The 288358-nt window shown below is 39.1% G+C and overlaps 1 protein-coding gene across 2 annotated transcripts; it reads left to right on the forward strand.

Annotated features, from left to right (window-relative positions):
- Window positions 1-53860: 53860 nt before the first annotated feature.
- Window positions 53861-218184, forward strand: nectin1b (nectin cell adhesion molecule 1b; the record flags this gene model as incomplete). 2 transcript variants are annotated; one of them, XM_083913856.1, is made up of 10 exons in its annotated part: window positions 53861-54939; window positions 107830-108201; window positions 110200-110499; window positions 111549-111666; window positions 118349-118500; window positions 178132-178279; window positions 180562-180628; window positions 192826-192921; window positions 199887-199988; window positions 217945-218184. In XM_083913856.1, exons 1-10 carry the CDS (start codon window positions 54888-54890, stop codon window positions 218182-218184), a joined length of 1647 nt encoding a protein of 548 aa, XP_083769982.1. In that variant the 5' UTR covers window positions 53861-54887. The 2 variants fall into 2 exon arrangements, with proteins under 2 accessions (XP_083769982.1, XP_083769983.1); XM_083913857.1 differs by lacking the exons at window positions 178132-178279; window positions 180562-180628; window positions 192826-192921; window positions 199887-199988; window positions 217945-218184 and adding an exon at window positions 134845-141130 and having other exon boundaries at window positions 53867-54939.
- Window positions 218185-288358: the final 70174 nt, after the last annotated feature.

Below are 288358 nucleotides of genomic sequence, written 5' to 3' on the forward strand. Positions count from 1 at the left end.
TAGCACGGAGTGACCATGAGAAGACACTAACAGCAGCCTTGAGTGTTTTGTTGACAAGTAAAAGTCTGGCAAGAGAGGAAAACTGGAAACCACTCAGAGAGGTCATAGTTCTGCTGAGGCTACACAAACTCTTGATTGGTTATAAGTATATCCCCCAGGAGTGAGCCTAACTCCACCCACTGCATCATTTTGAAAACTGCAACAAAGTGTGAAAAGGACTCCGAGGGGGGCTGCTCACCTCAGATTAGAGGGCGTTAACATTTTTTAATTTGATGGCATAGAGACATCCAATCTGGCCTACTCTATATCAGCATTGGATTTGCAAGGTAAGGGCTGATTTAAAACAGTAGGGGGTGAGTTGAGCCATTTTCTTGTGGACTGTTAGAAGTGTGTAAATGAATTCTAAAAGCACCAAGAAAAAACGGAAACTGCACCAGACGGGATGTGTCGGAATAGGGACCATACCAGTGAACGGTGATACAGAGACGTACTGTAGATTAGTGGAAATCCAACCGTCCAACTTTGACAAAATAACTTATCACAACACATCGGTTACAATTCTTCTGTGTGACTATTCCTATTAGTAATAGGTTTTGTTCAGAAATGCCGGATTTCAAGGCTTAATGTTGTTTGGAATATTATAGCTAACCTAATATACTGTAAGCTAAGGCAATGATACGGCTTCTGTGGCCTTAAATCTAACGTTAATTATAGCTCTAAGTATATCAATAAAGTATTATGAGTTGTCGTTAACGAGGACACTCTGTCATTAACCCTCCTGTGAACCTTGGGGTCAGTTTGACCCCATTCAATGTTTCACATCTCTAAACACGGTTGACACTTTTTTTGCTTCATCTTAATAACTTCTCATAATTTTATGGGGACAATTGTGAAAACCTAAAATTGACATGCCTATATTTTTCAATTTTCCTGTAAACTTACTTGTTGAAACAGAGTTCCTTTCTGTCAATTTGATCATTTTAAATCATTAATAATTATTATTATCTACTGTATTTTACAATTCAAATATTTAGAAATGTTTGAAATTGTTTGTTTTTCCTGAGATCAAATTGACCCTGTACTTAACTTATATTATAAATAACAGAAAATAGTGCTTACAAATAATATACTTGCTTTAAAACACGCAAAAAAAACAAATACCCCCGATGAAATTTTAGGTCAATTTTTAAAATATTGTTTTTTCTGTGTATTTCCGAAGTCACGTGATAAGTATTCTGGATGTATGAGAAGGTGCTGTGTTTAATTTAAAATGCTATTTAGGTTGTCAACAAATACACATGGAGTCCCTGACATTAAAACTTGAGTGACAGCTGTGATTATGATCATTTTCTGGATCTTTAAATTGTTGTGGTCAAATTGACAGTAATGATAAATGATGTTGTTAAAATTTGAGGGTAGCAGGAGGGTTAATGTTACCTGAATGTTTACCTTAGCTATGCCAACAACAACAAGCTAGAATTTCAACTACAGTAAGCCATAAAGATAGAATTCTGCACTTTTGAACAAAACCATTTACAACTACCAACAGTCAAACCCCTTAGGACCTTACCGATGTGTTGTCACAAGTTAAAATATCAAATAAGAAGCATAAAACCCTCTTTGACACAGCAACGTCCTCATAGGTGCTCTTGCTGTGAAAATTGCAACTCCCGGTTGGAGAATATGAAAAAAAAAAACAGTTCTTTTTTTAATATACTATAATAATACATAGACCCAAAAGACAGGCGGATTGCCAATGTGAATGTTACCAGCATTGATCTGTTGCATCACAGTACAGTCATATCATTTAGTTTACAGCCCCAAAACATCTTTAATAGTGCACTTCCTCTTTAATATTAGAAAATGATTTGTAAATCTGCACCTTGCTCTGCATCAAATATACCCAGTGATGCAGATTGATTGCCGCCATGATTTTTCTCAGAGTATTCAATTCTGTCCGAAAATATACGGTGAGGGGTTTGTATATGATAAATTGTGTGACATTTCAACTCAGTGAAGGTCAGTTTAAACTTATATGTTATATAATACAGCACATTGCTTTAGGAACATTTTTAGATGAAATTATATTATATTTTGTAGAATCGCTCACGTATTTGGTCTTAAGTACACAATGTGTTAATAGACACTTTTACACTTGAGGTAGTTTGTGTGAATTTGTATTTACTATCATACAAATTGGCTGTAATTTGTAGGAGTGAGGGAAACATGTAAATGCAGAGAATCTGTTAAAGCAGAATGGATTTTCAAGGTTTGATAAACATATGATAAAATGCATTATGTCCATGCACCCCTTGATATAAAGTGAAGAAAGAGTCTATATTTAATTCTGCATTATTTGTGACCCACGTGGAGGAAGAAATATCAGCTGTAGTTTTATTAGGGTAGCCCCTGAAGGTTGCTGAGTCAAATTACCAATGGGGACCCCTCAGTTGTCTTCAGGTCTTTCAAGATTGTTTTTTTTGTCATTGTGCATTACATTATATTTTTATCTTCTGTGATAACACCGGAAAAAAAACACGCCCACAATGCAGGGGCCATAAGACGTGGTCCAAGATAGGTAAGGTGTGATGCCAACATCGCTGCAGACCCCTCACCAACTGAGTAACTGAAGCACCGTACCTACCTCTGAGGTGTTAATAAAAACAATCTCATCTCGTTGGTCAAAGCTGCTATGATTATAACTGAAGGGCCAAACAAAGGGCCAGATGCTTTCTTCATTATTTCACTTTACTGTTATTAAGCGAGAGATGGGGAATGCATTTATTTCACTTTTGAGATTCTTTCTCTTCAGCATACAGTAAATAGATTTTCAGGACAGAGGTGTTCATTTTAACATTCAGGTTATTTGTAACCATGAAAGCAACAACTGCTTATCAGCATTTTGAAAATATTCAGGATAATATGAAGAGGAGCTGCTTACATTACATAACACAAGCTTGAAACATGATTGTTGACGCATTGATTCCTTGATAATTTTCAGTGTTTTTTTACTTAGCAGCAGTTAACCCAGGAGCTTTCGAAAGGTAACAACAGGGAAAACAAATTATCTGTGTGCCTTCTCCATTCAGTATTCAATGGAGACGAAGCTTTTTCAAAAAATTTTAATAGGTCTGCTCTGCATCCGATTATGACTTTTATTTAGAAAACAATATTTCAATCACAATCATGTGTAATGTGTAAAATTAACAAATCTGTGTTTCTATGGTGAAGAAGGAACACTGTGGAATAATGAAATCCTGTTGTTAACACATCTGTATTTTATGGCTGATGCTTTCCACCCTGTGAGACAATAAAGGTAATTTTGAATCTTGTAAATAGTATTTAAGTGTGATAAGCACATCCTGTGTGTGATAGACAGTTATAACAAGCTACAATTACATAAAGACACTTCTTGCCCATTTGCAGCACCTGTCAGCTCCCACGGTGGGGCTGTCATAGGATTATATAGAGGCAGAAGCTGATTTGACAATTTAAACCAATGAAGTTGCTCATGTAATCAGGAAATTTAATATAAAGTTTTGCTCAGATGTTAGCATTTAGCTGAGTTTACTGAAATTAATCCATATGCATTATGTGGTTATTAAGTGGAGGGATTTGTGTCTGCCTTCTCATTCTGTTGCCTTTGTTTTGCACTTCAGCAAAAATGATTGAAATTAGCTATGCAGAGCTTTGAAACTGTATGTATTTGATGCACATTTCAGGTAGATTTAATTATTAGAATATAATGGTGAAGAGCATTGTTAACAAGAAAAGAAATGCTGGCTATAGGACATTCAGATTTGTTTTCTGACTTTTGTCTGATGTGCAGCACAGCAGGCCTCATACAGTTTTTCAAGGATGATGTTTGTTTCCATTGCGCATTGCATATCCACAGGAAGCCACTTGTGGTCGGAATAGCATTGACCCTTGATACCAGAGACTGTCATCATGAAATTTCTATCTAAATCTTTCACTGGAGTGAAATGATATTTCAATGTCACAGCATACAGTAGCAAGCGTGGATACTGTCTTAAAGAATAGTTATTATTAAATTTTAAAAATGATATGGATAGGAAGGTTTACTCACCACAGGGTTTCCCATTGATACGTTCTCCATACACTATAACATATCTATTTTCACCACATAAAGACTACTATTATTAGAGTTCTTACCACTATTATTGTTATTACTCAGGCAGTCTAATAGGCAGGCTCCAAGAGTACTTTACTCCTCATGGGCATTGGTTTTGTCATAGTTTGTACCTTTTTCAGTCTTACAGTATATCTCTACAAGATGCACATTCTATTAAGATACACAGAACATTTACAGATGTCAACCAGGTGTTATAAAATAAAAAGAAAGTGCATGCCAGTAAGACAATAATTAGGTTTTCTGATGGAGACATGATGCAAATAATCAATTAGGGTTTATCAAACATCTTTACTTCAAGGAACCCAGCTGAATATGAGTTGTTTTATGTATACTGTATATCTTGTGTTTTAACTTATAGTGACATTTTTATTTTATTTTTTTTTATTTTTAGAAATCTCTTTTAGACATAGGTTTAGACAGGCAGTTGGAGGCAGGAACAGCACTGAGATCACACTTTGGGGGCGGTGGCTTGACTCATTAGCTCTCCTCACTGGCACCTATGGAAATGGAAAGTCAAATATAAATAATCCTATAAAAATCCTGTAGTCATTGTCATGTTTTCATTTAATGTAATGGTGTAAAATGAAAGCAAAACCTATTACTTTTCTAACTGAATATCATTTTTACCAATTTCTTTAGATTTGTCTTGACAAGAGTTGACAACAGGGTGCCAATATTGGTGATAAACCCATACTATACCTATGGCCCTAGTAGGACACCCTTATTTCCTTTCTGTAATCACTGGGAACTAGTTTTTCAGGGTTATTAAGTTGCCCAAATTAACATCAGTTTTGTCCACACATCGAAATTGCGAGTGGTGACACAGACCCATTACACATTACACATTTTAAACTGAACACCAAACGGAAGATTGAAGACGACAGAAGCTGCACATGAGTAGTGTCCAAAGATGAGTCACCCCGGTCCGACTGAGCTGGTTGAGGAAAGCTACAGCTTGATTACAGCTTTTTTTGCTGTTGAGTCAAACACACACCAGTTAGGAAAGTTTGCATTCATCAAGGGAAGTCCAAGTCACATCTTTCCATGTACTGTATAATGCAACACGTAGGGAGAGGCACTAGGTTTCAGGTTTGCTAACTATTTCCAACTAAACACGGGACGTCGGCTAGACGTGCAGATCATGTCTATATTGGGTCCATTGGTCCATGACCAATTCTGGACATCTATTTGATTCCAAACAAGGTCCGTTATTTGGACATCCAACCATGACCCAACTTGGAGGTCATATTGACGTTTATCATTTGACATTTGAACTGGGTACATTTTTTGGACGTCTATGAGAGGTGCAGAAGAAAGGTACATGTGTTTTTTTTGTTATTTTCCATTTTGCTTTTTTCTTTAACTGGTTTATTTTGAATAATCAAGCCATTTATTTATTCATAAATGTATTTTTGCATATATCTGTTTTTTTGTTTTTAAATGCAATTTGTCAAAAATAATTTTATGGTACCCTATTTACCTTATTATGACAGAACTCTCCGACAGTCAACTACTACTGAGCCAGAAAATGCAGGTCAGGAGCAACAAGCTGATGTTAGCGCCTCTGCTAGGAGCTAAAAAACTTTTGCTTTAGCTGCTGTTGCTAAGCTCTGGCCCAGGTGGTAGAGCGAGTTGGCCGGAGAGTAGGCGGTTCAATCCCTGCCTTACCTTGTGTCATGATCCTTGTGTCCTTACAAGATCCTTCACCCATTTTGCCTCGTTTGAAGGCTGTATGTCTGAGGTGGTGGTCGGAAAATTGTTGGCAAATTTGATGTTGAAAAGACGTCCACAAATGACCGCATTTGGACTATAAATTGCCCCTACACGAACGCCCGATCGATGTCAACATTGGACATTTGGTAAATGTCAAAGATAAAAAGATAAGATATCATCTGGCATTACAAAACGACCCCTTCAGTGGACTGAAATTAGAGGTCCAAAAATGTCATAGAAATATGTCACTCCAGAGTCACATTTCGGAGTGGGTTAGCAGTTGAAAGAACACTGGTTAGCATAGCAACATAACAGAAATCATTAAAGTCTATTTTATTTTTGACCGGAGTTAAATGTAGAACAGTTTGACTATGTCCTCAGTATGTAAATAATCTTAGCTATTTGCAAAGGCAGGAACGTGTGCCTACAGTGCCACAGTGAATGTCATTGAGAAAACATACTTCAGAAAGCCTGATTAACCCCCCCAGCTCAAATTTATGGAAACACGATTAATCCAATACTTTCAGTACAAATCTATTGAAACCAGTAAGAGTTCAGTTAAGTCTGTTTTCTGCTGATGTGAGTTAGACTTACATGTGAATTTGTAGTCCCTCCAACTTGTAAAAAAAAGAAAAATACACAGAAACACAGATGTTTCTCTTTTCAGGTGTTTCTGTTGACATACTATTTTACCTCTGAACAGTGCACCTTCATTTCTGTTTTGGTTAAGACAACAGCACACAAGGAATAATTTACAGTGTGAATACATCTAGCACGTTAATTGGAAAACAGCATAATCAAATCTACAGTACATTAATGTGACATGATTTATACTATTCTGCATGTTGGACCGCAAGAAATCATGGAAATAATGTTTTTACATCAAATCTAAAAATCTTCTTATTCAAGCTGGGAGTGCCAAATGCAAAGCTGCTGTTGAATGAGAAATTGTACTCGGGGATACAAATCTATCCTTTTATAGCTGAAAAACTTTCAGTCTTGTAACTTATTGTAGTTTATTTTGTTCTTGAGAAGCACCAGAGGTTGTATTATTATATTATTATTTATATTGTGTCTGGCACTATCGCTCTTTTTTAATGATAAAAACACAGGCGCATAAATCGTGTTTGCCTAGTTGTGCAGGGATTGGAAATTGAATATCCATTTAAATTATTCAGAAACCAATTACACAATTGAATTGATGACCTTGTTGTCGTTTTTTTTGACTCAACAGTTCATAACATAATGTGATATCTTAGACGTTGCAGAGAAACCATAGGGAGTTATGTCAAGGTCACACTTGGAGTAAAGGAATTGATTTACATACAGTATGTACAAATACACCTTGTGTGTATCTTTAATGGAACTTCAGCTGTAAACATCGAGGGTTAAGTTAGAACATGGTAACACATAAAGCTGCACTCTACAGTAGATATACTTTGGATTCATGCCTCCTGTAGGAACAGTTGTTATAGTCACCTCTCTTAAGTCAGACCCTTCAGATTTCCCAAAGTGAAGTTTTGGAGTGTGATATGAACTCCTCTCCACACACAGGAAAACAACTAAACTAAACTTAAAAGTCAAATCCAAAACTTTTGCCTGGAGTGATTACTCTAGACTCTGTAATGTCATCTCTTCTGCCTCTCGCATCCATTTGGTTTCTTTTGGTATAAAATGATCACAGACCAATGAGGTTGGTAAACATGATCATGCTGTGTTCAGTTTACTGACAGGATTTTTGGATAGTCCAGTTAAAGTCACTCAAAAAATGTATTTCCTGTTGCCATTCGGAGCCTGAAAATGTCCCTATTGCAGCTTTATGTCGAAGACTAAATTGTCCCCTCAAGAAAAGAATGAAAGGGACTGTACTTTGAATGAGCTATTAAACAAATGCGCACATGTGAAAATATGAAATGACATTTTCAATTCTGTTTGGCTCATTTTGAGTGGAGAACGTACTCTGCAGAGACCATTTGGCCTGCAGGCACAGGTGGCAGAACCTCCATTACTCATTAATTTGTGTTTTTACTCAGGTTTCCAGGTTGCATAAAAAGCAGACACACATTATGACAGAAAGCAAAACAAAAAGGGAGAGAAAAAGCTTCTGCCACTGAATGATCGCATGTTATACAAATATAAGAAGCCCATCACATGAACACCTTTATGTAATTACTTATAACCATTAGATATTCAGACAAGTTAAAATGGATCATTTTAGTTATCATGTCAACAGCACATTTAATGCAGTTCTGGCTAATCTGTGCTGAGATTCTAAGTAAAGTAAAAGTAAATGTCACATTTTCACCCACGACTGACTCTCCTGAGGCCCAACAATAGCTTAAATCATAGAGCAAACTTCCCTGGCGAGTAATTGCCACACGTTATCTGATCAGCAAAATGCAGAATATATTTTCAGTTGGTTCTGCCTCATCACACTCATCTTTCTCACTGTTGTGGAGGCAGAGTTGAGACAGAACCAGATTAGAGTATCCTTTGATGAATGCTTAGGAGATACCACCTCACAGGTACAGCTTTACACAGAATTACAAATATGGCAAGGCAGCTTGTGACAGGGCAACAGGGTGGCTAGCGGTGTGCACCCAAGTGATACAAAATACAGCTAGATAGTAAATCACTGGCTATGGCTCCTGGGCTTAGAGCACCGGTGGCAGTCACACAGCTGAGCCGCATCAGGGATGAGGCACTATATTGGCAGTGAGCTGAGGATGTGTTTGAAGTGATGAATAGTGGAAGCCTAACACACAACATATCTGGGCACATCCTGCCTCGCTTAGTATACAGCCAGGGTTTGCTTTGCTGGATAAAACAGATTCATCTTCTCAGCCGAGAAGCAAAGCCCTTCTATTTTCTTTACGTCCCGTATTTCTGTTCAAAGCAATCACTGTCTGCACCTATTCAGATTTGAAAATCTTGTGTGCTGTAAATTCCATATAGAAATGCAGTCCTTTAGATGTGACACTTGGAATGGTTCTTGATGCTTTGTACCCATTTTGCAGTTATACCAACTCATTCTTGGCCCAATCCATGTTTGTAATCTACCATTTACTAAACCACAAAACAATCAGGAGGGAAAAACAGGAATGTGCCTAGTTCTACTCTGGCAAATCATGTTTCACTGTACCGGTGCAGAAGAATCATCTGCACTTTTGTGATTGGATAAATGCCAAAATACTGATTATGTTATTGTAATGTGATCATGACAATGAAGAATTAATACATAAATGGAAATGTAACTGTTGAGGTGAGATGCCACACATGACACCTGGGTCAGCTAATGGAACTGAGGGACATAATCCTCAATTTACGACAGGCTTGGGTAGGTTCGCAGATATTAGAATCAGAATCAACTTCAGAGTGAGACATCAACAAGGGAGTCCCTGACCGCCCAAAAACTAATTTATGAAAAATGAAACATTTCATGGAATGACCCCCTGACAGCCCAAAAACTAGTTTATAAAACATAAAATATTTTCAGAAACACATTTTAGCTTATTGTTTAGCTGCAGTTTGTAAAGGTTTGTGACCCAGCCGCCATTTCTTCTTTCCTGCCTCAAAATGGACCAAGCATTGCCCCAACTTGCAACATGTGTCACTCGATGCTACATTGCTTCATTGCTATGACTGGTTGTAGGTCACATTTTGTTCCTCTGATTGCTTGTAGAACTATCTTTTTACATCCAGAGGCATTGTGCTCTGCACCGTTGATAGTGCCTCTTGGGAATTGAAAATTAACTGAGTTCCAGATTAATATGCATTTGCAAATTAGTCTGGGGATGCCAGCCCATAATTACCTACTAAATAAGAGGATTTTTTTAGTACTTACATACCCCAACAAAAACTTTTTTTTTTCTGCCAAACATGCATTTAATGTAGTTAAATGTAATGGAAACATCAATAGGGCTATCTTGCACCTTATGTATTTTTCAAGCAGAATACAGCGACTGATCGTTCTCCAAGGCAGTATAATACTCCCACGCAACTGACATTTTCTTAGACTTTTATTTGTAAATAAACCACATGTGAGCATGGCACTCATTCCCCTTTTATGTCATGCCAGACTCGTGTCTAGTCAATGACTTATTCTCTGAATCCGCAGCCGCAGTAGCAGCATGTGTTTGCTATTGTTGTTCGACTACGACTGCAAATAACATTTAGCCAGCACAAAATTGATGTGACACAATAGATAAACATCAGCCATTGCCATCTGAAAAGTCATCTTATTTGCTGATGGACAGATGCAGGGCTGTAAAACAAGTCATACACTTGTCTTGGTCTTGTGCCTTGTTGGACTCTGGAATTGTCTCTGACTTGGCTATTGAAGACTCGTCATGTTGTTTCGGGCTGCTGATTTGGGATCAGTTGCACATAACACTTCCTAAACTCTTGCATTGATTAGTTTGATTTTACAAGATAGATGAATATTGTTTATAGATCCTACTACGTAATCAGTAAATTAACATTCAGAAAGCATGTTATGTTGGACTGGACTCAATTTGCTCTGGATTTGATCTTTACATGGTCTCAACTGCCTTTGGACTTGATCTTGACTGGACCTGGTCTTGGACTTAACTTGGACCTGGTTAAACTGGTCTTGACTACAGCTCTGGGCTGATGGCAGTCAGCAAGGCAAACATCGGCTGATCATCATGAGTGCTTAACCAAACCACAGCGAGACATTGAAAAAGGTATTACAACCAAAGGAGAAGCAGGCCTTGACAACAATTGTGACTGCCCAACACAGTCGATGACTAAAGACTAAAAAATGTGCATTTCTTTTTTATTCCTGACACCAAACCTAAAAAGAAAAACAATCCTTCAAATTAGTTTTGATATTTTTAGCCTCTTGGCTGCACTACAGTGAGGGAATATTATAGCTATAAATGAAAAAAGCCCACATTAAATGTCAATACATGAGTCAGAGTTTGTGCTCCTTGCTCTCACTGTGTGCCTCTTCGAAGAAATAAGCAGGAATGTAAAAAAGTACATTTTGCAGACCTTGTCACAAGGGATTTAAGAGTATTGGAACATGTTACACAAATATGACAAACTTGTGATAACAGTGACAGAATGGAAATGGAAAAGTTGTACCCAGTTTCGAAAATTCCTTTTATATCACACCAATACCCACCTTGCTGTCAATGTGATGTTTTCAGTTCTGGGCTCTGCTCGGTAATATTAGAAAAGAGCTCTAATTCATTTTTAGAAAGTGAAGTATTGGTGTAATTTCTGTATCCTAGTATTCAAGTGGTACATGTCTGTATCCACCTTGTCACCATACCATACAATGATATACAATTAGTATCAGTTTAGTTAATTATCACACAGTTACCCAAAACAATATGTGTTTTCTGAGGTGTTTATGTCATGTTAATATACAGTTTGAATTAACGCCTACAAAATTTTTATTTCCCCACATTTCTAATTTATTTGGTTTAGTGATTTCTTAGCCATACTGGTATTGTTAATGGTTGTTAAAGTTTCACATCAATGTAAGGGAAGAAGAAACAAAGCTGTTGAGCCAGTTATGTGCCAGATATGGTTTAATTATTATTATTATTATTTATTTATTTATTTTTTTGGGGGGGGCTATGTTGGTTCGGTCTGTGTAACTACATTTACATTTTATAAGGCTACACACACATACAATCACTTATCCAGACTTGCTTATGGATTGATACACAAATTATTCTTCTGCATAATATCCTAGGAGTGAAGAAGAGAACATGTGTTACACATATTTGTCCTTTTCATTCACATATGTGCTTAATGAATGGTACAAGTTTAGTAATCAATTATCTGAAATACAGTGCTGGATTGCCATCCACCTTGTTAGCAAAATTACCAAAATGTATGCCCCTTATAGTTGGGTCATCTACAGAAGGTTTCCTTTGTCACTGGATTTGTCATCTATATAGGTTAAAGAAATGGATGGATGCCCCTTGTAATTTTACTGTCCATAATTGAACTCCGTATGAGCAGAGCTCTCATTTGAGCCTAATATTTAGGCTCTATGACAATTTTGAAAAAATATGTCACTTAAAGAGTCAAAATTTGGTGGCCATCTTGAATTTGAAGGTTGAAACTAGGTCAAATCAATAAATCTACATCATTCATGCATTTCTTGACCCAGATAGTCTAGGAAACCATGTATTGTGCAGCACTATGGGCAAAACCATTAAAAAGTTCATTTCCAGCTAGGCTGACAGTAGCTATTTTGGATATGGGGCTCTCACAAAACATTTTTGTGAGGAGCACCCCGGCTCATTTCTTTTTTTCTTTCTAACCTCTATATATGACACATCCAGTAAGAAATTAACCTTCGTTCTCCACGGTCACGGAACGTTTATAGATGACCGAACTATTATTGACCTGTCATTCCTCCCCCATACTAGCAGAGAGTACAGGGGCAGTGGGGTTGTTTATTTGAATATGTTCTCAGACTAGTCTGCCTGACAAATTAATTCTTTACTGACTGAGGTTTGTGCAAGTTAGAAACCACGGCCCTGACCATGGCTCTGAAATATTAGTTGCTTTACTGTGCTATGTATTGATAAATTCATGGTGCTGGAGTAGCGAAGTGATCTGATATTTGAGTTGGTTTGAATTTCAATTTGAAAATATTTCCAGCCGTGTGTGTGTGTGTGTGTGTGTGTGTGTGTGTGGGGGGGGGGGGTCGTCCATGTTTGTTAATAGCAAGTGAACAAGGTTAACTAGGTCTGCCTTCCCTGTTAAATGTTGGCTACTGAAAATAACTGTCAGCAATCAGTGAATACAAATAATGAATGCTCTTTCCTTCTTTATTGTTCCCTGATTAAAAAAAAAGTTAGACACTGCTCACACGGGGCATGTGTGAAGGATGCACATTATCTTATAACTCTGCAGTCTGCTCTCTTGGCTGCCTAATCAAACAATGCCATTATCCGAGATCAGCAAGTGGTACATGGGTAGATAAGAACTTGTAAATTATACAGCAGTTATATACTGAAAGAGGCAGGCAGTAAATTCCCCCAAGCAGCTACATTAAATCAGCTCCCCACAACAGAAAGGTGTCTCTTTTGGTTTGAACTCTTGTATAAGTCTTTGCAGCATGGTGCCTCATCTCCCTTTTAAAATACTTCTCACTTGTCCTCTGTAGAGGTTTGGGATGTCCTGCAGCACATATTACTAAACACTAGATTGCATGGATGGACTCCTTTGGAGATCCAAATTCTAATTATGTAAATGAACAAGAGACTTTATTTTAAGATTGAATGCTGATAGTGAAGTTTGGATTTTTTTTGTAAAACTTGATTCTGCTCACCTGGAAGGTCAGCCTCTTTTTTCATTAAATGTCCGGCCTTGAGATATTGCCGACAAAGTATAATCGCTATTCGGCATTAATATGCTGATCAAATCCTGGTTTCTAGGCATAGACGTGGCTTTTCATCCTTGCCATCCTGCCCCCACATTCCCCATCAAATATTCAACATAAAATATGCACGAGCATCATCAATGCAGTTTTGGGCACACTGTACCTGCTACAGGGTAACTTCCCAACATCACACAGAGAATCGTGCATCCTGACTGCCCATTTAAGCATGAAAGGTTGGCTCTCGTGGCTACGCCTGGCTGCAGACATCATCTACAATCTATTTGAATCAGGGTTGTTATGCATTCTAAGTGCATTTAGCAGAGGGAAATCACCTCCTTCTGAAGAATGCTTCATGCACAGTCCCTCATTCGTTTTTCCCTGCAAAACATGAACATTCCATAAAATGTACTTCTATCAGGCAATGAGTAGAAAGGAAGGTAATAGCTCTCTGCAACAGGGCTTATGAGATAATTTCCAGGTTTTCTGTTGTCTCACTTCATTTTTCTGAAGGAGCATTGAAAAAACCTTTCAACATGTATGAAAAATGATATCTTTGTGGATGTCCTGTTGTGATGCTGATGCAGTCAAAACAAGTGCATCATACCTCGCAGCCTCACTGTCATACCCATAATCACTGTAAATAATGTCTTCTCTGCTATCATTCTCCATAAGAATGGGTGAGGACTAGCCTTAACAGTTTTACAAATGAACTCCGATCCAACACAAAGACCTCCTGCTATTCATATGCTTGTGTATTTGAAAACCATATTTTAATAGCATTATACAAATTATTCATTATTAGTAGACAACAATTTGGATAGCAAAATTATGTAAGAGATTTGGGGCCAAGCACACAGGGGAAAAATAAAAGGAGGTACAGCCAAAATACATGGGGCATGGACGCGCTGCATCACGTAGGCGGGGCTCAGAGGGGTGCTTTACCTACTACTTAGACTCCATCTTTGTAGCGTGTGGCTGCGGCCAGCTTCACTGTGTGCATATTCAGTTTTGCCCAGTGATAATGCAGTTGGTTATAAAGGGTTTGGAAGTGTAGACTATATTAACTGGTAATAAATTAAAACTCTGGATTGTTTCAACTACAGGATCATGTTTATGCATTAATGTGATACATTAATTTTAATGAGGAATGTAAACCCCCACAAGTTTGCTCCTCTGCATCACACTGACTCTAGTTCAATGAGGTGTTTATCATTTTTTGCACGTTTTTTAAACAGTTCTTTATAGTTTTAAGCATTTAGGTTCACATAGCTGTGTGTATAGAGAAAAATACACAAGCCATGTAAAAGTTGAGATGCTTATGTGGCCTGTGTAGCAACTTCAATTGGATATAATGGACGTGCTCTGCTTGCTGAAGCCATGTGCGTCCACGCCTGTGGCCCGCCCCATGTATTTCGGCAATAAGATTTTTTTTTTTATATATTTTGCATTTCAAAAATAAAGTTCCTCTACCTAATCAGGATTTCAACTTAATTCTCAACATTTCAACTTCATTCTCAAAGTAGCAATTCAACTTTATTTTCAATATTTCTACCTTATTCTTGAAACACATACACACAAAATTAAAATATACATCTTTTTTTCCCCACTTATGCCTGGGACTAATTCTGAAAGTTTTTCTAGAAATTACAACTTTATTCCCAGCATTGTACTCTACTTCCGAAGTACAAAAAAATAAAAACACTTACAAGCTTCAGTAAACCCTGCTGTGTTCCAAGATTTGTACTTCACAATCTCACAGTATAAACAAATCTCTGAGCAGTGATAACTGTTATCGTGAAGGTCAAGATTTTCAATAGTCTGTCTTCAGAATTTGAGATAGCCGAGGTATAAAGAAATGGAGATAGAATAAGAAAAATGATTATAGCAAAATCTGGCATTTTCTGGATGAATGCACGATGGCACTCAGAGACTGATTGTGAGTGACACTCTATGACCAGTCCAAGTCTTTCTGAGCATCTGTGCTGTCAGAGACAGAGAGGGGAGGCAGGGGATCTGGTTGTGTTATCATGTGGCTGTTATTCTCTTGCTGAATAACTTACAGCTAGAAGATTATATTCGACAACAGTATACAGAGAGAATAAATAATGTTGGCATTTCTAACTTTTGCTGCAGAGGTGTTTTAACTCACTCCTGGCAGCCATATTGGAGATCCTTAATTCTCAGCTTAAATAGCAGCTATTTGCTAATTGTGTTCCTAAACATAGCAACTCTGTTGTCTCAACTGAATTGATTAAACATTGGTAATTGATTGGCCCATAACAAATTGATTTTGTGTCATGATGATGTCAGCTTATTTGCTTGACATCACAGTCACATTATTCAGTGTATTTCCCCTTTGAAAAGGAGAGAAAGAGAATCACCAAGGCTTCAGTGGATAAAAATGAAATAATGGGGATTCATTTTCCCTCATTTGGTGTCACATAGAAATATCAACCCTACAGTACTGTAGCTAATACAGCAAGCATTTTAATATTAATATTAGCATACAGGTAAGCATGAATTGCTAGCTGCATGCCAACATTAACATTTAAATCGAAAAGCTCGTCAGCCAGCTTTCAAAAAAAAACATTTAATTTTATTTCTTCAATTTAGCACTTTCCTAAATTTGAACAATCCTCTTGTTTTTGCACATAGAGCTGGGAGCTGGCTGGTTGCAACTTACTTCACAACCTGTGTTATTCGCGTGTCAAAAAATTAGTGGCGTTAAGATTTAATTTCATCCATAAGGTAGTATAAAGCTACCTGTCACGTTCACTTCACCAGAGTGTGTGTGTGTTTGTGTGTGTGTGTGTGTGTGTGTGTGTGTGTGTGTGTGTGTGTATGTGTGGCGCGGACATCACCTTTCCTGATGTGTGATTTGTGAACTGTATGCTTATTTTGTCTCCACAGACAACAACATCAGCTCCTCCTACAAATCAAAGACATTTTGACAGTCCAGGTGCAACATATACACATTGGATCATTTTACCACCTTTAGTTGACGCTGCCTGCAGACACCATGATCACAGTCACCCGAACGTGATTATGAATATTAGGTAGCCATGTGCACTGCTAGAAAGAGCAGTCCATCAGTCTCCTCACAATATGACTTACTGTATATCTACATACCTACACTGTTTAACCCACGTGGGAACCTATGCACAGTAACTTTCTATTGCCTTTGTATCATGCACCAAGCGCTTCATTCAGCACGGCAATTTGTAGCCCTCAAAACAGTCTAATTAAGCCTTAAATATTATCTTATACGTACAACATATTAACGTTTTGGCCAATAATGCCTGAAAAAAACCTTACCTGTCAGCTAATGAATCCTCAGTATTAGCTAAATGCCAGTGGAACCAAGAGGTAGCAATATTAGCGTTAGCTTTTGGTACATTTTTTATTTTATTTTTTAACCATGAATGGTGTATGTTTGTGGAAAATAATAACACAAATACATGCCATAAAAGTAAATTTTAACTTTTTAAACACCAGAAAAAAATAACTAAAGTGTCTTTCTGAAAATGTAAAAAAAAAAAAAATGATACTATACTGCACATGCTGATTGAATTTGAACACCATGGCCCTCATTTATCAATCTTGCGTGAAAACGAGCGCAGATCTGAGCGCAGAATTGGTCGCACTACAGGACCCACGTGTGATTTATGAAACATTTGTATCTGACCAATCTCAGCGTACGAATGAGCGGGCCTTGATAAATGCAGCGGCTGAATTCGATCGTCATTAACGATTACGCCCTTAAATATTCCTAGTTCGGAGGCCTCGTCCACTGAGGTCAAACATGGAGAGGAAGAACGCTGGTACAAAAAAAAAAAATTCCGACACAGAGATCGCCATCCTGACATCCGACATGGAGCAAAATAAAGATGTGCTTTTTGGCAGTCTCAAGAGTGGAATAAAAGGGGCCCATAAAAACGCTGTATGGAAAAGAATAACGGAGGCAGTCAACCCGAAGCAGCGCTCCACTGTGACCCGTGTTTATGTGTGTGCAGTGCTGAGCCTGCGCTCCTGCTCTGTAGCGGGGTTTGCCAGCGGGGTTATTAGGTATACCGTTAGGGGATAACCTTTGTCACCTAGAAGAACCATACCAAAATGTTAATCATCTGATACGCCAACACATTAATTCATTCATCTTCAACCGCTTGTCCCTGTCGGGGTCGCGGGGGGCTGGAGCCGAGCTGTTTTGAAATATAAAATAATCTTGTGTCCCCCCTGGCCACCTGACCACCACGTTAAAAAGCGATAGCTTAGGATCACAAATCACCTGTACATTTATCGAGTGGTAGTTTTTGCGATTGATGAATGCGTAATCATTCATGGATGGTGCCTTCAGACGCACATGAGTACAATCAATTGCTCCAACGCCAATTTTTATTTTTTTTATTCGGTTTAAGAATCCGTTTTGATCTGTTCTTATTATGTGACTGCTTATGCTTAATGACAGCTGAGGTTTGTTAATTATTTTCAGCCAGATTTTGCTGTGCTGCACCGCAAATCCACATGCTCAAATTTGCGTACACAATCTCAGACCTGACGTGAGATTTGATCGTAGCTCCCGCTCATGTCCAAATTGATAAATGCCGAAGTTTGCTTGGAAATGGTCGTACGCACGTTTTTCTGCCGTACGTTCATTTGATAAATGAGGGCCCATGTCTTTTGGCCAACTCATAGCACTGGCTGACTTTCATCTTTCAGCAGTTGATAGAAATAAATTCTACATGACAGCACTCTTATCTAGCTGTTTGGACAGTTTTCCAGTGGACCTCCATAATGTTGTCAGTAGCGGGTGCCCGGCGATTTATGATGCAATTGCACAGGCATTAAAAAAATACTTGGCAAACACTGTGGACATTATTTAGCCTAAATTTCTGAAACCTTTTGTTCCAATAATAAAAAAGTACTTCTGAAATGTCTGAATAGTTCAACTATTTTGCTCATTGAAGAAATATCGATGTACTCTGCCGGCTCGATTGTGGTCTGGGGAGATAACATATTTGAAACCATGATCTAATTGGAGTACACATGAACTGCAATTGTAGCCTGCTGCAAGAAACAAAGGTTTTCTGTGGCTGAGGGAAGCAGTAAGGGTGCTTTTGTTCTCACTGCAAAGCTCCTGTTGGCTTGACCTAAGTCAGGATGACATGTTCACCTCCTATCCTCAGTACCTATTTCTGGATGACTGTAACTTACTCTGACATTGCTGGGGGCAGCACTTCGTTCGTATTACTCACAATATAAAATCTCACTAATATATTTTGGCTGTTATTTATCTTAGGCAAAAAAAAAAAACATTTCTGAGGAGTAAGAAGGGGTAAAATACATTCTGGACCAACATAGTTGGTACTGCAATTTGCAATACATTATTTATCTGTATTTTTGAAAGCTTTAAAAAGGAAACAACTCAGATTATTATAATATATGTAACAAATCAGTTTTGTATTTCAGATTATTCATTGAGCTCTGATTTAATATCTGAGGAAAAAACATCCATCACAGAAGAGTAAATTTTGTCTCATAAGCACAAGCGTACAATATAACTAGATGATATTCAGTCTCTAACCAACCACCAGGAATACAGCTCATGTCAAAGTATGAAATGCACCGAAGGATGAATCAGGATTTGCTTGTTTACAATATATATATATGCAGTGTGTTTGCACACACACAGGGGCATTTGTGCTTTTTGAAGCAAGGCTTTAAATGTTCAAGGATCTCTATCAAACATGTGGAAGTGCTCTTAAACAACAGGCAGGCATTGTATTCATAGGATTACAAGCATTTCCTTCTCAGCCTACTGAAGCATTTCATTTTTGTATGCCATTCAGCCCCAGAGAGAGCACTACTTCTGCATTTTTAGCAGGAATAAATTGCCAAAAATGATTAGCAATTTATTTCTGACATTTCACAAAGTAGTGTCATTCACAGTTGAATCGAATCAGAAAAATCAGTAACATTATTTACAAGAACGTCCCGAAAAGGCACAATGAAGTGTTTATATGATTGATCAAATTGTACCTACTTTAATCATTGTGCTGTTTGGGGAATAATCTGGAAATATAAAGTATGTCTTTGCTGCTAACAGGTCTAAGAAGGCCTCAGGGGCTACGTGGTCAGGCTAAGAGAGGTTCAAAAGAAGGAAAAGGAGTCAACTGGAAACTCATTTTAATCAACCTTTTCTCATCAAACATAATAGGCTACATTTTGCTATCTAGTCCATCAGGATAATTACCTTTGGTTTCTCATAGTGCAATTAGTTTGACTCTGTATCAAAATTTAAATCGTAGAACACAGCACAAAGATGTCTTTCAGAGGCCTGATAGAGAAGGAGGGTTCTGGCGACACGACCATTTCGAATAAAATAAAAAAAATATGCCTGAAGATTAAAAACCAGCTTTTTCCATTTAAAGAGAAACAAGATGGGATTTCAGCAATCAAAGCTGATCTTATTAATAGCAGTGCACTTTGCTTCAGATTGGTGTTGAATCTTCTCTTTATTTCAGGAGCAGAGGAAAATTAGACAGATGCAGATAACATGCATCAAAGGCAGTCACTTATACTCAAGGCTGTGATGTTGCAGTGTTGCCTGCTACACTGCCAACAGCACTCAGGGTGATTTCATTTTTTAACTCATTTTTGTGTGTTAAACTTGAAAATATTACCAATCAGGGTAGTTCAAACCTAAACCCTTAGTCAATAAATCTGCCTTTATCCGATAGCAGAGCAAACACAATTTCAGCGTTGTGAATTTCACAGCTTGCTGTCTATATTGATTAAACTGTGGGGATGTGGAGATAACAAGCAAATTGTCAAATCAAGTGTCAAACCTTTGTGATTGAGACTAAAAGTAATCAGAACTTATTTTTATAAGCTTATGTGTTCAGAGTATTGCTGCGTTTCAGAGCTCAAACCTGTATCAACTGGAGAGATGCAGTCAGATCCTGAGCATGGCTGAGAGCTCCGTTCTATTTATAATGCACAGGGCACTCGCCTGTCCTCATGAATAAACCTTACTGGGATGAATGCATCCCACTGGGACAACAAATGGGAGCGAATGAGAGGTTAATGTCCGTACTTCCGTCACACCGAGACAGAATACATCAACAACTATAACCAATAGGAAATTAATAGATTAAATCACAAGTGGTGGATATTGTAAGGTTTTTATGCTATATACTATTGAGAAATTGTCTCTAAATGTTATGACTGTTTTTTTTCTAAATTATTTAGTGAGTTATGAAAAAGCCCCCAAAAACCTGTAGGCCTATACAAATCCCAGTACATCACTTTATTTTGCTACAAACAAAAGCAAAAGGAACCAAATGCAAAAAAGTAATCCTAAGGAAAAAAACAAAAATGCTGTTAAACACATCTATCTCGCAATGTTTCTAAACTGAACAATGTTGTTTGCCATTCAATTCAGTTTATTTCGTTTTTTTTTTACTGTGTCAAATCATAACATTATCTTATTTATTTATCATGAAAATCATCTCAAGGCACTTTACATAAAGACCCCACTCTATGACTTATTAATGATTTACACAGACCTAACAATTCCCCCATGGGTATGTAACGCCCTTTAGTTACACACAGTGTAATCCTCAATAGTTCTAGTTTAACCATGTTGAGCTATACTGTCTGAATGAGTTTGTAGTTGTAGTTAATAATAGTTAGTTAATTTCAACAGCAGGGTGCGCCACTCACGCTTCCTTCCTTCACTGACGCCGATGAAGGTAGACAGACACACTACAGCTGAGTATTATTTAAAAAATGTTCTAATTACTAACTAATGTTAATAATTAGGAAAAAAAAGTCATCAAAACTTTATTTCTTCTTAAGTTATTGATCCCAAGAGGTAACCGCAACCGTGAAGAAGTTTTTTTCGGTGCAGGACATTACTGTGTTTTTGTCGAGAAAAAACTCCAGAGTAATTGCCAGTAGCGCTTAGCATAGCATGCTAGCAGCTGCCGGCCACGGCTAATTACTCACTCATTTCATGAATAAATCATAAGAATGTAATATTATGTGTCTGAGAAAATATTTAAAACCAACCGGAGATATATATGAGCGTGTACTTGGTTGAGAATGTGGTTGATTTTGTATTTCCGTGTGGAAATTATCTGTGCTACTTGTGCTATTGCTAAAGGCTAGCTAATGCTAAACAAGCTGGTTTTGCAAGCTAAAACACATGCTGTTATGTGCATTTGAGTTATTGAAGGACAGCATTCAATTGCTTCTTCTCAAACATGATTGATATGTGATTTTATCCATATTTTGCGTGCACTATGTGGTGGTAAAAGCTAAAAACATTTCATAATTCACACTTGTGTGTGTTTGGCTGTTAAAAATTCATTTTATAGCAGTATATGATACATTGTCAACATGAATGGTCAAGTCCATTGATTTAAGATTAAAAAAGAGAATACATACTGTACAGTGGATTTAGATAAATGTATAAAAAGAGAGATGAGAGATGAAACAATTCTGATGGCGAGCCAGAGCCCGAACCCGCGGAATGTGGAGTAGGACACCAGTTTACATTCGGGAGGGTGTGACGTCGGAAACAGCTTCATTGTGCATCTGGGTAGATGAACAATTTAAGGATAACCGTGCACACTGACTAAATTTGACATTTGACTATATTTATGGACTTATTTATTATCTTGGGCCCGCTTTTTTTCTATTTAATTCACACTTTGAACAGTATTTTTCCATGTTGTAAATTTGTTCATGTTGTTGTTTACAACTGAGGTAAATTGTCAATTCAAGGTTGCTTTAACTGGGGCTTTTTCTGCGAATAAAGAATAGTTTTTGTTACACTTTTTCAAAATGTTGTCCATGTCATATCAATCCTCCCTGAGCGAAACTATATCTTCTGATTCGTCCTAAGTTTGAAGTACATGATGGTGACCTTAGCTCATGTACTAGACATCTGTTACAAGTACAATCTTGTGCACACAGAGGCAACAAAAACCTTCCCTTTATAGTAGTATAAGACTAATAGTAATAGTACACTGTAAGAAAAAAACCGTTGTTTTTACGGAAAAAAACTGGCAGCTGTGGTTGCCAGAATAATATTGTAAAAAATACAGCAGAGTGTAAAACATATTACAGAACAACCTGTACAGTTACAATTTAAAACTGTAATCCTTTACAAAATAACTTTATAAAAATCACATGCTAAAATGGTAAATTCAACATCCCTCTTCAGCCAAATTAGCATGACTATGCCTTTATTAAAGCCATTTTTCCCTGTACAATTTACATGTGGTGGTAGCTTATTTTACATCTAATCCCATTAAATTTCACTGAAAAACATCAGACAGAAGGCATTATTAAATTGTAAAAGCCTCATTATAAGACAGTAATTTTACTGAATATTTCTGCTTCTTTTAGTAAAGGGTTGTTTCATGTAATATGTTCTGTAGTATTAATAGCAATGTTTTATAGTGAAATAAACATATACATGACTGACCGCTTCTATATTTGATGGTTACAATTAAACTGCACTTTCTTTTTATGTTTGACTTTTACCATAAATGTGAAGAGAACTGTAACCTGTGGTATGCAGCAACTTTTAGAAAAACAAATACAATACCAACTTGTCATTTCAAAGCCCCATTTTATTATTTCAAAAAGGTATAGAGTACAACCAGACTGTCACAACTTTTTTTAAACTACTATTTTCATCTGTAACATATTTAAACAAGCTTAAGTAACTAAGCAACCGTAAACCACCTTGGATCAAGGTGAGGACTCTGCCGTAAGTGTAGACGGGAACTGCTGCTCTTCTCCACAACACCCCTCTGTGTTGATGGAGGAGAAGAATCTTGGGAAACAGAAGAAAAACAAACAGACAAATATATTAATGATAAAATAGACACACTAACAGACGCACACATAGATACCGACAGACTGACTCACAGATGCACTAAGACTCACAGGCACACAGACTCACATGGACACTCACAAACACAATCAAACTCACATCTTCAAACAAAGATTTTCATCTGTAATATTTACTGTTAATGTTTAAAGAACTAACCCACTCAAAGAAAAGTTTTATCTGTAACTGGAACATAACCACAAACCATGGCTTACTTGAGTCCATATTCAGATGTCCCGCCACTCATGATCCGAAAGGTCTTGGATCAACGTGAGGACTCTGGGGTTCAAATGAAGACGGGAGGTGCTGCTCTTCACTACCTTGGTGCCCTTCTCCGGATTTATGGAGAAAAAGCACCTTGGGGAAACAGAAGAAAAACAGACAAAATGTAATAATGATAAAGTAACTTTAACCAAAACGACAACAACAAAATATCACATCAAGCAACTTTTTTTTTTACTTTGTTGTTGTTGTTACAATTCAATACAGAGAAAATGTTTAACAATCCAAAATGACACACCTCTGCAGGAACTCTAGTGTGGATGCCAGCTCGGATGGATAATGAATGTTGAAGCTGTAGTAGCTTCCAAACATTATACACAGGGACGACACAAAAGAGGGGATGTTCTCTTGAACAATGGTTCTGTCAACACTGACCATAAACCGTGTGGAAGTAAAGCAGGATCGCCCTAATAAAGAAGGAATCACACACAAATGTAAGTGGAACAAATGGTTGTGCCCCTGACAAAACACACACACACACGCACTATGACTCAGACACATAGACAAACACAGGATTTATACAGTTCACAATAACAAAAACAAGCACCATGAACTCATCCAGATATAAAAAGAAACACAAACAACAAAGACAAACAAAAAGTTAACTTACCACACACAATAATGGTAGGAGTTATGGGGAGCTTGTCCATCTGGACTTCCCCTGCCAGACAGGTGTCCTCCACAGTATAAAGCATCATCTCATCTCTCTCGTTGAAATAGGCCAGCAGCAGCAGCAGCATTTCTTTAACATCTTCGGAGCAGCCGCTCAGCTCAGCACCTCTCAACATTTTCACCCTCGTTGCAGCCTGCAGGAACTTCTTGTTTTTGCTCATGCAAACTGTACTCATGAAGTTCAGGAGCCGTTTCCCCTTCAGATCGACATTCTGTATGAAAGTTTCTTTAAGCGCTATTCCTGTGAGCTCCTTGAAATGCACACCCATGCCAAGTTCACTGAACCAAGAGGGCCAGTCTTCCAGGAGGTCTTTTATATTTTTCCCCTGGTTTACTTCTTTGCGCTGTGTGTAGAATGACGACTTCATTAATTGTTTGATCTCCTCCGGATTTGCATTAGTTTGCTTGGACCTCCGCCTCAGTTTTCCTTTCTTCTCTTGCTGGCTCTCTGGGGTCTCCCCAAGGGGCAGGAATTTTACATCCCACTTGATACACCCATAGGTGTCCTGGATTGCTGCTCTTTGCTCCAAAGGGACTTCATCTGTGTCAGAATCCTCTGTGCGACTCTTTCTTTTTCTTATTTTTGGTGTTGTAGATCTCTTAACATTTTCTATTCTATTTTGCAGTTGTTTCACAAGTGAGTGGTATCCAGAGCCTATAACATCTCCCTCTATAATGTCTTGCAAAGACTTTGGATACTTGGCCACCATTTTTTTGGCAACATCAGTTGAGGTCCGCTTACTCACTGAATAACTTCTTCGCATCATATCACTTACAACAATGCGGACCATCTCACGTCTTAGACGAGGGCTCGGCCGTTTTCCCCTCTCTAGTGTCTGAATTAGTTCTTCTGGGAACTTGCCCCATGGAACCTGGTACGTATACACCCAGTCAGCACCAGGGCTTCGACAGCTGCTGGCAGATGCTGAAGAACTTCCCGGTGACATGGACTCCAGGGATGGTGGAGTTGCTGGTGATGGACAACTAGATGCGCTGCTACTTTCAGGAGTTTGGCCTGGAGAAAAAGAAACACAGACAGACAGACATATTATGAGAATGTTTTTGTCTTTCTATGGGCATCAACTGCATCCTTATATGCTGGAATACATACATCTCAACTTCCACGCAGCAAGCACTTTTCTGGCCTGAATAGGCCTCAAAGCCGTTGTCAAATCACTTTCCTCTAGAAACTGAAAGTCATCACTCGTTTCGATGCCAAGGGACTGCAAGGTCTCCTCCAAAAGATCTTTTGATACTTCAGCAAGGTCAGGCAAGACCTCGTTGATGGCACTGCGCAAAAATGTTGGCTCCAAGTCTGTCATTTCTGATGAGAAAAGAGAGAAATGAGAAAAATAGCATGCAATATCTAATGTTTTTAGCCATTCATGTGTTTTTTTTCCCCCACCAGTGCCCAAGATCATGTTTATCTTGAGAAGATGCTGTGCTTCAGTGGAATCATTTGGTGGCCATTAACAATGTAGGATGTTAAAGGATAGAAATCCACCAACTCACTAATTTCAAGACACTGCAACATGGCACCGTCTTTTTTTGCAGAGTACAGATGATACTCAGAATGATAGTCAGCTTTATGTATATCCATCACGAAATAGACCTCTGCATCATTTTTAATTAAAATAATGAGAAGCTGTCCAAACTCCACAGTCTCGTCATTTTTTGACACAAGGAAATGCCCTTTTTTATATGCTGTTCCTTTGTACTGTATGTCTGTGGAAACACTAGTGTTGTTTTCTGAGAAGCCAAACTCACACACTGCTTGTTTAATTGTCTCGCTATAAAGGCTGGGGTAAAATGTACAGCTGTCTTTGACATGTAGAGGCTGACTGCTTCCAGACCCCACTGAAACATAAGCCTGAAACATCTGATGTCTCTCAGACAAAGTAAGGCAGATATTTTTAAAGTTTTTCAGATGCCTGGCACATCTCTTAAAGTAGCTATGCTTACTTTCGAATCGCATTGTCCACAGTCGTATCAGGGGGCCAAACTTCAAAATGAGTGCCGGATAGTGTCGCAAATAATGATGCTTTGGTTTTAATTTACACTCTGGGAACAAACACTTCCTTGATTCCAAATATTCTTGGATTATAATGTCAAGATAGGCTACCTGTGACAGAGAAATCCTTTGTGCACAAACCAGATCAACAATATCTTTAAGTTGGAGAGTTAACTGCCACACCTCATCGTCAGGACTTTGTACTTTGTCGCCAATTAAAACTGGCAGCAACCTCAAAAAGTTCCAGTTCTGGATGGCTTGGCCAGAAAGCTTGGGCCCCTCTTTGACAGTACATGGCTTTGTCAGCGTATCAGACCCTTTGTACTTGAACTGAGTGATTCGCCGATTCAGAAGTGAAGATGTAAACCACTTCTTTTTTTGGATAAAATATTTCAAGTACAGTGCTACATCATAGGATAACACTCCCTCAAATATGTCGTGACCCAAACAAGGTGGGAGACCAGGCTGGCAAACATGAAACGATTTCAAAGCATTGAACACAGAGTTTACCTTAATGCCTTTGAAGTCCTCCCCGTCTCCAGATGCAATATCATTGACAGCCGAGTTGTAAGTTTCAGGGGTGCGCTGTGGACCACAGACATTTGGATCATCATTTTCAAACTCACTTCGTGTAATTTCACAGTATCTACAAAAATACTTTGAGCGACTAAAGTTCTCTGAAAACCCCCCAATGCCATGTGACCCGAGGTTGTCACCTGCAATGCAATACAGTGCTCCTTTAATGGTTTTATTGCCCACAGAGATTCCATTCTCCTCCAAATCTTTTAAATCCTCTAACATCTCAGAGAAAACCTTAGCACATCCAAACTGTTTTAGGTCCTTCTCTCCACACAACAACACAAGGGACATGTGATCAGTATTTGACCGCACATGAGCTGGCAAATTTGCCAAAGAAAGATAGACAGCTAGGACTTTATGTTTTTTTTTAGCAGAGCCAAGGGGATTGGCGATTTCAAATGCATCCTGATACAAAATTAGCTTCAGGCAACCTGGATTTTCAATGAAGAACTTGTTTGACTTAAAGGTTTGCCCGTCGTTTATGTCAGCAAACTCCTGTGAGTCTGTTTCTTTACTCTGTTGTGATACTGAATTAATCCACAACTCAGATTCTAATAAGGTGTTCAATGTTTGCTTAACTGGAATGTAGTACGCATATCTTTGTGACATGTTCTCATCAATCCCCAATGTTAGTTTTTTGGGCTCAATGTACTTAAACATATTTTTGAATGTCTGAGCTCTTGAATATGTTGTTCTGAGTGGCCCCTGATGGCAGGCAGAGAATAGATCTGAATCTCTAACACAATCACAGATTTTAGTGATGTCATCATCTGTTAGACGCATGTCATCTTTTAAAAGTGAACGAAGTTTACTTGAAGTGTAATCCTGTCCTAATTCGTGCAGATTTTGCATCTCTTCAACAATAGTCTGTATCGTTGAAGCTGGGAGAAGGAGCTGCCCTTGCAGTCTTAGATAGAATAAACAAATATTCCTGAGGAAGGTCTCACTAAAATTCTGTGGGAGTTCACTGTTTTCACTAGTTGATGGATCTGGTGAGATTTGGGGAGCATCCTCACATACAGCGCCATGAGACTGAGACACTGTTTCCCTATACATATCATTTATGTTTTCCACAGAACATGCTCTGTGTTTGCGTGACATATGAGCAGTGAAGGATGATTTCTTAGTGAACAAGTTTTTACAACCAGTTATAGGACATGATACAGCTCGCCCTTCAACTACATGCTCTTTCAAATGGTGTAGGAGCTCTTTTACAGTATGAAACTGGCGCGCGCACAGCGAAAGGGCACATTTCAAATCTGTGACAACTGCTCTATTGTGAGGCGGTTCGGGAACATTGTGTATGCGGTAGAAATGAGCTTTGAAAGCGGCATAGGTGCAAAATGTTCGTTTGCAGTCAACGCCAACACACTGTAAAACACAGCGTGGTTCATTTCTATGAACGCGGCAATGCAGAACATAGCCTCTCAATGTTAGCAGTGTTTTGCTACAAAAACGGCATGTAATCATGTTAACTTAAAGCTTTAAAGCACGTGTAAGCTAGCTACTCACGAGCTGTAAAAGTCCAGACTAGTGGCTAAAGTCCGTTAGCTTACCGCTCTCTGTTTCTGCTCGACCTCTTTCACCCTGCTGTCCTGGTGTCCCCGCTCCTCGTCGTCCCAGCTCCTACTCGTTGTTGTCCTCTGCTTCTTGCTGCTAATTGCTTCTGCTGTTTTCTGTTTCCTAACTGCTCCTCACCAACGTGCTCCTCACCAACGTGCTCCTCACCAACATGCTCCTCCTGACCTCTGCTCCCACAATTCCAAGTGCGCTCCGCGCCAAGTGACCCGCAAAAACGTAGCGTCCAATGACAGAAGAGTTCACAAACGGTGCTGCTCTGTGATTGGCACCCGCAGTTTGAAATTCTAACAAGCCGTTTATGTCCCCAAATATGCGTCAGGCAAAACTGTCTGCTGAAAACATAATAAAGACAGTGCCAGGGCCCACTAGGATGACTTTTGTTAGAATAGATAGTAATGGAGTTATTAATGAAATATTAACAATGCTTATTAGGATTGTTTTGGTTTTGGACATCTTTTGGATAATTAAACATGCACCGGGTCAAACTGACCTGGGAACATCATTGCTGTTTCTGACAAGTGAATGTTACAGGAGGGTTAATACAATTATAATATGATACAAAAAATAGGGAACTCCTAACAGCTGTTAAGCTAGTGTCAAAATATATTTTTGACCATAACTACAGTTCTACTAGCCTATAAGTCTCAGTTCTAAACATGTTTATATTGATTCTCAACTTCTTCATGTTGTCATATAGCATTTAACTGGAAATCACAACATATGAATTTGTAAAATGGTATACAGTTTATTTCAGTTATTTAAAACAAGCCATATTGTAATTTTAACTGTATTGCGTTGGTTCAAGTATTACAATTTTTATATGTTTAAATTACAGTAACATGTCAATTCTACAAGTAAATATGATCCTTTTCACATATACTAACTGTAAAGTTAACAATTATTCATTGTTCTGTTTTTTACAAAATATTGCTTTAAAATATACACAGATTCATTGTTTTTCTTGTTACAGATTTTTGATGTCATGATTTTACAGTATATTAATGTTAATTTCACTGACATTTCTTACAGTGTAATAATGGCTTATTATTCAAATTTCATGTTGCATGTTGTTATCTGTTATTTTAATTATTAAATTAATGTTTCCCTACCAGCTCTATGTTACTTGTAGTACCTACTTCTTCAGTTGGCAGGGGTTACATTCAGAGCTCAGCTAATTAAGTCAGCACAATTCAACTTTCTCAAATAAAGCGAGTTATGTATAAAAGAAAATTTTAAATTTGAATGTTGGTAGCTAAATGCAGTGGATTGAAATTAATAACATTGAAAATAGTTAGCTTAGCTGCAGCCGTTTAAAAATAACTACCCGAAAAGCCAATAGATAAATGGTTTGAAATGGCTAAAGCAGTGGATGAATAACTTGAAATAGTTGGCTTAAACAATTGATAAACAGTTTAAAATGGCTAATAGTTTGAAATAGTCAAAAATAATGGATCAGTGTCTGAGTGGTTAGAGCAGTCGCCCTCCAGGCAGCATCCACGGGTTCGACTCTGACCTGTGCCCCCCCCCCCCCTTTCTCATCCTATTTCCTGTCTGTCCTATATAATAAAGGCTTGAAAAACTGCCCAAAATATAAATCAATAAAAAACAATGGATCAACACTTTGAAATAGGCAAATAAAACAAATAAAAACAATGCATAAACTGCAGTTTGAAATACTTCAGTTAGAAGCAATTAGAAATGAAATGCCCAGCTTCAGTATAAAGTTGCAAACTTGACCAGAGTGACCTAAACATGGACGGTTCAATTTTATTTTAAAATTATTTTATGTAGCTAAATAATAGTTAAATGGCATCCAGTCTAATCCCTTCATAAGAACATAGTTGGTGCTGATGAAGGGGATTTGAGCTCATCTGACAGGCTGTGAAGTTACTTCAGACAAAAGAGGTTTGGAACCACAGATTTAAATGATTAATGATTTAAAGTTGTGCACTGTGTTGAAGTATTTTGTGGGTTTGAGATGGGCTTTTTGTGTCTTTGTGGAGAGAGTTCTATACTGAGGGGAAGCAACTACAAGACTGTATTGTTTGTTAGGATAAATACGCTTAGTGACCTCTGCATAGCACCGTAGCAAAAAAGTGATGACTCAAGCGTGCAAGCAGCATGATTTAGGAGGACACTGTGACTCTTGCAGTGAACTGAATATTCTATTTTTGCATTGTTAGTTTATGATATGTGTGCTTCTTGGCGACATCCTGTAAATTGCTCACCCACAGACTACAACCAGTACCCTTCCTAAATTGGCCCAAATGCTTTACATGTGTGAAAATACTTTTCAATAAATCCCCATGAAGCCTGTTTGAGAAAGCCTCCAGATGTCTTTAAACAACAGCAAAGTCCAACGCAATACTGCTTGTTGTTCTGGCCAAAAAAATGCCAGTAAGATTTCACAGACACGTCACCTCCTCGTCATATTTTTTTCCATATTTAATACCACAACAGCAACCCCAATTTACTTTTTAATTCCTATCTCCAACAAAGAACAAAGGCAGCTGAATTTGTAAACAACTGTCTCTGTTTTTTCCAACTCAGTGCTTTGATGTGACCCTAAGGTGATGCCAGTGGGATTGACAACACGCTCCTGCAGGGCTTTTGGATTTGGAATAAATCACAGAGACAGGCCCTACCCTCTCGGTGCTGTGCTCCTGGACACTAATATATCTCCCATATAGCTCACTGCCCCAGTCACTCCTTTCAGATGAGAAAAACGACAAGGTGCCTTGGTGGAAATGAATTGCATGCATGCAATTTACTAATACATGGGAGAAATCACACCTCATAAATGTTGGTAAGAGGGAGACGGTGTATATTTGACAGTGATTAATTTATTCCCAACAACTCACTGCTTAAATACAGAGACATCACAAACCTACATCATGTCACAACAGTAACAGACAAGAGACAAGGAGAGAAGATGTCTGATCATACTTTCAGATCAAAAGATTGTAAATATAGACAATACGGTGAATGATGGGTGAAACTTGGCAGTGGCGTCTTCATATAGACTGAAAGAAAGATAACAAGTTATAATTTTAGACAATTCTAAATGTGGTTTTGGTGTAATTTAACAGTGTCAAACTCACAACAGCAACACTTCAAACTCATATTTAGAACTGCAAAGGTGTCTCCGAAATTCACTGTCACCTTAGTTGTCATGCATAAGAAAATAAAACCGTATATCATTTATTTTTTATTTTGTTATGTTTGATTAGGTTTTGCCAAAAACAGTCACAGCAGGGGATTGCATATTGCATTACACTCATCTAATTGCCAAGCCGGTTGGCAGATTATCCTATGGCTGCATCACATCTTATTTCATGGGTAAATAAAGGATCAAGAACACATTAGAGACTACTTTCGTATTTAATCAAGTTACAGCTGAACATTATTTGCAGACATGACATAATAAAATGTTTCATTTCAAGTGGTTGTTAAGCATTTATGCCATAAATCACATGACCTCTCAAAATATCTCTGCCTTTTTCATATTTTATGCCTCCTGCCTAATTTAAAGGAAGGAATTAGAGCATAAAATTACTTAGCTCTCTATATGGGGGGGAGGAGCAGTGGACACACACATGACATTAAGCGCAATCCTTTTCCTCACTCCAAGCTGAAGCCAACAAAAGGGTTATTTATTTTATCTCAGGATGTAAAAACGTTGCAGTTCACTTTCATGTATTAAGCTTTCCAGCCGCAACAGATGCAGATACACACTGGGATTGAAACCCAAGCATGCAGAGATGGGGGGGGGGTAGGGGGGGATTACATGTTGCGGAACAACAATAACCTCATTAATTCAGATGTAATCTGTTGCCAAAAATGGAATAGATCACAGTCACTGTAAAACATCAAATGCGTCATTCGGGCCATTTTAAATTTAGAAATTGATTTTTTTTTTTTTATTATACAACTTTGAACACAAACAACACTGTTCACTCTATACTTTAAATTGTCCATCATATCTCAAATGAACAAGTGGTTGACCCAGAAGTGACAGAAATCAAATGATATGCCCACTTTGAGTTGTCCAGTGAATTATGTATATCAATTTAAAGAAGCTACACAGCCTAAAACTAGATTAACTGCATCTGTGAGTGATTGTTAATTTGGATTAATTACATTCTTGAGCACACAAATGCCCAAAAAAACTGAAACCACCACCAAAAACCCTGCTGCCTTTAATAACTAACAGCAATAAAACAGCTGTAGCATTTTTTTTAGCACAGAAATACTGTGTACATTCTACACTGAACCAAAATAGCATGTTCTTGTTGATCAGAAAGTAGCTCAAAGTTGAAAAGAGAGCAAAGAGCTCTAGTGACCACTTTGGCTGGAGATAATACAATATCTAACAACAGTGAATGTACACCAAGGATGCGCTTGGATGATCCTGAGAAGCATTAGTTTAGGCCGTCCTGACATTGCTTGTATGACACAGCCTAGAATTAGTTCAGAACTGCTCCTGAAGACATTTTATTGTGTCTGCATCATTTCATTCACAACAAATATAAAAAGCGATCATAACTGGTATAAAAGACTTGCAGGTCCCCCCTTTGATTACATTGTAGCCCGGTTCATAAAGGCCGGGCTGCAGCACAAAAAAAAAAAAAAAAGTTGTTGCCATCACTCAGTTTCCAGGTTAAAAATATACCTAAATTCCCCTTAAATGTGTACCCTCTGCTGTGCCAGTGACGAAACCTAAAGAATTTTCTAAATGAAGGATTAGACTTTGCAGATTGTCAGTTCATTGCGCATTTAATGGTGTTGTGTTTTGTAACCCTCCTTTAACCAGACAAGTTAAATGAGGATACTTCCCTCTTCTGTACAAAGGTCTGCTGGGGGAATAGTTGATGGGAGATGCATTTGCACAGACATTCCCAGCGAGCCGCACATGCATTTACAACCACACACAGACACACACACACACAAACACACACACACACAAACAGACACAGTGTACAATGACAGCCTTATATTCCCAGTGACAAATGATACATTTGCTGCCTGATATGCTGTAGCTCTGTAATCTTAATCTCGATCTTTCAGACTTCTTTAATGTCAGGACACGAGACACGACTGCAGCTAGCACACTGTGCACAGTGTACACTTGGAAAGGAGACCTTTATTCTAAAGAAAGAAAAGAAAAATACCTCATCCCTTCCTACTTTACTTAAAAAAGGTTCAGTATTTTGAGAGTGACAATTGAGCTCGATTATACAGTGACTGATACAGTCTACTGAGTAGTGTAATCTTATCTACGTTTACATCCACCAACACACATGCTCACAAGCAAGTTGTTGTATACATTTTAAATGTTAAAAAGTAGAGCAAAGGCATTGACCTCTACAAGAGGAGTCACTTCTCAGCCTCCAGAGACTCTATAGTCCAATCTCACAGCAACATAACAGGATGTAAAACATGCATGAGTTGCTTGTAGCATCATGCGGAGTGTTAGCTAAGCCAGCCTTGACATCTCTTATATCATGCTTATAGGGAATGCAACGTTGGGATGCATGCACAATTATCTTGTGGCGATTCCACTGCAGCTTTTTTTAACAAAATAATATTCCATTTCGACTCCCTCTGTAATTCTACCTCGTCTGTAATTCTTTTATTATTCTGCTTTTTTCTTAAACAAAATGAACAATGTGTGTGCCACAAATGGACTTAAATGATGCACATAGTGATCATTGTTCAGTCAGTCATTTCAAATGTAGAAAAGTCATTACACATGCATCATTGATTTTAAGCTGCATTTGCCTTGTGTGGAGCCTAAGGTGTTGACTAGATTGGAGGGAGAACATTTTTTTTTTTACCAGCAAACAAAACTCCAGCTAAAGCAGGCAGCGCTTTGTTTTCCAGCTTTCTTGGAGGGTTCATTATAATATCTACATAAGTTCAACTTATGAAGATATTATAATGAACCCTCCAAGAGAGAGGAGCAGGAGCAGATGAAAAATGACATTTCACATTTAGTTTTTTTCAGACCAGAATATTGAAGATTATTTGATTTAGTTCCAGAGCAGAACATTACTGGCACAGTAATATCATTTCTAAAACTTTTAAGAAAGCAAATTTTCACAGTTTCACAAATTAGGTCTTGTACGGGGTCTTTCTTTAAAACCCTGCAATGTCTGTCTGTGTGCATGCACTGCTGGATCAACACTGATCACAGTATCAGGTTTTGGGATGCGATGCATTTATTTAAAAGTCAAATGTGGTACAGCCTACAGCTACAACCTGTCTGGGTTGAATCGTCCAAAATCAAAGCGACAGCCAGCACTTTAGTGCTCTGGAATGAATTTCATTTGAAGAAATACTAAAAGAAAATCCAAGGATTTAGTTTAACAGAAAATGACTTTTGTCACAAAGCAGTGAGACAGGCAATTAAAAATGTGTATTTTCAATTTGGAAACTTGCTGTCTGGTTTATTGGTTTATTCACAGCTGTTGAGTGAATAATGAAGGAAGTTATTGGGATTATTGGTCCAGACTTTATGACTGTGCCTGTTTCTAACATTACATGATCCACACCTGGAAATCAGTTTAAAAATCAATGACTTAAAACTTATAATGCCAAATTTGCAGAAAAATCTGCACTCTGACAAAATGCTGAAATCTATACAAAACCAGAAGGAGGCTTAAATCACGGTTGTTGAAGTGTTGTTATATTGCTGATTGACCCTCTGTTATCAGTAATTTCCTGATTGCATACACATAAGATTTATTTGTGTTTTGTTTACAGCAGGCATTGACAATGTGACTCCAGTATCCATGACTTTGCTTCTCTGCATATGTAAGTTTGGGAGACTATCCCAAAAATAGGCTCAATGAAACAAGCATGGGAGCTCCTGAAGTTCCCTTGAGCAACACACTGCGACAGCTACAGGCATGTTATTCTGCTCTGCAAAAACACTGTGACCTCTGTGGAAAAACAATTCCTCATTCAGGAATGTGCAGCCTCTCACACTGAAAGAGAATTCAGACTGTGACAGCTCTCCTCTTTGATTACATGAATAAAATACAAAATCTACAGAAATGTTTGCGACTGAGCTCACATTTCCATTTAAGAAACGAACCGTTAGAAAAGAGAAGGTTTCAGTAAAAATGAGGACTGTGGTAATGATTAGTCTAAGTGCTAATCAATGTCAGCCATAATTACTGAATGCTGCAATGTCTGACGCTTGATAAACTGCCCCCCAACCCCCACACACCCATCACATTTTATTTTCTCTATTGCTTTGGAGGACATAAAAAAAAACTGGGCTGTTCCCTACTGGAGGGAGAGGCCGGTCTCCATGGAGAGTTTGCAACAGACCTGATTATCATCCATCTGTTCAATTAACCGTCTGCTTTCTCCAAAATGAATGAAAACGGTGCAAAAATAAAGAACATTGATAAAGTCAGAAGACAAATTGAAACAGTGGTCTCATGCATTTGAAAGGGTGAATTATGAAAATGGACACATAAAATGCAAATTGGGGGAAAAAAGCAGGATTTAGCTAATTTCTGAGAAGAGCCTGACAAAATATGCATAATATCAATATCTTGCCTCTCTGACAAGTGATATGGATAATGAGCTTTTCTTCTTCCTCTGCTGAGTTCAAGGAATTCACATTCTCTATGTTACAGATGTAAGTCTCATTATCTGACCTGAGTCTCTTCACTTCAATTCCCACAGTCTTTGCTCACTAAGCGCATCAGGCTGATTAAAGAACTTTTCTAGGAGACTAAGCCAGTTTTATGCTTGGGTCCTGTGTTATCACTGCACAAGCACAGCCCTGTGCTCTGGCGGCCAAACAGATAGTGTAGCCTACGCATCCCAAAGCTGGCTTTAACTCAGACAGCAGCTCATCACCTTCCTCCGTTCCTCAGGTTCCTTCTCCTACAGCATCACACACTCACACAAACATACAAACAGTGTGTACCCATCAGAGCATCCATGCCGTATACTGTACAGCACTTTTGCAAATATATTGCTAACAGAATGTTTGGTTTGCTTATATTTCCATTTAGATATGTTCTCATGAGGAGCAAAGAATGACTTTTGTGCTGAAACCATAATTGACTTATTTTTAGTTGATTGTGTTGAATAGGTATTTTCATAATTTACGTTATTCATCAAATAAAATTGCAAAACATTCACTAGTTCAAACTTCTGCATTCACTAGTTCAAACTTCTGAAATATGATGATTTGCTGCTTTTATAACTTAAATATCATCATATATGTATTATTTGAGGATGGTTGGTCAAAAAAAGCATGCACATTTAATCTCTACCTGGGGAACTGGATACATTTAGAGGGACTCAAAAAACTACAAAAGTTTCCATTTGACTGTATACTGGTATACATGGTTGTTCTGTAAAGTGAGTCCATTTATTACCTCAGAAACGTTTCGCCTCAGAAATCAATTTTGAGGGCGTCAATACTGATGCATTTTAAGAGACATTCATGAAATGAAACTACTGACAAGATTCATATACTCCCAACACATCTCTTGTACAAGTTTTCTTGTCTGTGATGTATTCATTCGCTATTCTTTATGTATGCACAAACAAAATCCAATGAGAATCAATCTCTTGCTTCAAATGTTATCTTTGTATTCATGTTTGGTACACTCTGCTTGAAACACATGAGAGACGGTGAAAGACGGTGCAACTCTTACATTAGATAAGTAAAACAATTCATTTTCATAGGATTTTGTATTATAACAAACAGTGTGATTAACATTGTTACAATTCACTGTAGTTATCCAAAAAGTCACAGGATATCATAAATGTGTAACATCACATGTCCTTTGACAGTGCTCTCTGTGGTTGGTAAGGTCATTATGCAAATGTTAGTCTGACTTCCAAATAGGACACTGTTCCAGGGTCAAATGATGTTTGAGATTGGTGCTTTATCGAGCCAGTGTAATGGCCTCTTCAGTGAAAATATTGTCAGGTCAGCTTATCATCAAAAACAGCCTCGGACCATCAGTGTCTGGCTGCTTTGTTGGACTGGCTATTTGGCTATGTTTCCATGACAACACAAATAATATGAGTCGTTAAGTTAAAGGGGCTTGGTTTGTCGTCATTTTCTTGCTGCACTTTTCAGTTACATAACTACTTTCACTTGGTATATTTCAAGACCATTAGTTCAGCCTGTTTCAAAGGCTGAGAGTTGTCTAAATTGAAATGGCAACAAAAGAGAAATTGACTTTTTGGAAATCTATTCCAATACATATAATCCTATTTTCAAAATAATATATAAAAATGCTGTTATTTTTCTAATTTAACTTGAGGATAATACATTACGACCATCAAGAGACATCATTGTGTGTTCACAGGAAAAGGACCCAGTTTCCTTTTTATTATTCCAGCTCCAGCTATTCAATGCACATTTCTATTTAATGAGCTGGAAACACAGCATGATGCTTCGCAAATGATTAAATCAATGAATGCTGCAGATGTGGCAAGATTCCTGTATTGACCATATAGGCACTACTACAGTGTCAGCACAGGATGCTGTCTCATTTATTTCGCCCCCTCTAAGGGCTTTATAGGTTTGAGTCATCCATCTCTGCATCTGTGTGCATTGAAATCTGCAAATACATCCTCAGTATGTCAAATGAACAATACTAATCTTTTTTATTGGCTGCTTGCGAGGAGTCCTAGTGGCCATCCACCAGTCCTGAGTGAATTTAGTGAGTGGACTTAAGCTGGAACTGTCTAGCCTACGGAGGAGAAGTAGTAGGCTGACGTAACTATGCTGCCACTTTTTAAAGAACTAATCTCAAAGGAAGTTATAGAAGCTGTACTTAAAACACTGTAAAAAAGTTGGCTGAGATTGCCTCCACACAGCTCTCACCCCAGTACACGAAATACTGGTGTTTTTTCACAGCCACTTGCACTAAGATGCACATCAAAACAGATAAACTCTAATTACACAAACACATATGGAGAGTGACTTCATTCTCTGCTCAGGAAATTGTTAGTCCACTATACCTTAACATAGCAAATATTTGTTTGCTGTATTAATGCTCTAAATGATGAGTTCAGCTCATTTAAAGGAAAAAGTCTGGTTTATTTCCAACTGGCGTGATTCCCATGAATGTGGCTATAGTAGAGATTCGGAGAAAAGAGGATTTGCGCAAAATAACGTATATCTGGGCAAGCTGCACAATCCTACAGCTTTCCAAATAAACCCAATTGTAACATTGCAAATGACTGTCTCATAGTTTGACCAAAAGTAAATGTGGAAAAATCTGATCACAATTTTTCTGTGCTTTCATCAAAAAACACAAGACTATATGCAAATGTTCAATTGCTTGTTAGGATGTGAGAATAGATAGATAACAATGGAGCACCAGGAAGGCAGGAGGTGGGTCAAGGTTATTGCACAGATAACCGTAGAGGGAGTGTGGTGAGAAAACAGAATGGAATGCAGAGTCACTACAGTAACAGTAAAATCAAGATTAGCCACCTGAAATAGTTATTGCAGCAACTGCATAGGGATCTACAACATGTCTTCATACTTAAACAACAGACTAGGTCGATTGGCAATGAAAATCAACATGTTCTGTTAAACGTTGTGTAATGGCAGCAAAGTGGCAGTTTTAATCACGACCGCTTTATTTAACATAAAACATATAGTTTAAACATGTAGTTATTGTTGTGAAAAAGAACTCGGTTGGCTAGAAAATATCATGGATTGGCTCAATATGAGGAACAAAAAGAGTCATCACTGACTTCTGGTTTCAAACGGGACAGGAACACCATTCTCCTGGGCAAGTCCTGTGTTTGTGATCCATCCATCACAGAGATCTGCCTCCCTACGCAGACTTTGTACGGTATAAACGGTATAAACGGTATAAACGGTATAGACGGTAGAAATTTGGCTACGGTATGAATTATTCTCTACTGTGTAACTGACAGAGCAGCGCTGGCTGATGTAACCACACAATGCGTGCGGATCTGGCTCCTCTCCGTGCCTGTTGTTCTTACAATCAGTCTGGTTAAATCCATGGTTAAATCACCACCACAATGTTTCTTTCAAAAAACAAAAGGTTGACACAGAAAACTGGCAATTCAACAGTGAATGGACAGAAAGTGTTTGTTTTTTTATCATTTCCACTGTGAAGCCTAAGAGTTAACTCTGCAAAGAGTGTATATCCGTGTGAAGCAAAAATCTAAATTGGTAAAGTAACCAGTATCAAAAACAATGTAGTGGAGTAAAAAGCAGAATATTTCCCACTAGACTGAAGTGGAGCAGAAGTATAAAGTAGCATGAAAAGAAATAATCAAGCAAAAAACAAGACCCTCACACTTTAAGATAAATATACTGTCATATAATACCGTTACCGTGCTTCAAATTATACCATGATAGAATAGCTAGACCTACCGTACAGCCCTACTACCTCACCAGAGGGTCACTGCCTAACAACAAACATAAATATGGGCAGTTATGTGCTGCTTACATAATCGACCCTATACTAGGTTTGTCAAAATAAAACATTTTGCTGGGTGATTAATTATTGCGTTAAGCGATAATATTGCCGTTTTGAGACCATTTTCAACTGATATAATGATAAATCCCAGCTGCACCCTGCCTACGTACACTGCACATGTTTTCCTGTTTAACTGAGAAGAAGTCATGCAAACAGCAGGGTCAAAGTCAATAAAACAATCAATAAAATGGATGTAAACAAAATGCATCGGATGGTTACAGTATGCTTCAGGTGGAGATGCAGGTTGGTTGTATTGGCACGTTTAGTTGCTATTTCTTGTTTTCCAAGAAATGCGACATACTGGCGCATTCAGGCTAAGTGGTCCTTAAACTCCAAATCTCAACTCGCGTGTTTGTTACTCACAGGGCTCTCATGCTGCACTCTGATTGTAACGCCAGGGGTCCGTCCCCCACACAGAGGCCGTGCAAATTATTGTGGCTGGCAAAAGTTACCCAGCTCATTAAAAGTCATCATGCGGTTAATCGATATATTGCGACACACCTACCCTATACCGCTGTTTATCAGACGATGGTCTGGATATACATACTAACCACCCTGCATATTAATCTGTGCACGCTGGTCTGTTTATATGTGTGAGGCTGGCTTCACTGCAGCTATTCTGTCTTCTAAGGAACTAATCTAATTGAAAGAATAATGGAAAGGTAGATAAGGGCCGATCAATACGAGTCATACGTTGAAGACCTTGTATTTCAAGGGTGGGAGGCTGTGAAGTAGTTATTAGGTAATTCTGTCCAGAGAGGCCTTTACCTACAGAAGCTGCGAGCAGTGTTTGGATCGGCTGCTAGATCTTGTCAGCCTTGGAACTGAAGAGCGTCCCGATCATCACCAGCTTCCATGTTCTTCCTAGGTGGTTAGAAGCCTGGGGGCTGTGCAGGAAGCAGCAAGGGAGCATGCCTGACTTCTTTCCATACATGTCAGACACATGCGATGAGAAAATACAGTGTTGGATCAGTCAGAGAAAGCAACATCACTCTCCTGGCCCTGCTCCAAACCTGCAGAGCACTGTAGTGGCTCTTCCTGAGATCATAGAACTTTATTTACAGTGCAGCATGTAACTATGATTTTGCAGAAAAGAATTTAGAATTTTAAAAGGCTTGCAGTGATAACTGCAGTGTGTTTTTGTCAACTGGCCCTCGGCTCCCATCCCGTCCCAGAAGTGGCCCTTGAACTAAGCCTTTTTATTATCAGATACAGGATGTTTTATCTCGAAATCCATTCCTTTTCTACTGTATTGTTTGAAAGATTTTGGTTACATCAGCAACATTCACATGCTGCGGAAAATGTGCTGTAATCAATTTCACCATCCTGAAGTCTTATCAGCTCTGGCAGATCCTCTGTTTTTTATTTATTTATTTTAGCTATCTTCGTATTTTCAAATGTTGCTTCCGCGGCTTAAAAAAAAAACACTTTTTCACAACAACTTTATAAGACAGGTTGTTACCAGGAGGCGAATGCTGATAACCCCCTGGCATGCTCAGAGGGTATTATTCAAACTCATGCAGGCAAAAAGCCATCTGAGACAGGCTGGTGGACTGTTGGGATTTCAAACAGGAACATGAGACCAACATGGCAGGATCACGTTTTTCTGATTGAGGGTGTGGATTTATTAATCTTTGGCTGTTGACTGGGTTTTATTTTCTGTTAGATGACTTATATTCCTGTAGCATGCTTGCTCTCTTTCAATGAGATTGCACCTTATCAGAAGAAACAGACTGCACAGAGCTATGTTAAGATACTGCGGCAGGCTGAGCTCTCGACCCACGTCGTTCGATAGGCACATTAGCCACATCATTATTGCAGGCCCAGTGACACTACTGCTACTTTGAGGTAACCCCCTGTTGTCGGGCTTGCTAAATATCTAATTGAAAAGCAGATGTTTCTCTCACATAAGCATTAAAGAGGATTGATCTGGAGCTGATTCCATGCCCCCACTGCGATAATACGAAAATAAACAAGATGCACTGGAGTAATCCAGTATTTTTTCTTTTACAAAACATATTACACCTAACTGTGTTACATCTATGATGTTTTACCACAGAAGAGAAATATTAATCCTTTAAATTCCATGACTTCTTTTTCTAATGCTTCAGCAGTAGTCAAATCTATGGTGGAACTGGCTGTTGCCCACAGCTAGAATTTATTCAGACAGACAGAGTAATTTTGTCTTGTGTGCACCTCCAGAATGGTCCCTGTGATGAGCCCTGTGTCACTGCCCACCCATTTACTGATAGCCCACTGGTCACTCACCAACTCTCTCATTTTCGCTCTGCAGGCCTTTGAAGCCCAAGACTCAAATTAAAGATCTCCTGATATAATCCCTTCCTTGCAGCTCTTGGGTCTTCTTTCTCCATATTGCTCAATGGTTTAACTCAGACTTTGCTACGCACACAGTGTCACATGCAACTTGAATTTTATTGTATGTTAAACATTAATATGTACAATCTATGAATCTACCACACCAGATGAAAATCTTTGTTATATTTTCACGTGAATTTCGTAGTTACCCATATGGTTTTTACCTTTTCTCAAAAAGTTAAATAGCCTAACAAAAAAAACATTTCAAACTAGAGGGGCACTTAGAAAGCACAAACCTCGACCAAGGTATGCCGTATATATCCAACACGTACATCAGACCTAAAGGACAGAATAGGGCTATTGCATTCTCGGTACGCATTGACTCTGTCTGACAACAACCTCTAGGGGCAGGAGCCAGTATTTTATATCCAGGCCAAGACTTCCTCTTCCGGTAGGAGAGCAGGTGCTGTCTTGTAAACAGATATCTGCATATGGATGCAGATAAATAATAACAAAAAGCTAATGAAAAACTTTATTGTCATCAGATGATAGTTTATGGGTTCTGAGATTGCATATTGGCCGATGCGCTCTTATAACTACATGACCTTGCTTCCTCGTAACTTGCTCCTGCGATAACAACTATTGCCACCGGAGGTTGCCGCCTAATAACAAATGTAAATGTGGCTTGTTGTGTCTTGGGTGAGAATGTTCTGCTCACAATGTTAATGCGAGAGAGTTTCTCAGTCGGGAACTAATTTTTCTGATCAACCCGTCACCACATGATTGCAACACAAATGCCCTTGCAATGTTAAGGCAAGTGATTGGTAATTAGTGAATCTGCCCCATAACTGTAATACTGTTAAATGAATGGGGTCTTCTTTGGCCCAGGCTACATCTTTCCACCCAGTTTCATAAAAATCATCATACAAATAGGGTTACACCCCCCCTTCCTTATTTATTTTTTCTTATTTTGTTCTGTCTTTTTTAGTTATCTGTTCAAAGCATTAAACAAGTACAGCATAACTGTCTTTACAAACACCATGAAATGGAAAATAAATGAATAGGTAAGTAAAATAAGAAAAAAGTTACAGTTTTTCATTATTCTGTCATTATTCTTTCCATGATCCTGCTGACAGACTGCTTAACAAAAAAACTGAGCTGAAAATATAGCCTCCCTGGCATAGGTAATAATGTAACTCCAATCATTACCTTGCAATTTGAATTGTTCTGTGATGATGGATTATATACATTCAAAGTGATGGGCTTTGTTTTAAATTATTTCTGGGTAAACTGGCATAATGTATTGTTATGAAAAATAAATGTTTAAAGTCATAATCCATAAGAATTAAGAAACGTTGTTTCCAGCAGCCTCTTTGGTGGTAAGATGTAACTGCAGGTGAGTCTGTTCTTTCAGAGTCCTCCACCTTTTCACGTCCATGGTCACTGTGTTTACAGTATGTGTGGTTTTATTTTTGTTTTTTTTGCTCTTTGTAAACATTAGTGACACACATTCACCTCTCTACTTCCGGTGCGTCCCCTATATGTTACACTCTTAAATCCATACACACACTTGTTCCTATAACACGTCTGCCCTTACTACAAGCCTGACTCAGACGTTGGAAGTTCTGGATTTCCGATTACAAGTGAATGCAGCATAACGGCAGTGACGAGCTTCACCTGGCAGACCAACGTCAGCAACGTCACTAACATTCCGCCGTATTTACATTTAGAGAGGCAATGTCGCCACAGACACACAGATTGGAATACGCGGCAAAGAGGCAACAAGTTCTTTCATTAGTAGGTCATATGATCAATCTTACAGATTAACTTTTAAATATTGTATCTAGCATTTAGATTCATTTTTACAGGTATATTTATTCAGCTTAAAAGTTCCGACCAACTTTTTTTGTTGTTGCTAAAACATTTTCATATGCTGAGTTTGTGATCTCCAATGACAGATCCCAGAATAAAATATATGTCCTGCCTGTAGTGAATTTCCTGAGAGCTTAACATAAGAGCTATTGATTGAATCTGGATCTGATGGCTTCTATAATTGTTAATATTGATGGCAGCGCAGAAAATTACAATGAAATTTGCAAGAACACAACCAGTGAAATTACTTTCTGTCTGCTGCCATGCTGTTAAAAGCATTAAAGTGTATTTATGGAGTGCAGACATTGTCTGTCTTCCTTATTATGTGTATGAATTTGCAGACAGTCTCATCTAAAAAGTGAAACCATGTGTTTCTCTTCTATTCTATAATGATTGATTATCCATTTCCTGCTTTATCTGGTTGTCTTATTGTTGTAAAATAAGACAATTTGAAGAAGAATTTACTTGTTTTGATGAGCAGCTTGCATATCATCGAACACTTTGCACACAGAATAAATAAAGGTATACAGTGAGTCAGCAATGAAAGCGCCTACATGATCCCAACTACATTTTGACGCATGATGGTGGCCATCTTAAAGGTTTATTTTCTTGATCTGCTTCTAGTTCAACTCACCAGATAATTTAACTGCTTTTTGCATCAGTGCAAAACCAAGGGTGGCCTTTTGTCACTCCTTCTTGATACATTTATGCTAATAACTTGCTGGTAAATAAATCATGAAATATAAATAGAAGTTAATAGGCACCAACAGAAATCATGTCTCTCTGCAAACACTTTTAATGATGTATTCCTTTGAAATAAAGAAATGAAATCATCCGCCTGAGGCAATAGTCTGGAAAAGCCAGAGCATGATGCAGTCAGAATTTCAAAATGTCCAATCTGGCTTTTTGTACATGTACTTTGCATTCATTTACATAGTCCACGAAGAACAACATCCCATATAAATCCATTTCTTTTTCTGTCATCACCCAATTTTTGTTTGTTTCTTGGTTTGGATTACTTGCAGTCAAAAGCACAGAAATTGCAATCTGTAACAAACATATCAGTAAACAAACCCTATTATTGCAATACCTGACATTTTTTGTTTACAAACAGCACATTGGGGGTGCAGTGTTGTGGAAACATTCACTCAACAAGGGGCTGGGTTTAATGATCATGTCATAGGTAACACAGCAGATGATAGACAATATAATTATAAACAAACTTACCTTAGTGCTGAATCATCAAGCATCCCAACTGGAGGATTGAGACTCTGATAGTAACATAGAGGCAGTGCAGCTTTCACCTTCAGCTGTCCTCCTCAGAGTCTGACCTCTTATTACTTTGTAAAATAGCTGATGTGTATATGTTGACAACATATACAAGTTTTGTCCACATTACTTGTCGACCTTGTTCATATCATCATCGACTCTTTTCTCTCCTAGAGGTCTAGAGGTGCGGTTTGTGGGCGTAACTGATTTTAAATTGTCCTTAAATATTCCTGCGGTGTCCTGAAGCCAAGGTAACGTAGAGTTATTTTTCCAATCTTGCAGCACCACTGGGGTTGTTTTCCAGCATGCTAAATTCTTGTTGTATAGGATCAGGAAGGATGTCAATTATATTACGCATTTTATCAGACAGGACAGACCTGGAACATTTTCTGCAAATTTGTGAAGCACATGTGCTAAATCACAGCTTTGAATGCTGGCACAAAAGCTGGATTCAATTCGTCTTCCATTCAGCAATCAATTCAGCAGAGTGGATATTCTTCAAAATTCAAAACAGTGAAAAGCTTTTGGCATGAAAAGGTTGTCATACCAAACCGGCAGATATCAGAATGAATACTCGGCCATTAGCAAATGAGGCAGTTTCTGTTTACAGAATCCACACTGGTTGGCACACATGGCCATCATTGACAGTAACCTGCCTTCCATAGCTCGAAAAGAACAGTTATGCTAAACCTGGTCTATTTTTAGTACTGATGAGTGAAATAAATATGGCTTATTGCCATCAGGAAGGTACTGTGATTATGAAACTGTGAGTGATTTAGGGAAGGATGATAGCACCTACAGAATATTCATATACAGAATATATATATATATATATATATAAAAATATGAATTATTTGTGTAAGTGTGTATGGTTGTGCAGATCAGAGACATCCACATTTAACCGAGGCAGCCAGTCAAAGAGGAGACAGCCTAGCTTGGCTATGGAGGTTGAAGAAGTGGCTCGTAAATGAGCCAGTTGATAAATAGTTAAAACCATGTAACATTGCAAGTGCTGCCATGCATGTGATCCATCTCATTATCCTCAGAGCAGAGATTTTATCCTGCTGCCATTGCAAAAGCGCCTCCGTTCTGAGATGTAGCTGTTGGGATCCACAGTTTGCAAAGATTGCAATCACAACACTTCTGCACAGTGTCAACCAGGGCTGAGAGATACAAAAAACAAGGGTGAATGGTTGATCATAGTTTTGAATATGCGAGAATATGAACATTTGAAAAAGTTAAGAGAAATGTTACATTTGTACTAAAGAAAGGGGGCAGGGTAGATTCTCAATTTGAAGAACATCAGTTGCATTCACTTTTTTAAGTAGTAATTAGTTTTTACATACTTGAGATGCAATTCTGAATTCCGTTACTCAATTGTAAAAACAGCCATTTTAATTGCCACTTTATTCACGTGATAGGTTGTATGCTAAGATATATTGTTGTCGAGCATCTTTTCTGTCAACTCAGCTTTCTGCCACAACAGCTCTCTCTTTGTTTACTTGCACATAAGGCTAATGCACACTCATTAGTGGAAGCTAGCTAGAAGGCAGAGGTCAATTGTATCCCTGCATATATAACTGTCAGTTGTTATGCACTCATTCGCCAGCTTCCTAGTTAACTTGTCCACAGTAGTAGCCTACAGGTGAGTAACTGGATGTGACTAGCTACTTTATTAAAGATTGATTTCCTCTTTAAGTTGAGAACTGATATTTTCCTAAATGTCCCCTGAAGGAGAGAATTATCCAAAGTCTTTCTCTCACATTCACATTACATAGCCTGCACACATAACATTACATCCACATGCACATCAAGTACATCATCATTCCTTATCTTGTAACTGAAACACAGGTTTCATAAATAAAAGACTGAACACCTGCTCAGTACACACAATTTGAAATGCTGCAGGCTAACAGTACATCATCTCTATTTATTTGGTTAGCCATCATGCTTGCGTTTTAAAACACAACAGCACTGAGCTATGGAAGCATATTGCATTGGGCCTGACAAGGAAAAATCACTGGGCTTTCTTGCAGTAATAAGGTCTTTTGTTATGATTAGGAGATATATTCTTTATATTACAGCATCTGTTTGCATTCTTTTGAGAAGGGTTCTGGAATTATCAATGTTGTTGCTTATTATTAAGCATGTATTTGGATCCTTCTCTTATCCTGTAAAACATCAGAGCATATTTCAGATTTAACCACCTTATTCAGTTAAATCTGCGGATTATCAATAATGCTACAAGTAATTTTTTTGTTTTGCTTGTGTTAAGTTGTACGTTAAAGTTTGCATTGGTTATCTCATATTAGATCTTTGATTTGTTTTAAATCTGCAGGCTAATGCAGTAAGTAGATTTTTCCTTCCTTAAAGGTATTATAAACAGAAACAGTCGTCCTGTATCTGTGTATTTAAACCATGTTAAATGCAGTATATAGCTTGAATTATACTAAAATATCAAGCATTATGGGCATACACAGATGCCTTATAAATATATATTTATATATACTATATACTGCAAGATAGAATGTATGACGTTGTTTCTGTTGTACTGCTGCCACTTCTAAATCAGGATAAGAAAACATATATCTTATTTTAAAAGTGAGTCTCTTGTTAGCTGTAAGTCAGGACAAAGTACAACTTTACCATTCTTCCTAGTAGATGGACATTTATGAGAATTCCCATCAAAGCTCCGCCCACCTTCAACCCAAGCAGAGGTCTAATCATCCAGAATAACTGAAAACACCTGTATGGGTGTTAAGAGGCTTTAAATGCTAACACACACATAGAGACCTATTATGACTGAAATTTACGTTCAGTACAATTTTATTTTGTATTTTTTCTGGGCATTTCCTGCCTGAGATTGGCACTGTCCTCAGAGTGGCGGCTGCAACTGGAACTGCCTGAGATTGGCACCAGCAGCCAGACCCCTCTCTTAATTTATCTCACTTCATGAGCAACAATGCGCATCCTGTATAGGGGAGTTCAAATTATTACATTAAATATGCTACACATAGATTATATAGTACACATGACAGATAGCTGAGTCCAAATGTTTCCATTTGCATTTGTCCTATTGGAGTGCGGAACATCGGCAGAGTTCAGGTTTGAAATGCATAGCCTAGTATGTATATTTAAAATACCATATCACTGCCCACTGTTGGAGACTTCATAAACCATTTATCTTTGGCCGCAAAGGTATTTTACCCCCAATTTGTCCAACACTGAGGCACCAGAGGTGAGAGGAGTACTACACGAATGACTTGTCGTCTAATGCTTGGACCCATGAGAATAAAACTCCCTGAGAGATCCTCCTTTTTTCTTTCAGTGATTTTGGAGCACATGCTGCTAATGCTAGAGAACCAATTTGTGCCCCTGTGAATGACATTTGGAGAAAAAGATAATACTCTGTTGATAAAAACACTGTTAAAGGATGATAAGACCTTTCCGTTTGCCCTGAAGGAGATTAGCTGCCTCATACAGTGCAGTGTTGGTTTTTCTCTTCCATGCTGTGTTTGTGTGTTTTGGGAACATGTTTCCAAAGATCTTTATGGTGTGTCCAGTATAAATTAAGTCACCTACAGTAAGTAGATTGTTCAACATGTCTTTTATATTTTAGCTCCGGCTTAAGGATGGTAATATTAGGCTCCTCAAGTTTTTAACACTGTGGTCCAGTTTGGGGGACTAATGTCTATGGATGATCAATAATCATCCGTGTCCCTGTTTATCAACTGCTGGGAGACTGAACTACACTTAGGGTCGCACTAGTGTTGGATAAAGCCTGACATTCGGCCCCTTCCGCTTTCTCTGCTATCTGTATTTTAAAGAGATACTTTATCCATTTGAAACCAGGTCTTTGGCATGGCAATGTGGGCATTGTGTACAGATGGACAGTGTTTGGCCTGTCTCTGTGGCGGAAGTCCCCGTGAAACAGAGCATCGGAGATCTGCCAAGCGTGATGACTGATAAGCGGTGTAGCCAAACCATCCTCCAGTGCTGACAGAGCACTGTGAAGATAAGTCTGGCTATGTGAAACTAGGGGTGTTCCAATCAATACCAATACCTGCGCTTTGGATATTGGCTGATACCGAGTACCAATCTGGTACCTATGTTTAATGAATAAGCTGTATGCCTCACTGTGTGTAAGTGACTGAGATCATTCCTTCATGTGTGAGGCCACATCAGGCTTGAATTACACATTGCTTTCCTAACTTTGTTAAACAAAATGCAACAAACAAGAACATATACGGTATATATTGTATTGCATTGTTATTTAATATCAATAAATAAGAAATTGTGCACCAACAACTTGGTAAACAATCTTAACATTAACAGGAATTACAGTTTAAGTGTAAGCCTTTTAAATGCAGCAGCAAATTGTTGAAACTTAAAGTTCCCATATTGTAAAAAAGTAGGATTCCCATGTCTTATTTTGATTATAAAGCAGGCTGAGGTGTAAATATACTATGAAATTATCAAAATGATCAATCCACAGAGAAATGCACACAGGCCATATTACAAAACGGAGCCTTTTAAACGAGCCGTCAGAACTTGTGTACAGTTGTGATGTCACTAGGGGTGTTATTTTCAGATATTAATGAGGATCATGTTTTGGTAACATACAGTATTATATAAGATGTAATGTAAGAATGTAAGAGATCCTCTTTAGATAGAATTTATCTTTGTAGATCTGTCTTTGTCAAATACAATTTCTGTAAGACATAGATTTCTTCATCACATGTTTTTCAGTCCAGTGGAACTAACGGCTTTGGATCAAAAGAGTTGTCTGCTCTCCAGGGAGGCAGCCTTGGGTCAGGCCCAATGCAAATTTCATGCTACTCTGGACTGCTAAAAACCTGGACTGTGTTTCGCTCATCAGCACTCTGCCAAACTTCTGCCATCATTTTTGTGCTCACAATTATGACTTTGTGACAGCTTACATTAGGTCACCAATATGACAGATGCCGTGTTTTATAAATCAGAGTTTATATCACTGACAGAGGTGATGACAGAATGTGGGACTGAAGCAGATTAGACTCACACCCTATGTCATAGTTATTGATATATGACATAATTTAGTTGAATTAGGTTGTTATTTTATATGTTTTTTGTTTACAAAATGTGCCTAGTGCATTTTATGGGGTTGCATGAATTAGATTTTTGTTCATTCTTCCTCTGAATGGTGAACAAGAAGCCATAAATCAGCTTTGAGATCATTTTTGACAGAAGATCACAAGGTCACAAAATCAGATCTTATATCTAATATAAGAAAAGTAGACATGATAAATGTGCTACATTTTTACAGGTAATACAATGTTTGAAGAACATAGTCTAAAACTAAAATTCAAGCAGGCAGTTTATTGTGCCTCTCTTTCTTAAATAAATGTCAGTAATAGTCTCATCAGCAAAATATCAATTACTTTCTCCCATCGGTAAAATGCATCATCACCGTTTATTTGACATTGATGTACTAAATGCCTTCATCTGTAACCTACCCTATAATTTAGCCATTGTTACTTTTTGTTTATTCATCTCTAAATATTCATTATGCGGAACACTTTCCTAAATCTCCACAGTGGCTCATGCCCAGCCCTGAGCTCTGGCACAAGCTAAGACCCAGTGTATCAGATTTCATCAGCTCGCCTGTAAATCAATCATAACCTCAGCCGCTCAATGAAGGGGGCATCGGAGTTAATGCACCAAAGGCAAGGTGCAAACCCTGAGTTTTTTTTTACCCATTATGTGTCACAGGAAGTTTGCTTGAGCATGGGACCTTTTTGTCATGAGATTTCAACTCAAACGGCTTCACACACTTGACCAATAAGCTCCAGCCAGGAGTTTTTAGAAGGCCTAGGCGCAAATGACATCATATGCTAATTTGCGTATTTGTGATGTCATTATTATCATAAAGCTTAGTAGTTGTCAGTTGGAGCGAGGGAGATATCCCCTATACTAAAGAAAAACTTGGTAAAGCAGCTGGTCACTAAAATGATTTGTATTTGTATTTATATTCATTTGTACATTTAAAAAATGGGATATAACATATGAATAAACATTTACATGTAAATATGTGTGGGATTGTAGCCAGGCGGCTAATTTGCATCCCTTGTCCTATTGGCAGGTGGAAAATGAAAGACTTCAAAACAAGTAAAGATATAACAGAAGAAAATAAGGCATAGCATAACAACACAACTTGACAATGACAGCGCTGACAGTAACAACATATAATATAATATGCAATTGCATGATAACAGTTGGCCCACCTTAGTTGTTCTAGCGGAAGTTGTCTCTAGATTCAGCAGGTAACCTTAGCAAGCTTGGCACGGTAACTTGTGGCTTGGGGTTCCAGCATTTATTTACGACAAATAAACTTAAAAAACACTGCATTGCTACTTTCACAGCTATAGTGTTATGCTGAAAACACACAAAGCAGTGTCAAAATGCTGCTGGCAGCGAGCTGCAATGCGTATGAAAACCTGCAGTCAAAATAAACCTGGGGATAGTTTAACTTTGGCAAAGTGCGGCCAGATAATACCCACAGTCAATCAGTGACAGTCCTGTGACACCTGGGACATGTTGACCTATGTTTACAAAGAATTTCTTCACACTTGAAACACATACACACACGCCTCTCGGCCGTAGAAAAATGTAATTATTACGGTGAGCGTCTCTTTGCCGGCGCTTGATGGGTTTTCGGTGTTACTGTTGATTCACTGCATACACACCTTTCTCTCTCTGCACCTTGCTATCGCCGCTGTCAGTGGACACTCATACCGCTGTTCTCATAGGGAATTAAATGAACCACTCTGCTCTGGGGTTCGAAGATCGAAGATGCATGTATGGGCTGCAGCTGCTCATTATTTTTACGTTCATGTGCTCAGGCGGCGGGCAAAAACTCTTGGGCGTAGAGCCGAAGCCATACAATGGCAGAGAAAAACCCTGGCAGCTCTGTGTTAAGTGCCTTGCTTAAAGGCACATTTAAGATAGTTGTCCTTGAATGAGAGAATTTTATGTTCCCCTCCTCCTGTCCAAATTTTCAGTCTATACGATTTAGACTACTACCCATCTCTTATTACCATCCGGGCTGTTGCTGCATTGACCATTCAAGGTTAACGGAGTGAAGTGATAATCTTTTGAATGGTAAAACATAGTGTAAAACTGACATGGTTAATTTACACTGTATACTTTCTTCTTAACCCTGGAAATACCCATGAATTGCTTCTTTTCATGTGTACCTTGTCAATAGACAGAAATAGATGCTGCAAACTACATTCAGTTGGCATGATTCCATTAAGCTGAAACCACTACTTTGGGGGAAACATGCAGAATTTCAAGCAGAAGCCATTTAAGTTTTTTTTGCAGCTTTGTATTTGACCGAACAAAATGTCAAGTCCCACAGAGCTCATCAGTATGCTTCCAGTACAGAGGCAATAGCCTGGTTTTATTGTGTTTAACAAGATTGTAGGCATGTTTAACTGCACATCCTTCACTTAGCGTGATTTATGTTGCCGTGCCACAAACACTACACTGACCCTAATAACAAATTGGACCAGTGCTGTTTTGTCATGCCAGGTAATTTCTCTGGCTGTTCAGCAGATAACTCTTTGGTGCTGATCGTGAAACTCCAAACACAGTCGACTATGCGATATTAAGCATGATGGGCTTGATCTGTATTAATTATCTGAAGAACCAGTGTCCACAAGAGGGAAGTGTTATCACATTCATCCTGAACCCATTCATTCACAGGCAGCATACCTCCACAGGCCTGATCTTGTTTGGTTGCTCCTGGAGAAAATGATGAACTGGCTCAGGAAGGAAGAAGAAGGAAGGAAAAGGAGGGACGGTTACCATTTGTCAGCTCCACATCCCATGCACATGCATACACACTAATATACTGTATAATTGAAGAAGTACAGAAAATGTATCAGTCGTTTATTTTCCACTCAATAAACGTCCAGTGTCGCTTCCCTCATTTTTATTTAACTAACATTACCTCACTATGGGAATATGTAAGGATGACTGTTTGTGGATCACCTAAGGTCTGTGGTGCATCAGGTATCATATAGGGGACCCCTGCATATGAAAAAATAACACACTTTCTCTCTTTTTTCCCAATTTGAAGGTGTGCTGTAATAATAAATGTATTGTTTTGGGGTATTGCTGCCTCTAAGGTGGGTCCCAAAAGTGATATATGCTCCTATTTTGCCCGTTGGAGATCAATGAAAAAAAAAGAATATATATATAAATATCATATATCAATATGGAATATTTGAGCATTGGGGAGAAAATTGTCAAAATAAAATGAAGATGTGTCTTTTATTATGCCGACTGCTTCTCACCTGTATACCAGTGTCTATCAGGCATCTTCCTCAACATAGAGGGACGCTTTGTTTTTTAATGTAAATCAGTTTGTTTCAGTAATCACCGTGCTAGTTTTGGTTTTGATTCTCATTTCCCTTTAGTCTCAAAGGTTTCAGTGGCTCTGTGGACGCTGCGGGGTTTCAACACGAGTGCTATTTTACAATTTCATTATTTCACTTCAGCACGACTGTACACGCTGTGTTCCTGTCCTCTTCCCACATCCCCACCCTGTCTCTTCGGCTGCTCTTGTCTCAACCCTGCTCGAATAGTTTTTCCAATGCGCACAGCGTTATCACCCTCTGATCCAATCGAGTCATTTTGAGGACGCTTGACGTGCAAGAAAAGTTTGAAAAAGAGAGTCGCTGCTTCCTCGGGGGGCTACCGGGCTGCTGTAGTTTCTCGATGCTTTTGCATTTTGCAGGACAATCCAGGCTCCTCCCTCGCACAACGTCACTCGATCCCGATCTCTCCCAAAGCGTCAGCGATAGTCAGAACACACTGTGGTGGCAGATCAGCGGGGCGGTACGCATAGCGGGATAAAGCTACACCGTATTTCATCCAAAAAACAACAGCGAGGAAAAGGAGGGTGGAGGGCGCATCCCACCATTTCCAGAGTTACCACAACTTCACCGGCCTAGTGTGCTGATCTCTCCGGCTGGCCCTGCAGACAGGGAGAACCTGGAACTTAAGGAACGGTGCCAGCAGATTATCTGTTAGGTGCTGTGTCAAATCCCCAGACGGTAAAGAAAGGCGACATTTCCCGGAGGAACTCTCCAAGTGTTGGAAACTTCCCAGCGCAGCATCGATCGAGGACCTCCCGCCCACTTTACCTCTGATCCACAATCCTGGAAGGAGGGAGAGAGTCCTGCAGCCGCAGCGGTGGATGGATCAACAAAGGCTACATGGTTAAACTAGAAGAGCTGCTTTGATAAGAACCCAACTCCCCTTCTCTCCTTGCCTGCTGCTTCCAAAAAGACTCCCATCACCTAACAGTCGAATCTGCAGCCGCTTGGATCTCCTTTTTTGGGGGGGATCCTGCCAGGGTCTACTTAGTGCAAACTCTCCGCCAGCCAAGGAATCGCCGCAGACGTGAAATTGATGCTTTGGTACGGAAAAGCGCAAAACGCTCCTCTAGTTTTGCGAAAGTCTCCTACGGCTCAGTGTGGGAGGTAGACTAGTTCGGGCCGAAGTGGGATTTGCAGAAGTTGCATGCTTGGTCTTTGTCGTCGCGAGTGAGCCCCACGTTCATCCACTCTTAGGTTATCAGACGAGATCCGGATAGTTGAGGTGCCATGGCGATGTGTTTGGGGATGTGGATACTCCTGCTAGCGCTGCACGTCCAAGGTAAGCCGCAGACTTCAGCAGTGGAGACATCTGTGCCTTATTCTATCATCACCTCCTTGCTCCACAGTGTGTGTGTGTGTGTGTGTGTGTGTGTGTGCGCGCGTGTGCGTGCGCGTGTTCGTGCATGTGTCGCATGGTGTTTAGCAAGACTTGATTAATGCATGACTGGGTGGATGGATTTGATGGCGTGGTTTGTGTTTTGCAACAATATGTGTAAATGAGTGGGAGACAGTTCGTTAAGTGTTTTCAGTCTTGAAATGAAACGGCTGCAGAATACACATTTGTCTGCAAAATGTTGACGTTACCCGGGCAGCAGGCAGATGGCGATATGTGCGAAGTGTGTAGGCCAGCAGACCCCAAGTTTTCCAATATCTCATTGTAATAGCAAACCATAGCCACAGAGTGCTCCTGAATGATAATTGAAATGTGTGACCTGTTATCTGCAGCTCCTGCCTGTCAGTTGGATATTGTAAATTGTTTTAAAAATAACTCATGATATCTAAATCCTTCATTTTAAACTGATAATTAAATCCACAGGCCTTTGCTGTTTTCATATTCAATCATGATATTTTCTGAGGAGTGAGTCAGGATGTGGTGACATTTGTCTTCGGCTCCAGTCATACTTTTGAGAAACTGCCCTGAATGCATCATAGATCTTAGAAGATGGAGTGTGTGTTTTGGGCGGAGGATGGGGTGTCGAGGGAAGCACTGGTGGCTGATAAATGGAGTGATAATTTGACATTGATCATTCTGAAATTAAATTTTCCTCAGTTGGGCCTAATTATTTAAACACATGTATTTGACTTCTATTTTAAGGAGCGGCGTTATTCTGTTATATTGACGACCTTCTAATTGGAAAACAATAAAACACTATGTACATACGCCTGTGTTTGTGTGTGTGAGCCATTATCCAGAGGGGTTTTAAGGCTTAACTGAAAGTTAACTGGTTTGTTTACATCTTGGACGAGTAAATTCTCTCTGGCGCCCCTATTTTAAGAAAGGAATGGAAGAGGGTCAAGTGTGGTCAAGAAATGTCCGATCATGTTTTGAATGGCACTGATATCCTCATTTTCCTTGACGAACTGCAGCTTGTAGGCCACATGTTTACCTAATCCTGTGTTGGAGATCGTTTTCTAGTCTAATAAGTCTTATAAAAGTACTTTCAAGGCGCATATTTTTGTCACATCTGGGTTGTTTTTTCACGTCCTTCGTGGCGTCATGTGTTTAAGAACGATTGAAATCTTTTGATCAAAAGCCCTGTCTGATTTACATTGAGATGATCCCTTTGCTTGTGGAGAAGATCAGGATTAACTGGTTCCCTTGGGATTCAGGGTGGAAATCTTTTGAAGCTGTTCGATCAAGGGAGTGGAAAATGTCTCAAAAATTTGACTTAAAGTGTCCTTGAAACGTCTTATTTCAGTAGGCAGGAGGTGTTTTCTAAGCCTAATTAGACATCGTCCATATATCTTTGCTTTTGTTTTCTTCTTTTGAATAGCTGTTTTATTTCAAACCAAAGTGAATGAACAATTCATACTTTCAGACATCTTATGAAAGCAAAGGCTTGGAAAATGTTTTATTGCAGCAGTTGTTTGGACCCATTTCTTTTGACATGCAAAAACAAGAATCTGGTGTTTCCCCCAGAGGTTAAAGGGCATCGCCATAAATGCCCACTGTCTTTGATGGCTTAATTGATATACAACATGTTCCAGATCCTTCCCTCATTACAGAAGCACAAACAAGTGGGAGAATGGCCCTAACACATGCACATAGCAGTAAAACCCTGTTGTAGTTATCCATCAGGGAAAGCCGTTTGTGCTTGTCATGGTAATAACTGTTTGTACATGTATAAAGTGCCAAATTCGTACACAGAAAATATTCCGACCTGCTCGCCAAACAGATTATCAAATAAAAGAGCATTCAGAATAATGGATCTGTGAATAGTTACAGCAGATCTGCTCTTGCTTTCTTATATTAGCACTCAGTCTCTTCAGTATTACAGTCTGATATTTAATTGAGTGTGAATTGAGTTAGCAACCAGGTGGTTGTTTATGGCTTGGCTCCATCCTCGGCTCCTGGTGCTGTATGAGCCCATATAGCTATCACTCTCAGTGGTGGGACAAAGAGATTTTCCAGCTTATTCCTCATCTTAGTTGGATTAAATATTTGGGAAATGAATGCTCAATGGTGGACTAGCATCAACTTTGAATGCACTATTCTTCAGGGAGGGAAATTGTGTAGTTGTGAATTATAATCTATGTAATGACTTGGCAGCATGCAGGGTAAAATCATTTTGCTGGGGACCACTGTTGTTCAGTTCTGTCAGTCATAATGCAGTCCCTTAAAGTGCTGGGCGGTATACCGGATAGTCTCACATTGCCAGACCATACTCCAGTGCTGCAGTAGGTCTGGCTGCACGAGTTCTGGTAGGGGGGAGACAACGCTTGGGGCTGTTTGTATTTCTTTGCCACTAAGCCCCGGATGTAGCCACAGTGTCTTTGTGAAACAGATAATCGAGATAGCGGAAGGGACCTGACATCAAGCTGGTTGTCGAGCTTTTTACCGGCTGTGTACATCCGGTAAGCCATTTCATTTCCTGTATATATATATATGGATTTTTTACATATTGCCACACCATTTTAAGCAAAATGATATAATTTATTCACCTTGAAGAGTGCCAATCTGGAGAGGGGACCCCTATCTGAATATCCTTCTTACTAACAGTTCTAACTTTAACACAACAAATAATTACCAACACTCTAACTCTCTGGAAAAACACAATGGCACACGACAATCTGTTACACAAAAACTGAATTATTTACAAGATTACACTGGCGAAAGGCATGTTTTTATGTTTTAACTACTCTGTAGACCCATAATAAGGCCCAGTCGTGCAAACAAAAAAAACAAACAAACACTCATTATCCTGTGAAATAAGGCCGGGAAATATGGAGATATTTTTTTACGAGATACCTCATATTGTGACAATATTCTTGGGTTGACTATTGGTGCTTTCAAAGAATATTTACACAGTAAGAATATTGATAAATAATCATCAGCAATCATCATAATATGACAAAGTGGGTAAAGGCAAATAATATAAAAGCTAGAGCCGTCAGGTAAGTTCAGAAAATGACCTCACTTTACTGTATTGTAGCCTTTAAAACCAGGGAAAGACAACACTCATGTCATATTACAATATCCAAAATCTAGCACGATATTCTAGTCATGGATATTTAAAAACAATACTGTGATACAAATTTTTTTCTTACCCGCACTAGTCTCCCATATGAGTTTCTCTTGAATGTTTGGTCGCAAGTTTCTCTGTTAACACCACGACACAGCTGCATTCATTTGTGCTACTGCCCTTTCAACTGTTTGCAGCCTGATTTTCACATGAAGTCTCACTGACATGTGAACAACGGGTGAGGTCTCCTTTTGATGGACAGCTTTATTGTTGACTCTTAAGGGTTAATAGTGCAGCTAACTGACCGATTTCTATGCACAAGCTTGCCACGGCAGCCCTGTGCACGGCAGTCCATTATGACGCACAACAACAGGTCACATGCTGTGCGGCCGCAGCGTGTACCTGTTTTCAGAATAATTTGAAGCACGTTTGTGCACACAATGTCACATATTTCAGTTGGATTGATTGTTTGAACAGTCAGGGGGAGGCATATTCATTAATACTGTTGAAATAGTTTGATGTTGAGCACTGAAACAAGCATGGAAATGTTTCCTCAGATGGCTCATGGAATGAATACTTCTGGGACATTGTAATTAGCATTTTGACTTTCTCTCGTTTGAAGAAAAACTATAATTGCTGGTCTGTGGCAATTTATATTTCATTTGGATGACAGTTGTGATACAGTCAAATGGTGAGAGTCACTATGGGATTGTTGGGCATTGATGGTTTGAGTATGAATGCAAATGACTCTGATCTTCGTTCCTTTGGGGAGTCTCCCTTTGGTCCCTGCTGAGGTGATGGATTGGAGAGAGAGAGCTCCGAGTCCTAGGAGACTAGCTTGAGGCAAGCTGACAGGAGATTAAGCTTTGCTTTTGCTATAGAAACTAATGGAGGTACTTGGCCACTCAAACTTCATCACTTTGAGCATTTAGCTCATTGTGGTTCTGCTGTCAGCTCTTTAACAAATCCTTCTCCAAACACTGGTTGAAATGTCTCTCTAAAGCATAGTTTTCTTTTTTCTTAAATCTGCTATAATTCTGGAAATAGAGTTGCCTTTCATTAATTTCAGTGATTTTTCTTTTCTTTGGCAACATATTTGAATAAGCAAAGTTTTTTTCCATACACTGCAGCAGTTGATCCAAGTGGCACAGTTTTCTTTGCAGGTTCATGATGCACATTTCATGCCCTCGTGGTCTCTGCATAGAGCCTGCGTATCACAAAAAGGATAAATAAAAGATGACGATAAGCACTGAACCTAAATAATGGAAAGGTCATGACAAAATGGAGTGTTCTCTGCATGCAGAAGGCTGCATAAATAGTATTAAAGCCTGAATGAATGATAAATTAAGTTAAACTCTCCGATTGTTTGGAGTCTGTAGTTTATATGCAGGATTTTAGTCATGATAAGAAATAAATGAATGTTTCAAGGCCCCGACCTTACAGCTCGTCTGCATTTCTCTGTGAAAATGTAATAGTTTGGATCACGGAATGAAGCTATTTTAGTGCCTATGGAAGGATAGTCAAATATCACATCACGTAATGTTTGTCCCAGACAGCAGCTGTCTAAGGTTACTAGATAGCTTGTTTTGTCAGAACATGCAGCTCAGTATCATATGCAGTGTTTTCATTTGGTTGGTATTTTTGTGTGTGGTATCTCTTAGGTGTCCTCTACTGCTCCTCTGATTTTCTTCACACCAGACGGTCACCAGGATCAGGATGGAAAACACGTTTATAAGGGAGCTGTGCTGCAATTTTCTGCTTTTAAATCCTCGAAATTCGTCTCCGTTTCAACTCAAATTGCAGAATCAGCAAAGTGAGGAAAAAGGAAATCAATAAAGGGGATCAAATCTCGCCCAGAGCTGTTCTGATTTGGCATTAATCTGTCGAGTCGTTTTCTTTCTGTTTAGCCGATCCTTGTCGAGGGATTAAATGGTTAAATTCCTTTTCTGCTTCTGAGAATAGGAATTGACTGACTTCACTTGTTCTATGTTTCCTGTGCAGTTTGTCAGATAGCTCTTCCAGCATCTAAGGGTAGGCTTATTATGGTTCCTGAGTCAATGTAAATCTTCTCCAAAGACAAAGTAAATAAGCTCACATGTTGGAGGCATTGTGGCAGTTTTTATGTGACTTAGCTTGCCAATAGCTTGTGGAGTTTCTCCCTTGGAGCTCAGTTACTATAGTTACTACCTGTAATCAGTCATTTCAGTTAAAGGGAATTCATATTTATTTCTTTACAGCAACTGCATCCAGTTCTGAGGGCTTTTTGTGCGAAGGGAACGGTGCCTTTTTAATGCATCATTTTAATGTTTTTATGCAGTCGTCTTGTATTTTCTGCTTCGCAAGTTTAAAAAAAAAATTAAAATATAATATAATATTATAAGAGAATACCATTTTTTGTTCATTATGTCTGGGTTTACAACTAGGACATTAAGTCACAGACTGATCTGGGATTGAGAGAGTGGATAATTCCTGGTCTTCCCACTAAGGCTAAAATAAAGCAGATCTTATCAGTGCAGCTTCCACCCCCACTATGTGACTGCCTGAACAAGTCAATTTACAACAGGCGGCTGGGCTGATGTGCCTCCATTACGGTGCAAAGGAGTCCTGATAACTCATCAGTGAACAACCTGCTCAGCCTTAGGATGAAGGACAAATAGATTCAGAATGTAGAAATACTACAGTATGTTAGCAGACTGCCCCCTGACAGCCGATGAGTTGAATCATCCATCGGTGACCCCTGATTGTTTTTTAGTTTTGTTAGTCTATCAGTGTGCTTTACATTATATTTTTATATTCCTGCAGGACAAGCGAGGTGGTTCCCGGTGGTGACGATGACAAAAAAGTCACACCTACATAGCATGATAAACAAAACAGGTCAGGGGCGGGTTGTTGATATCGTGGCAGACCCCTGATTTACTTAGAACTGTCCGTCCCGGTTGGCAATCGTCCCTACCAACAGAGAGAGACGGCACAGTGAAAATGAAGTCCACAGAAAAAAAAGTGTATTTTTTTTCACCTTACTGGCTTGATTAACTTTGAGGCTCTTCTTCTCCATGTATTTCACTCGCAACGCTACTTAATGAACTATTGAGGTGGGCTGGGATTCATTTAAAAAACTTGATGGATCAGTTGATGCTGTTGCCATGTTTTCTGCTGTTTGACTCAGTTGATTTTTGTGCTGACTTGTGCAGTCTTTTGACAGGAGCTGGCCTTCAGCTCTGCCTCTTACTGTTCTGGATCAGACCGGTGTATCAGCCAGCTGATATATTGGGGAGATAAAAAGCCTTAAATTAAATATATAATCAAAGTTTCTCCCTGACAACAATTTCAATGTGGTTCTGTTCTCATTGTTTTTGTAATTCTATGTAATTGTTCAGTAATGTTAAGTGTAATACATTTTCCAAAGTCGGTAATGTATTCCAGACTTTCTTTCTTCCTGCTCTCCCCATTTGGTAGAACTGTTTATTCACAGTTTCACTGGCGATTTCTTGTGCTTTTGACACTCAACTGCTGAATAGGTGGCATTTCCATCTTGTAAAAACAAATACTGCTGAAAATTCTGACATTTTTCTAAATTTGTGACCTGAAATAACTTATAAGACATTGAATATTTATATAAACCGTCTCCAACTTCTGACTGGAAACGTCTGTACCGCGCTCAAAAACCATATCTGTCATTCCCATTACAAGCCTTGCAGCTCACCCACTGCACAGTGCCATCCACTGATAAATGCCCTCCAGTGGTGAAGCTGAAATGGAATATTAGCTTGCAGAACAACACAATTTAGCAGAGGTTTCAATCTTTCGTGACAGAAATGTTCAGAAACAAAGTAGTATCAAAATTTCCCTCACTGTAACACAAAACCCGGGGTTGGAGCTGATCTCCTGCCAGGACTTTACATTTTTCTCTTTTCTGTTCTACAAACTTGTGTGTACCTCCCTCTCCCTATATGTCTCTTCTCCTCTTCCATCTCTTTGCTCTGCCTTTGAGGACGCTGCACTTGATACAAAAGGGGGTTTGTTTCATGGAATGTTTCCCTTTTTAATGAGTGATGGTGTTCACTCATTTAATATTCCACACTGATATCTCTTTGAGAGCTGTCTGTGCTTCAAAGCATCAGAGTGGTTGTAAATGGGAGGGGGGGGGGGGGGGGGGCTTCAGCAGTTTTGGTGATGTTATAAGGGAGGGGGCTGCTTAGAAAACACAAACACAGGTTTATTTATTCTCCCTGACATATAGCTAAGCTTCCCGTGTGCGGCAGCTTGGTGCAAAGCTCCTTAGTGCCCTCGTCCTGTGCAGACAGACTAGCAAAATATGATTGATAACAGGTCGGCTCTGTGTCTGTCATATTCCTCTCAGTGTGTGTCTTTCATTCATGTTTGCACCTTTCCCTGCTGTGATCGACTTAAAAGATAATTGCTCTCGTCAGAAGGATTTCAGTTGCCTATATGTGAACATTTCTGAGAACATTTCAGCTATTATTCTTCACTCCACCTGCACAACAGCTGACACCATAACCTCCCAGTGCTTGTCATTATACTGAGATTGAGGTCAACCTTACATGAGTGGTGGAAATTCTTCATTTTGTGTGTGTGTGTGTGTGTGAGAGGGGGCACATGATTCAACTTTGCAGTGTAAGAGATGAAGATAAACAGAGAGATGGCCTGCAGTTTGGCATTGATCCTTCTGTTCTGTTAGTAGAATCTATTCTGTTCTATTCAAAAGCAACTAATGTAGTCTGCTATTGATTCCCCGGTTTCGAGTCCAATGTTGCATTTTTTCTAGAAAATCAGGTGTGCCAAATGGCTTCCGCCTCCTTCTTGTATGACTCACCTTTTTGTTTTTTAGGTGGCAATGCAATGAATGTGGCTGTCTATGTGGATTTTCTATTTTAATATGTGTGGAAAAGGAGTCGAGCGAGTGAATTATCTAACCACTAGTCCCACCTCCGAGCCGGAAAGTGGTTGTGTTTATCCCTTTATCTCGGGCTGTGACAGACAGAGTCTGCGTCTACACTGCACCTATTTAAACTATTGACTTGTATGCATGCATGAGGCAAAGCTGTTGAAGCTATATTTACAAGTCTAAATGCTGTACACTGTATCACAAGTACAGTACATAATATGCCAGTAAAGAAAAACAAGGAGAACATGCAACAATCTGGTCTTTTCATTTATTAGGAGGCCCTTATTTTAACATGGACTAAAGGGACTCATATCATTAATGCGAGATGTACGCATACCCACCACACTTGAGGTCTCCATCACAGAGAGTGCTCACAGGGCTTCTACCGTATCAATAATGCATTATTTTAGGGACTGACAGGTTGGGAAGCAGGTCTCCCTCACAAGGACCTACTGCTGTACCTGTCTGTGCTCTTCCAACCTTGTATCTTAGAGAGCATGTCCAAGGAATGGTTATACATATTTATATTTGAAAATAAACAATATGTTTTTAACCATGCATCAGCTTATACAGTATGTGTTGCTTTTTTACATGAACAAATGACATAAGCAAGCATTTTGGCAAGGTTAGGTCAAATTATTCCCAAGTTACATTACAGATACATCTAAGCCAGGCTATTATACAGAAGAATGAATATAATATGAAAGATGACAGTAAATGAAAGATAAAAACAGATTTTGAACATTTAACAATCTGATGCTAAATAAACTTGTGAAAAGAATAGGCATCACATCAAACACTTATTGCAGTAACGTAATGTTTCTTTCATTGACACCATATTGACATCATATTGTCTGTGATATAAAGCATTAGTTATATCAGTCCATAGCAACTCAAATACAGGTTTTAGGTCCGGTTGTCATTGACCTGGATCAAACTACTAGTCGCCATTGGCTTTTTGTCTGGGTTACTTTTTACTGTTTCCCTAAAGGTAATTCTCTCTAATGTAGAAAAGTTGCTTATAAAATGCCTGCTGTAACCCCCACCCCGTCTCTCCTCCTCCTCCTCCTCCTCCTCCTCTTCACTTCTTTTTGCTTCTTCTAGCTGAATAACTTTGCCAGGGGTTTCCTCATGGGAGCTTCCATTCTGGCAGCACACGTCTTGCTTGGCTGCGGGTTTGCAAGTAGAATTAACCAGTCAGGAATCTGAGAGGGCTTTGATACCAGTAAAGGAATCATGCAGGGCCATTTTGTAGTTCACAGCAATTGTCAATTGAGCCATGAGGATGCCAAATGTCATGTCGGGCCAAAGAAACAGAAGGTTGGGGGGGTCAAGGGTCCCCCCCACTCCGCCCCCCACGTGTTAAACATATGAGTTGCAACATTTAAATGTTATGCAGATATAAGTGGCCACAAGAACACCTACTCACTGACCCTGCACCCACGTAGATCATACTCTCACAGAGGTAGAGTGAACAGTGCAGTTCCCTGCCTTTATTGATGTATCCGAGTTTAATTTTTTCCCCACATTTTAACCATATGTTCCGTTCACATAGTGCACAAGAATATTTATCTGGATACAAGAGCTTGCAATTGTTCCCGGCAGTGTGTACCTACTTTGTCAGCATTATGAAACTGAAAATAGAAGCTGAAGAGGAACACATTTTGAAAAGAGAAACTTGATATAGAGGCTGTTTAATTCAACAGCAAAATCCTTAAAATACCTCCTGTCTTCTGGCCTGCAGACTCATACCTCAGGACGCCAAGTTTACAATTGTTTTGCAGAGGGTTTAAGGTTCCTGCCTTTCTTTTCAAAGTCGTGGAATGAAATTTGCAAGGGAAAATACCAGCGTAAGTGTAAAGAGGAAAAAGGGAAATGGAGATTTACATGTAGACCCTGCGGGGATGGGAGTTTGCAGTGGGTCATGCTTTTCTCGAATGAGGGTGATTCTAGTTTGCCTTGAAACAGTCTTCTTGTCTGAAGTTCTATTTAGGCACATTGGGGCTGCTCACTGAAAGAAAAGACGTGCAAATAAAAGTTAATTTAATTTTTTACAGCTCATTAGCCGTTTTCTTTTTTTCTAAGTGGACCCCTCTACACCAACTGATATTCTACATTAAAGCTATCTTCAAACAGACTCGTTGCCTGTTGCATAATTTTTAGAATATTATGACACATAAAATAGTAAATTAAATTTAAGCTCCATAATGTGCTAAAGATCATATTGTCCGCTGAATTAGTTTAATTAAAGCCTCTCTTAATGAGCAATTCAGAAGCTCAATTAGATCTTTTTGAACAAATGGGTTCAAGTCGAGATTAAACTGAAGTCCCTTGTTTCAATAGACTGCTCAATATGTGATGAAAGTAGTCAGGGAATGATACTGATGTGAATGAGTCCCACATCGTCAAGGGTTTGTTTCACCCCTGCTCTTTGTAAAATATTGGTGGAGCAATAAAAGAAGAAATCATTTCTACGTCATGGTCCTCCAGTGGATGTAATCCAAATAACAGGAGGCTGAATCTATATTTGGTTGTATGGGATTTAAAGGGTTAATCCTATTGATTGGGTTGTGGAATCTGCCCATGTAATTCTGGGGGAAGTTTTTCTGACTTCTCACTGTTGGAGAGATTTGATGTGTGGGATCCAGGGGCAATCCCATCGGCTCCCTAACCCCTCTTTTCATTCTCACACCGCTGCTGCTTCTTGACTAGCTTGGGGTGGGTGTTTGTTTTTGCTGGGAAGACCCGGGAAGGAGTTCACTGAGGCATGAACACACACATACACACACACACGTATGTGCGTGTGCGTCGCAGAGTGCACAAATGCATATGTCCGTACGCAGGCCTGAGGGAGAAGCAGTTTCACGTTGCCGGCCCTGCTCCCCCCTGATCCTGACCCACTTTCTTTTTCCCCGCACGGCGTTCCCTCTTTAATTGCCGCGCGGCACTCTGAGGCCATCTGCTCGACTGAGGCCCGTCGCCATGGCGATGCTGGGAGGCTTTTCGGATTTGCTGTGGACTGACCAACAGGGAAATAGAGGTCAGGGAATGGGGGTAGGGTGTTGGACAGTCATAGGGGCACCAGAACTGTATGATACATCTGTGGGGAAAAAAATAATAATAACAAATATATTTTTTTAGGATGTATCATCCAATTAATTCAATGAAGTCTGAGAGGTTCTCCTTAACCTGAGGGGCATAGAACATGTTAATCCCTCTATTTACGCTAAAACATAAAAATAATGACATTTTTATTTGTATGGATTTCATCTGGCACCAATAGTAAGCTAGAATGTCCCAAACAGGAAAATAAAAAGTTTATATGGTACTTTACACATATACAGGGCTATTTTTCTGTGTTACGATTACTGTGGTGCTTCAGTCACATGTGTATTTAGCATCGTCTCATCTGCCTGCTCCGATCATATTGAGCTGTGTTCTTTCATCCTCAAGAGTGTCTTTGTATATTTTGCTGCTCCTGCTTATTTCCTTCCCAATGACACGCCTCAGTGAGGAAGCAGTTGCTGTGTTTCCAATTAACACTCAGGCGTATTTCAGAGCTGCGGTCTGCACGGCTAGGATGCCTCATGCTTCTCAGTCCATCATTTGCACTTGCATCAAGCCTGCCCTGTGTGTTGTTTAAACAGTCAGATATTCCATGCCAGTTGCACAGGATCATTTTGCCAGTAAATGGGGCATTTTATTCCAGCAGAATGTTTTACTTTCTAATGGAGTCTTGGTATTGACCTCTGACACATGCACTGTCCTCAGCTTTGGGACACACTTTTTATATTTACTCCTCTTTTAAAGGTCAATATTAGTAGCTGTCATTTCTGAAGTGCCATTTATAGGTCAATACCTCATTAGTAATCTGGTGGAGTTTGGATCAAATGTGGCTGCTGTCTTGTCTGCAACCATAGCCACTTTCAAGTTCAGAGAAAAGCCACATGATTCTTTAACACTGATGCGTAACATTGCATGTTTATAATACTATTTAGTTAAGCAGTCTGGGCTTATTTTTACTCTAGAGCTGTAACTAATGATTATTCCCTATATTTCTTGATTATGTTTCCGATAGTTTGAGCTATAAAATGGGAGAACATAATGAGAAACGGAATTGTATTGGTGATTTCTAAATTATCCAAATTGTTGTACATTCATTTTCAATCATCAACTTGTAATAATTGACACACTGTTTCAACATGGTTACAACCAATTGGTCTACAGGAATGCTGTTGCGGCAGAATACTACAGCTAATAATACTAATACTACAGTGACCAATAATGTGGGTTTGCCTGTAGTCAACATGTCATGGAAGACAGACTTAACAATGGTAGCATGTCTCTTCCATTGAATTCTACTACAGTGTGGTGTCTGAGTTACAATGTGTTTATACCAGATTTCTCAACAAGAGTCCGACCTCCGACGAAGGCTGTCAGAATCTGCAGACTTTGATATCGTCGCTATCTGCATAGATGCCTCAGACAGCTTATTTTGCTTCTCCATCACCTGCCAGTGACAGAGTAACACAGGAGGCTGTGACAGCAGAGGAGGTAGCTCTGTCAATTTAGACTCGGTGAGCACTTGATCTCTTCACTGCCCTAATGTACAGTCTGAGCTGAAGTTAACGCAACAATGTACCCAGTTCCTGTAATTTGACCAGGCCCTTTTCAGCATTGTGAAAAGATAGGGAGAACATCAGTCAGGCTGCTCTCCAGTCAAGGTCATGATGTTGAGTGCTGGATGTGTTGTATTCGCTACCATGCCCTTCGTTCTGACACAGCTTATCCAGCTGCTGCTGTGCAGAGGTGGGGCGGGAACTGCTGCTCTGTAGGCAACACCCTAGATTATGTGCTCGGAGAGATTAACCAAATCGCACGATGTTGTGCTGTAAAAGTGACAAAGTAAAATTTCATCTAGCCAGTCCTGCCCACATTTGCCCCTTAAGCTGTGTTGAATGTTTTTTCTGTGCATCTTATCATTGCCTAAATGAGCAATACATTTATAGCTTGACATGAACTTGTGCATTGATAAAAAATAAACAATCTTTCCAAAGCATTATGTCAAGGCAGAGCACTGTGGATGGAGTGATTTTCATGGTCCTTGTTGTGCCAAACTCCTGATTGCAGTTTGAAAGGAGGCCACGCTAAATGAGGACTCTAATTACCCCTCCTCAAGTGCTCATGCTGACTACGCAGTGGTGCCTTTTTGATATGTTTAGCAATGGCCGTCTGCCTCCTCTTTCCTTGCTTGAACTGAGCTTTATTGCTACTTTTAGTATCATCCAACTCCGGGCTCTCCTTTGCGACCCTATCCATGGCTGTTTATGCTCAGAAGCCTATACAAAAAGTAATCTTACTCCCTTTTTATAGACAGCAGGGGGAAGAAAGGTTGTTCACTATTCAACTGAATGCAATCCACTCTACCACTCAACAACATATTTATTTATTTACCATCTCGATGCCATTTTGGTCTGCAGAATCCCTGGAGAGGAAAATGCATTAAGCCACTCACTGTATTTACTTGTGCTGGATTGATGCTGATGTGTGAGGGCAGACCAGAGGATGGAGGATGGGAAATTGATCATTGGTGGATGAGTGTCAAGGGAATCCTGACATTCACAACTGCTTTTCACGCTTTGAGCTTGGAGAATTCATCGAGCAGAAACTCAGTGTCATCTGAGAATACATCTACTTACCACATAGATTAAGACATTGCTCTTTGTTCGAGCATACACACTAAAGTGGTGATTGCATGAGATAATTGACTCACCTTGCTTGTCTGTACACTCCATGTTATTATAGTGATTAAAAAAAAAAAACACATTTCATGGTATTAAGCCCTGGTACTCGCAGTATGCAGTGTGATCAGGTCATTCTCCAAGTTACACTTTGTCTAAAAGTTTGCAAAATAATTGGATGGGGCCACGAACATACAAGTCCCTGTAGAAGTCTATGGCTTTGATTTAGGAGCACAAACAAAATTCCACCGTGTGAAATCAGCAATATTTGCACCAGTGCTATAAACATCTCATGGTTTGCGACTGTAAAATTTGCCTTCATAGAAGCTGTCATTTTAATAATTTCTCTGCAGCAACTTCAAATCAGCAGGGCATTGGCCTTTGACTTGCAATCGCTGTGGGTTGCTGTACTCTTGCCAAGGATAAACAGAGTAAATGTCTTGATATATTTCAGAGAAACCTGCAGCACAATTACCCATCTTCATAAGATCAAAAATAATCATAACAATCACAGCAGGTGCAACTGGTTAGCTGCAGCTGGCTGTGAATATGGCCACATTGGTATTATGTGTGAAGGAAAGTGGGCTGTAGGATAACTGATAAAAAAACAGAGAAGTTATGAGTAGGTTGGGCTAGTTTTTGCGCTCTACTGACGAGTGCTATACCAAATACTGTGTAATTATATAGGCCTACTGTGGATGATCTCTACTGAGTATGGGAATGATAGTCATGCATTTAGGTGAGGTAATCCCCGGAGCAAAGGTCTGGTTTATTTAACATTTACACAAAGAGTGTCTCCAAAACTAAGCACAGCTAAGATTATGTGTTCTGCAAATACAGTTTGAATAATAAATGATATCCTTTCAAAATTCCATGGGAGATAAACAAAAGCAAGGAATGAAAGGCTTATCTCTGTGCCTTTGAGGTTTGCTCTCCCACACACCTTGAACAGTGTTCTCATCTGACAATTTATTTTGATTCGTTTTTTTACGTTTTGAAAGGCCTGCAGAAATGTACAGTAAGAAGGGAACCAATGAAAACTACCATTAAATACTGTCTATTATATTTTGAATTAAAGGCATTTTAAGGATGGGTAGGAGGATCTCCAGGCATGAATAAGCCCTTTGTGCTGCATGTGTAGACTCATTTGTTTAGCTCGTCTGATTTTCATGCGGTGGATGACAAATTAGACTTAACGAATAACGAGAGGATTACAGGCCTCACTTTTTCATGATGGTGCAAGTTTGTGTGAATCCACATAATTGTTGATTATTTCTCAGTCTTTGTGGGGAGTCTAAAACTTGCTCCCACAGGTTTGATGCCTTGATATTCAGGCTGAATTTGCCCAAATCCGCATCATTATTGTAAATTAAATTTTATCCTCAACTGATTTCCCCAGTTAAAAAAGGGTTTAATTAAAAATCAAACGATGCGTGCTGGATGAATGTACATATTGTGATGCTGTCACACAACTTTAAAATGTCGTTATTCCTAGCCATAGGAGGCTGAGGCGACTTCCTTTACTAGTTTATTCAGAGGATTAATTAAATGTAGTTAATTAATATTCTCAACTTGTTATGTCTTTCAGATTATTCACCACCGTTGCTTGAACCTAAGATTTAGGATCAGTATTTATAGGAGACTGTCAGGAGCTGTCAGCCTCCTATGAATCAACAAGGCTTCACAACTCAAAAGCCAGTTGATTTGTTATAAATCAAAGGTTGAGCAGACGAAAATCCGACCAAGATGAATAAAAAAGATCCATTGAGAAATGTGTAACCTTTCTGCAGACAGACATACTCTGTGATTTATCGGCACAAAGCTGTTTGCTCCTCCTCCTTCTATTATGTATTTTAAGTATCGAAGGAAATGAATATGTCCAAGAGAGTGAATGAGCTCAGGCAGCATGACCGCAACTCATGCATTACAATAGAGTGTGCGCAGCCTTTTCCTTCATGCAAACTCGCCTCAGTGAGGTCCTACTATACTATCCAATCCCCCGGAGCTGGCTTGCATGTGTGGAAGTATTTTTAGTAACACACATGCATACACAGCGGTCTGTGTTTCCAGCGCGATGTGTCAGGGCAGCATCATGTTAAGGATTCAGTCAGATGGTCCTTAACGTTTTGCCCAGAGCTCAGCAGAAGGGACGTGTTTGTACCCAGCACTGGAGGGAGGTCACGTGCTGACCTCATTGTGTGCACGAGTAAGTGCACTCTGCAGCATCAGTGAGCGGCTCTCCTCCACATAATGAGAAAGCGACTTATTTCAGTGCTTATAGCTAATAGATTGATTTCCCTGGCACAAATTTCCTAGACAGAATCATTTTTTTACCCTCTCAAGGCGGTGAGAGAGGCCAAGGCAGCAGTGAAAAATGAAAATGGACCCCTTCTCTGAAAACGGAAAGATTTAATATTTTTATCCCTAGAAAGGAACTGACACGCTTTATCACTCTTTGCCTCACCCACCCCCGCTCATCCCTCAATAGGGAGCTGTGTGCTGCACTGCCATGGAAAAGCACTTTGCAATGGAAAAACCACATTGCTCCTTCGTAAACACCGAGGTTAATGTCTTATTTACAAGCTGCAGCCCCCCCACGGTTGACATGTTGGCACAAATGTCTCGCTGTCTGTTTGAAACAGCGCAGGCATAGGTGATCCAAAGATGGACAAATCTATCTTACGCTTTCTTCCTCTCAGTGTTTTGGCCTTAAGAAAGTTCCATATCCCCGTTCCCGGACCTTCAAAGATTGCAGCTGGCCTGCTTTCCTCACCAGTACATTAACTCCTGCAGCCTGCGTTGCTTCACTGGAGCAGATGCAGCCAGAAGAAAACAAAGCTTACAGGCCAGGGGGTTAATCACACTCACCTAGAGGTCTGTCAAACTCTTGCCAGGTGTGTCACACTCAAAGTACACTTGACTTCCTTTATTTGCTCTTTGACCCCCCCCCCCCCCCCCCCCGAAAACAGGACATATTGAAGATTCTGAACTTGATAGATTTTTGTTACAGCCTATATCTCAAGTTTACATGCATCACTGACAATAAAAAAATTTTTATTTGACATTTGAACTTTACTTTTTTTCAACAAAAGCATGGCTTTATTTTGTCATTAAATGTTAACTCATATCCCCCAGTGATTCTATATATATATATATATATATATATATATATATATATATATATATATATATATATATATATTATTATCATTATTATTATTATTATTATTATAATAACAAGATTGTTGATAAAAAAACAATGATTCAGTTAAATATTCTGTCTTTAATCAATAGGAGGCATAATACGATGATTGTATCAATCAAACCAGAACAGTCAGAATAAATGAAAATGAAAACTATTTCCCTTTTAATTTCCCTATTTCCCCACCCATGACATTAAGATCCCCTTTCAGTTCCAATGCACGGATGTATTTGAAAAAATCATAAGTAAAAGCCACACCTCTTTCATATATTTTATTTTGACATACAATTGGCCATGTTTGTTAGAAAAGGGGATGGGGCTCAACTGCAGTCCACTTAAGTTGATATGAATCACTATGATTGGCTTATAGCAGGGGTGGGCAATTCCGGTCCTGGAGGGCCACTGTCCTGAATGTTTTAGATTCCCCTAACCCTAATACATTCCAGGACCGGAATAGCCCACCCCTGGCTTATAGACATCAAATCAAATCAAAGATGCTGAAAGTTCTCAGTGATGTTGTGTTTTTTTAAAGAAGTGAAGTAGATAGTACAGCGGTTGTCAAACACTTTAAATATTTTTTCTCTGGTTTTGACTGAATATCATCAAACATACCCTGCACAATGAAGGCGGAGTTGTGTAAGTTGATAACAAGAAAATACTACATAAAACAAGCAACAAAAAAAAAAGATGTACACCTTGTAGTTGTTTCAGATTACTTTGTGGCAAAAGTTGAGGTTAGTTTTTGGAATTCTGTTTTCTTTTAAAACTTTTTGACATTTGATTTCACATTGTGTACCACCATGTATTCATTCTATCTTTGTGAGATTGTTGCACAATACACCAGGGCTGCCTACATAAAGATAGTTATTCCTTCTCCTCCACTGATTTGTGACATTCACATTGTAACTCTGATGGTTTTGCATGTGACAGACAGTATTTGAGTAAAGCCAGAGTTGTATATCAATATGCCAGTGATACTTTCTATTGTGTTGGCTCTTGGCAGCATATTGACTTTATTTGCATTTGTAACCAGCGGGGAAAAGAGTTATTTCTTTAAAAAAAGAATTGTAAACAACTAGTTCTGGCATAAACTCATTTGAGAGCGAGTTTGATACCTAGTAAAGAACATCAAGGATGTCTCTTGGCCTTGTATTGTCACAAAACATAATGTTGAATTTTCCAAGCTGGTGCTGGCACAGTTGAATTCTTGTTAAGTCTGTTACATGCTTATCGTTTCTCTCAGTTCCCAGTGATGCATTTGTGTGGTAAAATGCCAATTCCCGCTTTTGAATGCCTCTCCTAAGACACAGCTGCCTACTTAGATAGCTAATGGCTGTGTTTTGTGCTGCAGCGCTGTGAGCTGAGTGTGGCATGATGGCATTTGTTCTGTCTGCCCAAGGCCTGGTCTGTCATGGTGTATCAGGCAAGCCAGTGGCCATGACTCACACATGAACCCTCTGGGTGCTGAAGCACACAGAGAAGACACAGGAGTTTAATGTTCAGCACCCGGAAATACATTTGTCGGTGTTTGGGGAATGGAGGTGCAGTGCTGATGAGGAGGTGTTCTCATAACAGCTGAGCTTGCGCAGGCATTTTTACAGTGCTAAAGGTGCACTTTTTTCTCTGCATCTTGATCTCAGTAAAACTATCATAATTTAATACTGCATTTGCCAGAGTTCTCTTTGCAAGCAAACAGCGTGTCCATCTCTGTGGCATCTGCTTCCTTGGATTTTCTCTTGATTTAGTTGATCTGTTTAGGCATTAGCCTTTTATTTGTCTGCTCAGTCACAGTGCTGCCCATTCTACTCCCTAGCTCTTCTGTTTATTTTCAACAAACTATTGTTTTCTGCTTTTGCAAACTTGCAAACTCACTTTGTGCCTGCTTCCCAGGAGTGGCGTGGCATTTAGCACAGCCAATTTAAAAACTTTCACTACTTGTGATGGATTGCGTTTATATCTTATGAACTCATGATAGGGAACAGCAAAACAAACAAACATTTAAATAAATGAAAATGTCACAGATAATTTGGCCTACTTTAACCTGGGTCCCCGAGATGTTTGCTGATATCGTCAGGTTCCTGTTTTCATTCCCTTTCCCTGCCTTTCTGCCTCCTCTGATGGCTTCATCTCACACACTGACGTATTTTCAGAATCATATCCATCAATAGATGTCAGGGAGCGGCCCCCTCTCATCACTGACAAAAACAGTGGCTGTTGTATAACATCATCTATCATCCTGGGGCCTTTGTTCAGCATCCTGTCTCATACGAGGGGCTAGCAGCCAGTGCGAGGGTGGCATTCTATTTGACAGGCCAGTGCAGATGCTAAATGACAGTGACACAAAGAGGGGGCCAACCACGCAGGTCCTGACAGGGCTTTTTTCCATAGAGAAGAGGCTTGACTTGACTTAAAGGCCCAACCCAAAATCAGATTACAGCGCCGCTCCTGACACCTCTTTGGCCTGGTTTTGATGTTTGTAATTTCCCTCGATAGGAAACACTTTTGATGTGACTGCTGAACGTCAAATGGAAATGTACTTTGAAGCCTTCAGTGGTTTCTTTGCCATTGTGTTGCTTGGAAATTATATTCATCCAGGGCCTTGGTGATTGAAATGATAATAGATGTAATTTCAGCTTTAAAGGATTTAACTTGTGCTTCAATGTTTGGAGTTGAACCATTAACTTGGCACAGTTATACTACAACTTATCTAACTTGTAATATCAACTGTGTGTGTCCTGTTGAAGTGTCCTAGAGCTAGAAACTGAATCATTGTCTGTTCTCTTATTGTAGTCACCCTGGATGAGAGTGTTTGCCAAATGCCTCAAGAGTAAATGTAATGATGATAATATTCATGGTGTTTCAGATTACCTTGTGTCTATTTTATCTGATGCCCTGCAGTAGAACTGCTGCTCTGAAACCTTTTGTTAAAATGCAGAATATAAAGTAAATCTAGATCTGCAGTCACATCTGTTATTGGGATCTGGATATATTGACTTGACTCCCCACTGTAGTCAAATTACAGTCTTGCCATTTGCAAACTTGTCTTTCTTGCTTAGGTGAGTTGAGGCAGGGTTTGGGTTCACATTGGTTTTGTTTGAGTGTATGCAGTTACTGTATCAGCTGCAGGCTGTAATCTTACAGGATTTGTGTCTTGTTAAAGTTTTGTTGTTCCCTGCTATTCCATTTTCACTGTAGTTGACATGTGACACTGGCTCCCATAGTGGCTCCCATGTCTACAAAATGTATTGCAAAATACCCCAAATATTTGGATAAATTAACTTTTTGGATATGAAAGGTATCTGTAGAAAGTTATTTTGGATGATCAAAAATGTACAAATTTACCATTACAATGTATTGCAAATGTATCCATCATTAGAAAGAGAATGATTATACTAATGGCCTAATTTCAAAGCTCTTCGTATGCAACTTTGATGTCCAGTCAGTCTCATTGTGTGGGATCCATTAGAGAGAAGGAAAGCTCGCCTTGATTCGCCTCTAGTGAAATAAATTAAATATAAATGCAGGGTATTTATAGATCTGAGGTGGCTATGCGAGGATGTGCCTCTTTAAACCCAACAGTGGTGAGAATACAAATAAAAGCAAAGCACATGCTGTGTTATACGCACACACAGGTGACATATTGTCCACCTGGAACGAACGCACTGATACATGCGTAAGACTAGTTGTTACTCATGTTTGTGCTCCGGTTATTCTAGGAAATCTGCAGAGCTGAAGTCATATTGTTTGTCAGAAGTATATAAGTTTAAAATGTAAGATTAGATCATGAGATAAGAAATAGTTATCCATTTTTGGTACTGTTCTGATTAAAACACTAATAGATGGTATATTTTTAACTTCTGTGCTATTTTTTCAAGTACGTCAGCCCTTGTTTGAATGAAAATGTCGGTGAAGTATTGTGCAGCCTTGGTGGAGGTATGCACTCTCTGAGTACTCTCTAGTTTAATGGAGTATTAGGTTATCTGTGTCTGTCTTTAAAGGCTGTCTGTGTAACTTTCAGAAAACCGTATTGTTAGTGACACCGGTGGTCATTAGTAAACTGTGGTTAGTATCCAGTTGCTCGCACCAGTATTCTTTCACACTCAATAGCGAGTGAGTACCGGCAAAAACAGCAAGATTGAACATAATGAAATACAATTTACAATTTATGATAACGCTAGCTTGCTGTTTGCAAATTACTCCATCCAGCCAATGTCACAAACCTCTGTTAAGTAACTGACAGCAGATCCATGTTGCACAGCCGAGCCACAGCCATCTTAAGTTTCGATGAGCTACATTTGTAGGCAAGCTAATGGGTCCGCCACTGGTTTGCTTTGTAACATTAGCTGATAAGGTAATTTTCAAGTGCCAAACCAGCCAGATCAGCCCTGGGAGTCTGGATGAATTTGCTGGCATTGTCCACTCAAGGCAGTGTTTTGCTATGTCAGCTAGCTAGCAATGTGGCCGCATTTGAAAGCAAACTAACATTAGCCAATATTAGCAGCTAAAACCAAAAACATATTTCACATATCAGTGTTTCCACTAGGATTTTAATCACCACCGGGAGAAAAGTGTTATGTTGTAGGCCTACCAGCTTGTTTTTTCTCTGGAACTTCCCTTCTTCTCTCTCACATCTTCTTGTCAGTAGCCTGGAAGTAATACCAACAAGTCACATTCACACAAATTGAGGAACCGTAATAGAAACATTCTGTAAAGAACCGCTATTAAATTACTTTAGGGAAATACTGAACTGGAACTACTATGCCCTTTATTTTGTGACCTTGTTCGCAAGGAATAAAGTTGTTGTTCTGTTTAGCTGGTTAAAACTATTCAAATTATTTATCTGCCTTTTTGAGTGACCACTTTTATGATGCACAGTGCCAAAACATTTGTAAAGGAGTGGCACTGAGCTTTAATATAGACAACACAGCAACACATTGTCTAAAGGGTTAAAGGGACACCACCAAGAGGGGAGGGGTCTGCATTCACAAAACATGTTGGTTTAGCTCCACGCAGATAGAAGGATGCCTTTTATTTAGTATTGAATGGGTTTACGGATGTCTTGACATGTAGAATCAGCCTAGGGTTGGTGGGAAATCAGACTATGTCTGTCTTCCGTCTGTTTTCTGCCCCATTGAAAGAATAGATTAGAATTGAAAAGATGTAAAACATTTCAAACACCATCTTTGGGTATGTCACAGCCACATTTCTTTTCAAAAGGGTACTTCACACTTGCCATCAGGAAGATATGGATTTAGTGTGCAATTTACTATCTGGGAAAAAGCCTCATTTTCTTTAGAGACGTACAGGAAGTGCAGGTGTCAGCCTTAGCTTTGATTTGCATCAGCATTAGCCAGGAAATGCACCAGAGAGTTGGATGCTACAGGTCTTGCCATGATGTGAACTTGCTCTAGAAATTCTGAGAGCCCATGCTCACTAGGGAAGGCTGACTCATTTTTCCCCTTGGAGTAGTAGCTAACAATTTTGTTCGACCGGCCTTCTGTCGTAAGTTATAACCCGCAGAGACTTTGTACTCCACCTTTGTCTGAGTCTGTATCACCTGATCCTTGAACTGTAACAGCAATCCACCCTTACACCTCGCCATTCTTTGCTGCAGAGCTGAAATTCAACCCTGCTTTCTCTCTGAGAGCTCACTGCTGCGATCATTTTTTAATACTTCACACTTTTTCATTTACATAAACAAGACACTGAGCAAGCAGTAAATTGACTTTAAAGAGCAAATTTGATGATTACACAGGCATTTTGTATAAAATGCTAACAAGATTGTTTTTTTTTTTATTTCAGGAAATGAGAATTTTGTACATTCCTGTCACAACGCTCTAATAGGCGACAGGTGAGAAGTGCCTGAAAGCCCGCTGCCGAATGCAAGCTGTTTCCTGTGACAGCTTCATCTGTGAAACCATATTCTCCAAGGGCTCAAAGCCTGCCCAGGGATCACTAAGACCGTTTAAGATTACATGTTTGCTGGCAGGGAGCAGCAGATAGGTGAAAATAATTGGCTTTGTCACCATCCACCTATCCACGTCCCCTCCCCTTTTTACTCCGTGCTGTGACAACAAACGGAGTGACACGGCGAGGTAAGAGGAGGCCAACCCCCCAACACCTACCTAAGCTACACATCTACCCTCAACTGATGCTGTTTCCCGGCTTCTGTGGCATATAATCAAGAGAGGGGACCCTTCTGCCCCCCGCTGATTGGGTGTAAAAGAGGTTGCAGACCTAGTTTCATGCAATTAGTGGAAGAATGCCAGACGCTAATGGAACACAGAAGTGTTGGCAAAGCATTATGATAGGATTGTTGGGGCCACGGGATGTAAAAAAAGAGGACATTTGCCCAGAGGAAGAGTAGCACAGTACAGGTTATGAAACAATAAACTGGAATGGACGTGGGGGAAATTATGCACAAACAGCATGCTTTTGGGTCTGGGGCTTATTAAGGAGAGGCATTGTGGGAAAGTGAGGCGGCTCAGTATAACATGAAAATATTATTGAAGTAATGCATATGGTTTGGCACTGAGGAGCACTCTTGAGGGAAACAATAGTGAATGGGTATTTCTGTAGTAATTAAGCTCTAATTTGTGTTGACGGTGGATGCGGTGTTGATGCTTTTGCAAGACTCTCTGCAAAATGTGATTGGTGACAGCAGAGAGGAGGAGACCTTTTGTGTTGACACAAAGCTCTGAGGGGAAAAAAATCCGAACATCAGAACTTTAGGATTTATTATGGATGCTTTAAATGTCACATTTTGAATTTGACTCACTAAAATAGTGATGCTTAAGATAGACTGTATGCTAACGCTGTGCTTCAGACGGAGGAGTCCTAACGAGTCCTAGCAGGTATCCAGATTGTGTAAAATTAGTGTCGAAACACTCATGTGTAAGTAATTTGGCTTGTTTATGCACTTTAGCATTAACAAGGCACCCTCTTGAGTCTGTTGGCCGATTATTTTGTTTTATATGTTAGAGTTTACTTTTGAATTGAATTTGAAAGGATCACAACAAAGGTTGCAACAAAGAGTTGTTTTCATTATTGATTCATCTGTCAACATTACGATAAGTGGATTAATCATTTAGGTATAAAATATAAGGGAAAAAAGTGAAAATACACATTACAAAGTCTCAGAGCCTTTTAAAGTGCTTGTTTTATCCAACCGACAGTGCAAAACTCAAATATATAAAATGTATTGTGATATTAAACATAAAAAGAAGCCAATCTACCACCTGTTTCCAATTTTGTCACTCTATTAAATGGCCGTTATCATCTATTCACACGGTACCAGTCGTCAGTAGCTTGGCCAGGACCCTTTCAGGTCACTTTTTAAAGCTCTGGGAATCCTGAAAATGTTACTTGGTATAGTTTAGGGTCGTCAGAAAAATTGATACAAAAAATTAGTATTGATACTTTTGCCATCAACAGTGCCATCTCCACCACATCCAGTTGACACGTAACGTCACCCTCCGGCGCTGCAGACAAAACAAGATAGAAGCTACAGCTCTTCTCTGAGCACATGAACGCTTGTTCATCACGTTAACAACTCTAAGCTGACTGAACAAAGCTAGCTCTGCTGCTGGAGGACACAGAAAATAACAGAAGATAAACAGGACTGTAGCTGAATACATTAGCATGGACCAGATCCCTGTTTACACTTTGGAGAAACCTGACCAACAACAACTTTCACCACCTAAATCCACGGTTAAACCTCCTTCATGGAATCATTTAAGAATATTTTTCTGGGTATCGGTGTCGTCTTTTAAATTCTAGTATCATGACAACCCTAGTAAGGTTTAGGCAACAAACTACTTTTTTTAGATTTCAGAAAATATTGTGGTTTGGGTTAAAATCTAAGAAATGTTACATTAGAAAGTTAACTCGCATAGCTAAAAAAGTCAATGCTCACTTTAGGTTTCATGCAGGACTTGAATATCAGTCGCTTAAGCAGATTTTTCTGTCTTTTAATACTACTCCCTACCACTGTCGCTTCATGCTTCCTCATTGTATAGCGCTGTGGTCCAGCAGTTGTTTTGAGTGTGGAGTAGGGCCATACTGCCGCATATCTTTGTTAGTGATAACTGATAACAGCCATTAAATCAGCTGATAACATTTAAAACTGGTGAATTTATCACATTTGAGAAGCTAGAACAAGGAAATGTTGATGTGTTGATGTATTCTTATATCTCCAATGTTTTATTCATGTTATGTCTATCAACAAGGAGTCATGCAATGAGCAGGCGTTGTAGAAATAAGGATGCACCATGGGACAGAAGTGGAGCAGTGCTAGTTCAGCAGTCGTTGGGTAGAGGATTGCATCTGGGTTGGCTCGGTGGCATCCCTGTATGCGAACCAATTAGTAGACACAAACCATCATGGATCACAGAAAAGCAGCACACATAAATTGGGAGATTTCTGTAAGTGTAGCAGACGCTCTAAGTTAGAAAGGATTGTAATGTCACCACCTCTGAGTCAGTTTGCAACTATAGAGAGATCTGAGCAATTTCTCTGGCAGTCTCTCGGGTGTTCTTCCACTTTTTTTCCCTTTGTTTGCCCTTCCCCCTTAAGAATGCTGCGCTGCCAAAGTGTCACTGGGGGTTTTAAATAAATAATCACAATATGCACTTATCAGATGACAGCTCTACATTCTCTGCACCAGCCACACTCATCTCCTGGAAGTTCAGGTTTGAGCTGTGACAGGAAGGACAAGTTCCTGCCTGCACCAACAACGCCAAACCAACTGTCTCTTTTGAAACAATTACTCATAATAGCAGGGGCTCAGCCCACTGAATAGGGCTGTTGTTTAGCTGTTGCCATGCGGATATTCCTCACATTAATCATTCTTGATATTCCTGAACCTGCACAGTTTACACAGACCTTCACATCGGTTCACTGTCAGCTCATAGATATTGAATGTGTTATTCAACAAAACTGTCACCTTGTGGAGGCCCTAAGAAAATCTTAAAATGAAGCCAGCTTGGAAGAAAATGTCCAAACAGAATGGGAGAGTGAGGGAAGAGGAAGGTGCTTCCCCTACAGCAAGGCAATATTATTGCCTGCTTGTTTCCCTCCAGAGGCACAGTGTCCTTGGTATAGATGTTGGGATTTCATCTGTGGTTAGAGCTTTTTCATATTCTTTCAGGCACACTGCTCCTTATGGACAGTGGCAGGGGATGGGCACTGAGTGGCTGTCAAACCTTGAAGCCTGTTTGCACAAACCAGTGACTGAGGCGTGTTTGACTGGCAGCAGCACTTGCTGGGGTTTCAAGCGTCTCATATTGGCCATGTCGTGGTTAGTGAAATGTGTAGAAATTATACGTGACTTTGGCCAGAGAGTAAGCTGCGGCAGAGGTGGCCACACCCGGCTCGCCCACACGTCTGCACCAAACCAAGGGGGGAAAAACAGCATGGATGACATCAGCTGTGGACTGAGCTGTTTAACCGGTCTGTGGATGTGAGTTGTAATCTAGAAAAGCCGTTAAACTCACCCTCAGGTGGTTTGGACTGGTGTGTGTATGTGTACATTTGTTAAAGAGGGAGTGTTTGTATAGTGTGTATTTCCATTAGGCATTTGTTTGAGTTTGGGAAGAGTGTATTGAGTGTGTCATTTAGACACTGCGAAAGCTGGGGATTAGGTTGGTCCAGTTTGCACAAGTGGACCCTGCCATTGCTAAATAGGGTCACGCACAGGTAGTGATCTATGTGTTTCTCTGTGTCTCTGATTCACTGTCATGAACTGCATGCATGAACTGCTCTGAATAGTGTGCTTATTGTATCATCCCAGGTTGATAATGTTGAAGAAAAGAGCAAATGAACAAGGCAGGCCTTTCTCAATTATTCGTAATAAATTGATTGACAAGTCCTTGTCATAAGCGTTACTCAGTGGGTAATAAGTGCCTTTAAGTCCTTATAATATTCTAATCAAATTACTAAATGTTAATAAGACATCTAAATAATATCATGATAAACATATGTAGTGTTAGATTCTAAGACTCACACTGCCTGGGCCTCGGCCAATGCTTCTTGCTGTCCATACAACATGACGCCGTAACACGTCACAAGCATCGCGCGTGTGTGGCTTTGTTTACAAATCTTTCCACAGACCTCTGAGTTTTTGTGCGTCTTGTCGACTGTTTTTGAATATTTTCATCCGACCAAATCTGCAGTGAACACTCCACCTCCGCATCACACCAATGTGAACCTTTCACCGCCATTGTTGTTGTTGTTAAATGTCCGCGCATGGTCCGTCCTTCTATTTTCTATGTCCGAACAGGCGCACATACCGCTACCGCCATAGGGCTTGTGCTCGTGCTCGTACACGTGCGCACGCTTGTGCTCGTACATGTGCAAACGGCTCTGCTAAAGCCCGCCTCTTTCAAGCGGGCCGCCCACTGTTATGCGCGGAACGGGTGCACTCACACTGCTTAAACGTACTAGGCTTTAGCTGAAAAAACGGTTTTGACCCGGTACAGAACGACATCGTGAGTGCGCCCTTAGACATCTTTAGACCTGCCAATCATTGTGAATTTCTGGGTTACCCCTCACTCTTATTTTAATCCGCCAATTTTCAAAGTCGTGTTGTGCAGATTTGATTAAACAAGAAACATTACGCATTTACCCTATTTAAGATAAATTCTAATTATTATTATATGTGTCTTACATGCTGTGTGACACCAATAACAATGAATTGATTTTTTTCTCTCAAGCCCACAGCGTTGTGACAATGCCAGACTGACTGCTGTGAACAAACATGACTTAATGCGGGAGCAAGAGGATCAGGGACCAAGGAGTGCATTTTAATAGAACCGTTGAAGTAGAGCCAAAGGCAACATGGACACATTGTTCACTTCATTATACCCAGTCATACTGCTGATACCTGAGACACTCATTTGGGAAAAGGGGCAAGAAAGCACAATTAATTTCCGTCAGCTTTGAAGGGTATCCATGTCAGGATTGAAAACATATTTTTATCAAGCTTTCACAGAACTCAAATGCTTAATGGCAGTTTAACTACAAAGACCGTTTGGCTTTTGAAAGTAGGATCTGTTTTGACACAAATAGCTTACCACTCTATGTATCACAATTTCACACTACGGACCATGAAACAGCCTTACCAAACCAAACAACCCTCGTGTTTCCTGCTGTAAGGTGTGCTCTGTTCTCTCATTCATAATCCAAGTATTATTTTTTTTAAGTTTACTACAGATGTATTGATCATAATAGAGACTATTTACATTTGAGGTATCATGTTTTCCTAAGTTCGTGCTGTCTGGCCTCTTCCTCTCTCAAGAAGCCCTCAGTGTATTGCTTTATTGACCTACACTGAACCAAAGGCTGCCTCCTCTCTCAGTTATTGAACAAGGAAAGAAAAAGGAGTGGACCTTCTTCCTTGTTGTTTTTGTTCTGACACCGGCTGTTCACACATTTTATTGGACAGAAGTATTAAGCAGTGTGCCTACAATTTATTATTATTTTTAAACAAATATTGTAATCCTGTGGGCAGTTTACTCCTTCTTTTAACACCCACGTTACAGAGCGCTAGGCCATTTCTTCTCAGTGGCACATCTGCTAACTGCATCTGTGAAGTGGGCGCCAAGGCTGGAAACCAGGTGTGCTGCTGAACAAGACTTAAGTATTACACAGAGTCTCCTCATTTATCAGGAACAACGTCCATCCATCCCTCACCGGTGACTGCAGACTCTTTCAGATGTGCACTGCAATCTGGAAATGCTCAGCCAGGTAAACATGTTTGCCTTGGACTGTGATGCATTTGTGTAATGATGTTTCTAAGTTCTCTTGACAAGGCTTTCTTTATCAAACTACAGCCAAGACAGCCTTTAAAAAAGTCTGACAAAAGCTTGCATATGTTAGTTTAACCTTTGACCTATTTGTTGATTTTATAGTTGTTGTGTCCTCTATTCACTGTGTGCATTTTGCATCGTTTTTTTTTTTTTTTTACATGAATTAAGTGTATATAAATGCTGTCACAATGCCAGGGAAAGCATTATAACAATGGTCTTGGTAGGTTTGATTCCACGGAGAGACTTTTGTGAACTATGAGCCACAGTACATTTCATGAAAAAAAAACACCTTCCAGATTTCTTAATTCCATAGCTCTATCTGTAGCAGTGACTCCCATGTGTGGAAAGCAAAAGCTGTTACTTTTACAGATAGTAATAGCTATATGTGTATCTGTCTAAGGATGACTACAAAAAGAAAGGAGTAAATAATAAATAAATATAAACTACTATCTATCTATCCATCTATCTATCTATCCATCTATCCATCCGTCTATCTATCTATCTATCTATCTATCTATCTATCTATCTATCTATCTATCTATCTATCTATCTATCTATCTATCTATCTATCTATCTATCTATCTATCTATCTATCTATCTATCTATCTATCTATCTATCTATCTATCTATCTATCTATCTATTATTAAAATTGTATTTTTTTGCAGTCATCCTCAAATACTTTTTGTTTCCTAAACCTACCCAGGACCAGGCATACACAGCTGTAAATACAGGCCTTGTTTACAATCAACAACATTTCCAGTCCAGACTTGTTGGTTTGTGTGAGAATTTTGGCAATGATCTGCGTGGACAGATTCCAGCATGTTTATTCAACACAGAGGTATAAACATCATATGATGTTGGAAAAAGACTCTCACTGAAAACTGTGCTTTTACGTATTGATTTGTCCTTCTCTCAGTTATGATTAACAATTGCATATTAAAGAATGAAAATGTAGGTATATATTGGAATATAATGTTGGCACATACCAGAATCATTGCATGCACATTACAATATAAATACATATTTTGCTTGATGGGCCTTTACTATCCTGTAATTAGCTTAATGAAATCATTCAAATGTGTTCTCATCATGGTCTATAAATAAGCCACATTTTAATTCAGCTGTTCCTCAAGGATATTTTCTGCTGCTTTGGTTCCATAATGCAGTTCTAAGCTGTGCACTGATGCTCATATGAAAATTTGATGCACTACACGCTTGGTTCTCCCTCATCGCTGCGCAGGGGCAAAACAAGCGTCTCCCTCTCACTTCCCTATTTGATCTGGCACCCCAGCTGTTTCCCTGCTCTCTGTCCTCTCCATCTACCTCCAGCTTCATCTTCCTTTTTCATTCTTCTTGTCGCTTCAGATATGCAAAAATCCCAAATTTCTCATGTGTGCTTCTGTACAAACAGCGAGGCACTTCAAGGGAGGGAGGTTTCAAAAAGGACCCATTGAGAGGCTTGTGTATCCTCTTCATAAAAAAAAATCACTGATCTTTTATGTGTCAGGAATTGTAGAAGCAGAAAACATGTTTATCTGTGTGCTTTTAATAAACGTCCCTGAAGCATTGTCCTGCTGTTTAATGCATTGACTTTGGTCACTTTTTGTGACTATTGTTCACATTGAGTATTGATTTCAAAAAGCAAAATTGAAATCCAAATTGAGTTAAATTAATAAATTGCCTTCTTAATGATGTAAAACACACTCCATTTGTCCTCTAATTTCCCTGTTAAACTGTCGGGGAAGTCTCATTGAACGACTCTGTAGTCATTCCTATAATAATCCCTCAAGCTTCCACGCTGCCAAACACGATTCCGTCATCAGGAACTTCATTGTTTACAGTGTGGGCGTTGCATTTTCAAAAGGTAGTGTTTAGTATCTTAAACACATAAATGGAGATACAGCAAACAGGAGTGCTGCCTGAAAAATTGAATCTCCGAGGAATGAAAGTGCTCATCTCCGTCTTTCCCTTTCTTATCCCACTGTTTTGCTATTTCTGTGTCTCCCCTTCCATTGTGAAAGCACTGTATAATAGTAGGTTACTCTTACCCTTGGATGTGACAGTGTTTTGGACGTGTGAATGAAAATTAAAACAAAGATCTTCTTCTTTGACAGTTTTTTGGAAAGAAAACAGGACTGGTTTCACTACTGGAGAGGCCTTTTTGTTGGTCTGTACTTGTTTTGTGTCTGTGTTCACTGGTTCTCCTGACAGCCGCCCCTCACAGGATCTGCTACATGACTGTGTGAGCTATACGGAGCCGAGCAGGCCATATAGTCAGTGTAAACATGTCAGAGCCAAATCTCAGGGTGATAGCCCCAGCAAGGTTAGCCAAGGACAGTGCTGTTTCAAGGAGAGGACACACACCGCAATAATGCTGAACTGCTGTTTTATTCATGCTCTCACCGTGTTGAACATATTGAATAGTTAGACGTGATGGATTTTAAATGTATCCCCTACCGTTGTTTTTATTCATTAGGGGCTCGAGCTTTCGAAGCAGGCCATTGCAGGTCAATTCATTCTAAATAGAGTAGAACCATATTTTTTTTTCCAACTTTAATCCGGTCTGTAGGCGTTTGAGTCTAAATGACTCTTTGACTGAATCATGAACTGCATTCTAAATATTCAACTAATTTAAGTGCAGTTAATCTGCAACAGCACTGAGAGTATTTCCTGCAATCTGAATACTCTGATCTTGAAAAGATTAATGCGGTGTTATTTTAGATAGGGGCTGGTTCAAGGGCATCTCTGCTAGATCTTCAAAGACGAATTGCAAACATTTTCCAGGAAAGAATAGAAATAATAATCGGTTCTTGGCATACTATGATAAGGAATAAATATGGGGAAGTGTCAAGCAAATGATGGCGACGTGTCTGATTACTTAAACGTCAGCACGGCTAAAATAGAAGTGTCAACCCAGTCTGTGTCGAATAGTTGTCTCAGATGCAGTGTGAACGCCAAACACTGCAGCTTTATGTAATTCATGGCACATTTTCAGAATTGTTATTACTTATCGTGACATGTCGTGAGCTAAATAGAGCTTGCTGCAACGGCATGTCCCACACTTCACTTGTTAAACTGCTCAGTCTGACGAGTTTTCAAGTGCGAGAACCTAACTCCGGATTCCTTGCACTTCGGTTCAAAGCAAGGCTCAGTTGATTAAAATGCCATTATTATTTTTGGAATTGTAATCAGTCAGTGTAACATTTAATACAGAAAGCTTATACTTACTACTTTGTATAAGCAACTCAAATACTTTAAGTTATAAATTGTATTCTTGTAAATTAATTTGTCTCTCTGGCATTTGGAGTCTGTAGAACATTTAGATTCCCTAGATAGCAGTTGCAGGTGGACTTTCAAAATAAATTATTGTTACACTCTTTTTATGTGCCTGTATCATTAAATAGCATAACATGTATGTGTATTTTAATTTCTCTTGGATTTTGTATTGATGCAGTAGAACTTTTAGTAGGTGGTGCAGTTACATATTTCTTCTATTTATCCCACTCATTTGCAGCTACAACACATTGCAATCTGCAAGCCAAAGCTTTCAAAAGTCACTGACTTTCACCTGATATTCTTAAAAAACATGCGGTTACAGTCAAAGCTGTGATTGGCTAGTCACATCAACGCAATGCAACACTAGAGAAAAAGAGACACAAGCAGAACACAACTCACAGCAGCTGAGGATTACAATGCTCCATGGAAAGTGGAAACTTTATTTCCAATGAGAGTTAATACTGTATCTTACACATTTAAATTAATTCCCGCCACAGATGTGTGCACATACATTTATTACAAATTGCCAGTCCTGGCCTTGTAAAATACATAGACTTTACTGTACTTCGGGATTTTTGTACATGAGGATGCTATTCAACTCCCAGTGTTAAAGTGATACTATATAATTTTTGCTGAATGATGGCCACTACAGCTACAAGTGACAATGACAGGTAAAATGTAGTGTAACAGTAGCTCAAGAGAAGAGTCATAAAGCCAGCGAACTGACTTTCACAGCAATATCTGTCTAAAGATTGCTAGGTTAGCTACCATAAAGCACCTTTCTGAAGTTACATAGCCCCACTTTAAAAAGCTCAAGAGCTTATTGAATTTTGCATCTTACCAGTCAGTCCAAAAGATTGAAATGTATTTATTTCAACATTTCACAGCTTCTCACTTGAATTTAAAACCTCTTTAGCATCATCAGACTCTTGTATTATCACACAAATGAATGAGGCTACTTTTTGTACACAGATAGCAGCTGTCTAACTGTTAGCCAATCCAATTATACTGCCATCCACCCTACAGCTAATCAAACTTTTAATTCTCTCATGGTGCCTCATTCTGTAATTGGTTTATGCAGTGAAACCAACAAACATCTAGACTAGTAATCCCCTGACAGCCACACATGCTGAGTCTGCTAAATTAGCTCTTAACAAACAAACAAAACACACTTCAGAAAAGTTTAAGGGAATCCTGCCCTTGTTCGTTGGATGTAGAAGACCCGCAGAGACCTGTCATGGAGTATTTGTAGAGGGGATAACGGCAACTCTGAGGGATGAAGTACTAAGCTGGAAGAACGATTATACAGTAAAATGGCTGATTGTAACATAATTACTTTATCTGGTGCTTTTCTTACTGTCTGTCTAGATTGATTTTAACCACCTGCCATCACAGATGAATGAGTGGCAAAGCGATAATGTTAGTTATTTGCCTTTCTTTCATTCTTCAGCATGAATGCATGTCTCTTGTAATCGCTTAGATTAACTTCGTCTGTATGCTGAACCTGAATGTGTAAATGTAAACAGCTTTCTTCCAGCGAAGTCTCCATGGACATCTGCTACAGTGGTTAGCTTTGTACAGTTTACCTGTTGTGTGAGATTGCAGTAATAACACAGTGGGTGTGAACAAGGTCTTAGAAGTAACTACTAGGTGTGTAATCCCTATAACAAGTTAAAAGCTCAAACAACAAAGGGAGTGGTTTGCTTGAATTTTAGTTTTCAAGAGGCAGCTCCTAAAAAAATGTTTGACATAGACAGAAATATGTTCTCCGTGCCGTAACATGAACAAGAATTCATCTTGTGGGAATTCATCACACCATTTTAAGAGGGTTTTTTTGTGTAATAAGCATGCAGAGATTTTGGCTGCCACTCCCACTATGGGATTTTGTCAAGCTCCATACAAAAATGTGAAGTGGTCTCACCGATTGGTATAGTAGCAGATCCTTCATGACCCACGACATGGTGTGCATTGGATTCTATTTCAGAAAACGTGAATGAGATCTTGAAGTGCAGTGGCATTATAGGTTTTTTTTCCATATGAACTCTAGACAATGTCGATATACCGAATACAACAGGAGGAATAGCCTGTGCCTATTATATATCTTATACTAGAAATACTCTGATTAGCCTACTGGGGGGGTATTACTACATGGAGAAGTTACTGAATCTCGTTGTCTCTCCAGTTAGATGTTTTTATGGCTCTTTTTGTGTAAACCCCCCTTCTTCTTCACCCTTGGAGGTTTGTTTCCTCTGGTTTTGCTGATAAACATCATTAACACGCCCTCGCCATAAATTCTCCCTACAATGACCTGCTCTATTCACACATGGGCTCACTTGGAAATTACACAGACTTTGTACTATGTTTCTGGCAGGGTAAATACTTTTTCAATGTCCTACTCAAATGATTTGGACGTTTGTGTTCTCACATACAGCTCTGCTGGTTAATGTCGAGATAAGTTCAGGTTTGCATTGCATGTGTGAAAGGGGCTTATGTTTGTCACTTGCAGAGAGTTGAAATTACCTCACACAATAACAACCTCCTCCAGCACACAGGGCCCTTTGTAACATCATCTCTTTTGTGATGGTAGAATTATCACAAAACTACCAGTGGAAAGTTCTACAGTGTGCTTTGAGACCCATAAATGATGGTGATAGGCACTCTAGCTGAGGTAGAATGGGCCAATAGAAGTGATCTGAATAAAAAATGTAAAAGAATAGCAATCTTTTCAGACACAATCTGAAACCTTTGTTTATTGACTTGTGAAGCAAGTTCCCTGGAGTTCACAGGATCACAGGACTGACTCATTTTAAGTTGTGCAAGGTAAATCATGTCTCGGCAGGTTTTTGCCGTTGTTTATGCTCTTCTTCTCGTATTGAAACATAAGCATCTGGCTGTACGGCTTGCAACTCTTGCATCCTGACAGTGGGGATCCTTCAGGTGTTCACTGGAGTGTGTTATGGGTGCAGTCGAGCCAGCTGATACGAAGGTTGAGAGCCATCAGCAGAGTTCCACAATGTTTCACACTCCTGCTCTTACTGGCTTGCCTAGTGGAAAAAAAGAAAGAAAAAGAAAGCACGAACAACCTTGGAGTTGTGTCTCGTCACAGTTCATCAGCCAAGCAAAGTCAAGCTGGCTGAGCTGTGGCAAAGAGGAGAGCGTCACCTCAGCCTGTCCAGGCCTGCTCACCCTGCATGGGAGTGGCAGCACACTAACAAAGCGCTTCTGCCTCCTGCAACGAAGAGCAAGAGCAGCCAGGACCTGTCCTTCACCCACCTAATCAGCTAAGGAGTAGGACACAGACCTGGCTGCCCTGCGCCCTGCTAACAAACTGTCGATAAGGATCCGCCTGCAAAATATCATGCTCAATATGGCTGTTTCTGCTTGGCTAGTCTCGCGGATAGAGGGCGAGCACGGCTTTGTGATAGGGCATTCTTCTAACTAGGTCACACCAAGTTTCATTTTAGTGCAGCCGAGCGAGATCTGCTCGTAGCTCCAAAATGGATACATAAATATTAAACTTTTTTTTATTCATGTTTTTTTTTCTCACCACAGTAACATGATTAATAAATGGGACGAGACATTTGTATTCATAAAGTAAATTGCATTTCAAAACTATAGCAAAATTATGGTGTGCATGATAATTGCTAAGTAACCAACTGTTTGGGGAATAGGAATGCAACACACTGATAATTGTTGTGCAGCATCGATGTCCCAACCTCCCAGGCAAGGAATCATCTTTTGATCACTGCTGGAATAAAAAAGATGTGCAGTTAAATTTAAGTGCAGTTTGTTTCAGTAGGAGCAATAAGTTGGTATATTAATAAGCTGCTATTGTTCTAAAGACTCACCATGGCTTTAGTGTTAACTCATGGTATCTGTATTTTTGGCATCAAGTTTTTACTGTCCTTATTCAGAAATTAAGCTTTACATGAGTTACAATGTTCGGATTTAACAGCTGCTTTACACTTTAACTAAATTGACATAAATAAGTGAGAGGCATTTTAAACCAATCATATTCAACATCAGCAATCATTTTGTTTCACATGTCAAATGGATTGTCAGCCACCGCATTAGCAAGATGAATGTAAACGGTGTTCCTGGAGAGGCTGCCCTTTAGTCTAATGCATTATATCTAGGGATAGGCACGAGTAGTTCATTCCAAGATCGAGGGATCGCATCAATTCCTTGAGGGTCAATCGAGTACTTGTTTTTCCAAATCCATTTTTAGAACGCAACGCATCTTCACACAGGAATAATGATGCACAGCAATACAACCTACCCAACACCTAATGCTTATTCTCAATCAAAATACTCACAGGTACTCGTTTAGTATTTAGTTTTTCACAACCACAACTTCAAAACATTGTTTCCTTAAAATATTTTTATTTAATTTGCGTTCGCATTCTGTTAATGATCAGTCCTGCTGTAGAGAATATGCACTTTGCTGGCAGAGAGGTGGTAGGTCCCAGTGCCTGTTGGACTTCCATCAATCCAGTGGGTTTTTCTGAGGAAGAATGCATGACTCACTGAAACAAGCTTCTAGCTCATTGACATCCATATTTTCAAACTAGTCCTCCCTGAAGAGGGTGTGTAGTGCCTCAACATTGTGGACCCAATCGTCAGGGCTTTGCACAGTAACCCTGTCATGTAGGTCACACAACTTCTCTCGAATGGTGAGGCGAGGAGCCAGTTCCAAAGTGTGTGTCTCGGGTCAAGAACAGAAGCAAGAGGTGCTCGAGGACAACTCGAGGAATTGATCACTCACGCCCATTCTTAATTCTAGCTTGATAAAACACTGTAAAAATGTATCTTATTGTCTCTGCCCAGCACCATCCCTTAGCCTCTAGCTTCTGCAGCTCAATGGACACCAACACATCTATTATGTATGAAGGGTCGGATGTGTCACTGTACTCACATGTGAGCGTACACTGCAGCCAGGCTGGAACAGATTTAACAGCCCAACCTCTGTTGAAATCCTTCAGCCCACCACTAGCCTTCATCAGTCAACGATTTATTGGATTTTATTCCAAGACAGCAACAGTGTGTGACGGGTTAGCATATATTTTGGGGCTATAAAAGTTTTTTTGTTTTTTTTCATTACAGTCCCTTTTGAAAATCTAGCTGTATTTGTATTAACAGTGTTCCTCGCTATCATAGATTGGAAAAGCGAATCTACACCTTTTTTATTGTATCTTAGTAGACTCTATATCTGTTGTATGTATGTGCATAGCTGCCATAATTTGACCCAAAGATAAAATGATTAGTATGATATATTTGTCCTATTTTCTTTTCTTATCCTTAACTTATCCATCATTCTGTAATGAATACTAGCTGTAATTACCACCCTGGTATGCATGACAGATTCATGATTCACAACAAGTCTAAAATTATAAATAACTTTAATCAAGATTAAACACAAGATTCTGCCCACAAGGAATACCCCTGTCACAGCTCACTGCCCTTTATTTTACTCTGGCCTGCATTAGCCCATATGTCGAGCCTGTTCCAGCATCCTTTAACAACACTCATGTATGTATTGCAGTATGAGCATCTGCAAATTTGAATGCACAAATGTGGTTCTGTCAGTTGTCAAGACACTCGGCTCATTTCTGCTCAAACATTTTCTACCAGCTGTTTAAGGCTGGGATTGCAGGTGAGTGAGTGTGGGCGCACATGCTATACTTCAATCTGTGAAGGGCACAGAGAAGATGAGAAATTCTCACCTAAGCTACTGTCATTTGTAGGCAACAGATAGATGCACTACCTATATCTAAGAACACTGGCATATATATATAGTAAATGTTCCTTTGGTGTCTATAAAAACACAGAGGCGTGATGAAAAAGAAGACTAATAAGAAACTATTTAAATCTTCTTCTTCTAATTGTTACAGGTAGTCAATAACTACACTGGATAACTCAAGTAATGTTACAGATGTAAAACTACATGGTTTCATTAGTCAAAAAACACAGTTAATCAGTACACACATGCTTTTCCAACTGCAGTGTTATATTTGTAAACTAACTCTAACTCTAACTCTTAAAATAATAAAATCTTTTTTTTTCTTCACAGATTATATAAAATGTCAAAATTACAGAACAGGAAGTCACTATCTTTTGACAACAGAATGACTGCAATTCTATATCTGTGTTTTATTACCAATATACTGTAAATCTGGTTTTGTGGAGTATAACAGGTTTAGCTTCAAAAGTTTTTAATTTGGCACGAAAGAAGTAATCTAAATTGTGGTTATATATGTTTTACCCATTATTGCTTCAGGACATTGTACCACATCTACCCTCCTGACCTTCTGACCTTGTCTCAGACCGACGACTAAAAATAAAAGGAAAAGATGTGTACACCAGAAAGGGCCAAAGAGCAGCTGGAGCAAATGGTGATGGGACCTAGCACCTCACCAGCCCTTTCACCCTGTCCTCCTACAAACCCGGTTTCACACCTACTTGAAGACACTACTGGAGAAGTGTGAACTTGCTTATTTTGACTGTGCTACATCTTCAGCAAATATCTAAATGTGGAAACGTGTGATGAAGCACTTCAGCGGTTCTCCTGATTAGTAGTATGTTGTGAACAGCTTGATCAGTGGAAAAAGTCATTAACCAGTTCATAAATTACTCCCAAACAGCAAGCTGTCCTTATAGTTGACCTTTGTAGGCAAACACTGAAGCGTTTAAGTTGCATCTGTTTTAATTGAACAGCTTCTTGTCAATCTTTTGCAGTCAGTGATACGATAACTATGAAATCATGACATGAAAAGTGTGAAAATGAGCAGCTCTGATGCTTTGATAAATTAATTAAGCTTCTTTGGCAGTGTCTTAAAAATATCTTTGTTATGCATGTCAGTTATGTATGCTACTTTATTTTCTCACAGCAAACAGAAACAAGATTACAAACCATATTAATGTGATAAAAACTGCAGCACAATGTTTCTTTGTGCTCAGCCAGTGAGTCATATCAAGGAGGACCAGCTAGGTGACTGTGGGGTGTGTGTGTGTGTGTGTGTGTGTGTGTGTGGGGGGGGGGTGTACTCTGCAGATGAAAGTAGTGATGAGTGCTGTTTGGGAAACACTTCAAGATACCTTTACGTAAAGTCACCAATCCCTTTAAGTATCATCTCATGGCTAAAGCTTTGGTATTAGGTTTCATTTTATAGATAATAGTGAGATGCAATGTAGAAAATAGAACACTTTCTCTACTGTGAAACTCTGAGTAGAATGCCTACCAGAGGGGATGAAATCAGTAAGGTATCCACAGGAGCAGGTATCTTAATTCACTATCATCCAAACTCAAGCTGGAGTAAATTGAAATGCCCATTTCTGTATTACGACTCCAGAGAGCATGACCAGCTGTTGCAGTTTGTGAGACCCTTTTTGAAAAGAAAATCGGTTACAGTGAGAGAGAGAAATCGTGTGCTCAAGACACAATAAACTCTGTGATTCGAGTAACTTATTTGGAGACTTCAACTGAACTTCAAACATCTCTTTAATGATCTATAATCCTTTGGCAAATCTTCAGTGGGCAGCCAGGCTCTCAAAGTTATTTTTACCAGGATGTGGAAATCCATGATGAAATTAAGTCTGAAGCAGGGAAAAAAAGACATTGCTGTGTGTGCTTATCGCTCTACATTTTATTCTGGAGGGTTCTTTTAGCGAAAGCAAAGTCTAGCTCATGCCCTTGGTTTTACAAAAATATGATCACCCCCTTCACTTTGCCTTTTTGATATAACGAGAAGCAGGGGGAAGTAAAAAGCGGAAGAGCCAGGTGAAAGGTTCTTTGCAAGCCAAAGCAGCACTGGCAGTAAAAAAAAACATTGAGTCTTAATGGAGCCATTGATCCTGCGCCAATGGAGGACACACCCAGTAGGGGACTGGCTCACAGTGAGGAGACAGGTGTTCGCTCGATATCTGTCCCACTTCTCTGACCTTAAAGCTTTTAATCAGCTCTGCCAGGGAGCTTGTCAATCCTGTCAAACAATGAGCAGCCCACAGTATAGACACAGTAAGGGAGGGCAACGCAAGGGTAAGAGCTCCGAATAATACTCCTGCAGCCCTAAAGGAAAAGGCCTGTACATGCAGTGTACAGCTATTTTGTCTGGGCTCCCACTGGACAGGCCCCGGTGTCTTTGAGCCAGCTACAGTGGTAGTGTTAACCATGGCACCAGATTTCAAAGGCTATTAATGTCAAAGTGTAGGCGTTCACTGGAGTGATTTCATTAGAGATGAATTTTGTGGCTATGATGTCGGTCTGCTTACTATGTATACTTACAGTGTGATGGGTCAAGCTTACCAAGAGATGATAATGGCCTACTGAGACAACTAGAGTAGGGCCATACTGCCTCATATCTATGGTAGATATAAGCAACTGAAATCGCCCATTCAACTGGACGATAAAGGCAGAATCAGCTGTCTTCCCTCTCCTGCTCACAATAATATATTGCTCCATTGGTTGAGTGAGTGACAGGGATTTCAATAGGGCCTAATTGAGTGGTTGAATCGTTCTATGATTGCCTGCTTCACTTTCCCTGCTTCTGATCAATAGTACTACACTATCAGGATGTGTCAGCTATGTGTTTTTTCTTTGTTTCATCACAGCCCTACGAGCCAAAAGGCGTTCCATTCTCACAGGCTCATTTCATTGCAGACTTCTGTATTTAGAGTCCGAATTGGCATGCTGTGAGGTTTAGCTACAGAATATCTTTTAACATGGAGGGTTATTACAGTGCTGGTTTGATTGCAGTTAATAGCACAAGCTGTCAGCAGAGCAGTCACACAGCAGTCAAACAGTTACAATTTGGCCACACTAAAATTGCATTGAACCGCACCATTATCTCCAGTCAATGGCAGCTCTCTTCACCATTGTTAATTTTATCCGGATGCTTCTTAGTATCCGGTTTTAAACTTAAATGTTGAGATTAGTTGCAAGTGATTGTTTATTCCAATGCTTGTATGGGTTCAGTTTTATTCAACACTCTGGAGCTAAATTGAGCCCGACAGGGCTCCACTTGCAAAAAAAGCTGAGTTCATTTCCTGAATTTTTTTTAATGCCCAAGCCCACAGCCCACCCAATGCAATGTTTTCCAATGAAACTGAGAGAAACCAAGAGGTGTTTTGTGATTATTTTGTTTTGTTATTGCTATGACTGTTTACTGCTCCCATTCTTTCTCCTTTCAGTCACATTAGAAGTGCCTGTCCTCTGTTTCTAGCCTTCTACATCTTTTAGAACACATCAAATGTTTTTTTTTGTATCCTGGCTCTCTATGTCAATACACATTGTTCAACATCCAACAACCAGTGGCGACTGGAGTAACTCATACCACCCGACTCAGCTTTGAGACTGTTCCTTTCCCCTTGCTGTGGCTTTGTGGTTCTCTACTCATGTCTCCATGCAAGTTGCTTTTCTCTTGAGAGGCCAGTTGCAAAATGTGCAGACGTTTAAGTGCTGTTATTTCATATGTTCTTTAAAGCTCTCCATCAAAAATAATGTCATAATATGAAGAATAAAAAGGCACAGATGCCTGTAAAATAAACATGCACAAAATCGCTTTGCCTGGCATTATTGTTAAGGTGTCTAAGTTTACCAATATTGTTTATTCTTTCCATGCTGAGCAGTAGGCAAGATAAATGGGTGTTGTTACAGAATGGCGTACAAGCAAAGATCCGGGGTATTTTTTATAATATCCCACATAGTGTCTAGAGCCTGATGTGCTTAAAGATGCCGTTATGGAAACATACTGAGCTGTGAGAAAGTGCTGTATATGGTGAGGCTCGGAGACGGGTGGGAAAGACAATACTTGATCACAGCTGGAAAGCACATGCAGCAGAATATGAACATGGTCCTGAGATGTGGTGAGCATTCCAACGGTTATATGTATGTGGAACATGGAGCCTTACTCGCCTTGGAAAGATAGGCTGTGGTCGTGGTTTAGGAAATGGTTCAGTCCCGGTCTCGGAGTTCTGCCGAGAACCGCTGAATTTCATTGAGGTTTATGATCAAAACACACATGAAAACTGGGAATTTGGCAAAGGCCAGAAGCCAACATTACGCTGAAACATTGCGTGTTCCCATGTAGCCATCTCAGCCACATGTAAGCATCAATCTTGACACTTTGTTTTGCTGTTGATGCTTCTACTGTAACAAATTTCGGTGTCAGTCTCTACAAGAAGCAAGTTCAGAGTCAAGGTTATGGACATTACAGGGCAAAGTAAAATCCTGATCAAAAGGCCTGGTGACCGTGCAACAAATGTGTCCTTAAACCGCAGCAAGGAATGCCTAATCAAAATGAACATGCATTACCAATGTGAAAATGATTTAAATCACAAGATAAGATAACATGTTACTGGATAGAATAAGTGTAGCATATCTAACTTTATCAGCCTAAGTAACTGTGCACATTCATTCCTCCATTGCTGAAAACAGAATACTAATCCATGCCTAAATGATGTGACTCCGGGGCAAAGTTAATAATTGTGTTTATATGTACTTAATTCCTTTTACACGTGTACAGAGATGACTTGTTGTTTACAGTATTAGGTTGATGCTACTGGTGAGTTGATTTTATTGCTTTCAGTTTGCATGAGATGGATGTTGCATATGATATGCAGGCTTGTAATCAGCTAAAGATCTGCTATTGTGACAACACTTGTTTTGTTCCATGGTGATCATAACTCAGACACATACTAAGTGTGCTTGTTTATTGATAGCAGACTGGGTCTTCAGCCCACTGCCCACTCCAGCTGGAGTGTGAATTCCCTCACCTATATGTTAATGGATCTGCTGTATAAATGGCCTGCGCCTTCAATGCTGGAGAAAAATAGCTCGGTGCAGCACACCAACAAGCAGAGCTGTGTGCACATTGCCCCTGCTGTCCTGTTTATGTCCCAACTACAATTAGAAATGCACTTTGATTGTGAAAGCCAGTTCCTCTATTTTCTTCTACACGTTTAAAAATGTATGATATTTTTCAAAAATCTTTGGACACCGCTCCAACATAACGCAGTGGAAATCTCTGAAAAAAACGATATTTTTAGATGGTGGCTCTAATCAAATATTGATTGTATTTTCTCTTTTCTTGGTTTAATAAGCCAATGGTCATGCGCCAGTGCCTGCTACCATACTTATACTGGACCTATTTACTCCCAAGACTTCCTCCCTCCTGCATGCCTGTAAGATATCAGGCAAGGCAGAAAACTCCACCAGTAAACGTCAACACAGGTCAGTTGCCAAAAACGATATTTTAGCTCTCACTGACTTTTTCTAAAGGTCACCACGTACATGAGGTGTATGGATTTACACCCATCTGGTGTGTTTTCACTGAGCAGCTCTCCACATCTCATCAATTTCCTTCCATATGTACAGTCAATAATTGATCATCCAGTTTCAGATAAATAGTTTTTTGATTTTTTAAAGTCTTAATGTTCTATGTATCCACAACTCTGTGCTTGGCATTATCACATGGAAGTATTCAGTGTTGTACTCTATGCAAGACTTATCTTTACTTGTGGACAATGGAACAGATGGTGTGAGAGAAGGATTTGTCATGCATGGTTGTCCAGGGCCAGACTCTTCCTCAGCACATTTTGGCAGGACTTTACATGCATTTCATGGCGTATTTGCTGAGTGCTTACCAGAGGTGTAGGGTAGTGCTGTGGTGCTGGCTCAGATTGAGCCACCCTCGTTCTATACGTCCCACTCCAGAGCTATTCTCATAGGTAATCCTGTGTCGTTCATTGTCCATTGCATGTTGAGTGGAATTGTTTGTGGTTCATAGTTTGATAAACAGCATTAATAGACTCATGCAAGCCAAGTGAGGAACTGCAGGGATTAGGGCTGCAACAAATCATTCTTTTTATTACATTAAATGTCAGAAAACAAGTAAAGTTGTCCATTCCCAGGCCCACACTGCTTTTCTTTTAGAGATGCACAGATCTGATACCCAGATCGGATACCGGCTCTGCTATTGACTAATTAGCTGGATCGGAAATAGGATGAATGAGGCCAATCCAGCATTCCAATCCAGTCATTTCTTTTTTATCATACACAGCAAGTTAATTGAGCCATTTTCTATTTGTTGGGTTTCAGGCAGCTGCTATATTTTATATTACATTTTAAAATATCTTTTTGCAGTGCACTTTACATGGAAGTGTTATTCATTTATTTTTGCTGCTAATCTACACTTTGTTATTTGTTAATAAATATTATTAAATACATTTATATCTGTGTTATTTTGTAACCTTTTCAAGCCTGATGCCTTCACTCACATGGCAAGCTATACGTTTCATTCATTCAACAGAAGTATCAGATCGGTACCGGGTACCGGCCGATATGCTCAGCCCAGGTATCGGTATCGGATTGGATTGAAAAAAACTGGATCAGTGCATCTCTACTTGTTTTATCCAACCAACTTTCCAAATCTCCAAATATATCAAATGGTGAAAACCATATAAAAGCAACAATCATCACGTGCCTTAAATGATTTATAATCAAAATGGTTTTTGATTTTTTTTTTTTCCATTGATTGGCTGTTTTAGCAGATTCATACAAGTGAAGTACGGTAGATCAAGGCTTACCTATGTATCTATACACACTATACATATACTGTGTTCCTTTTAGGTGACATGTCAGGTGAGCTTACAGGGTCTTTAGTCCAATTTAAATGTCAAATGAATATACATCTGAATACATTTTCCTTGCACTATATCATTTAAAAGCATTTCAATCTGATCCTCTCTGACCTTTCCCACGCGAGTTGCATCCTAACCTGAGGGCATGAGGAAAAGCATGCTTCTGCAGAAGTCGTGTTATCATAGCGTTATGTTGACTGTGTCAAGAGAAATGTTCACATAGCGTTTGTGTCATCCAGTGCTACTACGGAGATTTCCATGGGAGGTGTGTTGCCTGCAGCATCGTCTCTCCTCTGCTTTAATATCCTGAGTGCTATAATCTGCTCACCACGTCTGACCCACTGCATGTCACTCTCACTGCTTACCCTCCCCCGTAACTCCCCAAAATCCTCTACATCACATTTATGTAACCCAACCCTAAGCAACCCCTTAAAGGGCAATTTGAGTATTTTTCAACCTGGACCTAAGTTTCCCATGTATTTGTGTCTAAGTGACTAATGAGAACAACATTTTTTTTTAATTGGTCCAGTATTGAGTGAGAGTCCGGCGGCCTTGAAACTGGCTCCAATGGAATGATACGGACAATTGCGCACCATTAATGTACATCCACAGAAATCTAACAAGGTAACTTTCTGCCAGAAGACAGCAGTGTGGAACGTGAGTTGAAGGGTTCGAGCAAGAAGAGGTTTTTGTTTGTGCATTTCCAAATTATGGCAACAAAATATTCAGCTACACTTCACAAATTGTGCCACAAACAGATCCAATAGTCCTGATTCACTCCTGACTCCTGGTCCATACACTGCACCTTGCAGACCATGAAGTCTGCAGAGGCAATGTTGTTCCAAAAGTGAAGAGCTGCAGACAGAGCAGACTTAGGCTAATTTTAGCTAAAGTTTATAAGTTGTGAGTAAGTAATAAACACATTTACAGTGGCCTTAAACGGTTAACGATTACAAAGTACAATGTAGCATATTCAATTTCAACTTCAATTTTCAACTTTTTATGAACAAACAGAACATGTTGACATGGCTACTCCATTACCTGCTATTTATATGTTGATTGTATTGTCTGCACTTGTTGATGTGTTGTTTTATCTTGTGATATGTTTAATTTTGAGAATCACAATGGAATTACGCCTTTAGGCTTTCTTGTGTTTTTATCCTCTGATTTTTAATGTACAGTATCATGATGTATTATTATTAAATAAATTAAACCAATCAATCAATCAAAGTACTGTGTTGACTTAGCAGCAGTACACACAAAAGCGTAGCAGGATAATGGCGACTTCCCCATCTTTCTATCATGTTGTTCAACATTTATAATAACAATCTGAGCCCGTCAGTGGCTACTGTAAGTGGACTTACATTGAAGGTTGCTATTGCCCTGTGCAATTACATTGCAGAAACAAATACATAGGAAAATACGGTTTAAAAAGGGTTGAAAAATACAAAAAAATACCCTTTAACATTTCCGTGCTTTGAGCATATACCTGCAGCTGCTAGGACTCGGCCTGTCTGAGACCATAATGCATCGCTTTGCAGCGTGCCTGTGGCCCCCTTTTTATTTATTGATCAGTACTTTCCTATTAAAACATCCAACAGCTGCACTCGTTTGAAAGCCCAGCAAAACCTTTGCATTATTAAAAAATAACCAGTGCACATCACCGAGCCCATTCTGTGGATGAGATGCTTTGTTGACTAATTGTCTGGTCTGCGTAAGTGCTCCCCAGTTTCTTTGCTTGAGATCTGTCTCATAAAGCACATTATTAGCTAGCTGTTATTGCTCTTTCACCAGAACATTTCATTTCTGATCCCACACTTAGATGCTTGCAGCACCTGGATCTGTGCCCTGTTTACCCCCTTAGTTTCAGGCGAACAAGCACAACTATAACGCTCACAGTCATTCATTTACCAGGTGGACTCCCCCTCCTGTTCACTTGTACCCGGCCTTTTGTTTACTGACAGTTGCTTGCTATCTGGTATCAGTGGGTGATGTCATCATGCCATTTGGTCAGGTAACGTCAGTACTGTTTATTTTGTGTCGTAGAACCGAAACCGTGGTGGCCTTGTTTAGTTAAGCTGCAGGGGGGAGGAGGGTCAGAGCTCTCAGATACTGTTTACACTCTCTCTCTCTCTCTCTCTCTCTCTCTCTCTCTCTCTCTCTCTCTCTCTCTCTCTCTCTCTCTCTCTCTCTCTCTCTCTGTGTCTCTCTCTCTCTCTCTCTCTCTCTCTCTCTCTGTCTGTGGCTCTCTCTATCTCTGTCTGTCTCTCTCTCTCTATCTACCTCTCTCTATCTACCTCTCTCTCTCTCTCTCTATCTGACCCCCCGATTCAGGTAAAAACCACATTGCTGTTTTTGACCCAGCTTTATCTGTCATCGCCATGGTCAAAGACAACTAGATTCCTAGATTAATTCTAGCATAAATATTGAATTTAAAGATGTTAGTAAGAGGCTCCCAAAAAGGTGCATAATATACTGCACTGTCTCATCTATGTTTGGGCCTTTGAAATAGTCTGATAACAAAATGGAGTAGCTGTGTTTCCAGTGTTTCATTCATTGATGAATCATTATCACGCTAAAATAAGATGAGAGGCTCCGTTGCAGGCAAACTGATGCATCCCCTTGACATTTGGAACGCCTTAAAACTGCTAGAGGGCGGTTGTGTGGGCTTGTGCTCTGAACCTTGTGTTGCCTCAGAAACGATGGCTGCAGCTACATTATGTGAGAATTAATGTGGTTGACTGGCAGATGCTATGCACTGTCAACCTGAAAGTTGTAATTTTATAACCCGTTTGGAAAACACACGACTACTTTACTGTGACGCTCGGCCGTCACGCTTCTCTCTCCCCCAAACAAACGCCTGTTGGGAATAGTTAAAATGAAATGCACAGCGTCTTTCATGGAGCAATCCCAGATTGGGAAGTTGCCTAACATAATAAATATACTCGATAATCATTAACATTTACTGCTTAGCAGATGTTACATTGTCATCAATGAACGACTGTGTTGTACAAAAGACTATTTTAAATTTGAACCAGATAGTGGAAAATTGGGAACAGGTCTACTAACCATCTGTTCCAGTGAGGTTTTGCTTGCCTTTGCAGTTGAATATTTGCTCGGGGAGACAGAGGGTAAAGAGAGCTGGTTTGGCAGGTATACTGTTGTTTACCCAAGAGACCCAGCTGAGGCACCATCAAACAGTGTCTGAGTGTAGATTAAAACAAATTGTCTGACACATTCTGCTCCATCTGAAAAAGCTGAATGGCCACGCTCAACAAAAAGCAACATTAAACATATAATATGTCTGCTCCTGCTAAATGAAGTGCCCTGCCTCCATCAGAGTGAAATAACCAGATATCCATAAGAGTCACACCATCATTTTGAAAAGCTCTTGTATCTGTTGATAACATCAACAAAATGCCACTTGTTGAGCTTCAAAATATTGACTGAGTAAAAATAAGGGGAAGGGGAATAAGCAAGCAACTAATGGGTGTTGTGTGTGTGTGTATGAAACAGAAGATTTGGACGCCCCCTTTGAACAGCCCATGTGTGGTCATGAATAGGGGAGCACAGAGGCCTGTGCCATTGCCGTGGGAACTGGGACTACATTAAACAGTCATTATCCTGGCTCATCCTCTGCCCTGTGTTATCTACCAAAATCCCACTTAAGTAACAATAGAGTAACCAAAGCATATCAAGCATAATCACAGGGTGGAGCTTCAGTTGAGGAGACCATTGCATCTCTACAAATTGAAATGTCATAGATTTTACCTATTCGCCTAAATGTAATTTTAGTGTCAGGGTTGGACAGAAGCAGGGCATCTTCCATGTCTACTGGAAGACACAAAAGAGCGCTCAGCCTAGTGAAAGTGGAAACTCTTCACTCTCTCCTCCCCTAAAAGCCACTGAGAAGACGACATTTAGAGTCCAACAGGGGTTCAGTTTAATGACATCACATTACACATTTCCTTGGTTTTGAAGTATTCAAACTTCAAAAGGTGACATCTCACTGCCGTTTGGGACCGACAGTGTGCCTGGCGCAGCTTTAAATAGAAGACATTAATGAGTGCCTCTTCTAAAATATGCATTGAGTCCTATTTAATCTTTGCCTTCCTCCCATTGTAACGGATAGAGGTGAATTATTCTGAACTTTATTTGACTCAGGCACAATTGGATTTCTCTTGGATGAGTTTGGCCAAAGTGATGCTTATTGAGCCCACAATTGTCTTTAGAAATATTGTAATAAGCATAAAAAGTGTAACATATTCATTGCGAGATGAGCTGCCAAGTTGTTGTATGGGGGAAAAAAAGCTTTCTAGGGTTTAGGGGAGTCACCCTGTTTTTCAATTTAGGGCTTTATTGTGTTGCCTTTGTTTAACAAAGAGCAAGGTCTGCTTTTACATTGTAATTTAAAAAAAGGATGAATGTAGCATATTTGGCATTGAAACTTTAATTTGCTATTTTTTTTTCTCTGCACCAGAAAAAATGTTTTTCATACTCTCTTTTGTTTCCCCCGTGTGGAGAAAAAAATGTTGGATTGATTTGAACACATTCACCCCTCAGCCTTTATGATCAGACCTCTTTGCAGTGATGATTGTCCTGCAGGTCTGTATTGTCCACACAGAAACCCATTTGACTGAAGGCTGTTATTTGGTGCAGGACATTGTCCAATGTGCCATATGCAAACTAGACAAAGCATATGCTTTTCCCTTGCTGCCTGACAGGCCAGATCTTATTGCAGTTGAATGTTCTCTGCACAGCTCTGAGCCACGGCCTTGAGAGTCTCTTGTTATCAGTGCAGAGCCAGACGGTATAGCAGCAGCTTTAATAGTGCCCCTTATGTCCCCCTTGATCCAAGTCAGCTCACCTGGTGTGAATCAAACCACTTTTTTATATTCTGCCAGCTTGGGCATACTTTGTTTGTCTTATTGCTCTTCCTTCCAGAAAGAGGGACCGTCTCTCCACTGGCAACTCTCAAGGTAGAGTTGAGCCTCAGGTGTATTGTAGCATGTCCCCCCAGTCACCCTCTTGTCAGTGGGAGAACAAAGCAGCAGCAGCAGCACAAGTGACAATGCCAGCCAGCCTCAAACCTGCACTACATCTTCAAATCTCCCCAAAGCTCCGCCTTCCTCTTTGTCTCCCTTACACCAGTTGTGAATCTTCACTATTTTTTTAGTCCTCATTTGTTTCTGCACCACTGGCTCTGGTACCCCTCACAAAATCTACCTTCTTAATGCCTCTCACATGTCTGTGGCTATGCTCTTGTATTGCTTTGCTCTGTGGTGTAGTCTATAATTACAGCTCTACTGTGAGCTCAGCCAAGGACTCCTCCAGTACTTGAGTGAAAGGGGTCCCTGTGGGCGCTTCCCCCATGCTTCACGTAGGGGATTTGGGCTCTGTTGCTGTGTAATTATGCCTATTCCTCTGGTTTCCATTTGCTTGAGCTGCTGTTTATTTGGGGGAGCATACGTATCAAAGGAGGAAGGGCAGAGTGAGGGAGGGAGGAGCTGCAGCTTATCACACAGCCAGCCCCTGCCAGTATTGTTTCAGCATTCAAGTGGGCGCCGTCTGACCAGGTACATATTTATGAGTTTTTACAGCCCTCCTGCACACATCCCCCACACTTCGCTCCAACTTAAGATTAAACTTTAACTGGTGTTGTCACACAGTAAATTGTGTTTGCTATTTGAAAAAATATCATACTATAGCTGCCACAACTGGTAATCTAAGCTGTGATAAAAATGGAGTAAAGCACTGCCCCAGGGTGCACAAGGACACAGGTGTTTCTCAAGGTACAGATGACAAGGTTGCCAGTCCTCCCTGTCAAACTGTATTAGTAAATCAATCTGTCATCGTCGAATCCCTCAAGTTTAAATCTCTATCGAGAGGGTCTTGCTGATGTGGTCAGAAGGAAATGAAAGATGATGTGCACTCAGTAACTCCAAAAGGTTGCCACTTTGTTTTTTTATATCATTTGATGTAGGCAGCAGAGGCTGTACTTGAGTGAAAGTATATAACAATGGATAGAAATTGCCTCTCTCTCTCACAATGTGCTGCATAAGCCACTCAACCTGAGAGTTGTGTGTCCGCTGTGAAAGATGGAAAGAAACACATTGTTCAACTTAATGGTCTTCCTCTCTCTTTGCATGTTTTGTGCTCTGGTATCCTTCAGCTGACTACCTTCAGTTTTCATAAGAAAAATCTTCATAACAGTCGCTGCCGCTGCTTAGACAGTTTGACAGACTGCACGCACAACTCCCCCTCCTCTCTGCTTCAAATTCATGTACAGTTGAAGATAGATTACATCAGATATTGTATTCAGTGGGTGTTCACATAAATGGATATCTCTCATGTATTCTTACACATTTTAAAGCCCCCTGTGGAAACTTTATCTCTGAACACAGCGATTATCCATCATTGTGATGCATTTACTCAGCGTTAAAGAGCTGATCCGTTCGTGAGGCATGTGTGTAGGCCCCAACCCTCCACTTGAGGACAAACATATTTTCTCTCTGTCTATGACTTTATTCACTGGTGGCTTTATGCGTCCAGTGTGATTAACGGAAGAATTCCAGTCTTTCTTCCTGTGGGTTCTTGTCTATCCACGGGAGATAATTATAGCTGTGGCTGGTTGTAAATACAAGCCCAGCCAGGGGTTGTCGGACCAGGAAAAAAGGAAATCATCAGACTTCACCTGGAAAGGAACGTACATCTAAAGCCTGAAATAACAAAGATGTGTCAAAGACAACAGGATGTTTAGTGATACATCTGTTCAAACTGCAGAGTCATTTCAGACCCCAGATCAAGTGTATATGACAGTTGTTATTTTCTGCACTTTCTGTAAGACTCACACTGAAGGAACAAAGAAGGACGAGAGCAGCAAGAAAAGCTGCAACAGTTATTTCCAATAATGATCATCAATTGATCGTTATTTCCAATAATGATCATCAATTGATCTATTTTTTATCATCAAACCTAAAGATAGTCAATTTGCAGTGCTACAAAACAGAGAAAAGCGGCATAAAAGTACAGAATTATTGTCTTGTGTACTTAATAGATTTACAATATTTGCTTTCTGAAAGTACAAATACTGTATATGGTAGCATAAAATGTAAAGTAGAATTGTGTCAAAATTATACTTAAGTACAGCACTTGTAAATGTACTTAGTTATATTCCACCACTGCTTTTGAGAAGTTGGAAGAAGCAAATGTGTGGCTGGTTTTCTTACCAAAGGACTTAAGTCATCCATTGATCATCAAAATTTAAATCCCTTAATTATCTGTCAATATGTTCATCATTTGTGTACATGATAGAAGCAGGCAGCCTGAAAGGGTCAGCTAATGCCAGGCCATATGCTGCATCAAAAGCAGAGCGGCATGAGAAAGAAGGGGGCGTTCACTTGAATTTATTAAGAGGTCAGCATATGCATGAAAGACGAAACCACAGGTGAGATTACAGAAGGTTTGTCCTTATTAATTGACCTTTTTTGCTACCAAACTCCACACAGGCTTAGATAGTGAGGAAGAGGGGCGTAATTGCTTTGTTTTTTATATATCTAATGTGTGTGTTCTCATTGTTTTGAGTGCTTACACATGTCTCCACATTGTTTCTTTTAATAGGAGCTCCAGGCAGTCATTGAAGTATTTGTGAGTAAAAAGTAATTAAAATTACAATGGGCTAGCCAGTGTGCTCAGTAGGTGGGGGGGGGCTGGGGGCAGACGATGACTTGGCTCCAACTCACTGCCCTTGTACTCATTCATTAGTGATGCATTGGTTCTTGCTCGGCCCCTCCATCTCATCAAAAACCGTACCCTCGTGGACAAAGACAGGGTTGTATATGTGCCCATTATGTTAATAACTCCAGCTTTTACACACAACCAACACCATGTACCAAGTCTTTACACTGATGCATAGGGAGCAGACGTTGCTCCTGCGGCATATGGCGAGTGTGTGGCTGAATCCATGAGTTTGACTGAGTGTGCGTGCATGTACTACCTAGGAGGATGGATTGACTCCTTGACTTTCAGCACATGTACTTGCTATTGACTAGAGTGCTTTGCTTGGCCTTGGACACTTGTTAATCGTAATTAAATGTTTTTTTTTCTTGTATTTTTTTTCTCTGTCTGTTACTTCTAGCTGGCAACGGGCAGATGGTACAGATGGACTCCAGTAAGTCTGGCTTTGTGGGTTCACAAGTGGAACTGCGCTGCATTTTTATCAACAGCAACCCCCCAGTCAAGATCTCTCAAGTCACCTGGCAGAAGCTCCTCAACGGCACCAAACAGAACGTTGCCATAGCCAACCCGGCCCTCGGTGTGTCCGTTCTGCCGCCCTTTAAGGAGCGGGTCAGCTTCAAGCAGGCAGCTGTTCGTCATCGCACCCCCTCGCTGGAGGACACCACCATCATGTTCTCCAACCTGCAGCTGTCGGATGAAGCTGCCTACATCTGCGAGTATACCACATTTCCTGCGGGAAATCGGGAGAACATGGTCAACCTCACTGTATTCGGTAAGAACTTGTACAAAAAAAACCTTGTACAACAACAATGTTGCAATTTTGGAGATTATCAGTAATTTTTATTATGTTTAAATCTAAATCTAAATCTTGAATTGATACAAGATATAACCTCGTATAAAACGAACCCCAAAACAAGGGCCACCTGTACAGATAAGGAATCTAATGTTATTTTTAGTAGTAATGCAGTTTAATTATTTTTTTTATCTAAGGCGGATCTGTCTCTGTTGGACACAATAGCAGCACATAAAGCATAGGTTTTGCAATGTAATGTAAACATGTCGGCCTTGTCAAGTCATGAAGTTGCAAACATTGAAGGCTTGACCCCAAACAAGTTACATCAAAGCAGGTATCTCTGAAACATCAGCTACTGATGAGCTAAGAAAACTGTTGTGTCTGTTTTCAGCTTTGTGATGAAGATTATTTTATTCTAACATCAAATGGAGATCTAAATTGTTTAATATTTATCTTCAGAAGCAGGAGAAATTCCTCAATCTATTTTGAATAATGAATCTTTTCCTGGTTTGAAAAGTCCTACATCACTAGAATTGGAGATGCATGGTTTTCACTGGACAGTGACAGGGAAATCAGAACCAACCAGATGACTCTGGTACTCAGGTTTGCATGTGCCTTTGTGAGTAATTGGCCATTCTGAAGCTTCCACATGCTCTAGAACAAATGTGTCATTATTGCACTCAATCAATATTAATGTTTCAAGAAAAAAAATGTATATTATAGCATCATTAAAAGGTTCTTTCCTTGAACATATTATTGCCTTCTGTCATCTAAATTTAGTTTCTCTATGACTTCAGGCAGAAAAAGAGATTTTGTTCTGAATCCTATAGCACAGGGTCAACCTGACATCTTCCTTTTTAGTTAAAGGCAAAAGAAAAGCACTTTTACAGCTCTGCTCTTCAGTGTTACATTGCCCCAGGCTTTGTTGTAAAGTAGGTTGAGTACCTTTGGAACACCTGAAAACCAGATGCTATTTCTCCGTTCGTTAAAAGCTGCTGCTTTAATTATATTGTTTACTGTTAAAACTCCCAGTCTGTGATTGTTAAACAGCACATTCAAACATCCCGTCCTGGTTGTGTCCTCATTCCGTTGAGGACTTTGTTGTGTATACATGTTTTAATGTTGAAGTAAATTCATGATGCGATGATTGGGGTGACGCGTCATTTAACACCAGTCCCATGTGGCTTTTATGAAATAGGAAACCATTGCAGAGAGCAGTCGATAAAAATGGCAGGTGAGACAGAAATCAATAAGGCCACTTCAGAGTGTGTAATTTGGCTTAAATAATCAAATTTTATGGGGGGCAAAAAGGAGTGCCTGAGACATAGTTTATTTTGGCAAGAGACAGCTTTGAAAAGGTTGACTCTGGCTGACTCTGATCAGGGATCTAATTAGAAATTAAGTGTTGGTGTGTTTTCCATTAAGTCCCAGTAAAAGAGAAAGCACTTGGCTTAAGGAGTCCCTTTTGCCGAAGCTTCTTGTCAGCTCTGAGTCCCCATTTTGTGTCACTGAGCCTCTGAGGTCTTTTTAGGCTTCTGCGGCTCAGTGAACGTCAGGAACCTGTGTGCAGATAATCAACCGGAGGCGTTCAAAGAGGCCTCTTCATGGCCTATCTCTTTCAGTTGTGCATTCGCTCAAGCCTGCCTTTTGATGTACTAAGAGTAGATTTCTAATTGGCAACTCACAAAGGATTCAAATTGGATGACTGTGCATTTGGGTAAGAAAGTGGGTTATACTTCTGCGAGAGCTTTGACGGCTGCTTTAGCTTTGAGGAACGAAAGCAGCAAAATTTTGCCTGATTTCAGTTGTAATGCAGTTTTCATCTATCATCCCTTTAGTTTAAATTCTTTGAATAGCCGATATTATAAATAAGGCATTATAATGAGATGGAAACTAAAAGAAAAAATACAAGATTTCTGTTCAATGAGCTTTAATTACATTATATCATTTAATTGCTTCTTCTTCTCTTCTCCATAGCTCGGCCTATGACACGTATGACCTTGACAACACCCACCATTGTGGCCAGAGCCTCAAAACGCAAGATGACCGTTGCCACTTGTGTATCAGCCAATGGGAAGCCCCCAAGTGTGATCAAATGGGACACCAGGTTGAAGGGAGAAGCCACTTTCCAGGAGATTCGCAACCAAAACGGGACGGTGACAGTAAGGAGCAACTACGTGGTGGCGCCAAGCCGCGAAACCCACAAGCAGAAGCTTACATGTATTGTGACATACCGGACTGAAAGGATCACAGACAGCGTGGTGCTCAACGTGCAGTGTAAGAATCTGCTCTCTTAATTCCCATAATGCATTTTTATTTTTTTTATTTTAATGATTTTAATGAGAAATAATTGTTTCTTCAGGTTGGTCTGAACTTTATTTCATGTTCTCATTCTCATCATGTTTTTGTTTCCTGCTGCATAAGAGTAAACCGATCTCCATTGTTTACAGTAAACAATGTCTTCTTGCAAATGGCTCAGAAACTTTTCCAGTTGTGCAAAGTCAAGAGAAAAACAAGGCAAATGAGCTGCTGAGTGTGCACCAGACTCCCACTAAGAAAGATTTGTTTTCTTTATGTTCACGATATATTCTCTAAATTTACATTTCCACGAGATAATGAAAATGATTTCAGGAACACTTTCTATAAACCACATCAATGAGGGCATTCATAGAGAATAAGCATGCACCTAAAATGCTTCATGACTGCTTCTGATGCGCTATGTTATCAGTCATAAAACTGTAGCGATGTTATTTATAAAAATGTATATAATACATCATGACAGCAGTGTTATGATGCAGCATAGATTCCTTTAAATACTTCCCACCAGTGCACTGATGGTGGCGAATAGAGAATATGTGATGCATCATAAGTGATTATTATGCAATTTTTGACTGTTAGTCAAAATGCATTGTTAACCACATCAGTCATATATAATGCACATCTATAAGGTTTTATGACTGTGAGATAGTGCATCAGAAAGTAGTATAAGTAGTATGTGTTATCATGAATTGAAGTCATAATATACTACAGCTCACTATGGATGCCGCATAATGCACTAGTGTTTCCATGTTTTATTTAGTAATTTTGTGCTGAAAGTATGAAAATTGATTGTTTTCCTAAGCACATGTCTTAGAGATGTGTGTTAGGTTACACTGTTATACTTATTAAAAGTATTTATGCCTAAAAAAAATAGTAAAGCTTAAGAGTGGGGAGAAATTGTTCTCAGCAATACTTAAGTTACCTCAACGCTGGTACAATGATACAACCATATTTTTGGATTAGGCTGTTTTGTGAAGGGATGAACTGACAGTGTGCCTCTTTTGCAGACGAACCCGAGGTGAAGATCGAGGGCTTTGATGGAAACTGGTACCTGAACCGTCAGAATGTTCAGCTGACCTGCAGGGCCGATGCTAACCCCCCTGTCACGATCTACCAGTGGAAACTGTGAGTTTGACTAAACCCTAAAAAAAAACCCTTAAGGCTCAGAAGACCAGACAGCACTGCTACTTGTTGTTTCTCTACCGTTTCTGAGTGAAAAAGCAGGTTATTAAACCACTGGAAGGTCATTTTATAGAATGGCCCAGCTAAATGGCATCTGCTCTTGTCCAACATTTGTTTCAAGGCATGTATACATATATATATATATATATATATATATATATATATATATATATATATATATATATATATATATATATTTATATATAACAAGAAAGTAATCTTTAAAGATAAAAACACACCAACTCCCTTCATCCTCTACAGAAATGTGTCTCCGTTTATTTGTTTGTTTATAAAAACGTATAATGAAGATAAGACCCGAGGCAGAGCACAATGCTCCTATTACAGCTGCAACACACACTACTATCAGCCTGATGGTCACAGATACTGGGAGATAAATGCAAGCAGAAAATACTTTGCTTTACTTTTGGGGTTTTGCTTTAAAGTCTAAGGACCAGCATGCAGGTAGAGGGGTAAGAAAGAGTCATTGTTAGTGCTGTTGTGTTCTCTGGAGGGCACAGAAAGCAGCGGTTTGTCCGTGAAACACAGAGGAGGGGGCTGGAACTGTAAGCTGATGTAGGAGCCGTGGATTAGGCCGATATACTGCAGGGCTGACATCAGTGTTTTTGCCTCAGAGACTATCACTGCAAATACATGAGCAAGAAGAGATACAAACATGTTTCCAAGGCCTTGGGGAATTGCCAAATAACCCCGGGTTTGATCTGCTTTGAGTAATTGCATGAAAGTTGGTCATGCAGAAATGATGTAGTTAAAATGGAAGCACTGAGGAATACAACTAGAATGCATAGTTGTTTGCTGGAATTTGCACTTATCGAACTCTTTACGTTTTCATGACAGATGCAAAACGAAATCGAAAAGTTGGTGCAGCTCATTGAATACAAAGCAACTTCTGTGAGCATATCATGGTTTTAAATGAAAGTATTAAATGGTAAAATTGAGAGATAAATGTAGCAATTTGTCGTGTAATTGCTCTGTGAAGTATGTCACTGGACTTGAGTGGATGTGGATTAATAGACCATTGTACCCTCAAATTGTGTCTACTCTACGGGCCACTGTTAGATTTTAATGAGGCATGGGCAGTTTTCCCCCTTTTTTTTCTTATGCATTGATTTAGCTCTCAGGGTAGAAACACTAATGTACACACAGCAGCAAAAGAAGACTAAAAGATAGAAAAGATTTGACCAGCTTGGGTTTTTTTTTAAATGTATTTTATTATCAGAGGCAAAGGGAGATTTAGGGAGATAGGGGATGATAGGGACAGGAGAGGAGGAGGGTGAAGAGATGTGATCTAGAAAGACGAGGGCACTGTGCTGACAGATAGGAGGGGACGGCCATTGCTGCTCTGAAAATGAGATGCCAAATCTGTTGTGAAGGTTCCCCTGGGCTCCACTGTGGAGGTCAGCACAAGGCTGTGACGGAAGGATCCGGAACAAGCTGGCAGAATTGCGTCACACTTAACCACAAACACACACACAATTACGCACATGAGGGGTGTAGACACACCCAGTAAATATTTAGGTGTCTAATGCAGATCCACATTATTTTCAAAAGCAATAGTATGCAGTATTTATCTTATTCAATGGGGACACGCATTTGTATTGTTTGCTATTTTTTCTATTTCAGTTGGTTTATTGCAGCAGTTTTAAAGTTATATCGTGCTCATTTTCAGTTACATACTTGTATTTTGGGGTCTACTAGAATGTGTTTACATGCTTTAATGTTAAAAAATCACATTACTTTTCTCATACTGTCCGTCTGAATATACTTGTTTTCAAACTCTGTCTGAAACAGAGCGCCTCTCTTTAAGACCCCCTCCGAAAAAAAGTCCAGTCTGCTCTGATTTCAGGAACACTTTCTATGAACCACATCAATGAGGGCATTCATAGAGGAGCAACATGCACCTAAAATGCTCCATGACTTCTTCTGATGCACCATACTGGCAGTCATAAAACTGTAGCGATGTAACTTATAAGATTTATAGGTTCAAAGGATCTTATGGATGCCCTTTACTGGTTACAAACAAGTGGTCAACATTACCAGGTATTCTAATCTGAGCTCTCAGTGTCTCTGCACCATCATTGCAGCCTGGAATATGGGCTGTGTGCAACTGTGGAGTGTTTTCATAATTTGACACTATCTATAGAGCACCATGACCTGCTTTTTAATCAAATGGACATCTAACGTTTTAAAATCAAAAACCTTTTAAAATAAAAAATATTTTTATCTTTTCAAATCTTTTACACCATCTGTATTCAGTTTTCACATTTTTGTGAGAACGCCTTGGCATAAACACAATCCTTGAAGAAAGAGAGCACAATGCCAAAGCTATTTCTCAAAATGGGTTAATGGGGAGCTGCACTGAAATAACAAAGACTCGACTAAAAAGAGGAGGCAGTCTATTTGAACTTCATTGTTTGTTTTTGAAATGTTTGTTTGTAGGGCATTCTTTACTCGCCATGCTCATTTGTTAAGTTCGTAATGTAGTTTTCAGTGGGCACAAGAATACTAAGTGTGGAAAGGGAGGGCTGACGAGTTGTTTATGAACACAAATACACTACTTGTGTGCTAACATTTCAGACTTCTTGTTTTATTTTTTCTCTTTCCCTAAAAAAGCAATATTTCAGCATACACATCATCTCCCTCTACTATGCGTTGCCAGTTACTCAAAGATATGGGATTAAGAAAGCAGTTTTATTATCACTGCATTTGCAGTGTGATTACCTCAAACTCCACTCTAATTAGCTAGCTTGCTTATCTCTATTCGGAAATGTGATTCTATTATTCATGTCAGTTAAAGGCCACTGTAAGGGAGCTGTTGGTTCAGTTCACCAATATCTGTGGAAAAAACTTCCAGAATACTTAATGCCCCTTTAAATTATATTGAAGTCAGGTTCATTGCCTCTTTTATTTAACAAACGGATATTGCTAATTGTGTCTGCAGCTCCTCAAAGTCAATGAATCCTCCCATTAAACATAATGGTAAATCATTTTCAGACCAACTAAACATAAGGATGTTTGATTAAAGACATCGTCCATTATAATTTGTTAGTTTAAAGTACAGAAAGCACTCTCAAGTTCTTCTTTTAATGAATAATGCTATATCTATTCAGTTGCCCGTTGCCAGTCTGAATAATCTTATTCTTAGACACGATTATGAATTACAATAATATTTTACATTTAGGCCTTCAACTACAGTCTGGTTTTTTTCATTCAAATTTAAAGCCACCTACACAGTTATGCAGTAAGTAATGGGATTGTGGGTTGAGGTAGTTTTACATGTAGTGTCCTTGAGTCCCCTCAACCAACTCTCTGCGCACCCTCATCTGCACAGACACAAACATCACACACATACATGCATGCACACGAGCAGGCCGGCCAGTCATGAAAGAATCTGCATCACTCTCAAGCTGTTTGTTAGCCTTTCATTCCGATGCCCCTCAGGCTACGCACACATGCACACACACACTCACACCCACACACACACACACACACACACACACACACAAACACACATATAGATGACTCATAAAAATGATCTGGTCGCCACAGAATCTGTAGTGAATGTGGTTTACCCGCCTTTCATTTTTTGCAGCAAATCAATTGGGCTTTGCAGAACTCAGCATTTGATAGGGGCTCACAAGGTAACTGATTACTGACTCATGACATACTGTATTGAGGGTTGTTTGCAGCTCCATTGCAAACACGTCGGCATGGTGGCCGATGAAAAAAAACTTGACCGCAGCTCTCTCTGTATCACTTTCTATGAAGACCACATTGATTGTGCATTATGAGGGAATATGTAAGAAATTATAATACATGTATAATGCTTTATGACTGCACATATACACACACACAATGCTTTCTGAGGCAACAGTTATAAAATATTATAAATGTGACTTGTAATGATTTATAAGTTCAAGTGTCTCATGTATGCTCTTAACTAGTTATAAACTAGAGTTGAGTGATGGGGCTTATAATAAATTATGATGACCTTCATTCACCTATATGTATACATTTAATGTGATAAGTAGAGTGAAGTACATATTGATGCATCTTTAATAATGCATGCTTCATAATTTTTTCGTTGGTGGTTAGTAAAGTGTAATGCATTTTCATGCATTTAAAAGAATCTTACAGCAGCTGCATACAGTTGTTTCATCCAATAGTGGAAATAAAGCTTTTTTTAAAAGCTTTTCTCTCAGTTTTACTTTGAATGTATCACATATGTTTTATAATGTAAGATTCCATTCCTAAAGCAGGCAAATTTGACTTTAAAGTCTCTACATGGTTGTTTAACATGTTGGTGTCTTGCATAATAACCACTTATGATGCAGCATAGATTTTGAATGCGGGCAAATGTGTTACACTGTACTTAAAATACTACTTGTTGTCTGTAAGATTTCCATCTAGTTAATTGTCTGTTAAGTTACTATCTATCAAAGAATGTGTTCAAACAATGGGGATTGAGCGTACGACACACTAATGACAGCACTTGTATTTGCTGCTTTTGCAAATACTGTCTGTGGCAACATTCCCTCGCTAAAATTAAATGTTAGTTACGCTTTTTATGTCAATTAGCGAAGGTTGGTCCAGCCAGGTGGAGTTTTTGTCACTGCCGCCCATGCTGTGCTGCATTGTACTCGAAAATTGGGAGCTTCCAGCTTCTGACAAGTAAAAGTGCAATGAAACGGAACGTTTATTTCAAGTCTGAATTCTTAGTCAGGCTCGCTCTTATGTATCTGACCGGTGCAGTTACATTTCATTACTGCTTAAATCATTCCCCTTCTCTCTCCGGAGCTCCTATCATTGTGGAGCATATGGTGGCATCACGCTGCATCACTCAGGTGAGAGCTGTCAATCTACAGCCGTCATACAGTCGACACTGTTCCGTTTCCAAAGGAACTCTGGGAGATCAGGTCACACCTCCAGTTACAACTTAATGCCAAAGCGGACGCTAGAAACAACGCATCTCATTCTTATGGATTACAACTTTAACACCAATAATTAAAATGCTATGATGAGGCATACATTAGTATAGATGCACCAATATGTACTTCACTTTACATAACAGGTAGAGTGATACTGCATGGACTATTACAGCACACTATTAGTCCTTACTACAGCTGATTGTTGAGGTGTGTATAGGGGAATAGAGGTAGTCATATTGTATTATAAGCCCCATCAGTCGACCTCTAGGTTTTTTTCTAGTCAAGAGCATCCATAAGACACTTATAAAGTAACTTATAAAGCATTGTAAGGCACATCTATAAAGTTTTATGACTGCATCTGAAAGCATTCTGTGTGTTTATGAGTCATGAAGTGTAATGAAGTATCATAAATGCATTATAATTCACTATGATTGCCCCCAAAATGCACATAGATTGGGTCTCAATAAGGTATTACCGCTCCTTCTATTACTTTTGTTCTGAAATATGGGCACTTTATTGCTTCTCTGCCTATTATACTGGCTTCATGAAAATCCGTTCCATAACATGCATTTAACCACATATGGATCAGTTGTTCGTAATTTAAATTTTATGATAGATTAACAAATAGCTCATCACTGCATGTTTCCCCCTGTCACTGAAGAGCCTTGTTGAAAGGCTCAAGTGCTTGATGTTAGCGTGAAGCCTAATTTTGTTGTCTCTCTGTCATTTTGTTTTTCTCTGGCTACAATACATGAAGCATTACATCATTTTTAATATTTTTGCATGGCTGCAGATCTCAAAGTGTCTCAGCCCAGGAGTAAAGGAGGGAAATGTTTGTAGTATCTTTATTGTTTAAAGAAACCAATATTGCCCACACCCAGCAGCTCACCACAGTCAGACTGGAGACTTACTTATTTAATATTATCACAGTCATGTTTGTAGCTCTATTCAAGCTAGATCCATTCAGAGCAGCTGAAGCTGATCGAGGGGAGGGCAGCAGGAAAGGGATAATTGTCACGAAATGTGATACCTTTTTGCAGCCTCCGGGCTCCATAAAAGGGGTCCAGATAATAGAATGGAGGGTTGATGTGCTCATGATCCGTGACCTCAAAGTGTGCTGACCTGATCAAAGGACACGAGCAAGTCTGAACGCGGTAGAGATACTGAACCATGAAGACAAACACCTCAGGCAGGAGAAGCAGGCTACAGTTCTCATTGACAGCCCAGCATTTGGTAGATTTTGCATCTATCGCTTGATCAGCTGCCTCTCTTGACAGCTCCCCTGAGTTTTGAAATCCAGCCATCTGAGCTGTGCTGTGTTTGAGGAAACAAGCCCCCTCCCTCTACAGTCTGTTTTGTATTGCACATGCCAAAAAAAGGCTGTGTCCTCAGGCATCAACTATGTCTTACCTGTTTGGACCTGCTGGGATTCCCTGTCCTCATAATTTTGTTTGGACTTGATGGATGATGGTTGAAATATAGTGCTGTCAAATATTTCTAGTATTTATCTCACCCTCATACACACACACCCAGGTTTGTTTGGCACTAGAGACTGTATTTTTCATGTGCCTTGAATTGCTTTGCTGCTCTTGGGAGAAGAATTTTTTTTTCCGACTGTAGTTTGGTGTAATTGTGCCTTTTTACAGTGTCTGTATTATTGCCTCTCTTTCTCACCACAGCTTGAACGGCTCCCTTCCCAGTAACGTGGAGATCAAGAACAACACTGTGTTCTTCAAGGGACCGGTGACCTACGATCTGGCGGGGACGTACGTCTGTGACGCGACCAACGGCATCGGGACTCGCACTGGCATCGTCGACGTCAACATTACAGGTAGGTCGATAAAGGCGGTCGATTCCTTTCTCCGTCCCTTCAGTAACTCTGGCATGGCTTGTATTAATACAGTACCCCACTAAAACTTTAACCAGGGAACCATCAGACCCTTATCCACACAAATGAACACAAATATCCATGCACACACACACACCAGCTGATTTTAGCAGATTGCCTGTGTTTCTCAATGCTATTCCCACCTGCCCTGACTTTGCGGCTCCCTGCTGCACCGTGTGGCAGGTTAAATGAGAATAAAAAAGCCTCTGTGTATCAGAGCTCCACACAATGTGAGAACACAACAGCCTCCCCCTTCCAACCTGCCCTGTTACGCACCCAGGCGCATGTGTGGGAGCGATATAAAGCAGGTCTATTATCCGCGCCTAAAATAACATCAAGGAAAATACGGGTTTGAGTTGAGGGTACTGTATTGATCATAGTTTGCTCGCATCACGCTCACATTTCTCTGCCTCTTTTTTAGTTGAGCTCTGCGTTCGTTCTTTTGTCTTTTCTGTCTTCTGGGGAAAACAAAATGCTGAACAAAACTGATTCAGTTCCCTTGCCTTCCACATAATCGTTGGCACACACGCACTGTGGTTCCTCTGGGTTCTTATCCATAGGAGACGATATTTTGCACTCAAAGCCTTCTCTACAATATACACTAGATCTTACTTTTGCTATATGTATTACTAATGTGGGAATACTCTTCTATTGGTACCAGCTGTGTGTGGTATTGGGAGACTGTCACAGTTTTGCTCTGGTCGGAATGGAAAGACTTTTTTCCCCTTTACTCTTTGGGCTGCTTGGTTTCTGGGAAGCGGGGGTTGTTCTAACTTGCATTGCTTTGCATGTTGACTCATGTTGTGTCTCTGGGAACGCTGTGCTTGGTGTGAAGTGAACAGCTGTGCCTTACAGTATCATTGCATACTTTTTTTCTGTTTCCTCTCTTTCAATGTGTTATTCTCTGCTGGTTAAGGCTAGGACAAAGCAGCTTTGTAGGATATGATGTCATTACCTGCATTGTGCATCCAAAGTAGGTGGGTTAGTAGTGCTGATAGTAGTGATAATAGAAATCTCAAAGGGGAGTGAACAGTCCTTACTTATCAAGCAGTAAAGTGTGTAAATAATCTACTGTCAGGAAGTCACCCTGTACCAGCTTCTATTGAGTAATTATGTTCCAAGGAGATTGCACTGTTTGGCATAACGTCCTGTATCCCTTTGGAAAGGCAAAACAAAGGCACCAAAGTCATTTTCTATTTCTGCTTTTTCATTGATTGCTTAAATTAACAAACCACATTGCTATTGTCCCTGTAGCCTTTCTGTTTATTCTCATAATTTGTTCGTTTAATTTTATTGAGTGAGGTGAACAATGTGTGGGTGTATAACAAGCCTGAATTAATTTTGGTTTCATAAATATATAGTATATATATGTATGGATATATATTTATTTAAAGCCATGTAAAACAGCAGATACAAAGAACTGCAATGACTTAATTTGAAGCTGAAGCAGGGGGTGATATATTACCTCCTATCCCTCTGCATATTTGCAGTAATATATAGTAGTAATTTAAAACTTAGTTATTGCATGCAATTCATAGACCTAGAATTCTGTGTTAAAGAAAATAGTAAAATGTTCTTCTTCACTTCTTGATTGTTACTGTAAAGGACTATGTCCTTGATGTCTGGAATTATACTGAGTACCATCATGCTGACACATAACCTGAATATTAAATGTCATGAAGCACTTGGTGGTGTGTCTGTATCCTCTGCAGGAATACACTAGCTGCAAGTGGTGTTCTGTATTGTTTGTGTAATGGCAAAGGTCCTGGATTTCTGTTTAGGATACGTTCCCAAAGGGTCCAATACAAGCCTGAAAAGCATGTTGCCAGTTCCCATAGTAACAGTTAAAGGGAGAAGAGCCTGCCTCTCCTCCTAAAGCACAGTTCAGGGGTCTCCTTTACAGAAACTTTTGTCTGAAATCGTATCACTGTTTAGGATGACATTTAAGATTTGTTTGTATTACAGAAACATGTTTCCTAAATGCACTTAGGGAATTCTAAATATCTTATCTGATAGAAATTTAGCAATTACAGAGATTTCCCAAGTTAGGAATCTAAAGTAAGGATGGCCCTGTCCTAAATTCAAAAATGACAGCAGCACTGTTGTCATGTCTGTATGACAAGGACAATGAAGATGGGGATGAATATGGGGAATAACATGATTGAACAGCTACTACTACTACTACCACTACTACTACTACTACTACTACTACTACTTCTACTACTAGTATGATGATGCTTTAAATTTGAACACGTATATGTGATATCGACTGCCAAGACGTTTATTCTTGGGCCGATAATTGAGAAGAAAAAATGGGCTTTCCTCTCCTCCAATGATACATTTAGTTTTTTTGTCCATTACAGCAAGCTAGCTAGCCAGTGACAAGTGACAGCCATTGATATTATGACATGTCCATACCATCTAAAATATACCTACCAGTACATTTTAATTGAAGATATAGTCGCAAATACATTGTGAACATAGATACATGCATGAAAGGACAAGTGCAGATTCTATTCAATTCAATTTTATTTATAGTGCCAAATCATAACAAAAATTATCCTAAGACACTTTTCCATACAGGTCGATTGAAGAATCAAATTTGCAGTGATAGTTAGGATGTCTTAAGTAAAGATAAGATACTGTAGGATAGGACACATCCATGAGTTTAGGAATTTGTTTGTTATAGGAAGACAGGATTTGTCCCATCCTAAACTTTGGTTAAGATAGTAACAAATAGTTATACATTTAACAGTTATTTTTTTGTAATGAGGCTCCAGAGCCTCAGCTCCAACATGGAGCCCAGTCAAATTGTAGCTCACAAACAGCTATAGTAGACTGTCGAACATGGTTTTGTGCTTAAGGTTGTAGAGAGGAGTGCAGCAGCAGCAGCAGCAGCAGCATGTACAAACAGGGGCAGAGTTGTCCTGCCCTTGTGTCTCATGCAGGTCCAACATGGATACATTACAGTGGAATCGTCATGCAATGCTTGTGCTCGTTGCTGATGTAGTGAAATTCTAGCCTGTTCCTGTCTCAAGCAGGCCTGTCAGCATAATCTCCTGCACTACCAGGGAACTTCATTAAGCTTCAAGGATATGTGCAAGGAAATGTTTTTGTTTAAAAGACATTGCTGTGAGCGCAGATAAGCATGTGGTAGACTTTGTGTCAGTTATGAAGACATGAATAAAACACTGTTAAGAGGTGAACTTGAGGGTGGGAATGGCGTTTCCTTCTTATTCTTTGAAGTGCTCTGTGCGGCCTTGACATTGGCTGGACATAATGACCCAGTAGTGGAGGTAAAGATGTATGCTGATGCTTCATTAACTTCAAAGAGCATCTTTGTGCCTCCCAACAGCTTCAGACAGTCCTTGCTGAGAAATAGCAGGTGAGAGAGCCCACTCCTGGCTGCTGTTCAAGGCTGCAGTATTGGGCCTCGGTAATGCTAGCTAAGTGTTCTCTGCAGTAAAGGAAGGTGACCAAGCCGATAGCTGCAGTACATTTGTTTAGCAGTTTACAGAGCGACCAGAGCTGACAATGTGTACATGAAATCGTTATTTATTTCCCTTCTTAAAGGGCACATTTTAACGGTTTGGATTCAGAGGCACTCAGAGTTCTACATGTATGTTTCTAGAGTCAATAACTCTGGCCTTTTTAGCCTGCAGTAAACTGTACCCGAGCAATGAAAAATATGACACAATCTATCAAGCACTTCATACCACCATTGTTCGTAGTTCTGTCACTATCAAGACCTAGATTTATCCAAATGCACTACTACTAGCTGCATTATGCATGGGTTTGGCAGTGGTGCTTTTTATTTTCATTTTGAAGTTGAATTTTAGATTGACACAGCAATATACACCTGCCAGGGAAACAACCCTGCTTCCAGTGTCAGTAAGATAAAATATCCGTGACAACTTGTTTGTATCACAGAAAAGCTATTTTCTCACACTGGGAGACAACACTGATGGAGCACTTAAGGATGGCGCATTTTAATCAAGCTCTTCAGTTTTCATGGATAGATTTGCGGAAGCTGCATAACTGTCACCTCAGCGGATGGCGGGGCCACAGAGCACCTTGTTTCAATTAGTTTGGGGATAGTGTTTGCTGTGGAGATGGCATCGACTATGGTAAGTCACATGGGCTAAGACAGCTTTCTCCAAGGACATGTGTTCTGCAGATATGGTGTCGCTTGTCAGAATCTAATGAACCACTCTCCTGTTTTAATCAATCCTCGCTTTCAGAAATAGGAGGTGAAAGAGGAAGTGTGAGGGAAAAATAAGACAGGGACGGGAGGGATGGGGGGAGGGGATCCATGGCGAAAGAGATGAGCTTCATGTAATGGGCCTCTTCTTAGCAAACACCTCTCTCATTCACATTCAGTTCAGAAATCTCCTGAGGGAAGGTTGACAAGTTGTCAGACCAGATTAATAAGCAAATTACTAACGGGCATTTGAGACTATGTTAAAAAATAGAGACAATTAAACAGCATCACAATGAAAGTTATTTTTCACAAATCATTCTCAGCAGCTTTAAACCATCTAATAAGAATGCCAGTCAAACAGTGACTCCTGTGAAATATTGCAGCAGAGGAAGCCGCAGGAAGAGGGCTGAATAAGGGTGGTTAAACCTCAAAGATCTTCCCCAACTTAAGAGAGCAAAATCAGTCTTTCATTAAGATAATCAGCTTTCCCACCACCATCACACTCGAAACAAATCGATGCTGCCATCTTAAATTTCCTTCCAGCGCATAAGAAGATGTGATGAATGGCCGTTTTGTCAGGATGGCCTTTCAATTATGTCATTATCACCCCTGAGAAAGGCGATGTGTGTTTTTTTGGCAGTACAATGCACAGTGAGGCAGCACATTCACTGCAGATTTAATTTGTTTACTCACTTCAATAATCTTTTAAACTTAATTCGATATTTTTTAACCTTGACACTCCTACACAACAGCGCTAATCTCTGTGAGATGAGGGCCGAATTATAGACAATGCATAATTCCTTCCACATTAGCAGGATCAGCTGTGAAGGATAATATCACATCAGCTCGGGGTCAGCCAGTATGTGAACCTTCCGGTGATTCCACTTAAGGCCCAGCAGCGCTAACTTTAACCCCTCTTTGTTGAAGCTGTGGCACCGAGTTGCTTTAGAGAGCAGAGGTGCAGTCAGCTTTGCTACAGGGCTACACCACTCAGGTTAAACTGTATGAAGTGAGAGCGTTCTCATCAATTTAGCAAGAAAGTGTGAGGATGTATCCTTCTGTAAGCACAGGCAACCAGCTCCGACGTCTGTTCACGCTCGCCTGAACAAGCAATAGTTGGCTCCCGTGTGAGAAAATGAAGTTGAGAGAGATGAGGTGGGGGGAAAATATCTTACCCACATGGAGAAAATGAGATGAATAAAACATACACAGTCCAATGGAAATATAAATAAATAAAGGTATGTATGGGACTGAAGGAGATGCTTCAGTGGGTCTGATTTTTGGGGGAATTTAGTTGAAGTAAAGTGGATTCTAGAAATGGGCTACCAGGAAAACAGAAAGTGTGAGTGGTATAGAGGCAGAGGTGGGAGAGAGGGCAGGATGCGGTTTACACGACACTAGGTAACATCATGTGTCAACTCCCGTTGTTCACTGCTCGTCACTTTCTCTATCCTCCAATTCCTATGTTATGATAAAGAGTGAAGACACAGCGGTAGACACGGTGGTAGTGAAAGGGGCTGAATTATTTTTTAAAACCTACCTATGTGGACCTTTTTACTGTTAATTTACCAATCTCACTTTTTTTTGGCTCCACATATATCAACGTAAGCTAACGAAGCCATTGGCGAGAACATTAGCTGTGTCTATATAATGATTTCAAATGCCTGCCACCAGGTTGGCAGGAAAGCAGCAGCCAGTTGTTGGCAGTGGCAAAGGGAGCTTCGTCAGAATAAATTTAAATTATTGAGCAGGTGATGTTACTCTGAGATGACATTAGCTGTCAAATAAACTCATTGCAACTTGAACTGGATTATAATTTATTTATTTGTAGCCACAATTAGTCATTACTTAAACATGTATCATTTATTAGATAGGTATGAGCCTCATGGGTCTATGTTTTACAAGATATTTTTCTAAGAAAGAATTCTCTGGGCTCCCAAAGAAAAGAACTGTTGTGACATGGTGGTTTGAAGATCCCATGATCTGGTAAACATCAAAACTATCAAATATTTTTGTTCCATATCTGATACTTATGATTGATTCCTGACTGTCATGTTGCAATGAGAAATGCATCACATTAAAGGAAACGTTGTATAAGGAGCTTATCCATGGTCATTGTATTACCTACATGCAATTTGCCACGCCCCGAGTATGGAGAAGCAGTCAGGAGGTTGTGCATGGAAGCTAAGAAATATACTCCTGTGGACGGGGATGGCAACTTAACTGAATCTAGCCCCCCCCAAAAAAATATATTTATATATATATATGTGTGTGTGTGTGTGTGTGTGTGTGTGTGTGTGTGTGTGTGTGTGTGTGTGTGTGTGTGTGTGTGTGTGTGTGTGTGTGTGTGTGTGTGTGTGTGTGTGTGTGTGTGTGTGTGTGTGTGTGTGTGTGTGTGTGTGTGTGTGTGTGTGTGTGTGTGTGTGTGTGTGTGTGTGTGTCATTTTAAGTGCACACTATACAAGTATTTCGAATACTTTCAAAGCGTAACCTTGCTTTCAAACAACCCCGTCAGCCCTGCCGTTCTATGCTCTCGTCAAAGCCACCAGTAACTTCACTCCTCGAACACGTTTGCTGGTCTGCCACGATTGTTTAGTTTGTTTTATTTTATGACATTGGGGTTTTAAAGGATTAGGAGCTAAAATTTATAAAACAAAAACAAACCGATCGAGGCGAGTGGTAGAACTTCTGTTTTCTGTGAGGTAAAATTAGTGTTTTTGGCTTTGATAAGAGCATAGATAACAGCTTCAGTTCCTTCTGTGTAACCAGGGCTGTCTGACGGCAGGGTGAAGTGGTGAAAATATTCTAAATAAAGCGTGTACTCAAACCGATTTGAGGATTTTTAGGTGGACCTTTTTAGGTGGCTAAAATACATTTAGCTGCTGCCCTCGTCCTCAGCAGTATATTTCTTAGCTCCCATGCCTGTCCTTCTCCCTGCTTCTCCAAACTGAGGCTTGCTGTCCACCATATACTGTAGGCAATACACTGACTATGGCATTTCATGGGACTTGAAGGGAGACTCTGACAAGTAGTTCATGGTGGTTCTCATGGCAAATTCCTTAACTATCATCCACAGGGCCTGCCAACACCCGAGACAATCCTAAACGATTTGCAATGGCTTTAAAAAGAAACCAACAAACTGTACATAATATTAGGTGTTGATGGCGAGGTTCATTTTTATCAGCTGAGAAACAGACATGTTGCTCTCTCCATCACTGTGAAATCTGTTGGTTTTTTCAACAGGATCGCTCCGTGTGATAAAACTTACAAGAACGCAGAGAGAACATCCTTGAATAAAACAAGTATCGCACCATATATTACTGACATCTAACAGCAGAGCCACTCCACGCAGCCATTTGTCTCTTTTCTTTTCTCTGACAGAGACAAGAGACATTATGATGTCAGCGTTGCAGAGGCTCCCCCAGCAATGTGAAATTTGTTTGTCTTCGCCTGTCATGGTGGAGTCCGTCTCAGTCTGTGCGCTATAGCACATTGCAGTGTCGCCTTCTCACATTGCTGCCTGCATTATTCATTGATTCAAAGGCCACATGCGTATATCTTGTATATCATTGCACCCTCACTTAAAGTAGACACATGCTGTCAGGCTGGTTGCGTATTCAGTGTCTTCTCATCACCCTAGAACTTCACGATCAGGCGTCCACAAACCTAGAAAGGATTTGGATTTGCAAGCTGATAGAGCGACTGCCTAGCCCCCACATCCTCACTACAGGAGGGGCTGCTTGCTGCTCAGATCCTGCCAAGAATACACCTCATTATCCAAATGAGACATTAGCATGAGCCGCTCCCTTGCTTGCACACCATAGGCCGCCCCATAAAGCCTCTGCTGTGCTGAGCTGTGCCAGGGAGAGCACCGAGGGGGAAGACATTGTGGCTGCAGATCATTTTGCATAAAATGGAGGAAGGGGATGCTCAGTGTGCTGAGGGGTCGTTTTTATTTGGAGAAGAAGAGATAGCTCGACCATGGGAGTGAAATGGAAATGTCACCAGGGGAGAGTGTGTGAGAGCCGAGCAGCTGAGATCCTAGTGATTTATCTTAACATTTGTTTCTGCATGGCTTGCTGTTTCTGCTCTCTGGAGGATATGCAGAGGAGAGAGATGTGGCAGACAGATGGAGCAGGGGGATTGGATGAGCCCCTTCGGCCCAACTTGGCTCCTCCATCCTCCTCCTTTTCCTCCTCACTGTCCATCCATGTGGTGTTGGATCTGTCACGCCTCCCTGAGAGCCTGATGAAGTAGGTCAGACGCTGTCCCAGGGTCTGACCACTGGCTCCAGAGCTGCTGTGCGGTGATTCACTCATTACACACACAGCTCCAAAATAACAACAAGGAGACAGGAAAACAACAAGAAAAAAACACAACAGAGAAGCTGAGGGTAGGATGGTGCGGTGAACAAACATTGGCCCGACCTTTCCTGGCCTAATGCCAGCTAACATGCAGATTTGTTTGCTGCATGTCTGCTGACCTAATAACTCATCCTTACAGCACATCCTCTTAGCACTGTAGCCACATGCAGGCTAGGGTGCAATAATAATGGTCCCATATGAGCACACATGACTCTTAAAAGAGCATTGGTGTTTAGATGCTGGTGTTAATATTCATTGCTCATTAAATGCATGTTAACAATGGGTTTTATAACCCTTGAAGCACAAAATGACCATCTTATATCAACATGGATATTTTTTTGGAGAGAAGGATTTTCCTGTACTTTCCATAACAACTTTGATGTGGGATCCGATTGTTCTATGATCTAACGTAATTCACAGAATGTAAATGTTCTGAATCCTTGGTCACCAATAAAGCCTAGGGCTGGCTAATATATATGTATATATATATATATATATATATATATATATATATATATATATATATATAATTGATAAAATTATAAAACTCTGTAATTTTCATTTTCAAAGCATACAAAAATAGGCTAGATAGTATATTTATCCATTACCTATATCAGGATAAAAGATGTTGGCCATATCGCCTCGGCAAAAAAAAAAAAAAAAGAGAGTCAGAGATGACGTGCTGCTTTTGCTCTAAAGAGAGGACCGTCCTGCGTGTCGTTGCATGTTCACAGCAGATGATGTCATATTTTGATGCCAGTTATTCACAGCATTATCTTCTCCAGCACATCCCGTGCCTCATATCTTCTTCTTTTTATTTATTTATTTTTTTTACTGGGGATTTAAATTTGAATTACTAGTCAGAAGGTTTTAATGGCATCTGTGACATTTACCTACATATGAGGAGAGCTTATGCCTCTGTAAAGTTAGTGATAGCAGAAGAAATGTGTTGACAAAGAGAGAGAAAATGATAGATATTGGAAGGCGAGCGTGAGATAGGGTGAAAAAGATGCTAGACTTCCCTTGCAGCATGTTAAATTCCTGTCAGCGATGAGCTTTTATTCGTTGTGGCAGCATTACATTTCCATGACTTCACGACCACTGGCAAATTCAGACAGGGGAGTAATGAGGATCGTTGGAATCACTGAATTAATGCGTCTTCCCCGATTGTCCCCGTCCTCATTCACTCATTATGCCATTCTTTATTTGCCATTGTCATTCCCCAGCCTCTCAAAGGCACCCCTTCTATCTTCTTTTTTTCCCTCCTCGTTGCCACTCCTCAGACTCTGAGTAGCCCTCTATTTTCTTTTCATCTTCTGTTGTCTGCAGCTTGTTCCTCATTTAGTCATATTAAAACGCCACTCCCTTTACCGTTCTCTGAAATCCTCTCTCATTTTCCCAGCCTCTGTCATAACACCTTGTCCAAGTGATTGCGCTAAGACTCTGGAATGTTTGTATCTGTCTCTCTTCTTTTTTTCATGTGCAGACACGACTGGAGCACACCCAGAAACAGTACCTGCAGGACAGAGTTGCGATACAGTTTCTCCCCCTTTAAAGCCCCTTCTACTTCAGACAGTCCTCTCCTTCAATGTCTTTGAACATTTGCTGCTGCTAGTTGCTCTGTGCTGTAGTTTACACTGAAATACAAATCCCTGCTCCAAATGTACATTGTTTTCTAAAGCCACAAAATCTGGAACAGACGAACAAAGAATTTTATTTTCTTAATGCTACATTTGATTACCATTTGTTTCTCTTAAGGGGAAACATCACAGGCACTGGTCATAGTTGAGATTTTGGGCTATTTTGCTTCTTCATTCAGACTAGTGAAAGAAAACATCCAAAAGACACTTTTCAGTGTTAGGGTTATTTAAGTGCAATTTCTCCTAAATTGACTAGCATTATATAATGCCTCATTTCAATATTAAAACATGACATTCCAGAAACCTGTCATACAAGAAATAATTATCTTAATGTATGTATGGTGATATCTATTGTTTGTTTGTTTTACCCTTTTCAACTGAAGTGTCTTCCAAAATGTATGGACATATACAAATATATATTTAAAGAGGCAGTTCTCAACATTCAGAACATTAATATGACAAAAAACAACTTATTTTTATATAAAGATATACTGGAATATATATGTATACACATAGTATATATATATATATATAATATATAAGAATAAGAGTAGTGGATATGGCCAGTCCGGTAAGTGCTTTTGGTCGTCAGTATCACCAAGCATCTGTATTTGATGAGTTGTGGAAAGGTCCGTGAGAGCCATGTGTGCCTCTTCAAAATGTTTTTTTCTCATATTCTGAGCCAGAAATCTCCACTTCAGTAGCACATCAAGTGTTCCATATCCATGCCTATCTATATTCTGAAGTTTTCTACAGAATAGTTTGTTCAAATATCATTCATAGCCTGAACAGTTAAGTTTTCTAATCTATGGAATGATGAAAAAGAAATCCTTACCTTTAAAAACCTTTGACTCTAATATTTAAACAAAATAAAACAGGATTCTTGAACCTGGCTTCATCCAGTGATCACATTTCTGTTCTGAAAGCATATGCAAAGTAGCACATATTTCATGAGGCAATGCCTCATTTGCATATCTCAACATAACATTTCAGGAAACTGTTTACCATCTGTTTCTCTTGCTACAGGCAAAAAAGTTTTTATGCACTGGTCAGTTTTCTGAGTTTGGGCTCTCTCAGACTAGACTAAATTTAACATTAGCTAATGCATCATTTGCATATTAAAACATAAAAATTTCTGAAAATTTTAAGTTAACAAAATCATTTTCTTAATGTAAGTAATTTACTGGGTAAGCCTCATGCTACATGGACACGTGTCGTGTTTTTTTAGTCTTCCAACCATTTAAGGCACTTCTGTACTGCTTGCCATATTGTTCCAGTCACACACATTCTTACACAGAGGCTGCCAAGTGTCTGCTCAGGAGAAATTTGGGGTTCAATGTCTTGATGAACATGAGTACTGGAATAGCCAGGGATCGAACGCCCATTTTCCGATTAGTGGACAACCTGCTCTAGTTTATTTTTATTTTTAATCCTATTCACCTGTAGTGTGTACCCTTGAACAATTGCTGCTGCTGGTCGTCTTCTACTGTAGCTTACACCAAAATACAAAACTCTGCTCTGAATGCAAGTTATTTTCTGAAGACACAAATCTGGCATAGACCTGATGTATCATTCCCACAACAAGATCTTTGTTTGCCATTTGTTTCTCATAAAGACTCACTTCTTTTTTACACAAATGACTCAAATGGAGAACATTTAGAGTTTTGAAGGAAACTGAGATTTTGTCAGTAAATCATTTGGAGGTAGTAATTAATTCACTTGATCAAGTCAGATGTGAGTGTTGAAAATAGTATGATTAATGCAATACGAAGCAGCATGGTTGCAGTGTTTAAATAGCTGCAGCGTTTCATGTTATTTGTTACCTGTATAAATCTATTATGCCTTTGGACTGAATTATAGCCTTTCATAGCACATCTTGACACCTATTAATCTCAATAGTACATTTAAGTCGACTCAAGGTTAGCCCACTATCTGCATGTTTCCAGCGTGGCGTAAATGCACACTGCTGTTTGTTGCCTGGAACAGTATCAGGGCTGTTGTGCTGCTTTGAAGTCTTTTTTATCTATCTGCTGGCAGGTGTTGCCTGTAGCTACGGCGTGCTAGTGGAAAGCTTCCTCCCTCCTCCGTGCTGTCAAATACTCCTACGTACTCTGACCATTTCAAATGTGTTTTATTATTAGTGTTTCTGTAATGTGATTAGTTTGCACCATAGCCCGTCTAATTTCACATACTCACATTCACAAGCATTAGACTAAGCTTCTGCGCTGGAGAAATTTGTTGTTATCTCCATGTATGCATGAGGCCAGTGGGTTGATTAGGGAGGTGATGGTGTGATGTGACCTTTCATAGTAAGCTAACGAGCACAGGTGTGCTCAACATTTGTGAGAACAGGCACTCATCTTTGCCAAAATACCTCTTTGTAGTGTGTTTGAAGTGAATGAGCATTTTCAGCTTCTTTTTTCTGCTTTATTACAGAGGTAAAGCCAATAGGGATGGGCAATATAGAAATTCTCCTTTAAGAAAAACAACTATAAACGAGATTATCATCCAATAAAAAGAGCTGAAACTGCTGTAATATTATTTGGTCTAACTCACCCAAAAACACAATAATAAGGAATCTGTCAGCTTGTTAGCGTATCTTTCACAACCTGTTCAGAACCAATCTAGTTTATAGCCGGTAAGCTACCGACAACATTATCTTCTCTTCACCTGTTTTACTGACTTTAGGTTTAGGTTACACATAACATGACAGTATTTGCACTTAGCTATTGCTTTTACCCAAAGCAATTTACAATGAGTATAATCAACAATGAAGATACTATCAAAAAAGTGTAAGAATTATGCTAGTCCTCCGTTTTAGAAAGCTTTTTTACATTTTTTTCATATGTATGTATTTTATTAATTCATGGGGTGCGGTCTGAACATATGAGTTTTCACTCTTGTGACAGAAGGTGTATAGGGTTTCTACTGTCCTGTTGTAAATGCTCATTCCACCATTGTGGAGCCAGGACAGAAAACAGACGGGATTTTGTCGAGCGGCAGCAACAATAATCTTGTCGTATTGCCCAAGCCTAACAGCCATCTGAACACTTTAGTACTCCTCCCTTCCATCCCTGTAGAAAAACATTTAGATATTTCATCAGGGGTGGATGCACTGGTCAAAGAGCCACAAAAAATACCAGAATATTTACAACTGCTTTCATGTCTAAAGTTTGTATAGGCTATAACACATTCTTCAATCATTAGTGGTGACATTCACATTCTTTGGGTGTCAAGAGGTGGTGTCACTTGATCCTTTACAGAAACAGAGGTGATGGAGAGCACCTTTGAAGGCTAGCTGCATCTTCTTTTACTGCCGCTATTCTGTAGGTTTAATGGTCTTGCCTTGTGTTTCTCACCTCTAAAAGTGGTAAATATTGAGTCGACCTTAGAAATGCAAAGTAAAAGGGCTGCCCAATTAAGATTAAATAAGGGGGCTGATGAGAGGGAAGAAATATCCTAGCAGGGGAAGGCAGTTAATGGTAAGGAGAGGATTACAGGAGAATGTTTTCCCTTTTCTCTCTACTCCTTCAATCCTCTGGATTTTCAACCCTCTTTGGACTTGGTGGGAGGATGTGTTCTCTAACAGGGTGACCTGGCTCTGCTCTCTCATTCATGTGTGTAATGAAGGCCTGTGTCTGAATAATCCCATTAGGTGGTCAGATTAAAACCTGAGCTGATATTTGAGACTGTGCCCGGCACTGCTTTAGAAATTGGAGAGCTTTGCTGACGGCCCTGGGAGAGAGGGTGCAGAGGAAGAATGGCTGAGGAGAGTGACTGTGTTTGGGAGGTGGCTCCTTTGGACCGATAGAGTGCCATTGTAATTAAAGGAGAGGAAGGCTTCAGCGGCTTCTATACTTCACCCAATTCCATCTCTGCCAGTTATGCAGAGATTTATCTTTTCCACTAAAAAGCAGTTCTAATCTAGTGTGATGGATTTGATTCAACCGTTTAGGGCAATGATTTAAAAATCATTTTCTGCTTATGTGGGAAATGTGTCTTTTTTGTTTTGCCTGATGAGGATGGCAGGGGTTGTCAGATTGCCTGGTTTTTGCAGGGATGTTCTGATTTGACTCGATTTAACTTCTTGCAAGGCAGCACAGATAATTTAATATCTCTGAGGAACTTTTAGGATTGCTTAACATAAACCTTCGTTTTGGCTCAATTATGATTAGTTTCTAATTTCAGAAAAACAATTACCCCATCAATATTAAATGTAATTGTCTATATTGAATACTGGGTTCCTGTTTAGAGCAATACTGATGAAGCCACGTTATCTGCCAGTTGCTGCATTTTAATTGTAACAGCTGCCACATCTCAGTAGATAATTTGTGCATATTAACTGCTACAGGTGTGACATGAGGATAGGGCTGTCTGATAATTCTTGAAAACTATATGTTTTTTTATTACGGTTTTGGCTTACATTAATTATAAAAACAAGATAATCAAGATAAAATAATTATTTTGCCACATTCTGTTCCACAATGATTCTCTCGGTGTGCTTTTGCTCATTTGCGCTGATTATCTGGCTGTAATATGTTGAATATAGTTTACCAAAATGTTGAATATGTGTTTTGCAGTTTTCAGTAGGTTGTGGCAATGCAATACAAGGTCTTTTATGTGTTATTTTTTAATAAAAGAATGTATTTTAAGCAGTTTTCAGTAAGTTGTGGAAGTTTTATTTCTTTTGATCTAATTTATTTTGATTTATAATTTTTTATCTTTTTATATATATATATATATATAACTAAATATTGACCAAAATAATCAGGATTATGATTCATGCCATAATCGAGCAGCCCTACATAATGAACTTTGTTAATGTAAATGTATGTGAAAGTCCATCAAAAAGAGCAGAGTTTCAAATGTGAGTATATTTGTTGTTATAAGATCCAGATGTTTTCTCTAAGAAAAAAAATGATGTGTCATAAGCTCTTTGCTGAGAATTTGAAGATAAAATTGCCTCCGCTCTACAGGTTTAAACAAGCACTACCTGTACGCCTTGAGGCTTTGATCACGTTTCATATAGACCTCCTTCCTGTCTTCTGCGCTTTAAGGTGCCTTGCACATTGTTGTGGTTTGAAGTGAAGAGGTGTATGTAAGGGACACAGCTTTCAGTGCTGAGATTTACTCTAAGCACAACTGGGAGTGTTGTTATCTTGTGAGGAGGCTACTTGGTGGAATTAATCTGATGTCTCAGTTTAGCTCCAGATATGGTATATGACCATGGCAGTCTTGAATTTTAAACAATGTACCTTTTTTAGTATTTGCGAGGCACAATCACCCCTTTGTATCTTAGTTATTGTTTGTCTCAAGTAAGCCATTAGTCATTGTCACTTTGTTCTCGAGATTAGAGCACATCTTTGACTCATTGGCTACCTTTCCGTTTACTGAGCAAAATGTATTTTTCTCTGAAAGCGTATTGAGTTTTTTTGCTGAATAGAGGGGCTTCATGTCTATCAGCTCTATTGATGCATCATGGCTGTGTATGCTTGGCTGCTGATAATAATCTCTTGCAGTGCTCTTTCATCTCATTACTGCTACATTGATGATGAAGATGGTTATATGTCATAATGTACTAGTTTATGCTGGACTACAGAAAATCATTCAATATGCTTACTTAGACTTGTGTGAAACCTACAGTTTTGAATGCATTAACTGAAAGGCCACATTAATCAATTCTTCCACAGCTTGTTAAATCTTGAATTGATTCATTTTCTTCCACCTTCCAATCAGAGAAAAATGATGGTTAATGCATGCTGACAAACTTCATTCCCTTTAATCTCTTCAATCATTTGACTGTTTGATGATGCTGTGTGGTGGACTAGCTGTTTATTTCTTTCTGTGACTGAAACTGCATGTGAGTGTTAATGTAGGAGCCTTGCTACACTTGGTAAGGGCTCCTCAGGGGCTGGGGGGGGGGGGTTGTCGTGGGGTCGGGGGTCCTTCCTTTTCCCTTTGCTTTTCCGTCCTTGTCTCCCTTACTTCATTTCCTAAAAAAAAAAAATCTGCACCTGCACAAATGCACCTCCTCCCACCAGAGCACTGACACACTCCCTTCCATCTGTCTTTTCCTACCCAGAATTCCCTAACAACCCAACACCAGGGGGCAGGGAGATCCCGCAGGAGCAGCACAATGCAGGTGCCGCCATTGGTGGTGCTGTGGGGGGAGTCGCCCTGTTGGGCTTGGCAGCCATACTGCTCTTCGTATTCCTGCGCCGCCGCCAACGCACCTTCAAAGGAGACTACAGCACAAAGAAACACGTGTTTGGTAACGGGTATAGTAAGGCTGGTGGCTTACCCGCTCACCCTCCCATCCCCAAGAACCTTCAGTACCCGGATGACTCGGACGACGAGAAGAAACCCGCCCAGATTGGTGGCCCTGGAGGGTTTGAGGCGAGCGAGCGTGATTTTGACGGAGAGCAAGAGGACCTGAAGAGGCCCTATTTCACTGTGGATGAGGGAGAGAGCCGAGATTATGACGAGCGGACTCTGGCTTTCCAGTATGACCCTGAACCTGAGATAGCCGATGATATGATCTCTCAAACCGACGGCTCTGTCATTTCTAAGAAAGAGTGGTATGTGTAGTGGCATGCAACAACCAAACCAAACCCTTTGTCCCCCACCTGCATTCCACTGCACCCATCACCTCCATCACGACCCCGCCCTCCCATTCATCAAACTACTACAACCTTCATTATCCCATTCCTCTTTTGGTCAACCTAGTAACCCCTTCCCCCTGACTCCCCCCACATCAGACCCCATCCAACTAATCTCAATTAGAAAATCAAGTGTCTATTTAAAGTGCTAGCAAAATCGACTTCTCAACATGACAGCATTGGTATCTGTTCAGGTGAATGGGCAAAGAATACAAACTAAGGTATGTAAATGGACTGGTTGTCACTGACATACAAGCCAGGGAGGTGATTGGTTGATCAATACTGTTTCAATATTCTTTTTGTGTATTTTTTCATGTTATAAATGTATTAAATGTATAAAAAGAGACTGCAGGTTGAGGTTTTGCTGAGCACATTTGTGAAAGTCCTACACTGGATGTGCGATTTGTTTTTGTTTTTTATTACCATTGCCGTTTTGTTGTTTTTATAATGTCTTTTTGTATGATTTTTAAGTGACCAGAGAATTGAGAGTTAAATGTTTGACATAAAAGGTGGAGTTGTAAGTGTTTGTAATTTTGTGGTCAAATGTTTCAGAGAAAGAAAAAAAAAAAAAAAAACGCCATACAGCACGTGTATCATTTCTCCTGTTCCTCACTGGGGTTAGCGTCCATGAAACTACTCATTTTTGTATATTACAGGATTAAAAGCAGATGTATTATTGCTGTTTTTCCAAAGACATGCTTAGTATTGCTTGACCCCTCTGTGTTTATTGGCTTGGTTTGTTTCTTTATTGAGAGGGAGTCAGTCTACTGAGCCATGTGGCAGGTAATTATTGAGTGTTTTAGACTTTTTTTTTCTAAATTTCAATCATGTTAAATTAGTTTCCACATCAGAATAACAGGGGAGAGAAGGGCTGCAACAATTTCTACATTTCAGTGGTGCATCACAATCACGTCCAAATAAGGTTTGGTGAGTCTCGGCGTCCACAGAAACCTCCATTAATGCTCTGAAATGTTATGATTGTCACTTGACTTGAACAGGCTAACCTGTGTACACGAGCTCTCAATCTTACCACAATAATGAAATGTCTATAATGAGTTGTCATATTCGTGTTTTGTTCTAACCCTTCTTTTGTCAAATGGATGTGACAGAAAAGTGTCAGGGGAGTTTCCCAATAATGACTATGTCTCTCCTTATAACTGTGTGACTGTACTGAAGAATTGGCTTAAGCCTTCCCCGCTTATACAACAGGATTTTCTATGAGGAGTCGTCCATGGACACGAAGGACACATTAGGAGGAAAATGTCTACAGAGAAAACATTAGAACATGTAAAGGGAATTGAAAATTTGATGGTGGCCATGCTGGAGTATAATAAGTCACCTGCTGCTTTCATGATGTTTTTTTCCCCATCTTTTTCCTTTCTTTAATGAATTTATGTAGTTGTTTGGGGGATTTTAAAGGAATGAATGATTGTCCTTCTCTTAATGTTGGCATCTGAATCTGCCAATAGGGCTTTCAGAAGGCATTATATATATATGGCTTTTAAATCACTGTTAATAAGTGCCAGTGGATGCTAGCATAGCAAATGACTTTCTCTCCTCATCATTGAGGTCCATTACACAATCAGCAAAATGTATTTGCTTCAGACTAAAAACGTTCAATGTGAAATATCAGATAAAACACAAAGAAGTAAATATGTGGATATAAACAACACATCTGACTGGCTCTGAACAATATAAATACTATATTACGCCTTATTTTATGCATGTTTTTTGTGTTGGAGTGGATGTGCGTAAGTGGCTATTTTTTCTGTATTAATTCCAGTGTGTTTGTCCTCATTTGCAGCTCAAAAGATGACACTTCATCAGTGTTGTCAGTATTGACAGAGGTATGAGTTTATGGGCACACAGTACCCAGGAACAATATTGCAGTTAACACACAAAAAAAGTATATAAATATATATATAAATAAAGATGAAAAAATAACATCTCTCTCAGAGCTGATCTCGCTGTCAGCTGGAGATGTGAATGTTTTACAGTCCATGCTTGTCTACTGTATGTTTTTAGATGAGCATGTTAATCATGAGCCTCAATTTATATTGTATTTTCAACACAAATCTAACATAACAAATGGGGAAATATCACATTCTTATTCTTATTAAAACTTTCGATTTCATTTACGTTTTATTTTCTGTTGATATCAGTTTTTTCTGTATCCACTACAATTCTACAACAGAAAGTTCCACAAACAGGAAAGCTGCTTTGCTGTAACTTTTTTTTAGTTCAAAATAGTTTTCATATCACACCATTATAGAGATAAACGTTCGCTTTTCTCTTTTTGCATTGAGTGCCTATGAACGTAAGGAGACATGAGGTAGTCTGAACAGTTGCTGCTCTATCGTTTAGGTTATTCATGACATAGAATAACATAATGAGTAATATTGAAATATGACAAGGACTGCAAACATCTTCAAATCACACATAAGATGGTACCATTTAAAAGTTGAATGATGGTGACACAGCACTTTTTCCCCAGTCAATACTGGATAGTCCTTAAGAGATCCAACTTTTGCAACATAGTCACACATTGCTGACTTTTTAAGCACAACAATTGAAACACTAATCAAGTGAAAAGAGATTTGAATTTTGGCCTAAAGCAAAGATCAACTCTACCCCCTTTTTAAAGCACAAGATAAAAGTTTCATTTCACTTATTTTCTGCATCCATAATGAAACCACTGCCACACTTGCTTTTCAGACATGTTGGAGAAAGAAACCCTTTCAGATTGGAGTCAACATTCTATATACTGGTAGACGTGAACATTGTCTTCATGTTGTGGGGTGTTATGAGTTCCTATTTTGTAATACTGACTGTAACTTCATTCCATCCTAATCTACTTTTTGTATTCAGTATGTTTAACATTCCACTGTAAATACTGTACATACGGTTGAGATTATAGTTGGGATTTATTTAGGGACATCTGCGTAGGGACCCTGTTCGTGTAAAATATACCTATTTTGACTGCAAACATAGAGGCTCAATGATGGATAGATGAAGTTGATGCATAGCTTATTTCCAAAGTCCCACCTAGAAATGCTCCTCCGGTACGTTTCTGATATGCCACTAGCGGCTTCACTGTCATACAAAGGGGTGATGCATACAGTTTGTCGATTTAATGTTATTGAAAGAAAATCAAAAGAGAGAAACTGCCTGTATGCAGCCATGTGAATGTATATTTCTGAGGGTGTTACAAATATGAAAAAAATATCTTGTTCAATTGTGATGACCCAGTGAAGTAACTTGTATTTGTTTTAAGCATTAAATGAGTTCAATAGTCAAAAATGTTCTGTCCCAGTTCAGTGATTGGATAGGTGGGTGTCATCTGATTAAATATGGTTCACATCTGCAACACATTTGTTACTGCATTTGTTAGTAGCCTAATGTATCCCTGTCACCTCGTGCAGGTTCTTTTTAGATTTGTTTTTTTTTTACTTCCTGTGAGCCTTAAGTGTAACACATAATTGTTATACATATACACATAATTTGTCCTGCAAATACACTTTCCTTCCATTTTAACAATTATAAACCTTGTTAGGACAATATTTCAATCAGGATGCTGCTTGCTCCCATCCAGCCATTAGACAAAGCCAAATTGAAACATCCAGCATTCAGCTCTTCATTGCTGTTCAAGTTAAAGCTATAGGTAGCCATTGTTCGCTCTAAGTTGTCATGCTTTAGGCGATCTGATGATAAATTCAATGCAATGCAATTACACATGGTTAAGAAATGTGTTGTGATTCAGACATAGTAAACCTTACAGATGCATAAGGTATTTTGCCACCTTAAGAACACTTTTGTTGCTTAAAAAACTTCAGGCATTGAGAAAAGGTAAAGGTCCCATATTTTAAAAAGTGAGCTCTCCATGACTTTTTGATTATAAAGCAGGTCTAGGTGCTGTATAAATTCTGTGAAAGTATCAAAACGCTCAATCCACAGAGAAATGCACACAGCCTGTATTCAAAACTGTGCCTTTAAAAAAGGCTTCAGGACTTCTGTGCGGTTGTGATGTCACAACTTCACTATATACAGGTAGAAAGTGCAGCTACAGTCATTCCCGCCTGTAATACGATGCAGAGATGCCAAGAGTGCAGATGTGGAAGACCCAGAGACACTGACCAATCAGAGCAGACAGGGCTTTTCCAGTAGTGGGTCTTAATGAGACATGTGCTAAAAGAGTGTTTGGGGCAGAGGGTGAATACAGGTATATTCAGACAGACAGCGTGAGAAATAAAAACTTTTTTTTACACTAAACCTTGTAAACATGTTCTAGTAGAAACCCAAAAAACAAGTATGAACCTGAAAATGAGCATGATATGGGACCTTTAATAAAACTCACAGTGGAAAGGATCACAGTGTTGTACACTGATAATCATATTTTTTTTAGGAAAACACAAGATAGATAAAAGAATGCATAAGGTATATAGCAAGGGTTTATAATGGCTAATACTGTACCCTTTAGTGTTTTTTGTCCTTTAATTGAAGAGCAAAAACTGATGGCAGATTTTGGTATTGAGGTCCATGCTTAATGAAGCTGCAGTGATATGATAAGAGAGGCCCAGTGTAGAGCCAGACAGATCTGTCTCAGACTGTGGGACTCAAGTGCAGGCATCTGCACCGTGCACATTAAGAACAGCCCAGAGTTTGCAGCTGTTGCCATCAATTTGCTAAAAGAGCCCTTTGTAGCCCAAGGGGCTTTGATGGCACATAGGCTTTTAACATGCACGGCCATCAGTTTTCCCCCTCCTAACAGAGCTGCGAGTGGAATTTTACAACATTTCCTCTATCAAAGTACTCTTAGGATGAAATATGGATGGAATTTTGTTTTAAAATATGTTCCTCGTGGGCCATAAATTCAAAAGGCGAGTTTGTTAAAGCGCCTTGTATGCAATGCCACTCTATTCAACATGGCATAAGAGCAGAGAACACAAATGAAAATGGATCTGAGTATGCCAGCTGTAAGGGTTTTTTTTCAAATGTTTTTTTGGATTAAAATTGTCATATTGTATGGTGCTAATAGGTTCACATGAGCATTGTATTTGAATTTGAATTAATCTCCCATAATCACAATGCAGCCCCATGAGTTGATGAGTTTCTTAACACTTTGATTGTTTATCACATCGCTATTCAAATACTATTTCTTTTAGCAGTCAGTTTGATTTTTTAGACCACACTAGCTCACTAAACTCTGGATTGGTAGCTTGCACTGGAAGAAACTCTTTGCTGCTGTGAATTGTTGTGCTGTCGATAAGCTAAGAATTGGAATAATATATCAATCCTAATGGCTTCAGGAAAGCACACAGACAGCCAATACCACGAGTCGTGAAACTATAGTGATTACTTAACGGTTAACGAACATACTGTATATGCATGAGTAATTCAATGGGCTGACTACAGGGGGAGAGTTTTACTCATTGATCAGTGAGGTTGACTGTAGCTGTGCTAGTTTGTAGCTTGGAGGCCAGTATGTACACAGATCCACATACTGATCTAAAAGAGGGGAAACATCTGATTCCTTCAAATGACTGGTGTTTCAATTTATGATATATATTCTGTGGCCTCTCCTGTATGAGTTTCATTATGAAATGTTCTCAGTAAGTATTGCTGTTGTGAAAGGAGACCTAGCAATCTAACCTGTGTCTGCAGAAAAAAAAAACGTTTTATGTGTATGCAGTTCTTTCTTTTTAACATTGTTTGGATGAACACATTTTTCATGGCTTCTAGAAATATGTGTTTTTGGTCTTGTTTTTTTTCTGTTTTCAATGTGTACAGTTTGAGGTCACATGAGGTTGTCTATAATAAAAAAAAACTTGTGTTAATGTAAATGGCGCTCTTACTCTTATATTAAAGATTCTTAAAGCTTTAATGGCAAGGATTTAAATGGTCCTCTCCAACAAGGTGACGATAGAATAAAACACTTACACAGCTTTCAGTCTCGCAAAGTATATATGACATATCAAATTAATCAACCACACCATCAGGAACATGTTTATAAGGTTTCTAATTGCATTTTTTACAAGTGGTCTCAAAAGTTAATGTACTGTAGATTTGTTAAAAGATAAAACATGTTTTTGTAGGAATAAGGTAAAAGATACTGTGCCCCAAGGTGTTTTGTTATATAACAGGATTAAGAGTCTACAGTCACGTCAGTGGCTCTGTGAGGCTAAGACTAATGTAAATTCATTTTGGAAGTCTTGCTGGAGTTATAAGACATCGTTTTTAAAGGTTCCATATTGTAAACGTAAGATTTCCATGTATTTTTATATAAAGCAGTTTGAGGTGCGATGTTAATGCTGTAAATATCAAAATGCTCAATCCACACAGAAATGCACACAGCCCATAGTCATAAACCATAAAATTAAACAAGATGTCAGTATAGGTATATAGGTGTAGTGAGAGAGACAGTTTGAGAAAAATCAAGTGTTTTTATGAACATTAAAGTATGTAAACATGATCTAGTAGAAACATAAAATAGAAGTATGACCCTGAAATAAGCACAATATGTCCCTCAAAGTATTTTTTATTGTCAGGTGTGCGCACTCTGCAATACTAAACTGGGTTATTCATAGAGTTTTAATTATTTTAGAGGCCTCTGTCAGCACTTAAATGTGACACAATCATGCAGAGAAGTAGTTACATGTTTTCCAATTTGTTTTCCATTGTGCAGAATCATTGTTTGCTCAGTTCTGCCTTTGTTTGAGAAAACATGTTTCGCATATAACCTGATCGATTGGGCATGCAGTTTACTGATCGACAGAACGAGTCAATGCTATTTCCAGAAAATGGGAAATTATAATGAATTGGCAATTATTTGGATTAACCCAGGATCAATCTGCTGAAATTATTATTGCCTATTATTTTGTAAATGAGACAGCTCATAAACAAACTGCTCGGATCCCATGAATAAATTTGTTGGCATCTTGAGGGATGCCTGCAGTAGCTGACACACACACACATACACACACACCAGCCCTACTTTCACGCCCTCCCATTTTCAGAGCCAGCCATGGCATGAGCAGCCCTGCTATCCAGTTGCGCATTAGCGTACTCCAATTAAACTCAGCCATCCCAGAGCAGAACGAAAGGCCTAAACCCTCTGGTGAGAAAAGTGCTGACAACCCTCATCTACAAAGTCCTGCTGGGAATACTCTGTCCCTGTGACCATTTAACCAGCGTCAAAGAAGTTTGTGTCTGTTAAGAAGAGCAGAGAGAGAGAGTGTGCATACCCTTCAATCCCTTTGTTGACCGATGCTTTTTCTGCTTTTTTTCTGAGCCTCAGTGACCTCAGACACACAGTAACACTGGAATTACAGTATGACCACACAGTTTTGATTTCAAGGAATTGGTGATATTTGCCATGCATATTGTCGGCAAAATGCAGCTGAAAAGTGTTAGTTAAAGGCAGAGTCCTGTCTTGTCACAAGCTAAAATTAAAATCTCTTTGAATATTAATTCCTGGAGGAGCAGGATGATAAAATATATTGTGACTGACATTTTTCCCGAGATCCTCAATTACACAGAGAGTGGGCGTGGCCACAGGAGAAGAGAGATATATTTCAAGGACAGGATTTAACCTTCTAAATTTACTGTCTCTGATACTATAGGCACAATATATGTCCTTTGCCCAGTTATAATATAATGAAGTACAGGTTCAGATTGTTCTTTTTTTTTTCAACAAGCTATGAATATTTTAAATTGAGGGTCCCTAATTCCCCGTACTGATTAATTTGATAATCCTTATCCTTTGTTTTACAATGTTTATAATGTATTTATTTATTTAATCTTACTTCAGTTAAAAAAAGGGTAATATATGAGGTTAAACCTGATGCCTACTGACTTCATTATTAGTCTAAAATGGACATATGTGATGCAGATCGGAAAGAGGATGTTGAGGAATAGCATCAACATGCTCTACATCACCAGAACACTGATTACACTGTTTTGTTTCAAATAAATTTATAAATTCACATTTTTTTCTTCAACAGAGGAATAAATTAGGTCTCTTCGTAATCAGTATTGATATGCTTCTATGAAGAAACACTGCCCTCAGGCTATACCCATATCTTAGCCAGTGTCATCATGATGCATGAATCCGCTGCTCTCACAGGAAGAGAGAATGCATCCGATACGTCAAATCTCACTCAGCATCATTATGTCAGTCTAAATTTAAAATTTCCTTGGCTCCAAGACATAAAGCTTGCCATGAAATATGAACCTTCACCTGTTAAGAATAACTGAACCTGGCTGCTGGCTGTAAGAGTTCTCCCGTTCACATTCACAATGTGAGCTCCACCGCCTGACAAATGGGACAAATGGGGTAAATTAAGAATCCACTGTCTCCCACCCCCACACTCTTTTCCCTGACTATTGACTCTTACAGCTTTATCAGTGTACATTAGTGTCAGTGCCAGCCTACATTTAGACTAACAGCGCCAGAGGAGGCAGCCCATCAGCACATACAGGCATGTCTGTCGTCATGCTGAGCCAGTGACCCTTTGTCAGAGACAATCCTCATCAGCATAGCCGCCAGACCGAGGCTATACTGGCCAGTCGTTACAGCAGTGACTGTCCTCAACACAAAAAAATATATTACTAGAGGTTAGTATATACACTCAAACTGTAAAACTGCACAAGGCAGGATTTCCTTGTCCAAACACACGTGTGTTTTTGGTTCAATTTTAGAGGAGGTGTCTCCAAAATTGAGATGGCAAAGAATTGACAAGATGTGCAGATTAAATGGTGTTAGGAAGAAATATTCAACGCCAGGATGATATTAATTCAAAGTTAAGATTCAAAACTAAAGACTGTAAGTGTACCTACTGCAGGGATAGAAAATAAACTGTCATCATCAGTGTTAGATATATTGCCTCACTTGTGTTTTTGGCATTCTTTGTGAAATTGCACTATAGAATGTTACATGCACTTCACAAGATTTCTCATTTTTGATGTTTGCAAATTTCACATCTAGCTGTCAATGTTTCACACTGCAGGCTACACCCCTTTAAAATGTGAACTGTGCCAATTAAAATTTAAATGTGATTAGTTGTTAAAAGAGAAGCCAATTCTAGAGTGAATCTTTTTTCCCCCTCAGTTGGAAATGAGACAGGCAGAAAGAGATGTGGAGGCAGTGGAGAAGCAGTGGGATCTGATTAGATGCCAGCAGGGACACACAGGTAGCTGCAGTGGCGGCTGACTTAACCACTCAATTATCTTTGGGCACCAGAGGTCATCAGAGAATATTTAATTGAGTCCAAAGTTCTACATCTTACACTGCTTCATGTCGCAGGGAATCTGTAGCTGTGGACTGCTGGGTTCTGACCCCCAAACGCTGGTCTTTGAAGGTTCAGCATTACTGCTAACAAAAATAAATATCCTAATCTGCTACAAATACATTTGTAGAGCCAGCCATTGATTAGGTTACATTACTATTTGCAACTCCATCATTAAAAAGCTGATCAATGCAAAAATGCAAACTATCTGATCCTCACAACACACCCATTCAGGACTAATTCCTCTGAAGTCTCATGGTCGGTTGCTATGACAAGATGCAACCAATTAGTTGCCTTGAGAGAATTGGCTTTCTTCAGCAGCAGGTTTCACTACCCAAATCTAAGGATAGATGAGCCCACATCAGAGGAGCTGACATTGCTTTGTTTTGTGAATGTGTCAGGGGTGTTTAATGCTCCATTTGAGAGTAAGTAGACCTCAAGACTGGATCTATTTTAGCTGTTGGAAATGGTGAAAAGCTGTGTTTCTACATAAAACATCTTGATAATAAACCAAGTGACCACCGTATATATATAAATTTATAGGCCAACTGGCCAACTGAAAAAACAGCACAGTCTGTGGGAATATTTAATTTAATTGCTGTTTTAGCCATGGTCAACATTTTCTGATTTTAAGCTGACTGTAGAATATTTGAAAGAAACAAATGCATCTCTGCAGGAGGTACAGGTAAAAAATAATAAGATATTATAGTTATGTTGAAGTTTGGAATGTGACCAAATCATAGATTAACAGTGCTATCACCAAAAGAGCTAACTTTTGAATTTCAGCCATTGCTTTGAGAAAATGTATGATTTTTTTAACCTCGCCAGCAGCTTCTGCTTAATATCATCCAGGTTGTAACAGCTGTGCTACCAGTAACCAGTTTAGCTTAAGTAGGAAGTCATTTTTTTAGAAAACATGAAAAATAACCATGCACATACTGTACAAGTAATTTTGTGTTTTCTGGCTGATTCGATTTTGAACATATTTTTGAGCTTTAATTTGCTAATCAAAGTTGGAAATGATTTAGCATAATTTAATGCTCACTATGACTGATGACATGTTTATTTATGTGTGTCTCTCCATGAAGATGATGAAGGCGCACAAACTGATAATAACTTTGGCCTTTTTTATGAAGTGGTTTGTCATCTTGTTTTGCTGAGAAGCTGGCAAAAGCCTTGGCCTTCGAAGGCATTTCTGATTACTTTTACTACTTGTTGATTACTTGAAATGCGTTTACTTTGCATTTGCCACACTCTGTGTACTCAATCATTAAATACCTTTTACTGCTGAGTTTTTGCAATTACATGAACATTTTCAGACAATCAGGGTGCTTTGAATTTGTTTCCATAAAGTCGACTCATTTAAATGTGAGTAGTTTATCCAGCACTTCATCTGCAACACTTGATTTCCACCATTGTGATTGTTTCCATCTGTGACATGACATAGATAATACTCAGCAGCTTGTATGATTGATGAAGTACATACAGTCATTTTTCTCAGCAGAATAATGAATCATTTATGTGCATTTACACATCCGTCTTGGGGCCCTGACGGTCACCTCTATTAGCAGGACAAAAAGCAAGGAATGAATGACTCTAGCAAGACACTACATGTGCAGGTATCAGCAGAGGGACTTCCTGCATGAAGTATCTTGTCAAAAGGAAATGTGATACACTAGTGTTGATTTAACAGGTTTCTTTTCTTCTAACGAATAGCCTTGTGGGGTAAAAGCTTCCTGTTTGAAGAGAAGGTATTCAGCAACGGCAAGTAGATGCTTGGCTGATTGTTTCGCGAGTTACTTGGCATAACGTGACTCTTGACAAGAAAATACATGAGAACACAAAGCTCCACTTTAAACCTCAAATTAAACAGCACCACCACAAAGCTTAACACACATACAGGGGATCTGGTTGCTTCACACCACTGCCAACTGTGTCAGACGTAAGTTATTTGTTCTGTGTCTTTTTCTGGTTCTTATAAAGAATATGATATTTTCAGAAGAAAAGAATGTAGTCAGCTCATACCCTGTCTGTAATATTTGTATATCTATTTGTGGCTTTCAGTTATTCACAAAAAAGGTTTTGGTGTGCACAGTGCATAGCTGTGTGCTGTTTCTACTATTTCAATGACAGAACTGAGGGATGTTTTCTTGTGAGTGACCCTGGGGCCTCAAACTGCAGCACTACATGTGCTTATACCACTGAAAAAAATCTAAAGTATAGCCCTAACAAAATCCATCTATCAGCAGGCTGCAGTGCATCAGAAGTATGTTGAAACACAATTCACGTGGCCTTGATTTTTTTTATGTCAGAATCACAGTTGAATGATGACCAGGGAGGCCGCACACAGAGTGCTGTACTCAGAGAACGTCTCTCTGTTTTCTCAGGAGGTCTGAGTGCCATTGCACATTGTGGCTGGTGGGCTATTACAGAATATCACAGTGTTTGGATACAACATAAGCAAAGAAGATGGAAGTAAAACCGCAGTTTAGTTAACATAATGGCATCCATCTATAAAGCTTGCTAGTAATTTATTAAATCTTCAAATATAAGGATGATAATTTTTGATTCTCATTATTACAGAAACATTTTAAAATAAAAATTAAAAGGAAATGGTAATAAAAGGACATCCTGTATAATACAATTACTGTACCACAAACATCTCCTTGATAAATAATTTAAAGAGCTAGGTTTTGCTTTTTTGCAAGTTAGATGAGAAGATTGATACCACTCTCATGTTTGTGTGGTAAATATGGCTGGGCGAGATGACCAAAATCTCATATAACGATATAGGTCATTTCATATCTCGATAATGATATATATCACGAGATAGCACATTTTCTATTAAAATAATATATATATCTATATATATATATAGATATATATATAGGCTATATATTTGCTTAATGTAAGCTATAAATAAAGGCCAACTGCAAACATCTTCTTCCCAGTACATTCTTGGACTATTTACTTTTAATTGCACTGTGAACGTTATAAACCCTTTCATTCTGGGCGGGGAGTGCCTGACACAGACAGCATCGGGTGTATATGAGTCCAGTGCTGCCCGCGGTAATGCCAGCGGGGTACTGAGTGATTTCTGTTTCTGTTACGGGAATATTATTAAAAGTATTACAAACATAAATGTGTTTGTATCTTTCTTTGACAATAGCTGATGGTATATTTAGAACTGTAGTGTCACTTTCACGGCACTGTGTCCGACTGTCTGACTGACGGCACAGCTGTAATTAGCCAATCATTTCTAAATTCCACTGAAAAACTGCAGCCTGTGTTGACGTCACCCACGGTGTGTGTAGATTGGTCTGCGTGTGTGTTACAGTTGTTTTCTGACGATTTAATGAAGAGAGAAACCTGTAATAACCTGTAAAAACGCACAGAGTGACTCTTTTCAGATTCAGGCTTCGGCTCACTTCATCGTCACGCACCCCTTAAGCCTGTAAATTGCCTGTTTTATGACGCCGCAAGATAAACAATAGAGCAAAGTATGAAACAATAGACGTTTTTCTATCTCCATGACATACATATCATCATATCGCAAAGCCCTGGTGGTACAAATGAAAATATAGCCAGCAACCAGTTATCTTAGCTTAGCATAAATACTGGAAATGGTGGGAACTGGCTCTTCTGTAAGTGTAAAAGTATTTTATTCAGGGTTGTGTGCCTAATTTCTTTGCTGGGAACAGTGACTTCCAGGCTAGTTGTATCCCTCTTTACGGTTTATGTTTAGCTAAGCTAAGCTAACTGGCTGCAGTAGCTCTACATTTTTTACCACACAGGCATGAGAGTGGTGTCCTTATGAATAAAATGAATAAAGGACATGTCCTTCAACATATCAGAGAAGTTAGAGTGTTGGCAAGCAATGGGCTAACTTCTGTATAACCTAAAACTGTGTGAGTGGCATAAGTGAGGTTTTGCAGTAACTGCCAAATGAGCAGCGGAGAAGGACTAAGAAAACAACAACACTGCCATTTTCTTTCATACCTTTTGTGTCAAATAACGGTTAGATTTCCTTTCTATCCATTCTATATATATTGTGTTGTCAATCTTCTCATTTGACTATCAGCAAAAAGCAAATAAGTTCATTTTTCAAAATGTCAAACTATTCATTTAAATCTATTTTTTTATTCCATCGCTGAGACAGCCAGTTATATTCAAGGAATAAGATCACAATGACTTAGTAGTAAGATGAACAGGGGAAACAGAGTGAAGTGGTCTTGATGCAACTCCCAGCAGCTGGAGAAAAACAGATGAGTTCAGGAAACTTGATTCATCCCTACAGTAATAAACACAGCAAATGTGCTACAGTATACAACACTGCATCAGCTGTACACACCATTCATCTGATACTGATACACAAAAACTATACCCTCCAGCCCAGCAATAAACATAGTGTTGGGAGATGTTAGGAGATAGAGTTCAGTTACATTTATTGTTGTTAAATGGAGTTTCAGCACTTGGGAGTGATGTTATATTACAAAACATGAGGCAAAGGTTTGGTTTTGATTTTTTTTTTACTGCTTGTTAAATTGCTCAACCTGATTAAATTCTGCTTTGTTATATATTGTAGTGCAGAAAAACAGGGGAAGTGGTATTGGTTTTCTAGCTTTACTCTAAACACATTTTGTGTGTGTGTGTGTGTGTGTGTGTGTGTGTGTGTGTGTGTGTGTGTGTGTGTGTGTGTGTGTGTGTGTGTGTGTGTGTGTGTGTATGTGTATGTGTATGTGTGTGTGTGTGTGTGTGTGTGTGTGTGTCTGTGTGTGTGTGTGTGTGTGTGTGTGTGTGTGTTTGTGCTTTGAAGAATGTGAAGTGCTAATAATAAGTTTTCAAATTAAAAAAAATTGTTTTCAAATGGATTGGTGTTGGCATTATTGAGACAGCAAATCACACTTATAAGACTGTCCAGTTCACCACAGACAGGCTTGTTACTGTTTGACTCATCCTGAAATTTTGACACATCATCACCATCCCTCACCCATCATGATTGACAGAAGTCAAACCCATCCTTAGACCTACATACTTAACCTTGTTTTTCCAAAGATTTCACAAGCTTCTATATGACTCAAAGGTCAAACAGTTCAACTAAGTCCTTCCACTGTAGAGTGTCTTGCCCTCGAGCCACCAGAAGGTAAATTGACACAAGTTAACAGCTGTCAATCCTGAATCAGCATTACCAGGATGAGTAACTGACAACAACTCTGTAGTGGCTGCAGAATAGGTTTGGTAACATTCTGGTCAAATGTAATCAAATCTAAGACCAGGGAAAACCCACCGTTTGTGCCAGCTGTAATATTAAGCCCATTGCCCGACTCTTACAAAATTTGTTTTTGGCTACCTGAATGCAGAGCATCAAATTTAGTCCTCAACATTTTTTTTAACAGGAGCTTATGAAATACTAAAGCCTGGGTGACACGCTTTAATTAAAATTAAAAGCATGCTCCTTTATTCTGCTTATAAAATAATGAAAACACTACAGTGACAGCACATGAAAAGAGCTGTAGGGCAGGCTGCAAATACCTGCAGGGCTCACAAAGAAAAGCTCCACAAGAGAGATGAACAAACAACAACTGGATAAAATGAAATGAAATATGTGAAGAAAGAGAGAGCACTCGCAAACACACACTTCTAATTTTTTCAATAGACTGTGCCAGTTTTTGGTTGTGAAATGAATTCTGGTATTTGGCATCTTTGACATCAGCCTCAGAAGCAGCAAGTGGCTTTTGTTTCAATGCGATCATTGGGAGTTAACAGATCGTTAGAGAATTAAGATTTTCAGAGAAGGGATCTTTGACAGCATTCAACAAAACTTGGGACCCACTGCTGGCTTTTAATAGTAATAGTTGTACTGTTATTCCTGATGAGGATATATTACTATTATTAACAGTTTTTTACTATTATTTACAGTTTTTACTAGATTGTTATATCTTATTGAATTACCTAGGACACTGGGATTCATGTTGGGTTTTCTTGTTCTTGTTTTTCACTTTAAAGCAGACACTGACACAATGTGCAACTGCTATATATATATATATATATATTTAAAGTACAGGACATTTTGTTGAAAATGAATTCACAGTATATACTATGTACAAAGCCTAACAAAAAAAGTCAAGAGAACAAGAACTCAATGCAACTGAATGAACAGCCCTCTGACACTGTCTCAACAAAACTAAATAGTATTTGGCCTTAGTGCTATTTGCTTTCACTCTGTGGACCCCGGCCCTAGGGTGTGTCCGAGCTTTGGTGGTAAAATGTAATTCCCCATCTCCCAGAGTTACTTTTGAAAAGAACTAGATGAAAATCTTACAGATTACAACTCTAATACGATATAGGCTAATCAATTAATCACTGTTATTGGTCACATGAAATCGTACAGTTCTAGTGAAATCCCATCACCTCCTCAATTTGTGTATGAGTCATCATAAAGTTGACCGCGGAAAAGATCAGAACACAGAAAAAGAGCCATTTAAATGGCGCCAGGTCGTAAGGACACCACTGCTCCTAACATCCAGCTGGAAACCGACACTGGCACAGAGGCTGCCCAGCTCAATGTCCAACGCCTGCACACTGGCCAGCAGGATACCCGGCAGAGAAGATCCATGAATCAAAGCCGGTGTTTAATTCCTTCACGCTTGTGCTTATATTACATGAGTTTCTCCGTCACCATGAACCAGATTAAAATATGTGACAGTTTGAGGAGGCTCACCAGGTAGAGCGGTTCGGGCCCGGCCGAGAGCCTTTTTCTACAGGTCTTCACTTTCTCTCCTTTCCTCTCTGTCTCTATCACTACCTAAATTAAGCATAACATGCCTTAAATCTGCCAGTTCAATAAAGCATTTCATAGCTTGACAGTCTATATGAAATTATGAAAAATAATTAGTTGAGTTGTAATAGTCTTACTGTATTGGGTTGCATAATTTTGCACAATTGCTCACGTTTGTGTCCACCCTCTGCTATTAATCTAAGTGACATAGTTTCATGCCGGAGCAGATGTGCCTATTTAAATGACAACAGCTCTCTGAATATTTTTGAGCAACTTCATTGTAGAGGAGCTTGATGCGATTTTGCGTACCTCATAATTAAGTGCTTGTTCATCCATCAGGTAATGTCTTTTATATTTGTGGGGCTGAGCTGCAGTTTGTGTTTTTGCGGCCCTCTCCTGTCATCTATTTTCAGGCCAGAATGAATCAGCTTCTCCTCTTCTTTTTGTTCATTTTGACACCCGACAAAACTCATCGCCTCTAAGGGAATTGGAGTAGAGGGTCTTGTTTTGTTCTGGCAGTTCTTTCAGGAATGGCCATCAATCAGGTGATCTATTGTGTTAGCGAGGGACCTTTCGCTATTGAATTCATCACTTGCTGCAAAAAGCAGATGCTACAAAGGTATTGAAAGTTTGCAGGGTACATTATAATCTGACGTGGGAGAGCCACGGTGAAAGACGGGGGGCAGTGCTTCATAATGATTTCATTCCCAGTTTATACGTCAGGAAGAGGTGACCCCATTGGACGGTGCCTCGGCTTTGACAGAATCTGTATTACATTGATATTCTCTCATGATTATTCTCCACAGAACATGTTCTGGTACAGTGATTCCCACAAAACAAAAGGAGCAGCTCCGATTCTTTGGCATTTTCCAGTAATTGAAAATGAAGCCAAGATTGGGATGAAGCTCCGTAAAAACATTAGGACTTTAACTGCTTTTATAATTGTCTTTTTTGATTACAAAAACTGCACAGCAATCTTTTTGATTGCAGCTGTTTATTGAGTTTTTTAAATATGTTTTTATCATGACAGATTGTTTAAAAATGAGCAATCTTTTTCTATGAAACAACCAGATGTTGATAGATTTGGTAGAATGTCAGCATGCTGTAACAAAGAGAGAAAACGAAAGAAATGGAGTTTGTTTGGATTCGTCCATTTCTCTCCAGTTGATCGATGAGAGGGTCTGTGGTGAGCGATCGTGGACACATTATTTACTTCTTGTCTCAAAGAGTGCAGAGTAACTGGGGAAGGAGTACTTTGTAAGTCTTAATTTTCAGGCATTGTCAGTCAATGCCTGTGTACATGCTGGAATTACCCGGACGAAAAAATAAACAAAGTACAGACTCTGTTTAGAGAGCAATGGATGGAGGGAAACCAGAAAGAAAACTAGAATCCTGATGAAATTCTGACTGTGGGCAGCATTCATGCCGATGAGGACTTGGGAACAATGCATGTTTGTTTTGGGTAAAGAAAGAAATGTGAGATTATTCTGACAGGCCTTAGTGATTCCCTAAACCATTTCTCTGAGTACCACATTGATGTCAGAGCTTTCTCCACAGCTTTTCTCAGAATTTGCAAGACTGTTTTAGGACCCAACAGAGTTAATGCTGCCTTTTCAGACATTCATACGCCTTCCCAATTGTTTGTCTCTAAAATTTTAAAATGGCCACAGCAATAACAATTACCCTTTTCTTTATTATGGATCAAAACACAGATTTGAAATTTGAAAGCTTTTTGAATTACTTTCCCCCTTTATCAACAATTTTACCTTTTCACTTGTCTTTGAACAGCTGTTTTTGTTGCAACTCTATGCACATCTTGTCTTGACATTTTTGCAGATTTATACACAATGTCTTTTTTTGCAAGTGTGATTTTTAAAGTTATGTATCAGTAACAGTGACACTGAGTAGCACTTAACAGTATATATTGTAAACAGCTTTCATGATCTGTGAATTAATCATCTCACATAAATGTATTGATTCTTCTCTCAAACTGCTGTATCACTTTCTCAGGTTTTCTTTTAATATAAATTCTATCTGAGTTCTCTGCCTCATGGCTTTTACACTGCACCGTAATTATCCACAGCCATCATAACGATCGGCCTGGGTCTCTGGTGCCACACTGCTCATTAAGGCTGACATTCAAAAGATGGTTCAGGCTCCGTGCTTCTCAGATACTTCAGTTCAGCTTTCAATTGTCGCTGTGTAAAAGTAAAAAAAAAATAATGTGGTGTCCCCGTCCTGTGCCAACCTGAACCAACATTGCTCCCACACAGTGTCTGCTCTCAGGTCTGCTGTGGAACAGTTTTGTCAGCTGTGTGGTGTAGGAGTGGGTAATGAAATGCCTACTACAGATGTCTCTACTGATTCATGTCAGGAAAACATTGGAACTCAGTTGTGATTATTCATTTTACTGGACAAGACTTAGTTGAACCCTGGATCAGATGGTGAACTGCATTTAGATAATACCAATGGAAGAAAATGGTGCCTGTCACTGAAGAGTGATAGGCACCACACCATATCACATCATTAATTTGACCTAACAATCAGACAACATTTAAAAAATTAGCAAGTCTTTGCAAATATTTGTAATTTGTGCCGTATCTACAGGAGCCCTCTCACTGTGTTTCCATTTGGAAGCTATCAACGTATAGAATGGGAAGTAAAGCGTATTATTGAAAAAAAGTCTAATCAGAAAATATTGAAGATTGACTCTTGTTTTTGCCCATCTCCGGTCACCCAGCTGCTAGGACAAATAATGCCCCTTCGCTTCACTCAGTGACAGCCTACAGTAGCTGCGCTGAACAACAGACAACCCTGGCAACCCGCAATGCCCAACGCTATTGGCTGGTACAATGAAAACAGAACGTGACAGAAAGTAATTATCAAACCCATCAAAACATTTTAAAATATTAATTCATACTAAATATATTTTTTATGGAGAAGCAAAATCTTCATCTGAACACCTTTATTATTTACAAAAAAAAAAAGATATAGCTTTTAATAAATATTCTACATATTCAAACTTTAAAGTGAAATTCCGGTGTAAAATCATCCCAGGCAAATACACTAATCAAATAAGTCTTTGAGACAATTTTTTTCGTGTACAAACCACTAACAGTCGCTAACAGCCAAATGCGTCTAACATGGACTGCTCTCGGCGGGAAGTTGAGTCAAGGCTTATTTGATGAGTGTATTTGCCTAAAAAGAGCCTGGGATGATTTTACACTGGAATTTCACTCTAAGTGTAAATTATATTTTGAAAGATCTTTCACAGTTAAAAGTTCTGTGAATATTAATATTATATATTATTAATCCTATTTCCATATTTATTTGGTATTTGGGCCTGGTTGTGTAACACTTTATTCCGAAAACTGAAAACTGGACGTGGACACAACAAAAATATTTGTTAATACTTCATCTCCTCTCTGCAGGAAAGAGTTTTATACTGTAGAGTGAGACAGAAAAGAGAGTTAAGTGTTTATCCTTCACGTCAGCTCCTGTGTGCATTTTACCATAAATGTCAGAATATGGTGTATTACCAATATAGGGCCGGTAGGTTTGACTACGGAGAAGCAAATGACGGCTCACTTGAGCGCAGTGGGCATTCATAGTGTTGCCGAAGTAAATGACTTTCATTTTGCAAACCTTGCAAATGTCCAGCTTCTTCTTCACTGGAGGTTGTCAAATCCAAAGTGCGCCCAAACACTTGCCTTCAATGACGGGCGGCCTGGCAGTGACTGACTAGCCAGTAGCTTCCTGAAATAGTGTGCTTTGTGTTTTTAAAAAACGATTTTTGGAAGTTCTGAATCGATTATGAATCTTAGAAGATAGGAATCATGATTTTTACATGAATCGATCAGTCACAACCTTGCATCCTAATTGTTGAATGTAGATATGATTATTGGTATTAGGATAGAATGACTCTGCAAACAGTCAATGGAGATGTTTTGCAATGTTTAAAGGAATAGTTATGCTTATTTGCTTCCTGCAGGAGAATTAGATGGGGAAATGGATACTTCTCTCTAGCTCACTAATTAACAATAATATCTTGTTCATTTAATCCGTAGGAAATGATTGCGTAAAAACCCTTCTCAAAAGCCATTTTTGCCAGAAGATGTTAGGATATCAGTTACTTCCCCGTAATGAATTATGTCTTGGTTGTGAATTAAGGCTATATTGTGGCTTGTAGAGAAATATCATTGTGGGTGTGACTGACAGGTGTCTCAGTCAATCACAATCTTGCTTCTTGTTTGTCTCAGCCTCAATCCAATTTACATTTCCCTTTCTATTGACTAAATTTAGATTGTTCAGTTGTTCCAGTGACAGCCAAAATTCCTTCATCAATCTCTGGTTGACCTTAGAGACACTACTTCCATGCTTTTCTATAGTCAGGGAGAAATACTTGATAGACTAAAAAGAAGACGATTGGTGACCACCATTGTAATGCCCTTCTTTTTGTACCAAGAGTGAGATTAAGGGAAAGGTTCTCCTTTGAGACTTGTGAGATAGAGAGTTCGTCACTCCAAATGGCCTCGAGAGACTCTGCAGAAATGATTAGGTTCATGTGCCACTCAATTATCTGTTCCCTTAAAGCATTCTCTTTGAGGATGCAATTATACAGGATGGATGTGAATGAGAATATCGGACACTGTGATGTGGGGCTGGCCACTGGTGGAGCTTTAAATTTGGTCAGCTTAATAGATCACACATGTGTTGGCAATGTTTGTATTTTCATTCGCTAGAAAAGAGTCATATTCTTTACGGGAAAAATGTGTGTATGTGTTTGTGTGTGTGTGTGTGTGTGTGTGTGTGTGTGTGTGTGTGTGTGTGTGTGTGTGTGTGTGTGTGTGTGTGTGTGTGTGTGTGTGTGTGTGAGAGAGAGAGTTGGGCTGGGGGGTGGGGACAAAATGAAGAGAGAATGACGTGTCCCTTTTCCATCTGTTCAATTTGCCATGAAGTGCTCCTGATGCTTCTTAACTTTCAGTGTTTTTCTGACACTTTCTTACGAATCGATTCTACCGACCAAGAACAAGACGGACACTGTTGTTTTTCTGTTAAAACTATCACGATTGTGTTGTTAAGGCCTTGCTCCTGGGTCTTCATGGAGAGGTTTAACTGTACGCCGCCTGCCCCTCCAGATCAGGTTTCTACTGTTCCCCCACTGAATCTCCCTCAGGCCCAGCTGCCTGGCAAAGTATTCATGATTAAATGTGAGACACGAGCCATCCTGCCAAGAGAAAGCTGGAGGAGGGGCTGCTGGCTTAGGACGACCACAGTTTGGAATTTCTTCGTTGTTTGTCATACACACAGAGAAAAATGAAAGCAGATGTAGAAGTGGAGGGAGAGGGGAGAGGAAGGGAGAGAGGCAATCATCAAAGACAAGAGGTCTCTCAGGCAATAGATACTGTAGGAATAAATCTAAAGCAATATTTGCAAAGCAATGTGCTGTACAGAGGACAACCAGCCAAGTGGGGTTTTAATTATTCAAACATTTCTCACCAGGCGCAAAAAGTCTCATTGGCTAGGCTTAACCACAGTAGGTGGAGCCAACCACAGCTTTTTCTGGCTAAAATGCTGAGATACATTAAAGCTCCATTAATATTATAATTATATGGGAAGAAAAGGGAATAAATCTATGTTATATTAGCAATGAATGAAATGATTGTCGGTTTTAGAAGGACTGCTTGCATAACGATTCCACAGAGAATTATCTCTCAATGTGGCAGATCTATCGAACTATTTAGCCTCTTTCAGCGTATTGCTTTTGTTCCACAGCTCTCATAATATATATATATATATATATATATATACTCCAAGCAAGCTTGTGAAGAAAATCAAACATGTGGCAGCAAAAGATGCAGATGTTTATTTAAGCAGACTTATTTATTCTTTTCCGCTGCCCCCTAACAGTCAAAAATGAAATAAGGACCATTAAACTGTACCACAGTAGAAGAAAATGTGTGGAGCTAATAAAATATGATATTATCCTCTTTCTAGTTGTTACTTACTGAAAAAAATAAATTCAGCTGCTTCTTCGAACTGTGCATACAGTTAGTCACTTTCCAGTCACTTTCAAAGTATGCAGATGTTTTACAATACAATAAAGGTAGCTAGGTCCTTCTCTTGAGTTCCTATCATTCGCTGAATTCTCACTCATACTTAGCTCTCCTCACACCATTTACTTTACTTTTTAGGCAACTATCACATAAAAGTATGGTTGGAAAAGTTCACTCGAGCTACATTCTAATTAGCATAATCAACTGCAGCTGTTTGGCATGTAGAGATAGAAAACAGTTGATTCAATGAACTGAATGAAGTCAAATGTAAAGGGACACGGCAAGTTGATTATATATATAAAAAAAATCTAAAATAAAATATAATAAATGGGAGCAGGGGAGTGTGAATACTTCGGTGGGAGAGTTTATTGAGTGGCAATACTGTTACTGTGAAGGTGATACTCCATCATGCTGTAGAGGATTTATAGGGATATCATCAAATCTCATATCACAGCTTGGATTGGCATGTTTTGTTTTGGGGTTTTATGCCAAGATGTTGAGTCAGGAAGAACAAGAGGTGCATATGTATGAACATCTATAGGCTGTGTAAAACTGAAGATCTGCTGGAATATTTTAGGTTTTGTTTAATTTTTTCCCGATTTTTGTGTCCCTAAAAAAATGATTGCAGTGAACTTAAAAAGGTATTTTCAGTATTTTTCAATCTATTTCTCCAAGTATGTCTGTGCAAGTGACTCATGGCAACAACTTTAAAAAAAATTGGTCCAGTATTGAGTGTGAGCGCTGCAGCCTGGCCACTGTGGACCGGGCTGCAGTGTAATCGAACGGGGCAACAAGGACTTTACTGTGTGTCCACTGAAAATGCTTGCCATTATCCTGCCATGCTTTGGTGTGTAGCTACTGATGCAGGTCAACACATTTACTTCAGCTAATAGCATTACTCTACCTCTGCTCTGTCTGCAGCTCTCCACCTTTGGAACAGCATTTTTCTTCAGGAAAATGTGCTTTGCTAAGATTTCTTCTGCTGATTTCTTCATCCTAGTTGATCTGACTCCTGCAAAGTGCTGTGTATCTGGAGTGTTATTATTCATTTGTAGCACAGGTAGCCACAGCTTTAGTGTGTCCTATCCAAATAAATCGTTAGTCTATGAAAGCTGCACAAAGCGTAACACCACATTCTGTTGGCATAATTCAGAAATATTCCAATACAAACAATTGTTTTTATTAAAAATATTAAAAATAAAATCTTATAATCAGTGTTAAAACATTCCTGCCTTTAATGTGTCTCTTTAAACTCTTTAAATGTAACTTTAATTTTGATAATGGTTTTATATTTTGAGCGTCATTCATGCCATTTTGCAGTCCTGTATCTTATGACACCTATTCTAAAAGCATGCATTGTTTCTATAAAAGGTATGAGAAAAGGTACATTTGACATGGTATCTAGTCCAAGTTTTTACAATGAACATTTTTGTTATTCTATTATTGTGTGACCTGGAATATGGTCAAAAATCTGATGTGGCTGTTGTGAGTCAGTGGAGGAGAAAGACTGAAAGGATTGTGAGAGAGACAAAGAGAGAGAAAGGAGAGAACAAGCCGTGGTGTCTGATTGAGGTGTTTGATCCGGGTCATGCTTCGGTCTAATCATTGGAGCTGTGGATAGCTACCATCGCTGGGTTGTTTTATAAAGGAGAAATGGTTGCGCAGGCCTTCTTTCTAGGACCTAATTCAATTGAAGAATAAATGAGTTCTGTTGGTAATTTGGAGATAACCTGTGCAGTGGCCAAGCTTAAAGGAAGATAAGAAACGACATAGAAATGAAGACAAGAAAACGAGACAATTTTTCACCCTGCTGTTGCTAAATTAAACTTTTCCCAGTCCTCCTGAAACTTTAATTAAAACACACACTTGCATGCACATTGTGCACACAGGTTCACACAGCCGGGCTCATGCGGTCGCACATCCACCAGATAATCCAATAGGAGCAATCAAGTAGTTTGAAAGAGATCAGTAGACAGTGAGCGGTGGGCTTAACTGGAACACACTGAAGCTTCTCTATCTGCCCCTCTGTTGTTAAGATTAATCAGCGAGGTACACTCGGGAAGTCAATGGTCCTTTGAGTCATAAAACACAGAGGTGTACTGGAGGTTTTTTTTTTTTACACACAAAAAAACATCTAACTTACTTTTTCTTGCATTTTTACAAGAAGATTGGTTTTATTTGTGGTATCTTTTTGTGATGGCCCTTTTTCCCAAAACATGGCATTCTATATCCTAAAGAATACATATATTCAATGTGTCATTTTAGCTGCAGTGACACAGCCTGTGCAATCTGTAATAGCAGGTTGACCATAACCACTTAAGGTTGGAGGTCAATAACCTCAACTCAACGGACTGCTACAAAGGATGGGTCTTGGAAAGCAAGAAAGCAAATACAAAGGTTGATAACGCAGCAGCACAAAGCAGCACTCGTTTCCGAAACGAGTCATAGAAGCTGCGCCTAAAAATTAAGAATGGGGCTCTATTGGCTGACACTGAAAAGTGTGTGGATATTACAGATTTATTCAAGCAGCAGTCTGCAGCAGTTGATGAAGAGATCGCCTTAAATACGAGCTATGTAAAATGTTGAAAAAAGTACTTTAATGTTTAAGAAAAGTCAGAAAAGTGAAGACACATTGATACATTCTATACTTTATGATCTGATGCTTACACAAAAATGCATTGGTAAGGTGTATGGAATATGCAAGTCTTGCATAAATGGTCATAGAAAACAAATGAAGAGTCCCACACATTAAATTCAGCTCAGCAATGTCTTCTTATTTTTTTATCAAGACATTTCTCATGGTACACATAAAGTCATACATAGGCCAATGGCAATAAAAGGTGAAGAAGGTAGGGAAGGGGCTCCCCACATTATGCCCCTGGCATGATAACCATGCAATACTTAACAGATGTGTATATAAAATAGAATTAACCATGCATTCTACAACACCTATTCCATTCTTAAATTTAACACTTTCAATTTTTTGGAAATATTAATCTGAAAGAAGAGAACAATGCGGGCGATACATCATCACTCGTGTTTTTTAAAACAAAAATATATTATTAATCATTTTCAAACAATGTTATTTCCAACAACAAAGATAAAACAATAAGTTGTAAATCAATGGGGACAAAAGATAATGTCTCTGTTTAAAAAAAAAAAGATTCCCTTGTTGTGTCATGTTTTCATTATTTGTACAGAGTTCAAACAGGCAGCTGCAGAGGACCACATTTACACCTCACCCTCAACTTTCAATGCATTACTTAGATCACCACTTAGATCACTTAATTCCTTAGGTTATGAGAGGCATGGACAGTTATTTGATCCAATAAATTAATTTTGCCTTACAGGTCTTCTTCCAAGAGAATAACATAACTCTTTTTGCAAGCAATAAACAAAGATAAGAAATAATATCTTTCTTAGGTGTATGATGTTTATCAAGGCAAGCCAAGTTTATTTGTATAGCACAATTCAACAACAAGGCAATTCAAAGTGATTCACATAAAAAAATAAAAGCACTGGGAGAAATAACACATAAAACATATACATTTAAAACATATAAAAGGTAATTTAAAACATATAAAACCTTTAAAACTCATAAAAAGTAATTTTTATAACATAAAAGATGGTTACAGTTACATAAGTTACAGTGCAGTTTACTAAAAGCAGCAGCAAATAAAAAAAGTCTTCAGTCTTGATTTAAAAGAACTGAGAGTTGCAGCAGACCTGCAGTTTTCTGGAAGTTTGTTCCAGATTTGTGGAGCATAAAAACTGAACGCTGCCTCTCCTGTTTAGTTATGACTCTGGGGACACAGAGCAGACCTGTCCCAGAGGATCTGAGAGGTATGGATGGTTCCTAGCTGAGCACGGCCCCTGGTGTATCAGGGTGTACACCTTGAATAAAAAGCTTAAAGTTAAATGTAAGCCTGGTATATTCTCCAGAGCTTGTTTAATTTCCCCCGCACTCTTTCACTTTATCACATTCCCAAACACAATGAAAAAAGGTCCCTTCGTTACGGCCCACTTTAACCCCTGTGTCCAATATTTCCTTTGGTGACTATGGGGCGAAAGAATCTTTCATAATCTGTGCTCACATTTAGTCCACCCACTGGAATCAATACACTCATGACCTACCACTAGTCTCCTAAGGAGGTGGGGCAGTTGCAACACAAACAAGTGACACATATACAGGAAATGACTCTGAGTTGCCGTCTAGCTTTTCAACTGTCTCCAACCTGTACTGTTTGGCTGATTTGGACACTACTAGTGGTCAAATTGGCAGAAATGATTCACAATCATGCCTTACCTTGAGAAATTATGTGTTTGTGATTTGGTTGAGCTTTAAAGAGAAGGAAGTCATTTCAGCTGTCTAACATGGACTTATTTAGAGAATAACAAAAAGAAGCTCAGCTTTGGCGCAAAAGATCAACTAACCATAACACAAGATCAATAATCTCACTATTGCCAATACAACACACTCACACATAGTAGAAGATAGATTGATTTTTAATTTGTATTTGATTAGTGCAATATTTGGAGAAGCATTGTTGCCTTTCACTATTTATTTAGGTGGATATGATCTTTATCTCCGCCTGTTAAATCTGCTCAAAGGCGATGAAGGCAAAGATGCTAAAATTAAGAACTTCACCGAAGCAAATATTCATCTAGGCTGAATGGATCATATGTGCATCTGGTGTTTGAAACTAGTTGCCCACCAGGATCCTCGCTTCCAGTCCTCCTTGAAATTAGTCTGTTGCAGCTCCACTGAAACCGAACAAAGAAACATGCGGTTGTAAATGGTGCTGTGAACCTCCACATGGTAGCACTTTGTGGATGGGACCATTTAGCGACTTGTCTCCAGAGCAGTCCCCCTGATCCCCACATACGATTTCCATTCAAACGCTCTCTTTGCACTTGTGTTATGTGATAGTTGCTGGCAATCAGTGCAGTGTCGAGGCATAACAAGTAATGAGACATGAACAAGCCCAGACAAACCAGCACACAAAGTTGGGCTCTTCACCCTGACAATTTTGAGTTCAGCCTTTGTCTTTAGTCTCTGAGGTGTTTCACTGCATAATTCAATAATGTATGCTGTTTTCAAATAACACTTACCATTATTTTCAGCCGCCACACACTCTGACAATGTCATGATTTGAAACACTGCATGAATTTTAAATCCAGACAATCACAATACATACAGCTTAATCAAAACTTGCTTCTTCAAGTGGCATTTTTCAATCTGCGCAAACAGTATATTTTTTTTATTTAAAAATACTATGTAGCATGATGGACTTAACTGTACTGAGTTGATGCTGTCAAGGTAGGGTTAAGGTTAGAGTTTTTTTGCAAAGGATTCTGGGAGGAACTGTGTGTGTTTCTCTTGGAGAATAATAAAGTATGTTTTTACTGCATTGTATTGACATTTTTTTTATTTTTTTATTCCCTTTGTTTTACCACAAGTGAGCGGTTTCCAAAAGTAACAAACTGAGTTAGAAGAAGTCAAGTGGAAATGTTTAAACCTGGAAGCTTTTCAGTCTTCTGTACAATGGAAAAGATTTTTTTTACGCTGTGTGTGCTTGGGCACATTTTTGTAAGTGTATGTCCATCATCATGTAAAAATTCATCAACTGTAATCGCTTAAATGTCTCTTCAGATAGATGTAACAATAATGCACAAAAAGAAAAAGTATAAAAAACACTTTTCTTAAACTGCACTTTTTTTGTTTCCAAGGACATGCAGAACTTTAATTTCTTTGGAGGTTCTTTTTTTCATCCTCCTTCTCCCCTCGCTTTTTCCCCTCACAGATTTCCCACCACAGATAATTTTCAGTGACCGCAGCAGAGTCTTGACATTCCCCAGCAGTATTTAGCGGTGGAAGTAAGTAGCTTCAGCAGCTCGATGAAATGCCTTTGAAACTCTGGTGTCTGTCTAAGCGATGTGTGCTCTGAGTGGAGCTGCACTTGGCTGGGGTGAGGGGATGAGGGGTTGATGGTATGCGTGCAGAATCACAATAGTCACCCCTGTTACGTGGTCTGAAGCAGATCTGAGTTCAGGCAGCTTCTGTGAGTGAGAAGAAATAGTCTTCTCTTATTTGTAACGATGGGGACATACCTCCTTCTTTCAACTTGAGCTAGACTTCAGAGGACAGGTCAGGTTTATATTAGCTCAGTCGAAAAATATGCATTGTGCATATGGTACATCAGGGTGAAGTAAAAAATATATATATTCTAACGCATTCAACTTTATGGACTCATCTTTCTTTTAAATACCATCTCAATCCTAATATGATAACATAGAGACTTGAAACCTCTGTTAAGATTTCGCAAACATTTCTTTGGCTGACCTTCACGGCAGAAGTCTCAAATAGCTCTCATCCTCATTGACTGTAATAACCTTTAAAATTGCAGTTTGAGGTGATGGGTCATATTTGTCCCAGTTGTAATTCTTTGCGGCGTCAGCATAGTTTTAAAAGACTGTAATCGACTCTGCTCGAGTTTTATAACCTGTCCGATACAGTTGTGGTCCTTCTCTGAAATCAGAGATTTCAGCTTTGCGACACAAAATATATATTTTCTTAGCAGTGGATGTGAGGATTGTTGAGATCCAGATAATCCCCTGTGTGAATTTTAAGGGGTTTATTTCCACCTGGAAAATTCAGTATGCACCCATACTGTGTTATTCTCTTTACCATCCTCCGTTGTGGCAGCAAGGAATCCAGGATGAAAGCATTTCATCCATCAATCGATTGCTCCATCCACCATGAGTGCCACATCATGTTTTCACTGAAGTGTTTGCCTGAAATCTCAAGCACTGTGGAAACAGTCAATTGTGGAGTTCTTATAGAAACTTGGCTTTCCATAAACCACAATGAACTGCACATTAGTGCCAGTCTGTGGAATCTGCATTCTAGTCAAACAGCAGAGGCTCAGCCTGCCAGTGTGATTGTTCTGGCTTGCGTACAGTCAATATAGTTACTGTATAGCAATGTTTTTTTCATGTACAGGTCTATATGAATATGGATAGGAGGTTCAAAGACTCTTCACCAGGTGATAAGTCATGTTTTCCCTACATTTATTATGATCAATGCACAGTATGTGCGCAAGAACACATTCATGCACGTTATTGTAAGCAAGCATACTATTTTTAAATAAGTTTCAACAAATAGAGGCTTTTGGGTGTTTTCGCACCGATCAAGTAACTGAAACTGACTCACAGCTGTGGTTTACACTCCAACATAGTAGGTGTAAAATTGAAAGAAGCTAGTGGAATGCGTCATGGTTTTACTTGAAGCAACGCAAAAAGATGGGGAAATTCAGTTTGTTCGCATTTTTCAACTTGAGACTGTTTTGGAACGCTGTTGAAGGTGGCCGTGTGAACACAAACAAGCCAAGGGACAAATGCAAAAATTTTAGCATTTTAGACGACTGCTTTATGTTACTAGGCCACTCCCTAGCCTTCATCACATTATAGATTTAATAATTTACTAAGCCACTCACTGGCCTTCCTCATATTTTAGCTATAATAAATGAATTTGGCACATTCTTAGGATATCATATAAACTGGAACAAGAGTGAGTTAATGCCTTTTAGATTTAACGACTCCACAGGGCTCAAACTGTTTTTCTTTAAGAATAAGTTGGAGAGGTTTACATACTTGGGTATTGAGGTGACCAAGAAATATTCTTCATTACACTTTTCTAATTTACTCCACAAAGTAAAAGAGAGTAAAAAAGACAAATTACACTCACATTTTCAGCTTTGGAAATCTCTGCCCATTTCTCTACAATGTAGAATCAATAGCATAAATCTTTTCCGAAGTATTCCTTTATTTCTCCCTAAAGACATTTTCAAAAAATTGGATGCTATTAGCAACCCTTTATCTGGGACTACAAAAGTCAAAGAATAAGCAAACCACATCCAAATGTTCTACTATATGTCTGGGCAACCGACCTAAGAACCTTTAGGTTTTGGCTAGATGAAGCTCGAGATGTTTATTGGCTAAGGTTAGAGAGAGAGAGAGGACTATTAGCCAATAGATTTTATTGCCATCACATTGTCATCAGTGCCAATGAGTAAATCCACATACAAGAATAACCCCATTATTCCCAGCATTATCAGTATATGGAAACAGGTTAAAGGATCCCTTTACTTGAGGGCACTCTTTTTTGTGGCCTTTATCAAACAATGCCTCTTTCCCCCATCTATGATGAGAACTATCTTTTTGCAATGGAAAATCAATTTTATTCATTCACGAGGGTTCTGTACGAAAACAAAACTTTTGTCACTTTCCATCAGCTTAAGAAAAAGTATGACTTGCCTTCATCCAACTATTTAAGTATCTACAAGTAAGAACACTTATCCGATTTCACCACCTCAGAACTGGATTTACAGTTACATTATGTACGCACATGTTTTGTAAATGCCAATGCTTATTTCAGTTTTGCATTGACAGTTCTGCTCCCAAAGCAAAGTCCACAGGAATCTCCCTTAGGTATCTTCACAGTGTGATAAGTGTAATTCTGTGGAAGGCACATTTTTGCATATTTGGCTTGCTGTCTGAGGCTCACAAAATACTCGGAGGACATTTTCTCCATCTTTTCCAAAGTGAAATTATAGTCAGACCCCAAACTGATTATCCTTGGTATAACAAAGGATCTGAACACATTCAGGAAGCCTCAAATACTATTTACTGCCTATGGCCTCATAATGGCCATGACGGTCCGTCTCCAGCATTGGAAACCATCAGAGACCCCCTCAGTCCATTTATTTTATTTTTTATTTTTTATTATTTATTTTATTTTATCTATTATTTATTTTATTAATTATAGATAAATAATAATTATTTCACTTTTGTAACTTAATGGTTTTATATTGTTCCTTAGTTATTCATTCTAAATTATTATTATTGTCAAGTTGCTGTGTTTGGGTATTTGGTGCCCAAGTGTTCAGCGTTCTGTGTTCGTTCTTCAGGTTTCCGTTTTGGAAACCGAAATTACTGCACTGTATCATGTCCGAATTTTGAAATGTAAAAAAAAAAAAAATGCAGAAAGAAATTATATAATTTTAGCCCCTGAATCTCAATAAAGCAAATAATCTATAGGTGTGACAATTAAAAGCTTTTTTGTTTGGTACAACAGCTAACTAACCAGCAGTAAAACTACCCACATGTTAATACTTGAGCCACTACTTAGTACCTACTAGATAACTGTGCAAAGGAAATCGATTAATGGTTACTTTACATGTAGTTAGCAGGTAATAATACATACCTGAACACCACTTATTTTCCTGTTTGTCAGAGTGCAGCTGTTTTCTGAAAGATTATTATTAAGACTATTTTAAATCTGAACAAAACTTCCAAACAGTTAACGTAAAATGATAATATAATAATATATAATATAATATATATATATATTTATATAAATGGAGTAAAGTAAGGGTTCTTTTTTAGTACATAATTAATATGTTTACAGTTGGCCTATGAATTATTTTAAAATTATATGATTTATGTATTTTTTATTGTATTTATTTATTTATTTATTTGTGTGCTGATTCCAGAGCCTTTATGAGCTTTTGTGAAGATGCTATTTTTGAGTCTTTTTCTTAGCATCTTTGTCTGTTTTGTCTTATTTTCCAGAAAAATAGGAAGGTAAGGGCCTTAGGACATTTTTTGTTGAAAGGTTGCATGTTGCTTTCGTTAATCAATCCAATTAGTTACGGATGTCCTTTAGTGACTGGACGATATTTCTATATGATCGTCTTTCAATGGAGTCTTATCGCAATGAAGTCATATACTTAGAGATTTTGATAAACAATTACATCCTCTAAACTTATAATAATAAGCAATATACGCAAACATTTTTGAGTTTATTATTCTTCATATTCATATGCTCTTTATTCATTTAATTACTAGAAAACATGCTACATTTTTATATATATATCGTCATCGAGATATTAATGTACCTATGATGGGATACAAGATTTTGGCATAATCTTCTTGCCCTATTTGGAGCACATATCGACTGCTGGATCATCCCTTCACCAACCCTAACTTAGGTTGCTTTGTCTTGAAGCATTCAATAGTACAGAAAATATCAACAGTAATTAAATGCTGAAAGGTGAGAAAAATTCTCAGTTTTGCTGACAGACTAATCATATCTTTAACTGAATATAGCATACTGTAATGAGACTTGAGTTCCACTTTAGCACCATTATCTGCTCTTAGTATAAAGTATGAAAAAACTAAAAAATACCAAACGCAAGAGACGGATTCACATGAATAACTTATGTTATGAAATATAATATAATAACTTTTAGCATCAGAGTGACAGAGTACCTAGAAACCGGTTTAATTCATTGAGATGACAGTTTGTCATCAACTTCTGATGTGGTATACACTGGTGTGTAATAATCCTCAAGATTTATGGGATTTTTAATTAAGACTTGGGTAATTATTTTGATCAATGAACTTAATGTGGCTGTGTAGATGAAATACAAGTGTTATAAAGAGTTTCAGATTAATGTCAGCTGTATGACAAAGTATTCTTAATCACCAGATGTTATCAGACTATCTTCATCAAGAGATTCTGATTCATTATTTGACATCTGGATGGCACATACCTCAGATTTGCACATTGTAGCAATCTCTTTCAGCTTATTTTTTAGCAATTTCTAGTTTTCAGTACTTATTTTATCATCTCAGGTGACAACCACATGACAGTGAGGAATTAATGGAGAACACAAACAGTCCAGTCCAGGAATATAAATAAATTGTATTTTAGATCTAATACTCCAAACCCACAGAAGTTATTTGCATAGCTTACATTTGAGTTTGTATGGTGCTTGAGCTGACATACATGCTTAGCGGTGGGAGCAGTAAAAGAGGACAGCCTTTGGGATAGAATCTGCAGACTCACCAGCCCAAGTGTTGCTAAATTGAAAACCTGCTCTCGAACATATCCAGACTGACTGGGTCGGTTACTCTGTCAGCTTTTAACCAGGCAAAGGAAATTACAGCCGTGACCTTGTGGCGCTTGCCAGGGAGAGACACTGAGAAGTAATTTTGCTTACACGGAGAAGAAGGTAGTAGAGAGGAGGATGAGGTGGAGACGAAGGTACAGATCTGTATAAGCACTGCGGTTCCTCCAGTTTAGAGCTGGGTGCACCCATTAAATTAACATTCAACACATAGAGGAGTTCAGCTGGGGCATGAAAGGGCTCGAGAGCAAGACAGTGCCTGCTAAAACAGACTGGGAGCCTATCACCAAGCAGCACGGCCAGCTCTTTTTATGGGGCCAAAACTAATTTTCTGATTAGTGGAGATGCGCGGCAGCGGCAACACTTCGAATCTCCTTCATAAAACGTAAAAACAGCCACCTATTGGAGAATCTACTCTATATGACACTGGTATATGTTTATATTTTTTCTAATGAAAGTGCTAGAGTGAATGCGCCATTGGGCAGAATGGATGGAAAGTTATGTAGCTTTTAAAGTAAGCTATTACATCTTGACAGCAGCTACCGGCTTCCTGAAGTTAATAAATGAGTGCAATTCACTTCCTGGAGCGATGTTGCAGTTTATTCCCCCATTAGGAGGCAGTGGTCCACCCATTCCAATCATTCTTTAATTAGAACTGTTGTTATTTAGGCTGTCACAGGAGGTAATATCTCATGACAGCATCAGCTTGGCAACCTGCATTCTCATATTCATTGACAGGGGCTTTGGTGCTGCTTGTCATTGCTTCATCTACCTCGCCAGACCCAGCGGTGCACCAAACATTTCCATCTGATGTCTGTTTGGTTACATGGTATAGGGAGATCTCCAGTTTGCCTTGCTGACATTGAGTGTCGTCTGTTTAAGTGTGGAAACGTGCTAAGTGGGGTTCTTTTTATTATTGAAGCTGCGTGATTACTTCCCCAGATTGCCTTAACATACCATTAAGTCACAAAATGTTTACACAGAAACAGGAGAGGCTTTAAAGTGAAAACAGAATGGCTCAGCAGGCATTTATTCAGCCATGCAGTGACAGCCATCTATTAGTCTAGATTTGGTCTTTAACGAACAGTGGCTGTCTGAATATATTTTTTAATTGAATAAAAAATACTAGTACATATGACATTATGCTATACTCATATGTTAGGCCTCAGATGTTTCTCATGGTGGCCCAGCAGGTCCAAGACAATTAAGTTCCTAATGGGCTTGGTTTCATGTTAATAAACACATCCCATGTGTTAACAATTTGTGTTTAATGAAGTGCTGCCCTCTGTGGAGTGATATAGAACAACAATCACAGACCATCACAATCTGCCTGCCCCAGTTGCCTCCGGCCCCTATCTCCATTTTGACACATCTGGTCTGAGGGGTGCTGCAGAGACAGACCATCAGTGTGAATAGGTGGAATAGGATGCAGCCCTCTCCAGAGGGTAAACTACTGTGGAAAAGAGGATGACATCAGGAACCCCAGCTCCCAGAGGAGACAGCTCTGGAAACATTGAACTTTAACAAGATTACCAACTCAGGGAGGGGTGGAAGAAGGAGACAAAACAGCATGTGCCGCTTGGAGTTGGCAGCATGAAATACAGATTTATGAACTCCATTAAACCACATTTATTTCTCTTTATTGGGGCCTGCAGCATTTACCCAATGTGGAAAAAGTTTAGAAAAAAATCTCCTTCAGATAAATTACTAACAGCCTGGGCATTTACTTCTACATAAGGCAGCTGTACAACTCATGAATAGAGAGATAAAAGCAACTAGACACCTTGAATGTTTCACTCTGCTAGTCGACTGGCTACTTGTGCAAGCTGAGCTAGAAAACAAGTCATTGTGGTCTTTGGAACAGGTGGCCATCTCAGACCGGCATTGGTGGTGTGGAGCTGGCGTGGGTTAGTAGCCAGACTCTCAATCTGTCCACTTGAAAACTCTCCACTATTGCTGGAATGTATTACTGCCCCTGTGGAGGAGATAGCAATTACAATTTCTGATGGGAGAGAGGGAGAGCGCCAGGAGCCACATCCATTCTTGGAATATGATCAGACTTATGACTGGAACATTTTTACAAAGCGCCAATACACAATGTCCTCTTAATACCATCAGTGTGATGCCTTATAGGCTTTCTATACACTCCCTTTTTACTGTCTACTGTCAGATTACCAGGGGGAACTGCATTTAAAGACATCATTAAGCTGTGAATTGTCTTCCCGATGCCAGTGTTTGATGAACCACACCAGGCCTCAGCAGGTACATGGCAGCGATCTGCTGAATAAAACCTGCTTCCATTTAAATCCTGCATTGCTGCATTCTGTGACAGATTGGATTTGGTGTGGGCTAAGCCCGCTCCAGCTGGAGACTGCTCACCCTTTGGCCTCTCACCTGAACTCTTTCTGTTCTGGTATGTGTGACTAACATGTTCTTTGGGAGACTGGTAACACTAGAGCCCACATGTTTTGGCTATTGAGTACAGCTGGCACTTGAGATTACAGTGTTTTCTCACATTTGGATGGCCCAGACACTGATTTGCTGTGTGACTCTGCATGTGGGTCACATTTACTCAGAAAGGGCCACAAGCAGCAGTGAGGAAGTAATCAATTTTCAGGCCACAGCTTCAGCTGATCAGTTGCTTTTGCTCCATAAAAATCTTGCAGGATATTCCCTAAGTAGTAACCACCCACTGTTTGCAAGCATTCATATTAATCTGTAGGCTTCGCCTGAGGAATGAATAAGTAATAATCACACGCAAAGCACTTATTCACCGTGTCCCCTGAATCCCAGGAGATCTCTGCTCTGGCTGCACGTCTGAACTCTGCAGCACACAGAAGAACCTGCTGGGTAGAAGTTACACTCAGCCAATGATGCCTTCTTGATGGATTGTCAGGGAAATTTGATTCTCTGTGGACTACCAGCTGACATAAATGTAATGCCACAAAGTCTATTGAAGCCGACAGGACTGCATGCAGGCCTTTAACTATACTCTATGTTGGATGTACTGTGAAGCAGAGAAAAACAACAATAGCTCATACATCTGGTGCAGTTCAATGAACTCTGGGGAGTAGATGTGACAAGACTGAAGAGTGCCGCCACCTCAGAGGGAGCTGCAGCCACAAAAAGCCAAGGTCAAGTCTGTCAGCTCAGATGTGCCCCAGTGGTGGACTGACAGCACAGAGAGAGCTGCTGCATGGATGGGTGCATTACACTTATTGAAAATCAATAGCAATCTTTCAGCGGCAGCTACAAGACATATTTGAACCATAACCTTTATTCAATAGAGTTTGGTCAGATTGTATGCAGGTTTGGTGAAAAACCAAAGGTCAAAGGTTACGTACTTTACAGTTTCTGGTAATTTAATGAATAAATAGTCTATATGAAAAAGCCACATTGTACAGCCTATTTATCTATATTCCCTTTAATTAATCTAATATGTAACAAATGAAAAATATATGTATTTTGTAAAATGTATTTTCTAATTGTATGTAAAATATAAACTCAAAATATTTCACATCAGATTTGAAAAATGTGAGTTGGTATGTGCTTATTATCAATTAAGATGACATAATTGTCAATATATGATTTAATCACAATACTATTTCAGTGAAAGATGACAGATGGTCATATTAAATTATCGCCAAGCCCTGCGTAGTTAATTTTACATTTAAAGCACATCGATGATTTTTCCTTACCCTTACCTTTGGTTGCCTAAACTTAAAGGGAACAAAGCATCGGAGATCTGCTGAAATGCGACAGGCCAAACACCATTCATCTGAACAGAAATGCAAACATTGCCATGACACAGACTCGGATTGTAATTAGTAAAATATCTCTGTAAGTAGTTCTTTTTCACAATGTTAACCAAGTGTTTAAAACTGTGACTGGTTCACAAAGTCAGGTGCTATGGTGGCATGGTTAATGACTGGTTCACAATGTCAGGTGCTATGGTGACATGGTTAAAACTGCCAGCACATTTCACACAATTGAATTTGTGAACGGTCACATTTGATGTTTTGGGAGTCATTGGCAAATTGTGACATATTGGTATGAGGAGGTTTTGCAGTGGTGGTGGGACTTAATTTCAGGGTTGTTTGTCTTTAGGTAGTTTATGAAGCTTTCACAAGCAATGCCACAATGTATGAATAATATATTACAGGTGAGTGCTGCATTTAAATATTTACCTAAAACAAAGGTAGGCTTTTATCAGCAAAATGTAGGCCGCGAAAAGCACAGCCAAGTTCACCACACAACCTCTTACTGTACATTTACAATGCAGTGCATATTCAAAATAAGCTGCAGTTGTTGCTTTCGTGAACCGAAAAGGCATAATTTTCTACAGAACAGGAGCTTTTTCCTGCAAAAGAGCATACTATTACCACCAATTTAAATATACTATATGTAAAATTATTACATAGGCTACAGTTTAGATCTGGTAATTCATTATAAGTTGTGGTTTATTGTTTTTAGAGGCAACAGTAAAGCTCCACCTGCTGGTAACATGGAAAAGTGTGGTTTTAATGGTAACTTTTTTATAAATTAATATAATACTGGATGAATGCATTGCATCAAAATCCTTACAACATTTTTCAACAATTTAAAGCCAATGGCTTATTGACTGTTTTAAAATGGTGTGTTGAATGTGTTTGGCATGAGAGGCCCATGTTCGCAGTGGCAAGTGCCTGGATTGTGGGAAAACAACAATAGGCAAGTAAGCCTTTGAAAATGTTGCACAAATCCGACGCCATGTCTATTGCCTCACTGCAGCCTGATTAGCTTTTTGCATAGTATTGTTGTTGTCACTGATAGTTGGCTGAATAAATTTATATAAAAGAAAAATGGTCGACATGAATGATGTGGATCATTTAATACAGCACACATTTGAAAGTCTGCCTTTGGTAGAAAACCTTAGATTAACAACCTCACCAGCCGTGGGTTCTTGTTATACACCAAACTGCTGGTAAAAATAATCAGACATAACATGGAGTGGTTCTCCAGGACAGAATGGCTAACTGCTAGCTTGTCAGAGAAAACACTTATTTTTGCTCGCAGTGTACATGGGTTATTCAGATTCAAGATGGTACCTTGTTAAGAACAGGCTTTCAGGATCTCAAATATCTTTCTGAGAGAATTTCCAAATATGAAAGCAGCAAGACAACACAGTAAAATTGGGTACACACAACCACCCAAACTGACAGTGCATACAAATTGGAGCTCAGAAAATCTCCGATGTTAAATTGTGGGAAATGTAACATAGTGCAAAGGTCATATTGTATAATTTTCTGGTTTTGCTATTGTGCAAAGACTTTGTTGCCCCCCCCCCCCAAAAAAAAAAAAAAACACAGATGGAAAGAGCCTATTCTGACCATTTAGCTATAACAATAAGCCAGTCATGGTTTTAAAATTTAACAATTTGCAGTGAGTTCAGAGACAGAGAAACTGAATTATGTTATCTTCTGTTTTAATGTGAATAATGTTGGTGCTGTTGGTGGTTGTGAAAGAAGAAAGCCGAGACATGCTGCGTACAGTAACTCCCCAACAGTCCACATGCTTATTAATGTTGGCAATCTACTGTTTATTCTACAACAAGGACAAAGCCCTCTTCATGTAATACTGCCTGTTGTTTGCAGCGTGGGGGAATTTCCAAACGATTACTTTCACAGGAGTAAGTCACAGGCATCAGAGAATACTAACACAACAGAAATTTTAGTCTCTACTAAAGATTAGAGCCACAATACAGAGGCTGAACACAACCCAAGGTTAGGCATAAATATTTGTCAGTGACTCATTTGACTGTCATGGCTGCAAGATCACATAATTTTTCCTCAATTTATGTGACATCTGAATAGCTGAACTCCAAAGTCTACACTTCTTCAATAGCTCCTGTCCTTGAGCTGTTTCAGCGGGAACTCAGGTTCACTCCATCAACGAACTGTTTTTTTTTTTTAAAGCTCTGGGTTTATTTATTCCATCAACAGTCCATGTGTTGTGGGTTGAGATGTGTTGTGAGGGAGTGGATCTTTAATTTAAAAGAGTTGACCTTTGTAGTCTAACCACCATGTTTCCAAATTCTCAGCAATTCAGGTACTAGAAGATACATTCCCTGCAGTAATTGAATCATGCACCGGATATCTGGTACAGTTGTACTTTCTTACTTGCACTAATTAAATTCAAAGATATGTTGTTGCTACACTTTCTGTAGAAGGGCTTGGCTTCTGTAGAGGGTAGCTCCTACTTTAGTGGGGAAATGATCCCAGCTCACCATCATCATACACAGTGTTGGAGTAACAGTGCATTTTGCTACGCCACCCACACTAGCGACAGTAACATTTTGCTAAATCATCTGCCAAAACATTGCATACATGTGAAGATTGGTGGTGATTAGGATGCCTTAATGTTAAACTTGTGTACTGAAAGTGAAAGCTTTAATTTTTGATGATTCTCCAGCTATATCAGAAGCAGACAAAGCACTCTGCACACCAGATGGCTCACCCTACCTTTATGCAGGAGGTGACAGTCTAAATCCTGTGTGCAGAGTGCCTAAGGCTCCACAACTGGGAAATTGCATTCTGATCCAGTCCACTCCTCTGTGTGTTAGTGTTATACAACAGGCTATTGTGTCTGGCATTTGCATTAGGGCCATGAAATTCAGCCCACTGGCTTTCAATATGTAGTGCGATGAGACAACATGGGAGTTTGAGCTTATCTGTTGCCATGCTACAGCAGGATCACATTTACATCAGCTCTTCAAAGCTACTCCACAGCCTTTTTTATTGAAATGTATTATAAGAAAGAAGTGCATGTGGTTACAAGAAAACCTTTTTACTTTATTTTTGTGTGTAGATTTGACATGATGTGATATATAACTAAAGCAGCAGCAACAAGTCGCAAGTCGCCAGGATAAAATATTGGCATTGTATGTTTCTGCAGGCAGTAGATTTGTCGAATATCAATGTTTTGAACTGCTGCAACCTGTTCTCTTTCTCTTCTCATCCCATACCAACACTTTTTGATGCACCATGGTCACAGTTTAAACACAAGACTGATGTTGTGAACATTGTTAACAAAAACTATTAACATTACTAAGGTTTAGGCAAAAACTACATGGTTTAGTTTAGGCAACAAAACTACATGGTTGGGGTTAGGCAACAAAACTCTCAACATATTCTCATCAATAGGTTCATATGATATTCAATGCCATGAAACAGCGATCAGAAGAGGGCCGCGATGGTTACGTTGTGGTTTTGGTTTGGCTTAGTACTTTCGGGACACAAGCTCTGGTCACCCGTGTCTTGTGTTTTGGAACATAATCACTACCCCAACCTTCCTCCCTAATGCAGAAACTAGCAGTCTTATACTACTCTGCCTGATTGTAATACATTGAATACACATGAAATAAAGACTTCTACAGTAATAAATGTGTGAAATACACACAAAATAAATATGTGGACAACACACAATAATGGACATTACACACATACACACACATAATGGACTACACACAAAATAAATATTAGGACTACACACAAATTACTGTGCATTACTTCCCATATTATGTTATATGTACAAACAGTGAAGGACAGCCTGCAAAACTACATGGTTAGGTTTAGGTAAAGATCATGGTTTGGGTTAAAAACAAGTACGTCTGTTATGTAATTTAGGTTTCCGTTTGACATTGGATGATACACAAACAGGACATGAACCTGTCTGAGTAAATGTCCACTCTGTATATGACCCATCCATCCACCCCAACCTTCCCTGAGCACTTGTGCTGAACCTGTAATATTAACATCTATACTTTTACATTAGTCGCTTGGCAGTTAGTTGTAAGCGCGCTATGACGCATACAGACATAAAGGGTGCCAAAAACATTTAATATCAACGTTTCTGTGGTTTGCAGAAACGGACAATGCCAACATTTTTTCTGGCAACCAGGCTTTGACACGACAACCTGATGGACACGATATGTGAATACCGACTTTGAGGCAGCAGGTGCTGGGTACAGGGTAACGTGCCTGCTATTGTGTGAAGTAGTCCTCTGTGTATCCATCATCATGGGCAGTGAATCAAGTAAGTAGGCAGGGGTTGTTGAGAAGAGCTCCCACGGGAGTGAGGCCTTGTCCTGTCACTACCAGGAGGGACGGCCAGATAATAATGGAGACATCATGAGGGCAGGAGATAGGCTTTCCTTTTCAAAGTGGAAGGGGAGAATTTGCAGTGTCCCATCACGATGGGCTCACAGCCATTGATTGGTCCCTAGCCTGTCTTCAAAAAGGACAGCTTTAACGGCTCATGTCAAAGAAAACAGATGCCAGGGCTGTTTGCCTTCGGAAAAAACTCCATTTTGTCTCTGAAAAGAGATGATTGTCCTATTTTAGTAATACCCGACATCAGTTGGGAGATATGAGAAGAGGTTCACATGGGACCTGCAGTAATCTACCCTTTAATCTAAATGACAACAGATGAATTAAATTTTGATGTATTCTGATCGCATACAGGAGGATTTTTCAATGATATAAAAATGTAAAAGTGTAAAATCAGCAGGGCCTTAAGCAGAGAAGTTGAAATTATTTAAAGCACCTCCCGTTTCTGGCAATCTATCAGGCTAAAAAAAAGTATATGCTGACATCAGGGAGTATTTATTTCCCAATATTTCATCTAGCTTCAGATGTTTTCTCTGGCACTGGTCACAGATTGCTTCTGACAGTGACTTCAAAATCTCTCAACGTCATTTCCAGAGATTGTCTCTCAAAGACATTTCCAAAAATTAGTTTGAGGAAATGATCATAGCCCAGTGCAGCTCTTAAAAAGTACACCAATGTCTCAAATTTGATCTTCCCACTGAAGTTAATAGCCTTGGCTTTATCAAGAGAGTGGTGACTGTAGTATTGAACACAGAGCAGAGAGGTTAACATTAACAATATTAAATGTTTCAGGGTCGTCGTGTCATTTGAGCTTTCAGTTGTCTGTCGACTAACTGTTCCAGGTTTTGCTCTCAGGAAATCAAGGTATACTTCTTTACTTTGGAAACCACACAATTTCTTTCTCTGCAATGCTCGAAATACTTTTTGCATTCATTACCCCCTGCTGGCAAGGACTTTCAAATATAATAGCTCTGTCGTGCTTAAGAGTGCATCCAACTTCACTCTCAAATCCAAACTAATTTATTCTGAGCAGTTGATGGAGTACACATTAGAAATGCAGCGGAAGCTGCTGACTGACCACAACTGTGTGGTATTCATGCAGTGCCAGGGTGAGGAGGACAATGGTCTACTCCTGAAATATGTCTCTGAAAATAGTGTTTGCTTATGGTTTATGGCAGAAAGCCTCAACCCTGACAAATGCTGTGTCAAATGGCTTGTAAAGATTTTTCTTTTACAGGTCTATTTTTGGTTTTCCTTTTTCTTCTTGAATGCATTCATTTTGAATTTGTTTTCTTCTGAAGTATGTCCAGATTTTTTGTGATTTATTGCAAACATTTTCCTGCCATAGACGTGGAAAATGTGTCATTGAAATGTAACATTACAGTTTCTTTGTCCTCATCCAGTTTAAGTCAGCAGCATCAAATACTCAAAGAGCACCTATCCTGACAATGTTATTCTCTTCTTTTCTACAGAGAAGCCACTGCCACAGGGTCCTCCAGGTGGAGTTATCGGGATCCTTGGAGGTGTCGTTGCCATTGGACTCATCATTGGTGTGGCTGTTACTGTTTTCATGGTCCATCGGCGGCAACAGAAGACCCGCACTGAGACAGATAATGACCTGTGAGTACTGAGCCTCTGCCAGAGAATATTGCAGGGGGCTGGACAGGTGGTAAGATTAGGTGTGCACTCTTGTCAGCCCACGAGAGAGAAACACTTTGAAAAGGATAAAGCCCTTTGTTGGAAGAGTTAATGTGTTGAGAGACAGAAGAACACACTTTGAAACATGTCAGTGCCTACTTGTCATTCATTCTGAGAGCAGACAATCTCCTTTCCTATAGACCACTTTATGAAAAAGAATCTAATAGCACTCTGGCTTACTCTCGTCTTGTTTACTATTGCAGATGCAATCGATGATTATCATTGAAGCAGCAATTATTTGAGCAGATGCTTGATTGTAACGTGGGCCCATTTCCCATTAAAACACTATTGTTAATCAGGACTGATTGCAGGAGCATGTGTTGCACCCTCTTTTTGGGAAAGCTTCACCTCTGTTGAGTTGTCAGGATATCATCAGGAAATGTAGAAGATTTCCCAGCAGATTTTTGAGTATGCAGCAGGTCCAGAAGTAGGGGTGTTGCGAAATGTGGTAACACTTTATAATAATAGTACAAATCTTATACTTTAATAATGTTCAACTAATGCATGACTCATGATGATGTATGGATTAATAGATCAGTTGATAGATCATTATTTCAGGAATGTTAATTCAAAGTTACTTCATACATTAATTGATATGTGACCAAATGAGCTGGATTTCTGTTACATTGAGGTTTATTTCAGGAACATTGGAGACAAAACCAAAATCATCTAGAAAGTATTACTGGTAAATTAAATAATAATTACAAGACATGTTTAAGATCTCACTGCTTTCATCAACATAAACCTAATTTTTTTAACTAACTTCATCCCACCCACTGTGTTGTAAATGGGTCTATTGTTGTAGAAAATAAAAATGCATGGTCCTGAAATAAATATACTTTAATGAAGAGGAATCCAGCTAATTTGGTCACATATCAACTAATGGATGAAGTCGCAATAAATTAACTGATGATCTATTAAGTGAACTAATCACATAAAGTCATAGTGACTTGATCATTTGTTAATTGTGAGACACAGAATTCATGATACATATTGCAATAATTAATCCAAGCATTGAATCATCATGAGTCATGCACTAGTTAAACAATATTTAAGTATATGATTATAATCTTGTAATAAAGAGTTACCATTAATGTTTTAATGTTTTTAACGCAAACCTTAAGTTCCATACAAACAATGATGCAAATATTATTCAAATATTGATCTACTTCTATTAAATCTGACTGTGAATTGGTAGTTAAAGTCTGAACACTGCAAAAGCAAAGTTTGTAGGTCTTTTAAATTGAATTCAGAATGTGTTTTAGAATAAATAGGACTCATTTCGTTGCATCGATTAGACAGGTCAGAATGCCATTAAAGATAGATTTAAGGACCCTTTATCTCTTCGACTCTATTTACTTCTGCCTCCCCTCCTTCAGCCGACCAGGTAATTTTGTTCTGCCTGCGAACCAGGGGCCATGACAATTTTGAACATTGCCAGCTGCTGCCCGTTCACACAGGGGAAAACAGAAGTTGCAGAGGATGCAGCTGAGAGAACAACAAGCAACCAAGCTTTTTGAATCTAAAATATGTGTTATTCCAAAGGTGATAAAAGTTTCCGCCATCTGCCCAAGACGAATTGTGTGAAATGTGTTTTCAACAAAGAAGGAAACAAGCATTTGAGTTAAATATTGGTAATTGCCTTTGTCTAAAATACCAGGTTGCCAGGGTTTCCAAGAAGCTCTTGGCTTTACTGGATATACAAGATGCAAAGCACATCCTAATAGGAATGATGCTGCTGTGTGCTGGGGTTGGCTATCTTCCTCCCTGGGAATATTACCAAAACAAGAGAGGTTGGGGGTGTACAGAATCTGGCTGAGGGTGCACATGAGCCTTTAATCAACTTGCATGATGAGATTACAGTGCTTATTTTAGAGGTCCCCCTCCAGAATCGTGTAATTGATTTCATATTCAAAGCAGTGATGCTAACATCAAGCTTCGGCGAGACGCTCTGCCAGGTTTTGGCCTCCGCGACAACTCCTGCTGCTCGTCTCGGCGCTCTGCGGCTGCTGCAGTCCACCGCTGAGCCTGCCCAGATAGCCAGTGCTTCTACCTCTCAGGAATGCTTTTTAAGACAAATGAAGCACACAGACTCTTACTCCTCCCATTGCTTTCTGTCTCTTTCCCCCTCCCTGCTAATTTATCTTTTTTTCTCACTCTGATGCCAAAGTAACTGCTCTCTGTTTCCCACTCCCCTCCCTCAGCATTGCTGTTGCTGCTGTTGCTGATAGTTGTGTGACACAGGCTCCAGAGAAGCCAGAGTCCCCCACAAGGAAAGTAGAGGCACCTGACCCCAGTCTATCCCCCGCTGATCCCTGTCCTCCTGGATCCTCAATTCTGTTGCCTGCATGTAATGGTGGCCTGCAAGTGACATACTTGAGCACACCATTGTGAGCGCTGAAAGCAGCACACGTTCATCGACATGGTCATTTTACGAGAAATTCACCCCGGACTTGACATCTGAAAAACTTTGAGTTTAAAGGATTTTTGTTTGATAACACTCAACAAATTGAGACTTTTGAAGTGATCAGTAACAGTCACATCTTGATTTGGTGTGAACATCATGCTCGATAAACAACTATGAATGAAATTAAATTTGCTGAAAACAGTGCCAAGATAAATCAAAGTTAATTAAAAGTCTTAAGATAAAACATCAAGCTCCACTTAGAGTTTATCAGATCGGGGGAGCTTGGACAGAACAGAACACTTTTTTGTCGAGATTGAACATATCACATTGTCAATCAGAGGGAAATCAGTAAGCTTATGGAGGCTTTGTTTTACATAAGCTAAAACTCACTGATAATGGTACCACTTTGTGCAACCTCCCTCCTTCGCCTCTTGCTCTTTCCCCTTCTTTTGTGTGCATGATTGTCAAATATGCATGACAAGAGTCGTGTCAGTGCTGTGTTACTGTTGTTAGTGTTTCCTACTTGTAGCTCGGCATGTTATGCTTAGTGTAGTGAGATGTGATTTGAAGCTTTAATTGTCCAGATTAATATTTGTGTCTATTTTCCTTTGGCATGCCCTCAAACATGTTCAGTGTCTTATGGAGAAACAAATATTTTGAAATGTCTAATTATTTGAATGCAGATTTGCAAGTGAATGTGTTGGGTTTATTTTAATGTAGAGAACTACTGCGAAAGATTCATATTTTTTATATGAGTGTCTGATGTCAGGGTAAAGGGGAAGTATTTTGCCAGACTGTTTAATTCTGCATGTTGATGAGCCGTTAATCAAGCTTGGACATTTGATAACATGCCTGACTGCACCACCAGTCACGCCTCTGTTTGCCCTCACAAAGCAGCACATGATGTGACTCAAAATTGGTCAATCCTAATAAATCACTGGTCCTTCAGAGGCTACACTGGCAAAATAGTCAACTGATTATCAAAATAGATGGGCATTGTCAAAAGCGATGTTCTCAGAATAATGTGTTCATCGCTCTGTCTTTTGCCCGAGCGCGATGTATGACCTCAAAAATGCCAAAAAGAGCTGCCACTCATGGCGCCGTTATCCTGCAAAATGAACGCTTGTGTTCCTGATGTGCAGCTGGTGTTGACACAGTTACAAGTCCTCGCTGGTATAAATCACTTTAATGCCAACTTCATGGCCATATTTACTGTAATATCTACAAAAAAATCACATGCAGAATGTTAAAAGGATGATAAATTATTGGCTGGATGTCATCGCCACTAAACAACATCAACTGTTTTCTCAATGTAGGCAATAATTCTTTCACTTAATGGTGTCCCAGGACTGAAATGTAGCAACAAGTGGTTTTGGAGGACACTTAGAATTACTGATAGCCTACACTGAAGTGAAGAAATGGGATGCTGAATTTCTAAAAAATAGAAGAACTATTTGAAGGTTGACACTGGGAGCATTGATTCGTAAAGACATTATTTGTACTTTTGTACCCTTTGATTTATAAACAGGTCACCACTGCTTTTCATCATTGGTTAGTGGAGACCTTTTAAAATGTGATAAATGGTAACTCATTGTTGGTCACTTTCTAGCGTTAAGCTGTAACCAAAGTATTGTCTTTCTTGTCTTTCTGAGTCTTTAATTTTGGACTTATTGTACTGGATGTGAATTCGAATCATTCACTGTTGTTGTTGAGTAAAAATGGTGCTTGGATTCTCTGTACATAATGTTATACATGCAGTGCAACTGTCTATAACAATCACTTTTATTTTCATGTTTTGTATAGCGGTGTATGTAATCTACTATCAAAGCCTGAGGTGTTGGAAAAGGTTTGGAAACCAGCCGTGTGTGTAAAATTGTAAAGTTAAATGTTCTAAAAAGCAAAACGTTCCTCCACCAACCGAAATCATTTTTGATAAACTTGTCAAAGAACAAAAACAGACGTGATCTTGTTTTATTCTTGTTTTTTTCTTTCTTCTCTTGTGAGAAAAGTAAAAAAAAAAAAAACTGAGCTCTGCAGGGTAATTGTTGTCCGCCTTTAGAAAAGATCGGAACGACACAAAGCATGAAAGTAATTGCCTCCTAAAGATCAAATCACATTTATCCCGTCTCGCAATTAAAAGTATCATTAGCATTTAAATTGCCAAATAAGATTGTGATCAACAGAAATCAATGAGAGCACCGAGGATCAGCTCAAACGCTTCACAATGTTTTCCACGAGTGAGGCTGTGGTCATACGGCGGCTCTTTAATCCAAACGCTTCTGGGGATGCGACACTTCAGTTTCTCTCACATGCAGCGAACAGCACGAGTGTTTCCTAGCTGTCACACTGAGGGACGTCTTCACTCAGATTAACAGCAGCTCAAAAACTGACTCATTGCTGCAAAAAGTTCCTAATAGAAAGGTCGCTTTTTTTGTGAATGCACTGTTAAAGTCATTTCCTTTGCTGTAAATCTTCTCTCACAGATTACTCTTCTCAGTTTAAGGATTAGTTATGTTTTCTCCTCGCTATCCCCCTTAAATCTCCCCTTAAGCTGCCCTGAGCCTTTTGTAGCCAACAGAGCGAGGAGGAGCGAGGTCTTCAAGGTGGATGTCTGAGTAGGAAACAGTGCAAACTTGAATGTAGCTTATGGTTCTCTGCCCAGTGCTTTCTGCTCCCCACAGGCTTGTGGTGCTTGTCAGCTTTCATTAGTGTCTGTGTCTCACAAAGCCAACGCCCACATGCTGCCTGCATCAGATTCAGCTCTGAGGAGGTCTGAGTGATAATCACACAGCTGAGGTGCACATGAAATGGTCAAGCTGAGATGAGCATCACCATGCTGCATGTAACTGACAGATCGAAGAACCATTAAGTTCAAAACACTGAATTAAGGCATCGGGGGGTGGAAATGCAGAAGATTACACAAACATTTGAAGGGCTGAATATGTACTATATAGCCTATGGTACCAGTGTACATCATAGAAGAACATTTTTTAAGTCTTACTCTTTATTTACAGTATGTTGACACCATCTTGTACTTAACATCTTTTTATTCTTAATTGCTATTTTGAACAGTCACAAGGTTACAGCTCCACAGTTACTTGCTCAGAAAGGCTAAATTAATCAAAACGTTCACAAGAAGTAAGGAAAAAGGAAAAGAAAAAATTTATATTTAAGATCAAAGGCTAATCTTATTTAGCTTGAAAGGCAAAGAAGTCATTTAATTTTTCATCTGGAGGTCATCGTTGTACAGTATTATTATAAAATGCATTCACCAGTGATGCAAATATTCCCTGAGTGACTCCACAGCTGACATTGTGGAGCTTTTTTAAATGAATATTTCAAACTGTGAAAACCGCATTTCAACTCAGTTTCAATTAGTTTGTCATATGCATTTGAGTTTATTCTGTGCAACTACGTTTTTTCTTTGCACATGTAGCTTATTCTGTGTCGAGGCTGGTTCACTGATTGCACAGTGCTGTGAGAAAGCCTGACATCAGACCCCTTCCACTATATCCACTATCTGTTTTGCAAAGGACACCGTATGGTTTAGCTCTGCCCAAGACAATTGGGATTGTTTCAAAGAAATACCAATACCGAGTGTTTTTCCCCTATTGCAGAATGATTAGCCGGTGAAGCCAGACCATACTCCAGTGATGACGAAGTGCTGTGGAGATATGGCTATGTGAGACTATTCTGTGTCCAAATGTTGCAGATTCTATGATAGGTCTGAGCATGTAGTGTTCTCTTGCTGAAGCAAATTCAAATATGTCCACATGCATGCTTTTTTTTTGAGTGCTCTGTCAATGGATACTTTTTAGAGAGGAGCCAGATACTCGGCTGAAACAAATATCCGGTACGGATAACGCACTTTTGCAGAGTACAAGTAATATGCATCGATACCCGTGCTCGGATTGAATGAAAATCCTCATTTGCGGACTCTGTCTGCATCTGTGATAGGCTTGTCACAGTGTCGCTCTGCTGCTGTGTCCCCCACCACACACACACACACACACACACACACACACACACACACACACACACACACACACACACACACACACACACACACACACACACACACACACACACACACACACACACACACACACACACACACACACACACACACACACTCCCTCACTCAGACTCATGGGTCATTTACTTTTAAGTTTCTTCAGGTTTGTTTTCAGTTCGGTTTGTACTCACTTATTAACAGCAGAGTTCATGGGTTCATTCAGATGTGCTGCTTGGTAGAATGGGACTCGCGTTGCGTCCTCGCCTGTCTGAGATTTGTTCCTTTTTCTTTTTTCTAACTGAGTGTCTGACACTTTCTTGCTGTATTTTCCATAAATAAAATAATAAAACTAGTGGTGGTATAAATATTACACATTAATTAAGCCAATAGTATCCAGCTGCAGACCTGGAGCACAAGCCCCTCACTTGACACAAGTCCCTCACTTGACAAAGCCCCCTTACTTGACGGAAGTGATGCAAATGTAGTTTTTTTTTAACTTTATTGAAAGTCAGGCAATAGTTTTTTTAATAGGTTATTTAAACTTTTTTTGAAAAAGCACAAAACATAGCAAATTAAAGGAAATCGGTTTTTTTTACTTTATTGAAAAAAATAAGTTTTCGTTTTTTTTGAAAAAGAACATACAATTCCCCTCAGTCAGGTCTCAGTCCTTCATACACAGTTAGTGTATCTCACACTTAATTTAGTCCTGAATATTGTGACATTACAAAGATAAAATTTAAAATCAAATATTACAATGTGGATGTTTTGGTGAAGATAAACGCAAAGTTTTAATGGAAACAAAAATTAAATGCAACTTTAAAAAACAAAAATTTAAAAGCCCTTTATAACAGGGTGACGTGAAATTTCAAAATAAAAGTAGTGGGCTGTAGGAAAGGACGATACTTAGTCAGTCCACGAGCACAACAGTCCTGTGACTGCCAATAAATATTAATAAAATTGAAAAATATATACATTTATATTAATAAATGACTATATGTAATGTGAAAAGTCAGTTAATTTTAAAGAAATCACAAAATGGAAACTGTAAATGTTAAATCAGACAAATTGTGAGATGGTGCAGAGTTTGACCAGCAGACACACGAGTATGGATTAACAAAGTTTAGTTTAATAGCCGTTTATATTGATTTCATGATCCAATTTTAGAATTCACTAATCATCTCGGCAACAATACATAAAAGTTATTTTGTCACTTTTAACTTCAATCTTAATGAGGCAATATTAACCAGTTTGTATTCATTCATTCATTCATCTTTAACCGCTTGTCCCTGTCGGGGTGCGGGGGGGCTGGAGCCGATCTAGCTTTTTTATTATTTAATCTATTTAAATGGTAATAATTAAACATCAAAAAAGTCTTTATGGCACACTGAAACCATTCTGGACAGAATTCTTGGACATGATGCGGTTTGCATGTTATTTATCAAGGCAGTGGCTGTGAAGATGGAGATAGAGGCGTTTTTGTTAGAAGCTTCAGTTTCTTCCTCTTGAAGTCTGTGGGCTTCTTGTACAGTTCCATGACAATGGGGCCAAAGGCAAAACATTTAGTGCCGGTGAACCTCTTTTTAGGTTTGTAGTGCTTGAATTCAAAGAAGATAGCTGCTCCTTCTGGTAACTTCTCCACATGTCTCTGGATCTCCATCCTCACACTGGAGTGAATCTAGGTGTCTTCCTTCCTGGAGGCCACAGGGGTGTCCTGCCCTGGGTTCACATCTACACCGTTCAAATCTTTAACACCAATAGTCATGTATGGTAAGGCAATATACCAGTTTCTACCAATCTGGATCTGAATGATGAACACTGACATTTTACCTCAAGCAAAAGCACGTTAAAGACAAAGGCAACAGAATCTATAGGTTGTCTCGCTCCTGGTGTGTCTTTAAGGATTCCAAAAAGAAAAGAGACCACTTCATCAAGCTGCGTGTCATCAAAGCAGATGGTGGCCACAGCGAATGCAGATAGCCGGTGGTGATGGCCTGCAAATAAACATCACTTTAAAATGACATGGCATTGCCCATCTTCTGATAAATGCTTTAAGATGGACATCCAGTGAATGCCATAACTGCTAATGAATTTAGTGCCATATAGATACCTCAAGGTGTTGTCTTAGTTTAGTCTTCCCTGTTATGAAGTCAATCAGTACTCAACACTGCTGTTTCCGCTTCTCCTGCTCCTCTTCTACCATTTCCTGTAATTTCATAAAGCAAATATTAAAATTATACCAAGCGCAGTTAATTCCACATACTTAGATGGATTTTTACTGACCTCTAGTTTTTTCATCCTCCCTTAGATCCATTGTCCTAAAAGTAAACATTTTATAATGTAGTTATGTTTAGTAAATGCTTGATATAAATTAGGGAGACTAGATAGCATGCTTGATACTATTAACTAAATCACATACTAACCAACTCAGCCAGGTTGATTGTGCATGGCCTCTTTAAGTCACTGTGCTCCCTGATGACGTGATCATCCTGTGTTAGCTCCTGTTGGCCACATTTATAATATAATGAACTTTTAGCAATGTCAAGAAAATTTACATTACTACCACTATTTAAAATTGTAAAAAACACATTAGTTTCTTAAACAAATAATGTCTCAAACCTTTCCATTTTTGTCCTCCCCTTGGCTTGTTACCTCCTCCTGGACATTAAAAACAACTGTGTCCTTTTGAGGAAAGTATTTATTTTTTTACCATGTCATAATGTTAGAAATCAATCAGTTATGGTGATTAACATACATAGCCTTTTATAATATTGGACACTTAATTCACCTGTCTTTCGTTTTAGTCTAAAGACTGGTGGAAGAAGACCATTCAGCATGCTTTCTGCCTCCTTGGAAAAATGGGCAAACCTTCTGCCATGTCTGTAGAACAAACACATATGATACAGACAAAAACAGACACAGACCCCTCCATGTGCAGGTTTTCCACTAGCACTGCACACCACCATCTCCACAGAGCTGCCATGTCATCCTAAAGGAAGAACATTGCCACAAATACAAAGTGCATGTTTGTATTTTTCTATGTTGTAAGGTAACCTCATGATTCCAAAGAGATATTTTTTCTGTTTGATAATGTCTCCTTATAACAGTGAAGTCAAATGGTGCATCCATATACGGGTTAAAGAGAAATATGCCGAGGCTGGCTTGTCTTTTCATCATTGTGGTGCTCATGGTTTTCATTAGCACTGGCAATTTAATAAGCCTTTAGCGGCCGACACAACAATCTCAGCGCAGGAAAATCCCTTACACATCTCACAGGTTGCAAAAAAACTATCAGAAATGTATTTGCCACGGAGTGACAGCAGTATCCTCAAATTCCCGCGCATCAAAGATTGCTAGTTAGCTCGTAATTAGCAACATTATCAACATAGCAAAGCTTACGTTGTTTTTAAACGTCTCCATTATCTTCATCATGTTCAGCCGTGACAGCGAGTTCGCTAAAATTCCCGCCTACTTACTGATCTCATACGTCACTTCCGTCAAGCAAGGGGCTTTGTCAAGTGAGGGACTTGTGTCAAGTGAGGGGCTTGTGCTCCGGGTCTGCATCTGGATGCTACTCAATTAAGCTGCATGCACACACACACACACACTCCCTCTCCCTGCCGGTCGTCAGAGTTTTTTTGTTTCATTTTAAACGTCAGATGTCTCTCTCTCTCTGTGTGTCTCTCTCTCTATCTCTCTCTCTCTCTGTTTCTCTCTCTGTCTCTCTCTCTCTGTCTCTTTCGCTCTCTCTCTCGCTCTCTCTCACACACACACACACACACACACACACACACATACACATACACAAACATTAAAAATAGCATTGATCATAAAAAATTTTTTAAAAAGAGAGTTATGTTGAGTATGTAAACTGCTGTCGTGATCAAAACCATTGATCTGAAGCTCAATGCTAATGCTGTCCTATAAATAGTTTTCTAATTAGCAATAAATATAACAATTTCTAATCAATCATATCAATTGCATGCTTAAATAACATACTGGTTAAAGCCCTGGCCAACTCGACCCACTTCCGGGTTGAATTATGCCCACTTCGGGACTAGGCCCCGCCCACTCCGAGTACGACTACAGATAATTCATACGGTAAACGGATACAGATACAGATAATGCTGTACTCGCTCATCCCTAATACTTTTTCTTACAATGCACTGTAAAGGAAATGGAGCTGCTCACAGCTGGAATGAAATGAAAACACATTAAGGCAATGTTCAGAAAGTTTCGTAACATCATAACAAACAAAAACATGTATCATTTAATATTTGTTTTCTCTTGGGTCTGTTTTTCATGGTTTTGTCTGTCCTTACCAATAATAATTCTCACCTAGTTTTCTTCAGAGTTCTGATAGTGTTACAACATAACTGAGAAAATATCAGACAGGGCAGGAATTAAAGCACACAGACAAATACAGGTTGTTGTTTTTTTAAACTGCCAGGTTAGCCAAACTTATTGGGAAGAGGGAGAATTTTCCATTGTAAACATTTAAAACGTGTTGCGGATTGACTCCCTGGTTCTGTTTTGACCAAACTGCAACCTCTGAGGCTGAAAAATGAAGCCAGAGTGAAAGTGCCAAAAACTGCATTTCATTGAACAGTCATTCCCATAGAGCCCCATGTTGAACTGTCCAAATTTGCAGCATGATACAAAAAAGGTTTTAGTCTCCATAGCTAATCCCCCCATCCATGACAACTGCCCGGGGTTATATAAATGATATCAAGGCTTAAAGTTATGCACAATTCACTGCATGGCTGCTGTGAGTGCCTTGTTTAAAATAAAGTCTCATAATATGACCAGTTGTTTCTTGGCACATTGTAGTTGCAGCAATGGTACTGTGTTAGTCACAATCAATTATGTGAGATCATAATCATCATAACTGATAGAAATGATGTCCAAAGTTAAGAAAATGAGAACCACGTTGGAAAAAATTGAATAATCCTTTAGATGCAGTCAAAGCATGCAATACTCACCAGAAACAAAGCTGGAGAAATTTAGACAAATTGTGGATAGACATGAGACAGCTAGCTGCTAAACTTTAGGACAAAATTGAGCTTTCCCTTTTTTTAAGATTCAATTTTTTTTAATTTTATTTATTACTTCCTGCCAGTGTAAGACAGAAAAGTGTATCAATGTCCTGCACACTAACAGAAACCATATATTTTAAAGATTTATAATATAGTTTTAGTCTCTCCTATAGAACTGGGACACAACTTGAGTAACTGAGCACACACGCATACTGTTTGTTTGCCTTGGCACATGCGTGCCTGAGCACACAGCCATACTGTATGTTTGTGCACACACTCCACTTCATTTAAACACGGATGGTACTTTTTGCTCTGTTTTCCTGCCAGTTAGTCAACCAGTAGTGACAGTGTATACACTGACAGTCTCCAGAGGCTGCTGTTTCTGAGTAACATGATTACAATGTAGCTGAATTCAATCAAGAAAGGAAGGTATGACAGAGAGAAAGTAGTTGCTGCTGGGTGGTAGTCACGATGAGTCGAGGGGGTTTCTTCATGTTTGGTCAGATTTAATAAACCCACTCTGCATATGGGGCCCCAACTGGTATCTATTTGAACAGGCTCCTTCACCTAATGTGCAATGAAATTCAATCATCAGGGGTCCTATGAGATCAAATGTAAGTTGACAAAAGCAGCAGGATCTGAATGCAAATGCTGTATCATACATAAACATGGTATGATTTCATCTTGCTTGAATAATCCAGATGCAAGATGCAACTGATGTCCTAAAACAGAAAATATTTGTGGTTTCACAATTTCGATTCTAAATCGAAGAACGATCAACATGATTAAGTTTGGACATTCTCCCAGTAGGACTATTTATTTTTTTCTCCACCCCCCCTATTTTGGTATGTTCCGAAGAAAAAAACAAAAATGCCTAGACAATGTTGCTTACCTGCCAGTAGCCTGCAGCTAAAGACAATGTGTAACGTTAGCTTACCAGTAACCTGCAGTTGCAGTTTTCAAGACACCATGGCCACTGCTGGTGTCGGAGGTGACGTAGAAGCTACTGAACTGGAACATCCTCCTGCGCCTCTGGTAAACAATTTTGTCTGTTATGTAAACAATGAACAGGCAACTTCGTGGTGCATTCGGGTGCGACTAGTAAACTCTCAGAGAATCAAACTGTTGTTGTAAAGTACTCTTCTGTCATCTAGTGGTTTCTTCTTTTTCTAGTTTAACAGTTTGTTCCCATTTGACTGGTTAAATCAGTCATTGTTATTACATTTTAAATCAACTATTTACATTTGACCTTATGGCCATAGTGTGGTCGTGTGGTCGAGATTCCCTGGTCTAACAACAGCATAGTCGTCAGTGCTGGAGTAAATATTGTGACCTTAAAAATCGTGACCTTAAAAAAGTGAAATTGAATCATAGATATGGAGAATCAAATAGTGACACCCCTTTTAAATATTGTATAAAATGTTTGATGATGCTGCATTTCCTTTTAATGAAATGACAATCAGGCCAGCACATGTGGTATTCATCAGCTTTTTGTTTCAGCTAATTGAATAAATGTCCTGATTTTGTGTCTCAGTGTAGGCACAGGGCAGGCAGAGGCATACAATTACATTTTGTCTTGTACATTTCTTGAAAGAAAATTATCTTGTCAGCTGTCACAGCTTGTTTTATTTTTTTTAAATTTCACTTGTATCAGAATTCAGTCAATCATAAGCAGTGGATTACAATGCTTCATATTGTGCACGCTGCTGTACCGGTGGAAACTGCATTTCTACACGACTCGTAATTATCTGTCTCAGAGAAAATGGATGCTTCTACTCTGAAGGCTCTGCGATGGAAGAGGTTATTGTAGATGAGGGAGTGTGCTGCGTGCTGCCTTTCTGTGTTTGCTGTGCCTCTGTGCTGCAGGCTGGCTGAAGAGGGTGCCACATGAATCTGGCAGTGGCACGGCAGCCCTGTCTGGAGACAAGGTGATACGGACTGGAAATAATGAGCGTGAAAGAAAGAGTTAAGAGGTTCACTCATGCACAAATTTTCTGCACATTAAAACGCTGCCTTGGCCTTGCAGAAAGGTCATGTTATTCAATAAGGACGTGAACCAGTGCGAATGGGAGGCGGGAGGAGCTGGAGATAATGCATGTAGGTACACAGCTCACTGTCTGTGCTCCACTTCATTATCTTTGATCACTCCTGATATCATGTCAGAATACAGCAGATGACATCTGACTGCCAGCATGTTTGAGGGAAGGGGTTTTCTTTGTAACAATTTCATAACAACATCCCCTCTGCTTCCTTGTCTGATATAATTATCCGGATGTACTTCAAACAATTTCAACATCAAGCTTTCAATTACTGCTGTCTTTCCTGTTCACAATTTAATTTTCCTTTTTATTATCATATCCACAACTCTGTGCTGGGCGGTCTTTATCTCCAGTGAAAGCTTCATTGTTGATTTGGCGAAAATAGTTGTTAGCTGTTCCGTTCTTGGTGGCATGTAAATGGGTGCAGGTGTTCAGGTGATGAGGCTTTGCTCTTTCACAGGTGTGGCAACAGAGGGGTTGGGTGAGCGCCTTTGGATTAGGGGATGTTAGTACCAGGGATCCAGGGAAATGTGGAGAACAGAAGCTACCTGCTGAGCTCTTTGAGTCACAGCTCAGGATGACATGTCAAACAAACAGTCACGGAAAAGTAGGCAGGGTGTTTGTCCGTGTGGCACTCTGGATGAGACTCAATCCACCCTGAGGACTTGACTCACACATGCCCTTCTCCCTGCCCCCTATACTCCCTCCATCCCTATCTCCTCACCTCAGTGTCCAATTACAGCCTACTCTCATTAGCACAGTGTCTCTCCAGCGAGAGCCTTTGAAAGGGCAGGGGGAATGGCTGCCGCCTCAACAAAGCCACCAACACGAGATCTATCAAAATCCAAGGAAAGAGTGAAAAAGGCAAGTGCAGGCAGGACTTCTCATTATAGAGTGCTGTAGAAGGTGAGGGACGTAAAAGGTGGCGATCCCTTACTGTGCTGAGTGTCATGTTATCTTTTCACTCTCTTAACAGGACCGACCTCCCACCCGCCCACAAACCAGCCCCTCCTCCACCCAAAAAGAAGAACAGTGACATGAAGGGGCACTTGACATCTGATGACATCCAGGTAAGATCCTCCTGCTCCTCCCTTCTCATTCTTGTGGGTGATCCAACTTAATGTTTGAGAACTTTCCAGATTCCTTTCTCAAATATGTGCCAAACTCTTTCAAATCTCTTTTAGTGACAGGAGGCTATTTTTGTGTATGGGATTTGTCATCTCATGAAGCCGTCTGGATGTTTTTTATCCTCTTTTCTGGACTGGTGCTTGTCACAGAGGTCCTTCAACAATCCAGTTATAGTACAATTGTTAGATTGTTTCAATATCTAAACAGAAATGTCTTCTTCTCAAATTGCAGCCAGTAACATTTAACGTAATTACCAATTTAATCCTAATTAATTTCCCTCATAATAAATAAAATTGTAAGTGGGTCATATTTGACACATGCATACTGTTCTCACTCTGCAGCCTAAATATTTGAAAGTACCTTTTTTAGTTCTGGATTGAGGAGGATATAGGGAAGTTATAATTAGCCCCTGTGGGTATATGCAGCTAAGTCTGATTTGAGACATGATCACTATGCGTTGTATGGTGTTATTTCATTCTATTGTGTTTGTAGTTGAATGGCATAGATTATTAAGTACCACTTAAGTCTGATAAAACAGCTTCATTTCACAATAGTGTTTATTTTTTTAGAGCAGATGAGCAGTTCTATTAGTCAGAGACAAACTGAAATGTCAACATCGAGTGGATTAATGAGGAGCATCTACTGATATAACAATTTTCTCAAATCTCTGATCCGGGGCGAAGAGGCAAAACACTCGCCACCACTCCAAATACCCGTGTTCAATCCTCCGCAGTATACCGCTTTGATGTACAGACATGCAGAGGCTGGGGCGGCTGCATGAGAAACAAGCATGTTTTGCTTTCTCGGTTCCTTCCTGGCAGATTAAAATAAGCAAACAACACTATCAGCATGTCCCAAAGTCCATACATTTTAAGATTATAAGGTTTGTAGTGTGTTCACAGTGTTATCTAAGCTCAAAACAGACAGCATAAATTTAATAAATATATACAAGTTCCATGTGTGGTCACAATTGGGAAAAATTCAAACTGACTGTGGACGGTTGTAAAACAACTCTAGTAACAATAGAATGAGGATATAAAAAAGCTCTAAAAATAGAAATCTGGACTTTTAGAACAGACAGATTTGTTACATTTAATTGGAATTGTCATTGTGAAGTTGCAGTTTGATTCCTGTTAGTATAAAACAGTTGGTCTTCAGGGCTCTATGCCAGAAATTTCTTAGGTTTAAGCAACAAAACTACTTGGTTTAGTTCAGGAAAAGAAATGTGGCTTGGGTTAAAATAAAGCCTTTCAGACAGAAACCCCTTGTACCATTTGTAAAACAGTCAGGTTTGTTGATTTCTTGTTTACTGCAAAAAAGTATACTGTTAAGATTAGTACTAAATAATGTGCACAATTAATCTATAGGATGGAATTGGGACAGTAGTGTTAATGCTTTTGTCAACTTGACAACTTGTCAACTTGTGCACCACCACATATACAAAACTGCAGCTCAACCTGACATATGCATCTTGAATAGGGTCAAAACATGTTTTCCAAGCCCCTCACTCAAAATTCTCAACATCACTCACACCATCCCTGTACAGCTCTTTGATAACTGGCTCCTAGTGCCAGTATAAATCAGCTGGTGGTTGCATTGAACAATATTGTATTGTCCGGCTTGCACACAACACAACAGTTATACTTACATTAACATACATTTTGCTTTTTAAGTAGCACATACTCAGGACCGTATGAATGAATTCCAAGATGTCTTTTGCATCAACTTTCCCTGTGGCTTCCCAGTGTGTCTGCTGGGATTTTGTCCGTATAGCATAAACAAGTGCAACAGTATGTACACATCCGTGGTTGGGCGCAGTGTTCATGAGTCCAGAGAGGCCGCAGTGAGCTTTCTCAGGTTGTTAGTGTTGTCAAAGACTGTGATACAAAATAATTGCCAATTCCAAATTGGGAAAATAAAGTGGAAAAAAGAATGTGTTACAGTTCGAATAATTGGAGATTCACCTAACTGCTGAGTTTGCCACTGCATATCAACACTGCTGAGATTTTAAATCCAGCCCTATGATAATCTTTATAGCTCCAAGGTCAAACTCTTGGACATCTGGGCAGAGATGGTGATGAAGAGAAGGGGAAGTGCTCTCCTCCCTACACAACTACTGCAGAGGAGTACTTGAGCAAGGCACCTAATGCCACATGCACTGGTGATTAGTCGACAGATGAGGCTTTAATAGACACTTTACAGGATTTAATGTGTTCAGTTTTATGGCTGTAGTTGCTGAAGCTGCATGCTCAGCAAGCTTGCATCTGGAAAAACTAAAGTAAGCAAAAGAAATAAGTATAACAGCAGGTTCATGACATGGTGGGTAAAGGGTGCATGAATGAACAATAATCATTGATGCATAAACAATAAGCATCATTGTTATACAAGTAGGCATTTGCAGAACAAAATATATTTAACTGAACAAAACATTTTTAAGGTTCAAGCTTTCAGGTTTATTTTTATCTGTGGCTGGAATTAATTCTGCACAGCAGATCATGACATACCAATGGGTGCACCTTTGACATTCATTCACCATCTGATGATCTAAAATAAAAATAACTTAGTGGAAGGATTATCTGAGCTACAACTTTGTATCATAAACCAGAAAATAAGGCATTCTGTCTTGCCTTTCTCCCTTCAGCTGGACAGGGTCCTTCTCCAAAACATGTCAATCATCCTTATGAGCTGCGTCTTTAAATGACACTGAGATAATCAGCATCTGGAGAGCTGCCAGGCAATTTGTAACACAGTTCTATTTATTGTTCATGATGTTTTTGAACTGCCTCGCTAGACTTTATTTTCTCACTCTTTTTAATGACCCAGAAGCCATAGTTACCATACCAGGCTTGTTCAATCACTCAAGAGAGTAACCATTGTATTTGATGATAAATCTTTATCATTATGTATATGAAACAATGAAAAATAAAGTTGTAGTTACAAGGATGATTAAATAACTTTAAATCAATTTATTTGTTTTCTTGCTGTTTTATGATAAATGTGTTGTTGCTCAGCCCATTCTCATTCCTAGGCCATCAAAAACCACACTTCTACTGTCTCTTTCGCAATAGAGCAAATGGTTAAGGGCTGCCCACGACCATTATGAGTGGTTGAAAGAAATAAAAACAAGCCATAGCGGGGGAATTCTTTCATATCCCAGGATGTAGAACAGGTCTGGCAATGCAAGACTAGGGGCTCTTATACTATGCCACCTTACTACCTTTATTACTTCCGCAATAATTACTCTGGCCACTAGAGGCAGCCACCTAACAACAAACGTGAATATGGGTTTTCATAAGCAACTTGCACAATCAGCTGGCTTACACTGGCACATTTACACACACTGGCACATGTAATGCTAATAAATGTGCATTGTCCTCATGAAAAAAAGAAATTAAATGAAACCCTATATGGACATTTGTTTGGTAAGGACGGTCCATCCCAACCACACTGAACATCGATGAAAAACGAAAACACCTAAAGAAGATTTCGGAAAAAGGTTTTGATTACAAACGCCACACAGACAGGTAAAGGGAAATTAAGTTTTATCACAGCTTTATTTCAGGATATGTTGCTAGGTGACTTGGCTGACCTGAAGAAATTGGCAGAATGATTTTATCATTGCCCAATGCACAGAGCAAAACTGGCAACGCAGGCAAGTATCAACGTCTGCTCTCATTACATCACAACTGACTCTGTTGCTGTGAGGTGTACCCTAAGAGCCAAACAGAGGACAAGCATCCAGAAGGCCGATGTCTTTATGCTCTAAACAAACATTTCCTCCACTTAATTGGATATAAAGTCTGTTGCTCGGCTTACAGTCCAACCATTTAGCTATTAAATTCTTCACCTTTTAATGAATGGAAAAGCCCACTCCAACTAAATGCATATTGACTGAAATATAACAGCTATTTTTGAGCATGAGAAAATTGGGATCTAACAGCATTTGTCAGCCTTTTGATCCCTCAAATTTAACAGCACAGAAGTATGGAAAGAAAATGTGTTGTTCAACATCTATTATATGAATCTTACATTTATTAGGTTGATAGCTTCATTGTTCTGATTTTTTTTGTTCACCTTACTTCTTTTCATTGAGCAATGAGCAGGTCTGACAAACGTTGAATGAAAGTGTTCATTTGCCATTACAAACTCAATTATTCCCTATATGTAGTGAAAGGAGGCTGTTGTGAACATCTCACCTTAAAAATGGTACTTCGGTGCATTGTGATTATGTCAGAGTTTGACGGATCAATTAGGAGCATACTGCACAGGAAGTTTAAAACGTTGACCTGTTGAAGGGAAACTATTCCCACCCTCACCCACCCAAAATTAATTTCCAGCTGAAAATATCCTTTCATCATCACTCACCCATTGCCAATGTTATCACTTCATTGAATGGGCACTATAAGCGGTCATCAGTGTCAAAGATATGGGTTACAAGGAGCCTGCTACACCTACCAGTAGGTTCAGAAGACCATTATCATCTACTGACAAAGTTGCTGTGAGCTCGGTTAGGCGTCTCTTTTTAATGCTCTTGTGAATTCAAACAAAACAAATATTACTTGGTTGGGTTTAGACAACAAAACTATGGTTAAGTTTAGGAAAAGATTGTAACTTGGGTTCAAATACTAACGTTCGTTGGGTTTGTTAAGAATTACAGTTAGCAATATAGTAATTACAGCAGGTACATAAGGACCGTTAACTTACGTAGTCTATGCAATTTTGAAAATGGCCTAAAAATATATATATGTATGCCCACTGGGCATTTTGAGGGGGTACATAATGAAAGTATTTATTTTCCATAAAAAAAACATATTTAGTCTGAATTCATATTTTGAAAAGTTTTTTTTTACAAGTTTGACAATGACTTTTTGTCACGTTCTGACAGTTACATTGTAGGGTTGGGAATTGCAGGTTGCCAGAGTTGTCTGTTGTTTGGAGCAGCTACTGTAGGCTGGCACTGGGTGAAGTGGAGTTTGTCAATCCTGCAGCTGCTTATTTGTCCCAGCAGCTGAGTGACGGGAGACGGGCAAAAACCGCAGTCAATACAGGCCAAGCATTCACTCCATGGACTGAGATAAAGGAGTTCAACGGCATTAAAACACTTGTCGAAATGGCTACATTTCTCCTTCATCAGTCAGCTAACTTCCATGTTTACTTAGCTTAACGACTAACGGTAATGGCTAACAGTAACTGTCAGTCAAACTCCTCTGCAATACTTGTTTCTATGTTGCGATTTGCTGGAGGGCACGAGTTCAAACAGGCTCAAACAGAGTCAGGTCTCCTGTAGGCTACTGGGCCGGGTCTGACGAACATGGCAACCTGAGTGCTTTTGATTATTTTTTTGTTGTTACGACTAGTATCTTTAGACATTAGATGGCGGTGTTCTGCTTATTCTCCATATTCAACGTTTAACTTGAGGTTTCACATGTGACCTGTGTTTGTTTTTCCCATCCACCACCCCATCCCTGTGCAGAGTTTTGGTCTTTTGATTGATTGAGGAATGTGGATGGGTTATCCAATTTACCAATAAAAAATAACAGCCTAGTGAGCCAACTAACATGGAGTACTGCCACATATCTATGGGCACACTACATATCTATCTATGCATGTCAACTGATAACACCCATGGCTGAAAATGTCTGAACCAGGTGCATCACTGTAGCAGTCATGACTTCAGCTGCTAGATAGTAAAATAACATCTTTACTATGAAATTAAATATACCTTGATTCAAGCAGTGGTTTCAATACCACAATGCACAAATAGGTCTGCTAAATAATGTGGTAGCATCTTATCATATATTATATTATCATCTTTAAGCGTTCACCCTTTAAAAATCCAAAGTGGTGTAAAGTTCCCCGAAGGTGTCATTTCTGCTTTGAATTCTATATATCTGTTTGCTATATATGAAAATACAAACTTTAAACCTCCTGTTTGTTATTTTCAACACTTTGAAAATGTTTTGACTGACATAGCCTGTGTATCTTTTACAAGCACATTGCTTAGTTTTGTACAGAGAGCACATAACACAGATTTGACACGCTGAAGAAGTCCTTTTTGCTTTTAAAATGTGAAAGTTCTCACACTATCTGCATTCCAGTTTTAAAACCTCAAACACTGAGCAGAAGATATTCCTCTGTTGGAAAGCACCATTCAAATGTGTCTTGCTGGTGGATTAGTCCAAATTTAAACATCTCAGTTCAGAGACATCAAACCATTAAATGAAACCTGCAAAGTAAACTGGGATTTTACATCAAGACAGGGCATCCAATTTGTTATGCTGTTGAAAATAGTTCATATTTTCATATTTTATTTTTTTACTGTAAAAGGAAGCAAGATGTTATTTCACAAATAACATGTAAAATCAGTTTCAATGACCTTTGTACATTTTTTGACAACCAGTGTTTGCCGAGCTGTAATGAATCTGCTGCATATCTATCTTGTAATCGCATGTCACCTTCATGTCTGAATTTAAATGAGAGCAGTTTTCCCCTTCAGCGGCTGTGTAGCACAGCTAGCTCTTGCAGGTTTACATTTCTGCTCCACTATTTCGGATGTTTGCATCATACCTTTTGTGTGATATGGAAGTGATTAGTTTGAAGAAATGTAGAGTTTAACAGAAAGTTTAGAGTCCAAACTGCTGTCAAGTCCTTTTCAGATTTCAGATCCTGTTTCTGCTCATTACAACTGAAAAACAAATGAAGTCAAACTTGCAACATAATGAAGTGTTGTAGCTCAGAAATAAAATCTGTATGCAGCAATAGTAGTCGTTTTTAGCGATGGGCTGATTGAAATGTTGACCTTGGTGAGGATTGTGGTGCAGCTCCAGAATAAACTGGATGACCTGTCTGGTTTGTGGACATTTGGAACTCATTATGAGTCTTGCTGAGCTCTCGGTGTTTCCTGTAGGTGGTTCATCTCGACAAGGAGGAGGAAATGCAGAAGCTTCCTCTTCAGCCTCCTTATTACGACATGGCGCCCTCTGAGTCGACCCCCTTCACTGATAAGCCGGTGAGTAGTGATGCCATGAGCTGGTTCAAAGGAGCTTCACTATGAAGGGGTCAAACACAGCCGCCGCCTGCGGCCAGTAGTAATTGCTCGTGAAAGGGCGAACTTTCGATGCCATTATTCTTGGAGGTACTTGAGAATTGATTTACAAATGAAATGCAGTGCTGTGATGCTTCCTGAATGTCACTGAGGATCTTTAATGTAGCTGTGTCCGTCTTTGCTTGGGTGGTGTTGCTGACCAGTAAATCCAGTGGGTGCTTTGACTAAGCTCCTTATGTCCTCTTTTATATCAGCACCACTCACCTTATATCTAAACCTGGGCCAGCCACCATCATCTCTCTCTGTCTCTCTCTCTTTCACTGTGTGCGTGTGTGTGCGTGTGTGTGTGCGTGTGTATGTGTGTGTGTGTGTGTGTGTGTGTGTGTGTGTGTGTGTGTGTGTGTGTGTGTGTGTGTGTGTGTGTTTGTGGACTGTTTCACGTTCTGACCCCAACACTCATTACCCGCTCTGGCCTCTGCTTCACCTCCCCTCCACTTCGTCTAATCCCTCGTAATTACTTGTGTGTTTGCATGGCAACCCTGTGCAGATAAATTGCAGTGTGATGCTCTACAGTACATCATCGCCTCTGAGTGTTAACTGTTGACTATGAAGTGCTCGCCTTGTTGTATCATGCCTCTGCTAACTGTTGTGAGCCTCCCTCAGTGGCACAGATGTTGGAATGTTTTTTGGGAGCTGTATTTGATGTGGCTGGTGTCTCAGCATTGTTAAAGAAAATACAATTATTTTGGACTTTTAGACAATGTGTTTGCATGTGTAAGCCTGTGTGTTGTGTTGTGTGTGCTAGCAAAAAAGCTTTCAACTGTGAACGCTTACTGTAGCAGCCATATCATTCAGTATATAATAGAAATAAACCTGCTGTTGGTGTAGATGAGAAAGTGCAACTTTCAGAGAGCTGAAGTACAGATACTGATGACAATAACACGTGGGTGTTAATCTGGACTGCAGCCTTTGAAAGCAACACATTGTTCCTCTGCATACACTGTAAAACTTCTTGATATTGATCTTTTATTATTATTAATTTTAGTCAGGCAGTGTAGTTAGATACATTTGTCAGTTTAAAGTCAAATTTCTTTCAATTTTCAAAATAACACATTTAACACCATTTCAGAGGTTAATATCACATGACCAAAACCTTACATGTTTCCCTTATAGTCAACAAATCCCATAAAAAGAAAACACCAATGAATTTATCCTACTATGTGTGTCCTGCATGGACATTTCACCCCCCATCTACCAGTCCCTGTATGAGTGTTTTCTGCTCCGCCGAGCAGTGGGGAGTGCTCTGTGCACGGGTGTGTCAGTAAGGAAGTCTTTTTACTATTTTCACGTTATAGAATTGAATCAATGTTTTCCTTAATAATGTATTATTTTACCAATCTGCAATCCATCCCCTGTTAATCAGAATGTTAATTATGAGCCCACCCACCCAATAGGTGGATTAACCACGGTGCCTGTGAACATAACTGCAATATGTGCATCACTTTATCCAAAACCTGATACACCTTATTTCTCTGAGTCATAACTCATAGGGCTTCATAGTTACTATTAAAACATACATACTGTGCCACACTGTCGAACTGGTGACATATTAATTTATTTCCATGAACATAATTTTGTCAGTCCCACTTACACCGTAGGCCATGCATACTCAGACCACCAAATGTGTATTCATCCTCCACTGAAAATAGTCCCCAACAAATTTCAGTTTCTATATGATTCCCATGCTTTTTATTTTCTTGGAATCAGACAAATCATCTGAGCTTGTATTTTGTTTGCTCTGGCACTCACATTTAGCCCCCATACCATTCAGACAGATTTTCAGCGTGCCAGATTCCGGGAAAACCAATCGCAATCTTTTGTCTCATGTGTGGGCAGTTTGTGCCCGGGCCGCCATTTTTTTCAGGCTGCCATTTTCAAAACTGACCAAGCAGCGCCTCAACTTCCATGTATTACTCAGGGCTACGTATCATTGCTCTGATTAATTGTATGTCACATTCCGTTGATCTGATTGGTTTTAAGTCTAACTAATTGCGTCCAGCGGCATTTTGCCTTGCATCATTGATAATCCTCCTTTGAAATTAAAAATGAACAGCTTCCAGACTAATACACATCTGTGAAGTCTGGCAATGCCAGGTTACTGCTTTCAGTAACATTAGTTATAAACTACACTGTTTTCATTTGCTTTAAAGATTTATGTCTTCACTAGGAATCAATGATCTTATAGCTGAGAGCAACAAACAGGGGAGGGGAGTCAGAGAGTGTTGAGAGATAGACAAATGCAATGTTTGTTTGGGCTTTTCATCGGATTTGTTGACAATAAGAAAAATAAAGACTATCACCAGCTTTGTCCTTTAATGTGATCACTTGTTTTTTTCAACGGCTTACATTAGAACCTTTGATCAGAGGAATGAACTAGTTAAGTTAAGTTGCAACTGGTTGTTTCATATTTATGATGTTTCATATTTCTCTGAAATTCTTATCTGTTGAATTAAAAACTGTGTTAATACTAATTGCTGTCTGCTCTGTTTAAAGAAAGTCACTTTTCTTTAATGTGAAATTGATGCACAAAACTCTGGCTAAACTTGCCTCACTTTGCATTTTCATATATTTCACAAACCAGCGATAACTCAATTACTATCACTCGTTTCCCCTCACAAATTGATTTAGATTTTATGTGTAGTTCTTCAAGGATATTAAACTATCATCTTCAATAGTTTACTCAAAGGAGCAGGATGTTTAATTCTGATAAACGTTGGACACAGGGTAGATTTTTCTTAGATTTATTTCTTATCTCTGATGACATTACAGTTAAATTGAAGTTTAAGGCTGGTCTTAAGATGAACAGGGTATCAGTAAGATTTTCAAAACACTATTTGTTAGAGACATGCATTGACTGCTGAGCGTTGAGTGTTACTAATGATGATTCTCCAGGGGCAAAACACTATCTGCCAATTTTGAATGCGATGTGGCTGTAATTTTCCCCCTGATTGCACTCTGGTCATGACAAATATTCCAGATATTTAAATATCCAGCAAGTTCAAGGTGTGAGTGCTAGGGAAATATGCAATGGTTGAGAGATTGCACAGTAGATTTAAATTATTAACATGAAATTCTGTAAAAGCTTCAATCATTTCTATGGAATTCTTTCTCAGATGGAAATAAGGTAGACTGACCAACCATCATGACATGTTAGGGCAGCTAACATCTCTGCTTTGCATTAAGTTAATCGCACAACTCTATTTGCTCCATTGGTTTCATTAACAGAAGACAGAGACAGCACCATTTGATCCAATCACTGACTTTCTCATGCAGTTGTATTTACTCTCAGAATAGGAAAATACAGCAGATTCTGATGTTTTCACTCCTCAACATGTTGCCGGTTGAAATTGGAGCTTTGTCTGTTATCTTTTGATTCCTGTCATCACTCATCTCTAATTCTAGTTTGTTGGAAATACAAACATCAGTGGGACCTGACTCCCATTTGTCCTCCTCTCTGCTGAAGGAACCACTTTGTTTTGCTTTTCATAAAATCACATGTCAGTCCATCCCCACATCAGCATCCATCTTCAGTCTATTTATTCAGGATAAAAAAAAAAAAACAACCCATTCTCAGTTCTGTGAAGAAATCAAAACATTGTTTGGTTTAATGTCCTGTTACCTCGTTGTCTATTTGTTTTAGTTTTTCAAGCCCCTGTTTTTTTAAACACATTAAAATGTATTTCCTCTGCATAGACTTCTCTTTTCAGTGAATGTTTAAATTAATGATTTTTCAGATTATTATTGACCCAGTGCCGTTGAGTCTCCTTTTTAGAGCAGAAGACAACTATTTGAGAAGTATTTTTGGAATTAGATAAACAGCTCTGAAAGCTGTCATTGTCATTCATTGATTATCCCATTGCTGTAATTTACTCAATCATCCACTTGGCCAATTGCTCATTGAGTCAATCAGTCAGCCAATCAGTCTGTCAATCGTCGGTGTTTGTACACAGTGGTAAGATGCTGGTTAAGTAAAGGTCTGTCTGTGTTTACGTGCATTCTGATATTCCAGTTTTAAAGCAACCTTTCCAAAATCTCAATGAATGTGCTCTTGGGTTATGTAATAAACCTCCATGTACAGCTCAATAACTGTTGTTAAAGCCATAATCAGTGAATTCATGCAATGATCAGGACACATAGATTACTGTCTTTGTAGTTTTTCTGAAAGATTATGTGCATGTGTTGACCATAATCCAAGCATTAGAGTTTCAACACATACCCAATGTGTGTTTAGTTTGTTTAGCTACAGCGATTGGGGTTTCATGCCCATTTCAGGATTTCTGAGAAATGCACATGAGCAACAGAATCCTGAAAAGAAATCTGACATACACACATTGTTACTGAAAAGCATTGTTCTGTTTTACATGCACACTTACATGTAACAACTTGACCCTTTTATTTATGGTCTCATACAGTATTAATTGATGTCTTACTGTTATGGTTTTCAGTGTAACATCTCCATATTTTTGTCTGCTTGTCACATATGTTCCATGTTTTCACGTTTGCCTTCCTCTCTAACATGGCTGATGACATACTCAAAATGTCCCCATGACCATCAGATCTTCAGTTTTTCTCTCTCTCTCTCTCTCTCTCTCTCTCTCTCTCTCTCTCTCTCTCTCTCTCTCTCTCTCTCTCTCTCTCTCTCTCTCGTATGTTTGGCTGCCTCACTCCTCACACACTTTCGCCTCTCTTGTCTCCAGAACTCTGGCCACAAGGACTGTGATGTCCAGTATGCGGAGCTGGATACTGCAGCTTTGGCCTCTACTCCCAGCCCACGAAGCTCTGCTCACACTGGCCCTGGGGACCTTGTCGAGTATGCAACCATCCAGCCTAGCTCACACTAGCGCATGCCATTATAGGCCTTTCCCCTCAGACTTTGGCCTGAAGGTATACAGACTGATGCACTCCTTCCCTTCGTTTAACCCATCTCACATGCACTGACCTCCCTTTATATGCGCCACATGGTTCCCTTGTATACCTTCCTCTTGAGTCTTGGCTGTCTTTTGATTTCCCCCATGTGGCTCTGCAGAGTTTGATTGAGGCGGAGGTATTTTCAGGCTATTATTTCTATGAAATAGCACTTGTGTCAGAGGTGTGCAGTTCTTTGGCACAGTAGAGACACAATGAAGCCTAAATCAAGCTTGCCCATTATTGTGAGTTATGGTCAGCCATAGAAGTGCTAATATTTTCAGAAAAAGTAATTTGAAAGTATGACTCACTGGCAGACATGTAAAAAAAAAAATTCAAACACTTCTCGTTTGTCAGTATTTGTATGCATGAATCCTGAACGTTGAGAAATCTGCAGAGATAGTCTCTGTCATGTATACATTTTGCATTCCCTACTAACTAATCCGATTCAAACATTTTCAGTGGAATTAATGGGCGTTATCAGTTGATATCACTATCAGACCAGTGTGCGTGCCCCGTGTGAAACCATGAGTCAGTAGTGACTTTTTAAAATATGACATAACTATGTAAGTTAACTTTCTTATGTAAAGGCCCTTAACTAATGCCGTGATCATTAGTATTTTAACCCAAACTGCAATCTTTTCATAAAACTAACCATATACGGTAGTTTTGTTGCCTTAACCTTATCAAGTAAAATGAGTTTTCTTTGAATTTATGACGGGACTGCTAGAGCATTAAATAGTGACACTAAGGGTCCTGTCCAAACTGTCCAATGGCTATCGTTACCATGTGAATATATGATTATGGCCTTCTGAACCTACTGGTCCATGTAGTAGGCCCCTTCTAACCCATACATATTGGCTGATAACCACATTCAGTGAAGTTATGACATTTGATACGGGTGCAATAAATTAGGCATTTTAGCTGCATGAACATCTTAGAGGAGTGTGCTTTCCAAGCAATTGCATTTGTAGTTAGGCAGTGCTCCAGGGTGTTTTCATGCTGATTCTTAACAACAATGACAGTTTAAAATATTGAAGGTATCTCATGTAAAATACTTCTCTGAACAGTCACAAACAAATTGTCTTTTTCAAGTGATTATGCCACACTTGACAACCGTGATTGGTAGCAGGGCAAAGCAAGCTCTCATCATCAAGATGTTGCACTGATAGCTCATCTGAACCCCACAGGAGAGACATCCTTGCATCATGCACAAATACAGTCCTCTGCACCACTTGACATCCTTATTATAGACATACAGCAAAGTAGGGTGTAATAGGGTACAAATTGCCTGACTGACAAGACTGGACTAGACTGGTCGGACTGATTTCTATGGAAATTTCCAAGGCAGGTAATTCTCTAAGCAATTCAGAATGCTTTCTTAAAGCAACTGAGACATGCTGAGGCGTACCGCAAAGTGCGTTTTATTGAAACTGTAGCAACAATTCTCTCTCATTTAGAAACAATTTCCTACCAGGGAGTAAATGTAGATATAAAGATGTAAGAGGTGTAAAATACATTATTGTGCATAAATCCTTAGAAAATCTAACTTATAACTGGCATGTGTTGTTTGTATCTTTGAAAATCTGAAACACCATTGTATCCAGAACAGGATGAAGGCAGGCCTTATGAAAAGCTACATGGGAAGCAATCACTTCAGCTGAAGCTACAGTTATTAGACGAACAGTGTAGCAGCATCAGGGAATAGGGTCCCACTGCAAAGCTCCAAGCTGCGTCCCTGTAGTTATGTTAAGAACGCAGTTCTTTTAACCCCACACACAATCTTTTCCTATCCCTAACCTAGAGGTTTTGTTGCCTTAACCCTACCACATGAGGTCAAAACATAAATAACATTTTCCCCCATATTTAAAACAGTGACCAGGAACGTTATGCTTTTGATGCATAGAGCTACCCATTGGGGCGACTGGGAGCCTGACGTGTTTAATGCGCATGGCAGCGCCAATCCTTTTATGCGCGGGGTATCCCAGGAAAATGCCAAGTGAGGCCAAAGGGCCCTGACAAAATGGCAGTAGCGCGTGTGGTATCGTCTGCTGTATTGCAGATGAAAGTCCTCAGGAGTGTCAATGTATTCAAGTTTTTCTGTTCTCATTATGTTTCGTAATGTTACTTCATATCATTTCATTTTACTTTCACAGCAGACTGTTAATGCTATAACTGCTGCAGATAGGATTGACCAGTAGTGACACCAAGGTTAACAATACACCCTTAATATTAACTATAACTCATAATTCATATTTATTTATTATAAGTTCGGTTATGTAATTTTAAGCAACATATAGCATGTAACATATAACTGTATTGAGTTGAAATTATATCATTGCTAGCAAGCGCAACATATTTTGTGGGAGAAAAAGGGCTGCTAACGTTACTTTATCTAACGTTATAAGATGCGGTTATATCAAAATATTAAGGTTGTATTTTTTACCTTTTTTACCACATGCTCTCTCCAAGCTGGGGAACCAAGGGAACAAAGGGAACGGGCCTGAGCCTGGAGGTCTGCAGCTAGACCCTTCTCACATCAGGAGCGTTAACAGTCTAAATACACCAACTCATTGCACAGTAGATGATTTCATGTATGTTAACATGCCACTACTGTAGCAATGACCTCGTGTTTGCCTGAACCATAGCACAGATTTGTATATTTCCAACAATAATTTCTATTTTTACTAAATTTGTATTTTTAGTGTTAGAGTCTGGACTCATTATATCTGTAGATTGTGTAGAAAAGTTTTTTAATTGAATTGAATTGATTTATTTAGGCTTCCATAGGATTTAATAGAACTACTCTAAATTGTAAATAATGAATAGACAAACAAAGTGTAGAGCAATGGTCTAAACTGCCCTGGTCCTGATATAACCTTTACTACAACATGCAAATTAGCGTGTTTAAATAGTTTTGCATACATGGTTTTAATAGAAAACCATCCGAGACTTATCTTTGGTATTAAAGCTTAAAGCAGCATGCATGAGGGAAGAAGCTCCACAAAGTCTTCTGAAAATATCCATGGTAACACATAATGTATTCTGGCTTTGGGTCTTTAAAATAATTATTACAATATCTTAATTTTTCCTGAAACAAGGATAAAGAAGACATTATCTTTAGTTGAGTAATGCATAGCCTTATTTTAAAATATAGTTGTGTTTTAGGACATCATTGAAATAGATTTTAAAACCTTTTATTAAGAGTATTAAATATTTTTTGGGGGGATTGAATCGTAATTTCATTCAACAAGTATGAAAAGGCATTTGCTTATCAAAGGATGTGTAAATCTTATTTAAAAAAATAATTTAAAAAACTTCAATATGTGCATGCTGTGAACACATTTTCACCCCAAGACAGAACACAATTTAATATGAAAACATGTTCATCATCTGATCACACAGTTCTGAGACAAATTAACGGATATTAACTCAATTCGTATGTCAGCTTTCACAAAGTGTTCAGTCAGCTGCTCTGTGATTGTTGGTTTAATACTGTAGCAGCACAAGAGAGAATTGCCTGTTTCTAATACGATATTAACCTTCGTCTTAACTGGCTCAGTCATGGGGTTAGACCATTCAATATAATCTTGATTTGCTTAGCCACAGACTGAATTACTAGTTCATATCTAGGCTGACAAAATCTTAATTTTATTATTTGATAAGAAGCTTTTAAGTTCACCTTTGGTCAGTGACTTGAAAATAATCAGTAACATAAATCAGCCAGATTCCATTTTCTACCACTTATTTGCTTTGGTAGAGTACATTATCAAATATGAAAACTTATTTGAACTATACTTCTCCAAAGTTATGCTATCTACTAAACATATTGGTGCTTAAAAGTGATGTCAAGGTGAGCAAGATTTAATTTAGATTAACCATCCGTTTTAAATGTATGCATTTAAGAAGATATTTCTTTTTGTCCTACATTTGTACAAAGTTGGAAATAAACCCCAAAGTTTTTAAGTAGAGAAGGTTTGGCCTGACAGAAAGTGAAAGAGTGGCAGGACTGTACTAGAATCCCCTTTGGTTGCTGTACTTCAATTTTGGACCTTAACTGACATTTTGACAATTTTAGGGAAAGCCACAGCTAGCCTACTATTGCATCAACGATAAAACAGCTTCTCCAGATCACACAAAGCATATCCTTCTGTTTGCTGTTTGAGTAATTGTTGTATCTTCATAGAGTGGTTTTGTAGCTGCTGTCTTTTCTGTTCTTGCTGTGTAAGCAGCTGGGATAGCTGAATGGACATTCTGAAGCATGTCTTGTCTCATGTTTGATTCATGATGGTTGTTGTTGACTGTTGTTACTGAAGACAGATGTAAGGTAGTGAGGTAGTAAAATCAAAGTGAAGTCAAACGTCTCATTTTGGGTATACTTTTCTCTTTTCAAAGTCACACCCTTTTTATTTCCTGTTGCCGTTTTTGTTTGTTAGGTAGAAACAGACTAGAACACAAGATGCTGTCTTCTTTTAGATGTTTTTGAGAACGCAGAGATGTGAACATATGAGGAAAAGCAGCAAAAGCAAGCAGGCTGAGGTGTCCATTTATTTGCATAACATTATGCTCTGCTCCTCAATAGAAATAAATGGGAATAAATTAATAATATCACTGGATGAAAATAGGATTGTATCATAACCGAAATTAAGATTGAGGTTTAATTATAAGTTTACTATTTGACATATATTTTGATAAGATTAAATTGTCATTATCAATAAAATCACTACCATGGTGATATGAACCTACTCAACCTCCTAGTTGGCTCAGTAGGCCATTATCATTTTCTGTTAACCCTGATCACCCATCCACATCACTCAACTGCTTGACCGGGGTATTAAAAGACAGAAAAACACAGGACTTTTGCCCTGGGGCTGGTGTACATTGTGTGAAACCAATGGTCAACTGTGGCTTTTTTTTTATTACGTAGACTACATAACTTTCTTACGTAACATTCCTTATGTGACAGTCTAAACTAACGTCACAAACATTAGTATTTAAACCCAAACCACAGTCTTTCGTAAACTTAACTAAGTAAGGATAATTTTGTGTGAATTCACAACGGGACTGCCATTAAAAAGTGATGCCAAGGAGTCCATGGTGTCAATGGTGATCGGTGGTGCCTTATTCTATACAACATTCTTATAAAAGTATAAAGTGTGGATTTTTCATCGACAAAAAAGATCTATCATCAGTAAACAATACAGGTTTCTCTATAGAAATAAATATGTTTTATTAAGATAAGATTAACCTTTATTGGGCACCAGGACACAGTCTCAGTTCACAACATTCTGTCAAGGGAGAGCAACATTTCTGCCCCAGACATTACTGAAATCCTCGGTGTCGGCAGATTTAGCATTTGTTTCTGTCTTAAACAAGAGGAAATATTAGAGTGAACGCTGAAGATTCAACGGTCAATGTTTTCATTCAACGTCTGTCGTCACTTAAGCTTATATTCAGTTTCAGTGCTTGAACCAGGCAGTGACCACAGGTCAATGTGTAAGAGCCCTCTAGTGAAACACGTTTATCTGAACAGGGGACTCAGTCACTATTTTGTTTTAAATAATGTCCACTTCTTACATTAATTTAAACATCCAGAGGGAAAGGGCAGTCTTCTCTCTGTTTCCATAATTTTGTGATTTAGGCTGAAAAAATGTGTATAATTTTACAAGACACTTTGATTATTTTAGCTCAAACAATTATTTGTCCTTTTCCATATCCATGAATTTATGTCTTTAGATATGCCATTATTCTCAGTCATTGACATTCTTGGCGTGCTGCCCAGAGTCTGATGTTGAAACAGTGGAAATACTTAGAAATAGAAAATGACAGCTTGACTTCTGCTGTAGATCACCCTAAGGTGAAATATTCTACAGTCATAAAACATTTCTATTGATTAAAATAAGTTATAGGTCAAAGTTGGAACACAGCCATACAGAGGCATCCAATTTAAACAAAGATCTTGAATTATAGCAGATTTTAAAATTATTTTTGTGTAAGAAGCCAAAAACACTACAAACCGGCTGAACTTTTCAAATAGTTACAGACAATAGTAATGAGTAGTAGTAATTTATGACCAGAAACATGGCTGGAGAAGTCTAAAGGCCCAAAGTGAAGCATTTGAAAAAAGTCCAACTCGAATGCCCTCAGTAGTAGAATAAACAAAAAAGCTGAAGCGCAAAATGTTTTTTTAATCTGATAGCAGGCTAGTTTTTATGAGTTTTCTTTATTATCCAAAACACTTGGTGAGCCGTTCTCTTATAAATGTAAACCAGAGTGTGGGTGTGCTGATAGAAATTTGTGATTCTCTGCAGCTCATACTGCACTGTGGTGCCTCCCCGAAATGTATTTGACCTTTTCTACTGTACTTCTGTGATGGAAGTAACCTACTGGATAATCCTGAACACCTGCTGCGCTGCACATTGTATATATGCAAGTTTGATACATAAATAGCAGGCGCTCATCCTTATTTAATGATAAAAGAGGCACATAGATCAGATTTGATGTATTAATTATCATCAAGTAAAAGGATACGAAAACATTTTTGCTGAAAAGTCAGTTTCTTTGTAGGATCTATCTACTGTGTGTGTGTGTGTGTGTGTGTGTGTGTGTGTGTGTGTGTGTGTGTGTGTATTAATTTCTGTCAGTAAAAATTGATGTTTCTCCAAAATGTCAACCTCCCTAGAATACAGGCAAAAAACAACATACACCCCCCCCCCCCCCCTCCAAAAAAAAACAAAAACAAAAACTGGCTACTGTCTCCAGCTTTATATACAGACACATACTCTCTGAAAGAAAACAAATAATCATCACAAACTGTCAAACTATTTTTCATTGTTTATTGGGTGGTGGTTTATTGAAGCATTTCTGACAGGTTGGGTTGACTCTTCAAAAATTAAACTATAGCCCTAACATGGACTTTTATCTGAAACAGTTTGCTGACGATTCAGGTCTGAAAACTGCTCCTCAGACTGTTGGTTTTAATTATGCTTGATATCGCCAAGGTCTTCTTAGCAAGCAATGGAATGAAAAAGCTGATAAAGAAGAACATTTTCTTCAGCTGCTTGAGCAGTCCTTGATACCGACCTGAAGCAAATTGGCTTTCCAGACGATTCTATCTCCAGCATGTGTGTCAGGAGAGGTTTACTTGCATGTCTTCTGCTGTGAAAACACCAAATCACCTTCACACACGATCACCGCTCACCCTTTTGTCTTCCTGAGATCCACTTATCTTACCATCCCTTACAATGTCATTTTAAATTATAATCTTGTGTTTTGAGCATGGTTTAATTCTTTGTATCTCTCACAGTACATGTTGTTAATGTCCCTGCAAGGGCAATTCATTTAAATGAAGATAGATTTTCAGTTGAGACAAATAATCTAAGCTTTATTTTTAAGCTAGAACACACATATTGGGCTTTTATAAGATTAACTTTGATTTGTTTATGGCCAGCTCATTAAAATTTCTTGTTTTATTCCCCATTTGTTTAATCAATTTTTAAGCTATGACAGCTATATTATGTAAATTAAATGTTCACATTTCTTTACTTTGTTTAACACATGCAAGAATTTCTAGGCAGATCTAAGTCTGTTTGTGGTTTTGTTGCTCTGCCGAAACATTTTCAGAGTTGGGATCATCGTTTTCGTAGATGTAGAGATGCTTGAGGAATATTCGTAAGTTCCATTTTCACTCTCATCCATGTTTTGTTTTTTCTTTTTGCATGTCTGCTCATTATTACTGTGGTTTCATAGTTGTAAGTCGTGTTCCATCATCACCTCTTTCCTTTGAAAACATATTCAAGGAATTCCTTAAAAGGAAATGCTGAGATTGGAGCTGTTTAGGTCTTTGTGGCCACACACAAACAATGCAATTTAAAAAAAGCATTTTTATTTTATTATATCTGTTGTTATTATCATTATTATTATTATTATTATTATTATTATTTAATGATGATAATAATACTACTATTTATATTACTACTAGTATTATTATTACAACTACAACTATTATTATTATTATTATTATTATATTATTAATACACTTAAAAATTGTTATTGTCATTATTAGTATTAGTAGTAGAAGCAGTAGTAGTAGTAATATCATTATTAGATAATAATAAAAAACTAAAATTATTTATTATTATTATTATTATTATTATTATTATTATTATCATCATCATGTTGTCCCGTCCTGCCCTTTTTCACATATTTGCATTTTCTATAAAAACAAAACTGCTGGGGGTAAAAATTGATGTATTATTTATTTTCCTGCAAATATTTTAATTTTGGAAAGATCTTAGATTTTGATCGTTTGGTAGACCCTGAAAATATCTTGAAATAACCCTAATGTCCCTTATTCAAAGCAACCAATGTGTGTTCTTAATACGCCAGAATCTTAGCCAATCCAAGCCAACATTAACACATAAACCAGTTTAAGGCTGAAAGCACTATATTCATGTCTGTGCAGATTGAGATCAGTGAGCTGAGTCTGCAATCAAGATAAATAAAAAAATATATATATATATATCCTCTATTTTTTGGTGATTTGCTGTAATATCACTTCTGTTGGAATGAGCAGGGAACATTCTGGATAGAGTTGTTAATACAAATGTAATAGCAAAATACAATTGTGGTGTTGGAAACTTGATTCTCTGCCTGACCATCATTTTAATTGAGTGAAGGCATTTTGTCAGTAAATATTCATTAAGTCAAATCTAACCAGTACATGTCACAAGAGGGATGTTTGATTGTCTTTTAATTCAGTGGATGTGCTGTCACAAAGCACAACATAGCCTTGTATTCTTCATCCATAGCCAGTACCTTGGGTAAAAATGTGCACAGCTCTTACTGAAGGATGCAAAATAAATATATGAACTTCAGCACTTTTCTACAGACTACTCTAACTCAGAACTCCAAGTCTCAGGTCTGTAAATAGATTACAAATTTACAAAAGGGCATCAGCATGGAGGCCACATGAGGACACAGCTCCATTAAAGATCTTAAAACCATTCTAAACTTTCAAGTACCAATAGGAGCCCTGTGTTTTGAATTATAATATATACACAATAAATGTTTCAAAGTACAAGGCACATTAACAGCAGAATAATGGTTGCAATTGTTTTGGATAATTTTGATAGGGACAGGAAAGACAAGTATATTTTACAGTCTGCTTTTAAAGAGCTTCTTACAAATCCGTCCTGATATTTTAGGTCAATTCAATAATTACAGGGAAGCATTACCTTATGAAGTCATGTACATTTCAAAAGCTTGAAGGGGCACTGCAGCTGTTTCACCTCATGAGGATATTTATTCATCCTGTAAAAACAGTTGCTGATGTCTTCTGTGACTCTGCAGGGAGTTTTAAGGATTGGTTATTTTGGAGTGGGCTTGGGACTTAAGGTCTTTGCGCAAAATAAGTACAACCTCACAATGGCCCTCATTTATCAATCTTGCGTGAAAACGGGCCAGATCTGAGCGCAGAATTGGTCATAGGAAAGGACCCAAGTGTGATTTATGAAACATTCGTATCTGACCAATCTCAGCGTACGAATGAGCGGGCCTTGATAAATGCGGCGGCTGTTTCGGAGGCTTCGCCCACTGAGGTCAAACATGGAGAGGAGAAACGCTGGGAAGAAAAGACACTTTTCCGACACACAGATCGGCATCCTGACATCCGAGATGGAGCAAAATAAATATGTGCTTTTTGGCAGTCTTAAGAGTGGAATAAAAGGGGCCCATAAAAACGCTGTATGGAAAAGAATAACGGAGGCAGTCAACCCGAAGCAGTGCTCCACTGTGACCCGTGTGCGTGTGTGCACACTGCTGAACCTTCGCTCCTGCTTTGTAGCGGGGTTTGCAAGCGGGGTTATTAGGTATTCCGTTACACCTTTATCACCTAGAAGAACCATACCAAGATGATACCTTGTTTGATTTAATGCAATTTATCAAGGGTAGTCTCTTAACGAGGAGATGACTTTGGCTCTGCAGTGCGCTTTCCTTTTCATTCATTCATCTTCAACCGTTTGTCCTTGTCGGGGTCGCGGGGGGCTGGAGCCGAGCTGTTTTGAAATATAAAATAATCGTGTGTCCCCCCCTGGCCACCTGGCCGCCACGTTTAAAAGCGATAGCTTGGCATCACAAATCACCTGTACATTTATCGAGTGGTAGTTTTGGCGATTGATGAATGCGTAATCATTCATGGATGGTGCCTTCAGACGCACATGAGTACAATCAATTGCTCCAACCACAATTTTTATTTTTTTTTATTCATTGTAAGAATCCGTTTTTATCTGTTCTTAATATGTGACTGCTTATGCTTAATGACATCTGAGGTTTGTTCATTATTTTCAGTCAGATTTTTCTGTGCTGCACCGCAAATACACAGGCTGAAATTTGATCGTCGCTCCCGCTCACGTCCAAATTGATAAATGCCAGGAAATGGTCGTACGCACGTTTTTCTGCCATACTTTCGTTTGATAAATGAGGGCAAAAGGAACAGAGGGGTTTTTGACCACTGTTAGCCACCATCAATGCACACGTCATCATCCAAAATGTTAATATAGGTATTAAGATCAATTTACAAGTGAATATCACACTTCAGAGACTCGAGCTTCACCAGGAAAAATAGATCCGACACGACAGTCAGGGCATTTCTAGGGGGTGGCCTGGGGTTGCCACCCAAGTCAAAGACCTGCGGACCTACCATATATTGGTATCATAGGAAACTAGATAATCTAAAGAATTCATTGGTACTAACCATGTCATGCTAGCTTTTTGGCAAGGGTGATAAATAATACTCCAAATTAGGCTGAATGTTGGCAAGGACTTTTGACACTTAGGATATCTGAATAAAAAATGGATTCTATGTGTACCCATGAGTCTCCCCAGTACAGGCATGCCCACTTCATGATAGTCCTAGACAGTTTGGGATTCAGTTTGGGATTGTGGATTCAGTGAGCCAACTGTATTCATGTGTGATGTTGTTAGTCCCTACAGTAGCCATTTTTGTAGTGAGACCATTTATTTTTTTTAAACTTGAGCTTGATGTATAACATTACCTGTTGTGACCTCTAGGATAATCACCAAATGAAGACCTAAGGCAGTAACCAAACATCTTAACTCTAGATTTACAATTGAGCGCACACTAAAAGACAAATAGTAAGGGGGCCTGCCAATGGCCTGTTGGAACGTTATGGGTTAATGTTATTCCGACGTTCCAGCGATGTGTCACCCCTACATAAGTCAGTGCCCCACTTGGGCCACCCCAGTCAAAAAAGTCTAGATTTGGTTTGGTTGCTCCAAACGTGGGCACGGTGGGCTGCCTAGAATGGCAGTAGATTGTGTTCAGGACTCTGTACCAATAAGGCATCCTGAAATAGACCTGGAAACACAACAGCTTCTTTGTCAGCACCTGAATGTCTCTTATCTCCTTATCTCATAGTGCAACATTTTCTTAACAAATACAAATAATCTCTGTGACCCTTCCAATGTCCTGTTTTCACAGTACGAGATGCTGCCATCAGGTAAACGATACAGGGTTCATCACTGCACTGACTAAACAGATTTCAAAAACTCTTATGTCCCCAATCAGCCTTCTTAACAAACAACGTAAATGGGTATAAACATGGGCTGCACCACAAACTTATTTTATGTATTATTCTTATTTTTATGTTAACTTATGCATTTACGTTTTTAACTGCCATCCTGAGTCTATCCATCTATTCTGTAAGTGTAACTGAGCTCCATGGGCACTTTACATCCTTGTGCCAATTGGGCCCCCCTGTGTCATGTTGTCAATGCTTCCTATTCATTATGTAATATGTTCTCTGATATAGCCTTGTTGATGTATGTTTATCACTGGGTTATGCTCTGATGAGTCCAAGACAAATTTCCCCATGGGGAAATTAAAGTTTATTATGTACTATTCTATTCTACATTAATAAAACTCACCTAACTTAGTGTGCAAGGTTTCTGTGCATAACGATCAAAAAAAACAAAAAAAACACAAGAAAATACAGACTCAGTAGTCAAATAGCTCTATAATGATCAGAAAGCCTGTTTTTAAAAACTTGGGGTATAGGGTTTGATAGATGTAGGCATTTGCCAGTCAATTAGTGTCAAATGAAAGATGCCATTGAGTTGCATTATGGGAATTGTATGATCAAGAGTTTTGGGAGTTTGATCCATATTATTGGGGAAATACATTGTCATCATCGTAGGCATGTAAGTGTGACCAAACTAAATGCAATCATTTTAATCTGACCAAATAATTTGATGCATGATAAGAGACACAAGCCCCAAACCAAACACCTCCTCTATTTTCTGTATCTCTATCCAATCCCTCTAGCCACTGAAGACACACATTACCAAAACTCCAGCTGTCTTTAATCGGTTTTCACCGATATCTGTATCTGCACCATTCTGATTCATAAAAACAGATTCCTTAGTGTAAACAGTTAGTGGCTGGTTATGCACATATGGCATATTTAAGAACACATACTATGGCCCTGTGACGAATGGAACCCAATGTTCCTACTGTAAACATAAAAGTAAAAATGTTAATACAGATGGTAGCACAAGAAAAGATACAAAAATATAATTCTAAAAACTCAAAGCAGTATAAAAGCATGAATATAGTAGATATTAGTTTATCCAAGCCTTTTGGCATAATGGTTGTTCAGTGGAGTGGAATATGCATAAATATTTATTAAAATTACGTTTAAATTCGATAAAATTAAAAATTTTTTTTATTGTTAATCAGTAGGAAAAAATACTGCTGAAGTGGGACTTTGCCAAAGAGTGTTTCTAATGTCTGGTTAGTAAACCTCACTGTGCTGAATTAAAGACTAAAGTTCTGACGTGATGACGCTCCACTTTGGATTCAGCCAGCCTTCCTCACATAAACCCTGTGACCCTGCAGTGTTGTCTTCTTTCTTCTTCTTTTGTCCTTTCCTCACAGGACTCTGGGATGCGTCCAGAAGAGCTGTTGAACCCGGCTGAATACATGAGCTATCAACGCGTCTGTAACATGGAACACTTCCCCGAGTCTCAGCCCACTGCAGCCTACCCTCCTGTTACTTTCTTGCCTCAGCAATCCTACACGCAGCAACCAGCCAATGAGCCCACATACTCCAACACGAGCTTCCCCGCCCCTGGCCCTCGAGCTCCTTTCCCGTTCCCCAAGGAGCAATCCGTGTGACATGCCACATAACTCTTAGCTCTGCAAGAGGCAACATGATAGAGCCACAAACGCTTCATGGAAAACAAAGCTCTGCTGAACGGATGTGCATCCATTCCCACTTTGCTTTCGTTTGTTTTATAAGCTTAAACACGTGTGGGCTTGCCCCCTGCCATGATGAAAATAATTAGTGGCCCTGCCTCCCCTGTGTTTTGTGCACTGCTTGTTCCACCGCGGCTGTCTGTAGGACTCCACTCACCTTGTGATCTTAACATAGCTGTCACCAACTACCCTCTCCCTTCACCCTTCACCCCTCACGATGCCCACTCATCCTGTTTGTTTTTGATTGCTTCCTCACCTTTGAGTATTTTGCTTTTTCTTGCCAACACCTAAACCCTGTACAGAATATGCCATTGTATCACTCAAGATGTTTTATTTTATTTTATTTTGTTTTACATTTCCCACAGTGGTAGTGACCTTTTATAGCAATGTGCTTCTTTTGTTTGTTTTCTGATGGTCTGTCAATCATATGCTTGCTTCTTTGAAACTCATATACTGTACTGTATGTTTGATCGGGTGTGTTCTGATGAAAAAAATAATGAATGCCATTTGATTTGTGAAGCTAATTATCAATTTATAATGACATGGACTACCCCTTTAATGAAAGTTAGTGACAATGTTGTTATGTGAAGATGTGAATTGGCAGTCTCTCAACTGAATCCGTCATTACTTTTCATAATAGCTTTGCTGTTATGGAGTTTGACTGGATATTTCGGACTATTAACAGCGAATGTTATCCTCATTAGCTATGAAGAAAAACAAAGGGCTTGAGATCCAACAGTATCTACTTTCTGCTATTACTCCATGTATTATTATCCACCCATCCAGGTTATTATAATTATTATCATTCAACAGTAGTTGCCAAAGACATAGTTACATTCACCTTTTGTCCATTTGCTTTCATACCTGCATTTACATTAAAACTACTTTAATGGGAAATAAACATAGTTCATTGGCAATGTTCTACACTTTCCAAGTTTACATCATCACTTGCCATATGCTGTTTTTTTCCATATCTGTAAGTGAAAACTTGAGTTCCTCATGGAGGCTAGTTTGAGGTCCACTGCGTTGTAAGTCCTTTGTGTTTGTGCGGAGTTATCAACCAACAAGCGTTGTCTTTTAGGTACAATAGGTGAAGACAATCACATTTGGGTTGTCCTGGGAAAAAAAAAAAAAAAAATACAGTAGTTCTACTCAAACGTAAAGGGAAAACTTTTTTTCAAGGACAGCCCATACATTTAACATATTTAAATATCTTATTGAATATGATTTGTACTAATATAGCCTAAATAGTTTCAGATCAGTCTAAGAAACACTGAAGAGAAAAGCTTGCTACTGTATTTTTTTATAGAATGCTTGGTTATATACGATAGCCCTCCACTTCCATTTTACACTGTGACTGTTCATTTCAAACCATACATAACCTAATGTGCTTGACAAGCCAATAAGGATACTGCCTCCTACACACAAGCCCTCTAGACACAGCAAATTTGCATAGACTGGAAGTTCACATTTTTTGCCATGTCAGATGTATGTTGGGGGGGAAAAATACCTGTGTTTGTGCTCAATGTGATAAAAAATCCTTGAGGTGTTGAAGGTAATTTAATGTTTACTCTTAATGGTGGTTAATGGGATAGAGTAAAACTTGTGAGACTTTCTCCTTTGCTCACCTTGTTGTCTTGCAATGGCTTAATATGTGTTCTAGCATTTAGTTTAAGCAGTGGTCTCCGGTTCCTACCACTGAAGGAGTTTGATATTGCTGTACCTGCCATTGAAAAAAAACACTGAAACACTACTTTGACTTTTTGTGACACATTTACTATTCATGAGATCCATTCTTTTCATTATTATTATTATTGTTATTATTATTATTATTATGCGTAAGTGCTACTATTTGCTGAATAGTATGCTGAAAATGGCATTTATGTATTCATTTTCATTCATGTCAAATCCTTATGTTTTTAGTCACATTGAATTATTTTTGAATGTTCTGAAGATAATTGCCATGTTTGTCTCTACCCTTGTTGTTTTGTGTTTTGTAACATTTACTTTTTATTTTTTTAAACATATACATATATACTGTATAGACCTACAGCACACATTTATTTTGTCATTTAGTGTATATTTGTGGAAGGATAATACCTGAATAATTATAAGGGTTTTGAGTTATTTTTGTTGCTAAAATAATGAAAATATGTGGAACAATTTAACCATTTTTTTATTTGGAGTAATGTTTGATGTAAATATTAACAATGTATCTGATGTCTGAACAAAACAAAAAACAAGTCATGCAGTTTAACATTAAACTTCACAAACTACCCATGTTAGTTGTTGTAATTCTATCGTCAACACAATGTTGCATGTCTCTCACATTGTTTAAAACTTCATTAGTTTCTTTTTGACCATTTAGAGGCAAACTATCACCGTCTAAAGTTGATATGGCTAATATGTAGCAAACAATTGCCTACACATCCAGCAGTCATTAGCATTATGTTATATTATGTACATTATCACTGTCACAAGTTCTGAAGTACATTACCGACTGTGCACTGCAAACAGTTGCTGAGTTTTGTTCTCACTGAAAGGGTTTAACTTTTCACACAATCTGTTATTCGGTGGAATGTCCCTTTCTGCGTTACCTGGTCAGGAAAGCTGAAGTTCTGTCTCTCAGCTTTGGACCTCTTTTTGCAGGGATTTGATGAGCACATGAACCTTCCATTCATCATTGAGGTCTGACCTGCGTTCGTCAGCCCAGTGCTTCTGGTATGAGCAGCAGAAGCACTGGGTACAGTATAGCAGGCATCCATTTGTATCACTGTAAATTCCTAAAAGGAATTCAGACTGCAGATCTGTATTTCACATTTGTCATACAGGTGTCATTTGCCTTGCGATAGACTGGTGTCATATCCAGGGTGTACCCCGCCTCACGCCCAATGTCAGCTGGGATCGGCTCCAGCCGTCGCGACCCCGTCAGGAACAAGTGGTTGAAGATGATGGATGGAATGATGGCATACAGGTGACTCCTACGTCTGACAATTTCTTTACAGGAGTTAGGCTCAGCAGCTTTGACATAAGTGTGCTGTTTACAATGTTTTTTTCCTCCAAAACGGTTCTAAAGCAATTTTACTGCTGCATCATAATTGCCAGTCATAGTAAATCCTGCCACAACTCTGGCTGCTGCCACAGTCAGATATGACTTCAGGTAGGTGAACTGTTAAATGTTCCTCCTTGGTCCACAGTACTGAGAGCATTCCACGGAGTTAATCAGTTTGTTGTCGATGTGCGCTCCGTCATTGCATTAGCTTTGCTAGCTTCAAACTTCAGTTCAAAGTCCTACAAACTTGACTTCCCGCATTTCGGCACCATAATTTAGTGGAATGGTTTCGAATGACAACCAAAAACGCTTTTGTTTTACTGTGAACATTTACTGCTCAATATGATGCAGTTTACAGGCAAAGAAGTGATCAAACTTAAGAATGACAGACATGCATCTCGCTCTCACATTCATCTCATCTCACAATCTGGCGAGAAGACGCAGTAAACAACTTCTGTGTAGGCTACTTCAAAATAAAATCTTTAGTATCTAATACATCATTACTGTTATTAGCGTCTAAACCGAGACCAAGATACTACCAAGACCAGAGAGTATCAAGGCCAACACAAGACCAAGACCAAGACAGACCAAGTCCAGACCAAGAATGGTTCAAGTTGAGACCAAGACCGAGGCCGAGGCCGAGACCAAACAAAACATTGGTGGTTTTTATTTGCCATTTCGCAACATAAGCACCATACTGGGTCCAGCTGCTTAGTATAAATATGAGATTGTATTATTTCAACTGCAGGCACAATAATACAGAGAAGGTGCATGTCTTGTGTGTGAACTCACAATAAATGTTTTCATCAATTACCTTGACCAAATATGTGTAGCGATTGCATGACTGCTATTTCTACACTATTTGAGGATTGGCTATTGAGTGCTGTTAAGGACCACCCTGCACCTTTCTGTAGTTTGTGTGTGTGTGTGTGTGCAATCATGTCAGTAGTAAGGGTGTGTTTACTTGATGTATGTAGAGAATATGTAGCCAACAGCAAGCCCCCAGCAACAGAAATGGACAAAATCAGACATGAATTTCGAAGACCTCTTGCCCAGAAAGATTTGTTGTCTTAAACATCCCATCCCATAATAATAATAATATATTAATAATAATATAATAATATTATTATTATTATTATTATTATTAATAATAATAATAATAATAATAATAATAGTCTTTCAGTATTCTTTAATAAAACTACTGGATCCTTCGATAAAAATCCATCCAAATTTATAAATGTATAAATGTTGCAGATTATTATTTAAACATGTTATGTTCAAGAGAAGTTTCTTGATAGCCATTTCAGCAGTGTGTTGGTAAAAAAAAAACTGCAACTATGGCCACCATGAATTAGTTTAAAGGCATTGGGTAAATCTTCGACCTGAAAGTCTGCAACTCACTGAACAGGCTACTTTGTTCTAATTTGGTTTCTTGGCCATAGGCAGCATTCCACTTGGTGTGTTTAAGGAAGTCATTTGCACTTAATATTCTACAGTTATTTATCTAACCCTTCTTATGCTCCTACAATTTCAGAGATTCAGATTTCTGAAGAGACGGTCTAGTGTGCTCAAATATAAGAGTGTCCTTCATACCCAAACTACTCAGGGACCATAAATCTATTAAAATTCTTAAAAATGTGGACTCATTCCTCTTCAGCCATAAAATCCAGTCAATGTTGTACGTTACAGTATATTATCATAAAACAATGGCTGCCTGGAAGAAATTAATTGAAAAAAAGAATGCTTTAGATTGGCAGCAGTAATGTTATCCATTTAGAATGCTTCACTTCATTAAATGGGTATTATCAGTGGTTATCAGTCTCACCGATATGGGTTTAGAAGGGGTCTGCTACATCCACCACTAGCAGCTTGGTCAGGACCCTTTATGTCATTATTTACAAAAACAAAACATTACTTGATTAGGTTTACACAACAAAACTTTGTGGTTGGGTTAAAAAAGGTCATAGTTTGAGCTAAAAAATAACGTTACGAACCCCACGAAAGAAAGTTTTCTTAAAAAGCCAGCACTGACTTCAGGTTTCACATGAGACATGAACACTGGTCTTGCAGGTGACGGTCCTATTTTTGTTTAACCTATCCAACACCGAAACCTCCCTCTTTTTGTGGAGTTATTGATCTTTTAATACTACCCCCTACCATTGTCGCTCCATACTGAGCCATCTTCCAGCTTACCTACTGAGCCAACTAGGAGGTGGAGTAGGGCCAAACTGCCTCATATCTATGGTAGTGATATCAAATGAAAACACCCAACACAAATGAAACAAAGAACATGTAAATGGAAAAAACATGCAAAAGCACTGTAAAGACCACTTAATGGGATACAGCCAATAAGACAATCAGAGACAATTGACATTAAAATGATTAACTGATAATCTAGAAGCACTATTACAAATACTGTTTCAGTCATTGTTCATTATATTATTGATATTTTGTTTGTTTCCTGTCTGAATAATGGAATAACATTTAATTTATTATCAACCATGTCGAAATACTTTCAGTTATTTAATTTCTGTTGTATTGTTGAAAGGCTCTATTGCTTTTCTGACTATCCACCTTTAATGATTTAGTATTTTAGTAGTTTCCAAAAAAGTTGGGAAATCCAAATAGAAACTGAATGTGATGATTTGCACATTGAAACATTGACATAGTTGAAACTCTACCGTGCAAAGAGGAAACCATATATATACCAGATCCAGAAAACTTGCAGCCTTCTCTGGACCGGAGCTCATTTCAAACGGACTGAGGCCAAGTGGAAAACTGTCCTGTGGTCTGACAAGTCAAAATTTGAAATTCCTTTTGGAAATCATGGAAACTGCATTCTCCGGGCTAAAGAGGAGAGAGACCATATGGCTTGTTTTTAGTGCACAGTTCAGCCAGTATTTGTGATGGTATGGGGTGCAGTAGTGCACATGGCATGTATGACCTGCATATTTGTGAAGGCTCCATTGATGCTGACGCAACATATGTTGCCAAGTAGACAACGTCTTTTCCAGGGAAGGCCTTGCTTATTTCCGCAAGATAATGCCAAATCACATGCATGTCTGCATGTATTCCGACAGCATGGCTCCGTATTAGAAGAGTCCGCTTGCTCAACTGGCCTACCTGTGGTCCTGACTTGTCACACATTGAAAATGTTTGGCACATTATCAAATGCAAAAAATGACAACGGTGACTTTTGAGCAACTGAAATCCTACATTAAGCAAGAATGGGGAAACATCCCATTTTCAAAATGACAGCATTGGTCTCCTCAGTTCCCTAATGCTTAGAGTGTTAAAAGAAGAGGGGATGCAACAAAATGGTAAACATGACGCTATCCTAACTGTTTTGAAACCTGTTGTTGGGATCAAATTCTAAATGAGGGTAACATTTTTTTTAAACAATTACATTTTTTCTGTTTCAACATTTGAATTGCTGTCTTTATGCTATTTTTAATTACATCTGGGGTTTCAATGATTTGCAAATCATTGCATTCTCTTTTTATTTCTATTCTACACAGCGTCCCAACTCTTTTGGAAATGGGTGTATTTTGTGCATGAATAATATGACATTTTGGTAGATGTTAATCCAGAGCACCATCATATTTTCATATGCTGTATATTAAAGCTGGTCTCACCAATGTAAGCGACATCCTAAATCAGTTTGACTCATGATGGTGTCCTTGTCTCCCTGCAACAAGTCTCAGCGATACTTCAGGCCCAACTGAATGATTCCATAAACATCTACCATTCTTTGAAAGTTGCAAAGCTATTATTACAGTAAAAGTGGACACTATTCGTTGTATAAGGAGAAACTGTGGTTTTAGAAAATGTAGCCTTCGGGGAGGCTGAAGGGAAAATATATTCAAACCATCAACCTCTGGGGGACACTTAAAGTAACTGATATGGTAGAATACTGTATATAGCCATGAGATGTGAGTGCTGAGGCAGTTTTATCACAATTGTATTCATTCAGAATGAATTCAGAGAGTCAGTGAGTCAGCAGAAGTACACATACAGTCAGTAACTGCTACTCAGATGATCAAAATAAAACTGAACAGAACACTGAATCTGCTGTTAACTTTTACAAAAGCGGTTTCAGCTCACTCCAGATCCCAACAACATTTTCCCAACATATTGAATACTTATACATGGAAGTTATTCCATGTGTTGCTCATAACAGTGTGGGATATACAGACACTCCATAGCAAATACAGACACATGGATGGTGTGCACAATTGTGAGTAGCTGTTTTTGTGGTTATTAGTAGTAGTAGTAAGTAGCAAAATATTCAATGGTGTGCTGCCTGAGCATCAGTTGAAAAAGCAATTGATCCAAGGAGCACCTCCGGGGGGAATAACGACTAGTCAATCAGTGCCACAGTAGTCTTCTCGATGTTAGCTGTCATGATAGTTTTTTAGTTTTTACTCTGCTCCACAACCCTGGTAAAACCAGTATGTTTGCAACTACACATCAGTGTTGACTGGTGGATGCGTTGGTCTCTAGTGATTCGTTAGGGAAAACAAATCCCACTCGCACATGGGAATTAGTTAGAGTGAAGGCAAAATCAGACTGAGGATGGAAACAAATTATAAAGAGTTGTAAATTGGTAATATAATACAACAAAATACATTGTTAGTCTAGAACATAGCATAGAAGCTTTTTCTGATCTTCTGACCGTTTTAGAGAAGGTGAAAATTGCCATAATTTTTACTAACATTCTCCGTAATAATTACTAACATGGCAAATTCAGACAGGACTAAAACCACTGATAAAAATCATTTTCCCGCCGTCCCCCAATTAAACTAATCCCGTCCGAATAGGGTTCAAGTCTGATATTTTGTTGACCAAACAAAGGACTGATGCAGTCCTTTTTGGGAGGACAGTCTCGATTACAATGAACATCCATTAAAGTCCACACTTTGTCAGTATTTTTTTTTGGCTCAAGGTTGTATCTTTAACACAAAGAAATGACTTTAAATAGAATAGAGTTTCAGGTGAGCAGCTGTTGTATAGTAACAGTTTAAGTCAGCAGAACACCAAACTCAGCACCTTTAAACTGCACCACCAGTTGGAGAGCAAAACATTAATGCTAATTTTTGAAATTCAAAATACGATATGGTACTTGAAAGCAAGCCTGATGTTGTTTTTGAATGGTTTCTGTTAAGTGTATGTGTGTATTGAGCTATTTTTAAATGCACTCTAAAAAAAAATACACTGGCTCAACTTAAAAAAATTGTTGTAACAATTTGCATTTATCTTTTTAAGTAATTCCAACTAAGCCATAATTGAGTATTTTCCATGAGACTTTTATAGCTGGATTAACTCAATTAGTTTAGTACAACCAACACAACTTGTTTTGTCCTCTTCAAGCTTAATTATGTTGAACCAACTCAATTTTTATATCAAAGATTTAGTGTTAATAAGTAGTCAAATTACTCTATTTAAGTTGCTATAATGCCTTTATTTTAATTTCCTTCAACTCAGAAAAGTCAATGCAAATTGTTACCTCAATTTTATTGAGTATAAGTAACTTATTTCACTTAAGTCAGAATAAATTGGCAATTGCAGTTTTACTGTCAATGTATTTATTGTAAACTTCTAATCAATAACAATTTTATTGCAATGAACCAGCAATATCAGGTGAATGACATTGTTGCAGATTTGGTAAACACTAAAGACCTGCCAAAATATCCTGTTTCTGTGCGATATCAGCACTTGAAGAACAGAAACCATCAACAATCACTCAATTCCCCTTGTGAAAAATATACTCACAGTATAATGTACTTAAATATAAACAGTGTGATGAACTTGCACATTTTAGAAACCGTTTTCATCTTTGAGTGATTATATGATACATCTGTGACAGAATAAAAAGTAATATAGCAAAACTTTCCAAATGTACAGATGTGATGTATAAAACGCATGCAACATTTACTGCAGAATTAGTGGACACCCTAATTCTTCACATTTTTAGTACAGCATTTTACTTTAGATCTTAGCTGAGACATTAACTTTTACTGAACTTCAAGTGTACTTCAGGTGTAAACGTGTACTTCAATTACTTTAAACAAGCACACAAAAACTTTTAAAATGTACAAACACAATGTATAAACATAAATGCAACATTTCCTGCTCAATAAGTGGACAGTCTTCACATTTTTTAGTACAGCAGTTTACTTTTCAGAGACATTACCTTCGGACTTGCTTTCAGACCATCCAGCTCAAGGAACACCTTTTGAAACACTTCAAAAGTGTTTCTCAGTTCCTTCGGGTAGCTGAGATTGAGTGAGTAGATCAGCCCCATTAGTAGGGCACAGGCTCTGGGTACGTCTACGTCTTCCAGGACTTCTGTTCCCTCAATCACAATCTGTGCGCTGGCTGGATCAGATGTGACACCTCTGGTTACAATTATCTTCAACACTTCAGAAGTGAGATCTCCATCAACCTAGCATAAATAGGTCAGAATCAATGTCAGAATTAAACACGAGTAACAATTAAAAACAAGACTAACACAAAGTATAGTTTTTCTGTGCCAGATTTACCTACCAACTGCTCTTTAAAGAGATTCTCCTCCTTTTCTCCGAGGTACACCATCACTCCACGGATCGCAACCTCTCTCCTCATTTCCACAGAATCATCCTGTGAATAAGACGACAACAAATATGTATAAAAATACTCCTCAATGAGGAAGGATGTCTAATCAGGGTTCATACACATTTTTACCGATGATTTTTCAAAACTAAAACAAAACAAAAAGGAGAAGAGGACAAGGACATGTGAAAGTGGGAGAGGATGAGAGAAGCACAAGGAGAAGAGGAGGGGAGGAAATGTTGGGGCCATGAGCAGACAAGGAGGAGGAAGTGAGGATGAGGAGAAGGGGGGGGGGGGCAGAGTTTTTTTTTACGTATTTCAAGTGAAAAATTAGCATTAATGGGTGAAATTCAACTTGAAAATAAGTCAAAAACAGCTTACTTTGAGGTAATGTCTTAATTTTAAGAGTAATGACACATTTTGAGAAGAAATATGACAAATATTCTTTGTAAGATTTTGAGTTTTTGCTGTGAAGCATGAGGAGAAAAGGGGGAGGAAGAGAAGAGGAGGAAAAGGAAGAGAGGATGAGGAAAGCAGCATACGAGGAGGGGGGAGAGAGGAGGAGCAGAACAAAGAGGAACAAGAGGAGGATGGAGGAGAGGATGAGGAGAGGAGTGGAAGGAGCAGAAGAGGAGTAAAAGGAAAAGACAACAAGCAGGAGCAGTGGTGGAGAGAAAGAGAAAAACGGGTAGAGGAGGGGAGGAAGAGGGGGGGGAAGGTGTTCTATTTGATATGAACCACGTTATATACATTCATACCTCTTGCAGCATCTTCATTATGCGCTGAATAGCCACTCTTGCAGCCCCTCCCCTTGACAACACAAAGGACATGATCTTTGGGGTGTACTCGTCCAGTTTCGCCATAAATGTTGTCTCCAAGTTAACTGTAGTGACTCTTCTGAATTCTTCGTTTATCTGTATAAAAATAAAAAGGCACAAATAAAAAAGCACAATTTGTTAATGTAGTGAAATTGATTTCAATATAGCAAATAATGCAAACCATATCATGAAAAAATATTTACCTGAGCTGCATTGAAAAGAGCAGGCCATCGGTCCTTTAAGCCACTGACTGGTGGTGCTACATTGACAACTTCCTGTCTGCGAATTGAAAATGTTTTTGCCATTTTTTCACTGATGATCTGGCGATTGTTCCTCTTCTTTACTTCACTAAGGAGATCCAATCTCTCATGTTCCAAACTTTTTTCTGTTTCTCCTTGTGGGTGAGGAGGTAAAAAGTTCACCTCTGCCTTTCTTGGCTTTTTGATATTCTTTGCCGGTGCTTTCTCATGTCCTCGCTTCTTTGACAGAGTGTTGACCTCAAGCTCAAGACATCCAACCTTTTTCAATTTAGATGTATAGTTGCCCATTTTATATTTTAGTCTTTGTTGCCATCCATAGCTTCCATTATACGATCCTGGCTCTTTTAGGCAAGGATGCTTGCGAATCAGTGCTTCAGCAACATCAGCCCTATGTGCGTTTGTTGGGTAGGCAACATACTGAAACATGCTCTCTGCCAGTTTCTCAAGGATGTCTGGAAGAATTGTGGTAAAGTTGACATGAATTCCATCTTTCTTGAAAGCTTCATTTCCTGCGGCAAGCACAAGCTCTGTGTCGTAGGCAAAGCGAGGTATTTGGAATTCAGTTGGCCAACGCTGTGAACGCTCATGTTCAGAGGATGAAAGTATCACTGTATCCTGTGATCCAGAAGAGCAAGTGCTGGTAGAAGAATAGTTGAAAGTCTCTGTATAATTGACTGAGGCTGCATCTGCACTTGTGATGGAGGTCTCAGCTGCACTTTCAACAGGATAGTCCACATCAGTGAAGGTCATAGTCAATGTGGGAGGTTCAACAATGTGAAACACCTTAATAGAGTCCTTGTCCTTGATGTCACTTGTTGAGGAAAGGGAGAAATATTCCTCTCCAAAATCAGCATCCTTATAATGCAAAGTGAAGTTCCCATCAAGCTTAAATGTCTCTTTCACAATTGACTCAAGTTCTTCCACAGTTTCAGGAATTCCATGAGGCAAGTCCAGTTTGCGTATATCATGGTCCTGAAGAATGACCCGAAGTTTGGCTTGAGACATTGGAGCATCTGTATGTGAAAACACATCACTTAAAGAGTTGTTCCATTTCAATGAAAAATCTGTCATATACTCACCGTTATGCTGGTGGCAGGTTGAGCAACGTTTTTGGAGCCATAAAATCTTTCTGGAGATTCAGAGGAAAACAGCTTGCAGCATTCTTCCACAAAAAAAGATTTAAATTGTGACTACCGAAAAATGTTAAATTTCACAAAATAAAAATGCATTCAAACTGCTCATGTGCCTTAATCTACATCTCCTGAATTCTCCACATGCAGAGTTGACTTGAAAAAGACTTAATTTACTCCGTGATTTTATACTAAAGCCTCACTGTACATCTTAGCATACAGCCACGGTCATGTGTGCGTGCACACACCATCTTGACTGGTGTGTGGGGACTGTGCACACACGCTCAGCTCTGAGGTGTGCAGCAACAGTGTAGATATTGGCAAATAAAATGTAAATGATGTCTTTTCAACTCTGCATGGACACTTCAGGGTACTTTGATTAAGGCAAACAAGCAGTTTGAGGGCATTTTTATGTTTTTGTTTTGAGTAATTTAACATTTTTTGGTACACAATATCCTTCTTAAGGTTGTCACAATTGGGTGAATACTGTAATCTGTTTTCCCCTGAATCCCTGGGAGTATTTCATGGATTCAAAAAATTCACCCGAACTTCCATCAGCATGAGGGCAAGGAAATAATGAACTATTCTCTTAAGTTTAAGTTATAGAATACATGCAGTCACATCTCCTAAACATTCAGTATCAGAGGAGAATATTAACACTGCAATTTATTTGAGATACAAGCACTGGATTTGGTCTTTATCAAATTTGCAATATTAACCAGCATACAGGAAAGTTCTATGCTGCTCATTACTTCAAGAAGTTAGCTTTTCCATTAGACTGACATTTTCTTACTTATTTTTGAAAGAAAAAATAAACTTCTACAAATCCTACTGCAAATCGAAAAGACCATTATATACATCTGTTTAAAGACATTTTTTTCTATGGCAAATGACAATAGTAGGAGGACAGCATTTTAAAGTTAATGAATTTCACTGAAGCACAATGTAATGAAAGTAAAATGGCAGAGATTAGGAAATTCCGGTGGATAAAAATGATGTGATAAATTCACAAAAAAGCCACAACTATTTCACATTCTAAATAAACAAAAACAGCCTGGTGTAGTTGGCGCGTTAGCGGCTAACGACTAGCGCTTCCCTGTTCATTTATCATTATTAGCATTAGCGGTTGACGGCTAGTGCCTTTCCACAACATATTACTCACCAATGCAAGCTCATTTATGTGTCTGCAAACGCGAGGGCTGAAAATTCATGCCCGCAGCTGTTCTGGGACCGCAAGTTTAGGCACCTTGTAGCCTACTCTAACACACTTCTAACGTTAAAAGTTAAGTTACTTTGAAGACATTAGCTAGCTAGCTAAAAGCCGAGGACAAAGCATGCTGCGACATTTCAATTTTAGTGTTGTGACTGAGCGCTGATAGTTACTTGCTGTTGCAAATAGAATTAATAACATAAAAAAAAAACATTTACTCACCAAGTAAAGTTAGTCTGAGCTGACCTTCACTCCTTGTGGGCTCGGATGGCTCCCTCTGGCCGTTGCTGGGGTAGTCTGGCAGCATAAAATGGCTGCTGGTCACCACATGCACACATGAAAGGAAGCTGCACTAACTTAATATTATAATACAATATTAAGTTTCATTAACTTAATACCGTTCCTTGTTAAGTGAAAGCAGAAATGCTTGTCCAAAATCAATATATTTCTGAGTTAAGACATCTTTCTTCATTTTTAATTTTGATCAACTACTTGAAATAAGTTATCAACTTAATAAAACAATGGACATGTAACAAATTGTATTTTTCATGCTGAAAAAGCTCATGTTTTTTAAGTCAAACTAACTAACCTCCTGAATCATTTCTTAGAGTGTGTCCTCTGTGTTACATTTAAAGTTCAATATCTGACTTTATAGGAAGTTTCAAACTATACAGAAAACATTTTGCTATTCGAACAATTTTTTCTTCTCTCTTACCTTACTAATCAGCAGCTACATGTTGGTAGTTTTTTAATGACATATAAAAATTTAAACAATGCCAATGTGCAATTTATATTCATATTTTTTCTTGTATGAGAAATGTTACTCAGAAAAGGCGTGGTGTAAATAGGGAGTGGAAAGATTAAAATTATCAGCTGTACAATACAGTAAAATCTAATAAAAAAAGATCATACAGCTTACCATTAGTCATGTCAGGTACATTGTTTCCTGGCAACCGTGTCAGGCTGCATGTTGTATTACATTGAGAGGTGGCTGTGTTCCTGTGTCCACTTCCTGCTGATTATGCTTTGATTATGGAATAGATGTTTTTGTTGTGCTAATGTCTGCCCTTCAGGCTTATCAGGATCATATTTTATAATCAATAGTTAGAGAAAAAAAAACACAAAGCTTCCAGTTAGTCACACATGTTTGTGGTGTCACCCCATCAGAGTAACAAGCATCATCTTGTGAAAAATATATGCACAAAATATCTGGAATTTGAGTGATCTCTGCATCCACTTCACTAGAACAAACAAGAACATGACAAAGTGACATAATACGAGCACCTCCCTCATATTCTATTAGAACCATTCAGTGATGTTGTTGTTAGTCTGTCTGTGTGGGCAGTACAAACTACAGAGTCCTGCAGAGTACTATACTTGTAACAAAAAAGCTGATTTCCTCATGACTGAAGGACAGGTTAAATTGAGTGCTTTCTCCTGAGAGATGCAAGAATCGCTTGAGAACTCATCCAGAAAAGCCCACTTGATTGGATTGGGGGAAGTCTCCTGGAACAAATCCTCTGTGTCACTTTCATGTAACGCATCGCTCTGCTATTCTTATGCTCTTCCCTAATTTGCTTTGTCTTTCTAATATCTGTGTAACGGACATTTAAGTAACACAGCCTTCAGTAATACCAATTAATGTATGGCATTAGAACAGAGCAAGTTTTGCAGGTAGATTAGCATTTGCATGTTACAAAGGTCTACTTAAAATGCAAAATTTTATTTTGAATTCCCCAATGGCTTGAGGTGTAATCAATGCAGGTGGCTTGCTTAAAATATACTTCCAAAGTATTTATTGGATACAATAACAGGAACACATGCACACTATTGTGCATTCTGATAGAACAACACCAAAAACTAATTTTGATTAAAAAATGCATTTTATCCATATAGCTCTTAAAAATACTCAAAGACGATCAACAAAATATGAAACAACACACTAGAAATAAATGCATTAAGCACTTATGAAGAGGTGAGTTTTGTTTAGTGATATGAACATTGGCAGGTTGGTGCAGTCACGGATATGTTTGGGGAGTGAGTTCCAGAGGGAGGGGGCAGCGGTGGAGAAGGCTCTGTCACCCCATGTCCGACTTGGTGGTGGAGAGAGTCAGTGCATTTCCCCTTTAAGGTCCGGTTTAGGTAACTAAAACTGTTTGGAGGTGTACCGTGGCAACAATGGTGTCCAGTGGCAAAGTCAGACGCCTTATATGATCAACCACTCACCACTGACCTAAGCACAAAATTGCGACACACACCACCAACTTTGCAGAGTTGTTGCCAGGATGTTCCTATCCAGGGATCTAATGTGGTAACGATCTGTGGAAAAGTAATGTAACTATCCCTCTCTGTCTGTCTGCTCCTTATGTCATCTGCTAGATCCAATGCACCAGACCAACAACCAATCAGAGCAGAGGAATCTCTGACGCAGTGTCAATGAGTGCTCATTAACTCCAACCATACAACAATGAAAATTATGTGAATATATTGTATATTTCTAGCATAAAGTGCTTTCAGAAACATATTTTAGTCTAACATGTAGCTGTAAAAGTTCAGAGCAGTCATTGAGGCAGCGTCAGAGACTAGCTGGGCTCTGAGTGGCTGTTTTTCTTCCAACGCGGTGGAAACTAGCAGATGTCAGTAGCAGACTGTGGAAATATATGATTATTTTTACGGATCATCTGTCTCATTGTGCTGTCAGGATATACTGACACTCTCAGCACAATGTGTTCTCTGTGTTCTCTGTAAAGTTATGCACAGAAATTCTTGCAAAAAAAAGAAAACACGCTGACGCAGGACCGGAGTATTAGGTCACATGCTTTCACCACGGGGAATACACACACAATAAATATGTGGCATATACACAAATTACTGTGCATTACTTTTTTATATGTACAAACACTGCATGAGAACAGCCTGTTCAGCATTTTATTTTTCATTAAACTTACCAACATCAGGTTTAAATAAAGTATGAAAATATTATGAGCAAAATGTACTTAAAAAGTAAAAGTAGTCATACTAAATGTCAAAGAAACAATGGATGCAGATGTTTTTACATGTGTCATACACATACATCATGGCACAACTGACTTGACTTCAATATTTGTGAAACCACAAGAGGTTGCTTTTCATGAAAACATGGTTCGTTTTATTGCTTTGAAATGACAGATGTCTTTTTTTCTGGCACAAACAATTTCTGCACAACATTGAATTTATGAACGTTGAAAAAAAGAGTCAAATTCAGCATTGAAACACTCAGATTAATATTTTCAATGCATAAATATTCAGTGCAAGAAAAAATGTTTGTGATGATTTTTATTCACCTCCAGCTCACACTGTAACATATACAGTCCATGCAACTTGACATGACATCATCTCCATGACTTTATCAATAGGTCTTTTTCCCTCATGAATTTTCAGTACAAGTAGTGCAAAATATATATTATATAAGACCGAACTGTCAACTAGTTTACATCCATTTACATCTTCAGTCACTTGGGCTGATTCCACATTTGTTTACTCCAAGGTCACATTTGACCGGCAAAATCTGGTTTTGAGATCTTTTGTTCATGAATGGAATCTCTTGGTGTGTTGTGTTGTCCAAAGCATTGCTCTCCACACACTATAGGAGCAAAACTGTTAAATGTATAACAGTTAAGTGTGGGGTTGCTCACATTTTCAATATCTGTTAAGATTTGAAAAATCTTTTAGTGTGGGCCAGGCATCAGCTATGTTTCATGTGGTTCAACTGAAACAGGCCCTGCCCTCCCAAGGGCCCAAGTCATTCATGAGAGTGTGCTACATGTATCCCAGGGCTGGGCTCACTGACCAATCAACATAGTTAGTTAAACTAATTTTTACTTGGCTCTGCCGCAGCCTAATTTATCGGTTACATGCGGCCTTTGGATGCTGCTTTTAAGAAGACTAATCCGGAAGTTAGCTGGCTCCGCTGGCAGAAATCTCACCAACGTTAAAGGTGCATATATTCTGGATATTAAACCTGTTACATTTAAATATTTAAATAAAGTCCTGTGAAACCGCAATTATTTGAACCCGGTCTCCAACAGACCTTGACTGAAACAGTAAGATGGGCGTTAAATTGTTAAATTAAATTGTTTATCAAGTTATATGAAATTGTTTATTACATTATGTGTTGTGTCATTACATATCGTTTTAACACTTTAAGTGTTTATTGTTGTTTCCTTTTTAATCTTTCATAGAAAATAAAATAACACACATCTTACATTACTAGTAATTCTTACAAGTAATAGCGGGTTGTAGGGTTGTTTTCAGGGGGGGGGGGGCACTTTAGCTTTTGAAATGGGCCACCAGATGTTTAGGGCTACCTTCGATGACACATTATAAGCTTCACAAAGAGTGCATAGTGCAAACGTGGGATGGGCGTGAGTGATTGATTCCTCTAGTTTTCCTCGTTTCAAATGAACTCGATTGGTAAATAACGGCACTCAAGTTTTTTTTGGGTGCGGGCATGTGGGTGTAGAGACACAAACACCTTAGATTTTAGGAACCGGCTCTTCACCTCACCACCCGAGAGAAGTTGTGTGACCTACATGACTGGGTTAATGTGAAAGGCCCAGGCGATTTGGAGGGGGACAGCAGTGACGTTGGGGGCTGCAACGTTGCACGCAGACACTGGACACCCTGTTCCAGGAGGGCTAGTTTGAAAATATGGAGGTCAACCTGACGTCAACGAGCTAGAAGCTTGTTTCAGTGAACCATGCATTCATCCTCAGAAAAACCCACTGGATTGATGGAAGTCCAACTGGCACTAGTACAAAAAACTGAGCGTTCTGGCGCCACATCTCTGAGTGCATGTTCCCCACAGCGGGACTGATCATTAACAGAAAACGAACGCAAATTTGATGAAATTTTTGTAAGGAAACAATGTTGATAAGTTGTGGAAAATTGACTGCTTTGATTGAGAATTAGCATTAGGTGTTGGATAGGCTGTATTATTATTCCTGAAGACTTTGCTTTCTAAAAATAAATTTGCTAAAATGAGTACTCGTTTGGCCCTCAAGGAATTGATCCGTCTTAGAATTAACTACTCATACCCATCCCTAATGCAGATCTATTCTACTTTGAGTTTGTGTATTTCAACATGCTAACTAGCTCCCTGGTAGCCACACAAGGTGGCATAGCAACAAGGGAAGTTAAGCTCTGGCATGCTGTATGGGAATTATCACCCCACCTGCAACATGTCTGTGACCAATTACACTGCTGTGTGTATACAGGCTTTAAAGAGATCTCTGTCACACATCCAGAGTCAAAGACCTTGACGATCAGGAGAATATTCCTGTAAAGGAACCTGGTGATTTCTCATCCTCTGTTATGTATTGGAATAACCACGGGAAAAGCATCAATTGTGACAAGTGTTTAGCGGATGCATAAACAATTCCATCTCATTACATTCTCCAATAAGTTAGACGAGACAATTTCCTTTGAACACTCTACCTTTCAAACAAGCATATTAAATGCATCTGTTTTGCTCTGTGTGCCTGTGTGTATGTGTGTGTGGGCTGTTAATGCACCATACTATACTGTAGATGTGTTTCTCTTGCGCTTTTACTGAAACTTGAGCAGTCAGAATTGATGCAGATCATCTGTGGATGCAGAAAACAAGGACAGACAGTATAGAAGCACTAGCTCAGTTAGGCATTACGCTCATTTTTTCTCATCAGCTGTCTGCCATATTTTAATATTGTATTAAGCTCATTGGGATGCATAGAGGAGAAAGGGGAAATGGAGATGAAATTGACTGATTCGCTGCCTTGCACAAATGGAAACAAATTCCATGTGACACTCCTCAGCAGAAGGAGATGGGCCCTTTCCTCAAAGTGGCTCCAACCAATAAGCATTATCCCTCCTGCTATACATCATACCCAGTCCCTATAGTAAATCCCCTTTTTTTTCTTAATCACCAATTGTAGGGAGATAAGCGCTGGTTGGCTGAAGTTTATTGATACTGTGACTCACGCTTTGCAAAACTGGTTCATACAATTTTGATTTTTCTTTTTTTTTATTCAGGGGGAGAACATTGAGAGCAATACTCACTTTTTTCGCCTGATCACATTCACACAGTTGCACATTCACACCTGGAAGTTTCCCAGTACAACCGCAGTCTGCTCTGCTGGCCACTGAGCAGCTCCACTGGAGCGGTTTGGGGGTTATGGGCCTTGCTTAAGGGCACCTCAGTGGTGATAATGAGGGAAAAGCAAGTGCTGCTTCTTCACTGACCCACCCAGATTTATCCTGCCGGTCCTGGGGATTTAACCGGTGACCCTGTCACAAGCTCACTTCTCTAACCTTGAGGCCACCACTGCCCTAACTTGGATTGGAGATAACATATTAGCCTGAAGGGAGGAAGCACAGAACCAGAACATTTAAATGTCCATTCTTTTTTCATATCAGTGCAGCAAGGATTCATCATCGAAGTTACTCCTAAGGAACACACAAAAACCTTTTCCCACAAAACACATTGAGGCTCACAATGCTGAAGGATCTTGAAAAAGATCTGCTTTTCATCACAGTCACACAGACAGAAATGGATTTGATTATCTCCTCTGCTCCCTGACAATTACAAATCGCTTAGAGGTAATCATCTAAATCTGTCAATCATTTTCTTTCTTTTCTTTTTTTCCCCTCAACTTAATATGTACAGCATTTGTATCAAAATGTAGTCCAACTTCTGTCAAGCTAGCCTCAACGCCTTTAACGTAACCTTAATACAATTGGATCATGAAAGCTCGTTTGGTTGAAAGATTCAGCCTTTAAAACTATTGCCTGTGTGATTTATTTACATGGGTTGTGTTTTTAATCAATCAATACTAATATTTTTAGAATTAAATATGAATTTCTGTATTTTTTAACCAGAAACTTATTTCTCCATGTATTTCTGTGTAAGGGAGTAATGGCAACAACTGGTTTTGAAATTGGTCCAGTAGTGAGCACAAGCACTGCAGCCTTGCCACTGTGAACCAAGCTGCAATGTAATCAAACGGGGCACCTACGCACAGACAATATACATCCACTAAAAATCCTTGATTTAGCCATTGACAGGCTCAGATTGTTATTATACTTTGAGTGTCTGACAGTATTATGGAAGGATGGTGATTGTTCTGTTTATCTTATTCTGAATTCTCGGAGGATTTTTTATATAAAGATAATGGTTAGTTTTTATGCATTTCTGAATTGCGCCAACTTTATGTGGAGCTACACTACACACTACGCACACACAGCTTTCATTGACTAACGTTACCTTTGGATGCCGAAAGGCAGAAGTTGATGCAAGAAAGGCCATAGGTAAAATAAATGTAACAACAAATACCATGTTAAGTACACACCTGGACATTATTTGTACATTACAGCTGATATGTCTGGACATTGCTGTTACACAGGAGGTCTGTGTGTTTTAACTGTAGCAGACTGCTGTTGTTTTCAGGTGATTGAAGAAGATAGACGAGATCTATAGTATTTGTCAAAGGTGTGGACATGGTTCTCATTCACGTGAATGGGTAAGTGTGTCCAAACCTTTGACTCACACATGAAAGTAGCCCAGAGCTTGGAACTGGATGTGAGCGGCTCACTTCACTACCCACGTTAATTGTTAAGGTTTGAATTCCACATTGTAACGTTAGTTGTCAATTCAGATGTGTGTGTATGCCTCCTACATAGGAGATAATTAAGTCCTGTGTATGCGTTATTATCTCCTACGTAGGAGATAAACCTAGGTTTGGGCCAACAATGCCTCTCAGGGCTTCTGTAACTTAGGGTCAAGGTAAAAAAAATTCAAAATTCCCCTTTAAAAGCGGCTAATCTAGTATAATGTAAATGGGGCAATGTATTATGAGATGATTGCATCATTAATATGGTACTTCTTAATGTAATTGCAATACCCCTGGGTGATTTCCCAGATATTGAGCAATTCTTTATTATTATTTTCTTTTAATTACTTAATCACATGCTTGTTAAAACACAATACAGCTTTTTTATGGTAAATAACAAATGTTTATCTCTGAAGTAATAAAGTCATTACCTCATTATTATGCACATTCACACAAAAGTAGAAGAGAAGCAGAGAGTCTTTGCACAAATGTTTATGTGCATAACTAAGAACGTAATATCATTTGAGATATTTCTGTGGAATCAATCTGACAATAGTAAAAAAGCATCAGCAACAGTAGTGTGGCCATAAAAGTCTTTATACTTTAGGACCTACAAGTCCTCTTTTTACATATTGCAGGTACTTGTTTAAGATACTGCATAAGTAGTAGTACATGTCCATTAAAAAAAAAAAAAACGGGAAAAGAAACTAGGTTAACATCTCATCTCATCTTCAACCGCTTATCCCGGGTCGGTTCGCGGGGGCAGCAGCTCTAGCAGGGGACCCCAAACTTCCCTTTCCCGGGCCACATTAACCAGCTCCAACTAGGGGGTCCCGAGGCCCTCCCAGCCCAGTGTGTAGATACAATCTCTGCACCTGGCCTGGGTCTTCCCCGAGGTCTCCTCCCAGCTGGACATGTCTCGAACACCTCCCTAGGGAGGCGCCCAGGGGGCATCCTTACTAGATGCCCAAACCATCTCAATTGGCTCCTTTCAACGCAAAGGAGCAGCGGCTCTACTCCAAGTTCCTCACGGATTGCTGAACTTGGCACCCTATCTCTAAGGGAGACTCCAGACACCCTCCTGAGAAAGCCCAGTTCGGCCAGTTGTACCCGCGACCTCGTTCTTTCGGCCATGACCCAGCTTTCATGACTATCGGTGAGGGTAGGAATGAAGATTGACGGGTAGATCGAGAGCTTTGCCTTCCGGCTCAGCTCTCTTTTTGTCACAACAGTGCGGTAGAGCGACTGCAACACCGCCCCCGCTGCTCTGATTCTCCGGCCAAACTCACGCTCCATCGTCCCCTCACTCGTGAACATGATCCCAAGGTACTTGAACTCCTTCACTTGGGGTAAGGACTTATTCCCTACCTGGAGTCAGCAATCCACAATGTTTCCTGCTGAGAGCCATGGCCTCAGATTTAGAGGTACTTTACGTAATTTAATGTCAATGTAACACATCCTCATACCTGAACGACAGACTAGGTTGTTTGCCCATGACCCCTTAAACCACATGTATGACCGCTCTATTTAACCAAGCAGGGTAGAGCGTCTGTATGAAAGGCTTTCAAAGGCAAACCCATTCATATACCCATTCATATGACAATGGATTAAATTAAGTAATCATTGACTTTTAGCTTTGCAGGGGACACCAACCTTAAGGCTGAGCCGACCTTGGTGCTCTGACATCACCTGACTTCCTCCTTCCTCTCCTCTGCCATGAATAGTAGATTAGTACAACTAACAAGTAATATGCTGCTTACACACCTATATGGCTCTTTTTTTTGGTGAGGACAAAAAAGGAATTTAATAAACTTAAAAATGTTCAATAGATTAAGTCGGACTTTCTCTAAATGTCACAATTTTAAATATAAAAGGGATCCTAGCTGAAGATGTTTGGATGATTACATTAATTCATGTTTTATAAAACTATGTTATTTTATTGTTATTTTCATGATTGTATTTAGGTAGGTGTGGGTCAGCAGTTCCCTGATTAGAGTTGGTTTGTTCAAAGAGTTACTTGTACTCGAAACGATAAAACACTGGTCTCGTAAAGGCTCCAAATAGCCACACATAATTGTACAATAATAAAGGCCTGTTTTGTGCTGTTTTTCTACTTGATAGGCCACATATAAAAAAAACAATTCTGAGAGGAGTGTTTCATGAAATGGGGAACCATGTTTATCATGTTAATGGCTCTACAACACAATTGTATAGCTCAACCCATAAAACTCTTATTGCAGTGCTGTCTTTTTATTTTTTTGTATTTAATATTATTTTGTATTTATATTATTTATCATTAATTATATTGTAATATAAAGTCTGGGTGTGTCTGTTTTTGTCAAATAACACATATGTGTGTATTATTAACTAATGCTGGCCTTTTCGTTTTTTTGTTATGTGTGTTATATTCCGTATTTGATTTAATTTGCTTTTGTTTTTATGGAAGAAAATCTATTAGGTTTTACATCAGAATAAATAGTAGTTTGTTGTGACCTTTGATCAGAAACTATGCTCCAGTGTTAAGATAGTAAATGAATTACCACAATGAATTCCCCACCACTACTGTTTGTTTCCTTGTAAGTGGTCCTGCCGTTTTTTATCTCATGAACTACCTCCCTTAAGATTGTCAATCAAGGTCACAGCCACAGACATGAGGGCAGCAGAAATGACACTCCCATAAGTTTCTGATCATGCCCATCACCATTGGGATTTTCTGTGACAAGGGCGGGGAGGAAAATTGCTTTAACAGAAAAGCCAGAGAAACTAATTTACAGGAGATCAAAAGCATGAAGGAGCACTTCTGTGGAGAGATGATAAGCCTTCAAGGCTACTGCCAGAGCCCCAGGACAGTGCTCTAGTCTCAGCCATGTGGACACTTTCTCTGACCACCTGTGTCCATCATTGTCCAAGAGACAAGCCATGGGGATGCCTTAACAGGAATGCCAGAGCAGCTGATAAATGGAGAGCAATGGTGAGGAGGTAGATAAACAAAACACAGACAGAGATAAGGGGTGCTGCATGCTATCGTGTAGAAAGTCATTTTCATACATTACACTTCAAAAGGTTGAATGTGTGTGTGTGTGTGTGTGTGTGTTACGTGTGTGTGTGTGTGTGTGTGTGCGTGTGTGTGTTTGTGTGTGTGGGGGACATCAAACTAGAGTGATTATTCATAATCAAAGTAATACTTTATTTACCTCTATTATCAGTATGACTGTGACTTTTGAGCCTTCTTATTCATTGCTGCCTGTGATGTTGGAGATGGAGACATTTTAAGCTAATTTACTCCTTTACTCACTGTACTGCAAGTCACTGAATAATAGTCTCAGCTAAAAGCATGCTGTATATGTGTATTTAAACAGGGGTCTTGTATCATCTTTTGATTTGGCTTAGGTCTTAGATGTAGTTTCTTTTTTTGCAAGTCACATTAAAGCTGATTTTTCAAATAAGGCAGCCTTTTATCTCCAAAGGTAACCTATTAGCTCCAAATATAAATAACGCATTACTTTCAAATGTTATCAATATATGCATTTCTCCTTTGCTTTTTGTATGCTATTTCATGCCATTTAGTCTCTACTAGTCATGTTATAGCCAGACCTACCTCCACATCGCTGTGTCAAAGCTGGAGTATGGTCTGCAAGAGTTAACATTCTGGGATGGGAGGAAAAAATGCTATGACTTGTTTCTGTTTTTTTAACTGTCACATTCATCTTGGATGGTACTAAGCCCAATTGCAGAGATAGTAGAAACAAAAGGAGAATGTATATGCGCACTGTAAATATAGCAAGGTAATTCCTTATTCTGACTTATATTGTGACATAGTATAGAGAGTGAGAAAGTCTGCAAAGGAAGGGTCTGAGAGTGGTCAAACAAACACATTTCCCCAGGAGACTGCTATTGGTTTCCTGTCTGAAACCAAAAGTCACTGTTTACTTATTTACATTGACTACTTACATACTACATAACTTAATTTACGTAACAAACCAAACCATTATATTTCCTTAAACCCAACAAAATAGTTAAATCGCCTTAAAGGGAAAATGTAGACCCATGCTCAAAAAAAAAACTGCAGCATTGCACTTTGTGCAAGAATTTCTTTATTTAGCTAAGACTGTTCAATATTATGTACAGTTAGACCTGCAATGTCCTTAAAAATCTTAACAGATTCTGCATTTAAGAGACTGTTGCAATGGACGGGTCGCCGGAGAGTGTCACTCCATCCCGAAGGGGATTACTCTCTCAGAGACCAACACGAAAACTGCTGTACCCAGCGGCTTCATGGAGAGCCTCATCAACAAGCTAATCAAGATTAAACTGAATTTCAAACCACAGTCAATGCATCACATCGCTGCCTCTGCCGAGTAAGTGACCTCTGCAAAAATGTTATTACTAGTTACATTTTCTGGGGACTCATCCATTGCAACAGTTTCTTAAACATAGAATCGCAGTTTAGGTGTAGTTTTTCTTTAGTTTTAAGCTGTTTAAAGCTGCTAACTGTTGTACTTCTAACAATGTAGTGTGTGTGTGTGTATGTGTTACGTGTGTGTGTGAGCCAGGAGTAGATATCTCTGCAGCACAATACATAGACATCTTTGACATACCATGACAACTGTTACTTCTTCACACTGTATTTCTTATGTTTCAACTTAAAATATGGCTGTATCTCATACATTGCACATTTAACATAAACACATTTTGTTTCAATTCACAACTTTAACCACATGTTTAAAACAAACAAATTTGGAATGAGAACCGACCGTTAAATGACACAGAAAGCTTAAAATGCATAGACCTTTTTTTTAGGCTACAATGTTTCTTTATATGTATTGACAACTTTACTTTTATTGTTGTTTAATTATACAATTTGCATGATTTAAATGTCAAGCTGAATCATGAATAGGCAATTTCGGGGCGGTATTCAAAAACATTTATCATATTTTCCACTGTGGCATTTATACCGTTTTGAGTAATGCAGCATATGACAGTGTCTGCAGGGAGGCCAGTGGAGAGAAGATTTTCATTTTTGGTTTGAGATTTTCTTCAGTTCTGTCTTCATTTTGCTGTATCAGTTGCTGGCTTTCGGACCTAAAAAGACACAGAGAGCAACTATGCAGGAGAATACATTTAAAAACCACACACAGATCTGAGCAAACTGTCTCCGTAATGCTGCCTGTGTCGTTCATCTTTTTCGCTCACCTCTCCGAAGTCCAATCTCTGCTACCTTGTGTAAACTCTGCAGGAGCTCTGGTTCCAACTGACACTTTCACAAAAGGCTTTCATCAAAGTTAAACTCTAATGGCTCCATTGAAAGGTAACATCCAAATATGCAAAAATATGAAAATCAGTTACTTATTATGCAGCAGTAAATACTTTAGATATTTATGAGTTCTGTGTACTCTAACAGGGACAGTTAACTGTAAATATTTATCAGGACATGGCTCTGTTGATTTAATCTGTTAAACGGGTTCATCAGCTTGAAGATAGTGATTTGGAAAAAAAATCAATCAATCATAATGCAGGTTTCATACCAGTTTGGGTATGCAAACTCACAAAAGCCAAAAGGAAGAAGCACATTTATTAATGGATCTGTCATAATTCACCATTGACCTTAAATTTCTTATCCAACAACCAAAACGACTGATATAAAAGACAGACTGCGGTGTCTTCACATGACCCAGTTATAAACCTACTTGACAAATGTCTAACAATGGTTATTTTTTTAGTTCTGAGCTATCACCACAGCACTGTATTTCAATTAACTTATCTTAGACCAAGTGAAAGCATGCTCATAAAAGGGAGAACTGTATCATTGAAATAAATAAAAGTACTGTAATCCAACTGCAGAAAATTGCCAGTACCAAAGCCCTGTCACGGCGCAATTCTTTCCACACCTTAATTAGTTATGTAATGTTATTTAATTTTATTTAATGTTCATCCGACTTTGGGTTGTAATTTTTTTTAATTCAGATGCTCTTGAAATGTGCCTATTGGCCATTTAAGGTGGTATCAGCCTTGAGGTGAGTATGGTGGTGCAGCTCCAGACTAGAGGTTAACCTGACTTCTTGACCCATGACACTTAAGATAGAAATTCCAGGTGTGGGATAAGAAATGCTCATCCCTCTCATAGTAGCTCTTGAAAAAGTTACCATCAAGCTGCCCTAATGCAAATCACCAAGTTTATGGAACTCATCAGGAACATAAAGGTTACATAAAAGAAAAGCTGACTAGCTGTCACTGATAAAATGCAAGGTGCTCAAAGGAATAGTTTGTTGTTGTTGAATAAATTAGGAAATAATTATTTGCTTACTGGTGGAGAGTTAGATTAGCGATATCATTTTGTCCTTTGAATATATATCCCACAGGCCATTAGCTTAGCCTGGCATAAAAAATAGAAACAAGGGGACAAAGCCTTAGATAAAAGATATCTGTTTCTAACATTTCTTTGCTAAGCTAACCAGTAGCTAAGCTAAATATTCCTTAAATACTTGTTAAGTTGATGAGCATAATCTAATAATATAATGAATCGTGTATTCGCACTTGCAAATGACACAAAGAGATGCTAACAAGCAAAAACCTCTTAATATTATTATGCATATGCATAATTAACTCCTTTTTGTGTAGTCATAAACGCTCAAACGCAAAATTATTTATATGTGTGTGTCTGTGTGTGTGTGTGTCTCCTTATTATTATAATAAGTCAGCAAAACATTCAGCTGAATGATGGCTTATGGTCTTACATCTCTCAGGAAATGTGTTGCTATACATGAAATGTTTTCATGCATAGCATATGAGTCCATCCCTTGTATAAGCAAGAAAGTGGTTCACACTAGTAAATTGAATGGGCGAGGAGGCTCAACTGAGCTGACCAATGCTGCTTCATCTAATATAAAATAATCTAATCAGTTAATGTCAAGTCATCCAAAAGGGAAACAAGTTCCCGAAAAATCTGCAATTTTCACTCACTTGATTTACAGGTATATGTACTACTGAAGTGTTTTCTCATCATCAGGTTTGTAGGATATTGTATGAAAAGTAATGCACATTAATTTGTATGAAATATGATGTTCTATTTATTTCCAGACACAGTGGCCGGACAGTTACATTTCGTTACAATTAGGAAAAAAAATGGTGATGGTTAGTGTTAGGATTTAAAACGACTTGGTTAGGACAAGAAAAAAGGTCATAGTTAGACACAAACTTCAGTTCCCCGGGTGAAAGTACTGTTCTTTGGCATCCATCCACCAACCCGACCTTCCTCCCTACGTGGAGATCAGCTGTCTTATACTACGGCACCTCACTTTAATATGTGTAATACACACAAAATAAATACTTGGTATACACATTGCATTGCATTCACTTCTAAAATGTGTGGAATACACACAAAACAAAAACATAGATTACGCACACATTCTTCTTTTCAATGATTTCATACTGTACGAACCGAGAAGAGAACAGCCTGACCACTGTATACTCGTCAATATGTTACATTCGGCATCATTGGCTGCTGGATCAAACACAACCATTAAAACAGAGGAAGGCAAGGCAGTGCCTGCAGTTCCAGACAAGCCATCATTATAGAACTGCTGTTTTAACATTGCTTGTCGTGTGATTATACTGTATATAATGACTAGACTTATCCACCTTAACCTTTACCTTGATCAGAGCTGTCTACAGTTCTAAACTTAGTCTATTGCATCTGAAAAAAATATTTTTAAGCACTATGTTTCCAGACCAGATCTGCCTTTATTGTACTGTACAGTTTTAAAGGGTACCAAAATCATACACAGAGCAAAGAACAAACAATTGTCAGCAACACACAGATCCTAAGCAAATCGTTTCTAGCCTTCGGCTCTTCTCCAGGTAGCATCACTTCATCTCTGTGTGTATTTGATGATATATGCACATTAGAAGATAACGTGGTGTTGTATTAAAAAGAGATGGAGGGTGGGTCATTAACATAACTCCCTACGGTGGGAAGAAGCAGTCTGGCTTGCAGCAAATGTGTTCAAGGTTATTAGAGAGAGCAGTCTCATGTAGGCAACTCTGTGGGAGGAGAATCAGATTTTTAGAGGCAGTAATATTTTATCGATACAACGTAAGGAGTTGGATAATGTCACTAGCAGCTGGTGCTCCATGACAGCTGCAGCTGTTAGCTGGAATTGCCAGGGTAATTTGAATGACAAAAATGGATGTGTGCAAACAATAACACGAGAGACCCAGTCCCTGCACATTTTCAGAGAAGAACTGTATTATTTCAGAACATGGCTAAATGTGCAACTATGATGAGCACTCACTGTGGCTGCATGACTTTAAGAAGGTTATTATACAATTGGCTATATCCATCCATCCATCTTCAATTGCTTGTCCCTGTAGGCTGGAGCCGATCCCAGCTGACATCGGGCGTGAGGCGGGGTACACCCTGGACAGGACGCCAGTCTATCACAGGGCACATAGAGACAAACAGAGACAGACAACCATTTACACTCACATTCACACCTACGGGCAATTTAGAGTCATCAATTAACCTAACACCTGCATGTCTTTGGACTGTGGGAGGAAGCCGGAGAACCCGGAGAAAACCAACGCAGACACGGGGAGAACATGCAAACTTCACACAGAAGGGCCCCAGCCAGTATTCAAACCAGGAACCCTCTTGCTGTGAGGCGACAGTGCTAACCCACACCACCACACCTCCTACAATTGGCTATATGTAAAAAATAATATCATCACAACAATATGACAGTTAATGTAAAGCTAACCACATTAAAGGTCCAATGAACGAGTTTTGTTGGGTAGTGACAGAAGGTAATCTGCAACAAATTTACTGTTTAAAGTGACTATAACAATTTATTTATTTACTGTGCTTTTTTATATATTGAACTGCGTGTCAAGTATCACAATTAAGTCTACATTAAATATACATACACTAGATAAATGATAATCTTAGTTGACAGCTAAATAGACATATACAGGAGGCTGGAACATTCTCCACGAAGAGTCTCCTTTGACAGCATCTCACTTTAGTTGGACTACTCATCAGTAGCCTTTTGGAAACTGAATTAAACACAACAAGTCCAATTATCATGTTAATAAATTGAACCAATTATCTCAGTGCTGGCCCATTACTAACTTATGCTAGCTGACACAAAACATCAAAGTGATGGACAAGCAGCTACAAGGAGCTATTTCATGAATTATAAGCCACATGGTTCAGTGTTCAGTGAGTGGCAACATTCCTGACATAGCTCCATTGATGCAAAATTACTCACTAGGTGTTTTTACACTGGGCCGCTATTCGGACAAAATTAGTTATATTGCTGATTTGGCAGGAAACAGCTGATCACAGCAAAGAGACAGCAAAATATTGACCGCCATGATGAGCAAAAATCAGTGAGATGCTGACCTTCACGGCTGAGATGGTTGTGAATTATCAGATCATAATGCGGCTAACTTCTTTCAACTAATACAGTATGTTGTATGTCACTGTAAGCCTAACTTTGTGCTTCACATCATATTGCATGTTTAAGCCTATCCCAGAAAGCCATCTTTTGGGAAAGGAGGAATACTACGCCTCAGTTTCACATAGACAGGATGTCAAATTGCAGCCTTTGCCTGGCTGCAAATGTGACGCATTCACTATAAAAACCCTACTAATGAAGTTTCTCACACTTTCCAAGCTCAGCGCCATCAGTGTCATAATTAGGAGAGGAAAACATTTTTATTCATCATATATTCATTTTTCTATTCTGCAGTATAGAATATAGCCATATATGTCAAGCAATGTTTTATGTATTTATTTATGTTATTTTATTGTCAGAGTTGACCGAATGGTGTTGACTACACACATCACATTTTGTTACCATGAGTTGTCAAAATCATGAATAAACTATTGGAAAATAACTTTCCGATATATCATTCTTATGTGTTAACATTTCATACATATATTCATGTCCATATGCAATTTCACTCTTTAGTTATTAAATTATTTACCTAAGTTTATCCTGACTATTTCTCACATATTCAAATTTTTCCTTAAATGTTTATCTTTTCTCTCCTCACACTTTCCAGCCCAGAAAACTATGACAACCCAGTTGACTAATGTCAGTTAGCTTGCCTCCTGTGCTGTTACCTTTCTCATTATTTCTGACACTGTATCCTCCTGGTCACATACAAAAATGCCTTATGTCCAATCTGCAAACACAAGAAGACTGTGAGACTGTGAGATAGCTACTTTGTGTGGTGTAAAGCGAGGGAGCGTCAAAATCAATATAATCAATGTCTTTTCAAATTTTCTCTGAGTCATCTGAGCCCGTAGAAACGGATTTCACACCCACAAAGCCAGTGCCATTGGCAAACACTTACAGCTCATAGCTCACAGGAAAAAAATGGGCTCAAAGCAGATTTGCGTTTTTTTATCAAGGAAACTAGCTGGCAGCTTAAATAGACACCAGAAGTCATAATGTGATGTTATGTTGCAAAGCCGTGATCACCATCAAGGTTATTTAACATGCAAAATTTGAATATAAGTAAGAAGGAGATGGACCAGTTAGCAAATCAAAAATTAAACCAAATGGATGAATATTAAAAATTGAGAAACATGCTCATATAAGAAGAAAGCCAAGACTGGAACATATAAAAAGCAACAGCCCATTATATTTTTTGTGTGATTGCATTGTTTTAAGGATTGTCATCATTCAGCCAATGTGAACTCGCTGGGTACGAAAGAAGATACTGTCCTTTGCGGTCCTTATCATCACTTTAAACTTGACTTAATCAGTAGCACCGGATTAATACATTTGAAATTGGATCTTGCAGCAGCACAAAGACAGCAATAGTACAAATACAGAAAGTAAAATAAACAAATAATATGATGGATATAAAAAATAAAATAAGAATAGAATAAAAATCAAAAGTTCACTATACAAGAACATATGGAGACAAAGTAAATGCCTTATTATCTGAGATGATGTATAATTTTCTCAACGTGTCACTCACAGATGAGATCCAAAATTGCAGTGCATGTACTGTTAACATTACGTAGAGGCTTGCAACATCCTTAGATGTGTGGGAGGATAATGGACCAACAGGATGGCTTGAGGTGGCATTCATTACTGTAATTAACTAATTTGTATTACAATTGATCAACCATATAACAGGCATGAATACCCTTACCTTTCGGCGAAATTCGCCATTTTGAAACCAAAATAGGTGACCTACGTGAATCGTGTAGATCCGATGGGAAAATATTTTTATGGGGGGTATGGACGGGACATGGAGGTATACCAGAGATTAACAATGAACTGTGAGCATGTGTGCGCACCTGAAGGGAGCCTTGAATTCTATAAAAACATTCACTCTACACGCGTGAGAGCAAGGAAATATTAGCGCGAAGGGCCTTGTATCACCAGTTTTTTTCTCTGGGAAGGTAGGGGAATACTGCGACCTGATTGGTTTGTGAAGTGTACAAGCTGTCCACTTGTGCAGACCAAAGTTTGGTAAGTGATGGTTTCAATAATTTGAATAATTTCTGGTATATCTAAGTTACCCAGCAGCTCTGTTTACACAGGCGTAACATTAGCTACAGGTAATATCATTAGAAGATTTAAAAATTGCTGAAAGAGACATCTTGTCATTGACGCGTAACGTTAGCTAAGACAGCAGGAGAGATAACATAGTTAACAGGCCTACGGTGGAAAATAAATTAATTACCAGTGAAAGCGTGCCATGGAGACACTGGGCCAGACAAAGAAGAAAAAAACAGACCCCTCTCATCCCTGCCCCTTCACACCCATATTCATGCTTGCTTTGCTTTTCATTTCGCGACAGATTGCGCTATTAAAGTAGTGCTGTTGCGCATTTCACAAAAGAAGCTGTCAGTCTAACTTCTTATATAGCATAATGTGACCATGTATAGATTTCTTCCAGGGGGAGCATGCATGCAAAAAGGTGGCTGGGTCACGAACTTTCTCAAAATTACACCAAACAGTTCACTACAATATGTTTCTGAAAACATTTTCGGTGATAAATATGTAATACAGTAACAGAATCTTGATTCCCACTTTATGATAACAAGCTTGACAGTTTGATCTGAGTTTTGTGAGCCTGGAAAATTGCATGGGACAGAGAACACCAGTTACAGTTAGTAAATATGATGCTCCTCTGTCAGTCATCGTCTTAAACCCGCCCCATGGCAGATTTGTCTGGTCTTCCAGGCTAGGATGGATTCTCTGGGAACCATAACTAACATGGCTAAAATGATTTATTATTATTTATTTTATTTGAATGATTTGTCATTTTTTTGTCAAATTATAAAAAACGAACAAAATATTAATTTACTTTTATTATAATTACATTTTATTTTACATTTAAATAACCAACATACAAATGAATAGATCTATTAATGATTACTGTAAATGATAGTTAATCATGGATCTAATGGAAACATCCATATTGACCCAGGATTTCCCTTATGAAAACATTAATAGAGGATTCAATTCAATTCAATTTTATTTACAGTGTCAAATTATGACAAAAGTTATCTCAAGACACTTAGTAGGTAAAGACCACACTCTATGACTGGCAGATGTAATTTCAATGGAGCATGACTGGAGTACTGAAATTCTCCTCAGCAGGTCACTGACCTCCACAAGCCCCACCTGTGTTGCCCTTGCTTTTGAAGTGCGTGAAGAAATTCATCCATATTTTCTGTTAGTGTACAGTATGTGTGAACCAAAAACTTGAGTTCATGTGAAAGGGCACATTCCACTTCTCTCCTTTAACATGGCCAGTATACTAAACAACATGATATATCATTGTGTATAATCTTGCAGAATAAATAACCATATATTCATAGTAGAGTGTATCTTAACAGGCACCTCCTGAATGCCCCATATTTTCATTCATGTCTGTCTCTATCCAGTTGTTAAGTTGTGATGAAATGCCCCCTCAAAAAACAATTTCTGGGCCCAAGCCGGTCCAAGCCTTGTGTTTCTAAAATGCCACAGTGCTGTGATCCATGTTGTGTGGACCCGTAAATCGTTTATTGAAAGGGTGTTACGTTGGACTTAACAGCTCCATTGGCAGCAAAGAAATTGAAACAAAATCTCTAAGTCTCTGACATAGCACTTGCTCACTAATCAAATGCCCATTTTAAGAAGTGATGAGTCAGTTAGATAAATTGAACAGAGATCAAATATAGAAAGGTGTGCGATCAGTTTCATCGTCTGTAGTCACAGGTCTTTTCTTTGTTTGTCAGCCATAGTAACCATTTACTCACAACACTAGTAGAGACCAGGAAAAATCGTGTGCTGCTTCACACACAAGTGAGTTGCAGAGCTAGTGGCTTTAGTCACGTACCATAAACTTCACCTACCCTCTCTGGCTGACCAAACGGTCACTAACTGTGCACCGCTTGTTATTTCTCCCAGAAATGTTGCCACATACCCAGTTTTGTGACACTGTAAATGCAAGGGCTTTCATCAGTGGGCCATAGGCACAGTCACCATTGTGATCACCATTGTGATCACCTAAATCATTGATAGATAGTGACCTAACAAACATCTTTATAAGTGAAAAACTTTAAGATTATTTCTGTGAGTTAAATAACTGCATTAGCTTGGAAGCATCTTCGAGCCTTCTTCCTGTTTTGGTAGTGATCAAGTCAAATAATTGCATCCATATAGCCCAATATCTAATATCTATAGTTGCCTCAGTGGGCTTTACAATCTTTACAGCATCAACACCCTCTGTCCTTTTAGACCCGCGATCAACATCCCTTCCAAACATGGCCATTATTGTGCATCAGACTGTAAAAATCTCACTTAATGCATTTTTATTAAACCCCGTGACCATAACCCTGTAAGATATTTCTTTTTGCTTGCCAAATGCAGAGCTGACAGATCTCAGTGTTAGTCCAAACCTAAATGCTAGTGTGAGTTCCACAGAACGCCAGTGACATTGATGCATCTCAAACGTACAACTGGATAAATGCATTTTCTAAGCCATTTCAAAAATCTGGACACACAATAGCTCATTTGCAGCACTCTTTGGGTACATTGGCTGTGTCGGACAGACAAATGTGGTCCAGAGAGACTTGTGCTCCCCCCCTTCATGTTCTTTAGACAGTTGTATCAGTGATGTTGGACAAAGCGTTTCATCTTTCCAATCCTTAAAAGAGATACTGCAGTTTATCAGTGTAATGCAGCCACCAAGTCACCAGAGACTCTTTTTCTCAATAATATGCTTGTCAAGTGTATCTGTTTTAATCCCCTCACTCTCTTTCTATTCCCATGGTGGCTAGTAAGCAAACACAATGTTGTGAATGGATGTTCAGTGCTCCAGGTTAATGTACTTCATTAGAGTTTCAGTTTTGCATGTCTGGCTTAATTTAACGGGCCGGAGAGCCTTGGGACAATTCTTCTGACATTTCAAGAATGCCAAGCATAGGAGGGTTATGTTTATGTTAAACCATGGGGAGTAAGAGAGAAGGGCTTGTGAGAGACTACAGTTTACAGTGCCTGTTAATGGTGGTTTAGAGCCTAAGGAGACAGGATGCAGACAGACCCAGGGAACACAAAGCTGAAGCAGGGGTGGGGGATGGGGGTGGGCATTGCAAGTACTGCTCTGTGAGAAGAGGGGAGGGGGTCACCATGATACATGACAGCTACCTTTTGGTTTTTATAGTTTCCACTGAATGTTATCCACAAAGATGGCTGTATACTGTAAAGGAATGGATAATGTATGGAAAACGAAATGCTATTATTTATCATACTGCATGTACTGCACATTTATGCACAGGCAAAAGATAAGGCAATATGAATATTAGATGACTTGACTGTATTTTTATGACAGATTTGTTATGGGGCACATTTGGCACAATCATTTATGCAGCATGAAACTGTGCATGCTTTTCCACTTGGTTTTCCCTTTTTACTGACAGCAGCCAGGAACTAAAATAAAGAGGTGGATACTTGTCAATGCCCATATTCTTGTGATTTGTTGGAAAGCCTTACAGAGCATTTGTGATTACAGAGAAAACTAGAAAAGTACACTCAAAAGAGTGCCACCAGGTGCGTCCTTCTTTTATGGTATCACACATGATGCTAGATAGTGTTTGTTTGACCCAGTCATGCACCCCTGTGTCTCCCAAACAATGATGACTTGAATCTAACTCAATTGTTCATCATCCATCATTGGCTCCGTTAAGGCCAAGATACACCGCTGCTGAATGTGGATCAGTGTACATATGTGACACTTCATACCACTGACCTTTGCCGCTCCTAAAAAAAATGTTTTCCTGCTTGCTGCTGTAGTAGCTCTAAAGTCAAGATGGCAACATCTCATATCTTGCCTAACTTTAGTGGATCATGACAATATGGAATTCATCTGCAGATGGGCTGGTTCAAAATGAGACTAAACATTGGATGTTAGTTTTTGAGCCACGACAAAGGCCAAAATGTGTCCTGCAGCAGATGAGGTAAGGTTTGTTTTTAGCCAAGCCGATTGCTGAAAATGCCTTTTGCCACCCATGCATTTGCACCTTCTGGATAGTTCAAAGTAGTGATGGGGAGAATACATCCATAGTGAGGAGTCAGCGGTCAATGTCCATATAAAAATAACTAAAATAGGTTTTTCAAAAATTGTGAAACACTACAACCACGAGGTGCTTGAGCATACAGTCTTACATGTATACAAGGAATGATAGGCTTATGTGTCCAGTACTATTTTAGATTGGCTGCGGACAGAAACATAAGACACACACACACACACACACACACACACACACACACACACACACACACACAATCTCCTTCCAGGAGGTCATATTATATGCCCTTTGTCCTGTGGTATTGGGATTAATTAACTGACTAATTGTAAAATCAAGATCGTGACTGACATAACAGCAGTTGATATCATCATATTTTTAAAATTATTAATACATTTGAAACATACTCATTAAAGCTGGGAAAAATATGCACTAAAAAGCTGTCATTGTTGCGTTTTCTTTTAATGACTGTAGTGACCCCGAGGCAAGCAGAGCGTACAGGAAACATCAAAATAATGGGTACATTCAATACAGAAAAGGTCATCTTAACAAATGTGCAAACCTGGCAAGATAAAGACACTAGAAGGCTTACTTAATGACTTAAACATGATTCTGTCCTACACAGGGGAAGTTGCTCATATTTCAAGTGAAAGCCACAGTTATTATTGCAATGTCTTTCACATATACTGTACCAACCCCACTATCAATGAGGGCCTATTTCTTGTAATGTGTTGGAGGTCTGTCTTTTAAGAAGATCCCCATTAGTGTTTCCTCAAGAAGGACGAGTGGGTTCATGCATCAGTGTATATTGTGACTAACATTGTATTTAATTTTGTCATACAGGAGGGATTCCATTAGGACCATTTTATTTTATGGTCTGCAGTCTTTTATAAAGGAACCAATATTCTTTGTTTATGCTAAAATAGTGTTATCCCTAATTTTCTTCATATAGCATTTGAAGCAGTTCAGAATATTTGATATAGTTGGTGGGCCCGCATGATTCGTACAATGTTTGGACGTGTCGGCATGGTTGAATGCATTTATTGTAAGTCCCTTTGGATAAAAGTGCCAGCTCTTAATGTAATGTGAAGAAATGTATCCAGTTCTTAACTATCATATCAGCCTTGCATATTTAGTTAATCAAATTTTATTGGACTGCGTTTAATTAAATGTAATCTTTGGATTTTCAACTGATTCTATTAGTCGTATTGTCATTATTGAGTTTGTAGAGTTGAAATTCATTAATTGTGATTTAAAAAAGCACCTTGTAACCTTGAATCTCACAGCAGAGTGGACATTGTCATAGAAGAAAAAGCCCAGGTAAAACACATTTCATTAACAATGCCTCGTTTCTTCTTTTTAAATGCCTCTACATCTATTGATGTTTAAAAAAACATTATTAGTGACACTGGTGGCCGTTAACTGCAGTCAGCATATTGTTGCTCTCGCTTGTGTGCTTACACTCCATAGGTTTGAGCAAGTATTGGCAAAAACATTGAGACTGAACGTAATTGACCGGCATCATGGTGATAGAATGTTGTAAAATGAATTACAAACATATTTATAATAACACTAGTTTGCTGGTATAATTCTCTCCATCCTGGGGCGGTAGTAGCTCAGTCCATAGGTGACTGGGCTGGGAACTGGAGGGATGCTGGTTCGAGTCCCTGTGTGGACCATGAATGGAGTGTGGACTGGTGGCTGGAGAGGTGCCAGTCATCTCCTGGTACACTGCTGAGGTGCTGTTGAGCAAGGCACCAAACCCCCAACTACTCGGGGCGCCGGTCACTGGCAACCCTGCTCTAACATCTCTCCATTGGTTGCATGTATATAGGTCCTGTCTGAGCATGTGTGTGTATTTTGGGCCTGTGTGTGTGTAAAATGAAACAATAATAGAGTGAAAATTGAATTTCCCCATTTGCGGGACTAATAAAAGAATTATTCTTCTTCTTCAGCCATCGCTACAGAGCAACCTACAGCAGATTCATGCCATGCAACAGCCACAGCCAGCTGACTAACTTATAGCTTAGGTTACGGTGAGCTACCACTAGTCTTGTAGGTGTACACCGCATGGATCTGGCGTTGATTGCTGTGTAACGTTAGCTGATAAAATAATTTGCCAGCCACACCAACTCCAGTAGTCTGGATGGATAAACAGACGTCATCCACTCAAGCAGTATTTTGTTACGTCAGCTAGCTAGCAAGTCATCTGTATTAGGAAGAAGCGGGCTAACATTAGCCAACATCAGTCAGCTAGACCCTTGGATGTATTTGAAAACTGGATATAGCGCCTCATTCATTCGTATGAAAGCAGCGCATGAAGCTAGAAAAGTTCAACTTGCATGGCAGAAACTATCCGGATGATCGGTAGTACATCTGCGTTATGGGATGGGGAGCATATCCAAGAAGGACACCTCCAGACAGGATAAAGTTATCAGGCGGGCCGGCTCTGTGGTCGGCATGAAACTGGACTCACTGGTGACGGTGGCAGAGAAGAGGACACTGGACAAACTGCTGGACATTATGGACAATGCCAGCCACCCCCTGCACACCGTGTAGGACCAACAGGCTCAAGAACTCCTTTGTCCCTCAAGCCATCACACTCTACAACTCCTCACTCGGGGGGAGGAGGAAATAAAGAGGACAGTAGGGAAGGAGTGGGAGCCACTCACTGTGCAAGTAATAATCTACTCTACATACCTGGACACTTATCCTCTTTCTTTGTGCAATAACTTTATCCACCACTTAAGTGCAATAATTTAATCTTACTGCTGGTTTCTCTCATATACAGTCATACATATTTTATCTTATACGTTTCCTCTACATTTAACTTTTCTAATTTCATTTTCCGGGGATTTTAACGGTATTCTTACATCCACGTCATATATTTGACTTAGAGTTTATTGTTTACTGTTTATTGTTTTTTTTTATACTTTCTGTATTTATTTAGCTAAGACTTTATTAGTTATCCTATACTGTATTCTTTTTTTATACCTCCCTTGGGTTCCTGTAAGCTGCTGGAAATCCAATTTTCCTTTTTGTCAGTTGCGGGAGTCATCCCAAAGGGATCAATAAAGAGAAGTCTAAGTCTAAGTCAGCCTCTGCACTGACTCTGCAGACCCTCAGCCAGCGTAAACCCCAACACCAGGGGTCTGATTACAGACTGCCCAGACTCCTGTTCGACTCAGCAAGCTAGCTGCTGCCATAACACAGGAGTCCATCTCCGGGCCACTGCCGCAAAGTGTAGGCTACAGTGGAGGAACAGCATGTGCTGGTTCATTTGTTATAATAAGCAGGCTCTATTTCTAAGATCACGTTCACTCATTTCTCACTGTTGTCTGTAATCTGTCCACAGTAGTCAGTTATATTCAACCAAAAAAGTTATGTAATTTTTTTTATGTTATGTCAACTCATTGGAAGATTAAAAGGCAGACATCTAAAAAATTTGCACAGAACCTGCAGTGTCCTAGTAAATGCTGGTGAGAAAGCAGCAACAATAGAACCCTGAAACTAGCCCATCTAAAGAGAATTCAGTCAATTTAATGCTATTGATGACGCCAGTGCTTTTCCTGATTTGACAAATAATTATGTTGAAGACACAAAACTATTTTAATTATCTATAATGCAGGATAATTGTTGAAAGCATAATTACACTAAACAAAACTAGGCTTAATTAAAGCCTGCCGTGCACACACACACACCTGACATACTCCAATACGCCGCGCTATTTGAGAGAGCGGTGCATTCAACCCCTGCTGCAGGACGTTTCGATGCTTCCCTGCAACTTTGCAGCTCATAAGCAAATAGTCCAATTATTTAGCTATAGGAATAAAGGATCTGTGAAGGAAGTAATGACGACGGCAGCGGCTCAAAGGCCTTTCTTCTGTGGCTTCGTGTGTCAGCTTGTTTGCAGGGATATTTACTTCACTACAGAGAAGGTAAGTTCGCTGCTTGTATGTTGTGTGAGTTCATGTGTTGTCTCTGTTGCTGTTTTTGCGCTGTCTGAGCATGTTTATAGCTAATTTTTGTTTTCGCTTGCGTGTGTTTGCTTTGTAAGTCTTGGATAAGTATTTTGTTATTTGACATTGTCCAGTGTTATATTTTGTTTGTGTGCATAGTGGTGAAATATGGCTGGTCATGTTCATTTATGTTGTAGCCTAATGGGCCGAATTGGTTTTGCAGCATATTTCCCTGCTGGTTGCTGCCTTTTGTTTTGGGGGGATGCTCTGTATCTCACTGTAAACAGGTGTGTTGAGGCCTATACTGGTTGGTGAAAAACACTGCTGTTGTTTTGCCCACAGCCTATTCACATATCAGTAATTGTTTCCTTGTAATATGGGCTACTGGCTTTATGGTGACAGCTGGCTTTATTATTGTTCACATCATAATTTCATGTAAACTGCAGCTGCTTTATCAGCTGAATGGTCATCTGCAGATAATCTCTGCCTTTACAACAGTTCTCCTTCCATACATTCTTGTGATTTTAACCTGCTGCATAGAGGTGCATTGCTGGGTTTAGATTTATATCTCAATTCTCCGGAAAGTCAATTTTCTGTAGGCTACTGGTCAAAGGTGGCTGGTGCTGCTTGCCAACTCAGCAATTCTGTATTAAATCTGGTTATGAGGGCATTGTTTAAGATGAGGGCTGCACCTAATGTTTATTTTCATAGTGGATTAATATTTTCATTATTTTCTCTATTATTGTATTAGCTGTTTGGTCTATAAAACATATAAACTGGTCAATATGTCAAAAATCAATGTTTCCAAAAGCCCAAGATGGCATCCTCAAATATCAACAACTCAATTATATTCAGAAATCTGCAAATATTCACACAAAGAAGCTGAAATCAGATCATTTAAAAAAAATTCTTAAAAAATGACTCAAACTTTATTCATGGTATTTACTCATCTGTCTCTTCTGGGCTGAGGTTTGTGTATGTTCGCTTAGAGTGACAATGTCAGAGCCGCAATTTTAAATAATCACTCTCATTACTCACATTCACATGATACAGGATTCAGTTAATAAAGCTGTGTGTGAGCTGGCTGACAGAAATGAACGTAGTAAAAATAGACATGATGGATTGTTATTATTTCTATTTGTATCTTGAACTTAATTATCACATTTTACTTCTCATTGCTACCTTGATGACTTTAAAGTACCATGGCTTCATGTGGGTGGTTGTGGGTGTTAAAGCAAATCTATGATCTTGGAAGACAGAGCTGAAATATTTTTTACTCGCATTAGAAGGACACTGGACACTAGGGATGGAAAAAAATCCATTCAATTAGAATGAAGCACCAACAATGTAGTTAGTAGGGGTGGAACGGTTCACAAAATCCACTGTTTGGTTCATATCACGGTTTTGGGGTCACGTTTTTTTGGTTTGGTTCGGTTGTTTTTTTTCTATTTCTTTTAGATTCTACAAATACCATGTATCAGATTTGTAGCCTACTAATTAAAAAAAAAAAAAAATCAGATATTCTTAAGGACATGTCATGCAAAAACTGAAATAATGAGGGAGTTTGCTTAGGGATTACTGTAACAATCTTAAATGAAAGTGAAGTGAGATTTTGAAACAGTAGGAGAGACATTGCTGCATTTACGTGTTTATATATTTGTTTGCCTTCAAGGTAAGAATATAAACACTTTTACATTATCAAATCTTAGAAAAAATGAAGAAAATAGGTTTTCTTTCACTAAAATACGCACAAACAGCATTCACTGAACTGACTGAATAAAGGCTACATCAGGGTTATTCAATTAATTTGGAATTGAGGCCGGTTGACGAAAATGAGCCAAAATTAGGGGATGTAAAAATATGAGCATCACATTAATGGATATTGTAAAAAAATGTAGCCACAAAGGAGTACATACAGTATATTGTCTTTATTGTATCAATGTAAATATTAGTCATAGGCCTCAAAGTGCAACAAGCTTGTCAAAAAACCATCCTTGTTAAATGAGAAAAAACCTGTGAACCAGAGGTTTACACTCAATTATTGGACTAAAGTACAAGTTTGAGGTTCTTCTCCTTTACTTGAGAATTTTATTTACATGCTACTTCATACTTCCACTACAAATCAGTGGAAATATTCTACTTTTTACTCCACTACATTTATCTGATTACTTCAGTTACTAGTTACTTTACCAGGCTTACAAGCACATATGAAACATTAGTGTATTCATCAAAAACTGGACTGACAAAAATGAATGTAACATAAGTGCAGAGTAGCTTGATTTTTATCAACTTCTTCTCTTTACACTCAGATAAGGCTGCAGAGTAAACACAGGCTTCACAGAGACAGAAACAAAAACTTCTCTGGTGAACTGACTGTTTTCTGTGTCAATTTTTCTTGCTTCAAAGTAGAAAGAGACATTGATGTGGTGATTTAACCACGGATTTAACCAGACAGAAACGATTGAGAAAAACAACAGAGCGGAGCCTAGCGAGCTGTTGCCAAGAGGATTCAGAAACCCACGAAGGCGTGCGTAGCGGAAACGTGCATGGCGGGAACGTGCGTAGCGGGAATGTGCATAGCGTTGTGGCCGTGTGCCTACAGGGAGAGCGTGGAACGCCGGGACTTTACGCCCTGAGACATAGCGCTGAGATGGATACTAGAAAAGACAGCGGTCACGAAGGCGTACGCCACATTGCACCTCATAAACCGAACAGTACACAAGTGTACCGAACCGTGACATGTGTACCGAACGGGACGGATTTTTTGGTTAAACCGTTCCACCCCTAGTAGTAAGTGAACCTGGAGTTCATTAAAAGAGTGTTTAAGACTTACCAACTGGCCCTGGTACCAGCTTCTCTCGTAGTAAAGTCCATTTAAGTCGATTAGCAAATGCAATCCAAAAGGAAGGAGCCCATCAATGATTTATTCCAGAAAAACACGTAAACGTTGTAGTTTGTGGCAGATTGGTGAAATATAAGTTAATAATAGATGGCAAAACTAAAACGTTGTAGATAAATGGAAAAGTCCCAGACAGCATCTTTCCCTGCAGGACCGAAACATTACGAGAGATCTCAGGGGGCGGGGGCGTGTGTTGTCGGAAGATACACAGCATATGTGAGTGCAAGCACAGGTGAAGAGAGACAGAATGGTTCGTGTTTCTGTCTTTCCCGGCTGTGAAACAAAAATGAAAGCTTAACCAGAAACGTTTCATAGGCTGCCATTGCAGTACGATGACCATGCTCTGGTGAACCAGTGGCTTATGTTTTGAATCTGGACATTGAGATGTGATCGAGACGCTTGGGCAGAGGGATTACCGTGTCTGCAGCCAACATTTTGAAAAGGACGACATCATAATTCCTAAAAGAGCTTCTGACCCAAATAACCCGAAGAGGGTGTGCTTGAAAAAGAATACCATAGGTAAGTCTTACAAAACGCTCTTTTAATAAACGCTGGGTTCACTAACTACATTGTTGGTGCTTCGTTTTATGTGTAAGGACTCTTATCATGTTACTGCAGAGGTTTGGTGTTATTTTGAGCAGTATTAGTGGCTAAAAAAAAAAATCAATTTTAATGCATTCACTGTGCTGCCCCGAACTAATTAGTGTTAGCCACCTCCAGCTGTTAGCGACTCTCCAGGATATCTCTGTGAATTGTTCATACACGAAGAAAATTGTCTCAATGGCTTATTTGATGACCGAATTTTCTGAAAACGACCATGGGAAGATTTAGGCCGGAATTACGCTTTAAGTATCCCGATTCTTCGTGAATTCGTCAGTTTTTTCATTTTAGTCTCTGTAGAGGAAGGAGGAAGTTAATGCTTTCCTTGTCGTAGTCTATGAGTAACATGACATTTGCTTCTACCAAAACAAGCCCAAATGACAAAGCCGGAAGTGGCGGACGACCCGCTATGTGTGGGGATGAAAGCTTTACCCTCACATTTTAAACCAAAGTGTGGTTAACACAACTCAGACAGTAATAGTGGAGCAGATACATGCTACTATCTTTGAATTTGTGATACAAGCGTGGAACTTGGCATGAGCAATGTCCATGGATCTCTTAACAAGAAAATTGTCTGAGACATTTAAAATTTCAAGTTGGCTGCCATTTTTCAAGATGGCCGACACCTTAGTGGAGCAGTTAGGTGATATAATGGCATTTTAAGGATTACTGAGGCCCGCTATGTGGCTCTTTTTAAATGATACATTCTCTCATAGAAATGTACTGGGTTCCTCAAAAGACTCTATCAAGAGAGGTTGTTTGACTGTGTTTTGTCTAACTCCTCTACCACGACATGTCCAGTTCGGTAAATTGACAAAGTGACATTGCCCGAAAAAAAAGCTGGAATAGTGGATGTTCCTAAAGTGGCTGGATCAGCTATGGTTTATACACTGCCACCAAGTTCAAGCAAGACGTTCGATGAATGTGCAATAGATGACATACTTCCAAGAATAGAAACATATAGCCATACATGCATGTGGGTGGACATCCTGTTCGATGTTTACTGGAAGTCCAGTCTGAAGTCTGAGGCAAGGTCAAAACGGGGAAAAGCAATTAGGAGGAGAGTAACGGGCACAGGCAAAACTCCGTCAAACTGGCAAAGCTTCCTATGGGATGAGAACAAGAAGGAATTGTTCCATTTCCTTGCTGATAAAGTTACGGAAATGAAAACAGTCAATATAGTCATTGGGATGAAGGGGGAAGATGCTGTTAGCAACCAAGCTGCTAACTTGGATGCAGTAACCCTGTGTAGCCATGAGGAGGCAGAACCACACAGTATATTCCTTCATGCCCAGCATGCAGTGAAACAAGGACACAAATCCCTGATGATCAATGCCAATGACACAGACATTGTACAGACACTTCTGTTATGCCCTCTTTGACGCAACTTGGCCTTGAGAAAATGTTAGTGACTTTTGGCAAAGGAGAGAAGACGAGATGGATCTCAATACATGAGGTGGTTTGAGCCATAGGACCAGAGAAAACACGTGGTATCCTCTTTTTCCATGCCTTCAGTGGTTGTGACATTGTGTCATCCCTCCATTTCAAATTAAAGAAGTCTGCCTTTAAAACATGGGAACTGTGTGATGAGGTCTCAAGCACATTTGCAAGACTCAGCGAATGTCCCTCTGCAGTGGAAGATCTCCTGCAAGCTTTGGAGAGATTTGTTGTGCTAATGTATGACAAGTCTGGCGATTTCACAACTGTAAACGAGGCCAGGGTTGATCTCAAAGAGCATGCCAAACATGCTTGAAGCTGGATACGGAAAACAAGGGAGGCAGAGACAAGAGTAAGCTTTGAGTAAGCTCATGGCAATTTTCCTGCTTGCATCACCAAATTAATGATTATATTACTTAACTGCTCCACTAAGGTGTCGGTCATCTTGAAAAATAGCTGCCATCTTGAAATTCGAAGTAGCTGTAGGTGGCTTATAGTCAATTGACCCAGAGACTGCTCATGCCAATATTCATGCCTGTTTCACCAAATAAACCATTATATCACTTAACTGCTCCACTAAGGTGTCGGCCATCTAGAAAAATGGCCGCCAACTTTCAGAATTTCAAATGTCTCAGACAATTTTCTTGTCATTGATCCATGGAGACTGCTCATGCCAATTTTCACGCTTGTATCACCAACTGAAAGACTCTGGCGAAAATAAGCACTTAGCCTCTCCACTATAAGTCGAGAAACACTTTGTGTTTCACACATTGACATGAAAAGCAGACCTACACACTAGAGGCTCTATCTTGCACCCGGCGCAAAGTGGCGCATTGTGGAGTGCGACTGTAATTGGTAGTTTCAGACCGTTGCAGTAGTCATTTTCCTGCCTAGCACCCACGTTGTGTAAGTAGCAAATACTTGCTCCCATTGGTGTGTTGGTCTTCCTATCTTGAGGCAGCAGAAAGTGATTGCATTGACCAAGAATTTTACCAGCAGGTTTACATTCATCAAAAGTAGCCTTTGATCATTAAGTAAATCACAAAAGAAAATACTCATACTCAAGGCAAAAACTTACAGGGGGAGTGAAAACCATTAATTACTCCTACTCAGTTAAAGAGGTTTTATTTGCTCATATGCAGTCAAATGGAGTTGTTGATAGGACAGAAGACTGTGGAGGAACCACAGCCTTGCACGTGAGCAAATCTGTTTTCTCACAGACTTGGGGGAAATTACTACACCTTGTTTTCAAAATAAGCCTTAAAAGATTTCTACAAAATATATGGAAATGAGATTAAAAGGATTATATCTGTGTTCTTTATAAATTTAAAAAAAGGTTGCTGGGAAAAAAATACGATACATTTGTGTTGAGGACATCTCTAAGTACAGTACTGTTTTGTCAGTCCAAAGATATTCAGTTTTAATTTTTTTTAAAACTGAATATCTTTGGACTGACAAAACAGTACTGTAAAGCTAGAACTCTCCATAAGCTTAGAGACAACATTTTCTGCATTTCTTACATGAAAAGTTATTTGACCATAAATCAATTAGCCAAATAGTTGGGATTATTTTTCTGTCGATCGACTAATTATTGAAGCTTTACAGATGACTGACAGCAGCCATTGCTCTGACACAGAGTTCAGCACACTGAATTGTCCAGTGTCCTTCTTAATAACACAAAGAACTATAGCTAATTTTTAAAAGAGCGATTTGGCAAAGAATCACCCTTTCTCACTGCCACATTCACTGACCCTCACCTTCCAGTCTTCAGTATTTAGACACAGATGTCTCACTATTACGATGGCTACTATTATTTTTAGCAGCTCCCATGGACCTCTTGTTTAATCTCCTCTAGAACCTGAAAAAGGACAGTGTGTATTCTGTATTCCCACTACACAGTAGTATTTGAACAAGTTCAAACCTGATTTCATTTTCACACAATGTAGTTCATTAATATTGTTACCAAGTGTTGGTGTGTCACTGCAATTCTGATTTACTCAATACTATCTGATCCAGTTACTCATGGCAATTATCCTAGATAAGGACAGCTTTTCACATATTTACACACACCTTCACTTTGCATAGTTGGTATTATGGTGCCAAAACCTAATATGTTGTCAATTCAGTAGTGAAATGTGAAGAGATTCATCTTTCAATGTTCCAGCCCACTCTGAGTTTTCTGCTCAATAAACTACATTAGGCTATATTTAAGCAAGGGAGGCAGAGATAGATCCCAGATGAATATTTTACACCTATAAATAATTCTATTTCGTTCTTTTGTATTTTGTATTTTTTGCCTGTGAGGAGCTGTGCTACCTGCTTTGCAAGCTCTGCAGGCCTCTGTCTCACATCCTCAATAGTATGTGCCACACCTCAGACTGCATTTCCAGTTTAGAGTGTAAAGTCAACAACGAGAAAGCAGACAGCTTTATTTTGCAGTAAAGTGTTGGAATATATATTACCCTGGGGGCACTCTCTGTTGTTTATTTTGCTTCAGTTTCCATAATGTGACCATTATAGTAGTTCATCATTATGAATAGTAACTTAAATCTGAAAAAAGCCACCTCCATAATGTTGTATAAAGATGGAAATCATATTTCCCATGCTGTTCCTGAATTAGGCAAGGTATTGCGTTATTGAGGAATCCAGGCCAAGGTTTACCATTAGGCCTTTGTTTGATATTCTGTTCACTAGTAAGACTTGTTGTATCCAGTAGTATGTTTTAAGCTTTTTATGTGGGCACTGTTTTTGGCGTGCCTCAGGGAGCCGCTTTGGTCCCGCTCTCCCTCTGTGGTTGATGATACTAATGAGGCAGTTTGTAAAGATTAAGACCATTATTCACTCTTGTTGTGGTGCACAGTGTGTGCTCCAATTACCGTGTCTTACCTCTAGCTAAAACAGAGTTAAATGCTGTACTTACTTGTCTCATAGGAGTGGAAAAAAGGGGAAAAATGTCCCTGGTATTTGTTTAAAGTCAAGTATAGGAAATGATGACAAGTAAAAAGTGGAAATTCTTGACTCAGTAGGAAATTATACCAACTGTCTCACAGCAACAATGACAACAAGAATAACAATTAGGACTACCACAATGATGGCAACAACGGTCAAGACAAACAACGGCAACATCAGCAAAACAACAACAGCAAGAACAACGCTGCAATGGAGAGCGTGAACTGACTCCGTGAATTGATGCTGGAAGGCAAATGGCAAAAAAGCTTTCCGGTATTTGAAAACTAAGTGACAATACTGGAGGCTTATTGGAGATTACAAGAGAAGATTGTTGCTCTAAGCTTGTACTTTATATTGTGTGATTGCGATCTCCTGATTGGGTGGTGAGTGCAGAGCCACGATTGGGTATACCGACAGCAAAGCCTGTTGGGGGCTTCGTAAGAACAAAATGGAACTAAAGTGAACAAAAAGAATGTCAACAGCCTAAGTAATAAAAACAATTTAGGTTCTATGGTAAAGCAACAAAGCACTTCCAAAGTAAGAAAAAAAGCAACACAGAACTAAGAGCTGGTTTTAAAATAATTGATTTTCTGATTCTGGAGTGAATAAAAAGTGTAAAACTGAAGTGAATATATTGGTATCATATGAAACTACACAAGACATTTGGTCGTACACTGAATTGGTGATACTTATCTTGAAACGTCGTCTCGCGATATTAAAACTTTTTACAATTTTTTTCGTCGAGGGGAATGTCACACGATATTAGTAAATAAGTGCAAAGCAATCATTTGGGTGGCAGCATTTTGGATTCCCAGTTAAAATGATAAAAGACAACCGAAAGACACAAACAGTATGTAGGCCTGTGATGATTCCAATGAGATCCATATTTTATTTTTTAAACTCATGGCTATTAGGGCTGAACCAGAATATCTGAGTATTCATTTGTTGGGTAGATTTTTGGTTTTCAATTTTGGAATTTGGGTATTGTGTTTTTTTTTATTTTTCAAAACTGTAAAATAAAAGAATCCTTAAAAGAATTATCCTTTTAATTAAAACAAAAGACAGGTGTTGCAGCACAGTGTTTCCATTCCAGCTCAGTGTGAGAATCTGTCATTTATATTTGTGTTTATCTCCTCTCTTCACACTAGGGTTACGCAGGAAGGAGCTGCAGGAGCCAATCAGCAGTCTGCCAACTTGTTACTCTGCTACCAACATTAGCTGCTCTTTTTTAACAATGTTAGGCTTAAAAAATGTGCATGAAGGCTAAAATACACACAATGTTTTGAGCAGAGGAAGGCCACTCACCACTAACTTATTTCCTTTGAAACACTGCAGCTCTTTGACATCCATCTCAGCCTGTAGCGAAGAAATGTCTGGCTGTTGTACAGTATAGAGGTCTGTGTGGTTATACTGTAGCAGCTTGGTTAGGTATTAAAGCAAACCAAAGAGGTGGCTGGCATATTTAAATATTTGCTGGCATACCTGCTGTGAATCATACGGGATAATCCAGTGAGATTTTTACACGACTCAGATAAAACTTCTAAAAAGCCTGACTGATGCACCATTGGTCTATTTTAATCATGAATCATGAATCTTGCACTGTGTGATACCAAACTGGTTAGAAAAATAGAATGTATTTTCTTACTGTAGTAGGCTATATTTTAAGAGGAGAAAAAAATGACTTTTCAAATAATTGTTTGTGAATAATGTATCAATGCCATTGCACTTCTACATAGTTAATGATTCAATATTTGTGTGTAATGGGCCTTGTAAAATTATTAAATTCAATGTCTCCCTGCAACAAAACTACTCCTGCGTCACTGTTATTGTGAACATCATATAAATGCCAGTGGAACAAACATGCTGCGATTACCCCTGTTCTATCCTCCAAAGATGTGTCATATGGGAAGTACAGCCCAGTACAGCCCTCCTGATTTTATTTCAGCTTTGATTTCAGTTTGACTGGAGGTTCTCCATATGAAGAATTTCTTGGCCTATAGGGCATTTGAGAGATGAAACAGAATATAGCTGTGTAATGCGTCCGAAGTAGATATAGATACAAAATATACTGGAAAGTAGTCTCTTCTGAATGAAGGTTAATCTGCAACAGAGCAGTTGATATATTGCTTATCATTCCTCTAATCAAACAGCTTTTTTATAGACCCAAGTGATGTCATTCTAATCATCACTTAAAAAGAGGATCTCTCATTAACACATTGCAAGAGTGATAGCACCAACCCCCAAACTTCATGTAAAGCTTTAAAGCTGTAACATCTTACCGTCTCACCTTATTTTTGACCTTTATTTTGCAATAATTGAAGTTCAGAAAGGCATCTACATCACAGCAAATAACAACAGGGGTGTACGAAAGCAGGAATGAAATGCCAGCATACCAATTGTCTTGCTAATTACAATGGTTTGGCAACAACCTTCAGGACTAAACATATATATTTACCTTGGTCGATGCCTTCATTACAGCAGACAATGATAAGCTCTCCTAAAACAGATGTTGTACACATAGTGATTGTAAATACTGCTTGTCACCACTCGTTGATCTGTCTGTGGGCAGTGCAGCATAAGACCATCAAGTTTAAAGTCCCTGGCAACCCAAATCCACAATATCCTTCAAAATATGTAATTTAGGAATGGAAGGCTGCCCCCAATAAGTCGACCAGTGGCGTACCAAAAAATCATTAGCAGACCAAAATTTCATTGGTCGGTTGGTTGCAGGGAAAAACAAATAAACATTTGGAGCAGGGTCTTGTCAAAATTAAGTGAATATCTATGTGACTGGCGGCTAGTTTTGGGCCCAAAAGGCTGTAGGGCTTCTAATTTGAAGGGTCAGATACAGGAAGTTGTTACACTCACTCACTGTCAATGTTTTTTTTTTTAACAAACTTTGCATGAAAAACTATGTCAATCACTCGTCCATGAAGAACATGACCTACCATATAAACATGTAAGTAACATTAGCCTAGCCTAGCTACCTGCCCATGGCGGCCGTTCCAGTCTCCTTGCTGGTTTTTTTTCTGACGGGGGGTTTATATACGTCGAGTGGTCAACTGGTCGCTCTAAATGACGATCACTGGTCGACCAAGAAACTCCTTGGTCGGGGGCAGCCCTATAGGAGTGTAAGTACATACAGTAACCACATAAAAATATTAACAATTAGCTTTTTTAAGCACAGCACAGCCACGTGCTATAAGTCCGCCACCTGCTCATGACACTGGCAAATTATTTCAGATTATAATTCTGAATGTGTCAGAAAAAATCAGCAAGGAGATTGTCGGAACATGGGCAGGTAGCTAGGCTAATGATACTTACATGTTAAGGTGGTAGGTCATGTTTGTCGTGGATGAGTGATAGTTTTTCTTGCAAAGTTTGCATTTAACCTTCTTGGGGGGTTATCCTTGTTCTTTTCAAAGTGATCCCATATTTTAGACGTCTTTGCCGACATGATTGGCTATTAACTGTTAAATGTCTACCGTGATCCACAGCCAAGGGATCTACCATGTCAAAAAAAAAAACACTGAGTGAGTTTCACAACATCCTGTATCTGGCCCTTCGTATTAAAAGCCCTCCAGCCTTTTAGACCCAATACTAGCCGCCAGTCACATAGATTTTTTACTTAATTTTGACAAGACACGGCTCCAAATGTTTTTTGTTTTTTTTCCTGCAACCAATTGACCAATGATGGCCAATGATGGTAATGATTTTTTGGTCGACCTGTGCTTGGATGACTTTTTGGGGGCAGCCCTACTTAGTTGTTTAGCTAGCTGTTATCTATTTCACAGTTATTTGTCTCCGCTCTGCCGCATCATGCCTCTGTGTACTGTCCTTGGGTGCACACTGCACAAACACTGGTAAAGAAAAAAATGTGTCCTCCTTTTATTACCCATCTAATGAAAAGTCCGTCGGAGAAACAGTGGACAGTGTTTTTAATGAGCCGCGATGGACTCAACCCCAAAACCCCTGTATATGCAGCGCTCAGTTTTCCCTCAAGACCGGTTCAATAGTTTCGTCTTAAGGGCTACGTCTATCATCTGGATTGGCTTCATCTGTCACCAGGACTCTCCCTCTCCACACAGCACCATGATGTCCCGAACATGGAGGTGGATAATGTGAGTATCAAACCATAGATACAATTTACGTTACTGACTTATAAGTGTATTTGAGACTATTTTTAAAGTTAATGCCATCTACCTTGAATGTGCTAACAGTTAGCTTCGGTGATTGATAGCTAAGCTAACGTGTGTAATGTACACTGTGATATGGCATGTGTCTTGAGCAAACGTTAATTAATTTGGCCAGGTAATCACTGTTGTCACTTACTGTAACGTGTGTAAAATAACATATCAGATGAAATTGGTTTAGTGAGTAAGAGCAGTTTGTTTAGTCCGTGTTAGCTTTTATATTGTCTATTAACGTTAGAGGATAGCAGGTTGTGCATAAACTACCTACAAGACATTCTCAGAACTAAATTTGTCCGACAAAGTGAGATTAATTTCAGAATTATCTTTCACCCGCACAGATTATCAGTATGCCTGCACCGGCATCCCACAGCAACATTACTGTTGTGTGTCAGTGTGTGATTGAGCCTGAACCTTTATCACTCGCTGTGAGACTGAATGCCAGACTGATGCAGCCCTGCAGAGAAGTCTATGGGCCCACAGCTGTGCAGAGAAACCTTGGAAAAGAAAAGGAACTAAGATATAAAGCTAAAAATGCTTATGTGAAAACTATGTGATTGTTAACATTGTTAAACACAATAACCACGGTGTCAAATGTTATGTCTAGTATGGGTTGTAGCAGTGTTTCCCACAGATAAGGTAGCAATGTGCAGGGCAGGGCTGTACGGAGACGTTTTGAGGGGCATGGTCTCTGCTCCCTTCCCTTGTACAGACTCTGACAACAGACAATGATAGATAGCGCAATGCCATTCAGCCAAAACGTTCTGAAATTCGCAGTCCTGCAGTGAACGGACACTTGGCAGAGTAACACGGTGGATATCACTCACATTTTTTTTTTAAAGCTACAGGTAGCATTTGAAATTATTTAGCCCAATTTTAATTCTTTTAAGTACTGTCCTTAAGAGAAGATAGCTAAACACATTTTACCAGAACCCTGCCTGGTTTCATTCCTCGCCCAAGCTCCATACATTACAGAGCAGGTACCTGGACTTTAGTTTGAAGGAATACCTGTCTTTTAAGTTTCATGTAGATTTAGATTATGTGACATTTAAGGCATGAATTGCAAAAAACAACTAAAGCTGGATGTTTTTATTTCAAATACTGAACTCAACAAATATCAACCTAGTATTTAACTTTTTAGGTTAATCAAAAAAAATAGTATAATGTAACAATATAAATATATTAATACAAATAGACGCAGCATTAGTCTACTTGGTGCAAAGCTTGCATGCCCTATCAGAACACCTGGTTTTGCGTGACTTCCTGAGGACTCAAGTGCCCTATCCTAAGGGACCTTATTGGGTTCTGGCCCATTTATGGAGATTCTTAAGCAGGCTGCTTGGTGTTCCTCTTGAAGCTTTTTCCTGCGGTCTATTTTTATCTGGGGAAGAAATAAATATAATTTATTATCAAGAAGAAAATCTAAGAAATATACTAAGAAATAGTGAATTTATATTTGCTTTGACTATTCACAGATGAGAAATCCTGCTCATAATTCACAGACGAGACTGGGATCATCAGGGCAATGCTAGCAAAGAACCTGTCAGTGACACCCAGGGTAAGGGATGAAGTCTTGAGAGTGGTGGTCTTGATTGGCACTGTTATTAAAAAAAAGATACAAATTCTGCAAGTGGTCCCTGAATATAGCCATGTAAGGGACACTATTACTATATAAGCCCAGGCCACAAGTTTGGGAAGCTGTCTTTAAGCTGCTTTGCAACACCAATCAACCGCCCTACATTAAAAAAAAATTGTGTTCAACTTGAATTCAACTAACAAAATATAATACTAAACAAAACCATATTGCATGAAGTAATTACCTGTCATGACAGCTACCCCATCAGTCCCAAGTACATACAGCACTCAGTCGGGATGCCCCCTTCTACCCTAAAAGCTCAGAAGCTCTGGGTAATTGGTGGGCCATTTCATTTTTTACAAGCCAGTAAAGGCGCTTGAAACCACCAATTATGGCCTCATGCTCCAACACAACTATTGGGTCAAATGAGTCCATTACTGATAAAAAAAAAAAAAAACTGTTAAAAAACCTGTTAAAAAAAAAAAGATTCGAATATATATATATATATATATATATTTTTTTTTTTTTTCCTTTTTGGAAAGTACCTGAAGAAAGCGATGCCTGACATCTGATGCTCTGTTTTGAGATGCCTTTCCATATAGTCTTTGCTGTATGTGACCACAGGAACCTCCACAAATGCCCTCTTATTTGCAGCTTTCTTGGGTGCAGGCTTGCGCTGCCTACAAAATCTGCAGAACATCCCTTAAATAATATAAAATACTATTAATCTAATTTGCTAAATTAAATATGTACAATTATGTGTAAAAATTAGATCAATAAATAAATGAATATGCTTAGTACCATGCTGGGTATATTATAACCATGGTTTAAACTGGGGCATAGTTAACCATTCTGGATTGAATACGGTGCCTCTGTGTCCTCCAACTCTCCTTCTCGTCTCCTCTACCAAAACAGAAGAATCAAAATTACGTTTTCCATTTTTTTAAACTTAAAGTCTACACTTATCTGTTTCCACCTCACCTGTTGTTTCAGCAACATTTTGGCTGCTGTCCTCCTGGCCTATATGAATGCCCTCTATCTCTCCTGATCAGCCCTGAGAAGCACCAAGTTGTTTAGTACTAGGTGATGAGCCCTGGGCAACACTAGGTTGTTCAGCACTGTTTGATGCCCAGGAACATTCAAAATAAATTAAAAACATTTACTAGCCACTAGAGATGAGCCGGTTACTCGGCTCAAACGAGTAAGAATATTATATGAGTAATACCAGTCAATATCTGTTCTCGCTCCACTCACTCACACACAGAACGATCGGGTTGTGCTACAACCCTGGTTTTACGATTGAGAATGGGGGTTAGTACTATTGCCATATTACTGATCCCAGATCAGCCACTGAATATTTATGTGTTGGCCCTTTCCAACCAACCAGGTAACTCCACCAGGCTTTAGGCGGTGCTGTGGAACCGCAGCCACGATCTGCGTCGCTACGCAGTATAAAGCATGCTCTACAGTTCCGCCCGTCCTCAGACACCCATTCAGCTTACTGATGGGTGTCAGCGAGGCTTGTTTGTACGAACTCTCCTTCTCAACTGTAGGACCTCATGGGAAAGTGCTGTTCAAGGAGTTTTTGTGTCTGGTTGTCTGCTTAGCATCGTAGGAAGACAACGGTAGATAAGACATTTGTATGCTTGTTTCGATAAGAGATAAAGTGTGGTTTACAACCTCGGACCCTCCTAGGGTAATAAAACCTGGAACTCCAGGATTAAGGACCTCCTTTTAACCTAAATCAACGTCAAATCTGACCGCACTTCGAACTGGAGGAGCTGTCTCTGTGAGACCGATGGACTTTGTGTAGATGTTTGGAAAAACAGTTAAAGTTCGATGTTTCATCGCAACTGGCTGTTCAAAGACATTTTTGCAAGTGTGTAACAGTATATGCATTATTTGTATCTTGTTGTGATTATGTTTATGTGGTTTCAGAAGTGCAAAGGCTCTGTCTAATTCCTGAAATAATTTGTGTTTTAATAATAGGCCTGTCACTATATCCAGGAGAGTGTGATGATGTGTAGTATCTGTATCTGTTAAAACTGTCTGCCTAAAGATTTTGGTTAAATTGGATATCAGAAAGCTTAATAATGGAAAATCAACCAAAGATAATGTAATCTCAGAATTAGAATTCCGGCGTAAAAAGCAGTTGATTCGTTCAGAGCCAAAGGGATGGGTTAACCCAAGACCCCACCTCTTCTTTCAACTGTGAGATAAAGGAACAAACAGAGGTGTCCAACTCTCTCTTGTCTCCTCTCCCCACTCTCTACTCTTCTGCATATCTTCTACTCTTCACCTCTCTGGACCTCCCCTCCTGCTGTTCATTCCTTTTCTTAACCCAAAGTTAGCAAGAGACGTACCTTATATTTTGTTTCTTACTAAAGTATTTTCGTTTGTTAACCTATTTTTATCGCGTGACTTTTTTAAGTTTTCTACAACACGTTTTTTTTAATCTTTTATAAGTATAGTTAAACCCCTCGTGCTGTCTTTGCCTTTTTGTAGAATGTATAAAATGCATTGTAATTGTAGTGATATAATTCTATTAGTGAAACAATATAGTACAGCAGCAGCACAGAATATTAAATGTTATATGGCATGGTACAGTATAGTGTGTATATAATATAGTGTAATTTGATATAAAACAATACAGTAGCTCTATAGTCTAGCATGTATGATATGGTGTAGTATGGTATGAAACGAACAATAAATCAAGTATTATATATAAATAAGATCAAATGTATAATGTAAAGTATATAAATGAATCAGTCCTGCAGAAAGTCACAGAGGGGGAGAGATGAGAGTCACACCGGTGTGTCCACCTGACAGCACACGTTTTCTGCCACTGTCAGCTTCATCTGGCTCCCTCCACAGGAGCACCTGCAAGTACAATATATGGTTCAACATGTCAGTGAGTACTGACTTCACAATATGCACCAGTTAATGACCATTTCACAGTTGTACGTTAACCCTCTTTTGACCCTGCATCTGCATTTCATAGAGTTTGTCCCAAACAAGCTAGCAGACCCCCCGACCTTCTGCTCTTCCACTATGACGGTATTACTTTACCAGGACGCGCGGGAAACTTAAAATTATTGCAGTTATGATAAAATATTAAAATGATACCAACTAATGCCATACAGTCATTCATTTGACATTGCATTCATAGCTCTGAGAACAAGTAGGGACATCTGACGTGAAGCTAACGTTGCATATGCTAACTATTGTAACGTTACTCGATGATGATGATGCTTGGTCTTCTGATTTTGAATCAGACGGCTCAAACATGGAAGTCAGGGCTGGACTTGGCTGGACTACGCTGCTGTTTATTAGTTCCGAGGTTCTGCCATGTTGTGTGTGCTGGTTGTCATGGGAGTTGTTAATCAAAATTTGATCGGCCATGCCCACGCAGCCCTGAGACTGGTCTAAACAGCAAAATTAGCTGTTTTTTCAAACATGTTTTCGAATAGCTATGAACATTTATTTTCACTCAGAGTTTTGAAGATGCTTATTGAGACACTCATCTTTGATATCAAATATACTTTTTACTTTTTAAAGCCATGTCCACAGTGGCTTTAATGTCACTGATCTGATGTATTTATGTGTGTATGTATCTATGTATATATATAGTTTTTAGCGGCTTGGTACCGCAGTACCTTTCTAGTATCGGTATACCGTGCAACACTAATATATATTACATCACCTCCTTATCACCCCCACAGTATGTACTAGTACTTATTCTATAATTTCATTACAATTTTCAGCGCAATGTCACAGCTTATTGAGTTGTTGGACCAGAAACTATTTCAAGACCTCAAGTTATTTATGAAATATTCCCAAAAGTGTCTTCTTACTGATTTACAAAACACACAAAAGCAGCTCATGTATATACATTAGATTTGGTAGAGAATATAAAAATCAAAAGCTTCAACAGAGGAACTATTTAAAATATTAAAATTATGATCCAGTCTAATGTTGTTCCTGGGGTTGTATAACAATATGTGTAGTTATGCAGTACTTTGTGACAGCTGAAGGTCATAAAGAATTGTATAAGCTCTGACAAGTGTTGTGGGAAATGAACAATGAGCCTGGAAAATTAAAAATGAAGTGGGTCTTATATGCTTTGCCTAAATCCCCAATATCATGAAGTGCACTATTGATATTCAAGGTGATTATATTTCAGCTTAATCACCCAAGCCTGTTGACATAAACCATTTATCAGAAGCAGTATTGAGGTGATCACACATATGTCTGCTATGCCTAAATCAACGTTCTTGGTTGAAAGCAGGTTAGTACTTAAGAGTTGTCCTTGATTCTGAAATGCTGTGTTAACCTCCTGTTAACCATGGCTTGGTTTTCACCAATTATATAACCATGCATACTGTCATTATGGAAAAGTTTGCTTAGAAATTGCTAAGTAAAGAAGGTGTCTATGAAAATACTTTATTTTTGAATATTGAGTTAAAAGTAAAAACAATTACTGCAATATTGTGGGCATATAACTTTTTGATAGGCTGGTATTTTCAGATAGCAAACATTTAAGTGTTTTAAATGATGGTTTACTAAAATCGGGTGTAAATATTCACTGATGCAAATTTGAAATGATCCGGCTACATCAATATGCGGACCCGTGGTCCAATCAAAATGTACCATGAATCGGTCGATGGCCTGATTATTAAGTAAGGAAACGATTGACTCTTTGTTGTTTCTACACATAGGCCTGTTATGATAACAAATTTCACTGGACAATAAATTGTCCCAGAAATTATTGCGAGAAGCAATAATATTGCCATTTTGAGATCATTTTTAACTGATAATGATAATGGTATAATGATAAAGTACAACCTTTCAAAAGAGCAATAAACGTTTATTTCTGAGGAATATTTAACACTAGAACTCAGAAATAAATAAATAAAATGGACTCTGGCTCACTCAAGTGGTTCACCACCGCATTCGGTTTGATCCTGAAGTGCTCCCACACGACAGCTGTGGCGTTTGGTTTGAAACCAATTCCATCTTTGTTTTTATACCTCCAAATCTCAGCTAGCGTGTCCTCTAACTTGCTCCTCACAGGGCTCTCCTGCTGCACTCTGGGTCACGCCAGGGGTGACTGTGAAGCTGACAAGTGAATGACACGACACAAGAAAAGGGTTAACTTCTCATTATGCTGAGGAAGCAAGAGGGGTCAGTGGAAATGCACTGTCATCCAGTCTCTTTGATAGATGGAAACCAGGAAAGCTGCTTGCATCTCTGGAAGTGTGTCTGTCTGTCTATGCGTCTGTCTTTGTCTCTCTCCATACATCTGTCCGTCTTTTCTCTCACTCTCTCTTCTTTTCATCCTCCACAACCGGTCAAGACAGATGTCCGTCCTCCATAGAGCTGGGTCTGTCTCAGACGTTCCTGCCTGTTTTAGGGAAGGTTTTTGTTACCGCCATACTCAATGGGGAAATTGTTGGGTGATGTAAAATCATAAATAAGTTATAGAGTATGGTCTATACCTACTCTGTAATGTGCCCTGAGATGAATGTGCCTTTTAGTTATGATTTGGCACTTTGAATGAAATTGAATTGAAGTGAATTGAAAATGGAAAAAGGAAAATTATCGCAGCTGGCAAAGTTTTCGAGCTCATTAAAAGTTATCATGCGATTAATTGATTTATTGCTTATTGTGACAGGCATATCTGCACAGCATCTCCCCACTCCACTCTACTCTTGTAAAAGGTGAAATGTCATCACCAAACTTGTGACTACTCGTTAGAGTAGCGTATGGTTGCTTGTGCCAAAGAACAACATGGCCAATACTGTTTACAGTGCACCATCAAATCTAAAAACTGAAGTTTGGAAGAAATTTGGATTCTATAAGAAGGAAGGAAAGTTTGCAGAAATTCTGACCATTTGTAATGGCTGTAGAACAGCTGTCCAGCAGTGATTCTTAAAGACTCACCATATGAGACCACATGGGCAAAGCTACGTGAGTGACAAGGATTATGTGGATGGTAGTAACATTATAGCTAGCACAAGCGAGAACATGCAAGACAAAGAAACACATCTTAGAAACCTTTTCCAGCACCGACTTAGCCACACCTGGGCGGGGTATAATGTAATCGCAGCATCTATAGCCTGTTTTATTGCTCAGAAGCTTAAACCTTACAGTGTAGTTAAAAGTAATGAATTTTGTGACATTGTAAACACGTAGGAGTTTGTTTGTTGATACATTAGACTAAGTTTTTTTTTTGTCTACCTGCAATAAACACAATGACGTGATTCTTCCCAAGTAGCAAAAAGGTATTATATGAAAATATATCTATTTAAAGGTAAACAGCGGTGCCACTTCTATCCAATTAGCTTATTTAAATTTACTATGAAAAATTAATGAAACGCACAATCTTTATAGTGTATATTAAAATGAATGTTTCCCTTAATTGTATTGTAGCCCATGTACAGACTGGATCGTATTATCAGGGAGAGGTGCACACCCCTTTTACTTCTACTTCTTGAAAAGCTGAAGTGTTATTATATAAATGTACGAAGCTGTATAGCAGCTTATATTAGTCCAAATCTGAGCTGAGAGGATTGATTGATTGTTTAGTTGATCGACATGAAAGGTACTTTTTCATGGTCAGATGAATATCTTTGGGTTTTGGGCTGTTGGCTGCATTACATTTTTTTTTTTTTTTACATTTGATACTTGGCAATTTATTCACTGTCAGTTCAGGAGCCAAAAATGAGACCCTCAGACAGATCATTTTTAATTTTGTTACGTGACCTCAAATATTTGATGGCGCTCAGGAAATATTTAACAATGTCGGGGCAAGTTGTCATCATTAGACTTCACAGGCAAGTGTGATGAGTCTCATCAGCCACACAATAAAAAAAGAGAGTCTGTGAACAATAAGAAATTAATGTCTATAACAAGACAGAATGGAAACAAGGCATGAAAGACCCATTGTCTATAAAATAATAGTACCTTATTCTATTTGTAGCACTGCCTGATGTTACCACAATTCATTTTTTGACTTCATTTTTCTGTGTGGAAAACAAAAATAAAAGACCAGCTGCTATTCCTAAAATGAATTTAGCCCAGCCACACCCTTTGTTTAGCCTGCTGTTCCTGGTACCTCTTTAATCCTTGCTAGAAACTCACTCCGGTCAGAGAGGATTATACAGCCTTGTTGTGAACTTCTGTCTCCACTGCGCAGCGAATAAGCTCATCTGAACCATCCAAAGAACTGGACTTGAAAGGTATTTCTCTTTCTGAAACAATACATCAGGCAGCGCTAATGATAGTCTCTAACTGTGTCTGTCGAAAGAAAGATACTGAGCGAATCAGTGGTACTGCTTTTGATTTCAATAATTGAAAGCTCATTTTGGAAAATGTACCATTTCAAATCTGCCGTCATTCAGTATTGACCAGTGTTACAATGCCAATGTGTCTCTGTCCATATACATTTTTTGTCTTTTTGCCAGAGACCATATTGTAATTGTTGACAATGGCTTTACTGTCTGCTTGGCTAAAAGCTATGATTAGTAGATTCCTTATATTGTCATGCTCTGATGCTCTTTTGCTCCCCATCTGCTAGCGCACACAAATATTTTACTGACAACTTCACAGGCCTTGTTTGCACTTTTAAACATGGCCAAGATATAATCACAAGGGAAAAGCAAAAGGGAATGACAATTTAGAATTGTTGTGTTTTCATCAGAGGAAATCCTCTACAAACAAAGCCTTTGAATGTGTGCATCTTAAAAAACTGCTCATGGCATCATCCTCTAATCACAGCCTTTAAACAAAACAACAAAATTAAGGAAAAGAGAAATTATAGGCAGCCTGCCCTTATAAGGGCTATTATGTTTGTGAATTGCTGACTGTGACGAAGCCTACACTCTCCATTTCACCCTGTGGATCATTTGCTGTCTCTTCAAAACTCTTACAGTAGCTGTTGTTCACACCCACCTCCACTCCCACTCCCTTCTTTCCCCCACTCTCTCTTTGTTTCCGGCTGCGTGAAGCTAGTCACGTGTTTTCATAATGCTTTTCTGTCCTGCACAAATCCAATTTCTGGTGACTAATCTGCATCCTTTTTTTCTCAGCCTCCTCTCACTGAACACTTCTCACCATTTGCTGGACAGAGATGTAAATAGCACAGGCAGGGGCACAGCTGCAGATGTTTAACCTTGCATGCAGGTCCAATTGTTATGCTTCAAATTTTATTAGCGGTATTTGGAAAGTATTGAAAATGTGTGCCTACAGTAGTTGCATAGTTTGCATAACTTTACATTCTCCTGTGGGTTAAGAAATAAAACTATCCTTTATTAATGGATATGAATTAACCACCAAATTTAATTGTTAATTTAAAAAAAGAAACATTAATAACAGCGTGAGTTCATAACTGTAAATTGAACAAAAATCAGACAAATAATTGTCATTCACATTTATATTTGTAGGGAGAACAGCTGCTCTGTTGCATTTGCAGTAACCAGCACCTCACTGGTGACTCAACTGCTGTTCTTCACGGTGCTGGTGCCATGATAACTTATGTACAGCGAGAGAAATCCAATTGTTGAGAATCATTGTCAGCTGAGTTTGGGGCCATAACTTTTACTCATGATTTATTACAGAAGCACAGCGACATTTGCCAATAGGAAAACACTTTCAGTGGAGTCATGGGGATATACAGAGATGGATGAGAATAAAATTGAATACGATTTTTGCGCTTACCTCTCTCTATCCATCTCTTATTTGTGACCAGGGAAAGATAAGCAGCTACATTTGATTGAGTCTTTATGCATGCATTTATGTTTTAAATGGAGATCATTTATTTTCAGTTATCAGGGTTTCCCTCAGAAAGTTTGGTAGTTATGGTGGTGGGGTGTGGTTTGCTGTCTGATCGGGGGGTTGGTGGTCTTGTTCGTGCAATGTAGACTACAGACTCTGTACTACATTACTACATTGAACAATTATTTATTAAGGAATAAATATTTCATAATAGTAAATAAAAAAAGATAGCACAATGACATCAACCACCAGATGCCTGTTGCAATCTCAGCCTCCCCCTGGTGAAAGTGCGTGTGTGTGTGTTGTAGTTGGACAAGTATTTTCTGGGTACCGAGTGTGTGTGTGTATATATATATTGCCAACTAAATATATGTTTATATATTTAGTTGGCAAAAAGGTAAACAATTGTTTGCCTTCTAGGTAAGAATATAAACACATTTACATTATCAAATCTTAGAAAATATGAAGAAAATAGGTTTTCTTTCACTAAAATACGCACAAACAGCAATCACTGGACTGAAATAGGCTACGTCAGAGTTATTCAATTAATTTGGAATTGAGGCCGGTTGACGACAATTATCCAAAATTAGGGGCCGGGAAAATATGAGCATCACATTAATGGATACTGTAAAAACAATGCAGTGACATAGGAATACATACAGTATAGCCTGTGAATGTTCTCATTCGTCCAGGTCATCGTTATCCTCAAAGCAATTTCAGTCAAAAACAACTGGACTGGTTGTTTGTCTAGGAAGACGTTTCACCTCTCATCCAAGAGGCTTCATCAGTTCATGTACGCATCTGACCAGGCTGGGACTGGTCCAACTAACTGGTGTGGAGATCCAGGTATTTAACCTCTCACAAGGCCGATGATGTCACTGACACCCTTTGTGCTCTAAGTGCCCACGCCCGTCGTTGGAGTGACAGTCGTTGGTGGGCAGTTGGTTTCGACTTCGTTAGTGCTCTATTGAGTCTGAACGACAGTCGTTGGGGTCACCCGGGCCATGTGTGAACAGTTGTCCTTTGAGGTTAGATTGCTGAATCTCCTGGGAAGGGATGAAAGGGCGGCATTGTAAATTGGAGATAAGTGGTGTCTCAGACCCCCTCCTTTGTTTAGCGATGGTTTCTCCACTTTTAAATAGATGGCTTCTTTTACTCCTCTTTCAAACCATCTGTCCTCTCTGTCCAAGATTTGGACATTGCTGTCATCAAAGGAGTGGGCTTTCTCCTTGAGGTGTAAGTGGACAGCCGAGTCCAGGCCTGAGGAGTTAGCTCTCCTGTGTTGGGCCATGTGTTTATGCAGTGGTTGTTTTGTTTCTCCAATGTAAAGATCTTTGCATTCCTCGTTGCATTGGACAGCATAAACCAGGTTGCTTTTGTGGTGGTGTGGTGTTCTGTCCTTCGGATGTACTAGTCTCTGTCTGAGTGTGTTACCGGGTTTGAAATACACAGGGATGCAGTGTTTGTTGAAAATCCTCCTGAGTTTCTCCGATACCCCAGCCACATATGGGATGACTATGTTGTTTCTCCTGTTATCTTTTTCTTTCTCAACCACTTTGGTTTTCTTTCTGGAGGCAGCTGCCGTTTTAACAAAGGTCCAGCTGGGGTAGCCACAAGTTGTGAGGGCGCCTCTCAGGTGCTTGCGTTCTTCCCCTTGAGCTTGTGAGCTAGTGGGCACGTTATCAGCTCTATGCTGCAGTGTTCTGATAATGCCAAGCTTGTGTTCCAAAGGGTGGTGAGAGTCAAAAAGTAGATATTGATCCGTGTGAGTGGGTTTTCTGTATACCCCTATGTGGAGGCTCCTGTCATTCTCCATATGGACGTCACAGTCCAAGAAGGGCAAGCTGTTGTCCTTAACTTCCTCTCTGGTGAACTTGATGTTTCTGTCCACTGAGTTGATGTGTTCAGTAAAAGTTTGCACCTCTTTGGATTTGATCTTAACCCATGTGTCGTCCACATATCTGAACCAATGGCTTGGGGTTACTCCTTTAAAGGAGTTCAAAGCCTTGCCCTCTACCTCCTCCATGTACAGATTTGCCACAATAGGGGATACTGGTGAACCCATGGCACAGCCGTGTTTCTGTCTGTAAAAAATGCCATTAAACTGGAAATATGTGGTATTCAGGCACAAATACAGAAGTTGGCAAATGTGGTCTGGTTTGAGATTTGTTCGGTTTTGTAAGGAATTGTCCTGTATGAGCCGCTCTCTTACCGTGGCCAAGGCCTCCATGGTTGGAATACAGGTGAACAAGGAAGTCACATCGTAGGACACCATGGTTTCATCTGGATCCATTTTTAGGTCTCGGACTTTGTTCACAAAGTCCATGGAGTTTTGGATGTGGCGTGGGGTGTTTCCCACCAGTGGTGCCAGAATATTGGCAACATGCTTGGCAATGTTATAAGTGACCGAGTTTATGCTGCTGACAATGGGCCTGAGCGGGGCCCCTTCTTTATGGATTTTTGGGAGTCCATATAAGCAGGGGGTTGAGTCCTGGGGGTAAAGCCTGTAATACTGTGGTTTGCTAATGACTCCTTCTTTTTGCAGTTGCTGTAGACATTCTATCACCTTCTTTTTGTAACCGCTGGTAGGGTCTCGTTTCAGAGTTTCATAAGTGTTAGAGTCACTGAGTAATGCAGAGATCTTTGCCTGATAATCAGTTGTATTAAGAACCACTGTGCATCTACCCTTGTCTGCTGGAAGGATAGTGATGCTGTGGTCTTTGCTCAGTGCCGTTACTGCTTTTCTCTCCTCAATGGTGAGGTTGGATGGGGGGACCTTAGCCTGGGACAACGCTGCTGACACTTTCAACCTTAGCTGTTCAGCCTCAGTTCCATTAAGGTTGTTTTTCTTTATAGCTGATTCCGTAGCCGTAATCAACTCCACAACGGGTACCTCTTTTGGTGTCATGGCAAAGTTCAAGCCCTTGGCTAAGACCTCCTTCTCTGGGTGGGAAAGATCTCTGTCCGACAAATTCTTAACCCATCTGTTTTGTGTTTCTTCCTTTGCTGGAAAGTCCGTTTTTTGCCTCCAAGTGAGTATTTCTGTGTTTTTGCCAGTGTCGATGACCTGGACGAATGAGAACATTCACAGGCTTATTGCACAAGAATTTGGGTCGGCAACCCTGAAAACGGTGCGGGAACATGAAAGGTTGGCTCCGAAAATTGCAGATTACAGAAACCACCTACGGTTCAGTCTGAGATGCAAACAACAAAGGCTTACACCAACTAGCCTATGTTTGAATTCCACTATGAGAGGGCATAGAGTGGAGAAAATCATAGAAAAGGCTCAAAACCAACTCCTCGGTGAGCGAATAAGGCAGGTCAATTTCACCATTGAAGGGCTTAAAGAGAAAGCGGACCTCTCACTCCAGAAACTGACATCAATCCTACCTGTCTCTATCATGGAAAGAGTTGTGGATTTCACCCAGAAAGCCCAACTATCTCAGCACAACAAGAGCAAAGAGAGACAAACCAAGAAATTTCACAATTTGCAATCCCGGGACACTGGCAAAAACACAGAAATACTCACTTGCCAACTTCTGGATTTGTGCCTGAATACCACATATTTCCAGTTTAATGGCATTTTTTACAGACAGAAACACGGCTGTGCCATGGGTTCACCAGTATCCCCTATTGTGGCAAATCTGTACATGGAGGAGGTAGAGGGCAAGGCTTTGAACTCCTTTAAAGGAGTAACCCCAAGCCATTGGTTCAGATATGTGGACGACACATGGGTTAAGATCAAATCCAAAGAGGTGCAAACTTTTACTGAACACATCAACTCAGTGGACAGAAACATCAAGTTCACCAGAGAGGAAGTTAAGGACAACAGCTTGCCCTTCTTGGACTGTGACGTCCATATGGAGAATGACAGGAGCCTCCACATAGGGGTATACAGAAAACCCACTCACACGGATCAATATCTACTTTTTGACTCTCACCACCCTTTGGAACACAAGCTTGGCGTTATCAGAACACTGCAGCATAGAGCTGATAACGTGCCCACTAGCTCACAAGCTCAAGGGGAAGAACGCAAGCACCTGAGAGGCGCCCTCACAACTTGTGGCTACCCCAGCTGGACCTTTGTTAAAACGGCAGCTGCCTCCAGAAAGAAAACCAAAGTGGTTGAGAAAGAAAAAGATAACAGGAGAAACAACATAGTCATCCCATATGTGGCTGGGGTATCGGAGAAACTCAGGAGGATTTTCAACAAACACTGCATCCCTGTGTATTTCAAACCCGGTAACACACTCAGACAGAGACTAGTACATCCGAAGGACAGAACACCACACCACCACAAAAGCAACCTGGTTTATGCTGTCCAATGCAACGAGGAATGCAAAGATCTTTACATTGGAGAAACAAAACAACCACTGCATAAACGCATGGCCCAACACAGGAGAGCTAACTCCTCAGGCCTGGACTCGGCTGTCCACTTACACCTCAAGGGGAAAGCCCACTCCTTTGATGACAGCAATGTCCAAATCTTGGACAGAGAGGACAGATGGTTTTGAAAGAGGAGTAAAAGAAGCCATCTATGTAAAAGTGGAGAAACCATCGCTAAACGGAGGAGGGGGTCTGAGACACCACTTATCTCCAATTTACAATGCCGCCCTTTCATCCCTTCCCAGGAGATTCAACAATCTAACCTCAAAGGACAACTGTTCACACATGGCCCGGGTGACCCCAACGACTGTCGTTCAGACTCAATAGAGCACTAACGAAGTCGAAACCAACTGCCCACCAACGACTGTCACTCCAACGACGGGCGTGGGCACTTGGAGCACAAAGGGTGTCAGTGACATCATCGGCCTTGTGAGAGGTTAAATACCTGGATCTCCACACCAGTTAGTTGGACCAGTCCCAGCCTGGTCAGATGCGTTCATGAACTGATGAAGCCTCTTGGATGAGAGGTGAAACGTCTTCCTAGACAAACAACCAGTCCAGTTGTTTTTGACTGAAATTGCTTTGAGGATACATACAGTATATTGTCTTTATTTTATCAATGTAAATATTAGTCATAGGCCACAAAGTGCAACACGCTTGTCAAAAAACAATCCTTGTTAAATGAACAAACCTGTGAACCAGAGTTTTTCACTCAATTATTGGACTAAATTAAGTTTGAGGCTCTTGTCCTTTACTTGAGTATTTTATTTACATGCTACTTTATACTTCTACTCCACTACAAATCAGTGGAAGTACTCTCCTTTTTACTCCACTACATGTATCTGATTACTTCAGTTACTAGTTACTTTACCAGGCTGACGAGCACAAACATTAGTTTATTCATCAAAAACTGGACTGACAAAAATGAACGTAACGTAAATGCAGAGTAGCAGGATTTTTCTGAAAATGCCTTCTCAACTTATCCTCTTTACACCAATTTGGCTGCAGACTAAACACAGGCTTAACAGAGACAAACACTTCTCTGTCCATTCTCTGGTGAACTGACGGTTTTCTGTGTCAACTTTTCTTTTTATCAGAGTAGAAAGAGACGTTGATGTGGTGATTTAACCACGGATTTAAACAGACAGAAACAATTGAGAACAACAACAGAGCGGAGCCTAGCGAGCTGTTTCCAAGAGGATTCAGAAACACGAAGAAGAGCGTAGCGGGGACGTGCGTAGCAGGGACGTCAAGGCAGGGACGTGCGTAGCGGGAGCGTGCGTAACGTTGAGGCCGTGTTTGCGGGACGCGCAAAGTCACGCGCGAATTGTGGCCTGCCATACATGCTCGGATTTGACGTAGCGCTGAGTTGAATACAAGAAAGGACAGCGGCCAAGAAGGCTTACGCTATGTTGCACCTCATATGTAATGAACGGTACAGAGATAACACAAAAAGAGTGGACCCAATGCAGACACGGATACGGAATAAAAGTACAAACAAATATTTAAAAACAACTACAAACAAAACGTAAAACACTACAGGGAAAACAGGTTATACTAATAACGAGACGGACGAGGAAAAACAGGAGCGAGGAGACAACGGATGATCAGGGAGACAGACGAGGAAACAGGAACCTGGCAAACTACGGAGAAACAGAAAACAAACAACGATTAAATATACCTAGCGAGAGCGTGAAAACCACAAACGAGAAAGGAATGCCAATCAGGGGGGGGGGAATAGTTTACCAATGAAGGAATACAACGGTCCGGCGCTGCATGCCTGTCAGCTCAGGGTATAAGTAGTTTACAAGGTGATTAGCATAACAGACTGCAGCTTGGGGGAAACGCCTACGGGACCTAGACAACAAAAAACAAGAGGGAGACACACATGCAGGGAAACAGACAGAGGGAGACAAAAGGAAGAGAAGAGGATACTGACAGAACTGAGTCTTGACATCATAAACGGTAAACAAGGTCACCGAACCGTGACAAGCGTACCGACGGGACGGATTTCTTTATCAAACCATTCCACCCCTAATATATATATATATTAGGGGTGGACTATAGATTAAAGTCCTCTATCTTTTCTTAAGGTATATATGTTTTTTATATGTCCCTTTGTCCCGGCTATTGCTCTCATATCATAGCTGTAGCTTCAGCCAGCTCTGTGCTGGAGATACTGGAGTTTTACTTCCTTTACCACTCTGAAAGGAAATGTGGTTCCTCTGTTGTCCAGAGTGACTCTTCTTATTCCTTGTGTTTTATCCCCACCCCAAAAGTCTGCTTGTTACAACTGTCAGACTCCGTATCATCCATCCCCTTGTGGCTGTGTGTGATGTTGGCTTCTTTTGTTGAGCTGTATCTACCCTCGCTACAGATAACAATCTACACATAGCCACTAGAATTCATCCAGACAAAAGGTTATAAATGAGTTTCTATGGTGCTGTTGTTTCTATTTTCCTTACTTATGAAATCCTAAACATGATCTGCTCCAATGACTACAAAACCTGTTCCAGAACCTTTAAAATGAATCTCCTTTAGGTCTTTCTCTACCTTTGAAGCCCTCTGTTTCATTATGTCAGGAAATCCTCGGACCTTATGCATTTAAATATCCTCCACCCAAATCTACAACTGGTCTTATCATAGAATTGGTAGAATTGTTATCACTTGTTATCCCAAATACAGTATTTTAATCCTTGGTAATCCTTGTGCATGTATGCTGCTCTGATATTTTTTTCAGGCAATGCGTTTCTAAATTTAGTTAAATCTTTTGATTTGCTTCTTGCTCCAACTGGTCCTACCCATATTAAAGGCCATACTTTAGATGTTGTTGTATATACTGGAATTGCCATAACAAATCTACTGTGTACTGATATTGGGGTTTTGGATCATAATTGTATTTTGTTTAGCATTCCCATTATCTCAGACCAATCCCAAGGTCAGATTTGCTCTCACATTTTTAATTCAATATTTTAAATGGATTTAACAGTACTTTTTCAGCCCTGGTTTAGTGAAGAAATGTGTTCATTGAAGAGAACCTGTTATAAAGCAGAACATACATAAAAGACGATTAACACTAGTTTGGTGTTGTCATG

Source organism: Echiichthys vipera (assembly GCF_963691815.1).
Source record: "Echiichthys vipera genome assembly, chromosome: 5".
NCBI lineage: Eukaryota > Metazoa > Chordata > Actinopteri > Perciformes > Trachinidae > Echiichthys > Echiichthys vipera.